The sequence below is a fragment of the Kogia breviceps genome, chromosome 17, assembly GCF_026419965.1.
Source record: "Kogia breviceps isolate mKogBre1 chromosome 17, mKogBre1 haplotype 1, whole genome shotgun sequence".
Classification (NCBI taxonomy): Eukaryota; Metazoa; Chordata; class Mammalia; order Artiodactyla; family Physeteridae; genus Kogia; species Kogia breviceps.
Genome location: NC_081326.1, coordinates 62,316,817 through 62,545,303, shown reverse-complemented (window position 1 = coordinate 62,545,303; position 228,487 = coordinate 62,316,817). Strand labels below are relative to the sequence as shown.

General features: G+C 43.4%; 4 protein-coding genes, 3 long non-coding RNA genes and 1 other non-coding gene across 26 annotated transcripts; 6 read left to right on the top strand and 2 right to left on the bottom strand.

The window, feature by feature from the left end:
- Window positions 1–17,069: 17,069 nt before the first annotated feature.
- Window positions 17,070–41,825, top strand: ZHX1 (zinc fingers and homeoboxes 1). Of its 7 annotated transcripts, none has more exons than XR_009331922.2 (5): window positions 17,070–17,496; window positions 25,530–25,646; window positions 34,333–37,182; window positions 37,570–37,666; window positions 39,933–41,825. XR_009331922.2 is itself a non-coding variant. In XM_067017447.1 (5 exons), exon 4 carries the CDS (start codon window positions 34,558–34,560, stop codon window positions 37,177–37,179), a length of 2,622 nt encoding a protein of 873 aa, XP_066873548.1. In that variant the 5' UTR covers window positions 17,070–17,496; window positions 25,530–25,642; window positions 29,025–29,180; window positions 34,333–34,557; the 3' UTR covers window positions 37,180–37,182; window positions 39,933–41,825. The 7 variants fall into 7 exon arrangements, 5 of the variants coding, with proteins under 5 accessions (XP_066873548.1, XP_066873546.1, XP_066873545.1 ...); XR_010837484.1 differs by having other exon boundaries at window positions 37,570–37,790; window positions 38,011–41,825; XM_067017447.1 differs by lacking the exon at window positions 37,570–37,666 and adding an exon at window positions 29,025–29,180 and having other exon boundaries at window positions 25,530–25,642.
- Window positions 41,826–54,338: 12,513 nt separating this feature from the next.
- Window positions 54,339–115,712, top strand: C17H8orf76 (chromosome 17 C8orf76 homolog). 8 transcript variants are annotated; one of them, XR_010837488.1, is made up of 11 exons: window positions 54,371–54,535; window positions 57,508–57,603; window positions 58,312–58,455; window positions 63,528–63,985; window positions 74,394–74,526; window positions 102,512–102,908; window positions 112,302–112,401; window positions 113,932–114,072; window positions 114,418–114,624; window positions 114,985–115,051; window positions 115,196–115,712. XR_010837488.1 is itself a non-coding variant. In XM_067017449.1 (7 exons), the coding sequence occupies exons 1-7, from the start codon at window positions 54,419–54,421 to the stop codon at window positions 78,739–78,741; spliced, it is 1,059 nt and encodes a 352-aa protein (XP_066873550.1). In that variant the 5' UTR covers window positions 54,362–54,418; the 3' UTR covers window positions 78,742–79,014. The 8 variants fall into 8 exon arrangements, 3 of the variants coding, with proteins under 3 accessions (XP_058898783.2, XP_066873550.1, XP_066873549.1); XR_010837487.1 differs by having other exon boundaries at window positions 113,932–115,051; XR_010837486.1 differs by lacking the exons at window positions 114,418–114,624; window positions 114,985–115,051; window positions 115,196–115,712 and adding an exon at window positions 77,361–77,430 and having other exon boundaries at window positions 113,932–114,138.
- On the bottom strand, window positions 92,696–114,456 carry FAM83A (family with sequence similarity 83 member A). The gene is made up of 4 exons (XM_059042799.2): window positions 113,977–114,456; window positions 103,602–103,769; window positions 101,854–101,978; window positions 92,696–93,230 (listed from the first exon to the last, which is right to left on the bottom strand). Exons 1-4 carry the CDS (start codon window positions 114,454–114,456, stop codon window positions 92,696–92,698), a joined length of 1,308 nt encoding a protein of 435 aa, XP_058898782.1.
- Window positions 115,713–115,751: 39 nt separating the features above from the next.
- Window positions 115,752–123,627, top strand: LOC136792900 (uncharacterized). Its single transcript, XR_010837492.1, has 3 exons — window positions 115,752–117,510; window positions 118,342–118,502; window positions 122,702–123,627. It is a non-coding gene; the product is annotated as an uncharacterized lncRNA (long non-coding RNA).
- Window positions 123,628–124,121: 494 nt separating this feature from the next.
- LOC136792898 (uncharacterized) lies at window positions 124,122–128,499 on the top strand. The gene is made up of 3 exons (XR_010837490.1): window positions 124,122–124,477; window positions 127,028–127,264; window positions 127,561–128,499. It is a non-coding gene; the product is annotated as an uncharacterized lncRNA (long non-coding RNA).
- Window positions 128,500–132,020: 3,521 nt separating this feature from the next.
- LOC136792897 (uncharacterized) lies at window positions 132,021–162,352 on the top strand. 2 transcript variants are annotated; one of them, XR_010837482.1, is made up of 3 exons: window positions 132,021–132,318; window positions 133,160–133,609; window positions 159,919–162,352. It is a non-coding gene; the product is annotated as an uncharacterized lncRNA (long non-coding RNA). The 2 variants fall into 2 exon arrangements; XR_010837483.1 differs by lacking the exon at window positions 132,021–132,318 and adding an exon at window positions 132,386–132,588.
- Window positions 132,025–132,097, top strand: TRNAM-CAU (transfer RNA methionine (anticodon CAU)). The gene has a single exon. It is a non-coding gene; the product is annotated as a tRNA-Met (tRNA).
- TBC1D31 (TBC1 domain family member 31) lies at window positions 146,698–209,570 on the bottom strand. Of its 5 annotated transcripts, XM_059042782.2 has the most exons (22): window positions 209,311–209,531; window positions 205,011–205,157; window positions 201,053–201,168; window positions 197,257–197,435; window positions 189,950–190,101; window positions 186,560–186,719; window positions 183,533–183,733; window positions 178,772–178,948; window positions 174,971–175,050; window positions 174,746–174,892; window positions 174,272–174,405; window positions 169,959–170,092; window positions 169,466–169,645; window positions 168,244–168,476; window positions 167,831–167,983; window positions 166,681–166,816; window positions 162,408–162,500; window positions 159,676–159,816; window positions 158,067–158,261; window positions 156,907–157,030; window positions 149,517–149,609; window positions 146,698–147,784 (listed from the first exon to the last, which is right to left on the bottom strand). In XM_059042782.2, the coding sequence occupies exons 1-22, from the start codon at window positions 209,385–209,387 to the stop codon at window positions 147,651–147,653; spliced, it is 3,186 nt and encodes a 1,061-aa protein (XP_058898765.1). In that variant the 5' UTR covers window positions 209,388–209,531; the 3' UTR covers window positions 146,698–147,650. The 5 variants fall into 5 exon arrangements, with proteins under 5 accessions (XP_058898765.1, XP_066873542.1, XP_066873543.1 ...); XM_067017441.1 differs by lacking the exon at window positions 201,053–201,168 and having other exon boundaries at window positions 209,311–209,539; XM_067017440.1 differs by lacking the exons at window positions 146,698–147,784; window positions 149,517–149,609 and adding an exon at window positions 151,979–152,702 and having other exon boundaries at window positions 209,311–209,565.
- Between the last annotated feature and the right edge of the window lie 18,917 nt (window positions 209,571–228,487).

Sequence of the window (228,487 nt, the reverse complement as noted above, 5' to 3'; positions counted from 1 at the left end):
TCAAAACCATGCTGAAATTGCAAACCTAGAATTTTTTTTCTCATTTTTTTGCTAAAAAGTGCAATCAGACTATAGTAATTAGGCAAGAAAAAGAAATAAAAGGCATATTCACAGATGATCTTATATATAGAAAATCCTAAAGAATCCACAAAACATCAGTTAGAGCCAATAAATACCGCAAAGTTTCAGGATAGAATATCAGCATAAAAATCAGTTGTATTTCTGTATACTAGCAATGAACGATCCAAAAAAGGAAACTAAGAAAGCAATTCCATTTACAATAGCACCTAAGACAATAGAACACCTAGGAATGAATTTAACCAAGGCAGCGTAAACTTGTACACTCATGACTAAAAAATGTTGCTGAAAGAAATTAAATAAGACCTAAATAAATGGAAAGAGATCCTATATTCATGTATTGGAAGACTTAATGTTGTTAAAATGGCAATGTACCCCAAAGCAATCCGCAGATTCAGTGCAATACCTTTCAAAGTCCCAATGGCCCTTTTTGCAGAAATGGGAAAGTCAGTCCTAAGTTCATAACGGAACTGCAAGGGACCCTCACGAAAACAATCTTGAAAAAGAAGAGAAACTTGAAAGACTCATACTTTCTTTATTCCAAAACTTACACGAAGTTACATTCACAAAACAGTGTGGTACTGGCATAAAGGACAGACAAATTTAAGAGCTAAAACTATAAAATCCTTAGAAGAAAACATGACCTTGAATTTGGCAATGACTTCTTAAATATGGCACAAAAAATACTCTAGCAACTAAAGGAAAATTGGATAAATGGTATTTCATCAAAATTTAAAACCTTCATAGTGCTTCTGCAGATAGTATCTATACTATAATTATTATATAATTATGTAATTTAATGTGATACTGCCTTAAAACTCAACAAGAAAAAGACAATCCAGCAATGGATGTCTCTGATGACTTAACAGTTTTGAGGAGTACTGATCAGGTATTTTGGAAGATCTCCCTCTGTTGGAATTAGTCTGTTTTTCTCATGATTAGACTGGGATTATGGGTTTGGGGGAGGAAGATCACAGAAGTAAAGTGATCATATCAAGGTTGCTATCATTGTGAGTTATGACTGTTGATTGACCTTGATCACCTGGCAGAAGCACCGTTTCTCAGGTTTCTCCATTGTAAAATTACTCTTTGGGTACTGTGCTCTGGAGGAAGATCCCTGTATACAGCCCAGTCTTAAGGAATGAGAAGTTATGCTCCCCCTTCCCCCGCACTTTTTTTTTTTTTTTACTGTTTCTATCAGGGATCCCTATAAGTGTACACCATGGGATCAATTGAGATTATTTCAGTCTCACTTATCTTCTCTTTAGTACAACCTCCCTGCCACATAACACACACAGAATACATTTTTGCTCAAAGTAATGCAATTGAGAGATTTCCCCATAATAAGAGGGACTTTATTAGGACTTGAGTGTAAGGTAACCACTTGGCTGAGAGATACTATATGCGGGGGTAAAAACTCTATTTATTTTTCACTGACGTAGAGTTGATTTACAATGTTATGTTAGTTTCCGGTGTAAAGCAAAGTGATTCAGTTATACATATATTTCTGCGCATCTGTGTTTCCTTTTACCTGGTGCCTGGAAACAATATTTATAGTTTTAAAATATATTTATATATTATTATATGTATTAAATATATATATAAGCAGAGAAGGGCAGAAAATGCTCTCACCCCTTTCCTTCCAGAGACTTTTCCTAGAAATTGTGCACACTTCCCTTTTTTATCTCACTGGCTGGAACTTAGTCACATGGCCCCATTTTGTTGAGAGAGAGAGGGGGAGAGGGAGGGAGAAAGGAAATAGCTGGAATTCCAGAAGCTATCTTGGACTGTGAGGTGACCTTAAAGATGGAAAGATTCAGGGAATATAATATTTTTAAATTCAGGACTGGTTGCTTATAGGAAGTAAAAGCTGAAAAAGTAAGGAGCCACTGAGTCCTTGAGCACACAAGTGGCATAGTCAAATGGACTTGAAAGCTTTTCTTCGTCTAGAAAAGTGACAGGCTAGAGGAAGGAAAGTCAAAAGAAAGACTTAGAAGACATATTTGTAAAGGCTTAGTAAGACCTTGATTAGTAGTACAGTGCATATTAAAGATAATTCCATAGTTGTATACATAAGCCCCCTGGGGATTGGTGGGGATATTCATAGTAATACAGAAAAGTTGCCAGTTTCAGAGATGAGTTGAATACAATTGAAAACATTTTGATTTTCAGGTAATATGGGGAGGCAGAAGAGAGTAGCCTTTATAGTCCATAATTTGAACATAATTGTGGTAGGCTGAAAAATGGCCACCAGAAAGATATCTTCATCCTAATCCCTGGAATCTGTGAATGTTTCCTTCTATGGCAAAACAAAAAAGGAAAGCGTTCTTTAGATATAATTAAGGATCTTGAGATGGGGAGATTATTCTCGATTGTGTGGACCCTAAATGCAGTTATGTATCCTGATGAAAGGGAGACAGAGGGAGGTTTTAAAGAGAAGGCAGTGTGACCATCAAGTCAAAAATTGACATCAGGGACTTCCCTGGTGGCACAGTGGTTAAGAATCTGCCTGCCTATGCAGGGGACACAGATTCGAGCCCTGGTGCGGGAAGATCCCACATGCCACAGAGCAACTAAGCCCGTGCGCCACAACTGCTGAGCCTGCTCTCTAGAGCCCATGAGCCATAGCTACTGAGCCCACGTACCACAACTACTGGAACCCACATGCCTAGAGCCTGTGCTCTGCAACAAGAGAAGCCACTGCAATGAGAAGCCCACGCACCGCATCAAAGAGTAGCCCCTGCTCACCGCAACTAGAGAAAGCCCACGTGCAGCAATGAAGACCCAGCGCAGCCCCTCAAAAAAAAGAAAGAAATTGACATCATGTGGCCACAAGCAAGAAAATGCTGGCAGCCAGCCACCAGAAGCTAGACAAAGCAAGGAACAGATTCTCCCCTCACTCTTCTAGAGGAGTGCAGCCCTGCCAACATTTTTATTTTGGCCTAGTGATATTGATTTTGTGCTTCTTGCCTCCGGAATTGTAGGAGTTATAAGTAAATGATGGTCAGAGGGGCTTACTTGGTGCTGCAGTGGTTAAGAATCTGCCTGCCAGTGCAGGGGACACGGGTTCGAGCCCTGGTCTGGGAAGATCCCACATGCTGCTGAGCAACTAAGCCTGTGCTCCGCAACAAGAGAAACCCTCAGTGAGAAGCCCGCGCGCCTCAATGAAGAGTAGCCCCCACTCGCCGCAACTAGAGAAAGCCCGCGTGCAGCAACGAAGACCCAACGCGGGCAAAACTAAAGTAGAATTAAAAAAAAAAAAAATGATGGTGAGAAAGAACAACTCATCTCCTCTTGAGATGAGTCTTCCTCAGATGAGGTGGTCATATGAGAGTAAGATGAGGAAGGAAATTAAAGAGGTTCTGAATCAATTTTATATGAAGAGGAATTTCTCACCTTGGAATAGGAGTGCTACAAGTTTCAAAGCAAAAGGAAGGAGGTTTTTGCTTTTTAAAAAAATGTTTGTTCAGGGAGAAGGGCATGATTGGAATAGGGCATAGCTGGCTGCTAAAATGCTTCTTCAAACTGCACTTACTAAGGGGACTAGTGACTGCCTTTTTGCTGAATCAAATGTGCACTTCTTGGTCTTTTTCTTACTCTACTTCTCAGCACCATTCTATGTGATAGAACATGTATATGTTTTGAAACAATTTTCCTCTCCTGCCTGTGGGACACTACAACCCATGTGGTTTTCTTTCCAGATTCCAGAGCTGCTCCTTTTTTTTTTCTTCTTGTGGTGGCCTTCTTTCTCTACCCTTAGTCTTCATGTTGTTCTCTAGAGCTTGGTCCCAGCCTCTTTTTTCACCCTGCACTCTTTCTCCACATGGTGTTCCTTGCTCTTAAGGCTTTGAATATCACCTGTATACTACCAGCTACTCCCAAATCTGTATCTCCAGGCCGTATCACTTTTCTGAACTAAAGACCAATATTTCTTGATCTTTCCCTGAAACCTGCTGCTCCTCCAGAGTTCCTTTTATCAATAAATGCCGCTCGCATCCATCCAAATGCCAAAGCCAGAAACCTCAAGCTTCCCTCCCCTTCAGCTTCCGGTCCATTGCCAAGTCCTGATTTTCTGCCTCCCAAATATCTCTCAATTCTTTCCACTTCCTCTAGTATCTCTCTCAACCCACTGAAATCACACACCTGTACTACTGCAGGAGCCTCCTGATTGGTCTGGCTTCTAATCTTGCCCCCTGCCGTCCATTCTCCACTCAGTAGCCAAAATATTCTTTTAAGGAACTCAAATCTGATACCATCATTTTTTCATACTCAATGTTTCCCATTGCAGATCCTTGTTATGGCTCCTGCCTACCTCTCAGCTTCCTCTCTCCACTCCTCCCCTGGCTCACGACACTCTAGCCACAATTAGACTTTTTCACTTCTTTTTTCCTACCTCTGGGCCTTTTCATGTATTGTTCCCTTTGTCTAGGATGCCCTGCCCTTCCCCAATGCATGTCTAACTCCTACTCCTATCCTTTATTTCTCAGCATGAAAGTAACTGTTTTAGAGAAGTTTTCCTGACCCCCCTCAGTCTAAATGCAGTTTCCTATGTTAATCTATCATTTAATCTCTAATAGTCTTACATGACACAATTTTTGCTGTACATTTTCTAATGTTTATTTAATGTTTATCTCACTACAAAATCGTAGGCTTTTTAAAGTCAGGAGCTAAGTTTGTTTCATTTTTATGATTATAGATCTAGCACTTACATAATAGGTTCATGGTTGACAATAAATAATCAGTTGACTTAATGATTGTGTAATGGGTAAGCAGAGCAGAAGATTAAGGAGCAGAATAGGAGGATATGAAGTTAGAAACAGAGGCCCATGTGGGCTGTGGTAAGGGGAAGCCTACACTTCAGAAAAGGGGAGGGACCTAGCTAATAGCATCTAATTTTTAGAAGGATAAAATCATGTTTATATTTTTAGAAGCTGCTTCTGTTAGACTTATCCAATTTCAAGGCTATAAAAAGAACAGATTTTCACTTCAATTTGCTAGCAGTTAATTGTCCACATACTGGGCTTCCTCATGAGACTGAACCCCATCTAATTAATGATTGTATATTCTTAGCTTTGCATAGTCAGAATAAAGAAACTGAATAAAGAAACTGAGGCTTAGATTAGGTAATTTATTCAATTTCACACAAAAGTAGGAGAACCAGGATCCCACTAGGTCTGTTTGATCGAAATCCATGCTCTTAATCACTTTCCCTGAACACATACTGTAGGTGCCCTACTCATAGGCTCTTGGCATTCAACATTCTGGTATATGCCATGGTTAGCAACCTGCAAATACCTATAACCCCACCTGAGGGTGTTCTCATGATCCATGCTGGATGTAGGCTGGAAGTGACAGGAAGTTAACATCCCTGGGAATAGCTGCCAACCGGACAAAAGTAGGAGTCAGTGAATAATACCCCAGCTCCCTTGCCCCTTGGGTGGGACAACTCGGAGGTGTGTTCTACACTTTGTCTCTAAGTTCTCCATGGAGGTTGAGCCCTAGGGCTCACAGCAATAACCTGCTTGAAACTGACTCTGTTTGCTTTTTTCCCTTCTCTGTCTCACTTCACTCCCTGCCTGTACTTCTTGGCATCACCTCCCAAATAACCACTTACTCACATCCTTTACTCCAAGTCTGCTTTAGGAAGAATCCAACATAAGACACTCGCTCCATTTATAAAGTAAAGGAAAAAAATGTGAAATGCCCCAACAATAGCTATAAAATTTTTTTAGTTTTCTCAACTATTATTGAACCTCACAAACCCAACATTAATTTCCTCAATATTTATTGTGATAGCCTAAACAATTTTATTTTCAAATTCCTTCCCATTTTAAAGATTTTCTTAGTTATCTTGTAGCAATGTTAAATTATGTTTTTACTCTGTTTTTAAGAGGAAAAATCTGGAAGCTTCATGTTTAGGCTATGTAATTTTAGTATGCAAAGGTTGGACTTGAAATCACTATATTTGAGCAATCAACCCTGCCAACATCTGAGCTCTGGCTGAGAGTCAGAGAATAGCACTTAACATGCAGTGAGAGGACTCTTGGAATACTACTACCTTCAGAGCACATGCCAAATCAAAATGATTTAAACGTCCAAAAGATATGGGACTAAAACATGTAATGGATCAAAAAGTGCCAAACGTGGGTACCCTGGACATGCAGACATTGTGAGCTACAAGTACCATTGTGAAACTTCAACTGGCTTAGAGATTGACTTGGGGAGGAGGTGGGTGTTGCTCATTGCAATAGATAATGTATTCATGAAATAATTTGGAAACTGATTACGTGTGATGAATCCTAATTATAGCTATTTACTGTGCTGAATATTTAGGAAAATCGGTCTTAAAAAAAGACAGTAGCATCTGCTTTAATTATTTAGGAAGAAAAATAAGTTACCCCCCAATCTTATGTTCTGTAATTATTTTTTACATTCAGTTTACATGTTTTATATTTAGGACCACAGCATATGTCCCTTTTCTGTTTCTTCCTTAAATTTTCCTAAGACTCCTTCCCCAACCCATCAAGGAGAAAATGTAAATCACCACCATCACTCAAATAAATTCCCCGGTTTCTTCCGAACCTTCACCTCACAGCTGTTGCATGAAGTATAATCACTAAAGTACTAGCTAAATGAAAATATCTATCCAAAATGACAGTTTTCTAATATTCTTACACCAAATAACTTTGCAGGAGAAGAAACAGATAATTAAACACATTTTTTTTCTATCTAAAAAGAGCTGATCTGGAAATACACCAAAATGCTAATAGTGGTTAGGAAGGGAGAAGCATGAATGAATTCTTATCTTTTTTAAGTTTCTGTGAAGTGATTATTTTATATTGTCCCGCTACTGTATTTGGGCAAATAGTTCTCAAAAAAGTTAAAAGTCTGCAGATCTTATCTGTGTGATCAGAAAGGAGGTATTCAACCTTTGGGTACATGCATAATATAAACATAGCATTATATCACCTTGCTGCCTGCAAACTGTATACCTCTCACCCAGCTATGAAACAGGAGGGAAGTGTGAAAGGAGGATGTAAATTACAAAATACCTGAGCTACAAAGTAACTGAAAAGTTAACAATGAGAAATGCAAGCTAATTGCCCTACATTTTCAATTTATAACATTCACAATTAAAATGAGATAATGATAGTTAAAATACATTACAAATGACGAGACACAAAATGAAGATGTTATTAGGATATTTTAATTGTAGTCATGAGGGCAGGGACTATGTGTCTTGTCCAATTAATATTTGCTGAATTTATATATTTATGTATGTATCCTAATACCTATAAGGCATTAGGGAGATTTTTTTAAAAAAGAATGAGGTATGGTCCCTGCCCCCTAAGGAATGTGTAATATGGTAAAATTACATGTTAACACACCCAAATTGCCTCATACCTCAGTAAAGAATATGGGTTTGCCTTTACTTTATCATTCATGGCACAGAAGGACAGGCTGTAGGCTTCACTGTGCAGTGGAGAAGCAGAGCCTGTGGAGTCAAACAGGGGCTTCAATCTTCCCGAAGATGTTCTCCAAAAAAGAAGCCTTTTGCTGCAGTAACATGGCAGACATTTACCGCTCACCAGAATGTCCTTGTGCTCCCTCACATTTCCTGTGACTAGGGCCGATCAAAGAGCTCTAAGCAGAAGTGCCATGTGTCAATTCTAAACCAAAGCGTTTAATAGCTTGTGGAAATCTCTCTTCCCTCTGCCTCGGCAACCGAGAAGACGGGTATACCAAATGATATAGCCAAAGAGAGGAAGCAGCCTGGATCCCTGAGTCACTTTTTGGTAGGCGTTGCCCCGGAGAGTCACTAAGAACTATAAGAAACCTTGATGAATAATGAATAAATCATTATATGTTAAACAGAGGGTATTTGGGTTTGTTACAGCAGCATCGCCTAGTCTGTTCTGATAAGCAGAGATAATACATTCACTTGATGATTGGTGAGCCCGTGATGGAAGAATCAGTATGAAGGCAAGACTATGAAATCTGCTTTTTAAAAGTAGCCAAGGGCTTCCCTGGTGGCGCAGTAGTTAAGAATCCGCCTGCCAATGCAGGGGACATGGGTTGGAGCCCTGGTCCGGGAAGATCCCACATGCCGCGGAGCAACTAAGCCCATGCGCCGCAACTACTGAGCCTGTGCTCTAGAGCCCACGAGCCACAGCTACTTTAGCCGGCACGCCTAGAGCCCGTGCTCCGCAACAAGAGAAACCGCTGCAATAAGAAGCCTGCGGGCCACAACAAAGCGTAGCCCCCGCTCACCGCGACTAGAGAAAGCCCGCGCGCAACAACAAAGACCCGACACAGCCAAAAGTAAATACATACGTTTGTTAAAAACATTAAAAGTAGCCAAAAATTGATGTGTCTTTCTGTGCTGATTCACTTCACAAACAGTGGAAAAGTCCTGACCAACCTCCAGACCTAGACAGGCCCTGGTACCCAATATTTAAACCCGAATAAACGTTTGCCTCCACAACTTTTGGGATTTGATCAAAGCAAACAAAGACCCAATGCAGCCATAAATGATAGGTAAATGGATAGATGGATGGATAAAATCATTAGAGAAGTTTGTTTGTTTAGTTATTTATTTGGCTGTACCGGGCCTTAGTTGCAGCATGCGGGATCTTCCTTGCAGCGTGTGGACTCTTTAGTTGTGACATGTGGGATCTAGTTCCCTGACCAGGGATGGAATCTGGCCCCCCTGCATTGGGAGCACAGAGCCTTAGCCACTGGACCACCAGGGAAGTCCCTGCGAAGCTCTTTTTTTTTTTTTTTTTTTTTAGAACATTGGACACATGCGTGTCTTTTTTTAAACACATTTATTTTATTTATTTATTTTTGGCTGCATTGGGTCTTCATTGCTGTGCACAGGCTTTCTCTAATTGCATCAAGCGGGGGCTACTCTTCATTGCCGTGCACAGGCTTCTCATTGCGGTGGCTTCTCTTGTTGCAGAACACGGGCTCTAGGCACACGGGCTTCAGTAGTTGTGGAGCGCTGGCTCAGTAGTTGTGGCTTGTAGGCTCTAGAGCGCAGGCTCAGTAGTTGTGGCGCATGGGCCTAGTTGCTCCGCAGCATGTGGGATCTTCCCAGACCAGGGCTCGAAACCATGTCCCCTGCATTGGCAGGCAGATTCTTAACCACTGCGCCACCAGGGAAGCCCTGGGAAGCTCTTTTTTAAAAAAAAATTAATACCTGTATCCCACTCTAAAACAAATAATCAGAATCTGTGGAGGTGAGGCTGGGGCAGATGTTTTTTAAAAGCACCACGTGATTCTGTTGTCCAACCAGGGTTGAGAACTATTGCCTTAGGCAATGTGTAGGCAAAATATTTGATTACACATAATTTAAAACAAAGCCTTCATCATCATCATCATCATAGAAAAAAAGTCAATACACAGGATGGCCACTTTTTCACAGACTTGGAGCTATAAAAAAGGCTTATTTATAAATGACAGACACAGAGTCAATAGTAGTTACTAGATGCTCTCAAGACTAGGACATTCTGATAAGCCCAGCAATGTTGCAATGGAAAGAACAGGCTCGAGATACCATTTATGTTGTTTATAGTGATGACTGTTTATCTGTTGTTATGGGCTGAATTGTGTCTCTCTCTGAATTCATATGTTGAAGTCCTAACCCCAGTACCTCCTAATTTGTATCTGGAGGTAGAGTCTTTGCAGAGTGAATTAAATTAAAATGAGGTCATTAGGGTGGGCCCTAATCCTATATGATTGGTGTCCTTATAAGAGGAATTTGAACACAGACACGTACAGATGGAAAATGATATGAAGACACAGGGAGAAGATAGCCATCTGCACGTCAAGGAGAGAGACCAGGGACAAATCCTTCCCTTACGGCCCTCTGAAGGAACCACCCCTAAAAACGACTTGATCTCAGGCTTACAGCCTCTGGAACCGTGAGATAAATAAATTTCTGTTGTTTAAGCCACCCAGCCTGTAGTACTTTATTATAGCAACCGTAGCAAATTAATATACCTGTGTTATAGCTAAAGTGTGTGGTAGGTTTTTGGTGAGTGGGTGGGAGAAATAGCCACCCTGCCTCTGTTTTATTAAGAGATGTTCAGAGAGAAGATGGGGGTTTTGTAAGATTCTTTCTCTTTTTTTCTTTTTTTTTTTGCGGTACAAGGGCCTCTCACTGTTGTGGCCTCTCCCGTTGCGGAGCACAGGCTCCGGACGTGCAGGCTCAGCGGCCATGGCTCACGGGCCCAGCTGCTCCGTGGCACGTGGGATCTTCCCGGACCGGGGCACGAACCCATGTCCCCTGCATCGACAGGCGGACTCTCAACCACTGTGCCACCAGGGAAGCCCTTTGTAACGTTCTTGAAGTTGAGTACTTCGACTATTTGATAGGAAGGTAGTTTTAATTAGAGAAGGCCAGGAAGTGTGAATCATTGTGTCTTCTGGCTCACAGCCTCCGTTGCCCACATAAAGCTGCCCTTTTCCCCCACAAGAGTGCCTATCCCTCGTGCCATGGCAGATTGGACAAAGCTGACCTTTCAAGAAAAGATGTGCTGGGCCAATCAGATTCTCTCTTTAGATTTTGGAATTGCAACACTGAGAACCAGACCATTTAGCTCTAATGAACAGAGTTGAACAGTCATATTGGACTCCCTGGCCAAGGCCACTTGGCTGGGCCATATTCTAGAAGAGTCTGAAAAGGTGAGTCGAGGGAGGAGAGGATAAAGTAGACATGCAGGGACAAACAGTAGATTTGACCTCTTTCGTGGAGCTAGCTTGAATGGGTTTCTGTACCACAAACAGAAGAGTGTTAACTGGAACATCATGAAATCAAGAGTGAGAACCTTGAGGCCAAAGCCTGCCCTGAGGGGCCACCAAAAAATCAGCCTAATCGCTCTTCTGTGCAGATACAGAAGACTTTCAGGCTGGAAAAACCCTAGAGGACAGCAGCAGCAGCATCATGGCTAATATTTTCTGAGAAATTAAGATAAACCAGGCCCTTTGCATGAACGATCAGCTTTTGAGATAGGGCATGACAACAGATGAGTAAAAACAGAGAGGTTAAGAAACCTGCCCTCAGTTGTATAGTTATCATGGTAAATTGATTACAAATATGGCCACAATTCTTTGCCCTTCCTGTATCCTCCCCCTCTGCAATGTGACTTTATAGCTGCTGTCATCAAGAGGAAGAATCTGGGCTGGCCCTGTGACTTGCTCTGGGCCAGTAGAATGTGGTGTAAATGACATTGTCAGTTCTGAGGCTAGGCTTAAGAGGTCTTAATGCTGCTTCTTGACTTCTTAGAACACTGTACATGTGAAGGAGTCCAGGCTACTCTAATGAAAGATGAGACACATGTGGTCCAGTAACCCCTGGGCTCAATAGCCAGCCAACCACTGGAGGTGTGACTGAGGCCATCCTAGATGAGTCAGCCCCTAGATGATCCCCTGACACTAAGCCAGCTAACAGATATATGAATGAGGCCAGGCAGCTCCAGGACAACCCACCTGCTGACCATGGATTCATGAGTGAGTCCAGTGAAGATCAGCTGAGCCACCCAGCCAACTTCACAGAGTTATGAGCTAAATAATTACCTTAGACTTTTAAGCCCCTAAGCTTTGGTGGGTTTGTTATGCAGCAACAACTGCTGGTGCTGAGGGTCTGGGACCTGAACAGAAGAGCATCTGACTTCCACACCAGTGTATGCTCTCAAATCCTGTGCACACTGTAGCTTGGCCAATGCATTACCTTCCTTCTGAGAAGCCCTATACGTAGCATCTTCATTAGATTGCAGGATTGGTCTGAGTGAGTTCAAAACCCACTTTACTGGCCTTCCCTGGTGGCGCAGTGGTTGAGAATCCGCCTGCCAATGCAGGGGACACGGGTTCGTGCCCCGGTCTGGGAAGATCCCACGTGCCGCGGAGCGGCTGGGCCTGCGCGTCCGGAGCCTGTGCTCCGCAAAGGGAGAGGCCACAACAGTGAGAGGCCCGCCTAGCACAAAAAAAATAAAATAAATAAAATAAATAAAAACCCACTTTACTTTGCAGGTTACTGGGCAACTGTCTGGGCAGATTTACTTGTCCAAACTTTGGCTTCCTCGTTTTGTTAACTGCAAACAATACCAGCTACCTCACAGAGACACCAGGAAGGTAAAATGAGATAGTACATCTAAAGTGTCCAGAGTTTAGCAGGCCATGAAGTTTCCTGGAAGATGGAAGTTTGCAATGGGGGTGGGAGCATCCAAAATTTCTTAATAGCTGAAGTAGAATTTCACTTTCAGTGTTGATGTTCAACCAACTGACAGTTTTAGGAATGGAAATCTCTTCTTAGAGATACTGACTCTTGTGGGGGGGCGGGGGGGGGGGGAACTTCCCTGGCAGTCCAGTGATTAAGAATCCATGCTTCCACTGGTTTGATCCCTGGTTGGGGAACTAAGATCACATGTGCCACGTGGTGAGTCCAGAAGACACAAAAAACGACTGACAGATACTGACTTTGATATAGCTTGTAACCCTTAATTCTAAAAGAATGCAGTAAGTTTTTTCCCCAATTATAAGCTTTTTTCTAGCTCAGCATTTCTCAAAGTAAAATCTACAGGTCACTCACATAAGAGTCACCAGCTGCCTGTCAAATGCAGATTTACTGCCGCATCCCAGACCTACTGAATGAGACACTCCTGGGAGCAGGGTCTGAGAACCTACATTTTAAACAAAGTGCCCTGATAATTGACATGCACATTAAAGTTCCTCTGCTAAGACTAAAAACAGGGATGCAATGTGAACACATATATATGGAATCTAAAAAAAAAAACCGTACTGATGAACCTAGTGGCAGGGCAGGAATAAAGACATCGACATAGAGAATGGACTTGAGGACATGGAGGGGCGGGGTGGGGAAGCTGGGGTGAAGTGAGAGTGGCATGGACATATATACACTACCGAATTAAAATAGATAGCTAGTGGGAAGCAGCCGCATAGCACAGGGAGATCAGCTCCGTGCTTTGCCATGACCTAGAGAGGTGGGATAGGGAGGGTGGGAAGGAGGCTCAAGAGGGAGGGGACATGTGTACACATATGGCTAATTCACTTTGTTGTTCAACAGAAACTAACACAGTATTATGAAGCAATTATAATCCAATAAAGATCTATTTTTTTAAAAAAAGTTATATTGGAAAAACAAAAACAGATGCATTACATGTTGTCACTCTAGTATTGCTTTCTAGTTGCGTGTTCCCCTAGGGTTATTTGTGTCCTAAGATTTTAGGTCAAAAACTAATACACTTCACCTTTTTTGCAGAAGTAGTGTTGACATAACCACTAACATTTTGGTGGAAATAGAGTACACACCAATGAATGACCCAACCCAGATGACACCATGATTTTTTTAAGTGTATCAACATACTACTCTCTGAATAAATACTGGGAAATCAGTTTTTCCTGTTTTTCTTGTTTTGCATATGTAATCTTTATATATGGACTTATGCTAGTTACAGAAATAGGGGAGAAGAGTGGGGAGGGCATTTACCAAAATTCTAACTTGTTAACAAAATTAACTTATTTTTACTGTTCTTATCAATTACATTGTTATTTTCACAAAACAAGCACTAAGAGGAATAGGAAATGACTTGACCCTAAATTGACTTTGAAAGTTTGTGCAGTCTGAACTAGCTTCAAGCAGGAATGTTTTTGTTCACCTTCTGAATGTAGCCATTAGAGGGACTCCCCTGGAGGCGCAGCGGGTAAGAAAACACCTACCAATGCAGGGGACACAGGTTCGATCCCTGAACCGGGAAGATCCCACATGCCAAGGAGCAACTAAGCCTGTGGGCCACAACTACTGAGACCAACGCACCGCGTCTACTGAAGCCCGCGTGCTCTAGAGCCCGTGCTCCGCAACAAGAGAAGCCACCACAATGAAAAGCCTGCGCACCACAACGAAGAGTAGCCCCCCAATCGGTGCAACTAGAGAAAGCCCGCACGCAGCAACAAAGACCCAAAGCAGCCAAACAATAAAAAATTTTTTTAAAAATCGTTTGAAAGTAGCTATTAGAGAGAATAGTGGGAGTATTTGACTAGGGTTAAATTTTCAGGTTCACCTAGCTCTAGTTAAAAGTGTCTCAGTTTGGTGTCTTTTTGGCTGATCTGTTTCATGGTATCATGTTTTTTAGAAGACCTTTTCACCAAAAGTAGAAAAAGGAAAAATAATAACAGAAGGAAACAACTTCAAAAAGTAGTGTTGGAAGTCTATTCCTCTTCACATGACACCAGTGCTTAGAACTTTTGATTCAGAGCTTTTCATTTCCTACAAATATTTTTTTTCACTGTTCCAAAGGTAGAAGTGGCTCTGAATAGCAAAAATTCTGTGCTTTTTAAAACCTGCTTCTTTTTAAACCAGCTTCTCATCTCTAAGAGTACTGAAGTTTTGCCACACCAGACTGTGTATGACAAATCACAAAACATATGCATAAAGAAATCTAGACTCTTCTAATTGTGCCGATCCGTGGGTAAAAAACTTACTTCTGGAGCCACACAGCTGTTGAAATCAGTCATATTTACAATTTTTACAAATGAGTTTATTTTAATAAAAACAAGTTACTCTGTGAACATGATCTCTAAACAGATTTATGTGGGCTGGCACAATCTGCTATGCTAAACATATATTCATATTGCTTAGGTCTGCAACCAGTTTTTTGGTTTGGGGGTTTTTTGGCTTTTTTGGCTTTTTTGTTTTTTGAGTGGTGATGATAACAGTCTTGCTTTGTACAAGGATACAAAGAATTGGCAGCAATTCAGCTAAGGACACTGTTCTCAGCACTGAGCTGTTGAAATTGTTTTCCTGGACAGAACTGCCCTCTGGGCATGGTCCTAAATTGGGAGGACTCTGGACTGCTGGCACTGGGCAGTGAACCAGGCAGACAGCTTATAGAGAGAAGAAGTGACTATAAACTGATGCCAAAGAAAAGGAGGGGGAGGGGGAGGGGAGGAGGAGAGTGGGTGGGAGGAAAGGAAGAAAGGAAAAAAGGGAGGGAGAGGGAGAGAGAGGAAGAGAGAGGTGAGATTTATATTCATTAGTCCATACCCTTAAAGGGGTCTCTATGTATTTCTCCTTGATCTTTCTGACTGCCCACCTTGCTTGAGGTTTTTATGCTCATGTTTTTTGCTTGGTTGCTAGACTGTAATCTCCTTGAAGACAGAAATATTGCCTGACTCAGCTTTGCATCTTCCACAGTGCCTGGCATACACTGGTGCTCAAAAAACTAGTTGTTAAATGCATGAACAAAAGAATAAATTTCCATATCTAAAGCCTTTCCTTTCCTTAGAGATAAATCCTAAGCAGTTCTCAGTGGGCACAGCAGTGCCCCAAGGGGGCATATTAAAATTTTGTTGGGGCAGTTTTTGTACTGTAGTTCTCGTATTGGTGCCAGTTTTTCCATAGTGAAAAACATGTTATTATTTTTATTGATATTAGTATAGTATTTTTTTTAAAAAATTATTTATTTTTATTTATTTATTATTTTTGGCTGTGTTGGGTCTTCGTTGCTGCTTGCAGGCTTTCACTAGTTGCGGCGAGCGGGGTCTACTCTTCGTTGCGGTGCGAGGGCTTCTCTTGTTGCCAAGCACAGGCTCTAGAGCGCACGGGCTTCAGTAGATGTGGTGCGTGGGCTCAGTAGTTGTGGCTCGTGGGCTCTAGAGCGCAGGCTCAGTAGTTGTGGTGCACGGACTTAGTTGCTCCGCAGCATGTGGGATCTTCCCGGACTAGGGCTCCAACCCGTGTCCCCCTGCATTGGTAGGCAGATTCTTAACCACTATGCCACCAGGGAAGCCCAATACTAATACAGCATTTTAAAAGACATTGCTTTCGCTTATTTCACCTTTGTATTATTAGAATATTACAGTGTTTTCTTGCAGATTGTTTACATTATCAATTAATTTAATTCCAGGAGAGTAAAGTAGTGTTAAATTTTTGTTGTGTTGAGTAATATACAGGGTGTTGAGTATGGCAGGATTGAATACCTACGTTTACGAGATTAAGCTTTGCTTGCTTCTGCTTCCACACGTTCTAGGATTCTAGGACGAAACATGCAAGTAAAAGGAAGCTGGTGTACATTGATTTCTACCATCAGGCTTTCACTTTAAGCAACTTCATGTTTTAGGATTCATGTGGCTCCGTGGAGCGCTGTTGTCAAACACAGAGGGTCCATGACTGGGATGGGGGCGGGGAATGAACATCAGGGCACCAGAGAGTTCTCACACGTCCTGGCCCGTGAATCTATGCAGAGTAGCTTGAAGGGTGAGACGTTTCTCTTTGCTTTGGTCTGTACTTTTCTCCATTTTAAAAATGATGGGGGTGGGGGCTGCAGAGGGAAGGAGAGAGGTGGGAAGGGGCCATTTTCCCCAAAGCCTGGGTCCTTCGCTGGCCTCTGCGGGATTGGTTCACACTGACGCTATCTGGATTTGAAGACCACAGCTTGCAAAGAAAACCCTCCAGAAGAGTGACTCGTAAGGGGGAAAAGGAGGGTTTTCGGGGAGCAGAGGGCGGCTCCGTCTTGCACCTCGGTTCGAAGTGAGGTTGAACCGAACTTTTGCAGTCAGCGAGTGGAGCGGCTGCTTTTGGTGGAGTAGCAGGCGAGAGGAGGCGGGACGGCAGTTGACAGGAGGTGGGGCTTCGGGGTAGAGTCGAGAAGGGTCTCAGGAAGGTGAGGTTTCTGTTGACAGTGTGGGCGGTCTCCCGCCTAAAGGGGCGGGGCTTGGATTGTACTGCCGCCAAATGGGGCTTATGATGACAAGGGGCGTTTCTCACGATCTGGCGGTGACATAGAAAGGCGGAACGCCCAGAGGGCAGGGCCACAACTAACAGAGGGCCGGGTGCCTTCTGGATTGACCTGAGTGAAGACCAGGCTTCTGCCAGTAGCGGGCGGAGCTATCACCGGCAAGGGGCGGGGCCACTTCGAGACCTGGAGAAGGCGGGGCTTCTGTTGACAGAAGGCGGAGCTTCCGTAGACTGGGGCGGGGCTTCTGTTGACAGAGGGGCGGGATGGTTCCCTACCTCCCGCCGTGAGGCAGAGGCCTGCAAAGGACCGGGTCGAACCCCAGGGGAGCAGGAGGGTCTGGGAGTGGAGAGCCAGGCGCGGAGCGGGGTGGGGGCGCGCGCAGGGCGCGCGCGCGCGTGGGAGGGCGCCGCCTGGGCCGGCTCTTCCCCTCCCCCAGCTCCCGCCCCCGGTCGGCTGCTGGGGCGCGCGCCTCGCCTCGCACCCCCACCCCCGACTCCCTACGCTCCGCGGAGTTCTCAGAGCTTCCGAAGCCGTGAGCCGGCCCGCCGAGCGGTTCCGGGTGTAGGGTTCACAGGTCAGAGTTGACTCCCTGAAGAGTGCAGCCGGTTTGAAATGCAAGATGGCGGCGGCGGGGCTCTGAGAGGCGCGGCGGCCCCTGCAGGTAGCTGCGCGAGCGGGCTCCGCGACCAGCGGCCCAGGGCGTCCGGGGCTACGGGTGGGAACCGGCGGCGCAGAGTCCGCGGCCGGCGCGGCGGGCCGGACCGGGGAGGGCGGCCCCGGGGCAGAGATCCCGGGGAGCTAAGCGCGCTCGGCACGGGGGGTGGCCGGGCGGACGGGCGCGGGGCGTCCGAGGGGCAGGGACCCGGCCTGCCTGGGCCGGGATCGCCGCCAGGGGACAGACCCTGAGCCTCCTTTGCGCTCTCGGGGTCTCTGCGGCCGCGGAAGGAGCTGGGGTGGGCTCTGTAAGGGGAAATTTCAGCCCCCCTGCCTACGAGAGGGCTGAGCAACTTGGGATTGTTGAAGGAAGTGAGTACTGGGTCTCCCTAGAAGGGGGGCAGGCGCCGCAGGCATGGAACACCCCAGCATTGTTGAGGGTCCTGGGGGAGGTCGGGAGCCCTGCCCTGCGGGGGCGTGTGGCCTCGTAGGGACTTAGTCTCCCTGAGAGTCAGGAGAGATTCTCTTGCTGGAGCTGAGCGCACTGGTTGGAGCCCGGAGAGATCCTTCGGGGAAGGACTGTACCTCTCTTCGGGGAAGGCTGGGCACCCATTTCGGGGCGAGACTCAGAGCTGAGTCCTTAAGAACTATATTAGCTTTTGAGGGAGGCCTGGGACTTAGGGAGAAGTTGATTAGAGAGAATGGAAATGTTATCCGTCCCTTTCAGGAGGGAGAGAGGGAGGCTGACCATGGACCGCTCCAAGCCTTAGGGCCTGAAAGGAACAACCTCCCGGTCTTTGCAGGGAATGAAGGGCTAGGAAGGAGCTGTGAGAGGAAGGGGGTCTAATGGCAGCTAAGAAGAGCCCTGACGGATGCTCTTTCCCTGTGTATTTACACCAAAGTTCTAGGAAACAGGACTTGAAATTCTTTGTTTCAGTACGTCCCTCCCCACCTCTCTGTGGGTAACAGTAAGGGAAAAGCAAAACCCCGGAGAAGAAGGAGGAAAACAAAAAAGATAATTTTTTTAAAAATACAAGAAAGAAAGAAAAAAATAAAATAAAGAGAAGAAAAAGGTTCCGTTGGATATCCTTAGCTTATGTTAGTGCAGGATCCAGCTCTCTGGCAGGTTTCAGTGAGAGACTCGGGTAGGAGAATTAGGAAGCGGGAGAGGGGATGTTTAGAGGAGGCATATGGGAAAGAGGTTGGGCAGAGCGGGAATTCCACAGGGCTTTTCTGTCATCTCACCCCAGCTCGAAAGAAAAACATGAGAAGAGGCTAATCTTTGTGGGGAGAAAAAAATGTCAGGAAAACTAACTGATAGAGAATTTGTAATGTGTTTAGGTTGGGATTGCATGTAACTTGAAAGGAAGAAGCAATTCTCTTGGAGATGAGAGGATAACAAAAAAGGGAAAATCACAGGATTGGGAAATAGAGTGGTTCCCAGTTAGGGAGGAAGAAGCAGCTTTATCCCAGGACTAGTGACTATTTGTTGGGTTGGAGTATATGTTTGTGCATAACCTACATGAGTGCACCTTAAGATTTGTCCGTATTGGTCATTGTTTCTCAGTCTTTGTCTGAAAGCTTTCGCTTGTGTTATATGGTGCTACATGAATTATCCTTGCTTCTGAAAAATTATCCTGAAAAAGTTGTTTGGTTTTATGCCAGCGGTGAGGATGAACAGGATTTGGTGTTAACAGAGATACTGACCCTAGCATATCCCATAGATTTTTTAAAAATTTCTTAAGTAGCAATTCTGACTCTTGATTTTAAGCAAAAGAAATGTGAGTGCTGCCAAAAACAATAATGCTGTAACAGGATATAAAAGAAAAAGGGCTTTCATGAATATTTTTTCCTCTTAGTTTTCCCCTTCTTACTCTAAGCATTTTAGGGCTAAACAGACTAATTTTGTGCAAAATAAGTTGTCAAACCTTGGGTCCTTTCAATATAGAATTGATAGCATTTCATTTATCAAGGACTCTTTTTGTAGAAGGATCTCTTCAAGTGCTTTATTTAGTGATCAGGATTAAAATGAGAAAAAAAGAATTAAAGTAAGACTTGGGTAACTGATGACAGCTCTGATTCATACAGATTTCTTGAACCATTCTAGTATTTTTTAAAAGAGCTTTAACGTCTTCAATAGAAATGTTTTTAAAAACACATTTCAAGTATAAACTAGTTTAGAGCTGCATGTTTGGAACATTGTTATTCGTGTGTGCTGTTCTTTGGTTTCTCCAAAGTGCATGTAGGTCTAGTTTTATATTCAATTCTGACCAGATTAGGCTGGGTGAACCAGAAAGGCATTGCTGCCAGATGGTTTGAAAATATGCTAAGGCTGAAAACATAAATGTGCCTGTGCTGGTGAGCGCTCATTAGTAGATGTCTCTCCCTTATAGTGAGCTGATTATTTCACTGGATTGGAGGACAGTTCATGAATGATGCAGCAATTATTTCACCTTTAATGATACTTGTGTTATAAGTTCTTTTTTTCAATAAATGTGAAAGAAAGTTTTACAATTATTTTATTAATGAACTTGATAGCATAGGTGAGGTGGCTCATTTTGGAGATTTTCTCCCTTTTGTTATTATATTTCACATTGAGACTGAAAGGTGATGTTATGATATACTATACATTTTCCTTCTTGTAATGTTAAATAGGCACAAAAATGTGATATTTGGGACTCATAAATGGAAGTACTCTTTAAATTACTAAAATGATTACAAGTGTAACTGAGGAAATAACCTTTTTATGTACGTTGCAGCATTGTGGATTTGGGCTCAAAAGACTATTTATTTGAATATTAACAGTGTTGAAATTTCAGTGCCTAAGCTAGTTTTTAATCTAATATCATATTCAGTCAATTCAGGGAGGTGTCCAGAAATATCTATTGCACTGTTTGTGGTAATAGCCAATATAGCACGTTCACTTTTATGTCTAAATTTTTTCTTACTTAAAATCCTCTTAAATCATCCTATGTAATTTCTAAAGTAATTTAAATTACATTTATTTGAAGGGAAAAAAACTATGGTACTAGCCTTTGAATAATAGCCAGTGTTTCCCTAATATGATAGTATCCTGTTGCTCTGTTATATTAATAGTTGTAGTCCGTGAGTAACCAGATTTGCATGACTCAGCTGCTGATTAAATTACTGATAAGGATATACATTTGCATTTACATTTTGGAGATCTGTATTTTACACAGTTAATTTTTTTAAATATAGATTTTATTTATTTATTTATTTTTTGGCTGCGTTGGGTCTTCCATGGCTGTGTGCAGGCTTTCTCTAGTTGCCAAGGACTTCTCATTGTGGTGGCTTCTCTTGTTGCGGAGCACAGGCTCCAGGCGCGCAGGCTTCAGTAGTTGTGGCACACGGGCTTCAGTAGTTGTGGCTCGTGGACTTTAGAGTGCAGGCTCAGTAGTTGTGGCACACGGGCTTAGTTGCTCTGCAGCATGTGGAATCTTCCCGGACCAGGGCTCAGACCCATGTCCCCTGCATTGGCAGGCGGATTCTTAACCACTGTGCTACTAGTGAAGCCCTATACAGTTAATTTTTAAAGTAAATATTTATGTAAATTTTTATGTCGGTTGCCAGGTTTTGGTCTTAAAGGGTACTTAATCTTTTCAGTTTATATAATCAGTATCCCATAATGTATTTGAAAGGTATAAAGATAGTCTTATGTACCTTTGGTCTAAACAAATATGATGATATACTTTGAAAAACAAGTATATATGAGCAGTTTAAGAGTGACATTTTTTCAAGGGAGTAAAAACTGAGTAAACCACTTTTTATTTTTTATTTATTTTATTTTATTTTATTATTTTCTTTTTGTGGTACGCGGGCCCCTCACTGTTGTGGCATCTCCCGTTGCAGAGCACAGGGTCCAGACTCGCAGGCTCAGCGGCCATGGCTCACGGGCCCAGCCGCTCCGCGGCATGTGGGATCTTCCCGGACCGGGGCACGAACCCGTGTCCCCTGCATCGGCAGGCGGACTCTCAACCACTGCGCCACCAGGGAAGCCCTAAACCGCTTTTTATACAGGATTTTTGTTTTCAGTTTTAAATTTAGATTTTTAAAAAATCATATTATCAAAGCTTATCTAAAAAAATAAACCATTAAAGTGATAGACATAGCATATACATATTTATCATTTAAAATAAAATAACTTTGTCATTAAATTTTAGTGATTTAATATTTCCCTTAGGACTTCTGACTCCCTTTTTCCCTCTCCTAAAGGTCTTTCTCTTTTTTTGATTGTTGAGAGGAATGAAAGGACATAGGAATATTCTGATATTTCTAAGCACTTCACTCATAATTATGTTTTTCTTCTTTACTAAGTTTATTCCCTTTTACCTTCCGATATTGGGAGAAAGAAGTTTGTTAAAACTTTTCTGGGGGTGCCTCTGGTGGCGCAGTGGTTAAGAATCCGCCTGCTAATGCAGGGGACACCGTTTCGAGCCCTGGTCCGCGAAGATCCCACATGCCGTGGAGCAACTAAGCCCGTGAGCCACAACTACTGAGCCCACAAGCCACAACTACTGAAGCCCGTGGACCTAGAGCCCATGCTTCACAACAAGAGAAGCCACCGCAGTGAGAAGCCCACACACCGCGACGAAGAGTAGCCCCCCTCACCGCAACCGGAGAAGAGCCCACGCGCAGCTACGAAGACCCAACGCAGCCAAAATAAATAAATAAAATAATAATAATAAAAACATGGCTGGGCTTGGACTCTACCTGGGAGTGGAGGTTGGGAAAAAAACACTCACTGTATTACTATGATAAGATTTATATCAGAAGTTTGTGAGCTCTATGAAACACCCCTTAAAACGTGTCATATATTAGTGATTCATCTTGAAGCTAAGGTCAGAGAAACTCTGTGCATGTTGGGGTGGGGGGGTATAAATTATGATTGATTAATGTCTACCTGCTAAAGCCAGCCTATTCTAGCATTGCTTAATATGCTCAGAGGTATGAAATGGAAAATAAAATGGATTGTTTTGTGGACTTCTAAAATATTTTATAATATTTCAACATTTAGCAAATTGTATGTGTGTGTGATAAGAACTAGGATTTAGTCTTTTGACAACTTTCGTATATAACATAGAACAGTGTTAATTATATTTATCATGCTGTACAGTACATCCTTAGTACTTATTTATCTTATAACTGCAAGTTTGTACCTTTTGACTACCTTCATCCAATCCCCCCTCCCCCCAGTCCTGTACCCTGCCTCAGTAACCACAAATCTGATCTCTTTTTCTATGAGTTTGTTTGTTTTTTGAAGTATAACTGACCCAGAACACTATGCTAGTTCTCAACATTTAGCAAAATTTAAACAAAGACTTTCTTTGTTGTATAACTTAGTTAATACCTTAAATAAGAGTCAGAAAAATCTAATTTCAGATTTACCATGGGCCAGGAAATAGTCCAAGCACTTTACATGTGTTATTTCTTTCAGTACTTACAGCAACCGTATTAAATAGGTACTATCATTAGCCGCATTTTACAGATGACGGAGCTATGGCACAGTCAGGCTAAGTGGCTTATCCGGGACCACACAGCTAGTAAGTGACAGAGCTGGGACTTGAACCCATGCACTCTGGTTCCAAAACCCAAATTCTTCATCTTTATTTCCAGTCCATCCTCTACTGCCAAAATAACTGATCTGTTTTATTACATAATGTATATGGTTGAGATGACTTATTTAATTTTCTAAGTTCACTCTATTCCTAAATTTTAAAAAGATCCTTTGAATTTGAGAGGTGTCCTAAAGTACTCCCAGTATCAGGAACTGAACTAACATCAGGCAAGTATGCTTTTCATCCAGAAATACTGAGGAACTCATTCGTTGCTCCTCTAGTTGCCTTGTGCCTTTGCATGTCTTGGCAGCTCTTCTCAGAGACTCTGGTTCAGTAAAACATCTTGCAATTACTGTGTGATTTAAGAATGGATTCAAATAGGTTACCATTTTCCTATAATATTAATAATTCATTTTGAAAAATAACCTCCCCGCTTTGGCAGCTGTTTCCTATCCTCTCTTCTAGTCCACATCTTGTAGATGGATGGCTAAGGAGTGTCTGAACAAGGAGATACCAGGAAATGAAATTGTAGAATCCCAGGCTGCAGACAGAACAGGATGCTCCACTGGGCCTACCAAGAAAATGCTCTTTTGCTTTTCATGAAAATAGTGTAATTATTCAGCCTAAGCTTTAACTTACCCTACAAGTATTTTACTGAAGGACTGGTATATTTACATGATTTCTCGATTTAAGTGGGCTCTTCATAAGCAATGCTAGAATACGCTGGCTCTAGCAGGTAGACATTAATCAACATGCACTCCAACACCCATCCCAACATGCACATAGTTTCTCTGACCTTAGCTTCAGGATGAATCACTAATATATGACACGTGTTTTTGTTGTTTCGGTTTTTTTTTTTTTTTTTGCGGTACGCGGGCCTCTCACTGTCGTGGCCTCTCCCTTGCGGAGCACAGGCTCCGGACACGCAGGCTCAGCGGCCATGGCTCACGGGCCCAGCCGCTCCGCAGCATGTGGGATACTCCCGGAACGGGGCACAAACCTGTGTCCCCTGCATCGGCAGGCGGACTCTCAACCACTGCGCAACTAGGGAAGCCCTATGACACGTTTTAAGGGGTGTTTCATAGAACTCACAAACTGCTGATATAAATAATCTTATCATCGTTATACAGTGAGATTGTTCTTTTTTCACCAACCCCCACAACCAAGTAGAGTCCAAGCCCAGCCAAGTTTTGTGTTTTTTTTTTAACTTTTGGCTGCGTTGGGTCTTCGTTGCTGCGTGCGGGCTTTCTCTAGTTGCGGCGAGCCGGGGCTACTCTTTGTTGCGGTGCGCGGGCTTCTCATTGCGGTGACTTCTCTTGTTGCGGAGCACAGACTCTAGGCGCGCGGGCTTCGGCAGTTGCAGCACATGGGCTCAGTAGTTGTGGCTCGCGGGCTCTAGGGCGCAGGCTCAGTAGTTGTGGAGCACGGGCTTAAGTTGCTCCACGGCATGTGGGATCCTGTCGGACCAGGGATCAAGCCCCTGTCCCCTGCATTGGCAGGTGGATTCTTAACCACTGCGCCACCAGGGAAGTTCCCAGACAACTTTTAACAAACTTCTTCATAAAGTTGTATGTAATAATAGCAGGAATCAAAGGATAAGGTACTGAGGGAAATCATCTTCCTTAATATTCATTCACTATGGTTTTCAGAGTTTCAGTGCTTAAAGAACAATAACAAAAATGCTTCAACCCTTCAAAAGCATTATTTACTTTTATTTAATAAGACAAACAATTATAGTTTTTACTTAATTTTCCTGACGGGTTTAACAACTGTGAATAATATACCACAACATTTTTAGACACAAATCTGAGTTTTCAGAGAATTTTCAGTTTTCTTGATTTTGTACCATCTAATGCTGCACCATGCACTGATTGAAAAACTATTTAGTAGTAGCTTTCTTGCAAAAATGAAATAACCACCAGTCATTCTATTAGATATACCATATGTTTAGGGGTAGAATACCACTAATTTATTTAAGTAGTCTTGGCATGTCCCCAGCATCAATGATCCACTTCATTCCAATTAATACGTAGTAAATTAGGGTACAAATATCAGTAGGCTTACATGTAAACATACAAACACTCACCTCCTCCCAACTCTTAGTTTCACTAAGTTGTCTATCATAACTTTTGTGTACTAATTTTTTACAATCCCCAATTTCTTCATCTCAGCTTTCATATTGTAGACTGCATATATTCACCTTTTGAAAACTGTTTTTGAAAATAGTACAATAGTGACTTGGTTGTTTTATAAAATATAAAGATATTTTGAAGTGTAGTTTTCAGTTTTGAATTTCTTACTAAGACTGAGTTTGGCATTTCGATGATTCTTTTAAAAGTTCTGTGGGGAAATGAAATTTTTTTAAAATTACATTTATTTTTAAAAAGCCAAGGCATAAGCTTAAAGTTTCCGAATAAGACTGAATCATATGTAGAATAATAAAGCGATATTACTTTTTTTGTAGGAGATGGCAGATAGGTACTTTGGACCTGTTGGTAATGATGGCCTGAGCTAAACATCTCCTAATTTGAAGGGACACCCTTCTGTGTCAAAGAACAGAATGCGGAGGAAGCTATGGCAAGTATGTGTTTCATCGTTTTGGTAAAAACTCAGATACTGAATGTGCTCACTTAATATAGTGATACTATATTTGGCTAAAGTTTTAAAAGCTTTCTTTTAAAAAGCAGCTGATATATTCTTAACTCTTTTTCAGTAAATGTACTTTCAAACTTAAAAAATACAGAAGTATTGTCTGCTTTAATTTCAAAGGAAACAGCATCACACTTCATAATAAATCTATGTGGTATATTTAGAATTGATTTTTCAATCTATTCAATACATTTGCTGACATCCACTGTGTATCAGGCACTGTACCAGGTGCTGTGGTAATAGTGGTGAACCAGACAAATGAAGGTCATGAGTAGAGACCTTTTCTGTGGGGAAATTGACCTAGAAATTTTACTATTCTTTCGCCTATATCCAGAAAAATGCTTCAAGACTTACAAGAACAACTTCCGAAAATATGTTTTCAGTATACAGTCCTCTAATAATAGTTAATTACAATTATAAAATTAAATATATTAATAATTAAATACTTTGATTTAGGTTAAGCATACCACTATTTAAATATTTGAATATATTTGTACTTAATTACTTTTATATTTACCTGATATAAGTTGGCTTTTATAAGAAGCATTATATTACATACTATACTGTTGGAAATATTTATTTACTCCAATTGTTATTGTATCCAGAAAGTACTAGGAAAGATTCCATAACCATTAATGTGGTGGTTCATTTTCAGTTTTTGTGTTCTTACAAGTCGACATTACCAATACTAATTACTATTATCCTTCAAAGTATTTTTAAATTAATTAATTAATTAATTTTATTTATTTTTGGCTGCGTTGGGTCTCAGCTGCTGCGTGTGGGCTTTCTCTAGTTGCGGCAAGCGGGGGCTACTGTTCATTGCTCTGCACGGGCTTCTCATTGCGGTGGCTTCTCTTGTTGCAGAGCACAGGCTCTAGGCGCGCGGGCTTCAGTAGTTGTAGCACGCAGGCTCAGTAGTTGTGGCTTGCAGGCTCTAGAGCGCAGCCTCAGTAGTTGTTGCGCACGGGCTTAGTTGCTCCGCAGAATGTGGGATCTTCCTGGACCAGGGCTCAAACCCGTGTCGTCTGCATTGGCAGGCAGATTCTTAACCACTGCGCCACCAGGGAAGCCCCCTTCAAAGTATTTTTAAAAATTGAATGATTATATCCTGGGTGAAATAGGTAACAGTTACTTTGTTTTATAAATGGGGAAGATAATGGACAGATGAATGGCTTTTCAGCCTTTCAATGATAATCTCACTTAGAATCAAGGATAGCATTCTTGTGTTAGATTGTCTGTGAAAGATTTAATACACTTCCTTGAGAAAAGTAGGGGAAAATTATTTTCAGCCGAAAATTACTTTCGGATCCTATTCACAAACTTGAATAGTAAAGACAGGAGATTTTATTATAAGGCTAGTTTGTATATCACTCTCATTATGTTACATACCGACCTACATGCCAGCAGAAGGTAGAACACCAGGATATTAGTGTCCTAGAGACCATTCAAAAAGATATTTCACTCCTCAGATCTGGGGTCAGAGCTTATCAGGAGAAATCTGTCCAGCTTAGATTCTTCTTTTAATCTTTAGCAGCATTAAAGTTGGCTTTTTCGGGTAGAAAAAAAACAGGTAGAGAGGATAGAGTTTCTAACCCTTTAAGCCTTAATTAGCATTAGCAAAGGGATCTTCTGAAATTAGATAATCTTTGGCCACAGTTTCTTAGATGCTATTACTTGGATCACATTCACTCCTGTCTGTATTCACCTTGATACTTGAATTTTTATTATCTTGAGACCATTTTGGCAATTTGCTTGAGATTTATCTCTTAGGTAATAATTCTAGGTTACAGTAATTTTTACAAACGTTTGTTGTGGGTACAAATTTGGGTTGACAAATCGCTCATTTAATTTTTTTTTGAGAACTTGACTCTTGTTTCTAAATATTTTTATATTTTGGCTTTGAAAAATGCCTCAAGTGTGGCAAAGAAAAATTTTTTAATTAAAAAAAAGTATCCTCTTGGACACCTTTATTTAAAAAAAAAACATGGTAGATAGCCTTTGTTTTAATTTGAGTCCATTATTCTTTGTTCCTACTATTATTTCAGGCATTCGGTGATTTGGGTGGATTTGTAACTTTTAGTTTGAATACAAACATGTAAAAATAAGTATTTTCAGCTGGCTAAACAAAACTCTGACTCAGAGAGGGAGAAGTGAAACTAAATAGAATAGAGTCCTAAAAGTTCTCAGTATATGTATAAATACACATTTCAAAGGATTCTTAGTTTGTATATTTTAGTTGTCCTAAGAACAGTTTTACTTAGTTGGTACTAGGTCAAAATTAACACAGTACTTAAAAATCATAGTTATCTTCTAAATGTTCTTATTTGACCCAGAATTGGCCTAAAAACAAAGTTTGTTTTTATTCGCATAAAATCTTACCAAAATAACATGACTTTGTGGCTAACTAGGCCAATAAACTGTTAATCATTTAATTTAAAGTACAAGACAGCCAGAAAAATAGAGGCTTGGAAATTCAGTGTAGCTACGGCCCTACTTAGTTATAAAATTTTTTAGACTTTTTTTTTAGAGCTAAGCATAGAATTTGAAACAATCCACTAACTTTTTATAGTGTATTACATTGAGAACCTGTTTTTAAATCTCTTTAAAAATATAGAATATCATTAAAATATAGTTTTCTCTTATAGAGAAATAATGATTCTAAGTTCAAATTTGCATTTGCTATCTTTATAAGAACTGTGCCTTTTCTTCTGAATTCTACTGCAGGACCAATTCTTTGAATGAATTTATCATCCTTGTTTCATTTTTATATAGTCTACAAATTTAGATATACACTATTCACACATAAAACTGCTTTGTTATGATAGAATTATAGATATTGGTAAATATTTGTTGAATATCCATTGCTATGTTTTAATAAATAGAGTGTTTTATATTTGAGTATGTTTTCATATTCTAGTGACTAAGGTAATTTTATTAGTAAGGACTTTACCAGTGAAAGTACTGTAAAGCGAGCACAGTTGTTCTTTATAGCTCCTCTGTAAATGAGTGCTTAATGAAGTAGAATGTATGTTATAATACACAATACACATATATTTTAAAGCTTTTTTTTTCCCCAGCAAATATTATTGGGGCCTTAATAGGTACTGTGTTTGGCCCTGGGAATATAGTGGAGAGCTAAACATACATTCTCTCTGACCATGTAAGAACTACTTTTAGAACTGCTCCAGATTTTTATTCTGTGATGAAATAAATTTTGCTTTCACTAAATGCTTTTCTGCAGAGAAAATTTCATGTAATTATTTTCATGAGTTAAGAATCATGAATTGATTAAGGAGCATCCTACCTTCAGGAGAAGAACCAGTGCACAGATAGAACCATGGAAATAGGCTTGGCCTAGATCTACACCCTGGAGATTATGTGTGGTCTTGTGGGCTCTTAGAACCAGCCTGACTTCTCTACTGTGGGGCAGTAGCCCCCAAAGATGTCTGGAATACCCCTGAATGCTGTACGTACTCAGATTCTTCTTCCTCCTGAAAAAACCTTTATGTAGCACATGTTTTTGCTTTAAAAATAGAAAGTAAGCTTTGTTTCCAGCTTGAGACAAATGACCATAGAAATATTTTAGTCTATTTGCAGTTTTAAGGCCTTGAAACTATTGTTTGTTGTATTTACAGTAAAGCAACGTCATAACAATATTCAAGAAAACTTGTAAATACCACACATAAAAAAATTTCACCTATAATCTCATGTGAAAATTTCATTTTTTATGTTCTCATCTCTTCTTTGTCTACATGCATACATATTTTCCCATAGTTATTTTATAATCAATATACAAATTTTGTTCTGATTTTTAAAAAATTTAACAGTAAATGGATACTTTACCATATTCCTTAATTACTTTTTTGAATATCATTTTTAATGGCAGTGTAATGGATTTGATCATTTATTTTTTTAACGTATTTCTCTACTGAAAGATTAACTGAAAATAGCATTCAAACATAATTATATTTACAGTGCTGGATGCATTTAGAGCATAATTTTTTCTTCGATTAACAGACTTCACTTTAATTATGTTTTAACTGCAAAGCCACCTAGCTCTTCAGTTGTGCAACTGAACTCTTAACCGTCTTTTATAGGTAAATAGTGCAAGCTTCTGCAAATTGATTTTAAGCTTTTTTGAGTTGACTTTCAAAGGGAGGATGAGATGCCTGTCAGCTAATAGCAATTTCTATATGGCAGTTTTCCTGTCTCAGCTCCACTGCACTGTAATGACGAAAGGAGATGAATTGAAACCACACCATGGAAATTCTTATTCTGTATTTTTTTTTCAGATTTTTTTTTTTTTTTTTTTTTTTTTTGCGGTACGCGGGCCTCTCACTGTTGTGGCCTCTCCCGTTGTGGAGCACAGGCTCCGGACGCGCAGGCTCAGCGGCCATGGCTCACGGGCCCAGCCGCTCCACGGCATGTGGGATCTTCCCGGACCGGGGCACGAACCCGTGTGCCCTGCATCGGCAGGCGGACTCTCAACCACTGCGCCACCAGGGAAGCCCCTATTCTGTATTTTTAACCCCTTTTGCTTTTTCATTCAACTTGTGTGCCTTGTCAGCGAATTATGTTGCTTGAGAGATAGGAAGAAAGAGAATACTAGTAAATAAATGGTATTTATTCATTCCCAAAGAATTTTTTAGGGACTGGGGAAAAAGCATTAATTAGGCACCTACTGTATATCAGTGTGTGAAGCATTTTTATTTGATCAGCCTCTGAGGTAGGATACCAGTATTCTTATTTTCTCCAGGGCAGCCTTCTCTGCTTCTTTTCTAGAAGCCTCCTGTAATGTGCTTATATAGTTCCTGATACTTCCTCTCTCATTGCATTGATCATAGTTAGTCTAAGTAATTGTTTACTGCCTGTTTTCCTTGCTCAACTGCTAGAACCTGGCAGACCAGAGATGATCTGTCCTGGTCACTGCTGTAATCCAAGTGCCCAACACAGTGCCTGGCACATGGTTGACCTTCAACAAATAGTTGTTCAGTGGATTTGTTGAACTGAAGAGTTTTGGTTTTATAGGTGAGAAAACTGAGGTTGATATGAGGTTGATATTGGGTAACTTTTCCAGTCACCTAACTATTAGGTGACAGAGGAGACTCTAAAACCTGTGGATTTACCCTATACCACAAAGCCTCTGTGAACTTATCCCCCTGGACCTGGGTTTCTTCTTCCATAAAAAATGGGATGATTGTACTGAGGTCCCTGCTTCCCCCCCAAATCATGACTTTATAATAAGGACCACGAGGATGCCCTTGTTTGTGCTTTGATTTATTTTTGGGTTATATCATAATAATAGAATTGAGCCATTGGACCAAATCTTGAGACTCTTTTGGGAACTCTTAGTCTCCCTTTGGAAATATGTTAAATAATATATTGACTCTGGGTTTGTTAGCAAAATATGAGCAAACAGTTTTAGAAGTGAAGAGGAAAGAGTATTTCTCAGGTCTATGTAGTTGAGTATAGAAGTAATCCAGGTTGAGGCAACCTAGGCTATTCAAAATAATCAGATTTTTAGTCTTTTGCATTACTGAAGATTTTTTTAAGCCTTTCTTTTAAGTAGCTTATTTAAATTTAATTATAATTTTAAAATTATAATTTAATTTAAAATATTTAATTTAAATAAATTTAATTTATAATTTAAAATTTTCAAATTCTTTTCAAAGACCAGTGCTTTCAAAGGAAAAAGCACAATTGTGTATATATATTATTAGATAATAATATATGAATATTTTGTAATTTTCATGACTTTAGCAAAAAATATTTAAGCTTTTAAAATTTTATATCTATTTCAGTTTTTACAAACTGACCATTCTGAGCTAGTGAACTATAAGGAAAAGAAATAAAAGTAATAATTTCGTAGCATATTCCGATTTTTATACTAGATAGGGTAAAAAGTAAGAAGTTTAACCCAAGAGCTAGAGAACCAGAATAATAAAGGGATCTTAGCTCCTCAGGTTTCTCTTCTGTATCTTTTTATTAGTATGGGTTACTCTGTTCTACTCCTGGGTGCTCCAGGCCTGCCTTTTAGAGTGAAACAACCTGAAAGTACACATTAAATTCACTTTAGCTTTCAAATTTCACTTAGCACTGGCAAGCTGAGGATTTTTGATGAAAGTATTTACGTTTTTAAGGCAAAAGCTTCAGACACATCTCAGAACCCATCAGAGGTGGAAGTACGGATTGTGGGGTCCGTGGGATGGGGTCAGGAAGTAGTTTAGCTTCTATACTTCTCTGACCAGTGGCTAAATTCTTTAATCAGTTTTGCACTTGGGCTTCTCATAGAATTTTGTTTGAAGAAAGGGCTCTCCTGCTTACAACAAAAAGTTTGAAAACCACCACTTTCAGGAAATGTAGTTTCAAGAAAAACCCCTCTATCTTTGACTTCCCTAACTAAATATAATCTAAGATTCTATGAGAATAACAGTCACAAAATAGCTTACTCCCCTGCCTTTCAGCAATTCTCCTTCACTGTCAAAAATGTGGGTGCTGCTCATTTGTTACTCTTCTGCTTAAAGTCTTATTTGAGGAATTCCCTGTTTCTAATGAGGAAAAAATGATCAAAACAGTGATGTTCCCTATTGAATTAAGTAGGAGAGATGGTATTATCTTAGTTTATAACATTTAGTTAAGAAATCATTTTAAATTTCAGTGATTTCTTTATGTTCCCTTAGAAATCAAAGATTTTTTTATAGAAAAAAAACACTGACACTTTTGAGAGTGGGGTTTGGACTGTTGCTACCATTATTATTACTAAGCCGATGCTCTTTATTTTGTAATATGGGAAATCAGGACATTTAGTCTGACTTTTGGTCCAGCTTTCCACCTGTTGCTTGGATCCATCAAATGCATATGTAGTATATATTTGAATAATCCCAGTGAGGAGAATCTTACCACCTTCAAATGCAAGACATTCTCTCTTTGGACAGCTCTGTTTCCTAAAAATGTTTCTCCCTTTACTGAGTCATGGAGACCTAGTTTTGCTCTAATCTTTGAAATAAACGTTTTCTCCTCAGTTCAGCTAGGACAAGGATTATGCTAGTAAATGAAAATAGTTCCAATTTGTGGCACAAAATAAGTGATACCACTTACTGTATTCATTTTCATTTGGTTTAGGATTTAGAAGCACACCAACATTGATTTAGCATCAAAATTGTATTTTAACTATTTTGGGTGCAAAAGTATTAAAATGTATTTGTATGAACATAATTCACCTTTTCTTGATGATTCAAGGTCATTCTTGTGAATTTCAGCCCAGTTTTCCATGGTGATGCCCTTAGGGCATTTTGAATTTTACAGGACTCTTTTTCTATTCATTCTAGTTCAGGTTGGAAGTAGTTTTTGTGTGTGTGTGGTGGGGGGAATCTTAGTTCTCCAACCAGGGGTTGAACCCTGGGGCACAACAGTGAAAGCCTGAATCCTAACCACTAGACCACCAGGGAACTCCCTAGGTCATGTTAATAAGCATTTAGTGAGTCTCTACTTCCAGGCTTCTGTATGCAAAAGGAGATATAGAAATGTATGAGAAGTCAGCCAAGACAGCTCAGCTGGGAGAGCTTAGATTGAAGACATAAAGGAAATTGCCTCCATCCAGAGTTTCAGGAGCTTTGCTATGTCTCAAAAAAGCTATTACTTTAAAAAAGAAGGAAAAAATGAATAAGGAAACTGGAGGTTTCGGGACAGAAGTGTAACATTCCTCTGGTACAATATGGTAAGTGCTAGACTGGAAAATAAACCAGGGAGGATGCTGGGCCGAGCTAAGGGGAGAAGGTGATCTATCAGGCAGATCTATAGAGAGGTCGTCACACCCAGCGCACAAACAAGTGTCCTGGCTCAAGGAATGGCCTGCACTGAGAGTCCCTAGAATAGCAATCGTTTTTGCTCTGTGCCTAAAGCATAAGGAAATAGGAGTCAGGAGGGAGATGGTAGGAAATTGAGGTTGCAGCCAGGATGTGAAGGGAACTACATGTGGCTTAAGGAGTTTGAACTTCATTCTTTCAGCACTGGGGACCCATCATAAGCTTTAAGTCAAAAGACTGGTATGAGTAGATATGTTTTACCAATTTTGATAGCATTGTGGAGAATGATTAAGATGATGTTTCTGAAACTTTGATCATTTATATTCTGCCTTTGTTGCTTTTGCCATACTTGGGCGTGCTTTGGGGATAAGACAGACCAGGAGGAAGAAGTGGGCATAACTGATGGATTGGATTTCTTATGCACTTAGTGGTCATAGTCTTGAGTATCTGTGGCTGCTTTTATAGTTTTAAAGTTCCTCCCCTGTTAACATATTATCATTTCACATTGATATTAGTATGCCTGCCGAAGCAGACTCTTTTTCCCCCTTCCCTTTCAATCTATAGCTGGCTAGCTGAAAAATCCAAATAAACAAGCCCGTGGGCTGACCCATGAGGTACAGTACATGACCTTCAGTGAGTTGGCCTGGAGACATCTATTTTGACCCTTAGAGGACTTTTTTCCTGGTCTGGTCTTATTCTACATCTTTATAACTGAGCTCTCCCACAACTTCATGTAAGTGAAATATAACTGTCATTTGTTTAATAGATCATAATCACTCATTTAAAAACATTTTTTAATTTATCTTAATGTAGGTGATTGGAGTTGTGCTTCAAAAATTTCAGCAGTTCAGCAGTATTTTATTTGCCAACCATAAGCTCTTTACTTGATAGCACCATGAAAAAGCTGCTAATGAGACTTGTTGAGCACAAAGACAGACTTGAAGAACCAAAAGCCATTGTTTTCAAATGAAGAGTACTGAACAGTTTTAAGCCCCAATGCTTTTGAATCACCACTGAGATCTCCCCCAGAACATCAGAATGGCAAGCAGGCGGAAATCCACAACACCCTGCATGGTCCTCGCCAGTGAACAGGACCCAGACCTCGAGTTGATATCAGACTTGGATGAAGGTCCTCCTGTACTTACACCTGTAGAAAACACCAGAACAGAGAGTATCTCAAGTGATGAAGAAGTTCATGAATCCGTGGACTCTGACAATCAGCAAAATAAAAAAGTGGAAGGCGGCTATGAATGTAAATATTGTACTTTTCAAACTCCAGATCTAAATATGTTTACTTTTCATGTGGATTCAGAACATCCCAACGTAGTGCTAAATTCATCCTATGTTTGTGTCGAATGCAATTTTCTTACCAAAAGGTATGATGCACTTTCCGAGCATAATCTGAAATATCACCCAGGAGAAGAAAACTTCAAGTTGACTATGGTGAAACGAAATAACCAGACAATCTTTGAACAAACAATAAATGATCTGACTTTTGATGGTAGTTTTGTTAAAGAGGAGAATTCAGAGCAAGCTGAATCGACAGAAGTTTCTTCTTCGGGAATATCTATCAGTAAAACTCCTATCATGAAAATGATGAAAAATAAAGTGGAGAACAAACGGATTACAGTTCATCATAATTCAGTTGAGGACGTTCTGGAAGAGAAAGAGAATGAAATCAAACCAGACCGTGAAGGAACTGTGGAAAATCCAAGTTCTTCAGCTTCTGAATCAAATACAAGTACTTCCATTGTAAACAGAATACATCCAAATACTGCCAGCACAGTTGTGACGCCGGCAGCAGTTCTTCCTGGGTTAGCACAGGTTATCACTGCTGTGTCAGCTCAGCAGAATTCCAGTTTGATTCCCAAAGTCCTCATCCCTGTTAACAGCATTCCTACCTACAATGCTGCATTGGATAACAACCCCCTTTTGCTTAACACCTACAACAAATTCCCTTATCCAACAATGTCAGAAATTACTGTTCTTTCTGCCCAAGCAAAATATACAGAGGAACAGATCAAGATATGGTTTTCAGCCCAACGTCTAAAACATGGCGTTAGCTGGACTCCCGAGGAAGTAGAGGAGGCGAGAAGAAAACAATTCAACGGAACAGTCCACACTGTACCTCAGACCATAACTGTCATCCCCACCCACATTTCCACAGGGAGTAATGGTTTGCCATCCATCTTACAGACATGCCAAATAGTTGGCCAGCCAGGTCTGGTCCTTACCCAAGTGGCTGGCACGAATTCCTTGCCAGTAGCAGCACCCATAGCCTTGACAGTGGCAGGGGTTCCAAATCAAACAAACGCACAGAAAAGTCAGCTCCCGGCCGCTCAGCCTCCTGCAGAGACCAAGCCAGCAACATCAGGAGCGCCATCCTCTCAGCTTGTAAAAAATGAGACCGCAGTGGCGAACCCTGATGCGTTCGGCGTTCGGGCAAAAAAGACTAAAGAGCAACTGGCAGAATTAAAAGTTAGCTACCTAAAGAATCAGTTTCCCCATGATTCCGAAATTATCAGACTTATGAAAATCACAGGGCTAACAAAAGGAGAGATTAAAAAATGGTTTAGTGACACAAGGTACAACCAGAGAAATTCAAAGAGTAATCAGTGCTCACATCTCAACAATGATTCCTCCGCCACTATTATCATAGACTCCAGTGATGAAACCACGGAATCCCCAACTGTTGTAACTTCACAGCAGAAACAATCCTGGAATCCTTTTCCAGACTTTACTCCCCAAAAGTTTAAAGAGAAGACGGCAGAGCAGCTTCGTGCCCTACAGGCAAGTTTTCTCAACAGCTCCGTACTTACAGAAGAAGAATTAAATAGGTTAAGAGCGCAAACCAAACTTACCAGAAGGGAAATTGATGCTTGGTTTGCAGAGAAGAAGAAATCAAAAGCTTTAAAGGAAGAGAAGGGAGAAATAGAGGAAAGCAATGCAGGTAGTTCCAAAGAAGAAACTGGAGAAACTTCTCCTGGAGATGAGTCTAGCGCACCTAAGTCAGGGAGTACGGGCAAAATATGCAAAAAAACACCCGAGCAGTTGCACATGCTGAAAAGCGCATTTGTCCGAACACAGTGGCCGTCGCCAGAAGAGTATGACAAGTTGGCTGAAGAAAGCGGGCTTGCTAGAACGGACATAGTTAGCTGGTTTGGGGACACCCGTTATGCTTGGAAAAATGGAAACTTAAAATGGTACTACTACTATCAAAGCGCCAATTCAAGCAGTATGAATGGTCTGTCTTCTCTTAGAAAACGGGGGAGAGGGAGACCCAAAGGAAGGGGAAGAGGAAGACCTCGCGGGCGGCCCAGAGGAAGCAAGAGAATGAACAACTGGGACAGGGGGCCGTCCCTCATCAAATTTAAAACTGGAACTGCAATACTTAAGGATTATTACCTGAAGCACAAATTTCTTAATGAGCAAGACCTCGATGAACTTGTTAACAAATCACATATGGGCTACGAGCAGGTCAGAGAATGGTTTGCTGAAAGACAGAGAAGATCAGAGTTAGGTATAGAATTATTTGAGGAAAATGAGGAGGAAGATGAAGTTATTGATGATCAGGAAGAGGATGAAGAAGAAACAGATGACAGTGACACTTGGGAACCCCCACGACATGTGAAGCGGAAGCTTTCTAAATCAGATGACTGAAATGTAAGTTGTTAAGCTGCGTGTGCACTCACCAAACCACATACATTTAGCACAGTCACCTCGTATTTGCCATCGTCACTTTTGACGGATTTTTTCTAAAACAGTTTCTCTTATGCCTCATAAGAGGACTAGGTGCCATGAGTATAGCCAAGAGATACGATTATCATGTGTAGTCTGATTCTTGTGATGGTTATGTTTATTATATAGAGTTTAATGTTGCCTTAATTATTTTTTATGTGAAATGTTCTTTACTTTGTTTTAAGGGAAAGTTACCCATTCTCTAAGAAGGAAGACTGGTGGGTGGGTTGGGGATTCACACATACTAAAGATAACTAAAATGTATTTCTTGCAACCCTCCTTCACTAAAGCTTCATTTTTTGCCTGTTTAAGGAAAGAATTCAAAAACGAAAACTAAAAAGAAGGGGAAAAGTATACCGAAGGAAAGACTTACCACAGGGGTGAAGATTGCTCAGTTTTAGGAAACTAGGTGAAAATGGCTATCTCTCTTTCTTTATTCATTGTATTGCCCCCCAAACTATTAGATTTTTAACTAGAGTTTAAAATGCTTTAAGTATTAAAATTATCCATTTTTTTTCTATTAAAAGCCAAAGGTCTGTTTTTTTTTTTTTTTTTTTTTTTTTGCGGGCCTCTCACTGTTGTGGCCTCTCCCATTGCGGAGCACAGGCTCCGGACGCCCAGGCTCAGCGGCCATGGCTCACGGGCCCAGCCGCTCAGCGGCATGTGGGATCTTCCCGGACCGGGGCACGAACCCGTGTCCCCTGCATCGGCAGGCGGATTCTCAACCACTGCGCCACCAGGGAAGCCCCAAAGGTCTGTTTTAAGCGATATATAAATTCATGTTTGCTTAGGTGGCATCTGTCTTTGAAAACTGTGATATAAATTATTTCTGTTTTAGGGATCAGTGGTAAATAACAGATTTTATATTAAATTAACTCAATTGCCTAAAATGTCTTTTCCTTATTTGATATAAAACAAACCTGCTACCAGCAGAAACACATTATTAAGTTAAAAATATCTCTCTGTAGGCATAAAAGTGCAAGTATATATGCTTTAAATTTGAAAGGTTTGGCATGTTCCTTAACTCTTAATTCTTTTAATAGATTGCATTAATTAAAATTTCACTGTAGTTGCAAATCCAGATACCTGATTTGGAGTTAGAACTTGAATTCTTAATACTTCTGGAATTCAGTAGCATAGTTTGCTTCTTTTCTACTCTCTGTTTTGGAGTGTTCTAGGATAAGACTGTACTTTTTTTAAAAAACAGTGCAGTTGTCATCAAGTGTTTGTATCTGTCCATCAGTAGTCCAAAAGCACCTTGTTGTCAGAAATCACTGCAGTGTTCTCAAACAGCAGGGGGGGAAAAGAGGCTTAGACCCTCATCATGTGAGCATATTTATTATACTTACTTCCATAGCTTTTTGCATCCCTACCCCATCTGCTCCTTTTATGCTCTCTTATTCTGCACAGAATTTCTTTAATTCCCCCGTGCCTCCCTCCCTGGTTTTATTTATTTTGTTTTAACGATTATTTATAGAGAGCTTAATATGTACCAGGCACTAATTGCTTGGCAGTAAGCAAGCTATTCTTTTTTTCCAGATATTCTTTTCAGTACCAGGTTTTTTGTTTTCAGGCAGAAAATCAGATGAGACTAAAAATGCACCTATTTTAGAATGAATCTCCAGGTTATAGAGCATAATGTATCCTTGTGAGTCACAAGAAGTTAAACAGTCTTGTACGGCTTTATCCTGAAACGCAGCCCTCCATTTCCTTATGTCAGAAATCTTCAGGACAGGCTTTCTTCTGACCCAGATGCAGAAAATATTTTTTACAGGTTTTTTTGTTGTTGTTGCTCTAAACACAAGAATGTGCACTCGGCCAAGACTGAATCAACAAATTTGTTGCTGCAGTGAATTGTTGTCGTTGTTGTAGTAGTAACCTCTGCAGTGATTTTGGAGGAAGTTGTAATCTCATTCTAAAAATAATGTGAACTTTGTTGTACAGCTTACTTTGACCTTACTTTAAGTTTGTGTGGATAATTCGTAAGTTATATATCAGTACGCTAATGGACACTAGGGTCAGAAAATTCACACAAAGCCATGCATGGTTTTTCAAAAATTGTGTCATATATGTTATACATGTACTTTTGTGGTACCTATATTGGCATGCTCTAATTTTAAAATATGCAAAAGTCTAAAATGATAAAACCCATTAATTAGCAAGTTATCATTGGCTTAACAAAATAATTTTTCATCTTATAAAAGGATTCACTGTAAATTTCCTCTAAATAGTTACTTCTTCATTTAGATATGGTTTAATTTACCAAAAAAAAGTAACCAAAACCTTTCCAAAATAGTTACTGCAAAAAAGTGATAAACACATGTCTTTTGCACAAGCTAGCCCCGTATATAAATAGAAAAAAATACAAGTCTTTAGATGTCATAGTCTATTATGAATACAACGAAATATATACTTCCTACTAATATTTTTTTATAAATTATTACATGTAGGTAAAAAATGTCTATAAGCAAATCTGGTATATGCAGAACATATACACTGGAGTTGCACCCAAAATCTGCATTACACAAGATACATATGGCAAGTGATCTCAGGATTAATAAGTGAATACAGAGGATGTATGTATTTTAATCGTTTTTTTTTTTCCTAAAAGTGGTAAATGTTAAAATATGGTTATCTTTAAAATTTTAGTTTTTTATTATGTTTTTCTTTTATAGCTGCCTAAAACGTTGGAGGAGAATCAGTTCTTCAACTCCAGATGTCTGGTTTACTGTGAATGGGCCCAATCTTTGATGACACTGAAAACGTTTGGGGGCATACACAATCTCAAAAAATAGGATCCAATACCCCAAAACAGTGGGACTCAATGTTGTGTCAAAGTTAAACTGCTGCAGATGGCAGAAGTCCTGCAGCGCACACAGGACACTTGTAAGAAGTCACATTTCAATGCAGTACATTTTTATTCTGCTATGATGGAGACATTCTGATTCTTAGACTTTCTGAGGGGGTTTAATGACCACTAGAGCTTGTCCTCATATTCTGTTCAGCTTAATACCGTATGTCTCGTAAGATGGGCCTTATTGCCTGTATTCTTTGATATATGATTAAGATTATAGCTTTGAGTGACCAAACGTTTTACAGAGTAAAACTTGTTTGAAGCAGGAAAAAGAAAAATCTGATTTATTTCTATGTCTCATTTCTCAGGCCCTGCACTAAGATTAAGGAGTTGTGCATGGGTTTATGTAATTTCAACGTAAGTGAAAAACAGGCTGTGGACATATTGGAGCAAGAAGGTTTTGTGGTATCCTTGGCGCTTAATGATTGGATCTTTCATTGAACACATTCATGGATACCACTAGTACTACTTGTAATACTCTGTTAGTTTTTTTCATTAGAAACTGAATTAGCTTTTTCTTAAACCGAACATAATCAGTACTGAAGAAGGGAAAGAAACTGGCATAAGAAATTTGGATAGGGTGAAACTCTGAAATAAATATTGTACCAAAAATGTGAAAAAGAACCATGTAGTAAATATTAACTTAGTGTTTTCTTACAATCGTATAGAAATCAGAAATTTTGTACAGGTGTCAGATCAGAATTTTCAAGAATTATCTTTTGGTGAAATTCTACTTTGTGTAACAACTTCAATGAATAAAGAAAAAAATTCTGAACTGATCAGAATGAGTTAAAACTTAGCTTTTCACTTATGAACATGGCAGTGTTCACTGTTAACTCTTGCCATTTCAGGAGACTGAAAGTTCCTCCTAACTCAAACTTTGTAAAGACCGGTGCTGTTCATTTGTGTTGAGAAGGACCCTTTCCTTTGTGACTATAGGACCATTTTTCAAAATGTGCTTTCTTCATAGAAGAAATGTTCAGTTTCATTAGCTTTGGATTTTTAAATGTTTTTCTGAATGACCAGATGTAGTGGGCTTGGCCAGTTTATTTTATCTAATTTAATGAATAATAAATATTAAGCTCTTGTTTTTACCTAAATGTTTGTCATCTAATGAAAATGTTATGAAAAAGCCTTGACTATGCATGCTGCTCTCATTTTTATAAACTTTTCATTTTTTAACTATAGCTTTATTAGTAATTCCAAAATGCTGCAATTTAGCTTATTTCTTCATTCAAACAGCTGGCTTTGTGGGTGGCTTTTTCATACTACTGTTAACTTTTTTTAAGAGAAGCAATGTAAAGACAGTAACGATTTAATGCACTAAACTGTTCTTTCTTTTACACGTTTAAAAACTTCTTAAAGCACTCTGTATTATAATGATTAAATTGCTCCCTTTTTTAAATCATTGCTAATGTGGTCTGAGTTTTGTTTGACAATAATTTTAATGTTTTCAAAATTTGAAATGTCAAGTATTGGAAATGAAACCTTCGAATATATTTATATTATGTTTCCCTTGCAATATGTTAACTTTGTATAGCTGTAAATAACTATTAGTAATTTTCCCCCAGTCTCTTAAGACTTGACACTTAAATCTGCTCTGATGTTTGCTAGCTTTTAAATATATTTATTTGACAGAGCAAAGAACCCTCTTCTCCTGGTTAACTGTGTCCTTGAATACAAAATAAAAGTCGGCAGTGATTAGTAGTTTTCAGTGATTTTTTTTTCATTTTATTAACTGAATTTTCAAAACATCATGGTAAAATATAACAAAATTTGCCATTATATCCATTTTTAAGTGTACAGTTCAATGGCATTAATTATATATACAGTGTTGGGCAACAGTATCCACTATTTCCAAAACTTTTCATCATCCCAAACAGAACTCTGTAACTGTTAAGCAATAACTCTCCATTGCCCCCTCCCTACAACCCCTGGTAACCTTTCATCTACTTTCTGTTTCTATGAATTTGCCTAATCTTGATATTTCAAATAAGTGGAATCATACAATCCTTGTCCTTTTATGTCTGAATTATTTCATTTAGCATAGTGTTTTCAGAGTTCATTCATACGGTAGCATATATCAGAATTTCATTCTTTTTTTTTTTTTTTTTGCGGTACGCGGGCCTCTCACTGTTGTGGCCTCTCCCGTTGAGGAGCACAGGCTCCGGACGCGCAGGCTCAGCGGCCATGGCTCACGGGCCCAGCCGCTCCGCGGCACGTGGGATCTTCCCGGACTGGGGCACAAACCCGCATCCCCTGCATCGGCAGGCAGACTCTCAACCACTGCGCCACCAGGGAAGACCTCATTCTTTTTTTTATACATTTATTTTATTTATTTTTATTTTTGGCGGGCTGTGTTGGGTCTTCGTTGCTGCGTGCGGGCTTTCTCTAGTTGCGGCGAGCGGGGGCTACTCTTCGTTGCAGTGCGTGGGCTTCTCATTGTGGTGGGTTCTCTTGTTGCAGAGTATGGGCTCTAGGTGTTCGGGCTTCAGTAGTTGCGGCATGTGGGCTGAGTAGTCGTGGCTCGCGGGCTCTAGAGCACAGGCTCAGTAGTTGTGGCGCTTGGGCTTAGTTGCTCCACGGCATGGGGGAATCTTCCCGGACCAGGGCTCGAACCTGTATCCCCTGCATTGGCAGGCGGATTCTTAACCACTGAGCCACCAGGGAAGCCCTCATTCTTTTTTATGGCTGAATAATATTCCAGTGTGTATGCCCACGTGTGTGTGTATTCATCTGTTTATGGATGGACACTTGGGTTGTTGTCACCTTTGGGCTAGAAAAATGCTACAATGAACATCAGCATACAACTCACAATGTGAGTCCCTATTTTCAGTTCTTTTGTGTATGTATCTAGGAGTGGAATTGCTGAATCTTATGGCAATTCTGTGTTTAACTTTTTGAGAAACCATCAAACTGTTTTCCACAGTTGTCTGTAGCCATTTTACATTCCACCAGCAATATACAAGGGTTCTAATTTCTCAGCATCCTCGCCAACACCTTTTACTTTCAGTTTTTAAAATTATTGTTATCACCATCCTAGTAGGTGTGAAGTGATATCTCACTGTGGCTTTGATTTGCATTTCTCTAATGACTAACAATGTTGAGCATCTTTTATGTGGTTACCGACCATTTGTATATCGTCTTTGGAAAAATGTCTGTCCGAGTCCTTTGCTAAGTTTTTAACTGGGTTGCCTTTTTGTTGTTGAGTTTTAGGAGTTTTTCATATATCCTGGATGTTACACTCTTATCAGATATACGATTCGTAAATACAGTCAATCCTCATTTACAGATTCTATATATGCAAATTTTACTCATTAAAACTTAACTGTAGGGCTTCCCTGGTGGCGCAGTGGTTGGGGGGTCCGCCTGCCGATGCAGGGGACGCGGGTTCGTGCCCCGGTCCTGGAGGATCCCGCGTGCCGCGGAGCGGCTGGGCCCGTGAGCCATGGCCGCTGGGCCTGCGCGTCTGGAGCCTGTGCTCCGCAACGGGAGAGGCCACAACACTGAGAGGCCCGCGTACCACCAAAAAAAAAAACTTAACTGTAACCCCCGAATCAATATTCCTGGCACTTTAGTGCTCATTGATGTGCTTGTGCATGGTGGCAAAAATATTTGAGTTGCCCAGTGTGTACATTCCCAGCTGAGGTCAAAAAAGGTGACGTTTTGCCTCTCGTTTCAGCTCTCAGACTGTAAAGAAGCATCCTTTTTGTAATGTTTAGTGCCACTTTTAAAATATTTTTGTGTTTTTTGTTGGTGATTTCACTGTTTAAAATGACCCCCTAAGTGTAGTACCAAAGTGTTGTCTAGCATTCCTAAATGCAAGAAGGCTGTGGGGTGCCTTGTGGAGAAAATGTGTGTTAGATAAGCTTCATTCAGACATGAGGAATAGTGCTCTTGGCCATGAATTCAATGTTAATGAGTAAACAGTATATATCTATATATATTAAATAAGGTGTCTTTAAGCAAAAACACAAAAAGCAAGGTTATGTATTAACTGATTGATGAAACTTATGACCAGAAGATCCCAGGATCTTTTAAAATTAATTAGTTAATTAATTAATTTATGGCTGCGTGGGGTCTTCGTTGCTGCGTGTGGACTTTCTCTAGTTGCGGCGAGCGGGGGCTACTCTTGATAGTGGTGCGCAGGCTTCTCATTGTGGCGGCTTCTCTTGTTGAGGAGCACAGGCTCTAGGCACATGGGCTTCAGAAGCTGTGGCATGCGGGTTCAGTAGTTGTGGCTCATGGGTTCTAGAGTGCAGGCTCAGTAGTTGTGGCACACAGGCTTAAGTTGCTCTGCAGCATGTGGGATCTTCCCTGACCAGGGCTCAAACCCATATCCCCTGCATTGGCAGGTGGATTCTTAACCACTGCGCTACCAGGGAAGTCCAGATCCCAGGATCTTAACCCTAGGAGCACCTGTTCAGTATTCGTGGTGACTTTATAGAACTACTGTAAGTAATGAGAACTGACTGTACTTTATCCCCTTCTGTGGGTTGTCTTTTTCACTTTATTGATAGTGCACACAAAAAAATTGATGCACACACAGTTTTAATTTTGGTGAAGTCCAGTTTATTTTTCTTTGTTGTTGCTCATGCTTTTGATGTCATATCTAAGACTCCATTGCCAAATCCAAGGTCATGGAGATTGACCCCTATATTTTCTTCTAAGATTTTATGGTTGTAGCTCTAATATTTAGGTTAATCCAATTTGAGTAAATTTTTGTATATGCTGTGAGGTAGGGGTCCAACTTCATTCTTTAGTATGTGGCAATCCAGTTATCCCAGCACCATCTGTTGAGGCACCTATCTTTTCCCCTTTGAATGGACCTGGCACCCTTGTCAAAAACCAATTGGCCATATATGTAAAGGTTTATTTCTGGGCTCTCAGATCCACTCCATTGGTCTATATGTCTAGCCTTATGCCAGTACCACACTGTTTTGACTATTGTAGGTTTGTAGTGCATTTTCAAATCAGGAGTATGAGTCCTTCAACTTTCTTGTTTTTCAAGACTGTTTTGTCTATTGGGGGTCCCTAGCAATTCCATATGAATTTGAGGGTTGGTTTTTACATTTATGCAAAAAAAATTGTTGGAAATTTGAATTATGGAAGGAATTATGTTGAATCTTTAGATTGCTTTGGGTAGTACTAACATCTTGACAATATTAAGTATTCCTATATATGAACACAAAATGTCTTTCCATTTATTTAGGTCTTATTTAATTTCTTTCAGCAATGTTTTGTAGTTTTCAGTGTACAAGTCTTTCTTTCACCTCCTTGGTTACATTTATTCAGAGGTATTTTATTCTTTTAGGATGTTATTGTTAATTGGAATTGCTTTCTTAATTTCCTTTTCAGATTGTTCATTGCTGGTGTATAGAAACACAACAAATTTTTGTTCGTTAATCTTGTAACCTGCAACTTCTCTGAACTTGTTTATTAGCCCTAGTAGATTTCTTGTGGATTCTTTAGATTTTTCTATATAGAGGATCATGTCATCCATAAATAGATGTTGTTTTACTCCTTTCCAATTTGGATGCCTATTATTCTTTTTCTTGTCTAATGGTTCTGGCTAGAACTTCTAGTACTGTGTTGAATAGCAGTACTGAAAGAGGGCATCCTTGTCTTGTTCTTGATCATAAAAGAAAGCTTTCAGTATCACCATCAAATATGATGTTCTCTGTGGGTTTTTATTAAACTCTGTTTATCATGTTGAGGAACTTCTACTCCTAGTTTTCTAAGAGGTTTTTGTTTTAAATTTATTTATTTAATTTATTTATTTTTTGGCTGTGTTGGGTCTTTGTTGCTGCACACGGGCTTTCTCTAGTTGTGGCAAGCAGGAGCTACTCTTTGTTGCGGTGTGTGGGCTTCTCATTGTGGTGGCTTCCCTTGTTGCGGTGCTTGGGCTCTAAGTGTGTGGGCTTCAGTAGTTGTGGCAGGCGGGCTCAGTAGTTATGGCTCATGGGCTCTAGAGCACAGGCTCAGTAGTTGTGGCAGGTGGGCTGAGTTGCTCTGCATCATGTAGGATCTTCCCAGACCAGGGCTCGAACCCATGTCCCCTGCATTGGCAGGCGGATTCTTTTTTTATTATTTATTTTACTTATTTGTTTTATTTATTTTTTTGTCTGCGTTGGGTCTTGGTTGCTGTGCACGGGCTTTCTCTAGCTGTGGTAAGCGGGGGCTACTCTTCATTGCGGTGCACAGGCTTCTCATTGCAGTGGCTTCTCTTGTTGCAGAGCATGGGCTCTAGACGCACGGGCTTCAGTAGTTGTGGCTCACAGGCTCTAGAGTGCAGGCTCAGTAGTTGTGGCGCACAGGCTTAGTTGCTCAGTGGCATGTGGCATCTTCCTGGACCAGGGCTCAAAGCCATGTCCCCTGCACTGGCAGGCAGATTCTTAAACACTGCGCCATCAGGGAAGCCCAGCAGGCAGATTCTTAACCACTGCATCACCAGGGAAGCCCTCTAAGAGGTTTTATCATGAAAAAGTTTTGGCTTTTGTCAAATGCCTTTTCTGCATCGATTGAAATGAGCTTCCTTTTTTTTTTTTCTTTGCGGTACGCAGGCCTCTCACTGTTGTGGCCTCTCCCGTTGTGGAGCACAGGCTCGGGACGCCCAGGTTCAGTGGCCATGGCTCATGGGCCCAGCCGCTCCATGGCATGTGGGATCTTCCCCGACCAGGGCACGAACCCGTGTCCCCTGCATCGGCAGGCGGACTCTCAACCAGTGCGCCACCAGGGGAGCCCTTTTTTTAAAAAATTAAATTTATTTCTTCATTTTTTCCTGGCTGCATTGGGTCTTCGTTGCTGCATGCAGGCTTTCTCTAGCTGTGGTGAGTGGGGGCTACGCTTTGTTGCGGTGCGCAGGCTTCTCACTGAGGTGGCTTCTCTTGTTGCGGAGCACAGGCTCTAGGCATGCAGACTTAAGTAGTTGTGGCATGTGGGCTCAGTAGTTGTGGCACACGGGCTTAGTTGCTCCGCAGCATACGGGATCTTCCCGGACCAGGAATCGAACCCATGTCCCCCCTGCATTGGCAGGTGGATTCTCAACCACTGTGCCACCTGGGAAGTCCCTGGATAACAGTCCTTTATCAGATTTGCCTTTTGCAAATATTTTCACCCTGGCTATGGCTTGTCTTCTCATCCTTTTGAAACTGTCTTTCACAGACCAGACGTTTTGAATGAAGTCTAGTTTATCAATTATTTCTTTCATGGATCCTGCCTTTGGTGTTGTATCTAAAAAGCCACTGCCATACTGAAGGTCATCTTGGTTTTCCCCATGTTATTTTCTAGGAGTTTAATAGTTTTGCATTTTACATTTAGATCTATGATCCATTTTGTGTTAGTTACTTTTTGTGAAGGGTGTAAGGTGTGTGTCTAGATTCTTCTTCTTTTTTTTTTTTTTTTTTTTGCCTGTGGATGTCCAGTTATTCCAGCACCATTTGTTGAAGACTATCTTGAAATACAAAGCACCTTAGTGGAATTAAGCTCTCTTTCTACTAGACTTCCTTTGCACTTTATATTTCTCTTAAGGGGTTCATTACTTTTGGTCTTGTATTATATTCAGGCCCTTGTTCATTAACTGTTTTTTACACAGGTACACAGCTGCTTTGACTGAAATAATACATTTATGCTATTCCTTCTGTCTGGCTTGTTCTTCTGACGTCACCACCACAGTTGCTGCCCCCTTGAGGCCTCCCTCATTCCCTTCCTGCTCTAGTCAATACTGACTGCTCCCCCCACATCTACCCAACAGGTCCTGGTTGACTCTGTATGTACATCTATTTCACTAGCTTATAGCACTTTGAAGGCAGAAACCACATTTAAAAAAATTTTTTAAGCTAACATTTATTGAACACTATGTGTCAAGCACTGACTGGATTGAGAGAGTTACATGATTTATTTCAATCCCCATGGATGATCCATGAGGTAGATATTATTATTACCCCCACGGTAGAGATAAGGAAAGCAAGCCTCACAAAGGTTCAAATTCACATACCTAGGAAGTGTTGGAGGCATCAAACCTGAACTGTCTCCAGAGCTCTCACCCTTAACCACTGCCTCTAGGGCCTAGCCTTGTCTTCACAAAATTGTTGCTCAGTAAATGTTCATCAAATTGCACTGAAGATTGCAAGTTTGGGAGCCAGGAGAGAAAAAAGCAATGCCGGCTGGTTGTGCACATAGCCGGTGTTGGCAGGCAGTGTGTGTCTTTGGGGCAACAGCCTGTGATACTGGAATGAAATGATCTCAGCAAGAGACAGTACACTCCGCAAGTCCTGAGAAAATGTCATTTGGCTCAAGAGTTGCTGGCCAGAATAAAAGGGCATGAAATTGAGTTTTGTAGAGGGAAAGGGGAAAGAGGCCAAAATTCAGCTACAGAGTCAGATCATATGACAACCGAGGGAGTGATGGCAAAATAATGCGACATCATGGGCACCGGACACAGTAAATACAATAAAATACAGCCAAGAAGCTTACTGGCACTGGCCACTTGCCAGATCCTGCTCCTCCAGATCACTGTCTCCCAAAAAGGAGTGTCATCTGGGACCCGCCAGGCTGTGCTGAATCCATCCGGTTGTGCCACACACACACTCACACGCATAATTAATGATTGATTGCTTAGAATGAGTTCCTCTAGGATTACCTTATTTTCTCTAAATTAGTCTTCTCTTTACATTTAACCTTCAGTTTTGAGTCACTTAGTTGGCTGCTGCGTCAAATGATTCTTTGGCTTTATAGGTTGTCTCCCAGTGATGCCAGGTGGCAGGAGCACAGCCCCAGGTGCTAGTTGCTAATGCCTATAAAATACCACCCACCCCCAGAAAGGAGAATCATTTAACAGTTCTCTGGACTTCATCTTCGAAAGTAGCCAAAGAATTCAAGTAACAGGTTATCCCAGAAAATCTTTTGCAGTTAGTGAAATTATGGTATAACTAAGAACATTCAGAATACTACACACAGAGTTTAGATGATCTTGGTATAGTGGTAGGACAGCAGTGATTATAAAATGAAAGTAACATGTACATGATCTATTGGGGGAGACTAAAGGGAAAGAGGTGTTCAGCCTAGAAAAACATTTCTCAGTGGATTTCCTAGGAAGTTAGTGTGTCTTGGGTTTAACTTTGAAACAAATTAAAAAACTTAAAAACTGAAAAAAAAAATACAGCCAAGAAGCTAGTAAGATGCAATACTTGGAAGTCTGGGATCATTAGATCATTCGTTCATTCAATAAACATGTGTCGTGCACACGATTTGCTCCCTGCCTGGCTACCCGCTCTCCTGTCTCAGGCCACACAGCAAGCTCTCCTGCACACTCGCCTGGCCTCAGCACCGTGGCTCGCTTCTCACTCCTCATTCTTGCCTTGCAGTTTTTCAGATACTCTTGCTCCAGATGTCCTCTTAGCCAGCTCCTTCTCTTCACTCCAGGCTCAGCTCTTCAGAGGCACCTTCCCTAGCCCACCCTACATGAAGGAGTCCCTTATACATTGTCCCTCAAGTTTTCTTTGTAGCACTTAACATGGTCTAAAACTACCTTGTTCGTTTACTTCCTTGTTTATTATTTGTCTGCCCACTACAACTGAAGTTCCATGAGAGCAAGGATCTCATCTGTCTTATTTATCACTGTATCCTCCACTCTTAAAACGGTCCTTGCTTATAGCAGGTACTCAATAAATTTTAGTTGAGTCAATGAATGTACCTACTATAAAAATTTACAGAATATGGGAAATAAATGAGCAAGCTTAATATGGTAATATAAATTAATAAATACTTGAGAATTAGTGGGCTGGAACTCATAACAGTAATGGAAGGGTATGCTTTGCTCAAAAGAAACCAAAAGAGACGGAAAAGGAGGAAAGGCAATATTTACAAATATCCATGGAAGCTGAGAAAGGGAGGTCAGAGGTAAACTGCTTGGGTAAGACAAGGAGAGGAAGAGATGTGATTTCATCATGGAGGATGTTTTACACCTGCTAAGCCCTGTTATTCTCTATCCTAGCACTTTGCCACAACCTGTAATTAAATACTTTGCTTGCTTACATGTTTATCACCTGTCTCCCCCACTTTAATTTAGGCTCTTTGAGAGCAGGGACCATGGGTGGTATCCTCAGCCCCTGGCACAGAGCAGGCCCTCAACAATATATTGGGTGGCACACAGAACGCAGAAGTGAATACTGTGGACCAAGTGTTTCCCTAGAGGAGGAGGGGACTGTGTACAGGGGAGAGAATTCTGTGCAAACAGCTAATGATTAATCCATTCAACAAACATGGAGTGAGGGCCTACTGGGTGCCAGACACTGCTCGGTGCTACACAGAGAATGACCCAGTCCCTGCGTAGAACGAGCTCACAGTCTCCTGCAGGTGATGGACAAGTGAGCAAGGGCCAAAAAAGCGAGCTTGGACAAGAGCTATCTGGGATGAGAAGCGCCCTGTTAGAGGAAAGCACGTGGTGCTACGTGAACCCAGATAGGGGCCATGTAGCCCAGACTAGGGGATCAGGAAAGGCTTCCAGGGAGTCAGCCAGATGGAGGACACTGGGAGGGGCTTTCCTGACGAAGGAAATGGTGAGCCGGAACCTGGTAAGCAGGGAAGGTTGCAGGATGGGGGAAAGACTCAGGGAGAAGAATCTGGGAGGTGGAATCTGGGTAGGACCAGCCTGGGTGTAGAGCAAGGATTCAGTTAAGGGGATGGGGAAGAGGCGGGCGGGGATAAGTTTTCAGGGGTGATGCATGTGTTCATTACCTTGACTTTGGGGAAGCTTTCACAGGTGTATACTTATATAAACTCCTCACTTTCGATGTGTGAAGTTTACTGTTCCTCAATTATACCTCAATAAAGTTGTAAAAACTAAAACACCAAAATAATCATAATGAAACAGTATTGGTTAGGTTGGCAACAGGTTGTAGATGGCTTTGATTGCCTAGCTAAGGGGTGCGTAGTTAGAAAGGTGTCAGGCTTTTTCAAAGCACCTCCAACATCTCCTTTGGGCCAGGGAGGAAAGTGCTAACCTCAGACACCCATCCTTGATGGCTGGATAAGAACTTCCTCTGGCTCCCTCTTGCCTCACAGAAGGTCTGTATTTCTGGGCAATTCCAGAAATGCTCTGAAGACAACCAGTCTTCCCACCTTTGATTAAAGTCTATGGTCAAAGATGATATTTTGGGGTTCTGCAGGGGAGTGCCTTTGAGAGGCAGAGGTGGAAATTGAGAGGGGCCCGATACTGGGAGGGGCGTGGAGGACTGCAATTGCTAAGTGCAGTGAGAATAGTCCTATCCCTGGAAGAGCACCCCTAAGAGTGATGTGCTCAGGGCCTCCCATCCAAGGCCAAGGCAAAGATCCCAGTGGTTGTAAATCCTGTAGATTACGTATCTATGTCTATTTGGCTTCCCTGTCACCTCCCAGCCCCACAGCCTCTTCTGAGCAACCAGCAAAGCACCAGAGCCTTCAGCTCTTTGAATGGAAATAATAGCATCTAATTCAGAGACAGAGAGATTGTGAGGATTAATTAAAAGCTAACAGGTTGCCCATAGCACAACCTAGTTCATCGTAGATGCTCAATAAATTGTCTCCCCTCCCCCACTCATAGCAAGGACATGAACATGTGACTTACAACCGAGAAGCGCTCCTGTCTGCTCTTTCTGCCATTTCTATCCATGCAACAGGCATTGACTGTGCTGCTCTGGGCCAAGCCCTGTCTGGGAGCTGAGTTTACAAGAGTGAAAAAGACACAGTCTCCAATCTCCAACAGTCCACGGCGTGATTAATGCCACAGTGGATAGAAGCATGGGGAAATTACAGGAAAGAGGAAGGCGGGCTGCCTCAAGGAGGTGATAGATACCTTGCCTGGGGGAACTCAATCACACCCCTCTATCTAAATTCAGATTTTTATAGATACAAATCTATAGAAATAAACTTTTATCACTTTTATCACCATCCATACCTTTTTTTTTCTTTTTTTTTTCGGTATGCGGGCCTCTCACTGCAGTGGCCTCTCCCGTTGCGGAGCACAGGCTCCGGACGCGCAGGCCCAGCGGCCATGGCTCACGGGCTTAGTTGCTCCGCGGCACGTGGGATCTTCCCGGACCGGGGCACGAACCCGCGTCTCCTGCATCGGCAGGCGGACTCTCAACCACTGCGCCACCAGGGAAGCCCATCCATACCATTTTAGATGCTTACAGAATTTCCGTTTACTCCCTAACACCTGGCATTTCCTAGGTATGTAAGATGTATTTAACAGTTACAGAGTGCTCTTCTATCAGTTTACTCTCTTCTTTTAAAAAAGTATTCCCAGGCCTATCAACTGAGGTGGTGGTTTACAGCCTGGGGTCCCAGACCCCGGGTCCTCAATAGTGATAGGGGTCTTTGAGCTGTTTTCATTATTGCCAAAGACCCAACATCAATCACGTTTAACCTTTCCTCAGGCTTCCCAGGGTCCTTTGGCAGTTACTTCTTTGCTTTCATAGAATCCTAACACACAGCGAGGCAATGCTGATAGGCTCAGGCTGGGCAGAAGCTTGGATTGGCTGTTATATAGGACTTGGATTCAATTACTTTTGTAAAGGAAAATGAAGCAAGCATTGGTTAATAAATGCAGTTTTATTGCATACACAAATCCTCCACTACTCTCGGGGAAAATAACTAAAAGGGTTCTTAGTGGTAAAAAAGCTGGAAACCCCTTAGCTCAGGAAGTCTGAGTTCAAAGGGCAAAGAACTCTCTTTTACCCGTAAACTGCCCTTCCGTGACTTCCTGACCATTTCAGCAAAATATCTACCTCAGTTAGTTGTTGGGCCAGGAGGAGGTCAGACCTGGGGGCACCTCAGAACAAGACAGGGTGGAAGTTCCAAAACCAAGGAGACTTCAAAAAGAGAAAGCTGAAAAAAATCTCCCTGCCTGCTTTTGCTTTGCTCTTTGCACTTGGAATAGAAATTTTGAATGAACATGTATTACTCACCCACTATCTGACAGGCACCTTACATGCATTATTTTAATCAATGCCCACTTCATGGATCAGGTCACACAGTTGGCGAATAACTGAACCAGGACCATGAATCCAGACAAATCTGGTGCTTGAGGCCCTTTGACACTATGCTCTATTGCCTTTTGTTAGGACACGGGCATATTAGAATTAGGGCAAATAGGTTTACCTTCTTTAGACTTCATTGCTTCTCGGTGACAATATTATGGATACCTTTTTTCCTTCACTTTTCTATAAGTTCTAAATTTTTCCTAAGAACTTTTTCTTAATGGCCTTTCTATGGACAGATTCATCAGTAGTTAATGTCTGGAGGCTGTTCTGGTGGAGCTTTCCACCAAGGATATATGAGCTGATTCTAGATTTGGGGAGTCATCAGCAGAGAGACGGATTCTGAAAAATTGGGAAGTGAATTAGGTTCCCCTAGGGTGAATGTGTGGAGTAGAAATTTGGATTGAGGAAAGAATCCTGGAAGACAATTGGTGGAAGAGGAGCTGGTGAGAGTGAGGAGAAATAGGAGGAAAACCAGAGAAAACCTCCATGTCTATTACCTTCTGTGTAATATGGCACAGTTATACTGTGCTGTGGAATACTGGCCAGTATTTTGTCAACAATCTCTACCTTCTTGTCTCAAGGAACATCTTGAAGGTATAAGAATTCTAGTAAATGTTGTTGGTAGAATTCTGGGATTTAATGTTTTTCTAGGCAGAATTAATGCTCCCTAATGGAGTCCCCAGAGTAAATCTCCATGTCCTCTGTTTTACAAGTGCGTGAATTACTGTACCCTGGTCTTTATTATTGGTGTGTCCCTTCTATGGAGACACGGGGGTATTATTGACTCAATTCTTTTTTTTCCCAGCTCTTTGCCACGTAATAATTGATCCTGAGCAAGATACGTAACCTTTCTAAGCCCCAGTTTTTAATGAGAATCATCATGCCGTTCAGAGGTTGTTAGGAAAGTATACAGTAAAACGGAAGAAAAAAAAGTGCTTAACACAGTGCTAGGGGTATGGTCAATAGTGAAAAACTGGTACCTACCAGTTTTGAACAGCTACCCTGAGGCTAGTGCTTTTTGATGCGTGCACGTAAGGATCGCTCTGTCCATCTCCAGAAGCAGAGAAGTCAAGTTCTGTCCTCGCGTCGTGAACCAGATAAAATCTCAGCTCAACAACTCCCAACTTGCCGTGGGACAAGTCCCGGTCTGGCTCCCGCCCAAAGACTACAAGTCCCAGCATGCCCCCTCGTTGGGCCTCGACGGCCCCGCCCCTTCCGCGTTAGCCCGCACGTGGGCGCCGCTCTAGGCATCGCCTGCTCTCGATGCTCCTGTCTCGGGCGCGCAATGGAAACCGGCTGCTGGTTGCTTGGCGGCGAGTTCGAGGACTCGGTGTTTGAGGAGAGGCGGGAGAGGCGGCCTGGACCGCTTGCGTCCTACCGCGCCAAGCTCTGCGAGCCGCAGGTGAGAGAGCGGGGCCTCTCGGCCTCATCCCAGCCCCCGGGCCTCGCGCTCCCGGGTCCCGGCCCGACAGCGCTTCAGACGCCCCAAGGCCGCGTGGCCTACCCTCGAACCCAAACCCTCCCGGCACGAGTCCGGCCTCCCTACGTCCACGCGGACTCCCTGAAATCCCTTCCCCTACACGAGCCGCAGCCGGATGGGCCCGGCCCCCTCTGCCCCCGAGGGAATCCCCGCGCCGTCGGCCATCAACTCGCACCTGGCGTTCGGCCGGTCTCCCGGAGGCTCGCTGGCCTCACGCCCCTGGCTCTAAAATCTGTAGTAGCTCCCGTGGGCCTTCACTGCTTCTGCTGCCGGGCAGTTAGGGCCCCCAGAAATCCAGCCACCGCCCACTTTTCAGACCTCAGTGTTGTCTGCTCCCTGAACCGTGACGTCCCACCCACGGTCCTGCCCTTGTTCACTGAGTTCCCCCTGCCCATGTTAACCCCGTTCAGATGGTCACAATCGTTCAATTAGAGACATTTCTCAAGGCGCACCTTAAATGCCGCCTCCTCCACGAAGTCTTCTGATTCCCCCTTCCAACCACGTATTTTTGTTTTGACTCCTTTTCCCTCTTTTACCTATTAAAGCAATTGTCAGTATCTCATAGAACTCTTAGACCCAGAATGCTTAATGATCACAGGAGCGTGCGTGCTTAACTTTATGTCCTCCGCAGTGCCTAGCAGTTTTTTTTAATAGTGGGAACTGCGTGAATATTTTGAACAAGTAGAGTATTAACCTGGTATTCTTTCAGGTGTGTAAATCTCATCTCACCAATAATAATTTCTTTTCATCAGATAGTGTTCCAGGCACTGGGCAGGCTTCCTTTACACGTATTGTCTCATTTTTCCTTAAAACCCTTGTACTTACAGATGTCAGGCACTCAGAAATTACGGAATTGTATTTTTGTTTTATTTCACTTACATTTTCTCCTTGCCACATGCGGTCTTTCAGAGTGACCTTTAGTACTTGATTGTGTAGACTAAAAGCAGGGAATGGGCTTTCAAAGTCATGTGGTACCACATTAAAAAGCCATGGGTGTGAGATAGGACCCTTGCGTTCCAGCATTGGCTTTACCGGTTGCCTTTCAAAGTGTGAGTTCCTTATTTGTCATTTGAGAAAAAATAATGTTTGCTGGCTCACAGGTTTATTGTGAGAGTGGAATGAGATAATACTTTGCCAGGTGTGGTATGCTGTATACTTATAAAGTAAAATCCAAAAATCACTTGCCTTTAGAATTTATTTGGTAAATGGTAACTGCTCATAAATTCAGGCCACATTCAAGTCCTCTTGGCTTCCCCAAGTGTAAAACCAGGAGTTTGGGTTAGAAGATCTTTGTTCCCTGCCTGTTTGGTGTGGGACCAGGTGTTCGCCTTACCAGCACTTCCCTTCTTAGTCTCACCCTTGTTCACAGCTTTTCCCTCCTACTCTTATCAGAATGGGGTATTTAAAGCCATCCCCATCTGCGCTCTTGCATTTGAAAGCCAATTTTGCTTGATCATTTCCCGGTAGGATGATGAACATTGGATGGAGGTTTGCAGTTATTCAGTTATTGTTCAAGAAGTTGGGATTGGCTGATAATCTAATACAGTGTGTGAGTGGAGAGCAATAAAATGCAAATGAAAATTATGGGTTCAGCATATAGACTGTTGTTGGGTTACACAGTACTTCAGGGAGAACAGAAAAACAGTGGTTGCTAGCTTTCTCCACAATGATGCATCAGGCTAAGGAGGGAAACGATGTTACTAATTAACGATATTACTAATTAACAGGAGGGCAGTGATACCCAAGCAACTCTTTTATAAATAGAACCAAGAAATTTTGATGTGATGGTGGAACCATCACAGATGCAGTTACGTTTGAATTAATAATAGTGTGTAACTGACTTCATTCAGCCTCAGTGTGTTTTACTCTGAGTAAAAGGGAGGATGGGGGACTTTCCTGGGGGCACAGTGGTTGAGAATCTGCCTGCCAATGCAGGGGACACGGATTCAATCCCTCATCTGGGAAGATCCCACATGCTGCAGAGCAACTAAGCCCGTGTGCCACAGCTACTGAGTCTGCTCTCTAGAGCGCGTGAGCCACAACTACTGAAGCCCACGCGCCTAGAGCCTGTGCTCTGCAATGAAGGGTAGCCCCCGCTCGCCACAACTAGAGAAAGCCCACGCACAGCAACAAAGACCCAATGCAGCCAAAGATTTAAAAAAATTTTTTTAAAGTTGGGGGGGAGGATGAGATACTTCTTTGGAGCTGGAAAACTGGCACACAGTGCTTCTCGTCATTCCTGTTTTCTCATCTTAACATTCTTTGTGCAATAATCAAAAAAGATCTTTCTATCCATAGGGTTTAAATCAGTAGAAAAGTGAATAAAACACTCCAGATGGGCATCTCCTGAGGCTTTTCTGCTACAACACTGGCGTTTGATTGCACGGAAGCCTCCTCTCAGCCTTGATTTCTGTTTCCTCTTTGCTTTGATTCTACTTTCGGCTTTTACACTTTCATAATAGCACTATAATGACAGTTCTTCTTTTCTATGTCCTCTCCATAAAGAGTTGTCAATCCCTATTCCATCCACCCTAAAAATTTCTCTGTAGGAAAACGTCTCAGTTTAACGAACCATCGTGAACTGTGCTAGTTAAAATAAGTTCCCAAACATCACAACCCCAAACTGAAAATGCTATAGATAAAACCATATACTTTTGTGTTTTAGTTAAGAGGTATCGTATTATTGGTATATTTATTACTTGTGATAATTTTCAGAAAAACTGGGCCACCGTTAAAATTGTCATTCTTCTTTGTCAAATGTTTTCCTGAGTCTTATCCTGAAGAATTATGTCTTTTTTGAGGTTTAATCAATTATATATGGGAAATTGCTTCTGAGTAGGGGGTGGAAAAGTGTAGTTTCATTCTCTATAATATGCTGTTTTCACAATTTCTAGTGGTTTTATGAAGAAACGGGGAGCAGTGATGATGTTGAAGCTCTGACTATCCAGAAATTCAAAGGGGACCTGGCCTATAGACGGCAAGAGTATCAGGTAGAATTTAACATATAGAAGATTGCACTACTTGAAATGGGCTTTTGTTCTGTCCGTTACAATATATTTAAATAACAGTATACTAAGTTATGAGTGTGTTGTTTGTGAAGATGAATTTAATCTTTTGTGATATGTGTTTGTAATCTTAGAATCCCAAGTTTCTAGCTCTGTATAATTTGTTTTGTTTCCTGTAACTCCAGTATAGAGAGCTTGTAGGGATCCTTGTAGGTCTGTTTCCCCAGGTTCTATATCTCCTAATTATGTGGGAGCCTCTAGCACAGATACCTCATGGGGCCACAGGAACAAAGCACCCTAAAATGTGTAAGATAAGGAAAGAACTAACAACTAGATGTCAGCTTGCTTTATTTAGAGACTTCATGTCATCTTCACAAGAGTCCTGTTGTTATTTTGCTGATGTGAAAAGGTTATACAGCAAGTTAGTGGCAAACCCAGGATTCAGATTCTGGTCTTTTGGGCTCCAGAATGCTTTATTTATAGTCTCCAGCCATTTTCTCTCTACTTCTCAGAAAAAGAGTACTGACTAAAATGCTCAAGTCTTCCTTTAGTTCATTGTAGGGGCAGTTATAATATTACCTTCTGCCTAGGAAACACATCACCCCCATGACTGAATTCTTTTCTCTACTGTGTTTTCTGCCTTTCTTTTCATCCCTTCCCTTCATTTTCCTTCATTTAACAAATATTTGCCAGAAAGCACTGCGAGAGTATTCCAGTATCTCAGAAAAACTGCCGTCTACAAATTTTGCCATGAAAAGGGATGTCCAGGAAGGCCAGGCTCGGTGTCTCGTTCACCTGGGAAGGCACGAGGAAGCCCTGGAGATTGCTACAAACTTGGTGAGTGGTTTCTGTGCTTATTTCCATTTGCTTCCCTAGGGTGGCTGAATGGTTTATTTTGTAAAAAACAAAACAAAACAAAAAACAACTTCTTGCAGCTAAATCGGTGGGTTTGGATAAGCAGAAGAAAATTGTTAGTGGTGGAAGAACTTTATTATGATGAACAGGTTGGAGGTCTAGACATAATCATTTGCTTGTAATATTTTTTCCTGTGTTATGCTCAGAATTTTTCATTGCCTGAAAATGTCACTTGCAGCGGGTTTTTTTTTTAATTTTTTTTTTGGCTGTGTTGGGTCTTAGTTGCAGCCTGCAGGATCTTTCATTGAGGCGTGCGGGCTTCTCTTTAGTTGTGGTGTGCAGGTTTTTTCTCTTTCTAGTTGTATCACACAGGCTTCAGAGCATAAGGGCTCTAGTTGAGGAGCGCGGGCTCAGTAGTTGCAGTGTGTGGACTTAGTTGCCCCGCGGTATGTGGGAACCTGGTTCCCCGACCAGGGTTTGAACCCACATTCCCTGCACTGGAAGCCAGACTTTTTAGCACTGGACCACTGTGAAAGTCTCATTGCAAAGGTTTTTACTCTTGTTAGGAGTAAATACTCAGAGTGGAAGGATTATCAGTGATCTGTTTTCTTCTTTAGGTGTTTTTTGTTGTTGTTGTTGTTGTGGTACACAGGCTCTCACTGTTGTGGCCTCTCCCGTTGCGGAGCACAGGCTCAGCGGCCATGGCTCACGGGCCCAGCTGCTCCATGGCATATGGGATCTTCGCGGACCAGGGCTCGAACCCGTGTCCGCTGCATCAGCAGGCGGATTCTCAACCACTGCGCCACCAGGGAAGCCCTCTTTAGGTGTTTTGTTGTTGTTTAGATTTTTATTTTCCAAAATTTATACAATGAACATGTATTACTTTTACAAACAGGAAAAAGAGTTTACCAAAAAATGACTTAAGTATCATACTAGGCCAAGCTTAATCCTTTTTATTCTTAAATGGAGTCTGCAGAATTTTTTTAAGGAATTTAATAAAAGCAGGGTTTTTTGCAATTCTAGATTCTGCTTGTTTTTGTTTTCAGATTAAAGCATCTGCGGTTTTTAGTGTAAATTTTATATGGAGACAAGTCTAAGTCGACCAGTCCTAGTTTATAGATGACCAGTTTTCTTCCTCAGAGGGACTTAATGAGGCACTGAGGCTCTGATCTTGAATTCTGTGGATCTCGTTGACCAGAGGTCAGCCTGAAGTATGCATGCAATTGAGTTGTCCTCCTCCGTCTCATTAACTAAGAGAAATCCCACAACTTGCTTGCCGGGGTTCGTTGCATAGGACCTCAGCCTCTTGCAGTGAGAGGAACCCTTGGCGGTAATTGTCTTCGGAACATGAAAACAGCTGTGTTTTGTTCGTTCTCTTTTCTCCCCTCTACTAATTGTGGGTTAATTCTTAAGCTGGAAGATAAGATTACCCTGTTAAAGAAGCACATGGCAGGAATACAGTGAATTTGGCGGGGTTTAATAGTGTTCAGTCTCCCTGGTCTGAAAATTAACAGCAACTTCGGTTCTTTCAGTTGCTTTTTCTGGACATCAGTCACCTGTCCTTTCTCACTGTTCTGCTCTCCCATTGCCTCTCTCTTCCTCACATCGCCTGCATATCACTGTTGTGCTTTGTCTTCCCCTCCTAGACCACCGAAGGCAGTGACAGGTAGGTTAGTGTCAGGGGCTGCACTGGCTCTCTGGTTCCTTCTAGCTTAGTGAGTCTCTGCTGTTGTGGCTCAGAGAAGGATTTGTTGCCAGCAGATGCCATCCAGAGCTTGGGATTGTTACCAGGCAGGAGGAAGGACCAGTCAGAAGACCTTCAGCTCCTCTGTCAGGACTTTGAGAGCTAGTCCTTGGGCTGCTGGGCACCCTGGTGGGCAGGAGTGTTGGGCAAGAAATGGCAGCGTAGGCTAATAGGTCTCACCCCTTTCTTTGGGTCTCTTCACATGATCTCAGTGGACCCTGCCCATTTATATGGTTTTCTCATTTCCTGATGCCCGCCCTGTGTTTTGTTTTCTTTTTAAAATTTCTTCCCTACTTGTAGGCCCTCTTCTTGTGTTATTCGCTCTGGCCCATTTCTGGGTTTTGTTCCAGTGGTTATTGTCCCCTCATGCTCTGTAGTGGGACAGGTCACTATCCAGCATTGAACAAAACGGACCACAGTGAGTCTTGGAGTGCCCAGCAGGATATGAACATTTTATGCTCACAACTTCTATTGAAGTTTATTCACCTCTCTTCTTAATAATTTTTGGATAAAATTTGTAATGGACCTCTTTCTTTCTTTTTATTTTATTTTATTTTATTTTATTTTGGCTGCCAACGCAGTGAAAATTTTGTTCTTCATTGCTGCGTGCAGGCTTTCTCTAGCTGCGGCGAGCAGGGGCTACTCTTTGTTGCAGTGCACAGGCTTCTTATTGCAGTGGCTTCTCTTGTTGCAGAGCACGGCCTGTAGGCTCGCAGGCTCCAGTAGTTGTGGCGCACGGGCTTAGTTGCTCCACATGTGGGATCTTCCCTGACCAGGGCTCGAACTCATGTCCCCTGCATTGGCAGGTGGGTTCTTAACCACTGTGCCACCAGGGAAGCCCTGGAACTTATTTCTTAAACGAATAGTTTAAATATCTTATAGCGGCTGATAGGCTCATGTGATAAACAGTGGTAAGGAAACTGCTTTTTGACAGTTACTGACTTTTTTTTTCCATTTATCACTTCACAAACATTTATTTCAGTCTTACCATGTGCACAGTTCTGGGTTCAGTGCTAAGGGGACAGAAAACCATGTCCATAACCTGCCCATACATTGCTGACCTAGTGTCTAGTGGGAGAATCCTAAGCCAGCTAACATGCGTCAGCTCTTCTGAAGTAGCTTTTTTCTGTGACTTCTAGTGGGACTGATTGTAGCTCTGCTGCTTACTAGCTGTGTGACGTCAGGCACCTTATCTAACTTCTCTCTTATGACTCAGTTGCCTCAACTGTAAAATGGGGATAGACAGGGATTCCCTGGTGGCGCAGTGTTTGAGCGTCCGCCTGCCGATGCAGGGGACACGGGTTTCTGCCCCGGTCTGGGAGGATCCCACATGCTGCGGAGCGGCTGGGCCCGTGAGCCACGGCCGCTGAGCCTGCACGTCCGGAGCCTGTGCTCTGCAACGGGAGAGGGCACGACAGTGAGAGGCCCGCATACCGCACAAAAAAATAAAAATAAAAATAAAATAAAATAAAATGGGGATAGTGATAGAGTCTATTTTAAAGGATTGTCATGAGGATTAAATGAGTAAAGCACTTAGAATAGTGTCTGGCATATGGTAATCACTCTGTAAATGTTAGCTATCGTCGTCATCATTGCATTATAGAAGCAGTCGCAATATTCTGGAAAAACCACACAAACTTGTTTAAATGGAATTTAGTTTCCAGAGAGTTCTTTACTAGTTAGGCCATCAAAACCAGCGGCCCAAAACCATAGTCTATGTGCTCCACCCTACCCCACCACGTGGTTGCTTCCGCAGTCTGAACGTGTTTGTAAACAGTATAGAGCACGATAGACTGTAGAGGAAAGGTAGCGTCTGCTGTAGGTAGTTTATACTTGTTGCTTTCACTATTATAAATAAAAAACATGAAGATATATTACTGAACAGTTATTAGACATCTGCTGTGTCTGAGGTGCTGTGCTCTCTACTAGGAATTCAGCATTGAACAAAAACTCTTCTGGAACTTAATGGTCTCTGGGGAAGGACAGAATACTGAATAATAGTAATAATAAAACCAGATCAGATCTGTCATTGGGAAGGTATAGTATGACTGAATAGGTTACATGGGGCTTTATTTCACGTCTTTTCACTCAATATATGAATATTTAGAATCCTCCTCAATCTTTCACTCACTGCTCAGCCAGTTTCTTCCAGCTGCATGCTGGGTAGTTTTACTCATATTTCTTGCTCAGTTCTATGCAGGGGCTTGATCTGAATACTAGTAGGCCAGGTTTTCCTTAGACTTAAAATGAACTGAATTTCTACAGACTTTAACTTAGAAAAAGCAGGCTTGTTTCCCTAACCCACAGGGGCTTTTGCCATTTGGCAAGTTAGGTAAGAGGTGGTGGCTCTGATTAAGGAGACTTGAAAAGGATTTTCTGATCAGAAGGAAACCAAGCAATCCCCTCCAGCCAGAAATAATTGGCCCTGCTAATAGTTACCAGAGAGGGCATTTGGATTCAGTTATGATGCATCACGAAACACTGAGAGCTGCAGGGCCATCCTGTTTAGGATGTCTAGGCCAAGTAAAATTTGGAAATAGAGTCCATTTGAATCCTCAAGGAAATTACAATTTGGATTTTTAGAAAGCCTGGAATATTAAAATGGAACCATTAGCCCGGGGTATAAAAAAGTTGGCTTGGGTCTTTCAGATATCTGGCTGAAGACAATAAAGAGTACAATACAAACGGAAAATAAACTGACACAGAGGTTTTTGGTGCTGAACTTTGCCAGGCCACCGTCACCTGGGTTATGTGACTGTTGTGACATTAGGGTGTTTGGGAATGACTGGTGATTATTTTGTTAGGTTAGTTTTTTTTTGTGGGAGAGGGGCTTTTTTCGTTTGTTTTTTTGTGGTTCACGGGCCTCTCACTGCTGTGGCCTCTCCCATTTCGGAGCACAGGCTCCAGACGCGCAGGCTCAGCAGCCATGGCTCACGGGCCCAGCCGCTCCGCAGCATGTGGGATCTTCCCGGACCGGGGCAGGAACCCGTGTCCCCTGCATCGGCAGGCGGACTCTCAACCACTGCGCCACCAGGGAAGCCCTGTTAGGTTAGTTTATATTTCTCTAGGTTTATGGTTTCGAACTGAGATCTATTGAAAAACATTTAGTTCACCCTACTTGTGTGGCTACTTGTACTTTATAACATGTACAACTTGGATTTTTAGGCATCTTCATTTTTATATGTTCACCCTACTTGTGTGGCTACTTGTAATTTATAACATGTGCAACTTGGATTTTTAGGCATTTCATTTTTATATGGGAAACATTCTGTAGTTTAAACTTCCTAATCTTTTTTTATTTTCTCCTTAGGAAAATAGGGCAACTAACACAGACCATTTAACCACTGTGCTCTACCTCCAGTTTGCTATTTGTTCAAGTTTGCAGAACTTGGAGAAAACAATTTTCTGCCTACAGAAACTGATTTCTTTGCATCCCTTTAATCCTTGGAACTGGGGCAGATTGGGAGAGGCTTACCTGAATCTGGAGCCAGCGCTTGCAACTTTGCTTGCATCATCTCACAAACAGAACAGTTTCACCTCGAGTGACAAGGCTATCAAATCCTCGTGTCCCCACTCGCGAAAAGACTGTGTTTTGTGTTTCCCTGAAATGTTGCCTGAGAGCTCTGCATTATCTGTGGAAACGAGCAGTGCTAATAACCAGAAGAATGAGAAAGCTCTTAAAAATATTCAGAACTGTATGGCAGAAGAGAGAACAGCAGTGTTGCTAGAAACTCAGATGAAAGCCTGTGCCTCTTTTATACGAACCAGGTAAGCTAAGAGTGAATTAAACACACATGGTGCTAAGCTCAGAGTAAAGGTTTTATTTTTCTAATTTTAAGCTTCTAAAAATTCTAGGCTACACACTTAGTATATGTTTTTGAGATTTTTCCCATGGTCTAGATAGAATCCTTTGAATGCGTCCTTTTAGTATGTAAGATTTAAAAACAAAACTATGTTTGCTCAGAAATACAACTTGTATCATCACTCAAGATAAAAAGTTAAAATTGGCAGCCGTTAAAATTAGGAAAGAAAATTAAATGTATAAAACATTGACAAATGGGGAAGTGATATATATATATTTTTTAACATTTTTATTGGAGTATAATTGCTTTACAATGGTGTATTAGTTTCTGCTTTACAACAAAGTGAATCAGCTATACATATACATATGTCCCCATATCTCTTCCCTCTTGCATCTCCGTCCCTCCCACCCTCCCTATCCCACCCCTCTATCCCACCCCTCTAGGTGGTCACAAAGCACTGAGCTGATCTCCCTGTGCTATGCGGCTGCTTCCCACTAGCTAGCTATTTTACATTTGGTAGTGTATATATGTCCGTGCCACTCTCTCACTTTGTCCCAGCTTACCCTTCCCCCTCCCCATGTCCTCAAGTCCATGCGCTAGTAGGTCTGTGTCTTTATTCCCATCTTGCCCCTAGATTCTTTTTTTTTTTTTTTTTTTTTGCAGTACGTGGGCCTCTCACTGTTGTGGCCTCTCCCGTTGCGGAGCACAGGCTCCAGACGCACAGGCTCAGAGGCCATGGCTCACGGGCCCAGCCACTCCACGGCATGCGGGATCTTCCCGGACCAGGGCACGAACCCGTGTCCCCTGCATCGGTAGGCGGATTCTCAACCACTGCACCACCAGGGAAACCCGCCCCTAGATTCTTCATGACCTTTTTTTTTTAGATTCCATATATATTTGTTAGCATACAGTATTCGTTTTTCTCATTCTGACTTACTTCACTCTTTATGACAGTCTCTAGGTCCATCCACCTGACTACAAATAACTCAATTTTGTTCCTTTTTATGGCTGAGTAATATTCCATTGTATATATGTGCCACATCTTCTTTATCCATTCATCTGTTGATGGACACTTAGGTTGCTTCCATGTCCTGGCTATTGTAAATAGAGCTGCAGTGAACATTTTGGTACATGACTGTATTTGAATTATGGTTTTCTCAGGGTATATGCCCAGTAGTGGGATTGCTGGGTCGTATGGTAGTTCTATTTTTAGTTTTTTTAAGGAACCTCCATACTGTTTTCCATAGTGGCTGTATCAGTTTACATTCCCACCAACAGTGCAAGAAGGTTCCCTTTTCTCCACACCCTCTCCAGCAGTTATTGTATTTTTCATGATGGCTATTCTCATCAGTGTGAGATGATATCTCATTGTAGTTTTGATTTGCGTTTCTCTAATGATTAATGATGTTGAGCATTCTTTCATGTGTTTGTTGGTAGTTTGTATATCTTCTTTGGAGAAATGTCTACTTAGGTCTTCTGCCCATTTTTGGATTGGGTTGTTTGTTTTTTTGATATTGAGCTGCGTGAGCTGCTTGTAAATTTTGGAGATTAATCCTTTGTCAGTTGCTTCATTTGCAAATATTTTCTCCCATTCTGAGGGTTGTCTTTTCGTCTTGTTTATGGTTTCCTTTGCTGTGCAAAAGCTTTTAAGTTTCATTAGGTCCCATTTGTTTATTTTTGTTTTTATTTCCATTTCTCTAGGAGGTGGGTCCAAAAGGATCTTGCTGTGATTTATGTCATAGAGTGTTCTGCCTATGTTTTCCTCTAAGAGTTTGATAGTGTCTGGCCTTACATTTAGGTCTTTAACCCATTTTGAGTGTATTTTTGTGTATGGTGTTAGGGAGTGTTCTAATTTCATTCTTTTACATGTAGCTGTCCAGTTTTCCCAGCACCGCTCATTGAAGAGTCTGTCTTTTCTCCACTGTGTATTCTTGCCTCCTTTATCAAAGATAAGGTGACCATATGTGCGTGGGTTTATCTCTGGACTTTCTGTCCTGTTCCATTGATTTGTATTTCTGTTTTTGTGCCAGTACCATACTGTCTTGATTACTGTAGCTTTGTAGTATAGTCTGAAGTCAGGGAGCCTGATTCCTCCAGCTCTGTTTTTCTTTCTCAAGATTGCTGTGGCTATTCGGAGTCTTTTGTGTTTCCATACAAATTTTGAAATTTTTTGTTCTAGTTCTGTGAAAAATGCCAGTGGTAGTTTGATAAGGATTGCGTTGAATCTGTAGATTGCTTTGGGTAGTAGAGTCATTTTCACAATGTTGATTCTTCCAATCCAAGAACATGGTATATCTCTCCATCTATTTCTATCATCTTTAATTTCTTTCATCAGTGTCTTATAATTTTCTGCATGCAGGTCTTTTGTCTCCTTAGGTAGGTTTATTCCTAGATATTTTATTCTTTTTGTTGCAGTGGTAAATGGGAGTGTTTTCTTCATTTCACTTTCAGATTTTTCATCATTAGTGCATAGGAATGGAAGAGATTTGTGTGCATTAATTTTGTATCTTGCTACTGTACCAAATTCATTGATTAGCTCTAGTAGTTTTCTGGTAGCATCTTTAGTATTCTCTATGTATAGTATCATGTCATCTGCAAACAGTGTCAGCCTTACTTCTTCTTTTCCAATTTGGATTCCTTTTTCCAATTTGGATTCCTTTTATTTCTTTTTCTTCTCTGAGTGCTGTGGCTCAAACTTCCAAAACTATGTTGAATAATAGTGGTGAGAGTGGGCAACCTTGTCTTGTTCCTGATCTTAGTGGAAATGGTTTCAGTTTTTCACCATTGAGGATGGTGTTGGCTGTGGGTTTGTCATATATGGCCTTTATTATGTTGAGGAAAGTTCCCTCTGTACCTACTTTCTGGATGGCTTTTATCATAAATGGGTATTGAATTTTGTCGAAAGCTTTCTCTGCGTCTGTTGAGATGATCATATGGTTTTTCTTCTTCAGTTTGTTAATATGGTATATCATATTGATTGATTTGCGTATATTGAAGAATCCTTGCATTCCTGGGATAAACCCCACTTGATCATGGTGTATGATCCTTTTAATGTGCTGTTGGATTCTGTTAGTATTTTGTTGAGGATTTTTGCATCTATGTTCATCAGTGATACTGGCCTATAATTTTCTTTCTTTGTGACATCTTTGTTTTGATATCAGGGTGATGGTGGCCTTGTAGAATGAGTTTGGGAGTGTTCCTCCCTCTGCTATATTTTGGAAGAGTTTGAGAAGGATAGGTATTAGCTCTTTAAATGTTTGATAGAATTCCCCTGTGAAGGCATCTGGTCCTGGGCTTTTGTTTGTTGGAAGATTTTTAATCACAGTTTCTATTTCAGTGCTTGTGATTGGTCTATTCATATTTTCTGTTTCTTCCTGGTTCAGTCTCAGAAGGTTGTGCATTTCTAAAAATTTGTCCATTTCTTCCAGGTTGTCCATTTTATTGGCATAGAGTTGCTTGTAGTCATCTCTCATGATCCTTTGTATTTCTGCAGTGTCAGTTCTCCTTTTTCATTTCTAATTGTATTGATTTGAGTCTTCTCCCTTTTTATCTTTATAAGTCTGGCTAATGGTTTATCAATTTTGTTTATCTTCTCAAAGAACCAGCTTTTAGTTTTATTGATCTTATCGTTTCTTTCATTTCTTTTTCATTTATTTCTGATCTGATCTTTATGATTTTTTTCCTTCTGCTAACTGTGGGGTTTTTCTGTTCTTCTTTCCTTAATTGCTTTAGGTGTAAGGTTAGGTTGTTTATTTGAGATGTTTCTTGTTTCTTGAGGTAGGATTGTATTTCTATAAACTTCCCTCTTAGGACTGCTTTTGCTGCATCCCATAGGTTTTGGGTTGTCGTGTTTTCATTGTCACTTGTTTCTAGGTATTTTTTGATTTCCTCTTTGATTTCTTCAGTGATCTCTTGGTTATTAAGTAGTGTATTGTTTATCCTCCATGTTTTTGTATTTTTTACAGATTTTTTCCTGTAATTGATGTATAGTCTTATAGCATTGTGGTCGGAAAAGATACTTGAGACAATTTCAATTTTCTTAAATTTACCAAGGCTAGATTTGTGACCCAAGATATGATCTATCCTGGAGAATGTTCCATGAGCACTTGAGAAGAATGTGTATTCTGTTGTTTTTGGATGGAATGTCCTATAAATATCAAGTCCATCTTGTTTAATGTGTCATTTAAAGCTTGTGTTTCCTTATTTATTTTCATTTTGGATGATCTGTCCATTGGTGAAAGTGGGATGTTAAAGTCCCCTACTATGATTGTGTTACTGTCAATTTCCCCTTGTATGGTTGTTAGTATTTGCCTTATGTATTGAGGTGCTCCTATGTTAGTTGTGTAAATATTTACAATCGCTATATCTTCTTCTTGGATTGATCCCTTGATCATTATGTAGTGTACTTCTTTGTCTTTTGTAATAGTCTCTGTTTTAAAGTCTATTTTGTCTGATAAGAAAATTGCTAGTGCAGCTTTCTTTTGATTTCCATTTGCATGGAATATCTTTTTCCATCCCCTCACTTTCAGTCTGTATGTGTCCCTAGGTCTGAAGTGGATCTCTTGTAGACAGCATATATACGGGTCTTGTTTTTATGTCCACTCGGCTATTCTATGTCTTTTGGTTGGAGCATTTAATCCATTTACATTTAAGGTAATTATCGATATGTATGATCCTATCACCATTTTCTTAATTATTTTAGGTTTGTTATTGTAGGTCTTTTCCTTCTCTTGTGTTTCCTGCCTAGAGAAGTTCCTTTAGCATTTGTTGTAAAGCTGGTTTGGTGGTGCTGAATTCTCTTAGCTTTTGCTTGTCTGTAAAGGTTTTAATTTCTCCATCAAATCTGAATGAGATCCTTGCTGGGTAGAGTAATGTTGGTTGTAGGTTTTTCTCCTTCATCATTTTAAATATGTCCTGCCACTCCCTTCTGGCTTGCAGAGTTTCTGCTGAAAGATCAGATGTTAACCTTATGGGGATTCCCTTGTGTGTTATTTGTTGTTTTTCCTTGCTGCTTTTAATATTTTTTCTTTGTGTTTAATTTTTGTTAGTTTGATTAATATGTGTTTTGGTGTGTTTCTCCTTGGATTTATCCTGTGTGGGACTCTCTGTGCTTCCTGGACTTGACTAACTATTTCCTTTCCCATATTAGAGAAGTTTTCAACTATAATCTCTTCAAATATTTTCTCAGTCCCTTTTTCTCTTCTTCTTCTGGGACCTCTGTAATTCGAATGTTGGTGCGTTTAGTGTTGTCGCAGAGGTCTCTGAGACTGTCCTCAGTTCTTTTCATTCTTTTTTCTTACTTCTGCTCTGCAGTAGTTATTTCCACTCTTTTATCTTCCAGGTCACTTATCCATTCTTCTGCCTCAGTTATTCTGCTATTGATCCCTTCTAGAGACTTCTACATTTCATTTATTGTGTTGTTCATCATTGTTTGTTTGCTCTTTAGTTCTTCTAGGTCCTTGTTAAACGTTTCTTGTATTTTCTCCATTCTATTCCCAAGATTTTGGATCATCTTTACTATCATTATTCTGAATTCTTTTTCAGGTAGACTACCTATTTCCTCTTCATTTGTTAGATCTGGTGGGGTTTTGCCTTGCTCTTTCATCTGCTGTGTGTTTCTCTTTCTTCTCATTTTGCTTAATTTACTGTGTTTGGGGTCTCCTTTTCGCAGGCTGCAGGTTCGTGGTTCCCGTTGTTTTTGGTCTGTCCCCAGTGGCTAAGGTTGATTCAGTGGGTTGTGTAGACTTCCTGGTGGAGGGGACTAGTGCCTGTTTTCTGGTGGATGAGGCTGGATCTTGTCTTTCTGGTGGGCAGGACCGTGTCTGGCTGGGTGTTTTGGGGTGTCCATGGCCTTATTATGATTTTAGGCAGCCTCTCTGCTAATGGGTGGGGTTGTGTTCCTGTTTTGCTAGTTGTTTGGCATAGGGTGTCCTGCACTGTAGCTTGCTGGTCGTTGAGTGGAGCTGGATCTTGGCATTGAGATGGAGATCTCTGGGAGATTTTTGCTGTTTGATATTATGTGGAGCTGGGAGGTCTTTTGTGGAGCAGTGTCCTGAACTTGGCTCTCCCACCTCAGGCACAGCCCTGATGCCTGGCTGGAGCACCAAGAGCCTGTCATCCCCACAGCTCAGAATAAAAGGGAGGGGGAAAAAAAAGAAAGAAGAAGACAAAATAAAGTAAAATAAAATAGAAAAAAGTTATTAAAATAAAAAATAAATAATTATTTAAAAAAAATTTTTTAAGTAATTAAAAAACAAAAAACGGACAGACAGAACCCTAGGACAAATGGTAAAAGGAAAGCTATACAGACAAAAATCACACACAGAAGCATACACATACACACTCACAGAGAAAAAGGGAAAAATATATATGTATTGTTGCTCCCAAAGTCCACCGCCTCAATTTGGGATGAGTCGTCTATTCAGGTATTCCACAGATGTAGGGTACATCAAGTTGATTGTGGAGATTTAATCTGCTGCTCCTGAGGCTGCTGGGAGAGACTTCCTTTTCTCTTCTTTGTTTGCACAGCTCCCTGGGTTCAGGTTTGGGTTTGGACCCACCTCCGCGTGTAGGTTGCCTGAGGGCATCTGTTCTTCGCTCAGACAGGACGGGGTTAAAGGAGCAGCTGCTTCGGGGGCTCTGGCTCACTCAGGCCGGAGGTGGGAGGGGTACGGATTCGGGGCGAGCCTGTGGCGGCAGAGGGCAGAGGCCTGTGTGACGTTGCAGCAGCCTCAGGCGTGCCGCCATGCATTCTCCCGGGGAAGTTGTCCCTGGATCACAGGACCCTGGCAGTGGCGGGCTGCACAGGCTCCCGGGAGGGGAGGTGTGGATAGTGACCTGTGCTCGCACACAAGGGAAGCGATATTTTAAACAAGGGATTTTTCACTCACATTCCACAGAGAGCTACCGAAGAAGGAAATCTGCTCGTGTGTTCAAATCAGTATTAATAAGGCAAATAAACAATGTTTAAGGGCTTCCCTGGTGGCGCAGTGGTTGAGAATCCGCCTGCCGATGCAGGGGACGCGGGTTCGTGCCCTGGTCCGGTAAGATCCCACATGCCGCGGAGTGGCTGGGCCCGTGAGCCATGGCCGCTGAGCCTGCGCGTCCGGAGCCTGTGCTCCGCGCAACGGGAGAGGCCACAACAGTGAGAAGCCCGCATACCACAAAAAAAAAAAAAAAACCAAAACAAAAAACAATGTTTAATTCATTCTACAGGGAATTCCCATGGTTTAGGGACTCCCATGATTTTGGATCCATAGTGTATAAAAGTTTAGGGAAAGGGGAGAATACACTGGACCAGTTCTGTAATTTATGAGAGAAACAGACTCTCTTAGGTCTCAGATAATACCAAAAAACATAGCATTGGGTTTTGTTTTTATTATTTTTATTTTTTAACTCTGAAGAATTCAAGAAGTATTGTTGTTAACAGTGAGTCTTACTGAAAAGCGATATCTATTTGGCAGATTTTAAACTTCCTTCAGCAGATATTTATTTAGCATTGCCTATATCACTTTAATTCAGAAGTGCATTGAATGACATCTGGGTTCCAGGCACCTGCTGGGGCCTGGGATCATAAAGATCATCAAAAAAGAGTCCCTTTCCTTACACTACTCAGTGTATTGAGAAAAACATATGTGCAGTCGGTGACCTGCAGCTCAGGTGCTAAACAGTGTGTCAGTGGCAGAGAACCCTTCAGGGACCAGTACCCGGGAGCTGTGCCGAGTGGAAGGAGAAGGACCTCCACAGAGGGAATGGGGCTCCTGGGAACATTTGTCAGTTGTGTAGATGAATGTGTACTCGATGCTGTACAATAAACTGTACAAAAAAACTCGATGCTGAAATATTGTGTATACATTATATCATCTTAACCCTCACCACTCTCTGGGGTAGATGTTGGGATCCCAGTGTACAGACTGGGGAGCTGATTTGGAATCATGCCCAAGGTGGTGCAGCTCTGAAGTGCTGCCAGGATCTGGACCCAGGTCTTTGACTCCAGAGCCTGTGTTCTCGCCAGGATATCTTGCAAGAGAGAAAGCACGGCCCAAGGAGTGGAAGGGCTGGTGTAGCATGGTAGTGTCATGTGGTCCGGTGCAGTGAGAGCAGCTTTGGTGGCAGGAGACCGAGAGGTAGGCTGTGGACCCCGAGACCAGAACAGCATCGTGAACAGGAGGCTGGACCTTGGAGTCAGATCCCATTTTAAGGAACCTAATAAATTGTTGTTACTGAGGGAATGAGCCTGGACTTTGCTTGCTCGCTCACCGTGTGGCCTTGCACAAATTACTTCACCTCTCCGATCTCCAGTTTCCTCATCTTGACAGATGGAGAAATGGGGGAAGTGCCTGCTTTGTGGAGTTGTGAGGTTTAAAGTTTCTGAAGCACTTATTATAGTATGCAGTGTGTGTAAACATTTGGTAGATGTTGTACTCCTGCAGTTTTGTTTTTATTAGCACAAGGCGTTAAATGTCATCTTAAAGAGTTTGGTCCTTAGGCCGAAGGTCTGAAGAGTATTTAAATGTTTAAGTGGTGTGACAAGAGCTCTGATTTCGAGGGATATCTGGTGGCTAGGAGGACGTATTAGAGAAAGGAGTTTGGATCCAGGGACACAAGGGAAGGGGCTGTGGACTAATTGGTGGATGGTGTCAAGGCCCTGACCTAGCACAGTGCGCTGAGAATCAAAAGGGGAAATGGATGGCACTGAGGATGGAACAGACAGGACTTGGTGACGAGCTGAATGTGTGGGTAGGCCAGGGTGGGGAGGGGAGGACAGAAGAGTCAGACAACCCTGGAGTCCACCTTGCGGGTGAGGGTGGATGGTGGTGCTTCCACTGAGACAGGACAGGGCGTGAGAGCAGCGCGGATCGAGGGTGGGAATCCAGCTGGAGTTTTCCATTAGAAGTGGGAGCTGAGCTCCGAAGAAGGGAGGTAGAGGTTGAGGAGCTCCAGGAAAGATCAGTGATCAGATGGAGTGAGAAGAAGCTTTGAAGGCGAGAGGTCTTGTGAGACCTTTGAGAAGGCACTTTCAGTAGCGATGCGGTGACAAGGCAGATTGCAGAGGACTGAGGGTGAATGAACATGAAATGGAGGCAGCAAGTGTAAGCTGTATTTTCAAGTAACTTCAGGAGCAAGAGAGAGAAAGCAAGGACATAAAGAGGCCATGCGTGTAAGTGCCCCCAGAGGCCAGGTAGGTGATGTGAAGAGTCAGAGTGAAGGCCCATGAGGTCATGTTCTTTTATAAAACTCCAGCGGCTTCCCATTGCACTTATGTAAACTCCACGTTTCTTTCCGTGGCCTGCAAGGGCTTATGTGAGTTGGCCCTGCCTGTCTTTTTCTCCTCTTTCACTGCAGTTTGTTTTCTTCTTGGCTGTGTTCCGGCCACAGATATCTTCCTGATTTTCAGACTCGTCAAACTGGTTCTTCTGTCAGGGTCCCCTTCCCCTGGCCAAGCCCTCTTCCCCGACATGTGCCTGTGGCTGGCTTCTTACCATTTGAGCCTTAGCTCGAGTGGTAGCTCGGAGAAGCCTTCCATCACTGCCCCATCTGAGGCGGACGCTTCGTCCACCCTGTCTCGAGTTTCTATTTCATAGCCTTGGTCACTGCCTGAGATGATCTTATTTGCTTGTAATTGCTCTGCTCCTGTTCCTTGAGGCAGAAACCTGTTTTGCTCACCAACATCTCTCAATGCCTAGAGTGGTGTGGGGGGCATTTCTCAAGGCAGGAAGTGCGTGAACAGGAGAGCTGAGTGCTTCTGGATGTAGCCGTGAGGCCTGAGGGGAATTGGAAAAATCTGCAGTCAGCATTTTAGAAAACAGTGAGGAGCAGGGGAGGTATGGGAGGAGAGCAGGAGGAGACCAGGCCATGACCGTGATGGGGAGACTGGGGTGAGCCAGTTGCAGAGTGGCCCTCAGAGGGCCCTGGAAGGGTTGGCCCTGCTGCGGGTAACGGGTAACGGAAGTGTGCTAGAGATCCTGTTAGTCCTTGAGGCCCAGGGAGAGGGAAGGGTCATAGAGCACCGACTTCAAAGAGCTACATCCTGACACTTCTGGGGAGGAGCCTTTGATGGGGAGGTTTGTTCTTTTCACTCTGCATTGTTTGTGCTTTCAATCACTTGACTTCTACAGGAAGCTCTTTTGAGGCTTGCTCTCTAAAGATTCCTTTGAGAAGTTTTGGTCTATGAATTTTAGAAAAGATAACTCTCCAATGTAAAGTTGGGCAATTCATTGAAAGTAAGGAGCTTTAGGGATTCAGATGAAGGTGAGGACCTTCTCTTTAGCCGAGTTGGACTCACATCCAGCCCAGTTCCCGTGCTATGTATGAACATGTCCTCACTGCTGTCCTTTATGTGAGCCTACACATTGGGACTTTCTGTTTTACAGGCTTTTGCTTCAGCTCGACCAATCTCAGCAAACATCGTTTGCTTTGGAGAGGAACTTAAAGACTCAGCAGGAAATTGAAGCTAAAATGAAAGGGTTCAGCTTCAAAGAAGACACTTTGCTGTTGATAGCAGAGGTGAGTGTGTCCTCTAGGGTTTATGTGAAACAAAGTATCACAGATATTTTTCCTGGCTCCCAGATCATTTTTTAAAAAACAGGGCCAAATCGCATCTTCTAAAGGACTTCTGTCTCCCTCCTTTACATGCCTTTTGATCACTTAACCCCCGAAAGGGGCCTCTTCATCCTCTCTGAGCCGTAGCATGCTGTGAGGCAGGGGCTGTGTTGCGTGTACTTGTCAGTGCTTGTTAGTACCTGCCTGCTTGAACATCAGAAACGCCCTGTAATAATTGATTTGTGAGTGCTGAATAAATGAATGAATGAGTGACTTGACATTTGGGCAGCTCTTTTGTCTGTTTTTTCTCCTGTTCATCCTCAGAACAGCCTGTGGGATGGGGGGAGCTGGAGTGAGCCTCATAGAGGCTGTGACTTGCCTAAGGTCAGATTTTAAGTGGCAGAACTAGTTTGGAGCCCATCCAGCTCCAAGTCCATTTTCTTTCTGCTCCACCCTGTTACTACTTTGATGGTTGCAGAGAAATTTCGAATGTCAGGTTTTTCTTTTAACTTGGTCTGTGGCAGTTTCTCCCTGAACTCAGATAGAGTGATTGCTGGAATAGATAGCTCTTTGGGGCCCGCCCCAAATTTAAAAATGTCTTATCTTTTCAGCTAGATTTTAAGTTCCTTATAAGTAAGACATCCTTACAAGGTATCTTAAACATCTTCATATTCTTCCCCATGTGTGACTGGAATAGTAGTCCTCTGCCTGGACAATGCATGGGAAATACCTGCATTTAAAATAGCTTTTTTAAAAAAAAATGTCTGGGCCCTCTTTGGGATGATAATGTGCATTTCATTTTGTGCTCTGTTACTTTTACTTAACATTGTGACATGAGCATGACCTTGTATCCTTAAATATTTCTTAATTACATACTTTTTTCTATTTATAGTTGTTTTATTTGAATCAGGGTCCATATAAGGTCCACATATTGTGATTCTTTTCTCTCTTAGATCTCTTTAATGTTATAACAGTTCCCCTTCCCCCTCTTTTTTTTTTTTGGTGATAAAAAAATATATCTAACATAAAATTTGCCATCTTAATTGCTGTTTAGTGTACAATTCAGTGGCATTCGTTACATTCACGGTGTTGTGCAACCACCAGCACTATTTCCAAAACGTTTTCATCACTCCAGATAGAAACACTTTAACCATTAAGCAGTAATTCCCGTTCCCTCTCCCCACCCCACCCCCACCCCCACCTCTGGTAACCTCTAATCTGCTTTTTGTGTCTATGAGTTTGCCTGTGCTAGATATTTCAAATAGTGGAATCATACAATATTTGTCCTTTTATGTCTGGCTTATTTCACTTAGCATAATGTTTTCAAGGTTCATCCATATGTATCAGAACTTCATTCCTTTTTATGGCTAAATAATATTCCTCTGTGTGTGTGTGTGTGTGTGTGTGTGTGTGTGTGAGAGAGAGAGAGAGAGAGAGAGAGAGAGAGAGAGAGAGAGAGAGAGTGTATACACACACACACCACACATCCTGTTTGTCCATTCATCATCTGTTGATGGGCACTTGCATTGTTTCTACCTTTTGGCTTCTGTGAATAATACTGCTATGGACATTGGCATACAAGTATCTGTTTGAGTTCCTGATTTCAGTTCTTTTGGGCATCTTCCTAAGAATGGAATTGCCGGGTCGTCTGGTAATTCTGTGTTTAACTTTTTGAGGAACTGCCAAACTGCATTTTATATTATAGGCTGATATTTTTACCTAACATTGTGGTATGATCATGACACTGTATCCTTAAATATTATTTGAGTGCATAATTTTTAATGACTGGATAGTAGTCCAGTTGCAGCATTTGATGAGCTATCATTTATTTACTTAAGTCCTATATTGGACATTTAACAAATATTCAGTACCAATTTTAATAAGTCTTTGCAAAAAAAAAAATCAGTTTTTGTGTTTGTTTTAGAATAGATTACTGGAAGTAGAATCACTGGGTTAAAGTATATGAACATTTTAAAGCCTCGAAGCATGTTTCCAAATTGTCATTAAGAAAGATTGGTTCCGGGAATTCCCTGGCAGTCCAGTGGTTAGGACTCTGCGCTTTCACTGCTGAGGGCTCAGGTTTGTCCCTGGTTGGGGAACTAAGATCCTGTAAGTCACGCGGTGAGGCCAAAAAAAAAAAACAGAGAGAAGAAAGGTTGATTCCGTTTATGTATCCTCCAGCAGCATATGAGACTACTGATTTTCCTTCTCCAAACCTAGGTATTAGGTTGAACCATGTGAAATTGTCAATATTCAATCATTTTGACCATAAAACCAGAATTTTATATTGAACAACTTAACAATATTACTTTTTAAAATCTGTATTTTCATTGGTAAAAATAGCGCTTTTTAATATTACTGTTTATTTGATTACTAATAAAATGAACAATTTTTTCACACATTCATTGGCCATTTATATTTTGTGAAATACCTAGTCATGCTTTTTCTTCGTTATTTGTATATTCTTTTCTTATTTTAAGAGTTCTCTCTACACTAGGCTTACTAACCTTTTTTTTTTTTTTGCGGTACACGGGCCTCTCACTGTTGCAGCCTCTCCCGTTGTGGAGCACAGGCTCCGGACACACAGGCTCAGCAGCCATGGCTCACGGGCCCAGCCTCTCTGTGGCACGTGGGAGCTTCCCGGACCGGGGCACGAACCCATGTCCCCTGCATCAGCAGGTAGACTCTCAACCACTGCGTCACCAGGGAAGCCCACTAACCTTTTATATGTTGCAGTATTTTCTGAAGTTTATGATACTTTTGACATATAGAAGTTTAAAATTCTTATTTGGCCAAAGACTTCTGCAGATTTTTTGACACCTGTGAATGATATACCTGCCGAGCCCACTTTTTGGAATATTGCATTGTGTGAGTATTACTATTATTCAATTCTCTTTGTTTTTAATTAAAAAGAACACTTTTGGTGTTACACCCCAGATTTTTTAATACAGTATTTCATTGAGTCCAAGCAGTCATCAGTTAAGAGACATAATTATTTGATGTGCCACTAAAAAAAAAATAAGCTGTTCTTTACACTATGACACACCAGTGGTTATAAGATAATCTTGATTTCAGAAATGTTAAAATACAAAAACAAAAATTGTCCTTGAATTGATGAAAATAACACGCCTTTTAATAAATTCTGACAGTTGCTGTCATCCCATCAGCTCTCGCCTCAAGCAATAAGTAGTCTTTGAAGATTTAAAGCCAGTGCAACCCGTTCTTTGAGTGGGTTTCTAATCCATAATAATTTGAGTATTCATGGACACATAGGACCTCAGGGTTTGTAGGAAACCTAGGGACCATCTAGTCCAAATCCAAGTGACAAATTCCCTCTACAGCGTCCCTGCCAAATGGCTCCCTAACTTTTCATGCTGAATCGTGGGAAATGTTTTGGGACTTAATTTTAGTTCACTCTCCTTACCAAAGGTGGGCTGATCACTTAGCGAGTTCAGATGCAAGCTTCTTACAAACTTAAACTTGGTGGGTGTCTTGTCAAAGAGAAACTAACGCAGAACCTGGACCTGGATCTGACCGGTAGGGAGCAGTATTGTGCCTTTAGAGTGAGGGGCATGCTCTTAAGTCCTGAGGTTGCTGTGGTAACCTTTCTGGAGGGATGGAGTCTCTCTGGATCAGGAAAGTGTGGACTCAGCTACATGCTGCTCAACTGTTTGCTGCCTTTGACTTCTTTGGAGAACTTCTAAGAGAAGGGATCTGTGCTCTCTACACAGCAGCAGTTACATTCTGTGCAAGCTCTGCTTTTCTGTCATTTACAAGGAGGGAGGATCACTCGCAGTGCATTTTTGTCAGCTGAAGATGCTCTATGATATAAGAAGGTTGACCCTCACTCCCTGTAGCCTGAATGGTACTACTGCCATGCTAGTGCTTTGGTGATTTGTTTACTCAGGGAAAGATGAGACTGGAAGTAGGGGATGTTTTACAAATGTGGTCTTGGATCACTGCTTCTGAATAAACATCTTTTCAATCTGTTGAATTGTTAGAGTTGTCCCCTGGCTGCTAAAGAAATACTTCTGTACGAAATCATTTACACTTGATAAATAGCATGGTCTTCATTCTGTGTCTGCTTCCCCTGTTATTAGGACGGGGTTGTTGTTGTTTTTTCCCCCTCCTACTGCAGGTTATGGGCGAAGATATCGTCCCAGAAAAAATAAGAGATGAGGTTCACACAGAGGTGAAGTGTGTTGGCCCTGCAGCCCTGACTGCCTTGGTGATTGCGTCTTCGAAAGAATTTGAAGACAAGTGGTTCAGAAAGATCAAAGACCACTTCTGTCCCTTTGAAAATCAGTTCCATACAGAGATACAGATGTTGGTTTAGTGGTCCCTTTAAAAACAGAACAAAACATCTTGTGTTGTACTAATTGTGCTGGTTTACTTCAGACAGAATCCACTGCTAATCATGGAATATACTGAATTAAAAACAATTATTTATGTCTTATAAAAATGGCTTCTCTCCCAGCTTATTTCTACTGTGTTCAGTTTTTTGGTTTTTTGTTTTCTTTTTAGATTCTTGTCATTCACTTACGTGAGGCCTACTGCCCCTTTAGAAGATAATCTTTTGGGAAAGTGTGTAAAAGAGACTTGCAGATTTTATTGTCTTTTAAAAACAGTTATTGTATTACAATCAGCGATGTAAGTATCTACGTAGTTTAGGTAAATTCATCAGGAACGACCAAGAATGCTGCAGTGTGATAGTAAACGATTTCCAGGAAGGGTGTGTCGAGGTCTGCGAAGGCTCTGAGACTTTAGCGCACCTGTCAGCCCACGCATTAACCTGCCAGTGTCATAGATGCTGCAGGAGACTTGATTACTCGTGGCCCAGGGAACAGGATAAGCTTCAGCATATTTGTATCAGCTCCTTTGCCTCCAAGTCCCAAGGCAGGTGACACATATGAGTCCAAACGAAATAGTGTACGTGCAGTGGGGTGCGTTATAGGAGAGGAACCCTGAGCTTAGGAGACGCAGATCCTTTATAACGAACAGTAAGCAGGCCTGCCCTGTGCTCCAGGGGAGAACACTCTCTCTCTTCCTAAGGCTGTTTGCTTTGCAACCATCGTTGAGAAGATAGTCTGGAATGAAGGGCTGTAAGTGCCTTGCTCACAAGATGTACAGAAACACGAGACCCGTGGAGCTCTGTCTCAGATGATTATCTTCTCCTTTCAGCCACACAGATTATAATCAGTATAACATCATCTTCAAATGCAGAAGGCTTACTTGAATTATCCAGGGTGGAAGAACTCCCTTATGAGAAGTGAAATTTAGTAACAGACCAAAAACTTCATCATGTGTTGTCCCACATAGCTTTTTAATTTCCCCATGGTTAATATTTTGTTTATTTTCTTTAAAAATGTTTATGCCTTTGTAAATTATTATAATTACATTTCAATGTTATATTCTTTTTTAAACATCTTTATTGGAGTATAATTGCTTTACAGTGGTGTGTTAGTTTCTGCTGTATAACAAACTGAATCAGCTATACGTATACATATATCCCCATATCTCCTCCCTCTTGTGTCTCCCTCCCACCCTCCCTATCCCACCCCTCTAGGTGGTCACAAAGCACGGAGCTGATCTCCCTGTGCTATGCGGCTGCTTCCCACTAGCTATTTTACATTTGGTAGTGTATGTATGTCCATGCCACTCTCTCACTTCATCCCAGCTTACCCTTCCCCCTCCCTGTGTCCTCAAGTCCATTCTCTACGTCTGTGTCTTTATACCTGTCCTGCCCCTACATTCTTCAGAAACATTTTTTTATATATTATATATATGTGTTAGCATATGGAATTTATTTTTCTCTTTTGGACTTACTTCACTCTGTATGACAGTCTCTAGGTCCATCCACCTGACTGCAAATAACTCAGTTTCGTTTCTTTTTATGGCTGAGTAATATTCCATTGTGTATATGCGCCACGTCTTCTTTATCCATTCATCTGTCGATGGACACTTAGGTTGCTTCCATGTCCTGGCTATTGTAAATAGAGCTGCAGTGAACATTGTGGTACATGACTCTGAATTATGGTTTTCTCGGGTATATGCCCAGTAGTCCCACACAGCTTTTAACTTTTTTTTTCTCAGTAGAGGGAAGAAAATTCCAGCCCTGGGCAAAAAGGTGAAATCATCAAGATTTCCTATCCACTTCACCAGCTCGTTTCTCCCTTTCCCAGGCCCCTTCCCAAAACAGACAAAGGTCTGGTTTTGTTTATAGTTTGAGATTCTTTTAGTATGAGTGAGAACATGACTAGCAATTGCAGGTTTAGTCATTTATCTCTAATGTGAAACAAAAGACTTTGTATATTTAACAGGCATTTCAATTTTTAGGAACCATTAAAAAATATGGAAACTCCTTTACCGCTCCCCACTGCCCCCCATCCCTTCCTTGAGTCATTAATAATCACTTACTGGGCCCTGTTAGGGGACAGGCATTGTGTGGTTGCCATGGAGACACTGCTTACTGTGGAGTTTATGGTCTAGTTGTGGGTGGCCTGCGGGTAGAGCCCAAAGGGACCGTGGTTGCCAACCCCTTCACGACACAGCCGTTGGCTCCCAGGGGCTTCTCGTCTTTCCCCGCTCCCAACCTTTGTGCCCTATTTGTCACCTTTAGGCTTTCAGGCTGGCACCACAGCCTGGAACCTCTCTCCACCCACTGCCCTCATGTGGCTAATTTGTATTCGACTCACAGGTCTCCGCCTGGTTTCAGCTTTCAGAAGTCTTGATTCCCAAGTGGTGGTAGGTTTTGCGCTGTGCTCCTTCCCTGCTCTTTGACCCCTGTATTGGCCCTTATTATGCTGTCTTGTCATAGCCTGTTTGTTTTCCATGAGATGCTTTAAACTTTGTAAAATCAGGGACTAGGACTGTCTTGTTCATATTTGTATCCCGAGGGCAGAACAACTGGCATCTCGCCAAATGTTTGTGGAGAAGAATCACTGAATTAATCGGCCAGCATCTTTGTTTGCACAAAAGGTTAATACCCCAAAGGTCTGACAGTGCTGAGGCAGTCCGCTCAGAAACATTGCCCATTTCTCTTTCTGTAGCTGAAACCCCTTCCTTCTGTTCATCTAGGCCTCCTGGATATGCCCTTTTCTCTCGTAGCTTCTCTAGGTCTCCCATCTCATCCTAGTCCCCTTCTAACTTTGCCCAGACTTTTAGCTTGCAGCCCGTTGGCTTTCCTCCCAGACCCACTATCAACGCTGTCCTGCACCGCTGAGTGGTCTCTGTGGATCTGCCCACACCCTCACTCCCGCCCCACCTCACTCTCCTGGCAGCAGCACGTCCACCCATGTGAGAACCCAGCCTCCTGTACTCCGATACCCCAGCTGTAACGCAGGGCAGGAAAGGGCAACCCAGGAAGCCTGGGCATCTCTGGGTGTCATCACACACAAGTCATCTTGATCATTTCCAGCACAGGTGGTGAAGGTAATTAACTGAGCAATGATTATGGTAAAGAAGTCTTGAGCCTGCCTCCTAACCCCACCCTCTTGTTGATGAATGAATCACTCAGAAAGTGAGCAAATGTGAAGCACAGAGATGTCTGTCTGCCTTCCAGTGGGTGGGGTGGGACCCAAGGGCAATTCTTGCCTCTCTTGACTCAAAAGGCCTGTCTTCAGTGTTTTCTCCCAAGGCGGGGTGGCCATGCCCAGAATTTGAGCTGGTGAGAGTCCTTTGTCTCTTACATTCTTACACCCCTGCAATCTTATACTATAGCCAAAGAGATCTTATACAAATAAAGATTGCTTTCAGAGTCCTTCAGTGATTTCCCTGAGGCCTGGGAGGCCCCGTGTGGTCTGGCCCTGGCCCACTTCACCCCAGCTCACTCTGGTTTCTTCTCATGCCTTTGAACTCGGCAAGTGTCCTCCCACCCAAGCCCTATGCCCATCCAGTTACCTTTACTTAGAACACTCCTCCCTGTGGTCCCTCAACCCTGCCGTAAACTTACCCTTCCTATAGATCCCAGCTCAAAGGTCACTCTCAGGCAAGATGATTCTGAGTCCAGACTTGCTCAGGTCCCCCCTTTGAATATTGTCAGAGCACCTGCTTTTTTATTCCCCCAGCAAGGTGCTTAATGGAATCGTAATTGAATATTCTTTGTATGAATCCTCCTCGCTAGATCATAAGCTCCAGGACTGTGTCTCTGGTTTGCCCCTTCATGGCGGAGCTCAGCTTCCTGGACATGCCGTGACTTCTGCCCAGTGCTGCTTTCCTGGAGCCCCGGGTACTTGAAGAGACAGCCTGAAGCCCGGTGAGCCAGCAGCCAGTCCCTACAGAGCTCCACTGCCAGCGCCACAGGTGCCCCCACCTGCCTGTGAGGTACCACATTTCAACAAAGATGCGCTTCATTTTAGGAAAACCTAGGGTAGAAATCACCATGAAACAAATCCAAGGCTGCTGTTTATAAAAATGATTATCTTAAATAGCAGCTTTCTAGTGCTTTTGAAATTTCATCTATAAAAGTAGTTTATACATGACTTTCCAAGGTCTTAATCATGAAAACAAACAAAAACCAGAGTGGATTATACAAAAGAATCCAAAGCTCGAGAAACAATGGTCCTGATGAGGGGCAGCCTAGGGCTGCTCCAATCCTGTCTTCGTGATCGAAGTGTGTCCACCAGGTGACTTTGCTAATGAGGTCAGAGAAATAGGACAGGCATTTGTCTGCTTGGGGCCCACTGTTCCTTATCCTTTCCTCCTTCCTCGGCACAGAATGACTTGGTCACCTAAAACTTTGATGTTGTATCTGCTCAGCCCTTGAGCTCACGACCACCCTGCCCCCGTCTCTGGGGTCTCTGGGAACCTGGCAGCCGTATTTGTCTTCACTGACCCTAATGATGGGAGAGGAAGCAGGGTTTACCTGACCTAAGCTGAGCCAATCAGAATCTCCCCTAGAGATGTAGACATGAGTCTTCTCTTGTCTGAAACTGGGTGAAAACTGGGGGGTGGCTGTGTTTGCCAAATGGACTGGGGGACAGACAGAGCAGGTCTGCAGAAACAGAATGAAAGAGGCGCAGGAAGGGGCGGAGGGACAGTCTCTGCTCTGCTGCCTCCTGATTCCAGGCCCTTCCGGTTCTGGAGGCCCAGCTGCAGTCTTGGCTGAGGCCTCCACGAAACACCTGGAGTGTGGTAGGCGGCATAATAGCTCCCGAAGATGTCCTGATCCCCCGAACCTGTGAATATGTTAGGTTACAATGCAAAGGGGAATTAAGGTTGCTTATCAGCTGACCTTAAAATAGAGAGTATTTTTCAGGTGAGCCCAGTGTAGTCACTGAGATCTTGGCAAGTGGAAGATGGAGTGTATTAGGACTTGCCAGAGAAACAGACCCAATAGGTCTGATACAGGTACATGTGAGAGGAGGTTTAGTATAGGAATTAGCTCAAGTGGTTACAGAGGCCAGGAAGTCCCACCAAATGTCTTCTGCAAGCTGGAGAACGGGGAAAACCAATGACACCGTTCAGTTGACATCTGAAGGCCTGAAAATCAGGGGGCTGGTGGTATCAGTCTTGATCTGAGTCCAAAAGCCCGAGGACCAGGAGTGCCAATGTCCAAGGGCAGAAGGTAGATGTCCCAGCTCAAGCAGAGCGCGCAAATTCATCCTCCCTCTCTGCCTTTTTGTTCCACTCAAGCCTTTGACAAATGGATGATTCCCACCTGCACTGGGGAGGGTGATCTTACTTAATTCACCAACTCAAATGCTAATCTCCTCCAGAAACACTCTCAAGACACAGCCAAAATAATGTTTTACCAGTTATGTGGGCATCCCTTAGCCAGTCACGTTGACATAAAATTAACCATCACACGGAGGCAGAAGGAGTGGGGCAGGGTCAGAGAGATGCTGTGCGGCTGGCTTTGAAGATGGAGGAAGAGGCCATGGGCCAAGGAGTGCAGGCGGTCTGTGGAAGTTAGAACAGGCAAGGGAGCAGATTCTCTCCTGGGGTGTCCAGGGCGGGAACACAGCCCTGCTAAAACCTTGATTTTAGTCCAGTGAAACCAATGTGGGAATTTTGAACTAGAAACTATAAGGTGATACATTTGTGTTGTTTTATGACATGATGTTTGTGGTCATTTGTTATCAAGCTGCCATCGGAAACCAATATACAAAGTAACCTACCCATAAATTAAGATTGCTTGAGCTAGTTTCAGTTTCTGCTACTTGCAACCAAAGAATCCTGGTATGGACCACTTGGGTCCTTTCAATCTTGGTTTTAGAATAAGACATTGTGTCTCAGAAGGCTATTTCTTTTTTAAATGACATTCTTTTGTAAAACCTTGATACAGCATCGTTGTAGGAGATATCAAAGATAAGACACAACACCTATTTTCTTTTTTTTTTTTTTTTTTTTAGAATTTATTTTAGGCATCACCTTTCTCCAGAATACTTCCTGTCTCTCTAAGTCTCAGTTTGGATCCCTTTCTATGTGCCCTCTTTGTACCCTGTGCTTACCTGTGACATTCTACCTGTGACACGTTTAACTTTTCTGTCCTTTTCGTTAGGCAGTGAGCTATATGAGGATAGTGACAATGTCTCCTTTATCTCGAAATCATCAAACATAGCCCTTGATACATAATCAACCCAGGGCAAAAGCTGAATGATTTTACTGACAGTAAAGCAGTCTCTATAGAAGCTGGAGGGAGATGAGACTTTGAATGGAATCCCTAGGGAGAAAGACCACAGAATAGCTTTATCCTAAACAAAAGGTGCAAAAGTTTTCCTACTCAGGTGTGATCCACAGGTGAGAGAGATTGTAAGTAAAGAGTCTAAGCTTTGCTGTGAATAAAGACCGCTGGGTGTGCTAGAGAACAGTAAGGTTGACAGAGAACCAAGGACTTAAGGTAGTTTCTCATGCTTTGCATGGCTAAAGGGGATCAGTTTTCTCCTAGTAACTGAGGGTTTTTGGTTTTTTAAAAAAACAAAGTTTCAGAATATCATTGATCTGTTCTTATAACTGGTGTTAGTCTTCAGAATTGGAATGACTTGAATCAAATGGTAAGGACTTCATTTCTGATTTCATTAGTAATTACCAAGAATTCATAATTCTGTCTTTGGCAAGTCATCTAATAGAGCCCAAGTTTGTGGAAGGGGCCTTGGCTTGGTATCATGGACTGGAAAAGCTTGAGAAACTCATCTTTTTAAAAAAAAAAAAAAAATTTTTTTTAAATTTTATTTATTTTTTTATACAGCAGGTTCTTATTAGTTATCCATTTTATACATATTAGACAACACCTATTTTCAAGGAGCTTCCATCTCTAGTAGACGTAATAGGACATCCACATAAGTGGCAAATAAGGGTCAGGAGGGAGGACTTGACAGCGCAGGAGTGCAGAGGAAGGGGGTTTTCATGAAGGCGGTAGGTAACATCTGAGCTGGACCTGGTGAGGGGGTGGTTTGTAGCAGACTCGGCAGAGAATGGAAGGCAGGCCTGCGAGGTTTCGCAGTCGAGGGATGAGAGCAGCCAAGGCCTGGAGGACATGAAGGCTGGTCATCCAGGTTAGTGGGTGTGAAGGGATGTGGTGGGTAGTGAGGCTGGGCGAGTAAACCGGCATCAAATTGTGGATGATCTTGAGTGCCTGGTAGGGAACTTGACTTGGTGTGGGATATACTGAGCTATGAAAAGTCTCTGAGCCCGGGAATGGCTGGTTTAGGGTTGTGCTTTAAGCCGATAAATCTGGTTTCACTTTCTACGTGTTAAACAACCTTTCAGCTTCGTGCAGTATGCGTTTTCTGGGTCTAGGAGATAACGGGCACTGACGTGGAGGGTGGAGGTGAACTCAAGTTACTGAGACCTCCCAACGCTTTGGGGAATTCACACTGTTGCAGAGTTTGTTACCCTGAAGGGCTTTCCCACCTAGAAAAGGCCAAACTTGACAGCTTTGCCCACTGCCCCTCCTGCCTTGTGCACAGGTGAGTCCTCCCCGCTTTCAGCTCTCAGCTCCGTCTCTCCTTCTGCCTTCATTCTCTTGTAGACCCAGCAAACCACCGATCAGGGAACTGCAAACACTGGAGGCAGGGAGGCTCTTGGCACCATCACATAAGCCCTCTGGGAGCTGGGACACCGCTGTTTGCACCCACACGTGCTGCCCAGCCCCTGGCATACTGGGGGACAGGGCGGGGGGCAAGTGTGTGGTTAAATACATGAATTCAGGCCCTTTGGGAATGGAAGCCAGGGCTGGCCTCCAGCGACAGGGGATAGAATCATTCAGCCAAGGGACTCTGAACTGGATGCTGCTTCATACCATGCCCACAGGGAGGGCTCCCGGAGCAGCAGTGCTGGTGCGCCTCTCACAGGAGCTGCGCTGGGAGGACAGCACAACTGTGGGTGTTGGGGGGAAAATTGGGGAGCCGGCCCTGGGGCCTTTCCACTTTAGGGCCGCCGTTCTCGAAGAGCAGCCGGCCGCCAGAAGCAAGCACTGGCTCTGCTGGTAGAGAGGAGCAGTTTGTATCGAGGAAGACCATCTCCGGAGGCCCAGCTGAGGTGCCGCAGGTGCTGCAGTTCTGCAGCGGGGCCGGGGAGTGTGTGGGGGCGGAGGGCGAGCAGCTGCAGGTGGGTGTGCGGAGCCGGGGCTCCTCTGGCCACGCAGGCCGGCATGGGAGGCCTGCCTCTTATGCCTGCATTGTGTCCCCTAAAAGGCATACACTGAAGCCCTAACCCAGTACCTCAGAACATGACCGTATTAGGAGATAAGACCTTTAAGCTCCTGGCACCAAAATCTGTATTAGTCAGGATTCTCCAGAGAAACAGAACCAATAGGATGTGTGCATCTATAGCTGTGTCTGTATCTGCATCTCTGTGTCTATATTATCTGTCTATATCTATAGCTACTTATGTACAGGGAGATTTATTCTGAGGAATTGGCTTACACAGTTATGGAAGCTGACAAGTTCCAAGACCTACAGGTTAAGTCGCCAAGTTGGAGACCCAGGAGAGCCAGTGGTCTAGTTCCAAAGACCAGCAGGTTCAAGCCCCAGGAAGAGCCAGTGTTTCAGTTTGAGTCTGATGGCAGGAAAAACCTATGTCCCAGTTCGAAGGCAGTCAGGCAGGAGGAATTCTCTCTTACCTGGGGGGGAGTCGGCCTTTTTGTTGTGTTCAGGTCTTCAGCTGACTGGGGAGACCTACCCACATTCGCAAGGGCAATCTGCTTTACTTACACTACTATTTTAAATGTTTATCTCATCCAAAAACACCTGCACAGAAACACCCAGAATAATGTTCGGCCAAATACATGGGCACCCCATGGTCCAGTCAAGTTGACACATAAAATAAACCATCAAAAGTCCATACTTTGTCAACTTCATCTCCTTAAATTCGTAATCCAATTTGACTGGTGTCCTTATAAGGAAAAGAAATTTGGACACAGAAAAAGACACTAGGGATGCATATGGACAGAGGAAAGACTGCGTAAGCACACAGCAAGAGGATGGCCATCTGTAAGCCAAGGAGAGAGGCCTCAGGAGAAAGCAGTCCTGCTGACACCTTGATCTTGGACTTCAGCCTCCAGAACTGTGAGGATATAAATGTCTGCCGTTTAAGTCACCGAGTCCATGGTATTTTGTTATGGCAGCCCTGGCAAATAAATACACTCTCTTCCAAACAAGGGACGTTCCCATCCCCTGAGAGGACTTCTTACTCATTTCTTTTTCTCTCAGATACCTTCTGTGCTGATGACCTTTTGCTATAGATTGTGTGTCTGTGTCCTCCCAGAGTTCACATGTTGAAACAGAATCCCCACGGTGATGGTGTTAGGAGGCAGGGCCTTTGAGAGGTGATTAAGTCATGAGCATGGAGCCCTCATTATTAGGATTTGTTCTCTCAGAAAAGAGGCCCCAGAGAGCTAGGTTGTCCCTTCCACCATGTGAGGACACAGTGAGAGGTGTGCAAACCAGGAAGAAGGCCTTCCCCAGAACCCAGCCATGCCGGAACCCTGATCTTGGGAGTCCCAGCCTCCAGAACTGTGAGAAATGTCTGGTTTATAAGCCACCCAGTCTTTGGTATTTTGTTGTAGCAGCCCAAATGGACAGGTCCTCACCATTTCTGAAAAGTCAGGGGAGAGGCCTGGCTTGTGCTCTTCAGGATCACAGGGAAAATGAGGTTCCGAGAGCTTGGGGGTTCCTCATTAGCAACCATTTCAGTGGATGGGTCTAGAAACTCTGTTCTCAGAGCCCAGCCCACCAGCCTAAAAGGCGTCTGTGTGAATTTGCGTGGCGCGGTGAGCAGGCAGTGGAGGAAGGTGGCCTTGGCAAGCACGCTTATGCGAGCTGGATTCCAGCCTCCCCTGACGTTTGGCCTTGTGCACACACTGCAGCCTCACGCTGGGCCACCTCCTCTGGGCCTCTCTGTCCACTCAGCCTGGCGCGTCATCGTGTGGACACCCTCGCTCACCGCACCCTGCAGAGGAGTGAAGTTTGGAGCCCCTGGGAGGCAGCATGTCTGTCTCAGTGGATATGCAGTGAACAACCAGGAAAAAAGGTTGTTTATACTCGTACATGGGTCTGCGATATTTACATTCCCTGATGACAGTTTTTCTGACACCAATACGCTCTTCAGGAGGAAGCTGAGAAAGTGAGTGACAGTTTCTCTGTGTCCAACAGCTTTCTGGACCGAGTCCAGAAAATGAAGCACGTGAAGATGCGGCTCTGGCACTCCTAGGCCAGGCCAGCAGGGCCGGCAGAGTAGAGGCAGGGAGCCCAGGTCAAGGTGAGGGGCAGTACAGGTCCTCCTGGGGTGTCTGAATGTTTGACCCCCTCAGGAGCAGAGCTCCCTGACCAGTCAGTTAGCATCCGTTGTGTGCGGGGCCATCCATGGGGGGCCTGCAAAGATGCCCTCTCAGTGTCTGGTGAAGACCAAAGGAATGCCACAGATCATTTCTAGGAGAGGGAGGCCTGGGGGGAAGGGATGATCATTCCAATCAACACCCCAGTCCTGGCTGATAACCCTACAGCTGGGTAATAGGATCCCTGATCCCTGGTTGGGGACTGTGTTTCCACCGTGTTCCCCCCGGAACATGACTTTCTTTCATTCATGTTCTTTTTTATTTTTTGGCAGCGCCTCGCGCAGCCCGTGGGATCTCAGTTCCCCAACCAGGGATCGAACCCAGGCCCTCGGCAGTGAGAGCGCGAAGTCCTCACCACTGGACCACCAGGGAATTCCCATTCTCTCATGTTTTTCACGGGGGTGGTTCTCGTGGGTGCCGCCATTCTCCAGGACAGATGCGAGGCTGGGTCTCTTTGCCTGTTGCTGAAATCTGTTTGGCACACGGTGGGCACTCCACTGCTGTCGTTGAATTTCACGCTGTAGGAGAGACTGTACGTCTCAGGATGGCCCCCAGCGAGCAGCCCTGCCAAGGCAGGTGCAGGTGTGAGACCCGCCTGGAGCAGAATAAAAGCTGGGGCAAAGCTGGGTTTGGGAGGATTGGAAACGTGCATAAGGACTTGCTTTGGCTTTCAAGCACTGCCTTGCCAGGTGTGTAAAAGCCACGTAGTCCCCTGGTGGAAATGGTGTTTTGGGACAAGAGCCGAAGGCTGGGGGCCATGGAGAGTCCAGTCCCACAAAGGAACGGCCCAGCCTCACATCAGTGGGTCCCAAGATTTTCTCAGTCAGGCTAGGCTGGATCATGGTGCAGTAAGAAACAGCCCCAACTCTCAGTGGCTTAAACAGCAAAAGTTTATTTCTTGCTCATACCACTTAGCCACTGCAGGTCAGTGCGGTAGGCATGTCCTGTTCTTTGTAGTCTCGTAGGAACCTGGGCTGGTGAAAGGGGCTCCATCTTGAGGTAAGGCCATCTGCACCCAAGTGCTTAAAAGCCTGGAAGCAGTCCTCAACACTGCATCTCGCATTCCACTGGCCAAAGCAAACCACACCTAACTTCCCAGCCATCTGGGATCACAAGGAAGTGACAAGGTGCTCAGAGGAGGAAAAACAATACTCGCAAACCCCTAAGACGACTGCAGAGGGGAAACTGGCCGGTGGAGGAGGAGGGCTTGTTCTAGCTGCAGGCCCCTCTCCACCCAGACTGAGCCGGACGCAGGGGCAGAGCCCACCTGTGGATCTCTTGGCACCCCAGCAAGCTTTACCTTCCCAAAGCTCTCTCGTCAGGCTGTGAAATCAAGCTTAGGACACCCCACAGCCCTGGTCATTGGAACCTCATGACGGTGGTCATCAGGACCAGGGTTTAAAAAACCTTCAGGAGGGGCTTCCTTGGTGGCGCAGTGGTTAAGAATCCGACTGCCAATGCAAGGGACCACGGGTTCGAGCCCTGGTCTGGGAAGATCCCACATGCTGCGGAGCAACTAAGCCCGTGCGCCACAACTGCTGAGCCTGTGCTCTGAAGCCTGGGAGCCACAACTGCTGAAGCCAACGTGCCACAGCTACTGAAGCCCAAGCGCCTAGAGCCCATGCTCCGCAACAAGAGAAGCCACCGCCATGAGAAGCCTGCGCACCGCAACGAAAGGTAGCCCCCGCTCGCTGCAACTAGAGAAAGCCCACGTGCAGCAGCAAAGACCCAATGCAGTCAAAAATAAATAAATAAATAGATTTATTTAAAAAAAAAAAAAAAAAAAACCTTCAGCAGCCAAAGGGCTTTTGTTATTGTTGGATTTTCAGGAACTAAGGAAGAAAAAGGTGAAGTGAGGACAGAAACACAGTTTAAAACAAAAGCAAAGATGCCTTTGCCTCTGCCTCTGCCAGGAGTGTTGGACAAATACAAACAGGGCTGGGCTGCAGGGAGATGCCCTCTGCAGAGTGCGACTCAGGATGCCATGTGTGTCAGGATTCAGAGGCCACCAGGAGGAAGGATTGTCCTTCCAGCCTCTGCAGCAAAGGCAAAGCTTTGGAGCCAGAGAAGGGCAACAGGAAGACATTTGCTGAGACGACTTGGTGGGGGAGGACATGGAAACCAAAAGACGTGTGTGGGGCTTTTGCCCCTGCTTCTCTTGGACTGAAACAGCCCGGTCGCATCCCTCCCCCAAGCCATACAGCCTTGTTCCTTAGGTCTTGGGTTACCTGTCATTTCTCTGGGAAGTGTCCCCTGGCCTCCCCAAGCTGGGCTGGCTGACCCTCCTTTGTGCTCCCTAAGCATCCTGTGTTCTTCTTTCTACCCCAGCAAGGCTGTGGCCTTGGGATCTGTTACCACCCCAGGAACAAACAGGATGTGCTATGACTCTGAGAAGGAAAGAATGATGGGACTGGTGAGGGCCCAGCATTCCTGCTGCAGGACGTCAACAAGCCAGATAGAGGGCCCTGGATCTGGAGGTAGCTGACTACGCCTGGGAGCTGCAAGGTCAATGCGGGGTCCTCATTGGTTGCTCAAGGCTTCCTGAAGCACCGCTGCAGGGCCATTCCCGGATCTGACAACTCAAACCCCCGGGATCCAGCCCAGACTCCAGGGACCTCCAGGCCAGTCCAAGGCTCTTCAGAGCAAAAACCTGAGCTGCCCAAAACTTCCTTGTCCATCTCCATTCCCTAGATGCCTTGGTTTGCTCCACCCTTGGTGGCCACACTTTCAACCAGCCACACACAACTTACAGTGGCAGGTTCTGGGGCCTCATCCCTAATTCATCGGGCCAGGGATACTCTAGTATTATGCTCTTCCAGGGAGGAGGAGTTTCCCTGCCCTCCCAGAAACATCTAGAATGTCCCCATACTTTCTCCTGAATCTGTCTCTCCAGAATCTCTGGGGAGCAGACCACCCCTGCGCACTGGGACACAGGAGTACCTTGGTCACACCCACCCCCTGCCTCTCAGTGCCTCAGTTTACCCATATGTAAAACTTGGGCTGCATCAGCCCCTTCTCACGTTGCAGAGATTTGGAAAATGTTAATATGAAAGCACTGGCTGCTCTCTGGAGAAAGGGGCTCTATTTTCATGATTTTGTCCTCTAGCTCCCTGCCCCCCTCCTCCCTGGAAACTTCTGGAATGTGCTACATAGGCCGTACTAGAGAGGGGAACCCAGGGAAGTGTGGGGGTCAGCAAGCGAACAGGCTGAGGCCTGGGAACATTCAAACACAGGCAACGGTTTCGTCCAAGTGCCTTTAGTTCAAAGGGCCACTGGTTAAAAGTGGCATCCTTGAGCCAGAAAATCCAAGAATGCCCAGCTTTGGCCCTGGGGAGGTCAGCTGAAGGAAGGGACCCTTCAGAAATTTGGGCAGGCCTGTAGAAAGGGCCTCCGGGCGTGGGCCACCCTGGGCACCAGGCTACGCTGCTCGACCTGCAGCCACGTAGGCCTGTAGCTGTTGAGGTTGCTGTAGAGAGCAGACAGGCCATCATGGGGCCTCAGGGAGAAGTGGGCCTGTGAGGTCAGGGCCCCCCAAGGGCCATGATAGGGCTGGACCCTGGGGGCCAGAAGTGGGTTTGGGGCCAGGGGGCTGCCAGGCCCCGAGGACATGGACAGACTCCGGTTCTGGGGATTGCTGCCTGCCGACAGGCTGCTGAAGGGGTTGGAGGACACACGGTCGCTGGTGGAGCAGCTATTGCCACTGAGGTGGCCGGGTCGTGGGCTGGGGGCTGCTCTGGGCTGGAGGGGTGTGGCCAGCCTGGGCGACTTGAGGCCCATCACGGGCTTGGAGGAGGCGTAGAGGTGGCGGAACTCCTCGTCAAACAGCTCCACCGCCTGGCCTGTGAACTTGAAGAGGATGTTCCTGTGCACGTGTCCACAGAGCCAGGTGAAGCTGGAGGCGAGAGGAGAGAGAATGAGGGGCGGGAATGGGGAGGCCTCGGGCACCCTGCTCCCGAAGAAGGTCACTAACGCGTGCCCACTGCTCCTCCGCGCCGGCTCCTTCCACCCAGGCCCAAACCCTGGTTATCCCCTCCCACAGATGGGAGAACAAGCTCAGAGACCAGCAGGTGTATGCAGGGGAGTAGTTAAGATGCAGAGTGAATCCGGACCTCCGGTCAGTGTTCCCTCCTGGTGCTCAGATTATGGCCCCTTAGAAGATCCCTGTGGAGGCACAGAGAGGCCGAGTGCTAGTGTCCCCGATTCTGTGCTGATGTGAGTCACCAGCTGCTGGGGCCTTAGCGGCTCCACCTGTGACAGGTGTGGCACCTGCCTCTTCTAACCAAATAGGTTAGCAGTCTGGGGCTGCTCCTTGGAAGGAAGGGCTGTATTTCCATGAAAAGCTAAAGCGTGTAGCCCAGTTTTCAGGCAAATGGGCCAGAAGGGGTGCGAGTGGGAGGGAGAATCCTATGTTCTTTGGGGGATGGAAAGGAGAACACAGGGGTGAGCCCACAGGATGGAAAGATGCCGCATCAGTGTGCTTGCCAGACACCCACGGGAGGCCGCCCTTAAGCAGAGGCCTTGGCCTTCCCTCCGTTTACACATTTTAAGTGGAAACAAAATGTTCAAGGCATTTGTGTGTTACCTTTTATGATTCCCTAATTTAAACAGATTTCTTTCTATCTCTGATGGGAAACTCCCCTCATCACCCCACTCCCCACAAAAAAGCCTGGTGGCAGCACAGAAGACCCACCAAAAACATCATTTGAGAGATCCCTGGGTCCCTAATACTGTAAACGTAGGCGTGGGGAGCAATGGGGACAGCATGGTCAGAGGGGGACAGGGTCACTGTGGGGGACAGAAAGGACCCAACCAAGAGTCTCAGCCTCCAGCCCCCAGCCCACGTGTCTTGCCACCAAAAGGTGGGCCCAGCTTCTGTAGTCCCCTGCTCTGTGAGGCAGGTCAGGGCCCACGCAAGGCTGGAGCAGTCCTGGGAAGAACAGCGAGGCTTTGTTTAAACCTCACCTCCTGCCCAGGAGCCACCCATGCACCCCAGAGGGGTGAGCAGCTGATGCTGTGCCTCTGGCCAACCAGGTGATAAGGAAGGTAGCAAACTCTGGGACAGCCGGACTCTTGGCTACATGAAGAAATCAATCGCCCTGTGTTCTTTGGAATTAGGCTAGATTAGAACAAGCAACTGCATGCTTTCTTAACAAAGCATGTCTAGGGGACTTCCCTGGCGGTCCAGTGGTTGAGACACTCTGCACTTCCACTCCAGGGGTCACGGGTTCGATCCTTGGTCAGAGAACTAGGATCCCTCCAGCCACATGGACCCCTCGCAAAAAAAGGCAGGTCCAAAGGTGCCCTGGCAGCGTTTCAAGCCCCTGTGCACCCCCTGTGCCCCTTGTGTACGCCTGCACCACCTGAGTGCCATCCCCTGACCCTGCTCACTGCTCAGGGGTACCCCTTCTGTACACCCCACATGTCCATTCATCCTGCGCTCTAGCTTTTACACTTTCTTTTATCACCACCCATGGTAAGAATTACATTTTATTTTTATTGTTTTTTTGGCCCTTAAATATGGATAATTGATTTAATCATAATTTTTGGCTCAAGACCCACTCACATCATTGATCTATTAATGGCCCATTTACATTTATGCAGCTTTATTTTATTTTTTGGCCATGCCAAGCGGCCTGTGGAATCTTAGTTCCCCGGCCAGGGATTGAACCTGGGCTCTTGGCAGTGAAAGTGCAGAGTCCTAACCGCTGGACTGCCAGGGAAATCCCTTTACTTTGTTATTTTAAATAATCTAATAAGCACCTATGAACCCATCACCTAAAATAAAAAGCTAGCATTTTGACAATAACCAGCATCTAAGCACATGGTCCCTCCTAGGAACCCATCTAGTTTCCCCCAAATAGAGGAAACCATCACCCAGAATCCTGTGTCACGGTCCCCATACTTTCCTTTTTCTATAGTAAAAAAAAGTTTTCTATACCCTTGAAAGTACCGTCAGCCCTCCGTATACTCGAGTTCTGCATCTGACGATTCAACCAACCACAGATGGAAAATATTCAGAAAACGTTTTTCCAGAAAGTGTAAAAAGGCAAGACTCGAATTTGCCCCATTGGCAACTATTTACATATATTTACATTGTATTAGGTATTATAAGTAATCTAGAGATGATTTAAAGTACTCAGGAGGATAATAGGGGTAAGTTATATGCAAATACTACACCATTTTATATAAGGCACTTGAGCATCCTCAGATTTTGGTATCTGCGGGGATGCTAGAACCGATCCCCCACAGATGCGGAGGAACAACTGTAAATATTTCTGTTTTAGTTGTTTTTAACATATATCTTAGGGGATTAATCCTTGGGGATTATTTTTCACTTAAATATTAGAGTTTATCCATGTTATCTCTTGTTGCTGTACTCCACTTGTCTTTGACTGTTGTATGATATTCCACTGGGCGCTATAGCATGGTTTATTCATACATTCTCTCATTGATAGGCATTTGGGTTGTTTCCATGGTTCTTCTGTTGTGACCAGTGCTGCTGTGAACACTCTTATACCTGTCTTCTACTGTCCTGTGGACCCGTTTCTCTTGGAAATACACCTAGCAGTGGAATTGCTGGATAAAGCTAGGTGAATGTTTAGCTTTAGAGAAAATGCCATACTCTTTCCAAAGTCACTGTACCGATTTGCAATCCCATCAGCAGTGTAGAAATTTGTAAATGTACTATTTGTATTGTCAGGCTTCTTACTGGCTGGCCAGAAAGTTTGTTGAGGTTTTTCTGTAAGATGCTATGGAAAAACCGAAATGAACTTTTTGGCCAAACCAATTTTTTTTTTTTTTTTTTCTGAATAGGTATAAAATGGTTAACTCATTCTAGCCTTGATTTGCATTTTCCTGATCACTGAGAATGCTGAACATCTTTTTGTGTGTTTTCCTCCCGGTGAAATGCCTGCTCCCACCTCCTGCTGCCCGCCGCCCCCCTGCCCCCACCCCAGCCCACACTTCCATTGTGCTGCTTCTTTTGTGGTTTGTGGGAGTTCATTGTGATTCTTGACACTAATCTTGTCAGGACATCATGAAAACCTGCTCCCAGTTCGTAATCTGACTTTTCACATTCTTTGAGCTGTCTTTGACGGAACCAGAGTTCTTAATTGTAATACAGTCAGATTTAGCAATATTTTATAGTTAATGCTTTTTTGTGTTCTGTTTAACACAGAGGGGTGTCTATGTTAAGACACCTAATCCTTATCCTAAGGTCTAAAAGACATTTGTCTATATTTTCTACTGAGTCTTAAAATTTGTTTTTGACATTTAAGTTCTTTTAATCTATTAGGAGGTGATTTTGTGGTATGCACGCATGTGTGCGTGTGTACGTGTGAAGTAGAATCCAGCTTTTCACATGGAGAATTTTTTTTTTCCGGTCTCACCTTTCCCCACTGCTCTGACATGCCGTGTCACGTGGGAGTCTGTGTCTGGGCTTTCTGTTCTGTTCCATTTGTCACTTTGTGTGTGTCCTTCACCCAATGCCACATTGTCTTGGTTACTACAGCTCCATCTGGAAGGGCAAGTCTGCCCTGCCTGTTCTTCTTCAGACTCATCTTGACTATTCTTGGAGAAATACGTTTTATTGATACACTGCAACCTACTCACATACACAGATACACACATAACCTCACAACAATCTCCAGAACATCCTTTACCTCAGTGTGCTCTGATTATTTTTGTTCTATCCTATTTCATTTTTGAAGAATTCTGGGGATCATCCACTAAATCAATTTCATAGACAGGGATGCACAGTTTCAAAAGTTGTATTCCTCTAGCCGTACTGGGTGGCCAGGACCTAACATGAACATCCATTCATTCAACAAATATTTATGGTCATGTATAAACATACCGGCACTGTATGAAGTGTACTTCCTGCCAGGAAGCAAGAAAAGAAAACAGACCCAGCTCAGGCCCCTACATCATCTTTCTTAAATCTTGGCTAAACAAGTTCATCCAAAATTTATAAGCAGCTCATGCAGCTCAATAACAAAAAAGCAAACAGCCCAATACAAAAATGGGCAGAAGAACTAAATACACATTTCTCCAAAGAAGATATACAGATTGCCAACAAACACATGAAAGAATGCTCAACATCATTAATCATTAGAGAAATGCAAATCAAAACTACAATGAGATATCATCTCACACCGGTCAGAATGGCCAGCATCAAAAAACCTAGAAACAGGGGCTTCCCTGGTGGCGCAGTGGTTGAGAATCCGCCTGCCGATGCAGGGGATACGGGTTCGTGCCCCGGTCCGGGAAGATCCCACATGCCGCGGAGCAGCTGGGCCCGTGAGCCATGGCCGCTGAGCCTGCGCATCCGGAGCCTGTGCCCCGCAACGGGAGAGGCCACAACAGTGAGAGGCCCTCATACCACAAAAAAAAAAAAAAAAAAAAAAAAAAAATCTAGAAACAATAAATGCTGGAGAGGGTGTGGAGAAAAGGGAACACTCTTGCACTGCTGGTGGGAATGTAAATTGATACAGCCACTATGGAGAACAGTATGGAGGTTCCTTAAAAAACTACAAATAGAACTACCATACGACCCCGCAATCCCACTACTGGGCATATACCCTGAGAAAACCATAATTCAAAAAGAGTCATGTACCACAATGTTCATTGCAGCTCTATTTACAATAGCCAGGACATGGAAGCAACCTAAGTGTCCATCGACAGATGAATGGATAAAGAAGATGTGGCACATATATACAATGGAATATTACTCAGCCATAAAAAGAAATGAAACTGAGTTATTTGTAATGAGGTGGATAGACCTGGAGTCATACAGAGTGAAGTAAGTCAGAAGGAGAAAAACAAATACTGTATGCTAACACATATATATGGAATCTAAAAAAGAAAAATGTCATGAAGAGACTAGGGGTAGGACGGGAATAAAACAGACCTACTAGCACATGGACTTGAGGATATGGGGAGGGGGAAGGGTAAGCTGTGATGAAGTGAGAGAGTGGCATGGACATATATACACTACCAAATGTAAAATAGATAGCTAGTGGGAAGCAGCCGCATAGCACAGGGAGATCAGCTCAGTGCTTTGTGACCACCTAGAGGCGTGGGAGGGAGGGAGGGAGGCGCAAGAGGGAAGAGATATGGGAACATAGGTATATGTATGGCTGATTCACTTTGTTGTAAAGCAGAAACTAACACACCATTGTAAAGCAATTATACTCCAATAAAGATGTTAAAAAACAAAACAAAAAACAAGTTCACAGAAAAGGTCTCTAGGGAATGATCTGGAAGCTGCCTCAGGCAAGATGAGTTAGCAGGGTAAAGACAACAGGATTGAGCTCTCCAGCAAGGGGAATAAACGGCCAGTGAAAAGACCCTGAGGCATGAAAGACCTGGGAGGAGGCCAGTGTGGCTGCAGCACAGAGGAGGGGAGGAAGAATCCTGCTAAGACAGAGGCCACGGTAGGAAGGTGGATTTCCACCCCCACCCCCAGGAGCAATGACATGCATGGAAGGATTTTAAGGATGGAAGTGATATGATCTTGTTTGTGTTTAAAAATCTTTCTGTTCCTGGTAAAGCCCAGGGTGGCGGCAGGGGTCAGGGCAAGAGTGGACTCAGGAACCGGTTGGAAGGCCATGCTGATATCATGCTGTTCCTCATGCTGTCCCAGCTGCCTGATTTTGCACCTCACCCCCGCCCCGATCTTCTTCATCCTCCAAGCCTCAATCCAACCTCCTGGGCCTGCTAGCAGGAGTGGGAGCTCCCTCCTGGCTGACCCCAGAGCACTTTCTTAGCCCATGCTGATCTTAGAGCACACGCCATGCCACACCCTGCGGTCAGTCATCTGCATTTCTTGACGAGAGAGAGGAGTTCTGTGTCCCCAGCACGTGGCACAGCACCTGTGCTGGGTGAGACCCTCAACGAGAGCTGAAATGTTGAAATGCCCACCCTCCCCACTCCCACCCCCGCGGCTCAGCCAGAGAGGCGGACAGAGCCCTTCAGATTGGGAGAACTGTGTGCAACCAGAGGGAGGGGCCCAAATATCTGAAGCCCAGAGATGGGTGGACTGAAAGGATGGGGTGAAGGCTTTTCTCATTGATTTTTTGTTTTTATTGGAAACAGCTCTAAGGGTCCCAGGGAAAAGGGTGCTCTGAAAGGCTGGCAGACAGATCACCTTTGAACGTTGAGAGCAAAAACATTATAGTTGTCCTGCCCTCCCTCCAGAAGCTGGATTCTCCACAGTTCGCAGGAATGGCCCGGCATGTCTTCAAGCTCACTGCCACCCTCCTCCTGGTACCTCCCATATCAAGCCCGACCTGGCCTCAGCAGGTGCTAACGAGCTGGAGACCCTAGTCAAGGAAGCTGGTGACCCTGACCCAATCACCTACCCTCTCTGTGCCTCAGTTCCCATCTGTCAGTTAGAAGAATAATGCCTCCCTCAAAATGTCACAAGGATTAATGGACTTCCCTGGTGGTCCAGTGGTTAGGACTCTGCACTTCCACCGCAGGGGGCATGGGTTCGATCCCTGGTTAGGGAACTAAGGTCCCACAAGCTGTGTAGGAGTTTTTCCTCCCCGTACAATGGGTGCGTGGTTTCTTTGGGGGGCAATGAAAGTGTTTTGGAACTAGATAGTGGCGATGGTTCCACACACTGTGAATGTACTACATGCCTCCGAATTGTACATTTTAAATGGTTGATTTATGTTAACCATTTATTTATTTATTAGGTGAATTTCACCTAATAAAAAAGAGTGCAAGAATTCCTCTGCTTTGATTGGCCCCCTCCCTCCAGGCTTGGCTCCTGGGGTCTGGGGCAACTGCCCAGGCACAGACCTCACCCTTCCCCTCCAGGTGGTGAACTCAGTCTAGTGGTGCTTAGTCAACATCAGAGGTCAAGGTCGGAGGCCTGACGTAGGGTTTTAGGCTGAGCTCCTGCCCTGAGCTTTATTTGCTTGCTGCCCAGAGGCCTTTGTCCCTCTCTAGGGAAAGAACCAAAGGCTGATAAGGCCACCTGGGGAGGGAAGCTCAGCCCCACCTCAGCCTCTTACAAACAACGGAGGGCTGGAGACAGGGCCTGAGAATCAGAAGCAGGGGGGCTCCGTTTTCCACAGGTGCCCCTGGATGGAGCAGAGGATGAGGGGAGAGGCTGTGGGTGGAAACAGACATGGACTCAGTGACCCCAGGACCCTGAAGGTGCCCCCTCCTGGCTGCCTCGTCCCTGAGCCCCCTCCCTGTACACTAGCTGTAAAACCTCAGCTCTTCCCCTCTCAGAGGGACAGTGCCTCCCAGCTTCCTTTACTGCAGCCTGTGAGGTGGAGGCCACAGGCCCTTCGCACAGCTGAGGAGAACAGGCTCAGGAAGAGGTGGAGATGGGGAGCCAGAGAGGGGCACCCTGGCGCTGTCCCAGGCCCCCTTCCCTCCCCTGGGTTTGTTATCAGTTACCCGCCTAGTTTGAGCAGAGCTGCAGGAGGGGGACGCATCCTGTTCCATGCCTGCAGCAGGCCTGGTCTGTATCTACTAGGTCTCTACATAGCTGGTGAGTGAACGAAGGAACAGAGAGGTGCAGTGACTTGCCCGAGGTCACCCAGCCAGGAAGCTTCAGAGCTGGGAACTGAACTTAGCTTATCTGGCTTCTAGGCTGGGGTGCTGCCACTTCTGGTCCCTAGTGCCAGCCTGAGGTCCCATGAAATTTGGAGACACTTCTGACAGGGAAGTGGAGGAGGGGCCAGGAAGCTGGTGGTCAGGGGCCACAGAGCGTGACGCTTGTAATCTTATCTAGGACATGGTGACAGCTCAGCAAGCCCTGGCAATTCTGAAGTGAGAGGAGGGCTGTCTCGGTGCTCTCCAATCTTCTTGGGGGGCCCACACACCCTCTCCCCCAGCTAATGTGGCGTCGCCCAGGCCTGCTGTGCTGGGCACCCCTTCACGACCAACGTCTTCTCAGCCCACACCCTTTCAAGTCTTCCCTATTCCATGTCCCTTCCCATGGGGCTTTGGCTGGCTGATAGCAACCACTTATTGAGTACCTACTGTGTGCTGGGAGCTACGCTACGCTTTGCAAATTTTATCTCATTGAGTCTTAACAATAGTCTGCAAGGGGAAGTATTGTTATCCCCATTTTACGGATGAGAAAAGTGATGCTAAAAAGAATTGCACACTTTAAATGGGTGAAGTATCTGACATGTGAATTACATCTCAATACATTCACTATATTAAAATAACCAAACATTTTAAAAATAAAATGGGGCCCCCATACACAACCAAACAAATCGCATGGCTTTAGAATCACACCTGAGAGCTCTGAGGAGGGAAACAGGATTTTATGTCCTATTGCCACGCAAAGGGAAACCAAGGCACTTGGAAGTGTCTCCCTACCCCGAAGTCCTCCCAGGAAGGGCCCAGATTTTCCCCTCGCGCCCAAGCTGGTCCTGCCTCTAGCCTCGTGTATATGGTGAGCCCCCAGCTCCCACAGGGGGTTGCTGGTGGGCGTGTGGGCCTTGGCCTCCGCAAAGCCCCAACAGAAGGTGAAGCGCAGCGCTCACCTGTACGATCCGCACAGGGCGTATCTCCAGTCCGAGATGATGAACTTGTCCTGGACTTGGCCGGCGAACTTCCTGCCTGATTTGGCGCAGTACACCTCTCCTTCCACGCCCCGGATGGAAACGTTCTATTGCAAAGAAAGTCATGGTGTCCTCGCTACTTGCGTACCCAGAGATATGCACTTGCCTAAGAAAACATCTGGAAGGATACTCGCCAAGAGTAAACGGGTTATTGCTAGTTGGTGAGATTGCGGGCCGTTGTTATGTTTTCCTTGGCTGAATTTTCTAAATTTTCTTCAATGTCCTGACATTATTTGAGTAATGGGGAAAAAAAAAAGAATAAGAAGAAGAAGAAAAGAAAAGAAAGGGGAGATGGTAGAATTCAAACAAAGCAGAAAATAGAAGGAAGATGAGGGCCTGGTGTCCACAGACCCCTCAGTCCAGGCTCCCATGGCCCACAGAGGTCTGGCAAGCCCAGCCTCGCCCTGTAAGTGGCTTTAGTGACATGAGTCCCTGACTCCAGGCTGGTCAGAGGGAAGGCCCAGTGCAATCAGAGGGGGCGGCTGTGTGGAGACCTCAGTGGACCCTAGATTGCTGTAAGAAAAGGTGTGGCCACAACCCCAATTAAATTGTGGCCCTGTTTGTCCCTTTTCCTCCCCAGCGGCACCTGCTGCTCCGGCCCTCAAGCCAGCACCCCTGGAAGCTGAAGAAATGAACGGCAGGTGAGGCAGGGAGCTGTCAGAGGCTGGCGGGACGCTCCTGGTGCTGAGAATGCCCGCTGGCAGCTGGGCGGGCTCCGGGAAGGGGATGCCCAGCGCCTCCAACCACTCCTTCCAGCCTCTCCACAAGCTCTGGGGGTGGTGGGAACAGGGCCACGTCCCACTGTCCCTTGGTGCAGCGGGTGTGGGCCATGAGGACAAGGCCTGTACGGACTCTCTGGACCTGTTTCCATGGCCTCGTGCTGAGGCCGTGTGATCCACATTACGTCAAGCAGACCCAGCAGTCGGAGGACCTGAGGCCTGTGGCAACCGGAGGTGCCTGGACCCAGCTGCATCTCGGTCAGTGTGGAGGGGAAGGGAAGGAGGAAGGCGGGGAGGTTAGGGTCTCCTGAGGCTGACCTGCCTGAGCTGGGGGCAGTCACCAAGGAAACCACCTGTCAGCTGTTCAGCTGGGTCTGCTTGTGAAAGCTGTGGGCGGTTTCACATTAGAGCTTGAATTAGCTGCCCCAAATGTGCCATGACTAAATGAACCCTCACTTCTGGGTTTCCCTGCTCCTTGCTGGAAGAAGGAAGTGAGGAGTTTGGTTAAGTCCAAGAGGTGTTGGAGCCATGGAGCCCTAAAGATGCACCACACAGGTCCTGGATATCTCCCTGCCCCGGAAGTGCATCCACGGGGACTCTTCAGCTGAGAGTAGAAAAGGCAGAGGTCGGGCCCCTTTATCCTTCCCAGCCCCCGGTGGATCTGTGTGAGGTCAAAGGGCTGTGAGCGGGAATGATGGAAATCTCTTCCAGGCCAGGTCCTAAAAACATCCCTCGGAATCCTACCTCCCTCTCTCTCCCTGTCACTTTTTCTCGGTTGCCGTGTATTCCTTACGGTGCAGCTACAAGGTGACGGAGGGCCGTCTGAACTGGGCTTTGAGCAAGAGAGAAACGTGTGTTATGTTAAGCCGTTGAGATGGGGGCATGCGTTACCACAGCGTTGCCTATTCTATCCGAACACAAAATACCTTTTACACTGTCACGGGACCCTACCTTGAGGTGACTGTCAGAGATCTGGGCTTTGTCACACATCTCCCGGAAGAGCTTCACGCCTCCCTGGTCCAGGAGTACACAGACGAACACCCCGCGCTTGTTGGCCGCCTCTAGGATGTCACAGAAGATCTCCACGTCCGTGAACACGTCCATCAGGATGGCCAGGACCTGGGCCAGGGCAGAGGGGTTGGACCCCAGAGAGTCAGGGCCAGGTGCTGACTTCTTTCAGCCAAACACCCTCAGTCCCAGTCGGCCTGGGAGAGCTGTTCCCTTTGCTGCTGCACTGGAGCGGGGAGGGTCTGACAGGGCAGGACTCGAGGAGGGGCGCAGAGCTGCAGTGGGGGCCCTGCCTCTGTCCTGATGTCACCTCTCCAGCCCCACCACAGATCCTCTGGCTTCTCCACCCACTGCTGGCGTGGAGAGTGCAGAGGAGAAAGGGGAGATGAGCAAAAAGAGGAGGTGGGTGGGTGGGGGGGAGATGAGGCCAAGGGGAGGTGGCCTGGCAGGGTCACAGGAGAGGGACAGATGTAAAGTCACAGGTTCTCAGCCATTTGGAGCTTTAAGGCACTCTAGGGCCACTGGCTTTCAAATGTTTTTAAGCCATGGAATCCTCGCCTCAAACAAAATCCCTGTGGAGACCCCAGGGGATATAAACGAGACTAGACTGAGCCGCTCCAGCGGGATGGAGAAGGGAGTGCTGCTCAATCAGCAGGTACTGTGTCCTCCGTCAGAGCAGAAGCTTGTGGGGCGGGGGGCCCCATATAGCCAACAACGGGGAGAGGCGTATGTGTTCCTGCCAGGCACCCCTTCTTCTGCCAACGGCACCCCCAAGCTCACTTTATTTTATTTTGGCCACACCGTGCCACTTGTGGGATCTTAGTTTCCCCAGCCAGGGATAGACCCCAGGCCCCCTGCAGTGGAAGCGCCCAGTCCGAACCGCTGGACCGCCAGGGAACTCCCCCAAGCTCACTTTAAGGAATTACCTCTGCTCCACCATCCGTGTGCTTTAGGTGGGGTTACTGCCGTGCCCTGGATTGGGGGGGGGGGGAGGCACACTGCAGCCAGACCACTGGCCACAGGGATTGGCCCAAAGGTGGTCACATGACATGTTATCCTCATGGGAGTCAGCCCAGGACTATTGCTGGGACTCCTGGGGAAAGGAGGCATTCCTTCTACTGGAATTGCTTAGCTAGTAGATTATAAACTACAGCTGCTGGCAGCCATCTTGCCCCATGTGGGGACAGCCTGCCTGAGAGCAAAGCCGGATCTGGAGAAACCAGGGCTAAGAGGTGGAGACATGCCCAGCAGCATCCTTTCAACATCTGATTTCAGTTACCCCTGAAGCCAGTCCTATGCTTGACTTGTCCACTGAGGATGTCAATGCATGATCCTCTTCTTAAGCTTTTTGGGGTTACTTTCTGTGGTGTTGTGACTTCTAATAAGAAATATATATTTGGTCTTCATATCAGTTTCTGGCACAGAGCTCCTAATACCCTGGGAATTTCCAACATGATAAGAGCTGATAGCAATAAAGGGGTCTCCTGTTATGTTAATGAGGCGACTTTCAGACCTAAGGGCATTGGCACTTAAGGATGCGGGAGCTCTTTGCCAGGAGAACCAACCTTGTGATCAGAGGGTTGGAACTTTTAGTCTAACCCCACAGCCTCTGGTGGAGAAGGGAGGAGCTAGAGGTTAATCAGTCACCAATGGCCAATGATTTGATCAATCATGTGCCTACGTAATGAAGCTCCATAAACACCCCAAAGGAGAGGGTTCAGAAAGCATCTCGTTGTTGGACACGTGAGGGTTTAGGGAGATTGGTGCACTCAGAGAGGTTCACTGCGCATCTCTTCCCTCTGGCTGTTCCTGAGTTATATCCTTTTATAATAGACCAGTGCTCTATTAAGGAAAATGTTTCTCTGACTGCTCTCAGCCACTCTGGCAAATTGATCAAACCCAAGGAGGGAGTTGTTGGAATCTCTAATCCGTCGCTAATTGGTCAGAAGCACAGGTGACAATCTCGGCTTGCGACTGGCGTGAATTGAGTTGTAGGACACCCAGCTGATGTCCAAGAATTGCTTGGTGCTGTGGGAAAGGCTCCCACATCTGTGGGATGGAACAGAACTAGAACTTTTTGTCACTCAATCAAAAGTCCTCCCTAGTACCTAAATTGTGGTGTGTTGAGAAGTGGATTATTAGGCAGCCAGTAAAAATGATCATTATAATGGTTACATAGAAACTATAGGACTTCCCTGGTGGTGCAGTGGTTAAGAATCCACCTGCCAATGCAGGGGACATGGGTTCGAGCCCTGGTCCAGGAAGATCCCACATGCTGCGGAGCAACTAAGCCCGGGCACCATAACTACTGAGTCCTCATGGCACAACTACTGAAGCCCGTGCGCCACAACTACTGAAGCCCACATACCACAACTACTGAAGCCCGCACACCTAGAGCCCATGCTCCGCAACAAGAGAAGCCACCACAAGGAGAAGCCCACGCACCGCAATGAAGAGTAGCCCCCACTCGCCACAACTAGAGAAAGCCTACGCACAGCAATGAAGACCCAATGCAGCCAAAAATAAATAAATAAGTTTATTTTAAAAAGAAAGAAACTATAAAGCATGGTGAAATGTTAAAGTAAAACTTGCTGTTTAATATATGCTCAACAAATGTGCATTAACAATTAATGAATTAAGTGGAAAAAAAAACAAAACAAAGCACAAGATGATAGCATGTCCATTATGATTGCCAGCAAGGGAAGGTGGTGTACAGATAGACGCGTGCAAAGCCAAAACTAACAGTCATATTTGGATGGGGGGCTATGGTGATCTTTTCTTCAACATTACCTGTAATAATAATGTGCAACCACTTTTCTACTAATTACAATAAATTTTTTTGACCATCAACATCTGGGAAGTAGCAAGGACAAGAAGAGTGTCATGGAGACAGGTGAAGGAGATGGCTGGTACCCACTCGGAGCTGACTTTCTGCTCAGTTGATGTGGGTGTCTGGATGGGGGAAGGAACTGTGAAGAAATTGCGCACCCTGGGCGCAATTAGATGTTCTAATAGTGAGGCCTGTGATCCTTTAGAACCATGGCCCTGTTAACACACAATTAAGTATATGTGCACATTTAAGCTTATGGCACCAATAAGGTCCTGTCTCCTGAAAGATAAATGCCTCCTCACCCAAGGTATTGGCAAAAGAGACAATTCTCTCTCCCCAGGAGGTCAGTAAGTCCTCCCAGTTGTGTTCCAGTGAGTCTTTGTCGTCAGAGACAGGGCTGGTAAGCAGGTGACCGACTGACAGAGAAGAGGAGAGGTTTGCAGAAAACCCAGCGTCCTGATTTAAGCGATGCTTGGAAGGACAGGCTCATGATAGCTAGGTTTATCTTGTTTGCCTCCTTTGGGGATTGCCTCCCAGCTGGATCGATTCAAGGCCAATAACTTCTTCCATCCCCTACGTGGGCGTCCTACCTCGCAGGGTGTAGTGTGTTGATCAGTCAGGTCCCAAAAGATATGTCCGCGTCTGAACCACCAGAACCGTGGATGTGACCTCATTTGGAAAAAAGGTCTTTGCAGATGTAATTAAGATTCTCAAGATGAGATCATCCTGGGCTTGCTGGTGAACCCTAAATCTAATGACAAGTGGTCTTATGAAAGACACTCAGAGGGGAGACGGGGAGAAGAGGATAAGGCCATGTGAGGACGGAGGCAAAGACTGGACTTCTGTAGCCACAAGCCAAGAATCGCCTGAGCCAGTAGCAGCTGGGAGAGGAGGGAAGGATCCTCCCCTAGAGATTTTCGACGGAGTATGGCCCAGCTGACACCTTGATTTTGGACTCCTGGCCTCCAGAACTGTGAAAGAATACTTATCTGTGTTTTTTTTTTAAGGTGTTTTTTTTTTTTTTTTTGATAAATTTATTTTATTTTATTTTTGGCTGCGTTGGGTCTTCGTTGCTGTGTGCGGGCTTTCTCTAGTTGTGGCGAGCAGGGGCTACTCTTCATAGCGGTGCGCATGCTTCTCATTGCGGTGGCTTCTCTTGTCGCGGAGCACGGGCTCTAGGCACGCAGGCTTCAGTAGTGGTGGCACGTGGGCTCAGTAGTTGTGGCTCGCAGGCTCAGTAGTTGTGGCTCGCGGGCTCTAGAGCACAGGCTCAGTAGTTGTGGCACACGGCGCACGGGCTTAGTTGCTCCGCGGCATGTGGGATCTTCCCGGACCAGGGCTTGAACCCGTGTCCCCTGCATTGGCAGGTAGATTCTTAACCACTGTGCCATGAGGGAAGCCCTTATCTGTTGTTTTGAGACACGAAATGTGTGAAAGTTTGTTACGGCAGCCCTAGGAAACTAATACAGAGCAGTAGCACATAATCCAGGGGAAAAACGATCTCCTGGAAGATAGGGAACTTTAGCTCCAGCTGTGGTGCTAGTGGAGGCTAGCTGAGTGCCTTCGGACAACTCACTTACCATCTCTGGGCCTCAGTTTCTTTACCTATAAAACATTGCACGATAGAAGAGCATTAGCTGTCACGTAAGATGGGTCTAACTGTAAGCCCAGGTAATATAAACGGAAGCATATGCAAAAGTAAAGTGCGTAGTTAAAGTATGATGGTGATTTTTATATGCATTATTCTTGAGCAAGTGTGGATAATGTTAGAATAACACCATGAGAGAATGTTGTTTTAATTCAGGTTATGGGAGAGGATTAAAATTAGTGCCCACACCACTATGGGCATGAAAAAGAAGCAGAGTAGGGTTCTTGTTAGGGCCAATCAGACAGCCCAGCCCGGAGGTGTCGGGTTGGCTGAGAACGGGAAGGAGGTACTTCCCGTGCTAAGGAAGGAAGTTGGCCTGGGAGCGCTGCCTGGCTGGTGGGCTCTGGGAATCTAGAGTTTCAGTGAGATGGCGGGGCCCAGCCAGGGGGCTGCTGGTCCACTAGGGGGATACCCACAGACAGGGGTCATCCTGCGGAGACCTCAAATCCTGGCTGAGAATCCCTCACTACATGCCCGGCAGACGTGAGTTCCTCGTGGGCTGGAAATCCTGCTGCTTTGGGAAGGGCGGGGGGCAGGAGGGGAAAGAGGATTTGGGTCCTGGTGGGACCCCCAAGCATGTCGGGGCCAGTCGTTGGGGGCACTTAGCACCCCATGGCCCAGTTTGTGCTTCGATTGCTACTCTTCCCTCTTTCTCTGCTATGTGCTGCTGCTTCCTTTTTGAGCTTGCTTTTGGTGGGCGAGTAATAACAGCAGCAACTCTTTCTTGAGCACCTACTCTCAGCCGGACGTTCGTCCCCTGTAACCTTCACAACACCGTTACCCTGGCTTCCTGGGTGAAGAGCCAGGAGTGCAGAGATGTTAAGCAGCTTTCCCAAAGTTGGAAAATGCGAGGAGATGCCCCAGACCCCAAGCCAGAGCCATGCTCCCAACTGCAATCTACTGCAGGCCTAAGAGAAGGACTCTGATCTCTGTTTACATCAGATACAGCCTGTCCCCACTCCGCTTGTGGGTTAGGATGGGCCAAGGAGGGAGAGTCAAGCCCTGGGAGGGTTGGGGGACCCCAGAGCAGAACTCGAAGAGAATGTGGACAGAAGAAGGGAAGGGGGCCCAGGTGGACCCTCCCCCATCACCTGCCTGCCGACCACAGTGAGAGGGGGCCGACAGCCCTTAGAAAGGCAGCGGTGAGAGGACCGTCCCCCGGCAGCCACATGTTCCCACCTGTTTGTGTCACCTTGGGTGTGCCTGGTGCTCCCCTCCCTCACCGCCAGTCTGGAGCAGTGACAATGTGCCAGCGCTGAGTCCTGGCTCCCAGAGGGGGCAAGGGACTTCCTCTAGGGGACTCCCGTGGGAAGGGAGACAGGCCAATCACAGATCCCAGGAGGATGCCCGGGGGCGGGGGGGGGCAAGGAGCACCTCTGCTGGCCCTTGGGGGCCGTCCCACCCCACTCTGGCGGGACCGAGACGGGACCTGGGCTGGGTAGAGGCACCCCGTTGCCCGGAGACCCCACGGGCCTGGCAGGCTGGACCCCTCTCTCCCAGGTCTGCCCACCCCTCGGCGACCCTTGTCGGGGGAACAGCCGGAGACCTCGCCCTGGGGACCCTGGTGGTGTCCGAGGCCCTGGAATCCCAGTTGTCAGGCATGGGGCAGACCTGCTCATCAGCTCCCTGGGGGCGCAGTAGGGGTGGGGGCAGGACTGTGCAGTTCCTGCTCAGATTTCTTGCTGTGCCCCGTCCCTCCACCCTTGTCCCTTGTTCAGCTGCTCCCAGGGCAGGGGCTCGGCCTGAAAACGTAGTCCTTGACCCCTAGGGCTGGGGGAGCTTCTTTGGGACCGTCTCACAGCTGCCCCCTTGGTCCTCTGCAGGCTCCCCCCACCTCCCCAGAGAACGGAATAGATTTTTCTCTCTGCAGTGAAAGACGGAGGAAGAGGGGACCGAGCAGGGACGGGGCTGCCTGCTCCAGTTCTCCAGCTTTCTGGTCTTGGACCCTTTACACTCTTACAAATTACTGAGGGTTTAGGGGCTTCCCTGGTGGCGCAGTGGTACTGAGGGTTTAGGGGCTTCCCTGTGGCACAGTGGTTGAGAGCCTGCCTGCCGATGCAGGGGACGCGGGTTCGTGCCCCGGTCTGGGAAGATCCCACGTGCCGCGGAGCGGGCTGGGCCCGTGAGCCATGGCCGCTGCGCCTGCGCGTCCGGAGCCTGTGCTCCGCAATGGGAGAGACCACAGCAGTAAGAGGCCCGCGTACCGCAAAAAAAGTTACTGAGGATTCCAAAGAGCTTTGGTTTATGTGGATTATAACTATTGAGACTTGTCAAATTAGAAACAAACTGAGGAAATTCTTAATGTCTATTAGTTATTTTAAAATAACTAATATTCCTTACTTAAAACAATATTAAGCCCATTACAGGTTAACATAAATAACAATTTTAAAGCAAAAATAACTATACTTTCCAAAACAACAGAAAAATGGAGTGAGCAGAGTGGCGTTATTTTACAGTTTTGCAACTCTCTGTGGTGTCTGGCTTACCAGGAGACAGCTGATTCTCACATCGGCTTCTGTAGCAATCTGTTGTGATGTGTTGTTGGGAAGGAGATATATAAAGATAATCCGGCCTCACACAGATAAGTGGTTAGAAAGGGCGGGACCTCACAGACCCATTGGAAGGGTTTTGGAGCTCTCAGGGATCCTGGACCACATTTGGAGGATGAATAATTCATGTTTTTTGTTTTCTGTATTTTATGACACTTTGACATCCCAGCGCCCCAACTGATTACTAGAGATAACAAGCACTTGGACTAGGTGCGGCCTCTGAGATGCTAACCAAGCGATCCAGAGCCATGTCCCAAACCTCCTTTATCTGACTCTCCAGCATCCAGACAGTATTTCCCTGCCCATCCTAAATCACGCCAGTGCCAGCTATGGGACAACCAGGGACCATATGTGGCCCAGAGCCTGCTAGAATTATTCAAAGTAGCCAATCCTAAACTGTTCACCTGGCCCTGCCTTGCCTTTCCTGCAAAGCCACAACGAAGGCTTGTGCCCGTGTGTCCCCCGGTTCCTCTGCCTCCTGATGGGCCCTGGTGCTCCCCGTGTGGCCCTGCATGGTGTGTGGTGCCTCCTGCTTCTAGGACACTGTGAGTAAAAACCTCTGCCCTCCTGACAGTCCTTTCCACGTCTCCCTACCATCCAGACCTCTCACTCCTCTTGACGTCTGCCTTTGACACACCCTAGACCTGGAATTCCTTTACCTCCCCTCTCTGCCCAGCAAACTCTTACTCAGCCTTGGAGACTCAACTCAGAGGCCACCGCTTCTGTGAAGCCTGCCTTAGTCACCCTCCCCTCTGCTCCCCGGCACAAAGCATCGCTCAAGCCCAGCACTGCCATCCACCGGTGTCCCCTCTCTTCCCACCTCTCCCCTAAGGGCAGGCGGCTGGAGGGAGGGAGGCCTCTTGTTCTGCTCTGCCATCCTGGGTTCAGGGCCTGACCAGTGAATTCGGCTTTGTGGGATGAAGGAATGAGAGCATGAAGGGAAAGAGGGAGAACTCCTGCTCCTTAGGGAACGGAAGCTGCTCCGGGAGACACAAGCAGGCTGGCTCCGTTTGTCCCCCTCTCTTCTCTTCTTGAGGGGGCTGAAGCCACAGGAGAGGGAGAAAACAAACCCCCTGTCCTCCCTCTGTGTGGACACAGCCTACTTGCATCTACAGCCTGTGGCTGGGGATCCACCCCCCCTCTGGCATCTCTGTGGGAACAGGTCACTGGTCCCTCCTGAGCCCTCTGTGTGTGTGTGTTGTTGTTGTGTGTGTGCGGGTGTGTGTGTTGTGTATGGGAGTGGTATTGCAAACTGCCTGCAGGAGCCTGACAGGTAACAAAATGGGTGAAGTTCATCAGCGCCTGGGACAGGAGGGAGTGGGGGGGACTGCCGTAAAGGTGACCCACCCAAAGAGGTGACCTCAGCTCAGCGCCAACAGAGCCAGGCCTTCCGACTTGCTCAGAGGAGCTGGAAAGTCTTACTTTCCGGTGAAATCTTCTGATTTTTAAGTGTTGTCCTAAATTTGTAACATACTGTATTGATAAAGCAAAGGACAGCAGCAGGCCTCAAGGCCGCAGAGGTGAAGACAGAGAAGACTGTCTAGGTGGGGGGTGGGGGGGGAAAGCACCCAGCCAGGGGACGATGTTTCACAAGCCCCAACCTGGCTTCTTTCCAGGGAGTCTCACTCACCCTTTGAGCGGCAGCTGCGGTCGAGACTTTCGCCAACACCATTGGCCCCACCCCTCAGGAGGACACTGAACTTCAGCAGAGCAGAGGTAGCACACTTAGGAACAAGCCCTGGGGGCTGGAAGGGACCCCTTAGTCCAGCGTGGGATCTGGGGCCTGGGGAGGTCAAGGGACTCACCCTGCCTTGTGCAGCCCACCCCAGGCAGTGCGGGCACGCCTGGCTGCCTGCCTGAGCCCACCTGTTAGTTCCTGATGCCGCCTTGCCAGGGAAGCATGAAATGCTGCTCTGAAGTGGCCCAGCAGCGTGAAAAGCCAGTACTCCACCCCTTGCCACCTTCTCTTTTATTCTCCAGAGCTCCACTCCCTCCCTCCCTCCCTCCCTCCCCGTTGGAGCACAGCTTCCCCCCTCCTGGTGGCTCTTCTCCTGGAGCCATGAGATTACACACACTATTAGACATGGGAGGGGATTCTGTCATGAGAGTGGGATCTCAGCAGAAAATGAGCTTAAATATCAGTTTGTTCTTTTTTGAATTCTTTTAAATGTAACACAATAAATAAGTTTAGTGATGAGAGAGACTCTTTACAGCTGACAAAGTCCTTTCCTTGGAGTCCACCCTCACCCCTGCCCCTGCAGCTTCGGGAGAGTGGAGGGGCACCCATACCCCTGTGCTGAATAGTCATGTTGTGCACCTGGGTAGAATGATCTGGAGTAAGCCCCCTATTCCCCGGGGGGAGCAGGCAGCCCCTGTGGGCCTGCACCTCCAGGAGCATTGGGAGAACTCCCGACCAAATGCCAGTCTCAGTGCCTGAAATTCTGCCAGCCTAGCTCTGGCCTTGAAGGATTTTTCTTCTTCTAAAGTCACTTATTAAAATGTGTACACTCTGGGGAGGGAGAAACCTCTGCTGCCTCCTGTGTCCTCTGCCTGACCACAGGTTGGATTCAAGCGCTGCACTGAATTTGTGGGGCAGACAGGTCTAAGCCGAGCCTGAGAAGGAAACAGGGCAAGCTTGTGTCCCAGTGGCGTGGCGCCTTCATTCAGAAACACAGAAGTGAGGCACCTCGCCTAGCCCGGGGAACTCAGGAAAGGCTTCCTGAGAACGTCACTTCAGTGCTGGGCCCTGAGAAGGAGTAGGTGTTAAGGGAAAAGCAGGGAAGGTGAGGGGGCTCTGGGCAGAAGGAACAGCATGTGCAGAGGCCTCAAGACGGAACGTGATGGGTTTGAGAATCTGCAGGTCACTCAGGAGGTGGAAGAGGAGCTGGAGAGGTCGTGAGCCCTGCTGCGGACTCTGCTGGTCCTACTGGGGGCAACGGGGAGCCACTGAAGGCTCTAAGCAGCGAAGGGACCTAGTTAAATGTGAAGTATAGGAAAAGTGTCTACAGCAGCTTGGAGACTAGGTGGTCAGGATGAAGATGGAAGAGGAGGGTCGGATGGGAAGCTCTTGCAGGGGCTCCAGTGATGCGTGTTGGCGGCCGGGACCCGGGTTGTGACAAATGGGATCAGGAAGTCAGTGATCTCGGGCAAGGCAGCGAGTGACATCCCTGGTTCCATCCCAAGCTCCAGTCACCTGGGCTCCATCCCTTAGAGCAGGACACACCCCTCTCTCCTTCCCTCCACCAGTGCCCCCACCCCGTGGCCAAGGAGACGCAGGCTCGCCATGGCTACCTGGCTGGTCCGGGTGATGCAGCGGCGGATGAGGCCCCTGAGGTTGTTGTACTTGTCTGTCTGGAAGTACACGGTGACGCTGGACTTCTCCTTCAGGTAGGGCTTTTCAGCTGAGGCCCAGGCGTGCAGCAAGGCTGGCTCGCTGCCCTCTGAGGCCACAGGGAAGTAGGTACTTGATGGCAGGGAGCAGGAGTCGAGTCCCTTGGAACCTGCCTCGGCCCCTGCTGGGGGCTCTGGGGCAGAGGGGGGCTCCTTGGCCTGGGCCTGGATGTACTGGGCCTCCACCGAGGACAAGAAGTCCACCTCGCCTTCCTGGCTGAGCACCCGCCAGTAGGCCTCGGGACCGCCATCCAAGAGGGCATCTGTGGCCAGCCGGGCACTCTCATTGTCACTAAAGTCAGCCCTGGCTGGCCGGACCCACTGGCTCTTGACATCTTCCAGGCGTTTCTGGATCTTGCCGACGTGCGTCGCCCGGCTCATGCTGCCCTGTCCCTGAGTCGTGTGGGGGGCAGCTGGCACCGGAGCTCTTCCTGATGTCAGGGGCAAGCGGGCCACACCACCCAGGAGGAGCGGGGCTCACAGCACGTCTGGAAAGCACCCACTCCCAGCACTGGTGTGCGGCCAGCATCCAGGATTACCTGCTGCAAGGTAATCCTGCTCTCCTGAGCAATGCTTCACGGGGATCATCACCCACTGCCAGGGGTTGGTTTATCTCTGAGCGACACCCGCCCTGCCCGCGGGCCAGGAGGGCTGGCTCTGTCACGCCTGGGCACACTCAGCCCTGGGAGACTCTTCTCCTCCCAGCGGCCAAGGTGAGCCTGCTTTCCAGCGTGTTGTGCAATTCTCCCGAGACCCTCAAGCCCCATTTGCAAAGCAAGCAGCCTCTCCCAGCACCGTCACCGTCACCTCCCAAGACCCTCAAGCCCCATTTGCAAAGCAAGCAGCCTCTCCCAGCACCGTCACCGTCACCGCTGTGCCTCAGGTCCCCTCCTGTGCTCCTCACTGCAGACGCCAATTGATTCGAAGATGATTTCCCTGACGGGCCCCTGAGATCTGCCATCCATCCTGTCCCCAGGTGAGGAGGGAAGCTGGATGCCCGCCAGGCAGAACTGTTCACCAGGCACTGCTCCTTTCTCTTGGTAACACCCCAAGTTCCCAGCCCTCCCCATTCCCTGGAAAAGCCGTCTTTCCCACCTCTCTTCCCTTATTGTGTTTGCAGTGGTCATGCTTGAACAGAACCCCCAGAGAGGTTCCATTTCTGGGGCCAGCGCTGATGTGTTGGAAGCGGCGGCTGCTTGGAATACTGTCTGGAGAAAAATCTTCGGCTGCGTCCGGGCCCTCGGACCAACGGGATCAGTCTGTCTCGGTGCTGGTGGGGCAGGCGGCCGCACGCGTGTGTGAAGTAGATGAACTGCTAAGGGAGAAGCCGCATTTTCTTTCCAGATCAGGGCATGGTCAATTCCACGTCAATGGAATGCAAAACCTAGAGTCCTGATGTTACTGAATCAGGTCTGACTGCTTGACGCTCAAAAATCAATATTCCAGGGCTTCCCTGGTGGCGCAGTGGTTGAGAGTCCGCCTGCCGACGCAGGGGGCGCGGGTTCGTGCCCCGGTCCGGGAGGATCCCACATGCCGCGGAGCGGCTGGGCCCGTGAGCCATGGCCGCTGAGCCTGCGCATCCGGAGCCTGTGCTCCGCAACGGGAGAGGCCACGGCAGTGAGAGGCCCGCATACCGCAAAAAAAAAAAAAAAAAAAAAAAAAAAAATCAATATTCCAGAGAGAGACAAAAGTTGGTGAAAAGGAAAGCTGCCTGTAATCAGAATGCTGGCCATCTGGGGAAATGGTGGACCCAGTGTCCCCCAAAACCCTCCTCCCAAAATTCTGCTCAGCCGTGGAGTTTGTAAAGGGAAAAAGGGAAGTAATCTCAGTTCATCATTGAGCTAGGGGGTCAGAGTCGCCGCCGTCCCTCACCGTGTGCAGGCTCGTGTGTAGGCTTGTCGGCTTCTTGTGATTCTTCTTTAGGTGCTACCTTGGTCACACAGTTTGTTCGTGAGATTGCTGAAAGAAAAGCTAGGGAAGAGATCTGGTCATCTGCTGATTACTTATTCTTCACTTCTAATTTGATCTATGGAAAGAACCAACAGATTAGACAAGGTGTTGTGTGATCAAAAGATTTGAAAGGTGTGCTAGGGCCAGAGGTGAGTAGAGCATGGGACGTCTGGTTTGAGGTTAGTGACAAGAGAAAGGGGCCTCCTGCAGAGAGCTCTTTCCTGCCAAAAGCTGCTTACACTGACTGCCTCTGGCTGGGTTCTTCCAGAGACACACTCTGAGACTAGGATTCGAGGACAAGTAGCTAGCTAACTGGGAGGTGATCCCAAGATGCCCTGATAGGGGAGCAGAGGAGTGAGACGGGAAGGGGAGGAAGCTGCTCGGGGCAGAGCGTGTTAAGGAGCAGGCCGTCGTTGCGGACATCTGGGATTCATGAACATCTGTGGGAACATCTGGGCTCCGTTCCTGCCGGGGACCTCCAGGAGATGGTAGGGAATACAGCTCAGATTTTTCCTACCCAAAGGATGAGAAAACCGCAGAATCTATCTACCGGCCCCCACTGATCGTTGGTCCAGGGCTGCTTCTGGGGCTGCATTAGTTCCCCAGCCCTACCGGCCGGTTCCGTGGGCTCACCAAGCACAGCCCTGGAGCCCGAGAAAGCCTGCAGGCAGAGGTCGCAGGCGCATAGGACAAGCTAACGAGGTAAGAGCGGGGCCCTGACGATATCCGCTATGAGAATCGTGGCAGGAAACTAGGATTGAGTGGTCTTCAAACAGCTGGCACGTGGTAAGAGCCAGATGCCTCTCTGCGGCGTATCTATCTACTCTTTGGAGGCAAGTGCTATATATAAGCATCTGTAACCCCACGAAAGCTGTGGAGGGAGGCTATCTGCAAGTAGAGCAGTGTTTTTAAATGCACAGTCCAAGAAAGAGAAAGGGGATTTAAAAGGGATTTCTTCTCTTTTGAAGGATATGGAAGGAATCTAATTCAAGACCTTGGGCACCCCTCCCCTTCTTCTACTTTCTCGCCTTCCCCAGGGCCTGGAACCTTGATGGGGACAAAGCTAACACCCTCTCTGTCTTCGGTGCCCCTGGCCCCACGCCCTCTCCCTTCTGCCAGCTCCTGCTTGTGCAGATGACCTCACTTCTTGCCCACGTTCTCCTTGGACCTTCCCTCCTCTCCATCTCCTCTGGGTCCTCAGCCCGCTCTCCAATCTGTGTCATCAAATCCAGTCCCCCGTCCGCTGAGGGGATAATAATCCGTGGGATTTGTGCTGGTTCACTCCGAGGCTCAGAAGCTGTCGACGGCTCTCCGTTGCCTGGCACGTTGAGTACCAAGTCTTGAGCCTAGCCTTTGAGGCCCTGCATGTCTGTGATCTGTGTGAACATTGCAGCCTGACCTGTCCTTCGCTTGGCCGTCATGGAGTCCTCCCTGCACGCCGGCTCTCTGAGCTAAGGGAGGATCAGGCTGCATTTCACAGACGAGGTAAGCAAGTTCAGAGAAGTCGAGTAACTTGCCCAGCTAGTAAGTGGCAGAGCCCGACACAGTCCCTCCAAAACCGATGCACTTTCCAGTGTGCCAGGCTTCACTCTCCCTTCCTTTCCCCTGTCCCTTTCCACTCTCAGAACAATCCAGATCCTCTTATCAGTTCCAGAGAGTGTGTATGGGAGAAGGACAGAAGTGGGTAGATGTTCTGGGGTTCATCTTTCACCTGGGCCTGATTCTCTTTGTTAGATGAATAAATGATGGGAGGTCCCTCTGAGACAGAGGCAGATCTCCGTGGCCTGTGGGGACCATTTTCACCAGTCTACTTGCACAGTAGCTTTTTTTTTTCTTAAGACTCTTTGAGTGAAACTTTCCCCTCAAGCTGCTGGAGGAAGAAGAGCCCTGCTTCTCCTGTCCCCAGCTCCCTGCCCTTATGCAGACCCCAGGGACTCTATCACATCCTTTAGAATAGACAGCACATGCAGTCTATGTGTGCTGTCCCATCTTTGCCCCCGTTCCTGCACTCCTGGCAGACGTTACTAGTTGATCATAGAACTTCTTCCCTATGAGCTGGGAACCATCCCCTCACTGCTCTTTATGGGGCTCAAAGAGAAGTTCTCACCTAGAAGGAATCTTGGATGTACTGATGAGAAAACCGTAGCCCAGAAAGGGAAAGTGACTGTTCTCAAAGTCACACGGCTGGCCAGTGGTTGTCATCAGCGTTGGCGCTCCCCTCCTCTGCAGCCCCAGCCATGTGAAATGGCATCATCCTTGCTGGGTCTGCTGGCTGAAATAACAAATTTCTCCCCTGGTATTGCACTTCTGGACCAGGAAGTCTGGCCAGCGGCTGAGCCACATAGTCATACGTTGAGGAATCCTTATCAAAGAGCCCTTGGTTCCAGGCACTGTGGATTATGGACAACTTACTTCCCTTCTTCCATCCTGGGACCTGAAGTGTAGTCTCTCTGACTCATGAGGACACCGACAATGAGGTAAAGAATGAGAAACCAGTCTCCTGTTAGCAAATGAGTGGTGTTCGGGGCTTCCCGAGAATTCCATTTATCTAGGGCCGTGGTTCTCAACAGGGGGTGATTTTGCCCATCTGGGGTGGGGGGATGTGGCAGTGTCTGGAGACATTGTTGGTTGTCACAGCTTGGAGGGCTACACCCTGCAATGCACAGGACAGCCCCCACCATAAAGAACTATCTGGCCCCAAATGTCAATAGTGCTGAGACTGAGGATCCCTGGCCTAGGGCCCGGGGAATGACCAGTGGAATGGCTGGCCCTCGCCCATGTAGGAGGTCTAGTCCCCTGCCTTTGCTCAGCCCGGCCCCTCAGCTGGAAGTCCTTGCTTCCCCCAAAACAATTTATTCATATCCTTCTCTGCATTCAAGGTCTCTCCCAACTCCCATCTATGGGAGGGAGCCTTGCCTGACTATTCTTAAGCAGCCTTAACTGCTTCTCCTCTGAGCCTACAAGGTGCTTCTAGAACTTGTCTCAGTCAGTCTTGTACTAGTGATGGGTGCACTTCCCCATCTCCCACTGCGTTTAATTCCTTGAGTGGTGCAAAGTCAAAAAGCTTCCATGCCTTTGGAATCAGGCACAACTGTGTTCAGATTGTGCCTATGATAATATGTGACCTTGGGTAGGTGACTCAGAGGACCTCCCTGAACTTCACTTTTCTGTCCATATAACCACAGAACACTTTGGGAACACGTCCTAAGTACCAGGTGCTATTCTACGTGCTCTACGTGTGTAAACTCATTCAATCCTCACAGCAGCCCTGTGAGTAAGTGCTATTATGACCATTTCTGTTTCATGGATGAAGGAAACTGAAACACAGAGGTTACCTGACTACCAAGTTCACTGGCCGGCAAGTGGCTGCTCCAGGAGCCGCAGACGGGTGGTCCGATCCCTCTGGTAACCACAGTGCCTCGTGCCTCCTTCATGGCATGAGCCTCAAAGGGTGTGAGATCTGAGGGAGAAGGCCTGCGTGATAAGTGGTCCAAACTTGCCCAGTTTCTGCTCCGCTCTTCAGCCTAACACAGCACCAATATATCTTCCAGAATATTGTCGATATTATATGATACACTGCATCCTGTCACAGCCCTGCAACGTTTTTGTAAAACCGAGGCACAGGGAGGTTAAGTAAATTCCTCAAGGGCCCAACCGCAGAGCCTGGATTGAGTTTGTCTGCAAAGACCTGGCTCCTATCTGCACCCAAATCCTGTAGTTGCTGGTGTAAGTGAAAATCTCCTCCTTTAGACTGTGAGCGATTTGAGGCGGGGGACAGGGGACAGGTTAGGCACGACTTAGCTTCCCCAGCGCCTCTCCCACTTTGGGGCTGCACGTGGCAGGCATTCAACCAACGTTTGTCAGGTGAACGAATGGCTCAGAGCTCCTGGGGCAGAGGCCTGCTTACACAAGCAGGAGGTACCCAAATAGGATTCCAGAGCTTGTCTGTGGGGCAGCCGGGGGCTGAGAGCTTGGGCTGTGGGCCCAGGAACCTGGAGGAACAGGGCGCCTGTTTGACCTCACGGAGCACCTGCCAGCCTCTCTCTGCCACATCCCCATCAAGGCCTGCAGCAGCAGGAAAATTGTACACTTTCATTACCCAGCGACCCAAGAAGTGCAATTAAGTTGAGAATTAGTTGGCATAATTAATTAGACAGGTAAATAGCTCCCTGTCAACACCAATCAATCCATTCTGCATATAATCAGCTCAGTCCAAGCAGGCCAGGGCCTAGGGTGAGGGCAGAAATGGGACAGGATGTCCAGCCAGGTACCCTAACCCCAACCCACCCCCAGGTCCTTCTACAACTGCTTTTCATGGGAGCAGCCTCCTGGCGAGTGCACGTTCGGCACCCAGCAAAGCCACAGCTTAGCTCCCAGGAAGCCACAGCTGCAAAGTCCCTTTGCTCCCTCAAGTCTCCTACTTTTGAGTTCCTGGTCCATTGCTCGAGGTTTCTGACATGCATAAAACCCACAAGAGCTCCCTTTTTTTGGCTAATAAATTTGCAGATGCTTTTTAAAAAATTAAGATATAGGGGCTTCCCTGGTGGCGCAGTGGTTGAGAGTCCGCCTGCCGAGGCGGGGGACATGGGTTCGAGCCCTGGTCCGGGAAGATGCCACATGCCATGGAGCAACTAAGCCCGTGCGCCACGACTGCTGAGCCTGTGCTCTGGAGCCTGCAGGCCCCAGCTGCTGAGGCCCGTGTGCCTGGAGCCCATGCTCCACAGCATGAGAGGCCACCGCAGCGAGTAGCCCATGCACCGCAGCAAGGAGCAGCCCCAGCTCGCTGCAACTAGAGAAAGCCCGCACGCAGCAACAAAGACCCAACACAGCCAAAAATAAATAAATAAAAAAAATTAAGGTATAACTTAGATGCAGTAAAATTTACCTTTGTTACTGTACAGCTTTATGAGTTTTGAGGAATGTGTACAGTTGTATAACTGTAACCGAGCAGGACCCTACGGGGTCTTCCTGGGACAGACCTCCCCATGTCCTCAACCTGCCTCTCGTTTGTATAGAAACTTTAGCTTTCTAGGCCTTCCCCGAGTTCCAAAGAATAAATTTAATCAGAGAAGTGATAAAAGGCAAAAGCAAAGGAAAACAGTCAAGCAAGACAAAATAATAGTTTAGCCATTGTTTAATGGCTAAAGTCAAAGACCTCTAACTCCTCCTCAAGGACTATAGATAATATTCTGAGCCATGTTCTTTGAGCCATTTAGCAGATACTGAAACCCCCGTCAGGCGGAAGGGTTAACTGTATGCTGCCCATAAACACAGACCCCAAGACCAGTTGGAACCAGGAGGTTGATGATGTTGAGTCCTGATTACCTCACCACCAACCAATCAGAAAAATGTCCACGAGCTGACCACACACCCTGCAACCCCTCTCCCTCAACCTATCTTTAAAAACCTTTCCCTGAAAGCCATTGGAGAGATCAGGTCTTATAAGCAAGCACTAGCTGCCTGGACTTCCTGCTTGGCGCCCTGCAGTAAACGCTGCCCTTTCCTTCACCACAACCCGGTGTCACTGGGTTGGCTTTACTGGGTGTGGGTGAGTGGACCCAAGTATGGTTCAGTAACATAACCACCAGCATGATTAAGATCTAGAATCCTTCCATCCCCACACAAAAAAGTCCCCATTCCCCTCTGTAGTCAACTGCTTCCCCCACCCCCAGCCCCTGGCAACTACTGATCAGTTATCTCTCCGTAAAGTTTTACCTAGGGACTTCCCTGGTGGTCTAGTGGTTAAGACTCTGCCCTTCCACTGCACGGGGCATGGGTTCAATCCCTGGTTGGGGAACTAAAGATCTCATGTGGTGTGGTCAAAAATTAAAAAATAATAATAATAAAATAGAAAAGTTTAAAAAACAAACATCAACAAAAACCTCAATATTAAAAAAAAATTTTGCCTATTCCAGAATGTCCTATAAATGGAACCATATAGTGTGAGCCTTTTGAATCTGGCTTTTTTGTGTTATAATGTACTTGGGATACATTCATATTGTGGTGTGTGTCCCTGCTTAGCTACTTTTTATGGCTGAGTCGTGTTTCATTGCATGCATGTACCACATGTTGTTTATCCCTTTCCCAGTTGAAGGACATTTGGTTGTTTCTAGTTTGGGACATTTATGAATAAAGCCACTGTAAATGCTCATATAGAGGTTTTCGTATGAACGTAAGTCTTTATTTCACTTAGATAAATACCTAGGAGCAAGATTGCTGGGTCTACGGTGGGTGTATAGATAACTTTATAAGAAACTGCCAAACTGTTTTCTAAGATCCTGTACCATTTTACGTGCCCATCATCCATGTAGGAGACTTCTGGTAGCTGCATATCTTTGTTACTGCACAGACTGCAAAATGATGACATCCAGTGCTGGTGACAGCAGGGCCAGCTACATAATTTACGTGGCCCAATTCAAAATGAAAATGTGAGGCCCCTTGTTTCAAACAAAAGGAAAAAGTGCCATTAATGGTATTAAAATAGAACGTTTTTTCCTTTCTTCTGTAGTCTTTCTCTCATCTTGTCATGGTATTTTATTATTTTGCTATTTAATGTTTTAAGAAAAACTAAAATTAAAAATTATTAGCATGAACTTTACCATTTATTTTTATATTGTGCAATGCCATTTTTTTAAAAGACTTTTTTTCTTTCTTTTTTTTTTTTTTTTGGCCGCAGCTTGCAGGATCTTAGTTCCCTGACCAGGGATCAAACCCAGGCCCATGGCAGTGAAAGCGCTGACTCCTAACCACTGGACCACCAGAGAATTCCCATGTGCAAAGCCATTATAAATGCAAATATGAGAGCTTTTACCTTGTATGTACAATCACTGAAATTACATGGTCTGGACTTCATTTATACATGCATGTGTATTTTGTTCTTATCGGAAAGTAGATATGCTGCAGGTGGCCAAATGGTCAGAACCTGCCTAAGGTGGCCATTGGGCTGCCAGGTGAATCAGGGCTCTCCCTCTGAGCTGGGCTGGGAAACTCTTCCTCTGTTTTTTTTTCTTCTGAAAATAACTCTGTTGGCTTTTGCTTTTGTTTTGTGAATATTACGGGTTCATTATAAAAATTTGGGGAAAAAAATTGGGGGAAAACAAGCAAAAACAAATAAAATGCATTAAAATGAAAGAAAAAAATCAAACATCTTCCATAGCCACACCATTAGACATTGTAATTTTTAAAATATAAATTTATTTATTTATTTATGGCTGCGTTGGGTCTTCGTTGCTGTGCGCGGGCTTTCTCTGGTTGTGGCGAGCGGGGGCTACTCTTCATTGTGGTACGCGGACTTCTCGTTGTGGTGGCTTCTCTTGTTGTGGAGCACAGGCTCTAGGCGCATGGGCTTCAGTAGTTGTGGCACGTGGGCTCAGTAGCTGTGGCTCGTGGGATCTAGAGTGCAGGCTCCGTAGTTGTGGCACACGGGCTTAGTTGCTCCGTGGCATGTGGGATCTTCCTGGACCAGGGCTCGAACCCGTGACCCCTGCACTGGCAGGTGGATTCTTAGCCACTGCACTGTAATTTTTAACATGTTCTTGTGTGTTGTGGCAACAGTGTAAATTAGATTCTGCAGAACCCACTGCAATCTCCCTCTCATGTGCTTTCCCATGGCATCTGGGAAGCTCAAAACTCTTTTTCTCAGGCCTCCCCAAAGCAGAGCTCTGCATGGAATCCAAGCTCTGACAGGCAGCAGCATCCTCACATGACTTGGAAGGTTTTTCTGTGGCAGCAGCTCAAGCAGACAGGAACACTGCTGCTAGTCCAAGGCGTCAGAGGTGGAGAGCCGTGGCAGCAGGAAGGCTCCCACTGGCACAGTTCATGGTGGGGCCGGGCATTTTCCTGGCTGGGTTGTTTTCTGTAGCATCCAAGTGTGGTTCCCTAGGCCTCCTGGGAATTTTGTAGTGAACTAAGACTCTGCAACAAACCCCTTTCTACTTAACCAGTTAGAGTGGATTCTGTTGTCTGCAATGAAGAACTCAACCTTTGGGTCTCAGCTTAACTTTTATTGTCTCCTTCATAGCACTTACCAAAATATGGAATTGCCTTGTTTATATATTTGGTTACCTACTTAGTGTCTTTTAATGAGGAGGAACCAACTCTGTCTTGTTCACCACTTTGATCCCAGTGGCTATCCCACAGCAGCACTTGGTAGATATCTGTTGGGTGAAATAATTGGTCACCTTCCAGCACCCAGTACCCCAAGAGAGAGCAGGAACACTAGCCTCAGCCACTTCTGTGGACCAAGTGGGCTGTATTCCCTCTATGTGTACAACTGCTCTCCACTGCCACCGACACTTGCTGATTGCCTCTTTTTGCAGAGAAAAGCAATGTTGTAGAAGATTCCCGCTTGCACGCCTCTTTGTCACTAATGACTTAAAAAGACTATAAGGGTGAATCAGCTCACTGTGGACAGCTCCCTGCTTCCCTTCAATGAGCAAAGCCCTGCTCTGTGGTGAGTCTATGTGTCTGTGTGTGATAGCTGGGGACAGATTTCTGAATAGAATAAGACCTACAGGCTCAGGAGGGCAAACATTATATCATTCATCCATTCCACAAACACGTACCAAGTGCCTCCTATGCATGTATGTGCAGGGTGCTGGAAGGGACCCAGACCTCCCAGTAAGTGCCCCTTTGTAATCAGACTTTCTCCTTTGGGCCATCAGCCTGTCACCTAAATTAGTTGAAGTCTCTAAGCTTTAAATTATGAGCCTGATAATGCAACTTTCCCATGGGGTTGTGCAATTTCAGGCACAAACCCTACGTTTGAAATACAGATGCAGGAATAGATGTTAGTGACACGATTGGAAAGGATTATTGTGCAAGCGGCCCAGCCCCTGGATGCCTGCCGACTTCAGGCCAGAGCCATGACACCCATGAGCTCTGTGATGAAGGTGGCCTCGTGGCTCTGCATCCCAGCACAGCTTGGGGTGCCAGGATGTATACCGTGACCTCTGCCATTGCCATTACACCTGCTGGAACTGTGGGTAAAACCACTGCCCTGTTCTAGGTCTGAACCCGGAAGCGGCAGGCCCAGTTCCTTGTGGCCCCAGGGCTGCTGGGACCACACCTACCACCACCTGTCTCACCTGTCTCACTTGTCAGAGCGGGTGGAGTGGGAGGGTCCTGAGAGGTGAGTGCTGTAACCCTTTCCTCTCCTCTGGCTAGGGGACCTCGCTGTGTGTGGAGCATGGGAGATGGACCTGAATGTGTTTCTGGCCAGTTCATGGAAAGGCCTGCTTGGTTATTGAAGTCAGAGCCTGCCCATCTTTGGAACTAGGAACGAGATCTTTGATCAGGCTAAAGTTTAGGGATCTAGAAATGAACCCACTGCAGCGTCTGCCCTCAAGGAAAGACAAGCAAATACAGTCGAACGCGAGAAGCCTTTTCTGTCATCATCAAATGCTAAGGGCCCACCATGGGCTCCGCACAGCCTATAGCATGACCCCCGCTGTGGCCGTGGCTACAGTCCAGTGGGAAAGATGGCAAATGAAAAGTCATGAATTGAACCGGGATGAGTGTTAAGGTCAGAGAAGCAAGAGCCAGGATCATACAGAGCGGGAGGCTGACCTAGCCTGGGGTCCGGAGGCTTCTCTGAGGTCACGACAGGTTGGAGGCATTAGCTGGGGGAGGTGGGAGGGAATGGGTGCCCCAGGGGTGCAGGGGTTGGGTGTGTGCTGGGGGGGGGCAGGGAGGAGTGGGAAGAGGTGAGCTCCAGAGGTCAGAGCCTGGTGGGAGTGGGGGACGGCAAGAGGACTCGGGTTTTTATCTCATGGATGTGGGAGCTACAGAAGCTGTCATGCGGACGGAGAGAAGGCCAGACAAGCGTTTTCTGTGACGGCTGCCTCTGGCCTCAGTGTGGCAAGAACACAGCCCCTCAGGGAACATCCTGGCAGTCAGGGGCGAGGCCCTCTTCCTCCTGGGTGCTCTGTCAGCACGGCTCAGAGCAGTGACTCTCAGAAGCTTCCAACAACAGGCTGACTCGCGCGGTGGCGGCTGCTCGCCCAGTCAAAGACAGAGCTGGAAGGGCCATGGCCTGGCGCTGCCCGGGACAGATGGCAGAGACATGCCGGCTGCTCCCTGCAGGGCGTGTCTGAGGAAAACCCCCTCCCGCCCCACACCCGGCCTCCGCAGCCTCCCTGGACTTGCCCAGCTGGCTGCGCCCTGGCCTCTGGCTTGTCACAGCCAGAATAACCAGATGGGACCTGTGGGCCCGCGGCCAAGCCCTGCCACGTTACCGAGTCCTGCCTGGGAAGGGGCCAGGTCTGGGAAACCTCTGCCCCCTCCCAAAGCACCATGGGAGAATCCACACCCCAAACCGGTCCCTTGTCTCCAGCCCCCTTCCTTCCCCAGTAAGCTTTCTCCTCACTTAGTCTCTTGACTCCCTCTATATTTTCCATTTTTATTTATTGACTTTCGTAAGCAGAGGGAACTGGAAAGGAGCTGAGAGTCACAGTGAGCATGATTCTGAAGCCCACTCACCCCACCTTCCCTCCCACTGGACCAGTGACTGCAGGGGACTGTGCAAAGACCGTGGGCTGTGGTCAGGTCGGGTGCCACCCACAATCTGGCTGTGACCCCTGCCAAGCAGATGGAGACCATGACCCATGGGGGAGGATGGAAGTGCAGGGAGAGGTCAGGGCTGAAAAGAAAAGCTCTTAACAGCGGCCACTGCCCTAGCACAGGCAAACGCCCAGAACCTCTGGTCCTCACCCTCGGATCAATGGAAAATTCCTCATGTGCTCCCTGTGGGGTGAAACAGCAAACCCACCTGAATCCAGGACAGAACAGATTTTTCGGTTGCCCACAAGCTCCTCAGACGTCCATTGTTAATGGTGTACAAGAATGTTCGCTACAGTAATTGTTACTAATTGGGAAGAATTCGATGTTCTAGAATTAGAAGACCTAGAGCGGCTTGGGCTGCGAGGACAAAATACCACAGGCTGGGGGTGAAGGGGTCAGGGGTAGGGTGGGGCTTAAACCACGGTCATTTGTTCTCTCTCAGTTCTGAAGGCAGGAAGGCCGAGATCAAGGTGTTGGAAGGGTTGGTTTCTTCTAAGGCCTCCCTCCTTGGCTGGCAGCCAGCCCCCTTCCTTCTGGGTCTTCACCTGATCTTCCCCCGGGCAGGTCTGCATCCTAATCTCCTGTTCTCAGAGACGGTTTCACTGCAGTTACAAAGAACCAGGAAGATCTATATGGATTGACAGGGAAAGAGTTCCCAGCTTATTGTTAAGTGGAAAAAGTAAGTCACTGGACAATATGATACTGATATCAGTGGTTCCCTCTGGAGAGGTAACAGGATTGGGGTAAGGGTGGGGTGAGGGAGACATTTATATGTGTGAGTCTGTGCAGAGATTGGATTATTGTTCTCAATTCTTCACTCCCCTCCTTGCCCTGGCTTTGCAGCTTCTCCCCTGTGGGCTGGGTATATTTCCCTGGCCCATGGATGTTGAACTTGGCCAGGTGACTTGTTTGGGCCCATAGAATTTGGATGGAGGGGCCCAGAGCAGAGGGCTTAAATGTGCTTGCTTGGTACAGTTTGGTCTCTCAGGCTTCTGTGACCCTCAGTGAGAAGAAGGCACCCCAGGAAATGGCTGACCATGAAGACCACAGTCTTTCAGACTGACCAGTGGAGACCATGAAGACATGACAAGCAGCGCTGAACCCAACCACAGCCTGACGCTAGCCCAGCCGACAGCACACCGTGCACAAGAAAAATACATGCCTACCTGGAAAACATTATGCCGAGTCAAGTCAGCCAGACACAAAAGGACGAATATCGTATGATCCCACATATATGAAATATCTAGAAACGGCAAATTCACAGACAGAAAGTAGATTAGAAGCTACCAGGGGAGGAGAATGAGGGGAGAGAGGGGAAAGAAGGGTTATTACTTAATGGGCACAGAGTTTCTGCTTGGGGGGATGAAAAGGTTTTGAAAACAGATAGTTATGATAGTTGCACAACATCGCAAATGTACTTAATGCCACTGAGTTGGACACTTAAAATGGTTAAAGTGGTAAATTTTGTGTTATGTTTATCTCATACCACAATTTTAAAAAATAATAATATAATATACCAAAAATACATTGAATTGTACACCTTACTTTTAAAAATATTTATTTATTTTATTTACTTATTTTCCTTAGGCCGTGTCAGGTCTTAGTTGTGGCACACAGAGTCTTTGCTGAGGCATGCAGGATTCTCTCTAGTTGTGGTGCGGTGGCCTCGCAGTATGTGGGATCTTAGTTCCCTGACCAGGGATTGAACCCATGTCCCCTGAGTTGGAAGGCAGATTCTTTACCACTGGACCACCAGGGAAGTCCCTGAATTATACATTTTAAACAAGTAAATTGTATGGCAGGAGAATTATATTTCAATAAAGCTATTCAAAAAGAAACCCACATTGTTTAAGCCATTAAGTTTTGGGTGATTTGTTAAGCGGCGCTTGTGTAGCACTAGCTGACTGATACAGTATGTATGCATATGTTTGATAATGAGCACATATTATTTGTATAATAAAAATATGCAAAATCAGAATTTATCGGGTTCCCTCCAAACAGGCCCCTCTTTTCTGTTTTCCTGCCCGGTGGTGGCACCAGGGCATTTATGGACATTGCTCCTCTAAATTTGGAGTGACACTTTGCTTCTCTCTTTATTCTTGGCAGTAACCCAGACAGACCCAAGTCCTGGCTGTTCCTGTAGACTGTGTCTCCACTCGGTTCTGCAGCATCTCCCAGAACACGTTTTCATCTCCCTGGGCCTGGATTGTTTCCTGGCTTCCCAGGTGGTCTCCCTGCCAGGGTCTATCCAGGCCATGGGGGAAGAATAATTTGCAACCTGTTTCCAGTACGTTACTCTGCTCAGCCAGCCCTGAGCCTGCCTCTCAACACACACACACACACACACACACACACACACACACACACACACACACACTCACACGCTTTTCATCTGTAAAGAAGGCTTATGACAGCCTCTGCTACCCATCAGAACAAATCGAAGCCCCTCAAATGTCACCTGGACATGCACCTCAGGGGTACGATGTGATGATGTCCCAAAATTGATCAGCTGGAGAAAAAGCTGCGGTAGGCGGTCGGCCTCTGCTCCCTTCCTGTCTCTCCTTCACATCTGTTCTTCCTCCACCTTCAGGATTTTATGGAAGATGAGAAAACCTCCAGTGCTGCAAATAAAGGGAATATTCAGTTCAAAACATTGGTTTAGAAGTTGAGAACGTGAAAGATGCTAATGACTAATTGTTGTGGCTTCTAATTCAAAACTGAAAGAGGACATACATAACCAAGGCGATGGATAAGAGATGATTGTTTAGAATATAGCTCAAAATTGTTAAAGGAATTGAGTTTTAGTGTCGACACAAAGCTCTTTCAATCCTTTTTTATTTCTTCATGTGAACAGTGTCTCAACATTTACATCTATAAATATGGAAAATAGGAACAGAATTAATGCTGAATCCCATCTCATTCTAGAAAAAGGGAATAGCTAGCCATGCAGACATGAATTAAGGGGGATTAAAAAGTTGCATCCATCTCATGGATATTTGTTTCAGATTTTCCATTTAATAATTATTCTTCAAAATCATAAATATATTTATGATTTTTGATTGTGTACTAACAAAAATAGTGATGTGTCAACTTAAGAAAAATATGACACAAAACCTTATGGTCACAGGAAACAAAATTTTCAATTTTTGTGCATATTCTTGCTGCTAAGAGGCAGGTCAGGGTGCTCAGGAACAGACATTCAAACATAAACTATTATATGAAGATAAAATTCTGGGGTGGGAGTATAATGGAAACATGAGTTCTGGGGTGAAAATAAATGTAAACTTAACAAATGTTAGAGAAGCTTATTCATGTGTATTTAAAATAGATTATGGTTTGTATGGAATCCATAAGGTATTTCGATTTCATTGGATTGCTCAGAGCAGGTGACCTTTGACCTGGCTGAAGAAGGGCAAGGAGGAGATCCCGGCACTGAAAAGGGGCCTGATACGGGAAAAACCATGTCAGGCGGAGGGAACAGCCCTCGAGAAGGCCTGGAGGTGGGAACTGCTTGCTCCAGGAGCCCCTGCCCCCAGCCCCCGGCGGGAAGGGACAACCTGCCTTCAGCCCTCCACGGTCACCCATCACCAGACGAGCCTGGGGGTCGCCGCCTGCAGGAGCCTCTGCGCCTACGACCCTGATGGGCACGTAACACCGACCACTGAGCCCTTCATTTAGGACTCAGGGCGCAGCCAGCCGTCGGGTCCCTCCAGCGCTTCTGTATCTCCCCAGATTCTGCCGCAGCTTGGGCTTCCTTGAGGCAGTAAGGAAGTCAGTCAACGCGCCCCGGGCCTGGAGACCTGGGTGAAACTGCCGCGACAGTCCCCGTTTGCCGTTCTCGGGGTCCCCGGATTCCTCCGTGTGTGTGTGCGGGGGGCGGGATCCCTCTACCTGGGCCTCTGTTCTCCCGCACCTGCCGGGCGGTCCTGGGGCCTCAGTGACTTTAGCCCGGAGCACACTCCCTCGGCCGGGTTCCCGCAGAGGAGCGTGGGAGGGAGAGCTCCCCCAGGGTTGGGTAAGTTCCATCCAATCTGCGAGGCCCGGGGTCCAGGCAAGCTACGCCGTCCGCGACTCCTAACGAGACGGGAGGACGCCGTAAGGCGCCCACGCCTTGTCTGCACCAACCTCACTCCCAGGGGTCTCTCTCCAAATGATCCGCGCCCCCCCGCCCAGTGTTCTCTACACCAATAACCAGGAATTCTGGTGCCTGCTCTTAAGATAATATTAATTTTCACCTTCTTACGCTGATGTTGCGAGTTTCCCCCTTAACATCCCCCAATTCTGGGTGATTTAAAAAACACTCCCCAACACTTCATAATGAAACATTTTCAGATAAACAGAAACGTTGAAACAATTGTACAGTACAGTGAATATTCGTACACCCACCTCCTAGACCTACGTTAACGATTCGCTATTCTCGCAGTCTCCCGAATCTCTCTCCACCTCTCTGTCCTTAGGTCCGTCAGGCTATCAAACCGTCTTACGCTTTGAAACACTTCAAACTTGTAATCGTCCAAAGCCCTTCTGTTAGCCTGTCGTTGGCTGGAGTTCAGTCTTAGTTTACATTTTTTAAGGTAAAATTTACACACAGCGAAATATACAGATTTTAAGTGTGCCTTCCTCTGGTCGACTTTAGATGGTACATGGAAGAGTGCTTTTTATTTTAATATTTATTTTAACGTGTATTAGGAGAAAAGTAAACACCTGTTTTCGACTTATAATAGTGACAAAATTTCCTTTAACAATGAATGTATTTAAATGAGCTGATATAACGGGCTGGGGGTAAGGGAGGGGAGAGGGCTTCCAAGATGCTGAGCCTGCGACCCGAGGTGTTGTTTCCAGAGCTGCGGACGCTTCTAAGAAGAGTGGTCTCAGCCGCCGAGCTCCGGGCAGAGGTGGAAACTTGGGGCGTCATAAGGGGCTGGGCACCCGACTGGATCTGGGGATCTGCGGTGGGGCCGGAGTAGTGTGCATTGTGTGTGCGCGTGTGTGGTTTCAAATAATTAAGCATGTGCGCCCCGACTCCAGTTGTTTGAGGCTGAGAGTGTCTCTGTGAACGCAGCACCCAGCGCAAGGCCAAGGCCGGGGTCACGGTAGGTGCCCAAGAAGTGTTTCACGAGATCACGCATGTGCAAACGCTTTGTAAACAGTCTACAAAAATAAGAGTTTACAACAGCAGGAAGAATTCCACGGCTCCGGATCCCCAGCACTCGGCAAATGGGGTCCGACAAGCCGCAGTGCTTGATTGATAAATAAACCGGCAGGTGGAGGAAGACCGGAGCGGCGTGGCCGGTTCAGCCAGGGCCGGCACTGGGGTCGGTAACTCCTGTGTCCGGAGTCAGGGACTCAACAGAGAAAATGAAAACGTGGTTTTCTGGGCATGCGCACTGGACCGCCGCATCGGCCTCATTATCCAACTCCGGGAAGTCGCTGGTAGGTGCCTCGTTAGCGCAGTAGGTAGCGCGTCAGTCTCATAATCTGAAGGTCGTGAGTTCGATCCTCACACGGGGCACGATACTTTTGTTCGCTCCAGCTCCTTTACTCGTCCTAGAACGATAGGTTTTAATTGCTTGTGAGGGGATCTGTAGACCCTGGGCGTCCGCGCTTTTCCGCCCTGGGGTCACCAGCGTGTTGGCATAGCCAACCCGAAGTACCGAGGCGCGGCACTTTCGTTGATGGAAGAGACCACTTTTCTGCTCCGCCGCCCTGCCGGCTGTGGCGTTCTGGGCCAGGGTAGGAGGACTGGAAGGGAGGCTGGCGCCTGAAGACGGGGTGGGGGATGGGGTGTGGGCACGTGAGGAAGACTACCGCGCGGCGGGCTGGGGCCCGGGTGAGCCCCTCGGGAATATCCCCACTCTCACCACCAGCGCTGCGGCCCGGGTACCCAGGAGGTGCACTCACCCTGCCGTCCCACCCTCCACCAGCTGTCCTGCCCTGGCCCTTGAGCCTGTTGGTGGCGGGAACGTGCACAGCCCTGGGTGAGGGGAGCCCGGGGTGCTCGAGGTACAGGAGGACGCTGAGGGCGCCGCTGGCTGCAAAGCCACCTAATGGAGCACCCAGGGCAGTGCCTGGAACCCAAAGTCTCCTGGGGAGGGTCCTGATTATCAACACCTGGCCCCAGGGAAGGGTGGGTCTAGGCTACTGTGGGGAAGTGGGCGGCACCGTGATGAGAGGCCGGACAGTGCACCGCGCTGAACACCTTGGTGAGGAGTTTGGGCTGCAGAGCTTTGAAGTGGCAGGAGAAGATCGGTCTCGGGGATGGGGGTGTTAGGGAGGTCTTGCCGGCAGCAGCCCGGCCTAACGTGACAGGATCTGTGCTGACGCTGCATCTGAAACAGTTGCTGCATTGCAATGATCACCCGTGAAATTTCTGATAATTCAGTCATTCTGAACAGGTCAAATAGCAAATTAAATTGAAATGTGATGTAAAAGGGAAGAACCTTCGTATTGCTACAAGTTAATCACTAAACGGATGTTGCCTATAAGCTTAAATTATACAAAATGGCCCATCTCTGGGAACCCTGCTTCCCAGGTGATGAGCATTAATCTGAAATACCTTTGTTTAACTCAACAGGTAACATCCTGACCAGGCCCACCTGTGCATGACTGCAGCGAGGAAGAAATTAACATATCCCCTCCGAAGGCTGATGGGAACCAGGAAGTGTTTGACTTTACTTCTACCCCAAACACACACTGTTAGTATAAAAGAAGCCTGAATTCTAGCTCAGATAAGGTGGTTCTTTGGGATACGAGTCCACCGTCTTCTTGGTCTGCTGGCTTTCTGAATAGAGTCGCTATTCCTTGCCCCAGCAACTCCTCTCTCCATTTATTGGCCTGTCCTGCTCTTGCTACTCCTGGCTAGCTGGCAGTTGGGGAATTTGGAGGTAAGGCCCAGCAGCTGCTGCAACCGCTTGTCCTGAGGATCTTCCCTTCAGAACTCCCCGAAGCTGCACTGACTGCCCCAGCACTTGGCAGTTGGAGCAAGGAATCAACATTCGGGAGCGGACAGGCTCCAAAGAGTGGGGTAAGTCACTCCGGCTGTGTACAGCCAGGAACTTTATTTCCTCTCCATTTGGGGTTTGGGGAGTTTTCTCCGGAATAAGCCAATTTGTATTTGAGTGGGGTACTCTGTTGGAGAGAGGGAAAGAGTTGTTGGACTTTTACCTGATTAGTGAACTGGTTCATTTGTTTCTTTGGATGCTAGCATTTGTGTTTGCGGTTTGTGTTTTGCTGGTCTTGAAATTCTGTCTTTAAAACTGGGAAATGTTTCGGGGAAAGCGGGTGGGGTGGTGGTGGTGATGGTGGGATGAATTGGGAGGTTGGGATTGACATGTATACACTGATGTGTATAAAATGGATAACTAATAAGAACATGCTGTATAAAAAATTAAATTAAAAAAAATTTTTTTTAAAAAGGGAAATGTTTCAACTATCCCTAAAGAAAGTCCTCCGAGGTGCATTTTGGATAAGTGATCTGATTACAGCTATGAACCCACGGGTGAGGGGAAGATGATATTTTATTGTAACAATGTGTGGCCACAGTACCTGTTAGCATCTCGGGTTTAGGCGGGGTTATCTTGGGACGCTGTGCACAATGTACTGCTACCCTTGCTGTGTTAATTACTTCATTTATGATCTCCTTATGGCCTCCGGTGTCATTGGTATATGTAAAACCTCAAGACCAAACTTGAGGGTTTACTTAGGATTTTCTGTTTGGCCTTTACGTTTTTCGTTTCATTTTGTTTGGTACTATTTCTCCATTTACAGCCAAATCAGTTTTGTGATACTTAAAACTTTTGCTGATGTCAAATGGAGGAAAGGAACAGACAAAGACAAAACCAAAACCTGTCTGTTCTTGTCCAAGAGAGGGACATTCCCAGGAAGAAGAGAAAGGTTCTACTTGGTTCCTCACATCACCAAAAGCTACAGATGGAAATAGAAGTGTCTTTTCCATTAATATTAGTAAAAAGGGTTTAGCCATCTAGACAGGTGACCTTGATTTGTCCCATTTGCCAGAAACCCAATGTGAATCTAACCTCTTCTGTAACTGATGGATTTTACACTGTTGGACCTGATTCATGGCTGAAATTTCAGAATGGTAACCGTGAGGTCCCTGCGTTTGTGTCCTTGTACGTGTGTTATAGAAGTGTGGCATTGCCAAAATTAATTTTTAAAAGAGCTCTATTTAATTGGCTTAAAGGAAATTAAGCACTTATATAAATACTCAAAAATAAAAGAAACTGGCCAGAATGAATTTCGGGTTCACATGATCTAGGAAATATTCAGTATTGAATTAATATCTGGTATTAATTAGCTTGAGCTTGTTGGTTTGATTCATTCATACCTGTCTTTAGAGTCATCAGCATTAAGTAGAATACTTCTATTGGACTTAGGTTTACTAGAAATGAAGTAAGACCTTTTATTCCTGTTACAAAGTTTGTCAGCAAGAAAAACAACAATATGACAAAGATTTTAAGTAAATAAAATAGAGGTAAATGAGGTAAGACTTTAAGGTAGACTCTATAGGAATAATTATGTTTTGGGAATGTCTATCTAAACTAGTCTCTACAGATATTCAAAACTTGAAACTAAACTAAGTTAAATGAAGAGAATTCATTGACTGGGTCATTTCAAATAGGATAAAACATTAGAACATTAATTTCTGGGCAGGTCTAAATTTACCTACTTTTGCCCTCTTAGGAGAGGAAGACTAAAGCAAAAGTTTGTCAATCAGGAAATTCTGGTATGACAAAGAGTTTACAATTACTTGCTTTTTGGTTTTCACTAAAGATTAAGGTTTTAAGGTTAAGAATTGTGAAGGAAACACTTCAATATGCAAAGATACAGGATGTGTGTTTTCAGCAAAGAAGGTATGAGGAATGAAAATGTATTTTGTTAAAGGGAAAAGGGTGTTTTTTTCCTAGAGCTGGTTGTTTCTGAATGGAAAGGGAAATGAGGAACAGATTAACATGGATACGGAAAGTTGTGGAAGGTTTGTGGAGGAGGAACACTGAAAGAAATTTGCGCAGTCACGACTGGCTAACATAAGATTGAAACTAATTAAGAAAATGAGTCTTAAAGGTAAAGGTGGTACAAAACCTGAATTTGTTTCTCTAAGAGGACAAAATTTTCTTAAAATATTGAACTGCTTTTTAAAAAAATTTTTTAAATTTAATTTTATTTATTTTTTTCTACAGCAGGTTCTTATTAGTTATCCATTTTATACACATCAGTGTATACATGTCAGTCCCAGTCTCCCAATTCATCCCACCCCCACCCGCTTTCCCCCCCTTGGTGTCCATATGTTTGTTCTGTACATTTGTGTCTCAACTTCTGCCCTGCAAACCAGTTCATCTGTACCATTTTTCTAAGTTCCACATACATGTGTTAACATACGATATTTGTTTTTCTCTTTCTGACTTACTTCACTCTGTATGACAGTCTCTAGATCCATCCACGTCTCAACAAATGACTCAATTTCGTTCCTTTTTTATGGCTGAGTAATATTCCATTGTATATATGTACCACAATTTCTTTATCCATTTGTCTGTCGATGGGCATGTAGGTTGCTTCCATGACCTGGCTATTGTAAATAGTGCTTCAATGAACTTTGGGGTGCATGTGTCTTTCTGAATTATGGTTTTCTCTGGGTATATGCCCAGTAGTGGGATTGCAGGGTCATATGGTAGTTCTATTTGTAGTTTTTTAAGGAACCTCCATACTGTTCTCCATAGTGGCTGTATCAATTTACATTCCCACCAACAGTGCAAGAGGGTTCCCTTTTCTCCACACCCTCTCCAGCATTTGTTGTTTGTAGATTTTCTGATGATGGCCATTCTAATTGGTGTGAGGTGATACCTCATTGTAGTTTTGATTTGCATTTCTCTAATAATTAGTGATGTTGAGCAGCTTTTCATGTGCCTCTTGGCCTTCTGTATGTCTTCTTTGGAGAAATGTCTATTTAGGTCTTCTGCCCATTTTTGGATTGGGTTGTTTGTTTCTTTAATATTGAGCTGCATGAGCTGTCTATATATTTTGGAGATTAATCCTTTGTCCGTTGATTCATTTGCAAATATTTTCTCCCATTCTGAGGGTTGTCTTTTCATCTTGTTTATGGAGAACCAGCTTTTAGTTTTATTATCTTTGCTATTGTTTTCTTTGTTTCTATTTCATTTATTTCTGCTCTGATCTTTATGATTTCTTTCCTTCTGCTAACTTTGGGTTTTGTTTGTTCTTTCTCTAGTTCCTTTAGGTGTAAGGTTAGATTGTTTATTTGAGATTTTTCTTGTTTCTTGAGGTAGGCTTGTATAGCTATAAACTTCCCTCTTAGAATTGCTTTTGCTGCATCCCATAGGTTTTGGGTTTTGTGTTTTTTTTTTTTTTTTTTTTTTTGTGGTACGCGGGCCTCTCAAAGCTGTGGCCTCTCCCGTTGTGGAGCACAGGCTCAGAGGCCATGGCTCACGGGCCCAGATGCTCCGCGGCATGTGGGATCTTCCCGGACCGGGGCACGAACCCGTGTCCCCTGCATCGGCAGGCGGACTCTCAACCACTGCGCCACCAGGGAAGCCCCATCCCATAGGTTTTGGATCGTCATGTTTTCATTGTCATTTGTCTCTAGGTATTTTTTGATTTCCTTTGATTTCTTCAGTGATCTCTTGGTTATTTAGTAACGTACTGTTTAGCCTCCATGTGTTTGTGTTTTTTCCACTTTTTTTCCCTCCTGGGTCATCTTCACTATCATTATTCTGAATTCTTTTTTTAGAAGATTGCCTATCTCCACTTCATTTAGCTGTCTTTCTGGGGTTTTATCTTGTTCCTTCATCTGGTACATAGCCCTCTGTCTTTTCATATTGTCTATCTTTTTGTGAATGTGGTTTTTGTTCCACAGGCTGCAGGATTGTAGTTCTTCTTGCTTCTGCTGTCTGCCCCCCTGAACTGCTTTTTGTAATAGATTGTGAGTTTCTTTAAATGATCTGTATTTGCCATTGAGATCTTTTATTATCACTGGTTAAATGAATGAGTATTGTTTCACAGTGACCTGTGATTCTGTTTGACCAAGTGTTTTAAAGCTTTTTGACATTTTTGACAGACTTCCCAAAGATCAAATTCTAAATGAAGTTCATTTGACCTCTAGCTAACTTTGAGGTTTTCCATGGGGTCCCTGGAACACTTCAAATTGTTTGTTTCTCTCCATTTCAGAGAGAGGAATATTAAACTAACTAGGCTTCTTTGGTATGTTAAATTACATGGGAAGCATTGTCAAATAAGTGGTGATACAATCTAAGAAGTTTTATCTTATGGGTAAACATTATTAATCCACACATTCTAGAAACTATATGGAACTCCTACAGTTCTGGCATATCCTAGTAAATGATATTGGTCATAATTTTAGTAGTTATCTTAAATTGTTGTATGTCACAGCAGTAACCAAGTTTCTTTCAATTGCACTGTAATCCCAGTTGGTGGATGCCAAAGCAAAAAGGCATCCTTTCAATGGTTAGAGATGATCAATTGCTATCTATGGTTTTACAGTGGCTTTTGAATACCTCTATAGCTATTTTGTGAGGAAGCAGGGAAGAATGATGAAGTCCTTTATGTGCGAGCATTTGTGTTATTACATCATGGAAAATAAGAAGGGAAGGGAATAAGAATGAGGATATGTTGCTTCAGACCTTAACTCCTCCGGCTCAGCTAGCTGTCCCACCTACTCTAGCCATTATGCCAGTATATCCACCCTTTCCACCACCTTCCATGCCTGTCTAGCCCCAATTCCTGACACTGGGGCTCAGGACTGCCCCCCCCCCCTTCTAGGGATCAATTAGAAAAGCCTGTGTTAGCTTCTGGGGTACAAGCACTTGGTCCGATGATCACCATCTAAGACCCAACGGTATATCCAATTTGGGCCAGAAGCCACTCCCAGGGCGGGGAGCTTTCCATTGCTGTTATCTCATATAGGGGGCTAAATGCAAACAACCAGCCAGCTGGGTCTCTCATCCTTCTTTAATTGGAAGGATCACAACCCTCCTTTATAGGGAGGATCCTCTACACCTGAAGCCCACTTGACAGGATCCACAGCTGAACCAAATTAGGACCACACTGAGGGAGGAATGCCCTTATTAGAGCACTACTAATTAGTATATCTTGGCAGGGCTTTGAAAAGGGGAACCAAAGCAAAAGAGTTTGAATAAAATTAAAGAAATCCAGCAAAACAAATGAAGACCTCTCTGAATTTTTGGAAAGGATTTATTAAACCTGTGGAAAATATTAGAATGACAAATTTGACCTTTTTTGGAGGGGAAGGAGGGGGCAAAGTGCCTCAGATATCAGGAGAAAGTTGCAAAAACTAGGTGGTGCATTTGGAATGAACCCTTCTCAATTGGTGGATGTTGCTTTTAAAGTGTTCAACAGGGAACAACAGAGAAAAGAAGATGCAAAATGAAACGCCACTTTTTTGGCGGCAGTGTTGGATTCCCAGAAGGCAGTAACCCGAAGAGATAAGCCATCACCATGCGGGAGAAACAATGCGCTTACTGTAAGGAGGAACGACTGCCCAAGGCTAAAACATAAGAAAAACAAATGATGCGAATCTCTAACAGGGTAGAAAGAGAGGAACACTGATGAATGAAGGGGCCCAGGGGCTCCCTTGGACTTGAGGCACCTAATTGCCCACAGGAGCTCCGGGTAAGATTGACAGGGGGGAATGAGCCCATTAACTTTCTGAGAGCTTTTCACCCTGAAGTCTTTCACCAGAACAGCTTGACCTCAGAGTCCCACCAGGACACACTTAAGCCTACAGATGGGGCTCCTGAGAACCCCGGAAAAAGAGACAGAGCTCTCCCCAACCCACCACAGGTCTATGAAAAGGTAAGACCAGAAGTCTGTGCTAATGGCACCCCAGGGAAGGCCCAAAGCACATGACCAATATGAATCCTATTAAAAAGGGACGCTGGGACACCTCATCTATCCTCTGAGGCAAGAGGATCACTTCTCTCACAGATGGACCAGCCAAAATACCAGCCCGTGTATTCAGAAAAGGACAGAGAGAGGGCCAAAGAGTGGGGTTTCACTTGGGTCACACCTGGCTGGAAATGGAGTGCACAGTTGTTTTGTTTCCTGAGGCACTCTTATGCTGCAGCACATTCATAATAGTACCCATTGTAGGAGAGATGCCACCTTACAAAGGGTTCAAATATATATATAATGGGGCCTAACAAAAGACCGTCCAGCAAGTCACTCAGAATTGCATGATTTGTGCTAAAAATAATCCAAATACTGCTGTCAGACCTCCCCAGACGGGGACTCAACATAGAGGAATCTGCCCCACCGAGGACTGGAAAATGGACTTTACTCAAATGCCTTGAGCTGCAGGAAGTTTCAGATAACATGCCAGTGTGCGTGGACACTTTTTCAGGATGGGTGGAAGCATACCACCTGGACAGAAAGGCTCTGAACTGGTTAAAGCCCTCCTTAGGGAAATTATCCCCTGATTTGGATTACAGCATTGCTTTCATCCTAGAGACCACAATCATCAGGAAAAACCAAGAAAATGAATCATACATTAAAAAGGAACAGCATGGGCTTCCCTGGTGGTGCAGTGGTTGAGAGTCCGCCTGCCGATGCAGGGGATGCAGGTTCGTGCCCCGGTCCGGGAAGATCCCACGTGCCGCGGAGCGGCTGGGCCCGTGAGCCATGGCCGCTGAGCCTGTGCGTCCGGAGCCTGTGCTCTGCAACGGGAGAGGCCACAGCAGTGAGAGGCCCACATACCGCCAAAAAAAAAAAAAAAAAAAAAAGGCACATCATTAAAATATGTCAAGACTAATTTAACTTGGGATAAGGCCTTGCCAGTTACCCTGCTCTGGATCAGTGGCTCCCAGAAACAGTCTTAAATTAAGTCCCTTTGCAATACTGTATGGTAGGCCATTCGAGGTGCCTGCCTGGGCAGGAGAATCTATAAATGCTTTAAAATACCTAGCAGCTGACAACTACGTTAAAACTTGGGGCATTATATTAACCTCTGTTCATGACTTGACCTCCAACAGGCCTGCCTATCCAACTGAAGTAGATGGTAATTTCATTATAGCTGGAGAAGCTTAAACCAATTTGTTTAATTTTGTCCAAATAAGTAGCACAGGAATTTAGTACATGTACTGGGAACCAGAACCCAAATCCCAAGTTCAATTACAAATTAGACAACAAAGTGCTAAGGAGTTTCATCAGGTTCAAATAATTGTAGATAAAAAAGGACTAAAGATTCTAAGGCATAGTCATTGCCTCTGTTCAGCAGTAAGTAGCCAGAGCGATCTTCATCCCTTTTGCCACAAGATTGTGGAACGGACATTGACAGCAGGGGATTGTAATAGGGAATAACCTTTGTATTCGATTATTAATACAAGTTAATCACTAAGGGGATGTTGCCTATAAGCTTAAATTTTACATAATGGTCCCTCTCTGGGAACCCTGCCTCCCAGGTAATGAGCTTAAGCTGAAATACCTTTGTTTAGCTCATAGGAAACACCCTGACCAGGCCCACCTGTGCATGACTGCAGCAAGGAAGAAATTAACATATACCCTCTGAAGGCTGATGGGAACCAGGAAGTGTTTGGCTTTACTCCCTCCCCTTTTAGCATAAAAGAAGCCTGAAGTAACACAGGCAAGATGGTTCTTTGGGACATGAGTCCACCGTCTTCTTGGTCTGCTGGCTTTGTGAATAACGTCACTATTCCTTGCCCCCAGCAACTCCTCTCTCCATTTATTGGCCTGTCCTGAAGCAAGCACCAGGATCTTGGACTCAGCAACAGTGAAAGCTATAACCACCTCTTCATCTTTCAAGTCTTTGATAGCACACCTGTCTCTGCAATTCTCCACTGAGGATGTGATAATAGTTTTGGGTTAACATCGTGGTAGGGAGGACTTTCAGAGGCCTTCACTTGGCTCTTCCTATTCCAATGACCCTTACTCAGTGGGTCATAGCACCAGTGTAGAGATTCTTCCCTTTGTAAAATATGTTTATTCCAATTATATATTCAGGTACCTAAAATCACCACAGTTGGTTTCATGGCCTTATTGCATCCACTGCAATTCAAACTGGCCCAAGGCTCCTTTTTCACCTGACCACTGTTAGCTCTGACTTTGGTGGGCCCTAGTAATTAGTGTCATTCTACAGCCAATGTCTAGTAATCCCTGAAAGGGCTGGGTGGCTTCTTTTTCCTGCTACCCAATCTTTCAGGTGAGTGCCAACAGATCTCTTTGGAAAGGACTGAGGGATTATTTATAGCATATATATGTATCATTCACAGCTGCAGAGTCCTTCACCATAGGGACCTGGTCTTCCCTTCAATCAAGACACACTGAATATAAAACAGACAACCAACAAGGACCTGCTGTGTTTTAGCACAGGGAACTATACTCAGTATTTCATAATAACCTATAAGGGAAGAGAATCTGAAGACTATATATGTATAACTGAATCGCTGTGCTGTACACCTGAAACTAACATGACTATACGTCAGTTAAAAAAATAAAAAAGGCTTTGAATCTGGGGATGAGTTTAGGTCTGGAAAATGGGTGACAGACACAGCTCTCCATTATGGTGATGTCATTGAGTAGGACCCTATAGGGCCTTCCTGGGACAGACCTCCCCATGTCCTCCACTTGCCTCTTGTTTGTAGAAAAACTTTAACTTCCTAGGCCTTCCCCAAGTGCCAAAGATAAATTTAATTGGAGAAGTGAGAAAACGCAGAAACAAAGGAAAACAGTCACGCAAGACAAATAACAATAGTTTAGCCATTAAACAAAGTCAGGGACTTTCAGCTCCTCCTTGAGGGCTATAGATAAAAATCTGAGTCAAATCTTTTGAGCAGTTTAGCAGATACTGAAACCCCCGCCAGGTGGAAGAGTTAACCGCATGCTGCCCACAAGCACGTAGACCCCAGACGGGTTGGAACCAGGAGGTTGATGATATTGCTCCTGATTACCTCACCACCAACCAATCAGAAGAATGTCCACGAGCTGGTCACACACCCCACAACCCCTCTCCCTCACTGTGTCTTTAGAAAACCTTTTCCTGAAAGCTACTGGCAAGTTTGGGCCTTTAGAGCATTAGCTGCCTGGACTCCTTGCTTGGTGCCCTGCACTAAATCCTGCGCTTTGCTTCACCCCGACCCAGTGTTGGTAGATTGGCTTAGCTGCATGCAGGCGAGTGGACCCAAGTTTGGTTCAGTAACAGTGACTCAAGTCAGGTTTTGGGCCACCAGATCTTAAGATTTCCTGTTACATATATCAAGCAACATTTTCGCAGGCTGCCTACCTATTTCATTCTTAGGGAAAACATAATCAATTACTGATAGCCAAGAATCCCTTAATACTTCTTCTCTGCTGCCTGCAGCTGTAAATGGTTGTCTTTGGTAGTTAAACCACTAACACTTGGCCTCTGCTGCATGAAATCCCATTATCCCCACTGAAATCAGGAAGCATATTGATGGGCGTCTCTCGCCAGAGTTTTTCAAATTTGCAGATACTCCCTTCACTCAATGCCTTAAGAAGGGAGCGTCTCTGGGGCTGAGCATGTAGTTGGAAAGAAAGTGAGAAGTTCATACGTGATAAATCCACTCCTGCGTTCATACCTTCCCAAGCCTTCCTATGCCTTCATCTACATCACACCTGCGTCTACATCACATCAGGGATATCCTGGCATCTCTGTGTAATTAAAGAGGGCAACATTGAGTTCACATTTCTGCCAACCAACCAAGTAAACTTTTAGAGCCACTTTCAATTGCACAAGAGTGCCTGTGATCAGTTTATGGCCTCTGAGCTCCAGATTCACTCTTCAGTGCCTGCTCTGCAAAAACAGATGAGACCCTTCAAGCTTTCTCCTTATGGTGTGCACGGCGTGAGGCTGTCAGTAGAGGGCGCGGGAGGACACTGCGGGAGGAATGGGGCCTCTCTAGCTCAGACGTGCTGCGTTCTTTCTTCTATTGATAGTTCCTGCTTCGTGGTCCCTCGGTGGTCGGAGTGTGTGGGGACGCCCAGTGGCGCTCTGTGCCAGCCGTGTGCCCAGAGCACGCAACCTCTTAGTGACTTCGCAGCCCAGCCTGAGGACCGCTTCACTGTGGTCCCCCCAACACGGACACGGCACGTCCACTTCTAATGCAGCAGCAGCCCCGACGCGCTCTGAGCGCCTGGCTTCTGGCCTTGGTCCGCCTGTGCCCCGGGCGGCGGTTCCCCGTTGTTACTGACAAGGGTTCTTGGCCTTCCTTAATAGAAATGGATGAGGCCAGACAAAAAATTCAGGCGAGGCTTTCTTGGGGCCCCTGCTGCAGCAGGTGGGAGTGAAAACAAGTAACACTCCCCACGCTGCCGGGGAGCTGGTTCCTTATCTGCGGTGAAGGTAGGGGTGGGTCCAGGGGCCAGACCAGAGGGGTGGCTTAGGTGTCTGTCCACCTCTCCGGTCACGCTGAGTGCAGGGCGCATGCTCAGAACGCTGCTCTTTGCTCCTGCCACCCTGCTCTTGCTTCTGGCTCTTTAGAAGTGGAAGTTGGGATTTTCGGTCCTTTTGTATCTTGTCCACAATTTGCCCCAACTGCCCATGCACACAGTTAGTTTTAGTCCCTTGTAGTTTCTTTGTATTTTGTCGATCAAGGAGACGTTTGCCTAGGTGCAAGCGCTGCAGCGCAGGGTCCCGGGTCCCAGCCTGTCTCACCGTGACCGCCCCCTTCCCAACATGGCCCACGCGGGCCACACATGGCTATGGTAACACTCAGGGTCCTGGCTTCCTACGAGCTTCCACGTGGCAGCCTTGCGTCGCCTGCACCCTGGCCACTTCCTTCCTGCTGCCCGTGCAGGTGGGCCAGCTCTGGCCTGGGCAGTCCAGCAACCCCTCTGCTGGCCAGTGGGCTCTGAGCCTGAGCCTTGAGGAGGGAGGGACCTCCTTCCGAGTTTGTCCTTCCTTGGGTACTCTCCCTCAGCCCTAGGCACCCTTTCGCATTTTTATACGTACTGTCCTATCGTAGCCTACTAACTCTTTACATTAAACTTCTCTTGTTCAGATTACGTGGTTTACCTCCTGTTTGGACCCAGACTGATCTGAGATTAAACATTAAGAATCCGTGTTAAGTGCACCCACACTAATAGATGAACACTTTGGCAGTGTCTGTAGCCATCACTACTCTGCTGTAACGGTCCAAGTGGAGTCACAGTGGGAAGGCCTTTAGCAAATATTCACATCTTGCTCAACATCAGAGAATTCATACCAGAGAAGAGCCTTGTGAATGTGTGAGGCGGCCTTTAACCAAGTCAGTAACTTATTCAACGCCATTGAATTCATACTGAAGACTCTTTAAGTGGAGTCAGTGTGGAGAGGGATTTAGCTGAAGCCCCACATTTATCCAGCCAGAAAGAAACCTTATGAATGTGATAAATATGAAAAGGCAGTTAGGAACTGCTCTTCTCCAACTAACTCAAGGGAGTACTGGAGAAAAGCTCTGTGAATGTAGTCAGTGTGGGAAGAATTTTAGCCAAGCTCAACCTTCATTCAATGCCCAGAGAATTTATATTATAAAGAAACTGGGGGACTTCCTTGGTGGTCCAGTGGCTAAGACTCTGCGCTCCCAATGCAGGGGGCCCGGGTTCAATCCCTGGTCAGGAAACTAGATCCCACGTGCCGCCACTAAGACCCAGTGCAGCCAAACGAACAAATATTTAAAAAAAAAAAAAAAAAAAGAAAAAAGAAATTGGGGTCAGGTTGAGGATATACTGTCAAGAAGCAGGAAGAGATAATCAGAAATGTATTTCATAGATTTCATTAAATGTGATAACCTCTGAAATGCCAAGCAATCCCACGTGACTTATGAGACTCAGCCAACTACCTCTCTGCTAAGCCAGTGAGTGACTTTATCAAGATTACTGTTGGGAGAATTGCAGGCTCAGGGAAAACTGGAGGGAAGAATGTAATAAAAAAGAACTTCATGTGATTGAAAGTACGTATAACCCACTTTCACTGGATAGAAACTTTTAGAAGTTTAAAATATAATACTATAAAAGAGTGTGTGTGTGCACACGTGCACAGTTTGCAAAACCAATCTGAATGGATGTCAATTCTAGTAAGAGGACCTGAAGTAGAGGTCAAAAACGGGCAATATACAGTTGATTCTGGCTGGCAGAATCACAGTATTTTAAAATGCAAATGTTTTTTAAAAAAGAATTATTTATTTAGGCTGCGCGGGATCTTCATTGCAGCACGCGGGATCCTTTGTTGCGGCACATGGGATTTTTAGTTCTGGCACGTGGGCTTTTTCGTTGCGGCATGTGTGTGGGATCTAGTTCTCTGACCAGGGATTGAACCTGGGCCCTGAGCATTGGGGAGGGCAGTGTCTTACCCACTGGACCACCAGGGGAGTCCCTAGAATTCAAATCCTTTTAGGTGAGCAATTTCTAGCTCATCGAAGTTGCCATCACACCGGAAGTATTTTATATCCTGTGACTTTCTGTTGCCACATACACACACCAGCCTAGCCCATGAAGGTACGCTTCTAACAAACTGACAAAGAAAATGAGGCTGATGAAAGTGCTCTTGGGAAACCAATGCCTTGCATAATGATGGGGTATTTTTTAAAAATTGTTTTTCCTGATGTAACCTGAGGTGTTTTTCTTTTTTTTTTTTTTTGGCTGTGTTGGGTCTTTGTTGCTGTGCACAGGCTTTCTCTAGTTGCGGCGAGTGGGGGCTACTCTTCATTGCGGAGCACGGGCTCTAGGCGCGTGGGCTCAGTAGTTGTGGCATGCGGGCTGTAGAGCGCAGGCTCAGCAGTTGTGACACACCTGCTCTAGAGAGCAGGCTCAGTAGTTGTGGCGCACGGGCTTAGCTGCTCTGAGGCATGTGGGATCTTCCTGGACCAAGGCTCGAACCCATGTCCCCTGCATTGGTAGGCGGATTCTTAACCACTGCGCCAACCAGGGAAGTCCTATAATGGGGTATTCTCTTAGGACTTTGGACAAAAGAGAGCATTTGGCTTACCATAAGGTTATGCTTTGTGCCAACAAACAAACAAAACAAAACACTTGTATGTACTGTGTGCTGTGTGTTAAGCACCATACCAGGAAAAGCACGATATCAGGAACTTTATATACATGATCTTATTTAATCTTTACATCAAAGACCACGTGCTGTTTCTACTCTCCCTTTAGAAATGGGTTCAGGGAAGTAATTTGCCAAGATGATGAAGCCAGGAGCAGCCCTGTTGTGGAGCTGAGCTGGTGCCGTCAGGAGGAGACAGTGGCCCGGGTGCTGTTGGTACGGCGGACCACGGAGGAGGGGAGGGCCAGCTGCTGAGGGCAGAGGGGCTCTCAGGTGGACCTACCCTCGCTGCTTGTGCTCTGGCGCTGCTGCCGAGTTCAGGCTCAGTCCTGGTTGCACAGCTGCTGAGGTGGCGTCGTGTTCTTTATTTCTCCGTTCACCTTTAAAATAAAACCTCATCCACTAAAGTTCCTGAGGTTTACGCGTAAGGTCCTTGCAACCTGAAAGGGCCTAATACAAAGCTTTAAAAGCTTCAATTTTTTTTTTTTATTGTGAAAAGTACAATAAGCCATTTACAAGTCCCAAAGCACCAGAATTAAGAACACATAATTTTTATACACACATTTTTTTTTTTTAAAGATGATGTTGGGGGTAGGAGCTTATTTATTTTTGCTGCGTTGGGTCTTCGTTTCTGTGCGAGGGCTTTCTCTAGTTGTGGCAAGCGGGGGCCACTCTTTATGGCGGTGCACGGGCCTCTCACTGTTGCGGCCTCTCTTGTTGCGGAGCACAGGCTCCGGACGCGCAGGCTCGGTAGTTGTGGCTCATGGGCTTAGTTGCTCCGCGGCATGTGGGCTCCTCCCAGACCAGGGCTCGAACCCGTGTCCCCTGCATTAGCAGGCAGATTCTCAACCACTGCGCCACCAGGGAAGCCCCCACACATATTTTTCATACAAAAGGTTGATCTTTATAGGAATTTAAAATAAATAATCTGAACATCAGTGTCACTGACTGCAAAATAGGTATCTTGCTCTTTGACTCTCTCAAGGTGACCAGCCTCCTAAGTAGCCAAAAGATGAGGCGTTTGATTTCTGTTTCGAGCCTGGGTGGCGAGTCTCTGGCGGAGATTTCTCACTCTCTCCATAAGATCCCATTCCATGGTGTCCCAACGTGTTTTTCTTTGGTTTAATGAAACTTGAAAACAAAATTTAAAATTAACAACAGTTAATTTTAGCGATGGTATAGTGTTTAAAGGTAAATACGTTGCAAAAAAAGCAATAATGAAATGAATATTCTAAAAACCAAACTTCTTAAACAAAAAGCCTAACATATTATCTGCCCATGTGGTTCCATTTACAAGTCAAATATTTATTTGTTGAACTGAATGAATGCTATTAGAGAACTTATCTGCTTTTGGTTAGCTTTTTTTTTTTTGATTTGGGAATACAGATGACCTTTTAAATTAGGAAGAAAGCTTGTTTAAGAGAGAATTTGAGCTCTTTGCAATAGTAAGTTTCTTCACCATGGTGCTTTATTGTAATGAGAAAATTCCAAGGTGCCAAAATTAATATTGTGAAATGTACACCATGACCACTTCTCCTAATGTTTAAATAAATAAATCAAGTGCTTTTTATAGTGGCCAACACAGGGAGAGTCCAGAATCAAGATTAGAGCATTACAACGTGTCCAAGTGTAACAGTAATTTCACATTGATTTAGAGGGGCTAGTAAATACTAGAATTCAAAAAAGCGTCTTAAAAATATACTTCTCTGAAACTTAGTTACACATTCAAATAGCTTCAATTTCTGAAAACTGTTTTTCCCTCAAGGAATAAAACATTTATGCTTTTCTTATCTTGCTGCCAAATGAGAAACTTGCCAAAGGTCCTCAACTGGATTTTGAAATTTAGAACTATCTAGTTAAAAAGTTCTGACGTGTCAGAAAACGGAACAGTTGAGAATCTCCTGTCCTTTCATTTGACTTACACATGACTTTTGGTTTAATTCACATCCTGACACAGAATTTAGAGGTGCACATAAGAGTATGAGCTAGCAAGGATATATTTTACACAACACTGGAACGCATGCCTTGTTATCAGGTATATTTCTTATAACGCTGGTCTTTTGGGGACATTATATACAAATCTGTTCTTCTAAAAGAACTCAAAACACATTGTTAAATTCTGCTTCACTTATATGACAGTTTTACTGAAAAAGCTGGTTGAAATAAAGTCTAACAGAGTTTCCAGTCCCCTCCCCTCCTTTTAAAAACAAATCAAGTACTTTACTGGGGAAACCGTTAGCTCCTTTATGGGCTTAATGCTGTGACTGCATTTCTGTAAGATGTTTCCATCCCATCCCTTCCAGAAATAAACAAAAACCTACAGTTAATCAAGTCAAGGGATCAAAAGGCAACTAATCAACGTGGAGCCACTTGCCCTCAGCAGTTCTGAGCAAGCTGGCCCCGCAGGACATCTCAGGGTCCAGAGCAGGCACGTGTCCAATGGTTGTTGGAGTGAACTCAGCCCAGAATAAGAGTTGAGAAAATTCAAATATGTAATAGCTTTGAAAACTGATCCTGAGATTTTCACGAGGATGTAAAAAAACAGTCATGAATATCATTAATCTAGTTAGTGACGGACTTCTACTGGAGCCGCCAACTCTGTTCTGGGCAGTAGTGCTGGTGCTAGAGAAATAGTCTCACTAAGGACGTTTGGCGAGCCTTCTCTCCTTGGGGTTCGAACTGACCCAGTTTTTCTCCCCAGCTGGAAACTTGAGACTCTTGCTGACTCCACTGTAGGATTTCCATGATCAATGCCCTGGGAAAATGGTCTCAACATGCTACAAATATAAGTTAAGCCACAATCGTGCTTAAATATTGCTAAATTGAACATGACAGAAGACATCTTTCTTGTTTGTTGACTTACTCTGTGTCAAGGACTCCGTGTCAGAAATGTCTTTTAACTGTGAGGTTCTAGGCAAACAGCTTGAGGCGACCCATTCATCTTGGCACGTGGGCACTGTGTTATAAAAGTGAAAAAACAGAGAACGTTTGGGAGTGGACAGAAAGCCATGATTAATTCCAGATGGTCCCTGGTGAATTAAAATTGCCAAGGAGAAAAAGGCCCTTAGTTTTTCTCTTCTGGGAAGAATGCTGTCACCGTTCAATAGGCAAGGGAAGTACAGTTAGTGAGAATTAAGAGCTGAGCTGCAGTTTTGGTAAAGTACTTTAAAAACACCTTTAGCTAAAACAAAAAGCCAACAAACAACTGAAAAATACAGGTGTTAGTATAGAGATCCCAACCATTTGCTGGGAGAGACTAGTAAATGTGATTAGCAAACCTTCCTTGACAACCGTGAGCTGATCACTACCAGCTTTAACCAGGCAACGCATGATCACAATATACAGCAGACCAGGAGCAGCAATCGGCAAGTTTTGTTTTGTTTTTTAAAATATTTTTATTTTTATTATTTATTTTGGCTGGGCTGGGTCTTAGCTGCGGCACATGGCATCTTTAGCTGCGGCACGTGGCATCTTTAGCTGCAGCACATGGCATCTTTAGCTGCGGCACGTGGCATCTTTAGCTGCGGCACGTGGCATCTTTAGCTGCGGCACGTGGCATCTTTAGTTGTGGCATGCAGAGTCGTAGTTGCAGCATGCGGGATCTAGTTCCTGACCAGAGATGAAACCCTGCATTGGGAGCATGGAGTCTCACCCACTGGACTACCAGGGACGTCCCAAGCGATAGGCAAGTTTTACCTGGACTTACTAGAGTCGGAAGCATGGCAGTGTTCCACACCTAACCGGTGCCACCTCCTATTTTTTTTAACATCACTCCCCTCACTTCAAAACTTATACTCACCCTTCAGCTCTGTTTTTACTGTTTCCTAACTCCTACAGCTTTACATCCAATAAGACATCAGAGTCTTTTTGATTTTTTCATCCTAATGTCACTTAGGATGTCCCTTCCTTTCTACTCCCATCACCTGGGCTCAGGAGCTTCAGCTAATGGTTTGTGTGTGTGTGTGTGTGTGTTGTGTGTGTGTTGTTTGTGTTTTTTTAAATTAATTTTTAAACATCTTTATTGGAGTATAATTGCTTTACAATGGTGTGTTAGTTTCTGCTTTATAACAAAGTGAATCAGCTATACATACACATATCTCCCCATATCTCCTCCCTCTTGGTTCTCCCTCCCACCCTCCCTATCCCACCCCCCTAGGTGGTCACAAAGCACCGAGCTGATCTCCCTGTGCTATGCGGCTGCTGCTTCCCACTAACTATCTATTTTACGTTTGGTAGTGTGTATATGTCAATGTTACTCTCTCACTTTGTCCCAGCTTCCCCTTCCCCCTCCCCGTGTCCTCAAGTCCGTTCTCTACGTCTGCGTCTTTATTCCTGTCCTGCCCCTAGGTTTCTCAGAACCATTTTTTTTTTAAGATTCCATACATATGTGTTCAGCAAATGATTTTAACTCATCCTTTTAGCTCAATGAGCCATTAAGATAATGTGACTAATTACCAAATGATTAATTTGAACTGGTGTCAGGGAATGGAATATAAGAGGCATCTTAAAATCTGTGAAGGGCCATCATGGCAGTAAGCGTGGTCTGTCTGCACTGCTCTAGAGAACAGTTTGTTTCTTTTTAAATTGGAGTCGATTTACAAGGTTGCGTTAGTTTCAGGTGTATGGTAAACTGGTTCATTTCTGTATTCTTTTTCAGATTCTTTTGTATTCTGGCTTATCACAAGATACTGAATATAGTTCTCTGTGCTATACAGTTAAGTCCCTGTTGTTTATCTATTTTATATATAGTAGCGTGTATCTGTTAATCCCATACTCCCAATTTATCCCTCTCCCCGCTTTTCCCCTCTGGTAACCACAAGTTTGTTTTCTATGTCTGTGAGTCTGTTTGTTTCATAAATAAGTTCATTTGTATCACTTTTTAAGATTCCACATATAAGTGATATCCTGTGATTCATCTTTCTCTGTCTGGCTTACTTCGTATGATTATCTCTAGGTCCATCCATGTTGCAAATGGCATTATTTCATTCTTTTTTAAGGCTGAGTAGTATTCCATTGTATATATGTATTACATCTTTGTCCATTCATTAGTTGATGGACATCTAGGTTGCTTCCATGTCTTGGCTATTGTGAATAGCGCTGTAATGAACATTAGGGTGCCTGTATTTTTTCGAATTAGAGTTTTTGTCTTTTCTGGATATATGCCCAGGAAATGGAATTGCTGGGCCATATGGTAATTCTCTTTTTAGTTTTTTAAGGAACCTCCATACTGTTCTCCACAGTGGCTGCACCAATCTACATTCCCACCAACAGTGTAGGAAGGTTCCCTTTTCTCTACACCTCCAGCATTTATTTGTAGACTTTTCTGATGGCCATTCTGACCAGAGAACAGTTTTTAATGAGAGGGTTTTACAAAAAGAAAAGCAGGTTCAGCTTTACATAAGGAAGGAGCAACTTTTAAATAAAATACTGGCAGAAAATGGAATGAGGTAACGAGCTCACCAGCTCTATTAGTGTTCTGGCATAGGCTGGATAACCACTATTGCAATGTTGCAGAGATGATTCACATATCAGATCCTTCCAAATCTGAGATCTCACAGTTCCTTGTCTCTCATCTGTCCTCCTAAATCCATCCTGCCCACGGCTGTTAGGGAGGATGAATTAAATGCCGTCTTGTAAATATCACACAGCCAATGGTTCCCCCCCTTTGCTTATAGCAACATTTCAAACACTGCTGAGCAGATTCACCTGTGAAACTTTAAAACAAAAATCTAGCTTTCCAGTTTTTTTAAAAAACTTATTTATTTAATTTTGGCTGCATTGGGTCTTCGTTGCTGCACGCGGGCATTCTCTAGCTGTGGCGAGCAGGGGCTACTCTTGGTTGCAGTGCATGGGCTTCTTACTGCGGTGGCTTCTCTTGTTGTGGAGCACGGGCTCTAGGCACGCGGGCTTCAGTAGTTGTGGCTCACGGGCTTAGTTGCTCCGCGGCATGTGGGATCTTCCCAGACCAGGGCTCAAACCCGTGTCCCCTGCATCGGCAGGCAGATTCTCAACCACTGCGCCACCAGGGCCCTTTCCATTTTCTTTAAATCTACGGAATTAAATGTGAGGTCCTGACTATGCATTTTAAAAAAAATTTGTAATGTTATCAAAAGTCATTGGCTAACTGTAACAAATTTGAACATATAAAAAGTGAAAGTTTTTTCTATACTTTTTTGTGCTACAACTTGCTTTTTCCCTTCATTTATTGTATTTATTTTAAAGCCCCCAAAGTGATTATTATTTAAAATTAGTATTTATTTACTGAAGTGGGATTACCTGTACCTCACAAAATTCAAAAGGAACAAAAAGGTACAAACTAAGTTTCCTTCCTTTCCCTAACTGCGTTCCTCGCCCAGGAGGCAAGCCCCGTCCTCTGTCTTCCGCAGGCCGTGCCGCTCTGCAGCCAGGCTGGTAAACGGGGTGAAACCCACTGCTCTCAGCCTGGCGCTGAAGGTCCCCATCACCTGCCTTCTGCAGTGGTATCTTTAACCCTCCGTGTACAGAGCTCTCTGCTCCAGCTGGCCTAACCTGACTCACCACGACAGGCAAGTCTCTGCCACTGATTAGTTACTTTTAACAAGTTCTGTCGCATGCAAGGAGTTCATGGAGGCGTTTGGTTGGGGAATCCACAAAAACGATTATGGGAAAGTGCTGTGTGTGTGTGTGTGTGTGTGTGTGTGTGTGTGTGTGTACACGTGTATGTGCATGTTTCTGGGAGAGATCCTCAGAGAGACCCACAGACTAAGTGGTTAGAAAATGGTGTAATATAACGTTAGAACTGTAACCAAATTAAAAATCGCCCAGTCTATAATCTTCTCATTTTACAAATGAGGAAACTGAAGACGAGTAAACATTTCTTAATAGGCACAAATGAAACCCAAGTGGGTAAATAAACTAACCAGAGGTACACAGCTTACTGACTCTGGCTAAGATTATTTAAACTCTGTCTTCATTTACCATGAGGCTGGGACTAGAGGCCGGTGTTCCCGACCTCCAGCCTGGGCTCCTGCGCCACACCAGGAAATCCTCCCTCCCTGAAATGTCCTCCAGTTGTTCTCAGCTCTTCCCTTTTTTCAAGGCCCACTCACTTTAAAACCTGGTCCAGTGGCCCTACCTGGCAACCAGCATTTACGAATGTCCTTAAAAAAAATAAGCTTCACTGAGCTAATTCACATACCTCAGAATTCACCCCTTTAAAGGGTACAGGTTCAGTGTTTTTAGTACACTTAGAGTTGACTTTTCATCCCCACTAATTCTAGAACATTTTCATCATCCCCCAAATAAACATCTTACCCACTGGTGGCCCACTCCCCTCCCCCTCCCCCCCACAAACCACTAACCCCCTTCTGCCTCTGCAGGTTCGCCTCTTCTGGACATTTCATGAACAGAATCATATAACATGCGGCCTTTTGGTCTAGCTTCTTTAACTTAGCATAAGGTTTTCAAGGTTCATCCATTTTGCAGCATGAATCGGTAGTTAATTCCTTTTTATCGCTAAATAAGATTCCACTGTATGGATATACCATATTTTGTTTATCCATTCCTCATTTGATGGGTATTTGGGTTGTTTCTACTTTTTGGCTATTACGAATGATGATGCTGTGAGCATTCAATGTACAAGTTTTTGTAGGGATATGTTTTCAGTTCTCTTGGGTATATACCTAGGAGTGGAGCTGCTGGGTCACACAGTCTCTCTACATTTAACCTTTTGAGGAACTGCCAGACTCTTTCCCAAAGTGGCTGCACCGCGTCACATTCCTGCCAGCACTGTTCCAACTCCCCTGATCCTTGCCCACACTCTTAGTGGATTACATCCGTGCTACTGATCGCGACGTTGTATCTCACTGTATATATATATTTTTAATTTTAATGTTTTCTCTTGTGGTTTTGATTTGTATTTCCCTAATGACTAATTTGAGCTAAACATCTTTTCATATGTGTATTGGTCATTGTATATCTTCTCTGGAGAACTGTCTGTTCAAATCCTTTGCCCATTAAAAATCTGGACTAATATTTTATAAGACATCACTCACTATTCAGTTTAAGTTTATGGGCCTGGGATTTTAGCGGCAGTGAGGGTCATTCACGTTGTCCAGAAGGTTCTGTTTTCTGGGAAACAATAAGAATTCCTCCCCATTGCCAATAAAGATTGACACTGGGCACACATTTAAATAAACGATCTGTCGTTGGCACACTCATGTGTTTCCTACTTCCTGGTGCCTCGCTTCTAGGCTCTGAGTGACAAACCAATGCTGAGCACTTCCAACCAATATGCCATTTTCCTAAGTTTAGCCGATTATCCTCCAGTTTTAGGATTAAATGACACGGATTTAATCTATATACCCTGATGAAGGCAACGATCAAATCCTTACACATTTGCCTTTTGAAAAATGAATGATCATTAACCAAACTATCTCTCATTGGTGAAATTTGGGAACGTTGAAGAAACGTAGGTGGCATGGGAGGAAGACACCGTGGGGGCAGAAGGGCCAACATGTAGGAGGACTAGGGGTGCAGAGAGCTTTTTGCAGTTTCTTTCCTCTTCAATTTCTAAATTCTTAGGTTCTCCAAAAGGCTCACATTTCCTTTCTTTCTAATGCTGGGGTAAGCGTGACAGGGTTAGGGAGAAGTGGCAGCTCCAGTGGTTTGTGTCTGTGTAAATTTGTGACATTTTGCTCCCGACTTCCCCCAAGGGCTCCGGGCACTATTTGGGACCTAAACCCAAAAGCGTGGGAGGTAATGAGGGGTTTCAAAAGCAGCCTAATTAAATGATGATAGCATCTAACCTCTATTTTTGCTTTCCAATTTGTGCACTACGAAAGTAATTACAAAAGTAAGGCACAGAGCAGCATTCGTCATAAAAGCCCCAAAGCGGACACAACCCAAATGTCTATTAATTGATGAGTGGATAAATAAAATGTGGAATACTCATACAATGGAATATTATTCTGCATTAAAAAGGAGTGAAGTACTGATATATGCTACAACATGGTTGAACCTCAAAACATTATGGTAGTGAAAGAAGTCAGACACAAAGGACCATGTAGCATATGATTCCATTTATATGAAATTTCCTGAATAGGCAAATCTACAGAAATGGGTGATTAGTGGTTGCCAAGGGCTGGGGGCAGTGGCAGGAAATGAAGAATGACTGCAAATGGACATAGGGTTTATTTGGGGCTGTGAAAATGTTCTAAAATCAATCGTGGTGATGGCTGCACAACTCTGAATATATTTTTTAATATATGGTAATACAATACTGTTGATTGTATTTTTTTTTTTTTTTTTTTTGCGGTACGCGGGCCTCCCACTGCTGTGGCCTCTCCCGCTGCAGACGGAGCACAGGCTCCGGACGCGCAGGCTCAGCGGCCATGGCTCACGGGCCCAGACGCTCCGCAGCACGTGGGGTCTTCCCGGATCAGGGCACGAACCCGTGTCCCCTGCATCGGCAGGCGGACTCCCAACCACTGCGCCACCAGGGAAGCCCAATTTTATATTTTTAATAGATGAATGGTATGGCATGTGAATTACACATCAGTAAGGCTGTTTGTTATTTTAAAAAGTAACACAAACATTTTGTAAAAAACTGAAACAATACAAGATACAGTAAAACAGAAGTTCCCTGTATCTGTACTCTATTTTAGAATTTTAAATTATTATTATTATTATTATTTTGGCCGTGCCATGGGGGTTGTGGGATCTTAGTTCCCCAACCAAGGATTGAACCCGGGCCACAGCAGTGAAAGCACTGAGTCCTAACTACTGGACTGCCAGGGAATTTCCAAGAATTTTAAATTAAAATTTTGATTTTTCATTGAATGCCACTGTAAGCCTTGCACCAAAACGAAATGTTTGATTAGATCCTATAATAAGTTTCCTTGTGTTACTTTAATAAACTGTTGTTCTGAGGACCAGCTATTGGCAAAGCACACATTTTTACTAAAATTAACTAGAAATAGCACTTTGGGAACAAATCATAGTCTAGTACATTAAGGGGATGCCTAGGACCGTGGAATAAAGCAATTCTACAGGATGGTTGAGAAATTCTTAATTGGAGATTTTTTTTTTTTTTAAACAGCCCCACCTCCTCATTCCCACTCTTCCTGACCAAAAAGTGATTACCTTTTAGCTGAGCAATAATTTGACTAAAAGTGCCAAAATACATCTCAAGGATTTATCCATGATAAGAGACCACAGTAACTGGATGGAGGTGTAGCACCATGAAGGGAGAAAGAAGCATTCACGATGCTCACCTTTATGATACGGATGTGGACCATGGGTCTCATTCTCTAGGAACCACCTTCTAGAGGCATCTGGAAGAGCAGCAGCTTTCTTTTCTGATTTCAAATGAAAGTCTTCTTCTTCAGCTTCCTCCCACTAAATACAAATGAAAAAAAAGTCACATAAAAATTGTGCTAATGCAAGTTCCTATAGTGAAGTGGCCCCTTTTATTTCTTCTACTTTGTATTTCTAAGGCATGTAGGGTTTATCTGGTATTAGGGAATTTGGGTGCCTGTCTTGGCTCAAGGCTGTCGAAGAACTTGAAAGCAGAGGCACCTCTGATGTCCCTACTACTCAATTCCTCAGAGTGCCATACGGGTCCCAACTGTCACTGAAATAACAATTCATTTCAATACATTTCAGATCTCAAACCTTATGGGACTGAGTTTTAAAAATTAATGGATGGAAAGGTATCCTTGAGAATGAAAGACATACTCCAGGAAATAGTGCAGGACGGTTGAAGGGGGCAGTTTTTCTGATGACCTTGGAGCCAGGATACCAACCGTGGACTGCCCACCTCCAGACTTCTCATGTGAAAAAGAAAAATACTTCTGTCTTGCTTACAGTTACTGTTATTTTGGTTTTTGTTACTAGTAGCTACATATAATTCCTAACTGTTGAAAGTCTTTTACGTTGCTAGTATAAAGAATTAGGTAGGGCTTCCCTGGTGGCGCAGTGGTTGGGAGTCCGCCTGCCAATGCAGGGGACACGGGTTCGAGCCCCGGTCCGGGAAGATCCCACATGCCGCGGAGCGGCTGGACCCGTGAGCCATGGCCGCTGAGCCTGCGCGTCCGGAGCCTGTGCTCCGCAGCGGGAGAGGCCACAACGGTGAGAGGCCCGTGAACCGGGAAAAAAAAATAATTAGGTAAATCAAAGTAGTGATACTATACAATCAGCTAGAACAAATCCACGAGGTTGGGAAGTTGAGACAGTAATGTAACTGAGAAAGACTCTTAGTCATTCTTAGGTGGCATCAACATTGAACTTCTCTGAGCACTACCTATTAAAATCAGATCATCTTTAAGATCTTTTCAAACACAAATTATGTGGTTTGATGCTATTGCCATTTGATTATGTACTATTTCAAGATTTAAATGATTTAATAACAAGAAGTTTGTAACACCTTTCTTACCTTTTTAGCTTCCCCCTCCATCACTGCATTTAATACTTCCATTTCTTTCTTTCTGTTTTTCCGAAGCAGTTTGGCTACTTCCTGGTAACATTCATTTCGGTGTAGATCATCGCATCTTTGTTTATGTAAAGCTCGAATTCGCCAGTCAGTATTTAGACATGCTTGTTCAGCTTTTGCCAAATTTTCTTCAATTAACTAAGAAAAATACGTAAATTTCAGAAATAAGATTAGACTACATAAAATACGGTATGTCCATTCAACGTATCCAAGTGTCCAGGACAGATGTTCACAACCCTGGTTGCATATGAGAATCACCTCAGTGTTTAAAACAAACTGATGTCCAGGCTCCACCACAAACCAACTAAATCAATCTCTTTATCAGCTGGATGCTGGTACTTCTAGAAAGCTTTTCAAGTGGTTCTAATGTATAGCCAAGGTTGAGAACTTCTAGGCTAAGGGATGGGTGGAATTAAACAATTCCTATGTTTCAGTCCTTTGAAAAGGAGTCAGAAGAACCTATTTTTACAGACTGGACAAAAGCCTATAAGGAAAAAAAAAAGGGGGGGGATATTCTGGGGGGGAAAGCCAAGGGACAGAACAGAAGGTAGGGAAATCTTATACTATTCCTGGCTTCTGGAACAGGGCCAGGCCCTGCCACAGACCCATTTAACGTTTTGTTAAAGGGATAACAGACAAAGTTCTATCCTGAAGCCCTGAGATTCTATTTCCATTCATTTAAGCCAGCATTTCTGAAAGGATACTCCACAAGAAATTCTATAAAATAAGTTTAAGAAAATTTCTTAAAGATTCACAATGTGCCATATCCTCAAACCTGGCAGGGAAAAACCTAACTTTAAGACAGCATATTCAATACTTGTCAACCCCATTTTATTTAATACTAGTTATTGATATTCTACAGCATACACTTCGGAAATGCTGGCTTATATACCAGGCAGAGACCTGATTTTTTTTAAATTCAACTTTATATCTTTTTTTTTTTTAATTAACTTATTTTTTATTTTTGGCTGTGTTGGGTCTTCGTTTCTGTGCGAGGGCTTTCTCTAGTTGCGGCAAGCGGGGGCCACTCTTCATCGCGGTGCGCGGGCCTCTCACTATCGTGGCCTGTCTTGTTGCGGAGCACAGGCTCCAGATGTGCAGGCTCAGTAGTTGTGGCTCAAGGGTCCAGCTGCTCTGTGGCATGTGGGATCTTCCCAGACCAGGGCTCGAACCCATGTCCCCTGCATTGGCAGGCAGATCCTCAACCACTGCACCACCAGGGAAGCCCCGAGACCTGATGTTTTGCAACTAATCCACTCAGGGATAATTTCGGAGACTTAACAATGTAGGGCACTAAAATTTATAAAGTTATTCCCTATGTATTTTCTTCCAAGTCTTGAAATTCTCAAAGAGTATAAAAGACATGTGTATATGGCTGTCAGTGAAGTAAGTAACCTCTAAATAAAATAATGTGAGTTTCTAGGCACTGTGATAACTGAAGCAAAGAAACAAATTAACTTTACAGAGTTCAATATTAAATTCCTTCTTTTAAAAGAATGGCAGATGGTAATTCCTCCTTTTATAGATACACTAAATTTATCATATTTTTTACCTTCTGAGTTTTTTGGTTCTGAGTCTCATCTGTTCCTATCGGCCTAAGAAACATCTGTTCTTCATGATCCACTTTTCGTTTACAGGCGTCTGCATCTTCGCTCATTTCTTTTGCAATAGCTTCTTGATTTCTAGTGAGATTCTGTTAAAGAAGTCATTTGTAAAAAAAAAAAAAAAAAAAAAAAAATCACCAATCCATATAATAATGATGCTGGAACACAAAAACGTCTCTGCTCTTTTTCAGAATACCAAAACTGTAATCATCTAATTGTCAAAGTAAAAAGCAAACAGCGGTGACATCAGTGGAAATAAGAGTAAGGACCTCTGAAAAATTCTCTCATCTATAAAAGCACTGAGATCACTGGCAAAACAGACTTTTTCAGAACTCTGGAAATTAACTGAAGGCTTACAGCAATCTGGGGAGCATTTATTCATAAAAATGGCTGAATCTTAGTAAGAAAGACGAACTTTACGGCATTTTCAACTGGCACTATTCCTATGCCATGCCACCCCTAAGCTCTGCCATTAGCTTTGAAAATCATGAGCCTGGCAGCCGACGGAGGGGACAAAATGGAGTTGAGGTCCTTCTGACTCCCATTCCCAGAGAACTGTCACCATCTGACTTGGAAGACCCCACTTTCAAGGCTGTGTTTATTTGACCTGACTCCTAACTCACCTACAGCCTTTTCCCTGGGGATGTCTGCTGACAACAGTCAGGGGAACCTGTTGAACATTGTGACTGTCCAAGGCACTGGATCACAGAGCAGACAACGGGCCCATCAAAAAGCTTTGTAGGAAAAGCTGGGGAATCAGATACCTACAGGGGGCTTTGAAATGCTCCAATAGATTCCTGGGACTTTAGAAGGCCGTGTGCATGGGTAAAAATGTGCACATGCCAAGGGCTGTGTGAATGCTCAGACCTGAGAAGGTCCTAAGCGCTCAGCTCCGGTGAACTGAGGTTTTGCAAAATCAGGAAGTGAAATCTAAGAGAGTTGTAAACTATCTAACTGACTGAGTGTTGAAAGTGTGCCCGAGCATGCTGCACACGGTGCCCCTCGGCAAAGGCTAGAGGCTTACTGGTTCAAGGGCTCTAAAGAAATCTCTGTCCAGTCACCAGGCTACCTGGGGAGAGACTACGCAGTGGCTACGCATGACAAAGAATACTTTACAGAACAATTCAGAAAAGTCACTAAGCAAAGAAACAACAAGAAACCCTGGGGAGAGAAAAGAATGTGATTTCCAGAAAATGTCCTCTTACTTAAAATAGCTAGTTTTCAACAAAAAATTACACGATATAACAAAAGCCAAGAAAGTACGGCCCTACATGCTTTAAACAGACATAAACCACATGATCTCCAAAGAAGATATAAAAATGGACAATGAACATATGAAAAGGTGCTTGATATTAGTCATCAGGTAAACAACAAATGCTAATGGAGGAACATTCTACAATATATCTGGCCTATATACTTCAAAAGTATAAATGTCATAAAATATAAAGATAAGACTCAGGAATGGTTCCAACTTAAAGGAGAATAAAGAGACATGACAACTGAAACAAATGGATTAGATTTTCTTTTGCTATAAAAGACATTTTTAGGACAACTGATAAAATGTGAATACGGTTTATACAACAGATAATAATATGTTAATGTGCTGATTGGGTAACTGTACTGTGATTATGTAATAAGGATTCCTTGTAGAAATATACAATGAAGTATTCAGGGGTAAAAGAGCATCATGTCTGCAACTTACTCAAACAGCTCAGGAAAAAAAATGTGTGTGTATATAGACAGACAGAGAAGGATTATGCAAATTTAGCAAAATGTTAATATTTGAGAATGAGAGAAAAACGCTTTGAAATTTTTAGTATTTTCTTGCAAAATTTCTGTTAATTCTGAAATCATGCCCCCGGTGCCACCACTCCACCTCCCCCACAGAAAAGATAGTAAAAAATAACCTCAAGCTTAGTTCAAATGAATGAATTCTAATTCAGAATCACAGGAGACTTAGTGTAAATTCCTGGGGCTCAGATTTAGAAAAAGTTCAGCGTAGAAACTTAAAGTGTTGTAGTTATGAACGGATGCTGTGTTTTAAATCTCATTTAATGTGAGCATCACATGCATGTGACCTGTTATGTATTTGTAGTTATCGCTAATTTCAAACCCAGCCTGACTGTAAGAGGACTGAAGGAAGTGAAAACATGGTGTTTCAGCATTAAATCAACGAGTAACATAATGCTTTTCCCCAACAAAAAATATCCGCAGCAGTAACAAAGTTTCCCTTTCCAGTGTCTTGGAAACTGAATTATGTGTGCTAAAGTAGGTACTTGCTGATTTGATTCCAGAAGATTCAAATTTAGAGGGCTTTACAGCTCTTATCTGACTTACCTTGCAGGATCTTTGTGAAGTACTGGGTTAATTTTGCAGTCACTATTACACAGATATAAGAAGACTTAGTGAGTTAGTAAAACATCCTGAGGCAAAATCTGGGGCTTACATCTGGTGCTTCAGACACTAGACTAAGTTGTTAAGAGAAACATGAATTAAAGAATTACAACAAACTGTGCATTCAGACATTCTGGCTACCTTACAATCCTGGATAACACTATACTCTTCTTGAAAAAAAAAAAACAAAACAAATAAAAGGAACATTAAAAAACCTTGAATAAACTGTCTAAAAAGAGTTCGTACAAACTCTGCTTTTCTTACATTGGCAATTGTTGATTTATACCTTCTCGTAAAGTCTTTTTTGTGATTCGAGTTCCAGATGTCTCATTTCTAGGTCTTTCGCTGTGGCAGCAATTTCTCTATCTCTCATATGTACCTACGGCCAAATAACAAACTGTGAATACCAAAAATAATTTACAGAAGTATTTTCTGTTTAATAGATTTAGTAATCTTGTAATATGAACAACCCGCTAAATGCATTTAAAATAATAGGTATTGGGTTTTTGAAACCAGCGTAATTGCCAATCTATTAACATTCACTGTGGAATCTAGAAATAATGTCTGAGTTAAAGTTAAGCATAATTTTCTAAAAAAGAAAACACAATTACCATATGCTCATCTGCCCAGACTGGGAGAACAGATGGCAGCTCTTTCCACATTACATTAGCCATATTATGAGTCAGAAAAACTTGAGCAATTTAAATTCACAGGGGATAAAAATATAAAATGTTTAATCTTATTCGAAATAACATTTATTTAATGTTCTTTTTGATTAAACATCTATACTTTTCTAAATTCGGTTTGGCAACTAGTAATTTCAAGTTAAAATTTACTGTGGACTGTCCAACCTGTATGTGCCCTGCTTGGACTTAGCCAATTTAAAGTTCACCTTTCGCAAAATGTGATTACTTGGGAGCTTGTCAGTCCTACACACTAGAGGATTTGGATCAGGAACTCTCTAGATAGAGACTCCTGGAAACTGTCTTAAATACTTGGCTGCCAAAAACGCTCATCCTTTAGGAGTGAGAAAAACATGATATGTGTTTCAGAACAAAACAAAACAAACTATAACCCGTGAGGCATCTAACCTAATCACTTCATCCAACCAGTAAACGGTTAATGATTGCATTACTACTTACACGCATAAGGCAAAGTGTTAGATATTGCAGACAAACTATCAAATACATATAATCAGAGAAACAAACAGTAAAAATGAGAGTATAGTGGGATGTGCAAGGACATGCATCCAAGGAGTAAAAAAACCACGGACTGAAAACCAGTTCAACTTAAAGAGGTTCCTGAGAAAGCCGTTAGCTCAAAGCTGGGGATACTTGAGTTGATGAAGCAAGAGTAGTTATAATGCTAAGAGGTGGAGAAGACGTTTGGCATAGCAAATAATGCTTTTTAGGAATTTCAATTACAGAAGCTCTTTTGCTCATGAATTTTCAGAGGTACAAACAGCTATGTACCAGAGCAAAACAGATCCAACTTTGCTTGCTACTAACAGATGTCTGTGTCACTTGTACGTGTCACTTTGGACTCAAGCAGCCTTTCCTGCTGGCGCCTGAACGGTGAGTAGAGAAGCTTTTGCTATTTAGCAGGGTCAGAGCTCACTATCAGACCAGGGAGATGGAAGGGCAGGAGGCTGGAACGGGAGGCAGAGGTCAGATCGTGCCACTGAAAGGACCTGACAGGCTCCTTTCACCAAAAACTGCCTTCCACTATCTCAAAGGGGTTTGGAACAAAGAGATCAGAGCTCTAAGCCCGTATTACTTTAGGAGAAGAACATAGATTTTCTAGAATACTGAATTATCAACCTCATTTACTAGATGAGATAGTTAAAAGAAATCATGGATTTAAAAAACCAATTTAAGATTAATTGGCTTTAAACAAAAAGTATTATCTCATGCTATAAAAAGAGATAATAGATTATTAATATAGATGAATGAAAATCTTAAGAAAAATTTAAACATTTACTACTTTATCAAAAGCAAGTTTGAAACTCCTTAATTAGTTTACAAATTCAATGCAATCCTAATAAAAATTCCAATAGGATGGGGGGATTGAGAGAGAGAGAAAGAGATAAAATTTTCAAACTCTATTTGAAATAATAAACATTTGAGAATACTGAAGAAAACTCTTTAAAAGGCACACTAATTGTGGTAATTAGGCCTACTAATTAGTAAAACATTACACAGGTGATATTCAAACAGTGTGATACTGGCTTAGGAATCGACAGCAAAGGAGGAGATCAAGTTTATAAAGGAACTGAACATTTAATAACCATCAGCTGGCAAAATGACTTTGCTAATATTCAACAAATGCTGCTGGGAAAATTGACTTGCCTTTGGAAAGAAGTAAGCTTGGTTCCTAACTCATTCCTTACATTCAATTTTCAGACACATCAGGGGCTGGCAAACTTTTCCTGTAAAGGGTCTCAGAGTTAAATACTTTAGGCTTTGTGGGACATAGTTTGTGTCAGCTATTCACCTCTACCGTTGTAGTGCGAAAGCAGCCAAAGAAATATGTGAACAAATAAGTGTGATTGTTTTCCAATAAAACTATATTTATGGTCACTGAAATTCGAATTTCATGTTTTTAAAAATTTAATATAATTTTCATGTCATGAATTATTCTTTGATTCCGATTTTTTTTTAACCACTGAAAATGTTAAAACCATTGTCACTCACGAGCCTTGCAAAACAGGTGGTGGGTCAGATTTGCTGGCACACAATAATCTGCTGACTCTTAGGGACTTCCCCGTGGCGCAGTGGTTAAGAATCCGCCTGCCAATGCAGGGGACACGGGTTCGAGCCCTGGTCCGGGAAGATCCCACATGCCGCGGAGCAACTAAGCCTGCGCGCTGCAACTACTGAGCCCGCACTCTAGAGCCCGCGAGCCACAACTACTGAAGTCTGCGCACCTAGAGCCCATGCTCCACAAGAGAAGCCACCACAATGAGAAGCCTGCAAACCGCAATGAAGAGCAGCCCCTGCTCACCACAACTAGAGAAAGCCCACGCACAGCAACAAAGACCCAACACAGCCATAAATAAATAAATAAAAATAAATAAATAAAAAGATAATCAAAGATTAAAACAACAACAGAAAACTACAGAACTAGAAGAAAATAGGCATAGGTGGTAATATAACCTTAAATGGGAAGGTTAATAAACATGACAGAAAACCTAGAAGTCATAAAAAACTAATGAAATTGGTTATCCTAAAATTAAAATATTTTACATGATGAAAAAAAGACTCCGCAAACATTCTTAGAGTCAAGAAACACAGACCGAGCAAAACATTCTCAACAGACAAAAGGATTAATGCCCTGACCCTATGCTGTGAGGCAAGCACTATAGCCACATATAACTGTTGAGTCACTTAAAATGTGATTAGTCCTAATTGAGGTGTGCTACAAGTATAAACTGACTACTAGATTTCAAAGACTTAGTACAAACAAAAGGTAAAACATCTCAATGACAATGTATACTAATTACATACTGCAAAGATAATTTCAAATATACTGAGTTAAATATTATTAAAATTAATTTCACCTGTTTCTTCTTACTTTTTAATGTGGCCATTAGAAAACTTAAAATTACCCATGTGGCTCACACCACATTTCTATTGGACACTGCTGCCCCAAATGATAAAAGATCCTGTGTAAATTGGTAAGAAAAAGAGTAACTTGGTAGAAAAATGGAGAAACGATTTAGATATGCAATTTTTAGTTCTACAAATGAAGATAAGTAAATGAAGAGACAGTTACCATCACTAGCAAAAAACCCCCAAAAAACAAAACCATTTTTCACCTATCACCTATCAGACTGGCAAATATTAAGATTGATGCACTCCAAATTGACTAGGGTATCAATACTCTTATATTCTTAAAATACCTAAGTGGATTCATTTTTGGAGGACAATCTGGCATACCTTGGAATTTATTCAACAAAAATATGTGTGCAACTACTCAAAGATTTGTACCGAGAATGCACAATCTAGCAGTGTTTTTCGTACAGCAGAATACTGCAAACAACCTAAATGTCAAACAGCAAAGGATTAGTTAAGTAAACTATGACATGTCCATATAATGGAATACTATGCAACCATAAAAAAGAGAAAGATATATAACCATTTTAAAATAATTTATCTCTGGGGATGAAATGAGAGAAGAGTGGAGAAGGTCCATTTTAACTCCATATATTTTATAATGGAAATCTTTTTAGACTGGCGATGTGTAAATTTTTATATTAAAAAGGAGCATTTCCCTTACTTCACAATTAACTTCATGGTTAATTGATACTTCTCTAAAAGAAACAGTCATCAAGGTCACTCGTCAACTTGACTCATTTTCCTGGCATTTCTAAAACATTTAACCATTAATGAAATATAAGAGAGAATAAGAATAGCTGGTGGCGGGGCGGAATTACATAAAACTAAAGGAGCTATTTAGTATCCCTTGTGAACTTTAGGAATAATACTTAACTTGAAGGTGTTCGTTACATTTAAATGAGAGTTAATGGAGATAATGTATGAGAACTAAGAATAATAAACCTTTCTCTCAATTTCATCATCCAGTCTTCTTAGCTCCATTTCACACTGATCTTGCTGAAGCTGCAGAAGACGCCTTCCTGCGGCATCTTGTAAGTGCACTTCCTTTACTTTCAACTCTCTTTTCATAGCAGCTAGTCTTAAACACAAAATACATCAAGAGGAATAAATAAAATCATTTCCCAATATATATTTAAATGGAAAAATACTATGTTTCACAACAATGAAAGGCCTGCCACCTATTTTAGTCCGCTTTCCCAATTCAACTGGTGCCATCATAACATGGGTTTTTATAGTATATAAATGAAAATGCTCAGTTACAAAACAAGCCTGCATTCATGAAAATGACAAGTCCACATGCAATTGGCTATTTCTTCATACTCAAAAATTCTCTTTAACAGGTCTACTACTCAGATCACCTCAATATAATTAATATCCTTTATCTGAGAAAAGGCCCCAAAATACTCTAATGTTACCAAAGATTATGTATGCTTATTCTTTTAGAATTTTAGAAGGCTAATGGCTCAGTTCAGTAATTTTTTTTAAACTCACACCAGAAATCTGTTTCATAAAGTCCTATCCAAAAATAAGAATCAACAAACACTTACAGAAGTGATTTTCCCAACAATTAGCCTTAATCTCAATGCTTATCCCATAAACTTAACTAATTTAAACATCTTGCCTTATTAACGTATTATTGAATAAGCATTTAATACTTCTTTCCCCGTCCTCCAAAGTATGAAATGTACAATGAGACAATCATTTTATGTTTCATTTTCAGGTCACACAGATATGTTTAAAACACAGTTTAAAAAATTATACTCCCCTGACGATGATTTACCCAGCATTGTGTTGCAAGGCATTTCTGCCCACTGTAAAAGGTACCTTAGATCTTGTATTACTTCTGAATAATCAGAGCAAGTTATATTATACTCAGTATAGCTTTAGAATTACATTTTACTATATGCCAATTTTTTGAAAAGTGTATTATAATTTCTTTTTATTAGCTTAAACATTTGCTTAATGGAAATAGCAGAGCTGGGTAATACTGTATAAAGTGAAACTGTATATAATTATATATAATTTCATAATAAGAAATAAAAATGATTAAAATAACTCAGATGTCCAGCTTTTATCAAAGTGTTAAACATACTTTTGTCTTTGCTGTATCATCATCTCCTCCTCTTGTAAGAGCATTTCTCTCCTTGTTTCTTCAGCTTTACGAAGCAGTACCTGTTTCTGGTACCAAGCTTCATCTTCAACTCTTTGCTGGTCTATTTCAGCTTGCATGTCTTCAACTGCCTGCCTAGAGTAGATAATATTTATTATTATAACAAAACGCAAATAAGAAAGCTGAGTAATTTAAGTCCAAGAACGAACAAAACACAAAATGTATACCTGATTAATATGTAACTGTTTTACTTCCATATGCAAGAATACCTTTAAAGATATTTCCATCCTTCAAACTCTGATTTTATACAACTTAATAATTTACATGTCTTTTTCACAAAAATTTTGTTTATAATAGATTTTGTTTTTATCAAAGAACAACCATTCCATGATTACCTCTCTCTTAAGTAATCCAATTCATCATTCCTTATTCTTTCTCGTTCCTGTGTCTGATAGTCCACAATAAACTTTGGATATTGATTAAACACTGGGTATTGCCCTTTTGTCAGTGCCACAAAAACACCAAGCATGCTGTCTGGATGAATATCAGTGGGCGTGGCGTCCATGAGATGATAAACTTCTCTAATTACAGCGCTTATATCCAGGTTATTACGGTGGTGAAAAAAATACTGGAAGAAAACTTCGTGTTTAAATTGAGATTTACCTAGTAAAGCAATTAAGGTAGAACTAAAACGAGTTTAAACATGTAAATTTATCTTTAAGAGGATTTTTTTTTTTTTTTTTTTGCAAATTCACTGAAGCGTTTCGTAACCCAAGTTTTAAAATGAAGATCCAGTTTCATATTGAAAAAAATAAATTTATACAACCATATTATGAAATTCTGAAATAAAACTTTTAAAATTTTAACTCAAAATGAAGGCTTCCTTTATAATAGAAGACTGCTTCAACAACAAAATAAATTCTTCTACTGGAATTTTTTTTCTTCAAAATCCAAAATAAGTAAATTCAAAACTAAATTAGCCTTTGAAGATAACCTTGGTTTTAAAAAAATATCTGACATGTTTCCACATTATCTTGTTCTGCTGGCAGATCCAAATTCTAATATATATACACACATACATACATATATGTATGCATCTTGTGATCATGAAGTAAAAATAAAGTTTAATTTGATAGGAACCATAAAATAAGTAACAAACAAACAAAACCAACTTAATTCATCCTGTTACCAAAAGAACCTCTCCCTTTAAAAACTACCTCTAATGCTTTCTTTCAGCCACTGTCCTCAAAATTCTCACAGTTACCATTCTGCATGTGTAATAAGCATCCAGATTATCACAGACCAGTTGGGTCACTGATAAGATCATGCACAGAATGAACAACTACCCAACTGTCAAACATCCTTTAAGTAGGCAAAAAGCACAAAACTCCAATATTATCGTGATTCTCCGAAGCCACGATTTTAGGACTAACGGTCAAGCTATGAGTGACTACAGCTATGTAAGGGCCAGGATGCAGTTGGTATAACTTATTCTCCGCTACATTCTTACCACCTGGCACCACTACCTGACATACAGTAGGTACTCAATAAATAAGTGGATTTTTAATTGAAATAAATGAAATTTGCGGACCACTACTTAAGAACAAGGATACGTACCTCAAAATCATCTTTAAGATTACAGTTGAGCAAAGGAGCTCTGGAACATATGTTGTAGGCCACAACCGTCAGCAGGAGGAATGAAGGACGGCTGGAAAAGACATTATCGAATAATTTTAGCCACTCCTCTCTTGTCAGTACTTCCGAGAACACAGTTTCAAGAAGAGGCCATGCATACAGCTAAAATAAATAAGAAAAAATGTATTAGTTCTTGAGGGAAAACTCATGACAGCCATTGCTAATACGCTCGTTTGGTTTAGATACTAAAATCATTATATTAAGAACATAATTATGAAAAGAACTACTCTAATTTGGGCTCTTCTTTACAGACTTTCAGGAAAGCAGTTTAATGAAGAAATAAAATGGAATACTATTAAAAGTATAACAGTAGTATGTTTATTATATTCTTTCAAGAAAATACTGTCTTATTTATACCAGAACCAATGTTTGCTTCCAAAATAAGTCGTTATTCTAAAAACCTTACATTTCTTACCTGGGAAGTTATATCATGACTTATGAAGTGTTGCAGGAGTTCCTTGTCATGAAATGCCAAAACATTTTCTATCATACTAAGAATATTGATGGGAGGATTAGGAAAATATTCAAACCAGTGTTGACACCAATTGACTATGAAGAAAAAAATTGAAAATTTACCTTTACCTTTCTGTATCGTCAAAGAGCTTTGCAGTTCTTAAATGTATCCACTCTTTATATCCTCAACATGCCCATTAATAAGGAAAACATAACTCTTGATATTCCAGAACAATAGATTTTAAAACTCCATCATGTTACCACAGTATGTTTAGGTTTACAGAATATTCCTGTTTCTTCAGAGCAGTCAATGAGAGAGTGTCAACTGAAACAAACAAACCTTCCCCAAGTATTCCTGATGGTAGCTATAAGGCTCTGTTTCCTGCTGGCCTGTGCGCTGCATGTATTTAGATTTCTCCAGGTTAACAAAATAACCCTCCTAAAAAAGGTCCCTATTTAAGTCTTCGATAAAATGTGATCAATGTTCAACGGCAATCTCCTCAAATCTACTAAAATTCATACCTAATTAAAGAGTCCCATTTCTAGGGAAAGCGTGTTCTACAGCTATGGTGACAGGCAGTCACCAGGACTGGCTTTAAATCTAACTGATCAATGACAACTTGTTTCAGTAAACCTGACTTTGAAAACCAACCAATCAGTGACAGCTGCAGCGGTGTCCTCTGAAAGTCAGCCAATAGAAAGCAGAATCCGTTCCACTGAAGGGGCTTCTAAGGCTGACTTTAACTCACTCTCACTTAGTAACCAGCACAACCCCCAAAACATTCTTTTCCAAAAACCCTAGGAAGATGATCAGTTTCACTGCTCCATGAACCTATGTCTAACCACCCCAACTTTCCGTAATTCTTAAATTCAGATTTTTTATTTTAAATACTGAGCTGGGGTTTCATGTTTTGACGATAAGATCTTTCTCAAATTAGCACATGGTCTGATCAGAATATTGGATTACATATGGTTTACTCCACTATTTCATTTATTAGTTATTTAGATTTGAGTTAAAAATTAAGTCATAAATAAAATCTTGCAAAAACTAAGCTTTAAAAGAAACATTTCCGCTTCTTTAACTGCTGCTCTTAGTAAGTTAACAGAAAAATCCAACCTCTCCTAAGTAAGTACCTATGATGTCCCAGACACTGCTAGTTTGGGGAATTTTTAAACACCACACACATACACAAAGCCCTCTTATATTTAATCTTCATCAACAGAACAACTGTTTTCAGTTCAGCAAGAGGGAAATCCTGTTTTATACAGTAAACGTCTCCTCTTGTATTCTGCTAGGTGTCACCACACAGAAGTAGGGGTAGAGGACCTAGAGACATTGTCTGAGAGCACAATAAAGAGAAGTGATCAGCGTGTGGAGGCCCTTCGCTCAACCTGCAGAACTTCCTCCTTGTTATAAGACGGACTCTAAAGAGTGCTTAAAAATGACTTTTATAGTTTTTTGTTGTTGTTGTTGTTGTTTTTGCGGTACGCGGGCCTCTCACTGCAGTGGCCTCTCCCGTCGCAGAGCACAGGCTCCGGACACTGCGGCCATGGCTCACGGGCCCAGCCGCTCCGCGGCATATGGGATCTTCCTGGACCGAGGCACAAACCCATGTCCCCTGCATTGGCAGGCGGACCCTCAACCACCGCGCCACCAGGGAAGCCCCAAAATGACTTTTATAAATGTATTCCAAAGTATACATAGAAGTAACTATATTTCTTCACAATTTCTTCTTGGTCCCAACTAGACTGTAACCTGAAAGCCAATACAATGGCTTAGCCCAAAGCAGGGCTAAATTTAGTTGAAGCTCAGTTTATTGAATAAAGCTAGTTTGAGACCCATAGCTATTCATGCTGACTGTCATGGATCTTTTAGATTTAGATTTCAGTTTCAGAAGAGAAAAATCAATTTCCTTAGTATATAATCATGCGTAGCTACGTAACAAGATTTTACTGGAAGTAAAAGATATAGTTGTGCATACCTACTCTAAATTAGATATAATCTCCTTTTTTTCTTTCTTGTGGTAAAATATACTTTGCCATTTTAACCATTTTTAAGTGTACCATTCAGTGACATTAATTCTATTCACAATGTTGTGCAACCATCACTATTTCCAAAATCCTTTCCCAAACAGAAACTCTGTACCTCTTCAGCATTAACTTCTCATTTCTACTTCCCCAGCCCTGGTAACCTCTAATCTACTTTCTGTGCCTATTTGAGAAATTTCACATAAATCTGTCCTTCTGTGTCTAGCTTTTTCCACTCAACACGTTTCCAAGGTTCATCCATGTTGTAGCAGGCATCAGAATGTCATTGCTTTTTATGGCTGAATAATATTCCACTGTATATATACAGATATGGTTTCTCCATTCATCTGTTAATGGATATTTGGGTTGTTTCCACCTTTTGGCTACTGGGAATAATGCTCCACAAACATATTTGTATACAAGTATCTATTTGAGTCTCTGTTTTCAATTTTTGGGGGGATATCGCTAGGAGTACAACTGTGGCGTTATATGGTAATTCTATATTTAACTTTTTGAGGAACCACCAAACTGTTTTCCACAGTGACTGCACCATTTGACATTTCTATCAGCAATGTACAAAGGTTACAATTTTGCCACATCCTTGCCAACACTTATTTTCTTTTAAATTACAGCCATCCTAGTAGGTATGAAGAGGTGTCTCACTGCGGTTTTGATCTGCATTTCCCTAATGACTAATGATCCTGAGCATCTTTTCATGGGCTCGGTAGCTCATCTGTACATCTTCTTGGGAGAAACATGCATTCAAGCCCTTGCCCATTTTTAAACTGCATTGTTCATCTTTTGTTCTTGTTTCTTTTCCTTTTAAAACTCTTAGTGTTATTGACAGGGTAAACTAGTACAACCCTTTAGTGGAATCAATTAGGATATTCATATTTTATGACCTAGTGATACCAATTCTGGGACTCTAACCAAAAGAAATTATTATAAATTTATGCATGTGAAGCTAGTCACAACATTGTTACTTTTCATACATAAAAATTAGGAACAACCTAAATGTCCAACAATAAAACATTAAACTAGACCATGTACATTATAGAATATTACAATAAACAATAAAATGTTTACAAAGTGTATACAAATAAGAGAAATGTATATATCATATGAAATAAAAGTAGTATACTTATAAAAATAAAAAACCCTAAAAGTCTAACAGTTGGGGGATACATTATGATATAACTATAAGATGAAATGTTATACAGGCAATAAATTATATTTTTAAAGATATTTAATGATTTAGGGAAATGCTCTTTTAAGAAATTCATTAATATATTATCAAGATGGTTTCTGAGGAAGAGGAATATTCATGAATTTTCTTTTCTTTTGTATATTTTCCTATATTTTCTCCAATGATTGGTAAAAACTTACTAAAGCAAATACAGAATAAAATGAACGAAAATCTGTAAAGAGAAGTAAACTAAAATATTCACAATATGTACGCAGGGATCTTTTTATTTCTACTTTTCAGAATTTTATTGTTATAGTTAAGTGCTTATCTCCTTTGTACAAGAAAAATACATACAAAAATGGTTATTTTTGTTAAACCAGTGTTGGTTTAATTTGGATCCAGTTTATTAACCATTTAGCTGATTTTACTAATATGAAAAAAAATGACTCACTTTTTAGTGTAGATGATAATGATGAAGCAGTAACACAATGGGAGGACAGCTATAGGTTCTGAGTGCCTGGGTTCAAATCCTTATTCTGTCATTAACCTAATCATGGAACTTAAGCTCTCTGTGCCTCAGTTTCCTCAACTATAAAAAGGGAATAATAATATATAACACCTACCTCACAGGACTGCTGTAAGGTTAAATGAGTTAATAAAGGCAAAATACTTAGAATGGTACCTGGTACACAGGAAGTTCTCATTAAATGTTAGCTATGGATGATGAGAATGGGGGTAACTGCCAACACCTGCCACATTAGGCATCGTGTGCTAAATGCTTTACATACTTACTGCAGTCTTATGAATAATAACTGACTTTCAACAAGTGAAACATCTGCTTCCTTCCTACTAACAAAATCTAGCCTGTAACAGTATCTTCTAAAATGCAACCGTCCAAACTTCATTGTAAGTAAAAAGGTTTATTTATGTATAAATGTCCAAACTCTCCATTTTATGCTCTATGTCTGACTGTCTGACACTAGAATTGTTAAATGTTGCAAAGGTATCAGGAAAATGTATAAGTATCTACTCTTGGTTTCATTATTTACTTATTTACTTACTTATAAGCGTAGCAACAACTTCAAAACAGATGAGCTGGTTGTTCTGGAATAATTTTACAAATGGAAATGCCAGAAGTGGAAGATACGGTGTGTCACTGAAGATGGCGGACCAGTGAGCTAATGCGGAGAGGGTTCTGTGAATAAAATGAGGAAAGACCAGAGAAGCTTGTTAAAATTTATTTGAATAAATAATACATTCACACGATGAAAAATGATACAGAAGGTAAATCTGGTGAAATTTGGGTGTGTCTATTTTCCCATGATTAGACTGAGGTTGTAAGTTTTTGGCAAGAATGCCACAAAAGTGACGTGCAACTCATTGAGAGGATTTATTACTGGTGATTTTAAATCTGATTACTTGGTTAAGGAGGCGTCTGCTAAGTTTCTCTACTATGAAATCACTATTTTCCCATTTGTAATTAATAAATATCTTGGGGGAGATACACATTGCTGCAAAATACTGAACATACATACCTCTGTAATACTCTGAGCAGTTTCCTACTTTTGATGGGGTATTTCTTCTGAAGGTTGAGAAATGCCACATGAGTACCTTTATCTATAAGGTTACTAAATGCAGTATGATTTTCAGGCAGCTGTAGCAGAGAGCGCCAAATGAACATTCTGAAATTAAAACATAATTTTAACCAAGAAAAATTAGGGGAATAAGACTGATTTAACATGCAAGAATTTAAATTTTACCTGTATTTCGTTGGATATTCACCATAGCCTTTTAATAAGATTTGTAAACGCTTTTTGTTTAATCCATCTGAAAACTCATTCTGTAAAGAAAAATATAGTATCAATAAGTGACATAATCTTAAAAATGAAAAGGTAATCTAGTCCACAGTGGCTTTCCAACTTTTGAACACAATACACAGTAAAAAATATTTTATATCATGGGACTCTCCACATACACACACACACACACACACACACACATCTTTCTCTCTCTTGAGTATGCATATACACAGCAGATAGTTTATGACATATTTTTTTACCCTGTAATAGGGTTTGACAAACTTTTGCTGTCAAAGGTCAGAGAGTAAATATTTTAGGCTTTGTGGGTCAAGAGGCAGAATCAAGCATATTATGCAGGTACTTATATAACCATTTAAAATGCAATCATTTAAAAATATAAAAATCATCCTTAGCTTGAGTAGCCAGATTGGGCCCATGGGCTGTCATTTGTCAATCCCTGTAGCAAGAGCAATGCGTTTGGATATTTTCTTCCTCTCTTGCTCCTTCCATCTCTTTTATTTTTTTGCACTTTTAACTTTTAAGTCAATTTTTATCTTAATGGAAAAACATTTTATAGGTTTTAGGATCATAAAGCCATTTTCATAGATTATCTCGTTTAAGCCTAACAACTATATGAAACAGATGAGACGTTTTGTCTTCTTTTCTTTGAGAAAATGGGAAGGTCAGAGAAGTTCAGCAACTTGCTCAAGATCACAAATCTGTTGAGTCTTGGCTCAAGACTCAAAGCCACATTTTCTGACTTAGTTCAGTGCTCTTTTCACCACATAAGAAACAGGTAATCAAAGTGTAAGAGCGAGGTGAGGGACAGCCCAAGATGATGGTGAATGAAGATCCCCGTTTGAGGGCCATGTACCAGACATTAAAGGCAACTAGCCCAGACTGGAGCAATGCGATCCATTAAAGAGACACCTTCACTGCTGTCGTCACCAAGACACCCGCTGCCATTGAAGCCTCTTTAAACAAAGGTCAGAATGCCCAGGTGAATTGGCCTGAGTTTCATCTGCTTTTGTCTTCACCATGAGCTGACGAAGTTCCTACTTCCCTTTCCACGTCCTGATGCCACGATTAGTTGAGGACAGGCATGTCACCCATAGAAGGGCTCTACTTTGACCTACTCCTTAGAACTGGCTACGGGTTTTTAGAAGCCGCCCACTCCCGGACATATTTCTGTAGGGCTTCCAACTTTGATCCAGACCAAGGGCTGCCAGATGCCCTGACCGTGGTGTCACTTTTATTTCCCAGAAGTCAATCATCACCATGCCCACTCGTTTTCTCAGAAAAGGCTCCTGTGAACTCTCAGGAAAGCTGAAGCCAGACCATGCCTCAGAAACACATTCAACTAATAGGGTCAACACCGCCCAATCTTTACACAGCTGGGTTTCTGCCTGCTACTTAGTTTTTTAAAACTGAACAGTAGGGGCTTCCCTGGTGGCGCAGTGGTTGAGAATCTGCCTGCCGATGCAGGAGACACGGGTTCGTGCCCCGGTCCGGGAAGATCCCACGTGCCGCGGAGCGGCTGGGCCCGTGAGCCATGGCCGCTGAGCCTGTGCGTCTGGAGCCTGTGCTCCGCAACGGGAGAGGCCACAACAGTGAGAGGCCCGCGTACCGCAAAAAAAAAAAACAAACAAAAAAAAACAAACAAAAAAAACTGAACAGTATTTTGTTTAGGGTTACATTGTAGAGGCGATAAAACTATAAGGAAAGCCAAGGACGTAATGCAAAAGTGAGGACAATGGTTACAGCTATGGGACAGGGAGAGAAATGCGACTGGGGACAGGCACACAGGGGGCTTCGGCGCTACTGGTGATACTCTGTTTCCTAATGTGGACGTGAATGTGTCCAGAAAGGAGTTAACATGGCAGGTCTGTGGCTGCCACCCTTCGAAAGGCCCACCTGAAGGTTGGCCCTTGTCTGGTGTCCAGATAGCTGGATTTCGAGGAAGTTCCCACTGTCTCCAGACGAACAGGAGCCTCTCACTGTGCCTACACTGTACACTGTGGTTTATGCTGGGCACCTGCTTTCCTTGTGGACTCTGGAATTTGGAAAGGGTGCCTATAACCAGCCTCCAGTAAAATCCCTAGGCACTGAGTTTCTAATGAACTTCCCTGGTAGACAACACTTTACACATTCTTCTTTAGAGGGAAGTTTCACATTTTAAAACTGCTTATAGAAGAAAAGAGGCTGTTAAAACTCATGTGAAAAATACCAACAGTTGGTAAGAATATGAAGCAACTGGAACCCTCAAGTACCTCTTGGTGGGAATACGATTGTTTAAATCAACCACCTGGGAAACTACTTGACAGTATTTACTAAAGCTGAACATATGCACAGCCCGTATGCCAGTAATTCCATTCCTAGGTTTATACCCAACAGAAACGTGTCCTATGCTCATCGAAGATGCCTTAGAATGTTCAGAGCAGCACCGTTTCTAACAGCAAAAAAACCTAGAAAACTACCCAAAGGCCTACCGAGAGCAGAATGGATAAAGCATGGTTTAGTCACTCAACGGAATTCCATACAGCTGTGAGCGAATGGTTTACGACCACAAGGATCTCTCCAACATACCCTTAAATGAAAGAAGCCAGAAACAAAAGAGTACCAACTGAACGATCCAATGAACTAAGTACAGAAAAGGCAGAACTAATCTACGGTGTTAAAAGGGAGGAGAGTAGTTATGCTTGGGGTAAAAGGGGGAAGTGTCTCGAAGGGAGTGGCGGAGGGGCTTCTCGGGTGCTGGGAATGGTGCATTCGTTGATCTGGGCGCTGATAACACAGGTGTATTCAGTCTGTAAAAGTTTACTGAGCTGTGCATTGTTATGCATATGATTGCAACTGTCAATAAAGTTTCGGGGCTTCCCTGGTGGCGCAGTGGTTGAGAGGCCGCCTGCCGATGCAGGGGACGCGGGTTCGTGCCCCGGTCCGGGAAGATCCCACGTGCCGCGGAGCGGCTGGGCCCGAGAGCCATGGCCGCTGAGTCTATGCGTCCGGAGCCTGTGCTCCGCACCGGGAGAGGCCAGAGCGGTGAGAGGCCCGCGTACCGCCAAAAAAAAAAAAAAAAAAAAAAAAAAAATATATATATATATATATATATAAAATTTAAGTTTCATGTTAAAAAAAGTCAAAAGCAGCAGGTAAAAATCACATTAATACATTTATTTAACCCAATGTAATAAAAATATCATTTCAACATATAATTAGCATAAAATTATTAATATGATATTGTACATTCTTTAGGGGTAGGAGATTAAGGGGTACAAACTACTATGTATAAAATAAAGAAGCTACCAGGATATATGGCACCAGGAGTATAGCCAATATTTTATAATAACTTTAAGTGGAGTATAATCTATAAAAATACTGAATCACTATTTTGTACTAATACTGTAAATCAACTACACTTCAATTTTAAAAAAGATATTTTACATTCTTTTGTTCATAATAAAATCTCAATATCTGATGTGTATTTCACACATATACCACATCTCAGATCAGATTAGCCACATGTGACAAGTGGCTAGCATATTGGACAGTGCAATTCTATACTGTTTTGACTTTTTTAAAAAAACCATAAACATGTATTAATTTTAAAAAGTTTTAAAAGCATGTTATAATTTCAGTTACAACTTGCTTCTTTTCTATAACTTTCCTTTAATTCCTAAGAGAAGGAAGAATGACGGTCTAGAAATCAGAAGACTTGTCTACAGCAGAGCCATGACAAACAAAAGTTTAATATAGTCTTACCTCTTTATTTTCAAAATTACCAGTCAGGTCTTGTTTTAATATTCTAGCTTGTATTTTGTTTTCTCTTGATTTTGCTGGCCGCTGTACTCTTCCTGATGTTACTTTCATCTTAAGATCACCAGAATTCACTTTCCTCTTAGGCAAATCTTCAATCACTTTCACTAAAGGAGGAGGTGGCTAAAAGGGGGGAGGGGGGAATCCAGCGGTTATCCTTGGAAAATAGACCTGTTAACATATAATTTACAAAATGTATTTTGCTCAATTTAGTAATATGCCTTAATAGATATAATTATCCTTGAGGCAAAAAGTGTAAATAAAATGTCCAAGAATGTTTCCTTGTTGACTAACGAATCAAAGCAAATTTCTGCCAAATTCCTTTGAGGAACGTAATAAAGATCATGATTAACAACAATAAACAGAATTTAGTTATTCCTTGAAAGCTGGCCTTAATCATACAGTATCAATCCATTTTTTACACCTGTATGATAAAGTGAGTAGTCAGGCGGTAATCTGCTGCAGAGAGGGCCCAGTTACACACAGGGCCCTCTAGAATGCTGAGAGAAGCACCCTAATATTCTTTGGGCTCAAGTGAAATTTCTTTGAGGGAAACTGTCACATTACTTTCCTCTGAAAGCACGGGACCCCTGCCTTGTCCTTGGTTACATTTTCTAATCTACATGGAGGTGACTGTCAGTCCCTGACTGCATCAACAGCTTCAGAGGCCGGGCAGAAAGCACGACTTAGATGCCAAACCCTCATTTTTATGGGGCTCATCAAATAGGAAAATAAGCCCCCAACAACTTCAATTTACTTAAGGTAAAATGATTCACTAAGACTTTTTCTCTGTGAATAACACTCTCTTTGAAATAAAAAGATCTTCCTTGTTCAAAGAAAATAAGCAGATAAAATAGCTCCGGCTTTCTGAGTTCTAAATATGATTCAAGTACAATGACTTTCACAGGGTGTTTTAAATGTTTGAGACCATTATTGCTGAATGTTCCCTTAGTAATTAGCCCAGATCCAGATCAAAGACAAGGTGGATTTGTGATTTTTAAATAATTTTTCTTGAAGCCAAAGTGCCAATTCCTTGCATATGAGAACAAGAACACAATATACCCCAAATGTCCAAATGAACATTATTAGATTTCAGAAAAACAAATATTACACACATTACCCTGAATTCAAGCTGTCATGAAAGCCATAACAGTGTGCTTCCATGATGACATACAATGGAAATGAATCACCACTCTTCGGGAAAGCTCTTTGAAGCAGAAACCAAACTTTTCTGACCTCCTCCCGCTTCGTCCCCAAAAGAAATAAACAGAACAAAGCAAACATCTTGACTCTTTTTAAATAACCGACTATAAAAAGACTACTTTGAGGTTTCAAACAGATTTTTCTCACGTTGCCTTCAAAAGTTCAGGACTTCTGCTTTTGAAACCTGCAGCCTATTATAGGAGACCAAGAAAATATTTCTATTGTCAACTGCAGTATGTATGACACATAACACTGTAAAATGTATAGAGCAGGTAATATACATGGCATTGATATTGCATTTTTATTTGTTTTTAAATTATTTTGAAAAGTATTTGAAGTTTTAATTGCATCTGTAAGGGTTTTTTAATAGTGTTTTTCTAAGATACATTGGTATTTATTCACATCTAGAAAGAGTACAGGATAATACAAAATATAATAACAATAACTGACCAAAAAAAAGTACCATGACCACTTACCCTACGATTTAATTCTTTACCTATGAAATGTAATTAGTAGTGGTCTGATTTCTGAATACTGCCCATCTTTAATCTCCCTGAACTATCTTCTAACCTCAGTCCATTCTTCTATATCTTTATTGTAATATTTATTCTAGTGCCACATTTTTCATGGTTCTTCCATAAAGGAATCTCCCAGAAGTCAGAGCCTGAGATATGACCTGAATTGCCACACCTTAGGAGTGTTAAAACTTCAACACAGAAATAGGAATTAGCTTATTATTAGCACAATACCAGAAATTCTCCAATGGCAACAAAATAGGACTTGAAGGAATGAGACACGGGTAATAAGTTTTTGCATAAACCTGGGCATTCTGTAGGCCTGGAATAGCACTGGTGGTGCTGGTAATGTGTCCAAAAAAAAAAAAAATATATCCTTCTTCTGTTTTAAGCTAGCTTTTCTGGTCAATATGACCTCAATTTGCTTAACAAATAACAGAGAGGAAGCCAATGACTCATGCTTACCTTGGTTTTTCTCAGATCTTTGTTTCTATTAATAACATTTATCTAGCTCTTATAAAATTCAGCTAGGCTAACAACTCTCATTAAGAATAAATAATGTGGGCTTCCCTGGTGGCGCAGTGGTTAAGAATCCGCCTGCCAATGCAGGGGACACGGGTTCGAGCCCTGGTCCGGGAAGATCCCACATGCCGCGGAGCAACTAAGCCCGTGCGCCACAACTACTGAGCCTGTGCTCTAGAGCCCGTGAGCCACAACTACTGAAGCCCGCACGCCTAGAGCCTGTGCTCCGCAACAAGAGAAGCCACCGCGATGAGAAGCCCGCGCACCGCGATGAAGAGTAGCCCCCGCTCACCGCAACTAGAGAAAGCCCATGTGCAGCAAAGACCCAATGCTGCCAAAAATAAATGAATAAAAATAAATAAAGACACTCGTTGACTGTACAGTGTTGGTTCATTAGCACTGAACTCATGCCAACAGCACTGGAGCTCATTCCTGAATCAAGCTTACCTAACACACGTATGTTCTCCCTGAGACACCTCTCAGCCCTCTTGTGCTTAGGACACCAGACAACATGTCAGCACTGTGGTTGGGGGACATTTTAAACAGCAAAATCACCAACAAAAATCACAAGAACGTGAAAAATGTGGCACTAAATAGACCACGAGAAGGACACTCGTTCCCATGGAGAGCTGAAATAAGAAGGCTGAGCGCTGCTTTGTCTGACTTCAGGGGGAACCCGCATGAAGGAAACTCCCATTTCTTGTTGCTCTGCACATGCAAATGTCTGTAAATACGCGGTGAGGACTGATTTTAGACTTGCAGATACATTTTCACCAACAGACAAACTCACAACTATAGAATCCGTAAATCATGTAGATTGACTGTACTCATTTACACACACAGAACAAGAGACAGAGTAGGCATACATTTCAAAATCATCTAAGAATGGTGGGACTCACTGATCTATTTGCTTATCTGTATCTTGATTTTTCTCTGTAATAAGAACTTCTTATCTAATGGGAAAAAAAAAGGGTAAAAAGGAGCAGGCACATAGCCACAAGATTATCGTATTAAGAATAGAACGCTTGGGCCTGCTAAGGACTAGCTGTGTCATTAGGTTGGGGCACGAGATGCTCCCCCTGTAAAATGAGATGGTTAGACTAAGTGATCACCGAAGTCCCTCTCAGGGCTACTGTGATACAATTCCAGACCTGGAAAGGCTCCGCAGAACAACTGGACTCGACAATGAGCTGGAGGAGTTTTCGATAACCATAAGAGAAGTGGGAAGTCTATTTTAGATGAGGTGAGGAGTGTGATAACAGACGTAGAAATGAGCACGGTGTCTACGGGGGACAATGAGGGAAGCTGAAAGTATGGGGAAACACATTAGGGGGAGAAGACAAGATTAGAGAGGACTTTGAGAGCCAGGCAGAAGAGTGTGGACTCAATGCAACAGGCAAAAGGAAGGAAGCCACTAAAATAGCATTATTTTAGAAACAATGATCGAAGTCTTATTTTAGAAAACTGTTATATTGGGACTTCCCTGGTGGCGCAGTGGTTAAGAATCCGCCTGCCAGTGCAGGGGACATGGGTTCGAGCCCTGATCCGGGAAGATCCCACATGCTGCGGAGCAACTAAGCCCACGTGCCACAACTACTGAGCCTGCGCTCTAGAGCCCGTGAGCCACAACTACTGAACCCGCGTGCCACAACTACTGAAGCCTGCGCACCTAGAGCCCGTGCTCCATGACAAGAGAAGCCACCGCCATGAGAAGCCCGTACACTGCAAGGAAGAGTAGCCCCCGATGGCCGCAACTAGAGAGAGCCCGCGCGTAGCAACAAAGACCCAACGCAGCCAAAACTAAAGAAATAAAATAAATAAATAATTTTTTTAAAAAAAGAAAACTGTTATATAAAAGATGATTGAGAAAAACCAAAGAATAAAAAAAAGAAAAAAAGAATTAAAAAAAAAACCCATAAAAGATGGCTGATGGGCAGGAGCAGGCATGAGGGCTCTGAGTGTGGGTGTATTTGTGTAAATTACTGTCACTCGAGAGCGGCGAACGAGCACCCGTACAAGGACGGCCAACATGGAGACCGAATGGGCGGCGCACACACATAGACACCTCGGATTCTAGGACCACAGGGCTTAGCATTGGCTGGACTGGGGAAATACAGGAATAGAAACAGTCAGAGCGCGCCAAGGTGCCTAGCCTACAACAATGGGAAGACAGAGACAGAAATGAAGAGACTGGAACTGAAGACCTTTTTGGGGAAGCAGATCAGAGGGGCACCTTGAGTGGGACAAGGACTCCAAACAGATGCCCTTTGTGAAGACAGCAATTTAGGGATGGAGCATGGGTGAGAAAAATCCGGAGACGTGGCTCTGGGGGTTAGAGCGGAAACCGTATCCAGAAAAATGGGTAAGGTGCAAGGAGGTTAGAAACTTGTAACACAGAGTTTTTATTTTTGATGATACAGCATTTAAATCTTAAAAGAAAAAAGATATTGTTTACCTCATAACATACCTTATTTATTTCTTTTGTTAAAGTCTGAACTGAATATATGTTCAGACTTCCATTTTCCATAATAGATGCAATGTACCGTCCATGGGGGCTAATGGCTGATGAACTAATTCCTTCGTCAAGGCTCCCAATTTCAAAGAGAAGTTTACAAGTCTGTATATTAACAAATCTCATAATGCCATCCTGACTGAGCACTCCAAGAACCTAAGAGTAGAGAGAAACAACATGAGTCCCGAAAACACATTTAAGAGCCAGGTCTCAGATGTTAACTGGACTTCATTATGCTGATCATTTTGCAATGTATACAAATACTGAATCATCATGTTGTACACCTGAAACTAATATAATGTTCTATGTCAATTATACCTCAATTTTAAAAAGTCAAATGTCTGCAAGTCCAACTACACACATACACACGTGTGTATTTACACATGTTTTCTTTTCTTTGGTGGGGGAGGGAGGACAGTCAGAGAGCGGTCATCTGTTTTAAAATCCCTGATTACGGCTCACGTAGATTCGCCCTGTTCAGGTCCAGATAAGCCTGGCTCTACCCAGAACCAGTAAGGACCCCCTCCTGGGAGACGACAGGAAGGTCACCTAAGAATCAGCCCTCCCAGCAGGCAGGAGCATCTCCACCAATCCCTCCAGAGGGAGTGCAGACAATGGCAGTCCTTCACCTTGACTCCACACTGGCCGCCAGAAGCAAGGAAGGTGGAGGGCTTGTTTCTCTTCTCCATCCCCAGACTGACCAGAGCTAACACCTGTCCTGATGCCCCACACAAACCTGTGACTCCTGCAGTTGTAACTAGCATTTGGGCCGTGGAGAGGGAAGGTCTGCGAGCTGCAAGAGCAGTCGGGCTGCGGGTTGGAAGGAAGCTAGTCTTTCAAGGGGAAGAAAAATTAGCTGTAACTCATACAACTTAGAACTTAAAAACACGTACTGAACTGGCACTTCCCTGGTGGTCCAGTGGGTGGGACTCCATGCTCCCAATGCGGGGGGCCTGGGTTCGATCCCTGGTTGGGGAACTAGATCCCACATGCACGCCACAACTAAGAGTCTGCACGCCGCAGCTAAAGATCCCACATGCTGCAACTAAGACCCGGCGCAGCCCAAATAAATACTTAAATAAATATTTAAAAATATATATATACTTTAAAAAAAAAACACGGACTAAAAAAGCTTCAACACATGAAACAATAAACCCCTCTGCTGCCTTGTCCACATACAGGTTCTTTTCACCAGGGCCACCACATGATGTCGTGAAACGCCGATGTCCCCTGTTACATGAAAGACTATAGTCTAGAGGTGGTTGGAGGCAGTTTGAATGTGACAACCTAGAAAGCATGTTCTGGGGCTTCCCTGGTGGCGCAGCGGTTAAGAATCTGCCTGCCAATGCAGGGGACACGGGTTCAAGCCCCAGTCCGGGATCCCACATGCCGCGGAGCCACTAGGCAGGTGAGCCACAACTACTGAGCCCGTGTGCTACAACTACTGAAGGCCGCATACCTACAGCCTGTGCTCCACAACAAGAGAAGCCACCGCAATGAGAAGCTCGTGCACCACAACAAAGAGTAGCCCCTGTTGACTACAACTAGAGAAAGCCCACACACAGCAACGAAGACCCAACGCAGCCATAAATAAACAAATTTATTAAGAAAAATAAAAAATAAATAAACAAACAGCATGTTCTTCTCTGGGTCAGACAGAAGGAGATCCTCTTATTCACAGTTGATGCAACCCCTCTGGAAGGCAATTTGGCAAGATCTATCAAAATTACAGACGCACCTAACCCTGGTACCACTATTTTAACTCTGGGATTTTATCCTACAGACAGGATGTGTAAAATGACATGTGCAAAAGTTATGTATATTTAAAAAAAAAAGGGACATCCCTGGCGGTCTAGTGGTTAAGACTCCTTGCTTCCAGTGCTTCCACTGCAGAGGGCACGGGTTCGATCCCTGGTTGGGGAACTAAGAACCCACATGCTGCATGGCTCGGCCAAAAAATAAATTAAAAAAAACAAAAAACAAACAAGCAAACAAAAATGTTATTCAATGCAGCATCATTTGTAACAGAAAAGGACTGAAAACAGGTTAAGTGCCCAATAATAAAGGACTGGTTATAAAAACCTATACACCTGTAAAAAAGAATGAAGTTCTGTACTGATAGGAAAATCGTCAAGGTAAACTAAGTTAGGAAAAAACAAGGTAATAAAAATGGGGAAAACATGAGATTATATAACAGCAGTGGGTTAAGGAGAGTGAATAACTGGGCAAATGGGAGAAAACAGTAAGACTTCACTTTATGCCTTTTAATATTTTTCTATGTTTTCAACCATGTGAAAGCATTATCTACTCAAAAAACAAAAGATATGATACACACATATATTATACATAAATACACAAAACACACATACACACACACACACACAATTTGTTAATGTGCAAGACCCAAAATAATTTAAAATAAGAAAGTTAAGGTTCAACTACTCGACTATTAAAGAGAAAAAAGGCGTGTGGCGGGGGGAGCGCTTTGCAAACGAAGGCAAGATAGAAAGAAAAGACGTCTCATACAATTGAGGCAGCCAGCTATGGTAGACAGAACACAGTGTAACAAAGTGAGAACATTTCAGTTCTAGTCCTACCTTTAATCCTTAAAATTAAAGGCGTGTTGACAAGTCACTTTGTGTTTCTGAGCTTCAGCATCACAATCTGTATAATGGTGGGAATACCTTCCCTGCCTACACTCAATGAATTCTTTAAGGATCAAATAAAACACAGCATTCTTAATCACCCTGTAAACCATAAAGTATGACATAAAGTATACTGATTTTAGAAAAAGGGAAAGTTATCAGTAACATACAGAACCTAAGATTTTTCCATTTTTTCAGTCTTAGACTCTTTACAAGTTATCAGCACTTTCAAAACCTTGTAACAATCAGGCTACAAGTTAAATAAGAGAACATAGTGCGGAAATTGATAACGATCTTTCAAAAAAAGTACAACTTTACTAACATTTATGTCACTAACCTGATTAGAACCAGCATCAAAACTATCAGGAAGAAATTCTAGATGGCGAATGGCTCGAACTTTGGTGGGCATCTGGATAATTCTAAATAGCTGTTTGGCTTCCAAGCACCACAAATGAAGATGATTCGATTTGCCCGCAGCAGCCAGGATTTGGCCATCTCTGTATTTTAAAAAGGTGAGAAAGTAAGACCGGATGAATTATTTAGAGCAGCACCGTCCAATCGGATCCATATGATGACAGAAATGTTCTGCATCTATGCTGTCCGATGTACTCACTGCTAGCCACGCGTGATTAGTGAGAACTAAAATGTGGCTAGCGCTTCTGAGGAAGTTAATTCCTGATTTTATTTAATTTGTATTAAATAGTCCCAGGTATCCAGTGGCTACCATATAGGAAAACTCCGGTTTACAGTCGATTTTTTTTTTTTTTTTTTTTACCTATTATGCTAAGATACCAGCTTAACAAATATCTGTTTGATGACCTGACTGGGAGTTTCTGAGTAACATTTATATTTTATAGCATAATCTCAAAGTCACTTAGTACTAACCAACTTTCTGTATTTCACATACGACTGTACTGAATTGATAACAGCATTGCTATATGAAAAAACAAAAAGCCCAATCTTTTTTCCTGCCAAAGAAAGCTACTTTTTTTTTTTTTTTCTTTCCCGGTACGCTGGGCTCTCACTGCTGTGGCCTCTCCCGTTGCGGAGCACAGGCTCCGGACGCGCAGGCTCAGCGGCCATGGCTCACAGGTCCAGCTGCTCCGCGGCACGTGGGTTCTTCCCGGACCGGGGCACGAACCCGTGTCCCCTGCATCGGCAGGCGGACTCTCAACCACTGCACCACCAGGGAAGCCCAAGAAAGCTACTTTATGTTTAAAAGGTACAAAAAGAATAAGCTGTATTGATTTGCAAGGCTGTTGCTCATTCATTCACAAAGGATTATAAAGTGTCTACTATAAGCTAGGTTTCACTCCAGGTGCCAGGGACACAGTGGTAAACAAGAAGACAGGTAAGATCCCTGCTCTCAGGGGATTTTCAGTCTAGAGGAAGGTAAAGAAACAAATAAATGAACCTGATATCAGCTGTTACGTTCTTTAAAGAACTCTAAAATTAGGTAATGTTACAGAGCTGGGAAAGGAGAAAGATCTACTACATGAATGATGTGAATGGGGCAGTCACAGGGTGACTTAGAGAAAGAATTCCATGCTGTTCAGTATTCCTGACTGGCCAGAACAAAAATGTTGAGATAGGTGTAAATAACAAGAGAAGCCACACTCAAGCATGGCTGGAACACAGTAAGGGGAAATAAGATGAGAAAAGAGAGGGAGGCCTAGACCAGAGGACAAAAGATCTCAGGGACATGGCAGGGAGCTGTATTTTCTAAGAGCAGTGGAAAGCCTTTTACGGGAGTTCAACAGGGAAATGACATGATCTGACTTAATGATTTGAGAAGAACACTCTATCTACTTTGTAGACACTGACTTTAGGAAATGAGATTGAAAACAGGTAGACCAAATAAGGGAGCTATTACAGTAGCCTGAAAAAGACTACAATAGCTTGGACTGGGGTAATAGCTGTAGCAATGGACAAAGGAAAGTAGACCAATTCAAGATAGTTTGGTAGAGTTGATAGGATTTACTGATAACTCAGAAGAAGAGGGTGAAAGAGAGGAAATAACATCCACTAATATCTGGAAACAATGACCAACCCACCCACAGTGAGAACCTACCATCCAGATTAAGTGTCAATATATCATTTCCCACAAAAATAAACCCACACCCTTTAGAGAAATGGCTGATTCCAGGTTTGGGACAGGAAATATACAAGATAAGACTGGAACATCTTGTTGGACCAGCAAGAATGAGAACTATCACAGACAATCGGAGTTGTATCAAAAGGGTTCATTCAAAGCCGACCTGAAGAGGATCCCACTGGTCAAAGATGAGAGTACTGGAGCATCAGGAAGAAAAATAACTTTAATGGGTCAAATGATGTCAACTGTGTCCAAGTCCACGAGCTTACAAAGATTAAAGACAAGAAACTTCATCGGCCACCTCTGAAGATGCCGATAAACCAATCCATCACTTTGGTGAAAAAAAATTTTTTTTTAAAATAGGAAGAAATCCAGCATTTATCCTGCCTTTCCTTTACAAACTGTACAGTAAAGTAACCAAAGAATTGAGAGGCAGTTTCTTCTTTTTTTAAAAAAAATTTTTATTGGAGTGTAGTTGATGAGAGGAAGTTTCTTTCTATAGAAGGTTTTAGTTAATAAGGGAGAAGGAAAGACAGAATTAGAATAGCACCATTTGCTAAGCTCCAATGCAACACACGATATCTAGGTAATGATCATCAATGGCCACTAATATCATAAGAGAAAGAGTTCTGTGTTCCTCTTGATGAAGGTACACAAACCGCCTACAATGTCTTCTTGCCCCCAAATCAAACCAGATCAAGATCAAGCCTCCAATTTATAGGAAATATAGGTGTAACCAGTTTATAGTAAATATAGATGAGAGAAGATCATATTAAACAGCATCACAGGGATGCAAAGAGCAAAACCCAGAATGTAGAAAACTACAGGACAAATGACCAGTTCTTTAACAAATAAACTGCAAGGATAATATAAAAAGAGAGATATACCAACCGAGGCAACGTGTGAACCTTACTTTGTTCCTGACTTGAACAAACCAACCATAAAAAATAATTATTAGACAAATCAGGGAAATATGAATAACTACATATATGATAATATTATGAATTTTTTTTTTTTTTTTTTTTTTCCATTACGCGGGCCTCTCACTGTTGTGGCCTCTCCCATTGCAGAGCACAGGCTCCGGACGCGCAGGCTCAGTGGCCATGGCTCACGGGCCCAGCCGCCCCGCGGCATGTGGGATCTTCCGGGACCAGGGCACGAACCCGTGTCCCCTGCATCAGCAGGCGGACTCTCAACCACTGCGCCACCAGGGAAGCCCAATATTATGAATTTTTAAAAGTCTGATGACAGTACCATGGCTATGTTTCAAAAAGGGTCCTATCCTTTAGAGATACACGCTGAAATACTTACGCATGAAATGATACACTTGGGCTTTGCTTTATGACGGTGCAGTAGAGAAACGGTAGGTAGAGTAATAGACAAAACAGAAGTGGCTATTAGTTAATGCTTATTATAGCTAATGAGAATACTAGCCTTGAGATTTCATGTACTTTTATATTTTTGTGTACATTTTCCACAATGAGTAAAAAACTTATTACCATATCTTAGATCATATCTAAGTCTGAAGGAAACTTTTGCTCATAGGACTATAAAATACTGAATGAAAATTTATAAAATTTCCCTGGAAGTTAAATTTCATAAAAATCCTTAGTGTCTTAAAGAGGACATTACCTGGTCACAGCAAACACTTTGTATAATATACTAGAGCTTTCAGGTGGAGCTGGCAATTGATATTTGCAAACAAGAGTATCACATTCCCAGGCGAAGATGGAATTATCTCTAAAACAACTGAGGATGGTATTACTTAATGGTAGAAAGAAAACCTAAAGAGGAAGAAAAAATGTTATTGTTCATATAAGGATAATATAGTCCTCTTTAAATTTAAAATCTACAAGTAGTTAATTTTTCTGTCTTAAAATTATTTTTTCTTAAACTGGAGAAAAATACACTTACAACGTAGGACAGGGAAGAAAACTGGTATTTTTACATACTATTATAAACTAAAAAGAAAAGGTAAACTCCTTTAAACAAAAAACAGGTAACTATAATGACTAGGCTATTCATAAAATACTAGGTAACAATTTAAAATATTTAACCTTATTAAAGATTCAAATGAAAATAAGATACCAATTTATGTATATCAAGTTTATTTTAAAATAATGCACACACATATACATATACACAAACTATACATATACTAACATACGTATTATATTTATAAGCTATATACTAATATAAATACTATATTGAGCACTAACTACAGATAAGTGTTAAAAAATATTAAACGTTGGTGAAAGTATAGATAAAGGCACTGTCATACACTGCTGCTGATAGTAAAAACTGGTTAAAGATACTGTCTAACAGCTCAACAACCTTAAAAATCTCTCTTCTGAACTAGTCAATCTGCTTCTAAGAGTCAATCCTTTGGGGAAAAAAATCAGCAAAATGCTTTAAGATAAATGTGTATAAATGTTTGCTAAGCATTATTTGTTAAAGTAAAAAGTTGAAAATACATGATATTTTATTAGATTCATTTTATTTAATGGACAGATGAGACTGAAATTGGTAGTGAAGTTGAAAATACCATTTTATTCTCCTAATTTCTGTTTTTCTATTACATAAGCAGTAAGCAATGCTTACTTTTGATAATGTAAAATTTTTATTAAAGTTGACCAATATTTTCTTGTAAGAGTTTCAATGGCCTCAAATATAATTTTGTGTGTCATTTGTGTAAAACACACAAAGTGAGGTAGGAAAGGAAGCAAAGAAGGAAAGAAAATGAAAAAAATTCAATGTCCTAAGGACAAATATTCCTACCTATCCTCTCAAAATACTGGGTTGGCCAAAAAGTTCGTTCGGTTTTAAGTAAAAATAAGATACATTTTTCATTTTCACCAAGAACTTTACTGAACAACATATTCATTAACCAAATGAACTTTCTGGCCAACCCAATAAAACCCCAGAAGGAGCTTGAGACATTTCACACGGTTTGATCATTAGTTATGGCTCTAGCTATTTATTCTTTTTTTCCCTTATTTTTTCCTCAATATAGCTTTGGTCTTACATTTCACTCCTCTTTTGAATTACAGAATAATTATAATTTCTTTATACATATGTCTGCCCACAGGAAATCAACCCAGAGACTCTATGCATGGGACCCTAAACACTGTGGACAAAACAGAGCGAGAGATGTGTAATCCTTCACGGCTGCCTTGGTATGAAGACCCTTGGTTGGTTTCGGAGAGGGCAGAGGTCTTGTCTATCTTGTTGACGTTTGTGTAGTCAGTGCAAAAAGCACAGTGACAAGAGTGTAGTAAAGGTGCTCAACAGTATTTGTGGAATAAATGAATGAATGAACCTTCTTCTGAGTTGTACAGTATGTGTATGTCCATCTTTAACAGTTAATGCCGAGTTCCAGGTATTTATTCTTTCCCATCCAGACCAGCCTTCTTAACCACATTATAGCTTATTTTAACACTTTACATTTGAACGTATCTTGTTGTTTTTACTGGTGTGTCTTTACCAGCTTTATTATTTTTAAAATATGTGACTTTCTGTGTTGGTGAGAGAGAGGGGCAGGGACTCACAGAGGAGGCGGTGCACCTTTAAGGATGTGTTACCTCTTATTCTGACCCCTGATCTATCACACACCTTCGCAATTTTACTGGCGTCAGAGGGAGTGCTACATTCCTTGGGGATGAAGTGTTCAGTGTCTATAGCACTGGATTGGAGTGTCTCTGAGTATTCAGAATCTGGATATAACCGTCATCACAGTAATGAGAGCGAGCTGTCCTGGGGAAAAGCAGCATCAACACCGCATCTACCATGGCTTTCCTCAGTGTTACAAAAATAATGGGTCAATTAAGGCATCTACATGAAATACCACAGCCTTGCAACGGATTTGTTTATTGTCACCCAGCCTATTTCATACATATAATTAGTAAATTAGTCTAATAGTTAACAACATTACTATAAGAATTTTAGGGAATTGTAAATATATATATATTTACATATATATTACACATATATACTAGTATCTGGTGTTTTTTTTTGCGCGGTACGCGGGCCTCTCACTGTTGTGGCCTCTCCCGTTGCGGAGCACAGGCTCCGGACGCGCAGGCTCCGCGGCACGTGGGATCTTCCCGGACCGGGGCACGAACCCGTGTCTGCTGCATCGGCAGGCGGACTCTCAACCCCTGCGCCACCAGGGAAGCCCCTAGTATCTGTTTTTTGATAATAGTGCTAAAAGAACCATACATACACACATATAAAATATACTATGGAACACACTGGTTAATTAGAATAATCTACTAAGGACTAAAGCTAATAAGACAATAAAAAATGGTAACTCAACTACATCAGGTGCTGACGCCCTTGCCTGATCCAACTTCTCCTCACTTTTGTCCTGAGCTCACTCTGTCAAAGACAATCTGGTAGGTCTTTTGCCAGTTTCATTATGTTAAGAAGATCTGTAATATGAAGGTCTTACAGAAAGAATTTGCAGTGAATACATTATAATCTATAATGAATGCCCTAAAACACTATTTCAAATCTGATGTCAATAAAAGTGACTTGAAATTTTTATTATAATTGGCAATATTTTTCTAGGAAAGTAATAAAGTTTATTCTTACTGGGAGAAGCAAAAGCTTAAAAGTTAATGAAAATCAGCTGCTATTTTGAGGCACAGCTGTGATAGATTATTGCCGACATGATTATTCATTACTAGATTTGTGATTTTAATTGCCAGATTTTAATGATTATAAAATTGTTCCTAATGAATCATGTCATTATTTATATAGTGTCATCTCCTGACAAACATAAAATGCTTAGAAAAAACTTCAAAAGCACTAACAAAATATACTCTTTGGAGGGTTGGCTGCAGTTTTTCCTTACAAAACATGAAAATCCTAGCCTTCCCAATTCACTTTCGAGAGGTATGTGAGTTCTTTCCAAAATTTAAAGAGTTCAGGATAGTAATAAGAGTAATAAGATAGTAATTAATTAATAAGTAACAAGGTCAAATGTACAATTCAGCAAAAATTTAGTGAGCGCCCACTGTATACACAGACTAAGTTTGGTAACACACTATTCAATGTTTTCTGATACATACTGAACGACAGTAATTAGAAATCTCAGGATTTGTTCCAAAATCTTTAACTAAAGAGCTAAATATCATACCTCCAAGTACCAAAAGAAGAAACAAAATTTCCTACTTTGAAGAAATGTAATTGGTCTGCCTGAGAGGCAGTATACGGTGTAATGGAATGACTTCAGAGTGAAACAAGCTTCGGTTCAAAACTGCAACTCTTTCATAAACTATGTGACACTTTCTGAAGTGCAGTTTCCCCAATTGTAAAATGAGAATAATAGTATCTACCTTTTAGGATTATTTAAGCTTAAAAATAACAAAACAAAGTGCTAAGCACATAGTAAGGACTCAACAATTGGTATCTATTACTATTAGTGTTAATTACCGCTATTGCTAGGTAGAAAAATCAGTGGAAAGAGGATGGAGTGGTAAGTTCTCTAAAAACATTTTGAAATCAAAGGGCTGTAGTTCCTCATCTGAAACCTTTAGGGACAGATGTTTTCCAGAATTCAGAATTACTTCCAATTTGAGAAAGGTAATACAATGCATATTCTGTAATATTATGTAGAACCCCCAGTGACCTGGAGCAACACTCCACACTAAAACATATTAATATTTCAGCCTCATGTCAACTTAGTTCAGATTTTGCTGCTAGATGAATTCCAATCAGATTTTGCCACAAAATGAGTTATTAAAAAACATCTGGGTTTTTGAGTTGTTAATAAGGGATTGTGCATCTATTTAATATAGTTCAAAAGAAAAAGAATACAGTTCCCTTATAGCTTTTTAAGAAGATATGTAATTGCACTGAGATAATCCCATAATAAAGCTAGATAATAGATAACAATAATAAATAATAACATTAACGACAATATAGAAATAGCAGCTGCAGCTAACTTGTACTAAGCACTTACTATAAACAAGCATCGTGCTAAGTGCTTTGCATAGATTATCACATTCAGTCCTGAAACTAACCCTGAGGTAAGCACTACTACTATTTTCATCTTACACACAAGGTAAACAGCTGTCAAAAATGTTTAACGTGAATCTACTCAAGACTGTAGACCTAAATTCAAGTTTACAAGAAATACAGGTGAGAGAACAAGTTAAATGACATAACGAGGAAACAGTAAGACAAATCCAGAATGTGGGGCGTTTTCCAACACAACTAACTGGCCTGGTCTCTCAAAAAAAAAAAAAATTCATGTTATGGAAAAAAAAGAGAAAGGTAGGAGACCGTTGTAGATTAATAGAGCCATCATAAAATGAAACCCATAGAATCATGTGTCACCACGTGTCATCAAGGGAAAAAAAAAATCACAAAACCTTTATTTAAAATATAAAATCAGGGACTTCCCTGGTGGCACAGTGGTTAAGAATCCACCTGCCAATGCAGGGGACATGGGTTCGATCCCTAGTCCAGGAAGATCCCACATGCCACGGAGCAACTAAGCCCATGTGCCACAACTACTGAGCCCACGTGCCACAACTATTGAAGCCTGCTTGCCTAGAGCCCGTGCTCCGCAACAAGAGAAGCCACCGCAATGAGAAGCCCGCGCACCACAATGAAAGAGTAGCCACTACTCGCAGCAACAAAGACCCAGCACAGCCAAAAATAAATAAATAAAATAAATATATAAATATATAAATATATATAAAAATAAAGTATAAAAGCAGAAACTGCAATAAAAACATAAGTGTAATAAAACTTGATAAGAATAAAACTTTTACTTTAAGATTAGTTTCTAACTATTTCCTATTTTCAACAGAATAAGCCAGGAGTGACAACCACCTGACTCATGTCCAGCCCTTGTCTGGTCCAGGAGAGAATGGCTTTTACATTTTAAATTTATTTCATTTCAGATGGTTATGTAAGTACACACATAATATCCTCAATTTTGCTCTTGGCCAGCAAAACCAAAGATGTTTACTCTCTGGTGTTTCGAGGAAAAGTTTGCTGGTAACTTATAGACTATGATGTTCTATTATTTTAGAATATACTTAAATGTATACTGCATACTGTATTCACATTTACTACATTTAATTTTATTCTCTTATCACAAACATTTGGAATCCTACTTTTTAAACTAAAATGTCTGAATGACCAAGGCAAGGCTAAAATTGGCAACTATTCCGTGTATACTAATTCTAATTTCATGGTGAAAAGAACAGATGGTTTTTGTGTCATTGTTGCATGACTGTTTCCACTGTGGGTTCAACTTTCAGTGTTCTCTACCTTAGAATTTAAAATTCAATTTAAGTATTAAAGCAGTTAAAGAATAAAAGACCTACCAAGGCATTTGGCCTAAATACCTGATGAGTAAGTTGGCTATAGCTTTTATCTTTTAAAAATTATTAAGATCTCTGAGATTTCCGTGGAGACTACAAAATAAATTTTTGGTTGACATGCACTGCTAGCTGTTCACGTTAATAACCAAGAAATTAAAAGCAATACTGGGCTTCCCCGGTGGCGCAGTGGTTGAGAGTCCGCCTGCCGATGCAGAGGATGCGGGTTCGTGCCCCGGTCCGGGAAGATCCCACGTGCCGCGGAACGGCTGGGCCCGTGAGCCACGGCCGCTGAGCCTGCGCGTCCGGAGCCTGCAAGGCCACAACAGTGAGAGGCCCGCGTACCGCAAAAAAAAAAAAAAAAAAAAAAAAAAAAAAAAAAAAAAAAAAGCAATACTGCATGTATAATATAACCTGAAGCAAAATAATTAAATGGGAGATGCAGACAATCCTGAAAATAGCATTTAGCTAATCAAATAGAAGAAAAAAAAAACCCTTAAAAGCAAAAGAAATGGATTTTTTAAAAGTGATATGTGTACAATGATCAGCAATAAAAAGAAACAAACTACTGATACATACAGCAGCATGGATGAATCTCAAAAACATGATGCTGAATGAGAAAAGCTTTTACACATACCATTACTGACCAGCTCTACTTATGTGAAATTTTAGAACAGATAAAACTAACCTATGGGGCTTCCCTGGTGGCGCAGTGGTTTAGAGTCCGCCTGCCGATGCAGGAGACACGGGTTCGTGCCCTGGTCCGGGAAGATCCCACATGCCGCGGAGCAACTGAGCCCGTGAGCCATGGCTGCTGGGCCTGTGCGTCCGGAGCCTGTGCTCCGCAACGGGAGAGGCCACAACAGTGAGAGGCCCGCATACCGCAAAAAAAAAAAAAAAAAAAAAAAAAAAAAAAAAAAAAAACTAACCTATGGTGGAAAAACATCAGAGGAGCACTTACCTGGGAAGGGATATAATGTAACTTCCTGGGATGATGGTAATAATAGGTCTGCACGTTACAAAAGTGTATGAATTTGCCAAAACTTAATAAATGAATAAAGATTTGTGCATTATACACAAATTTTACATCAACATATACTGAACCCAATTAAATGTAGTTAATTAAATGCAGGCTTAAAGCATTGATGGGCAAGCACTGATGTCGGCAATTTACTTTAAAATGCAAAAAAAAAAAAAAAAAAAAGATGAGTTAATAAACAGAGGGACAGAAAGATGGATAGATCCATAATATAGTTTACTAACATGTAAGTACAGTAAAGTATAGTATAGTAGGATCTAGACCATGGGTGTACATGTGTTCACTGTGAAATTCTTACAAATCTGCTATATATTTGAAATTTTTCATAATTGGGTTAAGAAATAAAACAAAATCAACCAGCTAAGTAAAAACTAACACCTAACTAAAGTTGAAGTTACACACTATAATAATAATTTTTTTTAAAAAAGGTTTGCTTGTTGCTGAGTTATTAAGGCATAGCTAAGTGGGACAAAGTGAACCATTACTTATAATATCTATATTGTGCTGATCAAGAAACTAGCCTGAGAAGCACAACAGACCAAGATGTGTCCCCCTTCACTGACCTTTTGTATACCCACAGACTGGAGAATATTCAGCTTTCTTTTTCTTTGGAAGGTATCCAAGTCCCATAGCTGTGCTGTATCAGTAGAAGTAGTGATGGCGTATCTCCCGGATGCGTGCACAGAGATGGAGAACACCGATGATTCATGTCCTCTCATCCAGCTAACTAGCTCCTTGGTGACTGTGGGAAAAAGGAAAAGAGTTATACAGGTCAAACCCTGTATTTCATCCGAGAACTGATTCAGTTGATGGCTAGGGATCATATGAGGTCCCTCCATCTCCATTAACATCTAAAAAGAATGGAAGCCGGTGGCTGGTTGATGAAGTGCACCGTAGGACACGTTAGTAACACGTGTAACACCAAGGTTGGAGGAGAGGCGGCCGAAAGAGGGTTTAAGAACAGCCCTGAATGTGACGTGATGGAGTCTGGGCTTTCTCTTGAAATAGTTTTATGCAGAAGAAGACCATATCTGGTCTGTTTCAAAAAGCACTTTGAAGATATGGTGGATATACTAGAAAGGAGGAAGAGATTACAAAATGGTTAGTTTATCTGTTGCTGTAATAACCCAGGCAAGAGATAAGGAGGGTCTATACTAAGAATGTGGCAATGGAGAAAGGAACAAACTCAAGAGCTACAAAAGAAATATCAAAGGACTCAGTGATTAAATGGATGTGCTCAGACAAAAGAGGAGTTGAGACTCCAGTGGCTCTGGTTTAGTTACATAAGCAGGTGGTGATTCTACTACCTGACATAAATACACAAGGAGGGACAGACTTAGCAGTGTGAGAAGAGGTAAGAAATTTGATTTTTTAAATTGATTTGGTGTGTGTGTGTGTGTGTGTGTGTGTGTGTGTGTGTGTGTGTGACACACAAGCAGAGAAAACAGTCTGGTAGAGAAAACACCAAAAACTCTTCATAATAATTATCAATGGGTAATAAAATTACAGTGATTTTTACTTTCTCTTTACGTTTTTCTGTGTCTCCAAGTTTTCTATAATAGGCATGTTACACTTTTATGGTCAGATTTTTTTCCTCCAGAAAGACGGAAGTGGGGAGAACAGTCAGAAAGCAAGATGTAAATCTGGGAAACATTACGACACAAAGCAGGTCAAAACTGAAGACAGAGGAACAGATAAACCCTTGGGAAGGGAGGAGTGGTTTCCAAACACCAGTCTGAAGTTTGGCATTACTTAATGATCAATTTTTCATTGGCCTTCAGTGAAATGAGAAAAGGATAACGTAATGAGTTTTTCATAATGCTAAATTTAAAGTACTACCTTTTAATCTATTGTATCCTTCTAAGTTTATGTTTTAAAAAATCCCTTGTTTTATGAAATGAAGTTATATTGTTTTTTTTCCAATGTCAATCAGCAAAATTAAAAGTTGACAACCTATGTTGGTTCCTCTATTTTTTTTTTTTTTTTCTTTCGGTACGCGGGCCTCTCACTGTTGTGGCCTCTCCCGTTGCGGAGCACAGGCTCCGGACGCGCAGGCTCAGCGGCCATGGTTCACGGGCCCAGCCGCTCCGCGGCATGTGGGATCTTCCCAGACCGGGGCACGAACCCGCGTCCCCTGCATCGGCAGGCGGACTCTCAACCGCTGTGCCACCAGAGAAGCCCTACTTTTTCTTTTTAATTGGGTCAAATACCCAAAAGTCTAGGAACCACTAAAAGAACCCAGAAAAGAGTCGGAAAAGTAGAACTAAGAGAGGTAACAGTAGAAAACTAAGACTCTTGAAGTAACCCAAAGTGTTAAAAGATACGGAGAAACAAAATGGAAAGGATAAAGAGGATTTACACAATCAGAGGTTACTAAAGACCTTGGAGATAGAAGTCTTGGAAGCCTGGATGGAGGGACTAAGAGTCGGAATCCATCGGTGGATGCTGTGAAGAAGCAGGATTTGGCAGCAAAGAAAGGGAGGTAGTTGGGGAACTAGAGACGGCATCTGAGGAAGGGGCTTGGTTAAGAGGGGTTTCCATAGGACAGAAGACACTATAAAAAGATAAAACTAAGATGAGAGGAGGAGAGAATGGATAAAATCCAAGGAAAGCAAATCACACAGGAGTTTAAAGACTTAGTTTTTCAGAATTTCAGTGACAGCAGTGTTTGCAATATCAAAAGTTGGAAACAGTTTAAGGTCCATCAACAGGTAATAGGCTAAATAATTATGGTTTTGCAAACATTTATAGAGTATGATAATTAAGTACTGATCTTAAACATATAAAATTTTCATGAGGTAAGGAAGTGATTCCACCAAACAAAATAAATAGGATGATCATATATTTGTTAGAGTATAAAAAAGGTACATGCATAGAAAACAGATTGGAAAGATCAGTCCCTGTTATAAAAACACTGACTGTGTCTCTGGGCATTACTGCAGGATGACTGCCTTTTCCCCCTGCATGTGTGGTGAGAGGGTACTAGTGATTAAGAGCAGGGACCCTGCAGCTTCACTCCCAGATTAGGAATCCTGGCTCTACCGCTTACCAAGCTGTGGGAATTTAGTCAAGTTACTTCCGTGCCTCAATTTCCTCATCTGCAAAATGGGCATAACAAGAGTATCCATCTCTGTGGGTTATTATGATGAGTAAAATTAATTAATATGTATAAAATCATAGAACAGTACCTGGCAAGGAGTAAACACTATGTAAGTGTTAGCTATCACTGTTACTACCATTCTTATTGTTATTGTTTATAATTTTTCTAAATATTATAATACACAGTTTACATGAATAGCAAGAAAAAATAATGCAGTTGAGATTTTTTTTCTTAATAAGCTCAGTTTACAGAACTCTACGTTCTCTATTAAATAATATAATGTGGTATAAAATACATAGGTTATATTTAAAAAGTGTTTATTCTTGTACCTGTGTAGTAAGGGATGTGGCCTTCAAAGAGAGGTATGGCCTTTGTCCAGCCTCCAAACCCTTGGAATTACCCCAGCGGCAGGAGTGTCTTTGTTATTTGTGGTAGAGGCCCCGGGACAACAGCAGATAGTTTACGCTAAGGAGAGAACCTCAGAGTGGGGACTGGCCACACCAGGAAGACCAACCATGCGAGCGACTGGAAGGTTGTGGCTTTCGGCCACATGACGTCAGCCCAACCTCCAGAGAAGAGGAGGGCTGGACACGGAGTTCAAAATCAAGTGGGCTGTAGGGTGGAAACTGGCACACTATCGTGGAGCAGTTATACTCCATCAGGGATGTTGGAAAAAAAACCCAACATTTGTATTATTGTTGTTGTAAAACACTTACTACATAAATTCAGTTAAATTAAAAAATAAAATAAAATCAAGTGGGCAATAATCCAATCATACCTATGTTATGGAGCCTCAATAAAAACTCTGGAAGTCAGAGCCTGGGTGAATTTCCCGGTGTGGCAATACTCGGTGCGGATGGCCACACATGGATGCCGGGGGGTAATGTGTCCCTGGGGACAATGGAAGCTTCTCTTTCGTGAGCCTCCCAGATTCCACCCTATGCGTCTCTTCCTTTGGCTAGTTTTAACTTGTATCCTTTTGCCACATCAAAACCATAACCATAAGCATACTGCTTCCCTGAATTCTGTGAGTCATTCATGTGAACTCCCAGACCTGAGGGTAGTTGTGGGGAACCCTGAGTTTACAGTCTGTCGATATGATGTGAGGGTGGCCCTGGGACCCCCAAACCTGTGGCTAGTGTCTGAAGTGAGGGTCATCGGGTGGGGTCTGATCCCTCAGACTATACAGATCAGCCATCTCCCTGCAGTGTTTCTGTCTGCATTTCACTCTGCTTCAAAAGAGAAACAGGACTTCTTACCTGTATCGAAACATTTAATAGAATAATCAGCTAACGCCACAAGGAATTCAGACTTCCTATGAAGACTAAAGGCCAGAGCTGTGCAAGCTTGCGATGTTCGCTGAACAAGATTAAACCTATGGAGAGATTACTGCGTTAGTATCAGAAATTCTTCCACTAATTGTAAAATTTCACATTGGAGGAGTCCTTAGAGATGAAGAAAGTGAAACCCAGAAAAATGAGCTCCCATTCTGGCAGAACAAAAACAGATTACGAAAAGAATCTGAATTCAAGAATTTTTGAATTTTTTGAACACAGCAAGAATTTTTGAGCACAGCAGAATCATGGTCAGGCATGTCTTTCAGAAAGAGGATTCTGGCAGAGATGGCAAATGGACAGGGGGACAAGAAGAGACGATTAAGAAAGCTACTACAGAGACTCTCAACCAGTTATGGGTATAAAATGGAAATGACGAACAGGAGAGGTGTCAGAAGTCAAGTGGAGAAAGGCCTGGTGATGCATGGAACATGGGGTGAAGAGGGAGGAATCAGAAATTCCTCACACGTGAAATGAAGATAAGAAAAGATGTCTCGGGCTTCCCTGGTGGCGCAGTGGTTGAGAATCCGCCTGCCGGTGCAGGGGACACGGGTTCGTGCCCCGGTCCGGGAGGATCCCACATGCCGTGGGGTGGCTAGGCCCATGAGCCATGGCCACTGAGCCTGCGCGTCTGGAGCCTGTGCTCCGCAACGGGAGAGGCCACGACAGTGAGAGGCCCGCGTACCGCAAAAAAAAAAAGAAAAGAAAAGAAAAGATGTCTCATAAGGTTGTTGTGACAGTTAAATGAAATAATATCTGATGATTAAATGAAATAATGTATGTTAAGTACTTAGCAGAATACTTGGCACCTGGCCAGAGTTTCATTTACCAAAAAATGAAGTTTTCAAGCTTAGGCAAAAAAGGAACACACGTGGGGGTAGGAAACAATCGTTCTGGTTTTAAACATGTAGAGTTTAGGCCCTTGAAAAGCATTTAGAGGCGTGCTGTCCAAAAGAAATGGAATGCAAGCCACATGCATAATTTAAAATTTTCTAGGAGCCCCATAAAAAAAGTAAAAAGAAACATATGAAATTAATCTTAACATATTTAACTTAATTCATTTCATTTAAATATTCATTTAATATCCTATCACTTAGATATTCATTTAATATCGAAAATATTATCATTTTAACATTTCATTAATAAAAAACTGTTAGAGATATTTTACATTTTTTTTATAGTAAGTCTTCAAACCCCATCTCAATTTGGACTGGCCACCTCTCAAGGGCTATAGAGCTTCGTGCAGTCAGTACCCACCACACTAGACAGGCCAACCTAGAAGCTCCTCAGTGGGTGGCAGAGCAGGCCTGAGTTCACAATGTTACGTGGCAGCTGAGGTCTGAGGCTGGATGGTGATAAGATTATTAAAGAGAATTCCTAGACTATGGATGCAAGCGGGCCAGGGACAGATGCCCAAACAGAACTGAAGAGAGACCACTGGTTAGGCGACTAGGAAGAGAGAACCCACTGCAGAGGGCTTTAGAATCAGACAGGCCTGATTTCAAGTCACAGCTACGCCACTTACACCTCTGCCCAGGTGTCAATATTTACAGAGAGAAGAGGGACAGTGGACAGAATAAAAGAGAGGAATACTCATGGTGCAAAGTCCCAAGAGCGGCCATAGAAGACAGAGATTAGCGCTGGAAGAAATTAGGGTCACCTATTTCTACAAATGAAGTGGCAAAGAGTCATGGATGGCTGAACTTCCAGATATATTTGAGGTCCCCCTGAGAAGAAAGGGAAGCTTGAGGGCATCTATTTTCATGAATCAGGAGGCTAGGCAGTCAGAATAAGAGCAGAGTCTGAACATACGGAATCACGGAAATTGGTAAAAGTTTGGAATATTCAGAGAAGAATGGGAAAAGTAAATGACAATAGATACAAGCCAATGAAGTACTAGCATCACTGATGCTGAAGCTCATTACTCTGTAATGGAGTCAATCAACAGTTATTTTTATTTGTTTAGTCTGTTATTTTCTTTAGTGGGAGCAACGAAGAGACAGGTGTATTGATTTAAGATTGGGAACCGGCTGGGTAGGTCATCAAGAATAAAGGGTGGGAAAATCGTGATTATTTTTTTGGAAAGGAGTAGAAACAATGATTAACAGATTTCTACCTAGTAAATCACAGAGAGATAAATCATATATGACCTCTTCTTTCCCTGAAATATTTGAGAATAAGTTACTGAGATCACATTTCCCACAGACAAGGAAATTCTCCTATATAATCATAATATAACCATCAAAATTAGAAAATTACATTTATATATTACTACCATCTAATCCCCAGACCCCAGTTTTGCCCATTGTCCTAATAATGTCCTTTACAGCAAAGGGACCAGTCCAGGTCCAAGCCTTGACCTGCCAGGTGTCTAGGCTCCCTCGGTCTGGAATAGTTTTCAGTCTTTCCACAATTTTCATGACCTTGACCCTTATGAAGATCACAGGCCAGTCTTGCTCTACAGTGCCCTTAATTCAGTTTTGCCTGCTGATTCTACTGATTAGACTCGGGTGTCCTGTCTTTGGTAGGTAGGACTATCAGAAAAGCAACACTGTGTTCTTATCACTGCACCCTATAAGGTGGCACACAAACTTTGATTTGGCCCGTTACTGGTTAATTTAATTTTAATCATTTGATAAGGTGGTGTTTGCCAGGTTTCTTCACTGTAAAATTACTTTTCTTTCCTCTTTAATTAATAAATATTTTGTGGGGAGGTACTCTGCAACTATGCAAATATCCATTCTCATTAAACTATCTGTTTGTTGATTACAGCATGAATTCACGAATTTGTATTTTATTCAGTGGATTATGACCCATCACCATCAATTATTTTGAAATGCAAATTGTCTCCAATCTGCCCAGAGAGAGCTCCTTCAAGCTGACGTTTATGTCTTTTTGACACATCCCCATCATTCTCTGAACAAAGTCCTTCTTTCTGGCTACAAAGTGTTCCAGGCTCATCTTGTACTCTCCCTGCCTCCATCCTGAAACCGGCTATTTCTGCAAAGATCCCTGATTTCTTGTAACAGAGAGTGATATTTAGAAAAGAACTGGGCACTAGGTATATTCATTACTACTGCGGTGTTATTGCTCCCAGGTCCTACACGTGGACAAAGCTAGGAAGTATATGTACATATAATTCATTCACTTTCCCACACACACACCTCTGTTCATTTCTGTCTGTCTATATACGCTCAAAACCAGCAGTTCACACAGATATACCCAATTACAATCCAGTTCCACAGGGTTCAGTCGAGTTTTCTCCCTTTTCATGTTTGTAACTCCCCTTTCCAATAGTGAGGAATCTGACCCCCATCATCCTCGGTCTATTTACTCATTTGACCAAACCTCCCCTCTTTCCCACGATTGCCCTGCCCCCAGGCAGACGCTGGGCTAACACAGTTTCCCCTCCCATCCACCCACCCTCACTGCACAGATGCCTGCCTTAATCAATCCCACCTAACTGCTTTTTTACTAATTGTTCGGCAAAAGAAGAGAAGAGGAGGAAGAGTAAGGATCAATTCTTTAAAACTCCTAGATCTAGTATGCTGACAATAATGTACAAAGGAAACTGTGTTCTTTCTAAACAATTAACAGACAATACCTGATAAATTAGAATAATAAAATTTTAAATTTAAGGGGAAAAAAAGCTACTGGAGATGTTGTTAAAACCAGAACTTTAATTCACTGGAAAAAAAAAATCCAACCATTTTATCTTTCTATTCTTTCTCACGTTATTCTACCAACACTCATGACAGAATTTTACAAAGTGCCTGAAATACAGTAAGAACTTTAATAAATCTTTCCGAATGAATAATTAATAGCAGGTACTAAAATAGTCAAGGAATTAATTACTTGGTAAATATGCAAAGTATCTGCTCACCTGTTTCCATACAAGTCAAAAACATAGATATTTCCTTGATGGTCCCCAGCAATTAAAGAATCACCTGAGCTATCAAAAGCCACATTCAAAAATCGTAAAACTTTGGGCAGGTAGTCAGAAGTGTTGTGAATGATGTTCACTATAATTCTGTCAAAAGAACAAAAACAAAAACCATTCAGTTCTATGTCAAGCATTACTCGTTGTCATGAAAACGATGGATTTTGTAGTATGCCTCACTAATTGTGGCGTCTTCTACCCACCCCGTCTTCCCCCTCCTGCTGCTGCTGCCTCTGCCTCTCCTAGAAGCAACCCTACGAGGATGTCTGAAAACTGTCCTGGAAGTTATTATCAAAGTAGCTACCGGGGCTTCCCTAGTGGCGCAGTGGTTGAGAATCCGCCTGCCGATGCAGGAGACACGGGTTCGTGCCCTGGTCCGGGAGGATCCCACATGCCGCGGAGCAACTAAGCCCGTGAGCCATGGCCGCTGAGCCTGTGCGTCCGGAGCCTGTGCCCCGCAACGGGAGAGGCCACAACAGTGAGAGGCCCGCATACCGCAAAAAAAAAAAAAAAAAAGTAGCTACCATTCATTTCTTTATCAAATACCTGAAAACCCAGGGTGTCAGACACTGAACAAGCCAGGAGCTAAGAGTAGTTGATAGACAGGGGCTCTGCCCTCAGGAAGCTTTTAGTTTAGTAGTAAAGACAGACACTAAAAAATGTAAACACACACATGAAGAGATTTATAAACTGTGATTAAGTCATAGACAACAGGATATGATAAGAAAATGTACTTTTGACTGAGTAGTTAAATTGCTACATCAAGCAACAGACCCATGATAAAAACAATGAATTAGTGAAAAATAGAGTATTATATAAATCACAAGCTACCACATGTAAGAAAAATTTCAATTCAATATCCTAATTTTAAGATATCCTAATGAGATTTTGTTTTTGTGATTACAGAATGTTCCAAGTGTACATGAGTTTTATTTTCAGGTATATTTGTCTAAAGCTATTATATTTTGAGAGGAAGATCATGTACCATGTATCTGCTTAAAAGAAAACTGTTATAAAACTTGTAGCACAACTTAACTCTTTAAAATAATATGTGTTTATATTTGGGTCATGAAGACCAGAAAAATCTCATTCTCTCCTGCAACAAGCTTTCAAATCATGAAATTTTTTATCTTAATTGACTTTCTACGAATTTGAATTTTAATATTAGAAACATCTGCCTCATTATCACTTCATTTAAAAAACACTACATTGAATTAAGTATATCAAACATTTTCTACAGTTTATCTAAAAATAAGGCATTTAGACTCATTGGGTAAAACAGTAAAATTATTTTTATCTAGTCCCTGACAAAGATTCTTGGCTTGACCAAACTTTAGTCAGGCTCTCAAACCTTCTCCTAGGCCCTTCTGTGCACTCCCTTATAAAATCTAATTTTAGCAAGAATGCTGCTTAGTCAGTTTAATCAGAATCCCCTACCCTCAATACTACTGTCCTTGACATCTGATGGGTTCCTCATCCTCCACCATCTCCAAAGTGATGTCTGATCACCTTGGCCTGTCTTCAGCAGGAATCCTGTGAGGTAGATTTAGCCAGAACTCCCTTAACCCCAGATGTTTTCTCTCAGTAATTTTCCATCCACCGACCCCCACCGTTCTCCTTGGCTATAGCTTCCCACTTGCCCAGGCTGTATTCAGAACTGAGCCCAGTTCTACCCCGAGGTCTTGTTTCCTCTATTTCAACAGTCCTGAATACAGTCTGTTTTTACTTTAACTACTGTCCAGCTCTGGTTTTTGTTTGACATTCCCAAAGGGGGATGGGGGGAATAAGTGTATTGAAATAATAAGTAACAACATCAAAATGTTCCCTGGCAATTAAGCTCAGACCAAGCAAAGGACTTTTCCCTCCAGTCTTTTTTTCTGTAACATTTATTGTGTCTGAATTATAAAATTACATGATCACTGTTCAAAATACGGAAAATATGGAAAAACACTAATAATTTGATTATAACCCTACCATCATGATATAATCACATTTAATAGCAAAATTCTGTCCTTCTGATTTTTCATGTAAATCACACATGCAAATATTTATTTTAAAATGGCTTTTCAATTGCTCACAATTTGCGTGACAGTTCTCAGTCCTTAAACATCATAAAAACATCAAATATTTACTGAACACCAAGATGCATGAGACACTAATTCCCTAAGACAATCTTGCTGTTCAGTATGATTATCTTCACTTACAGCCTAAGAGATTAACTTGCCCAAGGTCACAGAGCTAGTGAGTGGACATTTACTTCAACTAAAGTCCACCTGACTCCACAGTCAGTGCCCCTTGCTTCTCTCAACACCATAACAATGGGTTTTACTGAACAGAAAGCTATGTTTTAGTGGAAGAAACAAATGAGAATATTTGCACACAAACTCGTTTTTCATTCTTTGAATCTTGCATGTGTATCTAGATATTTTATAACAGCAAGAAAGAGAATTATCGTGGGTTGGCATAACTTTTACAACATTTAGAGAACATGAGAAGTAAGGGTGCTATTTACATAAACTCCAAATTTGGAAATGAAAATCTCTACTGAAGTACCCCTATTCTATGTTTTTGTTTTTGTTTTTTTTTTTTTGCGGTATGCGGGCCTCTCACTGTTGTGGCCTTCTCCCGTTGCGGAGCACAGGCTCCGGACGCGCAGGCCTAGCGGCCATGGCTCACGGGCCCAGCCGCTCCGCGGCATGTGGGATCTTCCCGGACCAGGGCACGAACCCGTGTCTCCTGCATCGGCAGGAGCCACTGCGCCACCAGGGAAGCCCAGTACCCCTATTCTAGATAAAATGTTTCTTCAGTGGAGTTGATGGGACAGCAGTATTGTTAGGGGACTGATAGCAACCAGAAACCAAAGAAACTAATGGTACAATGTGTATCAGTGTGCCTGGGCATGTGTAGTTGGCACTCAAAGTCTACTGATTTGTGAACTAGCAAGCAAAGGATCAACAGAAAAATTACGAGAACAAGAAACACACTGTAATATGAGTGCAAGTGAGGCAGCAAAGTCCATGGAATCCTAAGGAATTAGAAGCAATAAGATTAACCTGTGTGCAGCAACCGGAACCAATATGGCACCACTTTGGGACAAAGGCTTCCATTAAAGCCACACAGGAGCCTCAAACAGGACAGACACCTGGGAACTGAATGAGGAATTGGGGAGGGAGGGATGAATGGGCAGGGCAACAGCAATTTTTAGGGCAGTGAAAATACTTTGTATGAGACCGTAATGGTGGATGAGTCATTATACATTTGTCCAAACCTACAGAATGTAGAACACCAAGACTGCATCCTAATGTTAACTGTGGAATCTGGGTAATAATGATGTCTTCATGCAGGTTCATCAATTGCAACAAATATCTGGTGGGGAATATTAAGGGGGAGGCTAGGCATGTGTGGGAGCAGGGGGTATAAGGGAAATCTCTGTACCTTCCTCTCAATTTTGCTGTGAACCTAAAACTGTCCTAAAGAAATAAAGTTTATCAAAAAAAAAAAAAAAAAAAGCAGCAGCAACGCTAGCCTTACTAGAAATAATGCCCTACCTTGTAAACCGTAACCCCTTCCTCCACCACTATCACCATCATACACGTTAATACGTAAACTCCAAGAGAACCAGAAGTTTGTTTTGGTCCACAGCCGTCCCTCAGCGCTTAGAAGCTTGGCACATAGTAAGTGCGCATCAAATAGTCGATGAGTGAATGCCTGCCTGAATACAAACAATGATTCAAGGACGGATAAACTGCGGCATTTGGAAGGGGGAGAAGTGCACTGTTCTCCTTCCGCACCAGTTCCTCCTCCTGAGTTCTTTCCCAGCTGGAATAACTAACGAATATTTACTGAGCATCTACTGCGTGCCAGGAATACTACGAGGATTCTGTGTTAATTAAGGCAGGCAGTCCTGGTACTCATCAGAAACTCAAATTCCCTGGCATAAATCACGACCTCCCGCTCCACGTTGATCCTAATGAGACCCCGTCCCCCGGAATGGGAGGGGGGGGTCTCTAAGGATCATGAAACTCAGGGCACCTGGGTTTCTGGAGGTCACCCAACCCAGGTATCCGGGAAAGGATCAGAGCCAGAACCCGAACCTCCATCCGGCCCCCCGCACCCCTTCCCGAGATACCCCTTCCCGAGATACTCTCCAACAGCCCCTCCAACGCCTCGCCAGAGCCGCGGACCCGCCCCTCGCCGGCGGCCATCCCCCTCCACAGCGCGCGTCTCCCGCCGCGGCCTTTACCCCTCCCGAGTGGCCGGGGATGGTTTGCGGTGCCATATCTTGCCGCTCTCCTTGTTGCCCAGGTTTATGCTCTGCATGTCGCAGTCCACGCGCGACAGCCGCCAGTCCAGCGGACAACGGTCCCAGCGCCTTTCCGGCAGGCCCCGCGCTTCCTGCCCGGGAAACTTGAGCGCCGGCCGCGGTTGCCCAGATCCCCGCCGACCGTACCAAGCGCGCGCAGGCCGCCGATCTGACGCGCTAAACCCCGCCCAGGCGACCCCTCCCGCTCCGGACAATGGAATCAGCCTATGACCTTCTCCCTTAGACTCCGCCCCCTTTCGCGGTCCGTTCTCCCCACCCCACCCCCCAAAACCTTCTGGGAATCGTAGTTTTCTGCAGGTGTAACCTGGCGCGCGGAATCGGCTTGGGAATTCTGCTTTCTGGGGGCCTCGCTGGGTTTTAGGCTTTCAACGGAAGCAGTAAAAGTGATTTTTCCCCAGGGCCGCCAGATCCCGTTTCACGTTGCGTTTAGGGATTGAGGAGTTGTACAGACAACTAATAGAGAAACAAGGACCCAAATGCATTGAGAATTGAAGGGTTCCTTTTATAGAACATTCGGGTTCAAAAAAGAACCTTGATGGAGTCCACTCTTCTTGACCTTTTCATCATCATCATGAATGTTGTTTTAATTCCGTAGTCTAACAAGAGGCTTCAGTATTATGGCGTCGGATCCACCAGTCATGCACCAGTAAAGCAATGTCATCAACAACCAGTTGCGCTGACGCCAGAGAAATTCTTTCTGGTAAATATTTACTTAGAACTTGTATAGTGCTTACTAGGTATCAAACACTCTTCTAAGTGCTTTAGGACTATTAACTTATTTAAGTTTTTAAATCCTCATAACAAACCTACAACATTGGTAATACTGTCATCTTCATCTTTAGTGCTTTATGAGGTATAGTGTATTGGTTTGCTGAGGCTTTGTGCCACAAACTTGGTGGCTAAAACAACAGAAATTTATTCTCTCACAGTTCTGGAGGCCAGAGTCTGAATCAAAGTGTTGGCAGGTCACTCCCTCCAGAGGCCCTAGGGCAGATTACTTTGCCACTTTCTGGTGGTTTCTGGCTTCCTTGGCATGGGACCACATCACTCCATTCTCTGCCTGCATCTTCACCAAGCCTTGTCTTTTCCTCTAATCTCTGTCTCAAATCTCCCTTTGCTTTTCTCTTATAAGAACATCTGTCCTTGGATTTAGGGCCCACCTGGATAATCTAGGATAATCTCCTCATTTGAAGATCCTTAACTGACGTACACCTGCAAAGACCCATTTTCCAAATAAGGTAACATTCACATGTTCTGGGCATTACTCCCTGGGTATGTATTTCCGGGGTCCACCATTCAACCCACTACAGGTAGAAAAATGACTTTTTACAAAATTATATGACCATGATATTTAAAAAGCGCAAATTCTAGCAGAAATACAAAACGCTCACAAAAATTTAGCAGTGTGGATTTTTAAACTTTTTATATTGTTATCAAGGGGTGGCCCTGAGAGACAACTCTTAGTAACCCTTTGCAGAGGAGATTTTTATTTTTTAATTTATTTTTATTTTTTTATATTTTTATTTATTGGACTTGAGATGGTAATAAACTGTATGTATGAATGTTTGCTTTATTATGCAGGAAATTTAAGGTGTTAAGCTTAAGGGCACCTAACTTGAAACAGGTCATTTCCCACATTTGTGTCACACAGGTAACCATACAACTTTTTTTTTTTTTTTCCCCCCCGGTACGCGGGCCTCTCACCGCTGTGGCCTCTCCCGTTGCGGAGCACAGGCTCCGGACGCGCAGGCTCAGCGGCCATGGCTCACGGGATCAGCTGATCCGCGGCATGTGGGATCCTCCGGGACCGGGGCACGAACCCGTGTCCCCCGCCTCGGCAGGCGGACTCTCAACCACTGCGCCACCAGGGAAGCCCTAAGTTTAACTTTTTAAGAAAGTATCAGTCATTTTCAAAGTAGTTGTCATTTTACATACCCACCGATACTGGATAGCGTAGGATAGTTTCAGATACTCCATATCTATGATGAGTCTTTGTCATTATAGCCGTTCTAGGAGTGTTGTGGTACTTCATGGTGAGTTTATTTTGTGTGGGATCCTAGTTCCCCGACCAGGGATCGAACCCACACCCCCTGCAGTGGAAGCTCGGAGTCTTAACCACTGGACCGCCAGGGAAGTCCCTTTCATGGTGATGTTAATTTCCATTTCTGGAATGACAAATGATGTTCAGTATCTTTACATGGGATTTTTTTGCCTTCTGCATATATCTGCTCAACTCTTTTGCCCGATTTATAGTTGGGTTGTTTTCTTATTATTGAGTTTTGAGGATTCTGGGTATAGGCCTTTTATCATGTTTATGTTTTGCAAATATTTTCTCCTAGTCTTTGTCTTGTTTTTTCATTCTCTTGACTATGTCTTTGAATGCATAGAAACTATTAATATGGATGAGGGGTTGACCAAGTCAGTCACCGTGGAAGGAAACCACACAGGCAACAGTTGGATGACAAGGGTCCGTTGACATATTGTGTAGGAAAGCTGACATTGCACAGGAAAGAGTTCTGTTTCATCAGTAAAACAGAAATGTGTGTCTTGATGCTAACTGACACAAACCCAGGCAATGTTTTCCGTTTCCTAGACAACTATTTGGCCCTGTAAGGAAAGGGGTGAGGAAGCCAAAGCCATTACAGGTGAACTATGACATAGTGCACATCCCCCACCCTTTAAACATGAATCAGAACAGCAAAGGAAAATCAAAGAGTTGTGCTCCAAGTTGCTTAAATAAATATTCATGCCTAGAGGTTCTCATAAAACATACATGAAAGCAACCAAGGGTAGTATTTCATGTGGAATCAAAAGGATTTGGCACCTACAGTTGAAATGGTACAGTATCAAAGCAGAGGGGAAAATGTGATGTTGATCTTTACAGGCAGCAAGATCAGTCCCACATACAGTGAGAAAGAACTCACATAAACTAGGGTTTCTAAAAGGCCTCCTCCAGACTAAAGGAAGGAGGAGACCAGAGGGTGAAGCTCCCTCTTCTATGGCAGAGTGGGCAGTGGTTGCAAGTTTCTCATCTTTACAGCCCTTACGTGTGGCCAGGAGAGGAGGAGGACTTAAAATTCTTGATCTCTATCTCGTCCAGAGCTGTCCTAAGAAGCAAGGACAGCCTAGAGCCACCTCTGCCTTGGCTGCAACTGCATTATATCCCATCTTGTGGATGCAGCATAATTTAATAATTCCCCTATTTTGGGCAGTTGGGTTTTAAAAAATTATATGCAAACATTATGCCACAGAAATTAATATCTAAGTGTGTAATTGTAGGCACTGGTATAAGCCAGCTCAGGAAGCTTCTATAGGGAAGCTTAAACCTTCCAAATTATGCTCTGCATGTAGTGGCCTATTCCAAAGGCCTCCCTGGGCAGAGGGCTGTGGAGTCAGAGAATGCTGGGCATATTTCCCATAAGACTGAATAACGATTCTTGATTCACAGGCTCCTAATAACATTTATGGGCTCAGAGGACAGATGATCAATTACGTGTGACAGGATGCCAGTAAACCATGAGTAAAATGCCTCTAATTGCTGTAAGGGAGGAAGGCAAACTGATTGGGCTAAGCATTTATTGTCCACTGAAGTATTCTAGGGCAGCGTGGCATCCTTCCTGCCTGCTCTGGGCAGTGTGTGGAGAGAGGCCACAGAGCCGACGGAGGATGACCACTTTCATGGCAGAGCAAAATCTTTGGAGGTGGTTTCTGGGGGACACCAAGTCCACCGTCGCCCCAGATTGCCAGCATTCTGATTAAAGGCAACTTCCCTTTCTACCAAATTCTGTGAGTATTGATTTTTTCAAGCAGCGAGCAGCCCGACCTGATTTGGTAACATTTTCATTGCCCTAAAAATCCTATGTGCTCCACCTATTTACCCCTCCCCTCTCCCTAAGTATTTTTGTGACTTTTATTATATAGATGGCTTTGAAAACTACTGCAAGCAGCTATCCACGGGAGGAAAGAGAAAGATAAGATAGAGATGCACAATGAGGCGGGCTCTTGCACCTATAGACCTTAGAAGGGTGTTGTCTTTGTTAGTGAAGTAGTGGCCCGGAAGCTGGTTCCATCTGCTTGACCCTTCAGAGAATTCTGGGCGAGGAAGCAGATGTGGACAGGTGCGGGTTGGCATAGGTAACCACTTTTCACTTCGTTATTACACAGTTTCTTCTTTGGTCTTGCCTGCTTTTATTTTTTAATCCTATAGAAGCTCCTATTTTAATTTTGCATCAAATTAAAATTTTGCATAAAATTAAACCCTCTAAGTCATAAGTACTGTGAACATAGAGTCCTAATTTCAAATATTCTGCCCTGTTCTCCCCCCAAGTACATTGCACTTATTAGATCTTGTACCCTGACTAGTGGTTTGGAAAATGTGGGCAGCCTACGTGTAAAGGCATGGTACCCAGAATGCCTAAGTACATTGGCTCTAAAGCTTACAAGTACTATAACCTTGGGCAAAGTATTTAACTTCTCTGTGCCTTGATTTCTTCATCTGTAAAATCAGGACAATAATAGTGCCAGCCCCATAGAGTTGTGAAGAATTTAGAACAGCAGCTGACACATAGAAGTCGTCTCCTAGTTATTATTATTGCTATTATTTAAGCCCTTCTAGGGAGAGTACCAATGATATGCAGATACATTTAACAACTGGCTGTCTGGACAAAAAACTCTGGTTTGTAGAATTTGGCAATTTCTGTGGTATAAATACTCCTACTATGGCCAATTTCAAGCTATGAATGTGATGTCATTGAATGCAGAGTTGGAGAGAGATGAGCAGTAACACACTATTATATAGTATGGTCACCATACAGATACAACAGACACAACCTCAGGAGCATGGATAATAGTAAAATGGATTAAAATAATTTAAAAAATGATATGTTTTGAGTATTACCTTTTAAAAAATATAATTTATTTCTACCTAAGTTAATATAATTTAATATTTAATAATTGACTCAGAAAATTCCTGAAAATTTAACAGCTTGCTCTTGTGAGCTAACAGGAGCCTGCTCCAGCTCTGCACTGTTTCTGACTTTCATCAACTTAGACATTTGCTAATGTTTCAGTTGACTTGCTGTGTAACACAGTACCTCAAAACTTACTGGCTTAAAACAAAACTGATTCCCTGTTTTCCGGTCCTGTGAGTTGATGGGGCTCAGCTGAACAGCTCTTCTCTTCCACATGGTGTAGCCAAGCTCACTCACAGTTGCATTCAGCCCAAGTTCATCTTGAACTGGAACATCCAGGATGGCTTCTCATCTACCAGTGCTTCTCTCCATGTGGCCTCTGGGCCTTCAGGAGTCTAGCCTGATCTTCTTTACATGGTACTGGCTCCCAAGAAAGGAACGTTCCAATAGGACAAGCCTGGATGTGTCCATGTTTAACAAGCCTGTTTGTATCACCATGCCCGCTAATGTCCCATTGGCTAAAGGAGGTCACATGGTCAAGTCTAGACTCAGTGTAGATGGGAATTACATGTGTGCAGGAGTCCCGAGAGATGTATTTTGTCAGGGGCTACTAATATAATGGTTGACCACAGATGACATCAGGAAATCCCAGGGCACGTTCAGAGGGAGTACACGTAGGAATAAAGCTCCCTTTGAGGGGAGTTGAGAGTGTTGACCGTACACGTGTGGGTGTACACGCTCGCGTGTGTGTGTGTAGGATGTATAGGGAGTTGCAAATGGAGGAGAGGGAGTGGACAAGCACCACGTATAACTCAGTGGTTCTCATCCAGGGGTGAGTTTGCCCCCAGAACCCCGGAGGACGTTTGGCCACATCTGCAGACGTTCTTGGTTGTCGTAACTGGTGAGGTTGTCATTTGCTGCCAATCGCCCTTTGCACAGGGAAGCCCCTCACCAACACATAACTGTCTAACCCAAAGTGTCAACAGTGCCGAGGCTAAGAAACCCTGTGTGTAACCTCACAGCACGAATGGGGCTGTTTAGTATGTGCTCTCTCCTCCCAACACGTTTTCGCTACTGCCTCTGACAGCATGTGCAAGATACAAAATTCTTTCACAGCTCTCCAAATGCATGTTTAGCCTACTTGGATTGGCTTCAGACAAACGTGACAGATGTAGCCTTTCTGGATCCAGTGCCTTGCCAGGCAAGCATATGCATGTTTGCCCATCACGTCTGCAAAATTCCGTGACTGAAAGAGGTCACACCTCCAACTTCCAGGAAAATATCTCACATGACTTTTCCCCCAAGTCTTCTGGCTCTCAGAAGCTCTTGATACCTCTCTTTGCTCACTTCTCCAGGGAAGCTATTCTGTCCTATTCCTCATTATGCCAAGGTTACATTTGCCCTATCTATGCAAAGGAATCCTCACTCATTAGTTCAGTAAATGTCAATGGAACGCGTGTTGCTGGACAGGGCTGTCCTGGGTGCTGGGGTGCAGCAAGGAGTGAGACACAGTTGCCTTTGCATGGAACTTGCCGTTCTAGTTGGGGAGACAGACAACAACTAAGGGAATAAATAAATGATATCATGTTAGGTAATGAAAAGTGAAGGAAATTTTAGGCAGGGTAAAGGGACGAGAACAATGGGGGTGGGGTGATACTTTGATTAAGGGGTTTAGGGAAGGCACTGTCGAGGGATGCTGTGTGAGCAGGGAACTGGACGCTGGGCAGCAGGGAGGCACAAGGACAGGTTCCCCACGGTGTACTCATTGCACTGTGTGGGAGCTTAGTATTTGGTTCCAGGGCTGCTGTCACCAAGGATCACAAATTGGGTGGCCGAAAACACCCCAGATGTATCCTCTTACATCTCCAGAGGCCAGAGGTCTGAAATCAAGGTACTGGCAGGGTTGGTTCCTTCTGGAGGCTCTAAGGAACGTCTGCTCCCTGCCTCTCTCCTAGCTCCTGGGGGTGGCTGTCAATCCTTGGTGTCCCTCGCCTTGTGGATGCATTACTCCAATCTCTGCCCTTGTCTTCACATGGCCTTCTCCCCTGTGTGTGTCTGTGTCTGTTTTCTCTTTTTATAAGGACACCAAGTCATTGCTAATGCAGTAGTTTAGCTCTCCCTAATCCAGTCTAACCTCATTTTAACTTAATTACATCTGCAAAGACTCTATTGTCAGATAAGGTCATGGTCACAGGTACTGGGGGTTAGGACATTAATATATCTTTTGGGGCAATACAATTCAACCCATACCGTGATGGTTTTGGGTTATCGCAATGACTAGGGGCGCAATTGGCCTTTAGAACAGGGGGCAGGGATGCTAGGTAGGCATCCTGTAGTGTATAAACTGGTCCCACACCCTTTTGAATGTTACCAAGATATTCCTGTAAATGAAAACGCTGTTTGTAATAGCTGAACTAGAACTGAATTCTGTTTTACATATATATAAACATAAAGGATATTTACAGGGATTTTACATTCACTAAATTTTCCTAGAATGCAACTACTGTACTCATTGAGGCAAGATTGTACTTATTTTCTTTCTTCTTTATTTAAAATTGAAATATATTTGACATATAAAATTGTGTAAATTTAAGGTGTATGTACTTGTTCCTTCTAATGTATGTGTGGATGTATTCTTATTTCCTCTTCTTTATTACATGAAAAATGGCTTTATATATATTTATACTATTTTGCACTTTCTCTTTTTCACTTATCAAGGTATCCTGGATACCACTCCATATGGTTTTGTAGAGATCTTTCTTATTCTTTGTTTACAGCTGCATATTATTCTAATGTGTGAATGTATTATAGTTTATTCAATCTATCTTCCATGTATGGGCACTTAGGTTCCTTCCAATAGGCTGCAGTTACAAATAGCACAATAAATAACCTTGTATCTAAGTTTTTGTACAATTGTTTTTGGTACTGTTACAGGTTTATCTTCAGGTTGAATTACTAAAATTGACATTGTCAGATTAAAGGGTAAATGCATACATTGTTTCTATTGTAATAAATTCCACCTCTAGGGATACTAATTTTTGCCAGTCTAATAGGTGAGAAATAGTATCTGAGTATGGTTTTAAGTTGCATTTCTCTTATTATGAGAAAAGTTGAATATCTTTTAATATGTTTTAGGGTAATTTAATATATTTTTTGGCGAATTATCTGTGTATTTTGTCCACTTTCTGTTGGGTTTTTGGTCTTTTTTCCCCTCAGATTTGACAAGTTCTTTATTTACATGGGGATATTAGTCTTTTATCTGTGATATACCTTGAAACTATTTTCTCCCACTTTGTCTTTTGACTTTGTAACTTTTTTGTTAAGCAAACATTTTATTTTTACAAAGTTCAATTTATCTTTTTATTAATTATCTGTGACCTTTGATGCCCTTTGTTATATTCAGAACTTTCCTGAGTTGTCCACTGTTTTGGATAATCCTGTAACCAATGCCAATCCTGTAACCTATGTGGCTGGTGATGTTTGAGTTACAAATATAGCATGTGGGTATCTGTCTGCACTTGTAGCTCTTCACTCATCATGACTTTATATGTAACTGCAAGCAGCAGACTATTTAATTACAACTGCTGATGTAGTTGTGCCCGAACATTTATATGTTAAAATTCATATTATAGTATAAATCAATTTTTAAAGTTTCTCATTTATATGATAATTAGGCACTATATTGATTTTATTGGAACTGTAATTTATAACTTATGATTTTCATTTTGGAATAGCAAATATTTGTTTTTTAAAAAAATTAATTTATTTACTTTTGGCTGCACTGGGTCTTCGTTGCTGTGCACGGGCTTTCTCTAGTTGCGGCGAGCAGGGGCTGCTCTTTATTGCAGTGTGTGGTCTTCTCATTGCGGTGGCTTCTCTTGTCGTGGAGCATGGGCTCTAGGCGCGCGGGCTTCAGTAGTTGTGGCTCACGGGCTCTAGAGCACAGGCTCAGTAGCTGTGAAGTAAGGGCTTAGTTGCTCCGCGGCATGTGGGATCTTCCCGGACCAGGAATCGAACCTGTGTTGCCTGCATTGGTAGGTGGATTCTTAACCGCTGCGCCACCAGGGAAGCGCCAAATATTTGTTTTAAAAAGTGTGCCTTTTGTACTTCCATGATGGTGGAAAATGGGAGGAATGAGTTGCAGAAGTAGCCAGGGTTCAAATCATCTAGGGCCTCAAAGGTCATGGTGAAGATTCACCATCATACTTAAAATAAAATTCAATGGAGCTTTGAGCAAAGGAGTTTTGGGATCTGATTTAGGCTCCTGTGTGAGAACAGACTTCAGAAGGCACAGTGGAAGCAGGGAGACCACTTAGAAGTCGACTGCAGAAGTTCAATCACTAAGGAATAGTTGGGATGGGGGGTAGCATAGTGGAGATGTTGCAAAGTGGTTGGATTGGGGATATATTTTGAAGTTGGAGAGGCCAGGATTTGCTCACGAAATTTCTTCCGTCTTGTGTGAAGAGTTATACAACCCAGCTTCCACCTGAAGGAGCTTATACTCTAGAGGAGACAGCTACACACACACACAAGTAATTATAAAACAGAGAGCTAAGCACAATGATGGTGATTTGTGTACGGTGTCCTAGGAGTATAGAGGAAAGCAGTATAGAGGAACATGGACCTAGGATGGGGGGTCAGGGAACATTTCTAGGATGAATCATAATTCATCCACTCCACAAGGATTTCTTGAGCACCCATTATGTATCAGGCACAGATATAAGCACTGGGGATACAAAAGTGAACAAAACAAAGTCTCCATCCTTGTGGAGCTCACATGCTAGAGGTCACAGTCTGAGACCCTCTTCTTTTCTGGTGGGAGCAATCAGTACTTGTTGTATATGTAACAAGACTTACTGGTGTTACTCAACTGTAGTCACAGGATCCTGAAAGGCCATTCCCTTGCGGCACCTGCATGTTTTCAGAGGGAAAGAAAAGGAAGATGAGGGGAGGGTTTTGGCGGGAGTGAGAGGGAGGGAGGGCAGGTAGGGCTGGATTGACACCTTTAGAGTCAGACCCTAAATCTAAAAAAATGAAGGTGCCTACTCCCGTTTGTAATTCAAAATCAGAAACAACAGATTATCTGATTGGGAGATTCTATCGATAGATAAATTCACTGAGGCCCTGCTTTGCTGGTGTCCTAAACCTGTTCATCATTTACCAGTGAATGGTGAAGAGGATTGGCCATCTGGGTTGTGGATAGGCTGAGAGCCAGAGCCTGTCCCTACAAGGAAACAGGAATTTGATTGGGAACTCAGCTGGAGGTGCTGGGGATCTGATTCTTCTTCAATGCTATGCAGATTGCTCTGAACTTGAATTAGGGTCCAAGGGCTAAGGGCTGTGAGCTAAGGGCTCTCTATGCAGAAGGGCTCTACCTAAGACAAAACCCCTGAGGACACCAGACCGGGCATATCTCTTTAAGCCTTAACAATTGCTAATTGGGTTTCAGCCCAATTTTAAGAGCTCAAGGGAAATGACCCTGTAGCCTAACTAAGTTTTCTGTGGGTGAAAAGCAATATGACAATATGAAGTAAGTGGGCAGATCGAGGTTTTGTTGGGCCTGAAGATTATACAATTTGAGGGGCCCTCTTTAAGCAAAAAACGTAAAATTATGAACACAAAATCAAGCGAAAGCCTTGGAAGAGCCGTGTAAGTGAGGGGTCTGGTAGCCTATTGTTGATTAGCTTTACAATCAGGTGATCTCTGGGAATAATAGTCATAAGGATGTTTGTATCCTTTCATCTCAGAATCTCACTCCTAGAAATCTGTTCCAGAGAATTACTGAGAGGCAGCGTGGTACAGTAGTTAAGAGCAAGATAAAATGCAAGGTCCCTTCAGTAAACGACGAAGTCTTGTCTAATTCTTCCTTTCTCTCTCTGAACTTCTGCCCAACTCCCTCTCCACTCGGCCACACTGGTCTCCGTGCTGTACCGCCTCCGTTCCAGGCACCATCCCACTTCTGGGCCTTTGCTGGTCCTTCTACCTGAACTGCTGTTCCCCCAGATATCCACATTGTTTTGCTCTTTCACCTCCTTAAGACCTTTACTCAGATATCTCCTGAGGTCACAGTGAAGCCTTTCCTGACCAATCCAAATCTCCTTCTCTTTATTTTTTTTTCCCTAGCATTTATCAACAGTTTTCTACTAAACTTCTTACTTTTACCCTTTTCAACTGTCTTTCTACATCCTGTAGGATGTAACCTCTAAGAGGACAGAAGTATTTGTCAATTTGGTTTACAGCACAAGAGTGCCCGGTACAGGGCTTCCCTGGTGGCGCAGTGGTTGAGAGTCCGCCTGCCGATGCAGGGGACGCGAGTTCGTGCCCCGGTCCGCGAAGATCCCATGTGCCGCGGAGCGGCTGGGCCCCTGAGCCATAGCCGCCGAGCCTGCGCGTCCGGAGCCTGTGCCCCGCAACGGGAGAGGCCACAACGGTGAGAGGCCCGCGTACCGCAAAATAAATAAATAAGAGTACCCGGTACAGTAACAAGCTCCTGTGGTCTGATTTTTGGTGTTTTTCCCCAAATTCCCCCCAAAGTGCTGAACCCTACTTGCCCAATGTGACGGTATTAGGAGGTGGGGCCTTTTGTAGGCTCCACCCTCATGATGAGGGTAACACCCTTATGAAAGAGACCTGGGAGAGCTCCCTTGCCCCTTCCACCAATGTGAGGATGTGATGGAGAAGTCTGCAACATGAAGAGGGCCTTCACCAGAACCTGGTCCTGCTGGCACCCTGGTCTTGGACTTCCAGCCTCCAGAACTGTGAGAAGTAAATTTCTGTTGCTTATAAGCCACCCAATCTATGGAACTTTCTTATAGCAGCTGGATCAGAGTAAGACACAAGTATTTGACAAAAAGCTGTTGAAGGGCCGAATTAAAGAGCGCCGCCTTTGAGTTCAGATAGACCTGGGTTTAAATCTTACCTACGCATCTGCTGGCAAGTGGCGAGTGACTTCACTTTTCTGAGGCTGTTTCTTCATTTATTTATTTATGTTTTAAATATGTTTTCCCTTCTATTCTTTATTTTTTATTATTATTTTGGGCTGCGTTGGGTCTGTTGCTGTACGGCCTTTCTCTAGTTGCGGTGAGCGGGGGCTACTCTTCGTTGCGGTGCGCGGGCTTCTCATCGCGGCGGCTTCTCTTGTTGCGGAGCACGGGCTCCAGGCGTGCGAGCTTCAGTAGTTGTGGCACGCAAGCTTAGTTATTCCGCGGCGTGTGGGGTCTTCCCGGACCAGGGATTGAACCTGTGTCTCCTGCATTGGCAGGCGGATTCTTAACGGCTGCACCACCAGGGAAGTCTCCTGTTTCTTCGTTTATAAATGGAAATAAAAGTACCTCCTAGGGTGATGTGTTCTTGCAACGACTAATGGATAAAATTCCAATCAAACTGTTAACACTCAGTAAATGTTAGCTATTAGTGAAAAAAACAGTTAACAATTTTATACAAAGACGTATATGCATAAAGATTTTCAAATTGTCAACACACAAAATTAATCAATAGTCAATCTAAGAAAGAAAGGAAAATTTTATTCGAGCCAACCTGAGGATTAGAACCCGGCAGTCTTTCCGAAAGCTCTGAGGACTGTTCTGCCCATTAGAGGTCAAAGCACACATATAAGTTTTTGAGACAAAGTGTTATACATCAAATGACATATTATTGACAGTTAGTGAGTCATAGTCATCGTGGCTGTTACACGATTAAGATAGGGAATTCCCTAGCAGTCCAGTGGTTAGGATTTTGTGCTTTCACTGCCGAGCGCGCCCAGGTTCGATCCCTGGTTTGGGAACTAAGACCCCACAAGCCATGCAGTGCAGCCAAAACAGAAAGATTAGGATGGACTGTTATCTCCTAAGGAGGTCTGGTTAATGCAGATGCACAATACACACTAAAGGGGAGGGAGGAGGCCCAAAAGGGCAGAGAGAAATTTTACATTTAAATTCTCATCTTGTCATAAAATATGAATTTTATTTTATCAAAGCTATATTTAGTGTTGAAAAACAAACAGGAAAATAGTCAAAAGATTATACTACATCACTAGCAGAATATTATTTAGTCATCAAAATGATAATTATGAAGGCTCTGTAGAAAGAGGGAAAGCTTTTTTTATATAAAGTTAAATGAAAAGACCAGACAACAGTTTGATATGGACAAAAACTAGGAGATAGTAAAATTTATTGTCTCTTCAAAAAACATCCTCCCTCCCCCAAATCCTCCTCTAATTACTCTATTCCTTCCCAGAAAACAATCTACCCGTAAAGTTTTTAACTACAAAACCCTCAGTTTTGTGATATTGTGACATAATAAGAAATATGTACCTGGTCTTTGTCCCTGGTTCCTGGCACAGAGCTTCTAAAACCCTTGTCATCTCCTGAGTGATGGGGAGGAGAGGAGCATCTTTTGTTATTCATAAGCCCCTTTCTACCACACCTGAATTTCTGTTAAAGCGGTGACTCTTGGAGGTTGGGGGCTGGTACCGGAGGCACCAACCCTGTGATTAGAGGGTTGGAACTTTCATCACCACCCCCCAACCTCCAGCGAGGGGAGAGAGACTGGGAATCAAGTTCAGTCACAAGGGCTGATGATTTAATCAATCATGCCTGCGTAATGGGACCTCCATAAAATCCCTAAATGAAGGGGTTCAGAGAGTTTCCAGGTTGGTGAACACATCGAGGACCTGGGAGGCTGGTGGGCCCGGAGAAGGCAGGGAAGCTCCAGTACCTTCCCCGTACCTTGTCCTATGCATCTCTTCCATTTGGCTTTTCCTGAGTTGTATCCTTTAATAAACCGGTAATAAGTTGTTTCCTGTTATGGGAACAGGCTCGGTGCCTTTGCAATGGCTCAAGGCCCTGGCTAATGTGCCTTTCACCAGATGTATCACCAACTGAAGGCCTTTGAGAGTTCTTCCTGTGCTTTAATTCTAGTGGAATGTCTATGTCATCGGTGATGACTTTGGTCCAAGGTCAACTGATAAGAATCTGTATTTCAATACACGTCACAGCCTAACACTGACATTAGCTTGAGCAGCTTTTTCTTCGATTTAGAGGGAAGGCATTTCAGATCCTTGCAGGCCTTCCTCAAGGCATATCTTGAATATCATTCACTATTGTTCTGCTTATGAATATAAATCATGAGTATATGAATATATATATTGAATGTATATTATGAACAGCAATAATTATTGTTGGATTATTGTTATTCTGATGATTTTGGTTTGCAGAATTGTTAGTCAAGACAAGTTTGATATTAAAGGGATTCTTTTTTCCCCAAATACTTCTACACAAACTCTGGTCCAGCCAGCCTGGTTTAATCATCTATGAAACACTGAGTGAGTCCCATGTGCTGGTCCTTTGTGTTGGCTACTAGAATAAAACCAGTACCTATGAGATGCTTTTGAGTTTATAAAAAGCCTTCATTATTTTCACAGAGGTACAGCAGAGTGGTTTAAAAGATGGACTCAAGTCAGATAGACCTAGATTTGAATCACCACTCACAATTATGTGACTTTGGATAAATTAATCTCTGTCTCTGTAATAATAGTACCTGCCTATGGGGGTTAGTGTAACCAAGCAGGACTCTATGAAGCCTTCCCAGAATAGACCTCCACCCTTGTCCTCCGCCTACATTTTGTCTGTAGAAATACTTCAGTCAAAGAATAAATTTAATCAGAGAAGTGAGAAAATGCAGAAAGGAAAACAGTCAAGCAAGATAAAATAATAATACTTTAGCCATTAAACAAAGTCAAGGACCTTTAGTTCTTCCTCAAGGACTATAGATAATATTCTGAGCCATGGCCTTTGAGCTGTTTTGCAGATACTGAAACCCCCAACCAGGTGGGAGAAGTTAACTGCATGCTGCCCACAGACACGTAGACCCCAGACCGATTGGAACCAGAAGGTTGATGATGCTGACTCCTGATTACCTCACCACCAACCAATCAGAAAAATGTCCACGAGCTGACCACTCCCTGCTCCTTGGACACTATAAAGCTCACTACCCCCTCCAGGGTGGGACACACAGTTCTGAGGGCAATAGCCTGCTGTGGTCCCCTTTGCCTGAAAGCAATAAAGCTATTCTTTTCTGCTTCACCCAAAACTCTATCTCTGCGTTTCTAGTGGCACCGGTGAACAGAGGCCGAGTTTCGGCAACATTAGTGTGAACATTAAGAGGGATGATGCCCAGGGACTTCCCTGGTGACGCCGTCGTTGAGAGTCCACCTGCCAGTGCAGGGGACACAGGTTCGAGCCCTGGTCCGGGAAGATCCCACATGCCGCGGAGCGTCCAAATGCATGCACCACAACTACTGAGCCTGCGCCCTAGAGCCCTCGAGCCACAACTACTGAGCCCACGTGCCACAACTACCGAAGCCCACGCGCCTAGAGCCCGTGCTTCACAACAACAGAAGGCTGCGCACCGCACCGAAGAATAGCCCCCGCTCACTGCAACTAGAAAAAGCCCATGTGCAGCGACGAAGACCCAACGCAGCGAAAAATAAATAAATACATTTATTTATTTTAAAAAAAGAGAGAGAGAGAGAGAGATGATGCCAGAAAGCACAAGTACAGAGCTTGGTAAACAGCAGGCTCTCAATTAAAACAAACAATCAACAACCTCGATGTAGGTGGCAGGTAATACTATTTTCCCATTTGGATGAGTCAGCTAAAAGGCTAGTTACTTGCCCATGGTCACACAATCAGCAGAGGACAGAGGCAGGACTGGAATCCAGGTTGATTCCTTTACAGTGTGTAGAAGAAGGCTCTTTAGTACGTACACACACACACACACACACACACACACACACACGTGCACTAATCAGAATAACAAATGGGAAACGCTTTATGTGCTATTTACTAATCCTCTTGTTTCCCAGCCCGGTGTGCCCAAATAAAAAAAATTTCCCAGGCTTAGGACTACAAATATAGTACTGGTTCTGCCAGCCATAACAGAGATAAACTATTATTCTTGCCATAGCTTCTTCATCTGCAAGATGGGGCTAACAAAACCGCCTACTAGTTAAGATAAAGAGTAATTACATCTTTGCAATGTGCTTTGGATTTCTTGAAGATAGAAGGCACTAACGTGGCAGACATCCCACTAGGATGGTGTTCCTATATAACTGTTGTGACAGAAAGATATTTAAATCATCAGTTCCCTGTCTGTCAGCATCACTCAGCAGCACGGTGCTGAGCTTATCACCAGGCAATGATGTGTTCTCCGTTGTTGGTCTCCCTCCAGTTTCTTTTTTTTTAGAGAAACAATAGGAAATATATTTCAATTACAACGGGAGAGACATTGTTGAGGTTATCTTTTCTATTTCTCAATCTTTCTGAAGATGTTGACATTGAACCTATTCCTTTCTGAACAAACCTCCTTTCTACATATTTTTAAAGTTAACTTAAAAACACATAGTACATATAATTGGAATAAAATTTAAAAGGCACAAAAGGATATGCAATGAAACACCTCCTTCCCACTCCTGTCTCCCAGTCTCTGAGTTTCCCTTCCCGAAGGTAACCACTGTTTCAAGCAAATACTGTGTGTATATTTTTGTGTGTGCCTTCTGTACAATTCATCTGTGTAATGGCGTAGCATGTGTGTTGTACTGTTACTCTTGTATTAATGCTGTATGTTATTAGAGATTATTCCATGTGGGGGCCATACAAAATTATTTTTTTCCAATAAAGTTTGTATAGTATTCAATTATATGGATAAAGTGGTTTATTTCATCAGTTTCTTATTGACAGATATTCAGCTATTTCCAGTCTTTTGCTATTTCAGAAAATGCAGCAATGATTATCCCTGCACATTAAAAAAAAAGTTTGAGTGTACCTAAAATTTAAATTCCTAGAAATGAATTTAAATATTGCCAAATTGCCTGCTGGAGGGGTACCAATATATATGCTCATCAGTAATTCATGAGAGCGCCTGTTTCCTTACCACCTCCACATTTTTTCCTAGAATGTAGCCTGGTATCATTACCTGCATGTTTTTACATGACGGCTTGTGGTGATGACAGTAGCACAGGAACTTTCTTACAAGCTTAGTGATTGAATTCTAGAGCAGGCTATCTGGAGCACTGGGGAAGTCCTCTATTTAAGATAGCTAAGAATTAAACACCTTTGTGTTTTAGGCCCAGAACAGTTTATCACAATATAGAGTGATTTTATAATAAAGAGAAACGGGAAAATCCTGAATGTCCATCTAGTCTGATGGTTCTCAAAGAATGGTCTGCAGATAACTTGCATCAGAATCACATGGTGGGAGGGGGAAGGGCTTTTGAAAATGCCGATTTCTAGCACCACCTCAAGCTTATGAAACTTGAAATCCCTGGGGATGGGCCAAGTTCTCACTGGTGACCCTTATACTCACTCTCATTTGGAAACACTGCTCTGTCATTAAGGTAGGACAATTTCAAGGCAGACAAGCACTCTTACCGATTAACTTGTTTAAATTACAAAAGTGATAGATACATTTTCATTTTAAACATTTCAAAAGGAGAAATAAGTGCAAAGATAATTGTAATAAGTATACTGCTTCAAGCACTAGACATGAATTTGTCTGTTGTACATCTTCACAACAATCCTATGAATTACCTCCTGCCCACCCATTTTACAGATGAAGAGACTGAGATACAGAGAGGTTTTTTTTTTTTTTTTTTTTTTTTGCGGTACAAGGGCCTCTCACTGTTGTGGCCTCTCCCGTTGCGGAGCACAGTCTTCGGACGCACAGGCTCAGCGGCCATGGCTCACGGGCCCAGCCGCTCCGCGGCATGTGGGATCTTCCTGGACCGGGGCACGAACCCATGTCGCCTGAATCAGAGGCGGACTCTCAACCACTGCGCCACCAGGAAAGCCCCAGAGAGATTTTTATTTTATTTTTGGCTGCGTCATGCAGCATGCGGGATCTTAGTTCCCCATCCAGGGATCGAACCCATACACCCTGCTGTGGGGGGCGTGGAGTCTTAACCACTGGACCGCCAGGGAAGTCCTGAGGTTTCATTTTAAAAACATGATATTGCTAATAAGTGGCATAGCCACAATTTAAGCTTGTGTTTCTAAACCCTGAAGTTGAATTCCAGAGCACACACTCAGTGAATTCTAGAGCACAACCCAGAAATAAATACTGACAAACACTGGATGTATGTTGTTTTATCCTTGTTTTTTTTTCTCACGCACCTTACTTATGATTTCATCAGAGAAACCTTATTTAGCTCTCCACCTAAGGTAGATAACCCATTTTTTTCTCACTGTACCTTGGATGCAATGGGTAGTAGGGAAAAGAAAATGGGTGATGTAGAGAAGGAAACTTAGGCGAGATTTCTAAATATCTATTTATACAACGTACTAGCTTTTCTTTTATATCAAAATGATCTTATAAGGTTGTACCAATTTACATTCCCACCAGCTTTGTACGGGTGAGACGTTTCTTCATATATTTACTATGCTTCATATTCCTTAGGTCCCCGAATATTGTATTGTCTCATTAGACTATGGAATATTTAGTGCCTTTTTGTTCCGTAAAAAATGCTGTTGTTAATTAATGTCAAGGACATGGTGCTAAGAAGTGTTCTCTAAAATAACAGATTGGCAGAAACTTTGCTGTTTGAAGTCAGTGTGGATGGAACACCGCATTCTTGCTGAAGGACCTGAGGCATACGGGTCATTTTGACACAGAATTTTAAATCCAGGTGCAAAGCTTTAGATAAGGAGTTTTCAGACCCACATTCCACACTTATTTTTTTTTTAATGATACGAGTACTGTATATTTTTTAAATTTTATTTTTATTTATTTTTTATTTTTGGCTGCTTTGGGGTCGTCGTTGCCGCACGCAGGCTTTTCTCTGGCTGCGACGAGCAGGGGCTACTCTTCGTTGTAGTGTGCAGGCTTCTCATTGCGGTGGCTTCTCTTGTTGTGCAGCACGGGCTCTAGGCACGCGGGATTCAGTGGTTGTGGCTCGTGGGCCCTAGAGCGCAGGCTCAGTAGTTGCGGCACACGGGCTTAGTTGCTCCGCGGCGTGAGGAATCTTCCGGGACCAGGGCTCGAACCCGTCTCTCCTGCATTGGCAGGCGGATTCTTAACCACTGCGCCACCAGGGAAGCCCCACACTTATCTTAATTTTGAGATTTCTAAGGAAAGAGGACCCTGGGTCTGCTTTTCATCTCAGGCTTAGGCCTGATGTTAACACTTTTACA

Coding starts and splice junctions, on each gene's coding strand:
- C17H8orf76 (XM_059042800.2), top strand. CDS start 54,419: ATGGAAACCGGCTGCTGGTTGCTTGGCGGCGAGTTCGAGGACTCGGTG. Junction 58,456..63,527: donor TGGAGATTGCTACAAACTTG/GTGAGTGGTTTC, acceptor TTTTCTCCTTAG/GAAAATAGGGCAACTAACAC. Junction 63,986..74,393: donor GCCTCTTTTATACGAACCAG/GTAAGCTAAGAG, acceptor TCTGTTTTACAG/GCTTTTGCTTCAGCTCGACC.
- ZHX1 (XM_067017446.1), top strand. CDS start 34,558: ATGGCAAGCAGGCGGAAATCCACAACACCCTGCATGGTCCTCGCCAGT.
- FAM83A (XM_059042799.2), bottom strand. CDS start 114,456: ATGAGCCGGGCGACGCACGTCGGCAAGATCCAGAAACGCCTGGAAGAT. Junction 103,770..113,976: donor GCATCACCCGGACCAGCCAG/GTAGCCATGGCG, acceptor GCCCTGGCCCAG/GTCCTGGCCATCCTGATGGA. Junction 93,231..101,853: donor GCCCTGTGCGGATCGTACAG/GTGAGCGCTGCG, acceptor TCTCGCCTCCAG/CTTCACCTGGCTCTGTGGAC.
- TBC1D31 (XM_059042782.2), bottom strand. CDS start 209,387: ATGCAGAGCATAAACCTGGGCAACAAGGAGAGCGGCAAGATATGGCAC. Junction 197,436..201,052: donor TATTAAATGTTTCGATACAG/GTAAGAAGTCCT, acceptor TTTTTCCCACAG/TCACCAAGGAGCTAGTTAGC. Junction 147,785..149,516: donor CACGGAGTCCTTGACACAGA/GTAAGTCAACAA, acceptor TTTGTTTTCAAG/TTTCATTAAACCAAAGAAAA.